At 36.7% G+C, this 243,793-nt stretch overlaps 1 protein-coding gene across 4 annotated transcripts; it reads left to right on the forward strand.

Moving 5' to 3' along the window:
• The first annotated feature begins 97,915 nt into the window (after positions 1-97,915).
• Positions 97,916-243,584, forward strand: SLIT2 (slit guidance ligand 2). 4 transcript variants are annotated; one of them, XM_053458326.1, is made up of 38 exons: positions 97,916-98,792; positions 101,305-101,376; positions 102,303-102,374; positions 110,582-110,653; positions 190,736-190,807; positions 198,508-198,579; positions 203,736-203,807; positions 206,202-206,365; positions 207,430-207,568; positions 213,153-213,224; positions 213,759-213,830; positions 214,995-215,066; positions 216,000-216,143; positions 216,297-216,460; positions 220,807-220,957; positions 221,300-221,374; positions 222,628-222,771; positions 223,710-223,853; positions 225,205-225,371; positions 225,700-225,832; positions 227,308-227,376; positions 227,584-227,655; positions 228,019-228,090; positions 228,490-228,561; positions 229,614-229,777; positions 230,728-230,852; positions 230,960-231,057; positions 231,705-231,844; positions 232,583-232,609; positions 233,661-233,754; positions 233,997-234,134; positions 234,280-234,520; positions 235,582-235,712; positions 237,090-237,244; positions 237,740-238,028; positions 239,606-239,817; positions 241,169-241,200; positions 241,781-242,124. In XM_053458326.1, exons 1-38 carry the CDS (start codon positions 98,587-98,589, stop codon positions 241,871-241,873), a joined length of 4,503 nt encoding a protein of 1,500 aa, XP_053314301.1. In that variant the 5' UTR covers positions 97,916-98,586; the 3' UTR covers positions 241,874-242,124. The 4 variants fall into 4 exon arrangements, with proteins under 4 accessions (XP_053314301.1, XP_053314299.1, XP_053314300.1 ...); XM_053458324.1 differs by lacking the exon at positions 241,169-241,200 and having other exon boundaries at positions 97,924-98,792; positions 241,781-243,584; XM_053458325.1 differs by lacking the exons at positions 232,583-232,609; positions 241,169-241,200 and having other exon boundaries at positions 97,924-98,792; positions 241,781-243,584.
• The last annotated feature ends 209 nt before the right edge of the window (positions 243,585-243,793 follow it).

Raw genomic sequence — 243,793 nt, forward strand, 5'->3', positions numbered from 1 at the left:
TTTTAACTAGAATGGTTTAATTAGTATCATTCTTTCCAAGGGCATTTTTAAAATCTTGTGTGATTAAATATTTAAAGTATACATATATATATATATATATATATATATCCATATATATGTATATATATATATATATATATATATATACACATATATATAGCAGTGATGTAAAATACTTTATATTTTGTATCTCTCAATTTTGTATGTTCTACGAATACATCTAGATATACATCATGATCTGAAAGGGTAAGAAAAAATAATCAATGTGTGCAGTTGTATAATCCGCCTGGCTAATGGCTACGCATTATTTTCAAGAATTCATGACTTAGGATATTCCATGCAGAGATTCATAAACAGAAGAGATCATTTGTTAACATTATAATGGCTAAATGCAAACCGTTCAAAATGCATCGTCTCATAATTACAGATGACTGGCAGACCCTTGAGAGAATTCATTATATTCTTCGTCTCACAACTCGAGCACTCTTTTTGTCATCATGCATAATTGCTGTTACCCTGGTAGTTATATTTCTGTAGTACATTCTCCCACACCCAACCCTCTGACCTTTAGGCTGTCGCGACAACAGGAGTCCTGGTATCCTCATTTAACTAAAGATAAGAAACACACAGGCCAAATGGGAAGTCCTGTGAAATTAACAATGCCTCTCAATCACAAAGTCAGACATTTTTAATGAATATCTATCAGCATACAATAATGGGCACATTCATTTATTTCAACAATGAAGAACACTTAGAACTACACCAAATTTCTATGAAAAAGGGCTATGGGTTTTGTCCTCGAAATATAATGAGGGTTAGTGATTTGTCTTTATCTTACCAACCTTGAAATGTAGATTTGAATATCCTGCTTTATTTTTGGGGGGGATAGGGAGATGGGTATTCATTTTGGGACAATAAAGGTTTAGTTTGCCTCAAAGAAATCCATCCATAAAAGATTGTGCGTCCTGGATAGTTCAAAATGTAAATTCTGAAAACTTTTTCCACTGAAAATTTGAACCAATAGGTCTATCTGAGTATATATACATGAATAGAAGAAACGCAGAAATTAGTTCAATTTGTGTAAAGTTTGACATTTGGCTAAAAAAAAGTAATTTGTGTATATGCTTTTGGTATAAGCAACCCAACTAATTAATATAATTACTTTTTGTCTAGTTACTAGCAAGGAAATCTTATGCTATTTGTAAGCCTCTGGAGACCATAGACCTTGCTAGATTAGGATATATTTGTGAAAACAATTGATTTGATAAAATGTAGAACTGGGGGAAAATTGTTCCCTCTTGCCTTTGCACCATTCTTCCCGTTCAGTTAGTTTCTGATTACATAGCAAGCGCTGTGATGTCATGAGCTGTCACATCGTGTCAAAATCACAATACATGTAACAGAAATGGGAACTTAATCGCAAAATCACGATATTTGTCTGCCGAATAAGAGCTACTTCTATTTTGTGGAAAAAATGTGGTCAAATCTCGTGACACTTACCCTTTGTTTTCTAACTATGAACACAATTTTATATATGCTAAATGCAGTTGTCTATTTCTATACATGTTAACATTAAAGTGACTGTATATTCTAGAGAATAATTTAAGATAATTTAATAATTAGGATGTCTGTAATTCATGCCGATTTTATTTAAAAAAAATGGTGTGAATGAAATGATACATTACTTGGGGGGGCTACCTGAGGCAAAAAGTTTACAAGTTTCAATAATATCCAGAGAACATGACTTAATTTCCTGCCTTGAATTGATTTTTTTTTTTTGAAGCGGATACAATCGTGTCAAGTTATGTGAAAAAATACAATAAAATGTTTTGTAAAGTTCCTCCAGGATCAAATACACATAAAACATCCATGTAGGTATACCCGGAACTAATTGCATTTATTTATTAATGTTTTTATTATGCGGCTGCTTAAATTATTATAGCTAAGAAAAGGCTACACTAGGTAAAAACATGTCTCAAATGTATCTTTATTAAATACAGTAAAAACAGAGACTGGTGTACAAGTTACTTTTGTTTAATAATATAGCTAAAAATAATGATTAGTGTAAGGAAAATAGTGCATCTGAATTCGGTTCATAATGTTGGCTTTCCTGGCCATGGCCCTATTTTGTGGAACAGCTGGCATACAGGCAAAATATCACAGAGTCCACATTTTAAATGCCTGGGCATCCTGTTGGGGCTGGGCAATGTTGTAACACAACCGGAAAGAATGATCCAACAAAAAGAAACCATAAGGCCGTAAGTTTAAAATTTAGCATACAAAATATGGGGAAAGTGTGCTTTTTATGTAGAAAAAAAACAGCCAATTTCAGTAGCATACCAGAAAAAGCTTCTCACACAACTACTATGATTTACAGAGCTGTAAAAAATCATTATTATTATTTATCGTTTTATATAGTGCCTTCATATTCCGCAGCGCTGTACAATGGAAATATAAGGGAAACATGCCTTTAAAAAGAATAATTAAAAAAATGTACATTTGAGAATAAGGGAAATGGACATGAAACATACAGCTACTATAAACACTCTGAGACAGATTTTCTGTAGTTATCTTAGTAATGTTCAGCAGCAAAGCCTTTTTCGCGCTAACTAGTTGGTTTAAAAACGAAAAGTGCGCAACTCTTATTAAAGTATATTATTAAACTTCTACATAGAATTCAAATTATGTTTTCACATTATATTACAAGAATACAGGAAAAAATAGAAAGGTCTGAATAAAGGTGTACCATTTCCAACTTCCATCAAGTTCAACAGAGCATGATTTGTGTGGTAATGCGAAGCAGGAGCAGGAGTCATACCAGAGAATGTATGGTTCGTACTAATTAATTGGGGCCAGTTACAACCTCAAATTTTTTGGGGGTGCTTACCATCATTTAATGCAAGCATGTATTTAGTTTTTCAGTGTACAGAGACATGTATTGGTGACTTCACGGAGGCATTCCTACAGTTCCCTAGTGGTCAGGTTGAGATAAGTTACTTAAAAGCAATAAAGTGGCATCAGTACAAACATGATTACCTAAAAAACTTAGTATGGGGGGGAATAATAATGTACAGCTGCAACCCGAGAAGGAGACTCTCTGATGTATTAATCACAATCTTAACTCTGCAAAGGGTAGCTCATACAATGTGAGAAAACAAAAAACATACCGTATTTGCTCGATTATAACATAAGGTTTTTTTCAGAGCAAATGCTCTGAAAAATACCCCTCGTTTTATAATCTGGGTCAAATAGGTCTGACTATGAGACGACTAAGATCCAGATCCCCCGCAGCTGCAGGGGACCTGGATCCTCCTCTTCCCCCCCCGCCCCACTTACCGGTGCTTCTGAGTCCCCAGTGTGCAGCCGGGGCAGCGTGTAGATGTCTACGCGATTCGCGTAGACAACTTACGCTGCAGCCAGAAGGAGGTGTGGCTAGCAGCGGGGGTTGTCTGCGTCCATCGTGCAGACCTTCCCCGGCTGCGTCTTATAATCGAGCAAACACGGTAATAATGTAGAATGTCCATTAAAATGGTCCCGTAATATCAATCTTTACTTCCACAATATCTAAAATGATCAAAAGAGGTACAACAATGGCATAGTGCCCCAAAGCTGCTAGAAGAAATAAAGTAAAGAACACTTACAGGAGATATTGTATACAATGAGAATGTGCAAAAAAAGGGGGATTGTGCAAACATGTAAAGGTCTTCAAAGTGCTGGATCAATCATAAAGTGCTGGAAACCCTCTGGACCTAAGGTGCTTCATATAGCCTGTGCAAAAATAAATAAAGAAATAATCAATATAAACAAATAAATAATAAATATAAAAATAAAAGAGTCCAAAGTTCCAAAGTGCAGGTGCCAAAAGGGTTCCTCACTTCTCAATGTGTTTCACCAATATATGGCACCTTCAGGAGGCAAAAAATGAATTGATTATTGGAGCATCGTGGGAGAGGATGTCACTGGAAGCTCTGCTATTTTTCCCTATGATAGCATTATTTGAACTTCCACCAAAATTGTGGAGCTTCTGGTGACGTCCTCTCCCTTCATTTGGGTGGAAGTTTGTCATGAGGTTATGAGAGGCAGATGTAGAAAGAAGAGAGAAGAAAGAAAAACGAAGAGAGAAGAGAGGAGAAAAAAGAACAAGAAGATGCAGAACAAGAACACAGAAGCAGAGCCGCGAGACACAGAAGCGGAAGTGCTTGGCAGAGATGATAGGGAGACGAGAGAGAATTAAAATGAGAGTGTGAGTAAATGTGGGCGTTGGACAAATTTTGTTTTTGAATTTAAAATGCCTCCATGCAAGAAAGAGAATTCATTGTCCGAAAACGAATGGGCCAAAAACGAACCGAAAAATCTGTCTGAATCCTTTTTGGCCCATTTACACATGTCTAGATCTCACCTTTATTAGACTTATATTTTCTTACAGAGAAACAGGAAACGTAACGCCTTTGCTCAGTTAACCTTTTTTATTGGGCAAAAAGAACTCCTCGGCTTTATTACTCAAACTGTGTAAAAAACACAAAGTCTGGGTTAATATATTTTTTCACACGCTGCGCATGCAACTTTGTAGCATTTCTCTCGCTAAGCATATTAGGTTGTTCTAATCAATCATCACCCATTGCTTGAACTGTAAATGTGTATTTATGTCTTTAACGAATACAGTCGCCAAAATGTGTATTATTATAGCAAGCCACAGAAAATAACTGGGCATTTGATAACCATGCTTGAACATTTAAATATCATCTCAATTACTTGTGCTATTAATATGATATTTTGAGAATCACATAATGTTCCTATGGCACAGCTTACTTTCATATAATTACATAGCAATTAACCTTTCTTTGTCCTTTTTTCATCTTGCTCAGCAGAGCACAAATATGTGTTCAGTAATGTAGCCTAGCTAGACAGGATATGAGTGTTATAAGGATTGCTCTATCCTTTAGGCTTTGTTATATCTTGTGGGTCTGCCAACAACATTATGTCAGTCATCATCATCTAAATCAGTGTAGTTTCTCGTGAATATGTACATCCTCTTTTATTTAGCTTAGCACTAAAAAAGGCGAGATAAACCTACTGAGCTCACGGGATATGTTCATGACTTGGGCAAGCTGTCCTGGTTCTTGATTAGGGAAATGCCACTGTACCCCTTGAGATGCTTGTTCTTGGTACCTTATTGGTGTCAGTATGCTTGGTGGCCATGCAGGGCAGCATATTAGCCTCATCACTGAAAGAACATTAAAAAACTCTGTTCCATGGGCATGCAGAGATTATCTGCTAAACCCTCTAGTCTCCATGGACATTGTTGAAGCGCCCTTCTTAACCAGTTGACTTAATAGAGTTGAGGGTTATTGTGTTAGTAAGAAAAGCCCAGAGGGAGTTCATGGACTAGGCTGCCAAGGCATCACCCTTTCAGGCCATTGATGCCTGAGAGTAGTGACTCTTCGACCATTTGTTTTGCCTGAAATCCATTGGGACAGACTTTGTCTGACCTCATTCATCATCTTTCCTGCTTTCCTACTGCCTAGATGACTAAATTGATAACTCAAAGGACTAGATAGTGTCGTGAATTTTGTTGTCCCTAAAACATTCCCATATTCATTTTTCTGCATATGCTCTCTCTTTGAAACTTTTTTTCAGAATGCAATTATAATATTTTAAGAAAAGAGCAACCACAAACATTTTCATTGTTAAAAAAAAGTAATGAAAGCAATGATATAATTACTACTTTCAATGAGAAAAGTTTGATCAGCACATTGCAAGGCACGTATTGTTTTCACAGCACTAAAACACTTACAATCAAACTTATTTGGTTATAGGCATGTACTGTACATAAAGTACTGTATAAAATAAGCTGATTAAACATAATAAAATGGGAACAAATATAAAAACAACCCTCTCGCATACCAAAAAAAACCAGATTTCCTAAGCCTAATAGATTATGACAAGTAAGAAGGATACTTTAAAAATGTAAAAATATATAAAAGATGTGTTTGTGTCAGCTCTTTACAATAGGTTGTGTGACTTTGTATTTCATGAATAAGAAATATCCATGGGATATCCTATTGTACAAAGACAAGGGACAATTTCCAGTAGTCCAAACACATGAAACAGGACCAGCCCTCGGCGCAATTGGACCTGGTCCACTTTGTGGTAGTAGTAGTAGTGTATCCAATGCCCTGAAGATCATATGGTGTGAAAAGGTTTGGGCGCCACACCAGGTGTGTGAGCATGCATGTGTGTTAGAGTGAGTGTTTGTTAGTCTCTATGTGTTAGTGTGTGTGTGTGGTGCTTGTGTGTTAGTTACAGTAGGAGGGGTTGGGGGGCCATTTGGCTTTGCATACCTCTGAGGCCAGGGGTGCCAACCATCCTCCTCTGTTGGCACTGTATTAGTATATATAGTATGTGAAAATGAATGAGGTCTAGTTGCATGAATTATGCAGAAAAAGTTACATGCCATTAATGTGTAGCTTTTTTGACATTAGGATAATAACTTCAACAATGTGCTCTGAAGTGTTGTTGGTGCCAATTTGTCAAGGTTCACTTGTATCAGAAGCATTTCACACTGGTGCCATGGACATATGAAGTGTATAATCATTTGCCATGCAGAGCACAGGTCAACAATTATTCATCTGTCATGTCTCTACTGATGTAAGTCATTGCTACATACCCTAGGGCTCGATTCAAACTCTGCCTGTCTGATTTTTTCTTCTGTTGAGCGTTTTTTTTCTTTTTAGTTTCCTAGAGGACAGACTTGTCATGTGCTTGTACCATGATGTTCAATAAAAGTGTGAAACCATTTAGAGTCCTTCCTTTCTGCTGTCATGATTCATCAACTGTTTGTATTTTGCTTTTGGCAATCATGGTCCTGCTTTCAACAGTATGACCTGAATATACACATAGTATACTACACATATGCTTTTTGTAAATTATTGAGAAATATTGCACCTGATAGATTACAAAATATATTTGCATCAGAATAAAAAAAAAAAAGAAATGGCAAAAATGTTTAATAATAATAATAATTTTTTTTTTCTTTTTGTCTCAGTCTGCAGTCTAAGGAAGCAACGCATTTTTAGTTGAACAAAGAATCGTGAGCTACTGGAGAGATTTTCTTCAAGATGTAGAAGTTGGAGCCCGGCCGTTATGACGTGCTGACGCGTGCTCTGGAAGGCGGAGTCATGGGGGACTAGCGTGGTTCGGATCGAGGGGGAAAGCCGGCGCTGAGACGGTGGTGCTGCGTTCCGCCAAAATAGACCTGCCGACGGGTGGAAAATTTAGACAAGGTGCGCGGAGGTGAACGGAGGTGAACGGAGGCGAGCGGTGGTGAGCGAGGCGAGCGGAGGCAAGTGGAGGAGGAGTGGAAGAGAGGTGGTGGAGAGTTGGCTGAGGGTCGGCTGAGAGGCGATTAACAGGAGAGGCGAGGCGAAGCGTGACGAGGGCCACCCAGGCATTGAAGCATTGAGGTACTGAGGCCTATTGTTTTTCGGAGGACCAATGATCATAAACTCGAAAGTTACTGGTGGATAAATAGCCTCTGGAGGTCATACAGATACACAGATATACAGTCATTCAGAAGATACATAAACACACAGACACTGACCCTGACTCCTGGAGCTGGCATATATTTGGCATATATTTGAGTGCCGCAGAGACATTCAATTTTGAATCCAGGGCAGGTGCCCCGCCTTATGAGAGGTGGAGAGTCTGTGCTCTACAGTCAAGCAGCTAAGCCATCAGGATTTACAGGTTATTTATCTACGCTTTGTGTGTTCTTAAATGACACTCTAATGATTTATAAGAGGCTACAGAGGCTACAGAGATCTTTGATTATAGACTTTCTACCAATATCCATATAGGATTCGCTGTATAGTACATAGTTTGAACTTTTTTTTTTTTTTTTTTTTTTTGTACCGACCTGTTATTATTTATTATCCATACCTTCTTAACCATAAAGGTTGATTTTCCTTGTCACGCCTTACCCCAGACACCTTTAACAAAAAGGAGCAGTGTGGTATTGCCCCTGGGATATTTAAAAAGTTCTCTTTTTATTTAATATTAATTAACTGCAAAATGCCTCCTAAAAATCCTAATGTAAAAAATAAAGAAAAAGAGAACAAACAAGATAAAGGAGCAACCCCTTTCTTCTCACCAAGACGCTCCAAAGACATTATGGATCAATCACAGGCGGAACCGTCCTCTCCATTGGAAGATGTATCGCACACTTTTTTAAAAACGGAGTCTGGGAAAGCTACTCATGTAACCCATGACATATTAAAAGCTGCTTTGGAGGAGTTAATGAAAAATATATCACATGAGATTCAAAATGGTTCTAAAGAAATCAAGGAGGAGATTGCAATTTTTACTGAGAGACTTACCAAGCTAGAAAGCAAACAGGAACACCAAGATAAACAACAAATAATGACTTTAGAGTCAATCAATAATTTAGAAAGAAAAGTTGAAAATCAACAGATGAAAATTTCTATCCTTGAGGATCAATTTCGGAAATTGAATTTACAAATTAGGAATATACCAGAAAGCTACTCCAATGACAGTCTACTATCATTTTTAATAGATATGATTCAAGATGCACAAAATGGAAGCTCCCCCCCAGATTCATTTGAGAGATATTACCGGCTGAGGAAACCAAAATCTATAGTAGAAAACATACCAAGAGACGTTATTGTGTCTTTTGGTTCCTATCAGCTTAGAGAAAATATTCTAAAATCAGGAAGGAACAAATCATGGAAAGACCACAAATTTGCAGATATTCAGATTTTTACAGATCTTTCCTTTTCCACAAGAAAGTGGAGACGCTCCTTTAACCAAGAATTAAAACTCCTGAGAGATAATAATGTTAAATATAGTTGGAATGTTCCTGGTGCGTTAAAAATACTCTGGAATAATACTCCAGTTTTATTTACCTCGCCTACCAATCTGAAAGAATGGATTAACACAACCCTAATATAAGGGTAACTGAACCACACGGCTAACAGCAAGCCCCTCCCCCTCCCCCCCTTTTTTTTTTTTTTTTTTGTTTTGTCACTCTCTTCATTTTTTTTTTATTTTTTTTAGCCAATATCCATTTGGAGGATTACAGTGGTTACTTATAGTAACATTGTTACTTATATAATAGGATTGCTTAGAGGCACTTCACACTATAGACCATTCCCTCTTTTTAGGGAATATAATGTTGAGACACTTTAACTAATATTCAATATATAATATTTATTATTTAGTATTTTTCACTTTCATGCAGTCACACAGGTTTTTTTTTTTTTTTTTTTTTTTTCTTCTTTACACACATTCACTAAGAAATATAGCTTGGGTCCTATACATTGCACTCACAGGAGGTTTAACCCGTTTCACACACATATATTTACACACATGGGGCAATTGCCCCCTATATACACTAATTTAATCTTTAGAATTTTTTATATCTTCTTTGCTTGTTTTTTTTACACATATTTACTAGAAGGATTATAGCTTGGGTTTTAGTTGACCCTTTCCTACACTATTTAATATGAATACTTAATAAGATGCACTCACAGGAGGTAAAATTAATTTCACATATATATATCCATATACACGGGGCAAATGCCCCTAATATATACTAATTTAATCCCTAGAACCCCATACATCTTTTGTGGCTTGGTTTTTTTGTTTTTTTTTTCTTTCTTTCTTTCTATCCGGCCACCATAATTTATACCATCATATAGCTCCCCAAAGTACTCCCCCTTATTGGTTCAATGAGAACTTAAGGATGTATTCTGATATTTTTGATAATATCTTAGAGATACATATGTATGTATTTTTGTTGTTGAGGAAACTTACTTCTTTAGTTTTTCTCAAATGTTTACATGTAATGTTAGATATGTCGCAATTATTCTTTATATTTTTGGATTTAGTTAATTGTTTTTTTGTAAATTATCTGGATGGAGATGCAAGCGTGACGTTAGGTAGAGGTACTGAGGTAGTCTACGGTAAAAAAGAGGGGAAATCGGCCAATGGGCTTAGCCGCCTGAAAGTTAGATTAAAACTCTGATACACTGATGCCAATCAAATGCATATCGGCTAATACCCAAGGGCTGAACTCCCCTTTAAAACGTAATAGAGTATATGCCTGTCTTCAGAAAGAGAAAATTGATATAGCCTTTTTTCAGGAAACTCACTGGCGTTCTAAAGACAAAATAAGATGGGGAGGTACTTTATATCCCCATACTTTCCATGCATCGATGAGAGAAAATAAAAAAAGGGGAGTAGCGATTATCTTTTCCAATAAATTGAATATTTGTACAAATTATGTAGACCAAGATACAGAAGGTCAATACGTAATCTGGCTGGGCAAAATAAATGAGGTCAACTATACTCTGGTAAATATCTATGTTCCAAACGGGTCACCTTTGGTTTTTCTGCAAAACATAATAGACAAAATAGATAAAGTAAAGATAGGGATACTTATCATAGCAGGAGACTTTAACTGTATTATAGACGAACAGATGGATAAAGAAATAGGCAAAGGCAAAAAAATTAATAGGAGTCTTGTAAAGAGAGCTAAAGCTTTCAGTGGTATAATCAATAGGGCAAATCTATTTGATCTTTGGAGAGTTAAAAATCCCACTTTAAGGGACTATTCACACTTTTCAAAAGTCCATAATTCGTTTTCTAGGATTGATTATATTTTTGGCGATCAAAAATCTCTTAATGTATTATCAAATATCTTGCTGCGGGAGAACTGTTGGTCAGACCACAGTATTATCCTCTTTGAGTTAAAGGAAAAATGGGTCCCTCCTCCGTGCACTACTTGGCGTTTGGATGACACCATCTTGTATTCTGAGGAAAATAGACATTATATTTCAAAGATGACTAATTTGTTTTTTAATGAAAATAAAATAGATCAAACGTCTCAGTCTATAAGATGGTGTGCCTACAAGGCATATGTGAGGGGTCTCATGATTAAAATTAAAAAACAAATGAGATCAGCAAACAACTTACCGATGAATGAGTTATATTTGGCCTACTATAAAGTAGCAAAAAAAACCAAACTAGACCCTACGGAAGAACATAAAAAAGAATTGCAGTTCCTTAGGGAAAAAATAAATCAAAAAGAAATAGAGAAGACAAAATATTATATGGAAAAATTAAGATTGAAATTCTATAAGAAAGGTAATAGAGCAGATAAATTAATGAGTAACTTATTGAAAAAGAAAAGGGCCAAAGAAAGAATAACAAAGATTGTGATAAAGAACAATGTTTATAGGAACCCCGAAGATATATCAGAGAGCTTTAGAGCCTTTTACCGAACATTATATAGTATCCCTAAGAGTGCAAAAGAGGAGGATATTGAGCAATATTTAAAATCGGCAAATTTACCAGCTATACCAGAGTCAACACGCGATCTGTTAAACAAACCTATAGAGAAAGTAGAACTAAGCAAAGTACTAGACAAGCTAGTCAAACAGAAAGCGCCCGGCCCAGATGGATTCACCAATTTATTTTATAAAACCTTTAAGGCCGATATAATCAATGAACTAATGGGTGTCTATGAAGAAATAGCATTGACAGGATTGTGCCCTAAAGAATTATTACAAGCTAATATTTTACCTATATTAAAAAAAGACAAAAAGTCGGAGGATTTGAAAAGTTACCGACCCATCTCTTTAATTAATGTCGACATTAAATTGTTCTCGGCAATTTTGGCGAATAGATTAAAACCAACTTTAAACACTTTAATTCATCCCGATCAGGTGGGCTTTGTCCCCACTCGAGATTCTTCAAATAACGTTAGAAGATTAATAGATGCTCTGGATTTTGCAGAAAAGACAAGGTTCCCCCTACTGACCCTCTCATTAGACGCTGAGAAGGCGTTCGACAGGGTCAGTTGGGAGTACCTAAAAGTATCTTTGAGATCATTTGGGTTAACGGGATGGATATACAATGCTATTTCAGCCCTATATACTAACCCCAGTGCCCGAGTTGTGGGACCAGGGTTGTGTTCAAACTGGTTTGATCTCGAGAACGGCACCCGTCAGGGTTGCCCTCTCTCACCTATACTCTACATTCTTTCTCTGGAGCCATTCGCCAATAGAGTTAGAAATAATGGTCATATTTCAGGCTTTAAGATTAATGATCAAGATTATAAGATTATGCTGTACGCAGATGATGTTGTCGTTTCTTTATCCAACCTGTTAAACTCTATGAGTTATTTTCTTCAAGAAGTGGACGCATTTAGTAGAGTTTCAAATTATAAGTTAAACCTAGATAAAACGATTTTTCAGGCTAAAAACATAGATGACGTAACTTTGAAGACTCTTTACAAAAGCTTCTCAATAACAAGCAGAATTAATGAATTTGAATATTTAGGGATATGCATACCTGGAAAAATAGAAGAAATAGTTGAGAAGAATTTTCTCCGCCTCTTAAGACTCTCGAATCAACTATTAAAAGACTGGAAGAAGGTGGAATTATCCTGGTGGGGTAGAGCGAATGCTATTAGATCATATTTATTGCCAAAATGGATATACTTATTTCGCATGCTCCCCTTAAAATTTCCACAAAGTTGGCTTACAATGATCCAAGTAAGTTTTAATAATTTTGTGTGGAGAGGCAAAACTCCGAGAGTTAAGGCTAGTCTTCTGGGTCTACGTACTAGAGATGGCGGGATGGGACTTCCCATGATAAAAATATACTACGAAGCCAGTATACTATTTCACATATGTAGAACATACCAGAATTTTTCTAAAGAGGAAATCTGGTATAAAATAGAACAAAAAGCCTTAGATTGTAACAAGATAAACCAACTAATTTGGTCCACGAAAGATAGAACAATTAAATCGCAAATTAAAGGTAAAAATATCATTTTGGAAAATATTTTAACAGAATGGGTGAGTATTAAAAAAAGATTGGGAATTAAAAACAAATTGTTAGAATCACTAGATATAAGAATATTGGAAGCATCCATTGAAGATATCTCTCTACATCAGCTGAGAGTCGCTGGGATGCAAAAGATAGGAGACCTGGTTTCGCAGGGTCAAATAATATCTTTTCATACTCTTAATGAGAAATATCAGCCAGCGAAAATCTCCATATTTACTTATTTGCGAATCAAAAATTTTATTAATAAACATGTTCTATCTATTCAGAGAGAGGACCTTTATAAATTGTCACTTATATTTAACCTTAAACACCCGATAAAATTATATTCTAAATGTGTGGAAGCAATAAGATCCAGAGAAGGAGAGAACCCAATAAACTCATATATCGTTAGATGGGAAAAAGATCTCCATTGCGCACTTCCAATTGAGGATTGGGTAAGTGCGTTTAGAAGATTGACATCCAGGATACATGATCTATCCCTAATGGAGACACAGTTTAAGGTCGTATATAGATGGTATATGGTTCCAACCAGGGTCGCGGATATTTACCATACTACATCTAGATTTTGTTGGAGGTGTGGAGCGATGGAGGGATCCTACCTTCATATTTGGTGGTCCTGTCCAAAAGTTATTAAACTCTGGCGAAAGACCCTTGACTGTTTAAAAAGAGAGGCTAATATAGTATTACCTAACTCCCCCGCTTCACTCTTGTTACACTTAGGCTGGCCGACTTTGTCCGCTGTTCAGCTTAATTTATCAATACACCTCTGCTTATCAGTTAAAAGAATAATAGCGAAACAATGGAAACAAGATACTGAATTTAACTGGGCTCAGGTGGAAAACCAAATGAAATTCCAACTTACGATGGAAAGGGAAGTTTCACGACTTTATTCATCTAACTTTAAAAAAACCATAATTTGGGATAAATGCCTTCAAATAATGTTTCCATCAATTCTGGACACCAGATGATCAGCACTTAGATTTTTTTTTTTTTTTTTTTTTTCTCTCTCATTAAAGTCAGCTTACTATCATCAGTTTTCCTATACGTTTCTCATTCTTAAATAACGTTTCCATCTATTCCAGGCACTCGATGATCAGTAATCAGACCTACCTTTCTTTAAAATATAAGTTTAATTTTATTAGCTCCCTCCACGTTTTCATCTCCAACCAGACTTGTTTGTACGTTTAATTTTTTTCTTTTTTTTTTTTTTTTTTCTCTAGTGAATCTACAATACGTACTGTATCAGCAACTTTGGACTTTCTTTGCCTAAAATGTTGTACTGTATTGATCTAGATGTCAATTGTATTTTTAGTCATTTTTTCTTTTTTCTGTTTGTTTATTCTTCTTTGTGTCAAATGAAAAATAAAAAAATAATAAAAAAAAAAAAAAAAAAAAAAAAATAATAATAATTTTAGTTAGCTGGAGTAAAGCTGGTAGAGTAAAATGTTTTACTTGGGTGCCCTGAACAATGCATGGTGCACCTATATACAGCTGAAGAAGCGTTTTCCCCAGAAACGCCAACAAGTTTAACTTGATTGTGTAAAGTTTTCTATATATATGTGTATGTGTGTGTATATATATATATATATATATATAAATAAATGCTCTGAAAAACACCCCTCGTCTTATAATCGGGGTCGTCTTATAATCAGACCTCAAATAGGTCTGACTATGAGACTAAGATCCAGATCCCCCGCAGTGCTGCAAGGGACCTGGATCCTCCTGTCTTATGCCCCCCATTTAACACCCCCCCAAAACTTACCGGTGCTTCTGACTCCCCGGTCATGTAGCCGGGGCAGCGGGTAGAGGTCTACGTGATTCTCGTAGACAACTTCTGCTGCAGCCGGGAGGAGGTGCGGTTAGCAGCGGGGGTTGTCTGTGTCCAGCGCGCAAACCTTCCCCGGCTGTCAGAGAGAATTCCCCGCACCAGTGTCAGAGTTTCCCACACCGGGAACTGCATTCAGGGTTGACTTTAGTTAGTGCTCCAAAGTGGAGTTAGGATTTATTTTTTGTATTATTTTGTTATTGGCCCTGTAACAATATATCTGTTGGGTTGAACCTAATGTTTCCTGCCTTGTTATGGGAGTAAAGATCTTGCACCCCGTATAAGATATCACAATATTTATATATATATTTGTACGAATTATGCATTTGTCAATTCATGCAAAGATCTTTATGCGCATCGCCACAGACATAACCTGGCATGAACCTCTGGCAAACTGGCGTTGCTTCCAGTGAAGTCCTTTCCCACAATTCTTGGGAGAGAACGTGACTTTGGAGGAAGCTCACTTTGGTGATCGTGGAATAGGACGTCACCACCATGTTGGCAGAAGTTCGCACCAGGTTATGTCCACTTAGATGTGGGTGAGGATAGAAGAGAGAAGATAAAAAAGAAGAGAAAAGAGACAAGACAGAAGAGAGAAGATAGAAGCAGAAGTAGTCGCCAGAGAAGGCTTTTAGAGAGCGTTAAGAGTGTGAGAGTAAGAGTATATGATAGTGAATGTGTGCACCGGGCAATGATTTTGTTCGTAATGTACGAATGTACCTGTAATTTGTTGTCTGAAAACGATTTAAAAAAGTTTTTGGTATCTTTTTGGCCAATTTATGTCTTGACCTATGTGCATTGTTATGTTTGTGTCACTTGGCCACCTTTGAAGTTGCAGCACATACAAGACTTAAGGAAATGTCATGTTGATTGTGACATCAGCAGGAGAGATCTGTTAGGGCGTCTGCAGGGGTTTCTTTGTTACTGCATGAATTACCACTTGAGGTTACTGAGAAAACATCCACTGGAACAAACTTTATGAAAAAAATGTGGTCATGCATGGTGCCAGTAGTCTTTATGCCATTAGTAACATATAATAAATAGGACCACTTATTCTCCCAAGTCCGTTTAATGCATCCCACCTTTCTTTGAAAGAAAAGGTGGTTCATGTTTTTATAGCTCAGTATTTTTTTCTTCTTCAGTTCCATTCTATTCTCAAAAGAATTGCGCATACAGCACTCAGAAAGGTTTACTACTGTGCAAGGTCACATCACAGATGAAATAAAGATAAATCACCTTTAGCACAAAATAATGTAACATTATTTTGTAGTTTTCTGGTTCAGTATATTTTGCGTTGTCTTTGAGGATACGAATTGCTGGTTATATTTGGTTACCATGGATATGAACAATACATTAGAAAAATTGCTATAATTGATTGTGTTTTCAACCCGCGCACCGCTATCATAAACCTCTTCATTGTACCATATGTCTCTTATACATAGACAGTTTCACTTCACCCTCTTATCCTGCTTATCTTGCTATATAGGAAAAATATTCTGATGCAAAACTAATGACTTAATGAATTTATTAACAATAACACCAGTATTACAAAAAACAACTGTTACAACCTAATAGAGACAATAGTCCCTTATCTGCTAGAAATGCTATGACATTATTAAAAAACTTTCTTTTTTATGGATGCTGTTATTAAAAGTATTTCTTTCTTGTTGAACTTATGTAATTAGTTATATTAATTCAGTTTGGATTTGGAGAGATTTAATAACACCTTGGTGGTCAGCAGCAAGGGTTAGTAGCCTAGACTAGTACCAAGTGTGCGGTGGGGAAGCTGTTGGTATAGTGGCTGCTCCTTACATGTGCAGATGGGCCAAAAACAAGTAATTTTTTGGCTCCTTTTTGGCCCATTCGTTTTCTGGCAATTCTGAAAATTCTGAAATTCGTTGCACATTCAATCTCACATTCTCGTTCACTCTCTTTCACACACTCTCTAAACGTTCCCTACCTTCTTTGCCAACCACTTTAGCTTCTTCATCTTCTATATTTTATCTTCTCCCATCAACCTGCGCCTTCGGTGATTTCCTCTCCCAGATCCTCCAATTGGGGGATGTAACAGCCATATTGCTCTTAGTTCAAGTTATGGCAAAATTACAGCACTTTCAGTGACACCCTCTCCCCCGATCGGAGGATCGAGGAGAGGATGTCACTAGAAGGGCCGGGTAATATCTGCGGAGATGTTGATGAAGATAGAAGATACAAGATGGTAATTGAAGAAAAAAATGTAGAAGCGGAAGTGATTGGTAGAAGCGGAAGTAGTTGTCAGAGATGGTAGGGAAACATTTAAAGAAAGACAGTGATTGAGAATGAGTATTACTTCATTTTTGTCCAATTCGTGGTCGGTCTAGCCTTGTTTTCGTGGCTATATATATATATATATATATATATATATATATATATATATATATATATAATTTCTTATATTTTAATTGTGTCCTGTACACAACTGTGTACTGTGCTCTCAGGACCTTTTTTTATTTTGAAAAACTTCTAAATAAACTTCAAAAACAGAATAAACTTCAAATCAGAAGAAAATACATTTTTATACTGTCAATATTAGTGTCCCCTACGTTATGGGAAATTACTACACCTGTGTTAATGGACCAAAAATTGTTTGGATAATACTGGGAGGGCTTTTTACATTAGGAAACAAAATTCATTGTCATTCACCCTCATTCGCTTTCTCATGCTTTATTATACTCTCTCACAATTCTGGGGCACTCCCGCAAAAGGGCAAAGTCTCTGGGCTCTCCAAAACTAAACTCTCTCCAAAATGTATTAGAGGTAGGAGAGTCAGCAGTGCCAAACCCAATTGGTTTCACCTGATGTGTAATTCCTTGTGCGCACATAGACGGAAATTCGTGAGGAGTTTTACCTGGAATGGCTGCCCTGTCACAATACTCAACACTTTATGAGCTGGGCGAAGCCAGGAGAAGTGATTGAACCCACCCCACTTTGTCTATATATAAAATGTATGTTATTAACCTGCACACACTGCTACATAATTAGTATGTTAACAAATTGAATTTATATGAATTACTGTTCTGCAACATATGATTTAGTTGAAGTGTGTACAATTTCCCACCTAAGACCTGCTAAATCCTATAATCAGTTTACAATTTCTATGTCCTAAAATACACACACCCACTTTCCAAATGACATATTAATATCAAACGTCTAAATTCTGGATTTAAATACATCCAGAGCACATTCATTGCCTCTAAGCTGTTATACATTTCATGAGAGTGATTTCCTGTAATGAGTTAATGTACAGTGCTAAAGGAGAATGACCTAGACTTTCAAGATGATAGAAGATTTGCTTCACATTGACCAGTCCTCAGGGACCGTCCTTTTATCAGAGTGCTTTGCATTATGCATGTGTTTGAAAATAAAAAGACTAAGGTTGTTAAATCTTTGAGCTTGAAAAACTCTAAGAATCTGGATCCCGTCTTTAAAGGGAACATAAGAGAATTGTCTATGAAATAAACTGATATTGCTGGCATGGAATATTGCAGCTGTAAAAATAGTCGTAGTCCATAGATGCCAAAATGATACTTTGCATGTTTTCTTTCTTTATTAGACATTAAGCAGGTTCTTTCCTGTACAATCGTTTCCTGATGACTTGTTTTATATTCTAATACGACCTAAGAATGTTAAAGATTGAGTATTATTTTTACTGTGTTCAGAAAACTTGTGATATTTTTGCATTATCAAAACTAAACTTTTAACTATGAAGGTCAAAACCCGGTGAGTAAAAATGTGATAAAGATCGACTTGCACTTTGTATAATAAAAGACAAGGTGCCACTTATGAGACGACATGTAATGTCCAAACTGCATTGGTGTAGTCAACACAGATATACTACATACAAAAAATGAAATGTGCAGCTGACAAGGAGAGGCATGACTCCAAAAGCCTATTTTTTCATGTTTTACCATGGTTAAGGAAGTTGTATCATTCTTTTTTTGTACAACTCCATTGTATTCAAATTTTTATTAAACATCCTTAGCTCATTAGCATACCTGGGAACTTCTGGGCTCCGGCTAACCGGAGACTTTCCTTGCAGGATGCGGCCAGGACTGCAATCCTTGGGGGAGTTCCCACTGACGGCAGCGGGAACCACCCCAATTTAAAGGAAAAATGGGCCCCGCTCCCGCGACCCGGAGGATTCGGGACTTGACCTAGAGAACTGGAGGAGCAGCAGTCACCCGGCAAACCCAGAGAGTTCCCAGGTATGCTCATTAGCTCAAAGCCCATTGGGGCAGGTGCATCTCCAATAGCCTCATTTTTTGACTTGCCTTCACATAAATTGTATGAAATAGGTAAACTACCATGAAGAACCGCTTAGGCAAAGGGCTGAGATTTTGTGTCATATCCAAGAGCTCCAGTTTCCTCAGACCAGGAGCATGAGGAAAAGCTGATTTGCTTATTTATCATTCTTAAGAACAAAGGGACCGCCAAAGTCTTATTGCCCCAGGATCCACAAAGCACGAGGGCAGTTGCCCTGCATGTGAGTAGTAATCACGTATAAAAAAACAAACCTCTGCCAAAGAAACAGCACACACTTATTTTTACTTTTATCTTTCAAAGCAAAACATTCTGTATAATTCAGCTGAAGCTACTGTAACATTTTAGACATAAAATGTTTAACAACCTATACATATCGTTGGCGCCTACCAGAGACAAATAAAACAGGTTATAGTGTAAATATTACCGAAAAAAACAACCACCATATAAATAAAAGATCTATAAAAACATGATTTTATTTTGTTAGCTTCATTCTTTTTCCCTCCTTCAGTCATGCTGACAAGGACAATGACAAGGTCACTCTATATACTAGGTATTCGCTTTGAGCGGTGAGGGCTTCTAGGGGTTTCGTTTGCTTATCAGCTAGACGGTTATGTCAGCTTAAATACCATCAATATAAACACGGGACGTAGCTGAGAGGGATAAAGTATATAGATGTTGACCAATGATCAAACAAAGCCTGCTGTACCTTCAAAATAAATTCCATCAAATGCATATGAATCTTCACCTTTCAGTCGTATGTCCCAGGGAGTGAGCACTCGCCGAACACTTTGATCTGATGCTTCACACGAAATGTCAAAACAAGTAAATTAATCATATGGCACCATAAAGATATAGAACACGCAGCGTTTCCTGTGTGTTTAGAGACTTTTTATTTAAGTAGTAAAATGCATACTAAAAATTGTTATGTTAAAGCCTTAATAATACATTTGAATACTGTTTATGGATTTCGCTACTAAATGTCTTTGTAAACAGACATGACAATCGATTGATGATTGATTATTGATTCTTGTGGTTGCATGTATATCCATTGTAATTATTATTATTATTATTATATTTTAAATATCTATTTATTAATCTTGACTTGAGATGGTAGTAAGCTGGCTGTTTGCTATGGTGCAGAAAGGCTACAAGAGAAATAAGAGAGAGATAATTAAGAGAGACAGTTTAAAGTTAAAAGGGAAGGAGTTATGGCTGGGGTGGAGATTCAAGACAAAGGAATGTGCAAAAAAGGTAAATACCAACATTTGGGCAAAAAAAACAATCCCTATATATATATATATACATTTTCTATCTTGCTGGCCCTTGGCTTGAGATGGTAGCAAGGAGACTGTTTATTATGATGCGGGAAAGCTACAAGAAAACTACTCAGAGCAAAAGCTTAGACGTTTTGTTTAATAAATGAATTTGATGTTTCTAAAATTACATTAAGCTTTCCTTGTTGGTCTGATGTAGAGAAAAATGTACTACAAACCCTTTTTGTTTGTGTACTGATCTGTTCATTGTGTCATCTAGAATAAGACGTATTTTCGACAAAACTGGAACTTGTGTGTGCTCTACAGACTTCCTATGCGGTATTTGTTTTATAAAACAAGTGGAGGACATGATTCTTTGAAGTTCATGGTCACTTTAACCTATTTCTGACATACTCAATTTGTTTGCTTGCCATGCAGTTGGACCCTACGAATGGCCTTGGTATGAGTGAATACTACTGTCTCATTCTTCACAGTATGCACATCATTCAGGAAACTCCTGTATTCATTTACTTATCTCATTTATATCTGTAAGACACGTAATAGAGAAATCAAGCAATGCAAACGTATATAGGTGGGCAAGCAGCTACTATGGATTATTAAGAGGACATCTCAGTGAGTCTTTCATACAAGAAGGGCTGAATTGGCCCTGCATAATGCATAGGTAATGTGGGACATTTATTAAAACTCTCTTTACTGATCTAGCTATGCATTTTAGCTTTTTTTGCAGTAGGTACACAGATTGTTTGACATATAATAATGTTGACATGGTAAACGCCCCAGCAAACATCCTCTTTAGTGACTAGACCCCTGAATGTGGTGTAGAAACCACGACATTCCATGGCAAACCTTGAGACTTCCGATAGATAGATAGATATAGACATATGTATAGACAGATAAATAGGAAAATCTAATGTAACAAAAAGTAGAAAAAAAACAAAATTACATGTTCAATCAAGATTTCTTTCGACATGAGTGTCGTGCGTTTGTGTCTCTCTAATATTTTGTTTTCTTCAAGCTGTCGGATAATGTTGAGGTGAGAGGATACAGTCAGTTTGTTCCCTTCCAGGTCACTACACACGAGTAATAGAATAATGAGCATAATGCTCCAGGATATTTTCAAAAATAAATATCAAAGAGGGTGAATGTTTTGTTTGGAGTCGTAAATGTCAATACAAATTTAAATGGAACACGTTCAGAGAGAATTCAATGTAAAAAATGTCTTCAGCCAGATACATATCATTATCAAGCAATAAACCAAGGTTAATGACACATAGTTGGAAGAGTTTAAAGGATGATACATTTCCTTGTTGGATATAAGTTATATCTGAACAACAAAGTACTCAATTATATGTTTTTTTTCCCATAATTTCAATTTGTCTGTTTTATACAGAATTGTATGACTACATTGCAATGTTTGCAGACAATTGTTAATCAATTAAAACAATCTAATTAAAAATGAACTGCTTATCCCAGTTTTGTGGTGTATTTTCTGTTGGATCTAGTTGTTTTGTGTTAGATTATCCTTCTACATTTATAATATTTATCAAAAGTAGATAATAAATAGCAATGAGTGGATGCTTACATGTGTTACATACGCTTAGAACCTGCTTAAGTGACTCTGAATTAAATATAGCGTCAGAAGATTCTGTAATAGGTAACAGTGAAAATATTTAACATGGACAGGTTAAATAACATTAACACGTGTATTGGTACAGAAGGAGAATAACGACCTGCTTTTATGATCTTGCCGCCTATTTTTAAGGTGATGAATGTCAGTGTATACGCTAGAAAAGTATGAGCAGCTTTGTGTAGGGGTTACTGCTCTTTAATATAACTATAAGGAATATGTGTATCCAGTGCACTTTTGCCACGAACAAAAGCTGGTGACAAGCAGGATTGTTTTACTTGGAGTTCCACGTAAAATACAACCTTGTTTTTATGTAACAATCTTACTTATTATTATGGTTATCGTAACATCCAGTAGAACATTTTGACTTGTAGTCCAGACAAGGGAAACAGGTGTTTAGGAGCACAGATAGACAACGACATGACTCAGTGTTGGAAGTGGAAGTCAAACTTTTTGAAGCTGGAAATAACAAATAATTTAGACACTCTATTGTTTAGCTATTGTTTAGCTAATGCTATGTTTGTCATGTGGCAGTTATAATACAACCTGATATTTGGGTCATATGAAGGTGGATTTAAGCATTATATATAATAATTGAGTGCATTGGGGAGCAAAAACTGAACTTATGATATCAAGAGTCAGAAGGCAGATATGTAACGAACAGTTTTCAGTGTTATTGAAAAATAAAAAATATGACTATTCCTTAATAACAAACTCCCATCTAAAGACATTGAACTAGCACCCCTTCTGTTATATCTAGAGAGGAAACAAATCTATCCTTGTAAGTCTACTTACTACTAACTATTGTTCCATACAGCTGAGAACACGGAAAAGCAAGGCTGTATTATATTATAAATGATGTAAAGCATTTGTTGTCTTCTTTTTTAATATTCATAAAGACAAAAAAAGAGTAGCTTTAAAACAACTTGGAAAAGAAAAAAGGAAGGCAAGTTCCTTACTTAAAACATTTCATTTTATTTTAGTATTGGCCTTGTTAATTCTAAATGACCATGTATCAGATTCCCCTGCCCCTTTGTTACACTCGTAAAGCCTTTTGGATTTCCGGTTTATTGTGTTTAGTTAACAGGCTTTCTGATGGACATTTGACTAAATGTTCCTTTTACAAGTTTTCTCTCTCCATGCATTGTGAGCTTATCATTATCCATTAAAATTATTAGATAATTATGAATTATTTTATTTCTTTCTTTAGCTTTAGAAATAGCTATGCAACCTACAAAAGTTCCTACAAACTCCATTTTAGAGGTTTAAATAGTTTGGGAAAATTATAAAATACCTCCACTTTGGTTACAATATTGTTGCAATGACTAAATTAGCTTATCTGTTCTGAAAACTTTCTCCATACTATTTCTTTTATAATATAGATATAATTGATTTTTCCACTGTTGGTTATTATCAGTAATAAAAAAAATACATTTATAACAGTAAATAAAATAGCAGTATGATAGCAGAATCTATAACATGATTTTTTTTATTTTACATTCCATTTTTTTAGGAATATTTCTGAAGCTATTTGTACATGTCATTTATTAATGTATAAAATACATTTATCAGCCAACAAAAACTTTATGTTGGGAGCTCAGATTTTGTACAAATGGAGCATGAAATAAAACTTCCCTAATAATTTTTAGTTCTTATCAGTAAAACTACTCAACATATCTAGTTCCAACAGCTCTCCAGCTTATTGTGGCAAATGTTCTGAGTTAGAGAATACATTTCACGGTGTCTTACGGCAACATTAATAAGTGAACATAATTTTTTGCCACAGGTCTAGACATATTATCTTGGGAAGGAAACCCTTAAGCAAACCCTAAATATCAGACTCAAATATCGGGTCAAATGCAAACACCAGATTTAAGCAAAAAATTACCAGTAAAATCAACTGAGACACCAAACAAGAACCTCAAGTAGCAGAGCATTGGTGAATTTTACTTTCATGGGTGCAAAATTCCATGTTTTTATGTCAGAAGAAGGTTAGCTGGTGATCAGCAAACTTTTTTTTATAAATATTTAAGGTAGAGCGGAAGGATCAGCGTAAAAACATGCTGATTGGCTACTATCTTACGTCTCAAAAATTAAACATCCTACTGAAGTCCTAAAGTGCACTTTTTATTGACAAACGACAAGGTTGTGACTTTGTAGTGAGTAACATTTCACCTATACATTGTATTAGCCAACTGGCTAGAAAATGCATAAGGCAAACACTAGCCCAGTGTATATATAATGTGTTATACGTGTCTGCAGTTTTTTTCACTTTTTTTTTATGAAAGTTCCAAAAATGTTGTTCTAAAGAAATTACAGTGGCTACTCATCTAATTTAAGCACATTTAGCAAGGTTCTTTTCATCATCTATTGAACTAATCTAATTAAACAGAACAAATGAAAGTTGAACCCAATTTAATGGTTACATTGTGTGGTATTATTTACTGGATTATGAGACTGTCAATAAAATGACAGTAGATATCCCCCCAAGGGAGCAACACAAAGAAACCCAGGTCTACGATCCATCACTGAACCGATTAGTGCTCTGTGAAGCGGCCACACAGCTTTATATTTAGAGGTTTCGAAAATTATTAATTAAATGCTGAATGATAAACTTGATCGAGTAAGCCCTTTGCTGCATAATACCATACACATTTCTTTTAATTTGTGATTTATATTTTTATATAGTTTAATGCTAAGGTTAGCAGAAAACATGGAACATTTCATTTTTTACCTCTGACGGCCCATGCTGATGACCCTCGACCACGATTTCTTCTGATGTGAAAATAACTGCAGTTTAATAGCTGTGCACCCAGTGAATCATCTCATTAGATGCCGAGCTTTCACAGTTGGATCACAGCCAACTCGCAAAGAAATTGTGAAATATATTCTGCTAGTTGCGTGATTTTTTCTGAAATCCCTGCATGCGTATACAGTGCAATGTTCCAGTGTTTGTTGGGCCAAACCACATTGGTAAAACGTACCAACACCATAAATACCTTATTTTAGCAAGTGAACACATTCAGCTATTTTTACAAATTTGCCCATTTTTAACATAGCAACTTTTTTTTCACAAGCAGCACAATTATTTTGATATTCTGAATTAAATTGAATTGAAGAAAAGTAATTTTGTAAGAGATCTGTGGTACAAAATTGACACTTCCATATGGTCTCAGAGAACAAAGAAGTATGTGGACCAAATGTCCAAATTTGCATATTGTACCTTGTGGTGGACCAACATTCATAGAACTTCGTAGTACCATGACACATAAAGTCACATAAGCCTTTAGAGCTTGGAACCTAATGCCACCACTCTCTGAATGTTGGTCCACCAAAATGTATCAAAAATGTTATGGACTATAAGAGATCCGTTGGCATCAATTCCTACATAAGTAAAAATAATTTTAATCACAGTAACTGCTGCTATTAATTTACCCCTAAACGGCAACTCTTTATGCTGGTTATAGAGAATCTGCCCCTCGATACAACTGAGCAGACCTAAGCATTTCTTTAGTGGATTAATTATTTAGTGGATTAATTATTTAGTGGATTATTATCATTGACAGCAAAATATAATTGATTAATATTTGATTAATATTTGTTTTATACGTTTATAATTGATGATCCTCATCTTGAATTGGTATTTAGACAATGTAGATAATAAACCAGATCGCTGTAAGTACCTTATTAAAGATGTCTTTGATTAAAGTTTTTCACAACTTACAAAAATAGGTTTAAATATAAATTAATTATAATGAATTACCTAATTAATTATGAAGCATTCATTAATGTATCAAGAGTTACTCTGTGCAGCAATTACTCAGTTCAGAAATGCCAGATATAACATCTCTGTTAAAAACCATGGAATGCGAAATACAGGATGTTTGAAACACAAGTACGCTCTATATGAGGTCTGTCAGTGTGAGTGCATTGTATAGAAAGACACTAAGGTCACTTTCTTTATTAAGACCATGTGGGGAAAATAATTCATTTTGGTTTTTATGGTACAGTATTAAAGAAGAAATTCAGGAACCACATGCTTGTATACTCTGCTCATTTTACTCAGAAATGTTTTCATTTAACTCTTTGAATTTCATAGAATGGGGCAGGGCATTTTTACAATTTTAACCCCTTAATGACAAAGCCCATACATGTACAGGCTCAAAATGCATTGTTTTCAATGGGTTTAGGGACCGCCTATGGTCCTTAAGGGGTTAATATAAAATTCAGGAAAGAATGTAAAATATTTACTCCCAATTTATAATCTTTTTTTAATGATAACTTTTTTTTATTAATTTGACAGATCTTGATGCTTTTTGTACATTTTTTATTGCCATAGTGGACTGGGGAATTGACCTAGCATAGCCCAGGGAACTCTTACACTCCAATGGCATTTGGAAGAAGGATGTTGGAAGTTGGGCAGGAGACTTTAGCCACGTACAGGGATGAGCAATGGAAAATAGTTTGGGGGCCAGCAATTGGGTAAATACATATGGGGGATTTTGCAGAGGGGCACCATGTAAATTTAAAGGGACCAATGATGGCAGGAGTGTCCCATTTATCATCTGTTGGTCTTAAAGTGCCAGGATCAGTTTTCACTCTCATTTTTCATTCTTTCATGTCACAAATCTTTCTCTTCTGAATAGACTAATTATGTGCTTTGATACAAAGCAGTAGAACAATCCAAGAACTTGTCAGTTGTCAAAATTGATTTGATCACAGTGGAGATATGTGTGTGTATGGCTTCACTTCATTTTATGTTCAGAGAATAGGTTTGGTTTGGGCGGCTAATTTTTTAGGGTTAAACAAAGAGTGGACAGGGACGGCCTTTGGGGTATGTCGAGCCGGGTGCACAGGGTGCACAGCACCCAGGCAGCAGGGAGAGGAGAAGAGAGCGGGGCGGCGAGTGGTCGCACATGAAAAAGTTTTCAGCAACTGCTTGGCCCCCTTTCTTCCCTGGCTGCGGTGGTGGGAGCGCGAGGCCTTGTTCACAGTGCGGTGCTTCATGATGAGCACGGGAATATGACGTAAAGCTGCGCGTGCCGTGGCAGTACAGCGTGACTGAGGCCTCACGCTCCCACCACAGGACTTCACCAGGGTAAGTGAACTGCAAAGGGGGTAGATAGTAAGAAGGGGGGGTTAGTGAGAAGGGGAAAAAGGGAGTAGATAGTGAGTATGGGGAGGAGACGGGTAGATAGTGAGTATGGGGAGGAGACGGGTAGATAGTGAGTATGGGGAGGAGACGGGTAGATAGTGAGTAGGGGAGGAGAGGGGGTAGATAGTAAGTAGGGAGAGGAGAGGGGGTAGATGGTCAGTAGGGGGGAGGAAGTAGTGTGAATGCACAGTAGTGTGAATGCGTGAGAATAAATGATTTAATGTGTGGATGAATTGTGTGAATGAGTGAGAGAATTAATGAATGTGTGGATGAATTGTGAGAATAAAATGTGAGAATGCATTAATGAAAATGTGTAAATGATTTCTGTAAACGAGTGAGAGAATGAATAATTGTGTGAAAGAATTGTGTAAATGAGTTAGTGACTGTACGCTTTTTGCGTATCATACATGTATAAATGATTTGGGGAAAGGCAAAGATGGCACAAGCAGGTTGTTTATGGGACAAAGATGGCACAGGCAGGGTTTTTATGGGACAAATATGGTACAGGGTGGGCTGTTTAGGGACAAAGGTGTCTTATGCTGGGCTGTTTGGGGACAAAGATGTCTTATGTTGGGCAGTTTGGGGACAAAGTAGTCTTACACTGGGCTGCTTGGGAACAAAAATGGCTCATGCTGGGCTGTTTGAGGACAAAGATGGCTCAGGCTGGGCTCTAATTTTTTGTGTGTAATCTGGGTGCTGGTCAAGTTCTATGAGGACATCAGGGCTGGCCTTTGGGGTGTCCAACCTGTGATCTATGCCTGTAATGTAGAGGTATTTTTTTATCTATACCTTTAATGCTGAGTTTATATGTGATTTCCAGTTGACCTATGCCTGCAAAGCCGGATTTGTGTGTTATTCTGTTATATCTGCTATGCTATGTTTCCATGCATTATTTATGTATACCTGCAAATACAGGGTTTGTATATCTTATTTAGTTGATCTATACCTGCAGTGCTGTTTCCATGTGTTGAATTTTTTTCAATATTTAAAGAAAAATGTTTTTGTTACAAAGATTGCACCGTTAGCTGTTTTCTTTTCCTATACTTAATGTATTTAAGGTACATTATTGTTACAAGATTTTTTCCTTTCTTTTTTGTCGAGGGGGGTGCCAGAGAATTAGTCCACACAGGGTGCCTGGACACCTAAGGCCGGCCGGGTTTAGTTGAAATATTGTTAAGGCAACATTATGCCGACCTTCCCCATCATGCTTCAGTATGTGAGGAGTTTTTCATCACATCAGAGTTTCTTTGTTGGGGGGCCCTTGGAACTTGTGTCTTGTATGTCTGGGTGGTTGTAAGTCAGCATTGCTGTGTACACCATCATAAACAATGTGCTAGCTGATCATAGCATGGTCAGTGTAGACAGATCAGGAGGAGGAGAGGGAGAAGCAAAGTTTCTTTCCCTTCTAAAAAATTCACAAAAGGTGGAAAAATCAGATAAAAAAACACTTTAAAAATAAATAAATAAAAAAAACACATTTATCGGGATGGTGATGTCACCATGATGTCACTGGGTTCAAAAATGTTTGAGAGGTTTACGAAAGGAATCTTGAGCCATACTGCACTGGGAACAATGCAAAAACCAAAACGAACAACAACAAAAAGAAAAATGATTATAAAATAAACAAAATAAAAAAATAATACCGCCCTTTGATATTGCTGAACAAAAAGGTGGCCATTGTTCAGCTGGACTAAATGATGTAGAATTTGTACGGGTTCATCAAATATGGAAAGGGTTTAACAAACATATGTTAAAATGACAAAAATCTGGTCCTTAGATTATGAAAGCTCCTTGGACTGAAGGAGTTAATATATTTACTCATTTACACTGTAACCAATTCTGTTCAAGCTATCTAAAGCATTCTTTAGGAAAAACACCTTTTATATATACACTAACATTCAAAAGTTTGGGGCCACTTAGCTGTTTTCATGGAAAACAAAGACATTTCTAGCTATAACATAATTACAAAATGATTTTCTAATGATCAAGGAACCTTTTAAACTTATACTTGAATTAGTGAACACATCGTGCCATTGGAACACGGAAGTGATGGCTGCTACACTGTATTTCTCATCCATTCGATGATAGACAAAATGTGCGTTTCTTTAAAAAAAACAAGGACATTTCTTAGTGACCCCAAATGTTTGAACGGTGGTGGTATATTTGTAAAGAAAAGTAAAGAGGAAAATAGGATAGAATATTTTTTGCATTATGGGATAAGCTATCATCTGAACAAAATATTACTCTTTTATATATTTTGAACCTTGTTCGTATTAACCTGCTTAATTACAATTTAATCTATTAAGTCAACATAAATGTAAAAGAAAAAGTTCAAGAGAATGTATACAACAAGAATGCTTAAGAGTGAACTTAACAGAGACTAAATTAAACATAGAACATAAAATATGACAGCACTAAAAGACCCTTGTAGTGTGCCCATTTTTCCTGAATAAGTCCTTTATTTTGTCTTATGTTCAGGAGAGTCATATGCCTATGCCACATAACTATGCCATGCATGTTTAAATTCTCACTCACTGTATTTGTTTCTACCACTTCTACTGGGAGGCTGCACCGACCTCTAAGTCAAGTAAAAATTCATTACATTACATCAAAGCTCCTGACCCTCTAGTTTTAGACTATTTTAACAATTCTCCTTCTTAGAAATGAACTTCCCTTTTGTACTTCCCTACTCTTGTTTAAATCCTTTTATGCATTTAAATGTTTCTGTTACATCTCACCTCTTATTTCCTCTAAGCTATACATATTGAGTTCCCTTAACCTTTCCTGATTTCTTATCCTGCAAACTATTAACCACTTTAGTAGCCCTCCTTTGAACTCTCTACAGAATGTCAACATCTTTCTGAAGATGGGGTCTCCAGAACTGCACACAATACTCTAGGTGAGATCTCACCGCTGAGAATGTCTACCTTGTTGCAGACGACATAAGAGTCTGCAACAAGTAAGACATTCTCAGTTACCTAACATTTACATTTTGTAATATTGCTTATAAAATTACTAGGATAGCTAATAAACATTTTTCCTTCCTAAGCCTATCTCTGTATTTGCTCTTCATCATCAGCGTATACTTCCTAAGTGCTACCTTATTCTTCTTCAACGTATGGGCCACTTCTATGGAGAACCACAGTGGTTTCCTTATTGTAGTATTTGTGTATATCACTCCATTTATTTTATTAACGCACCTTTCTTCATAGGCTACAACTGCAACTCATGGATTATCACATAACCTTTCCAATGATTTTAAAATAACCAAATCTCCTGCTATATAATTTGATTTTATTTGACACCCTTGAGGAAGTTGTCATACTCATAGCACTGTTTAGAGGGGTTTTGGGTTTAAAATGTGAATGTAAAGTATAGAAAGTAGCCAATACAGACACCCTGTATTGTGCAAAAACTTGTGCAAAAAGTTTCACAGAGCAAAAATTTTGTGCGCACAATATCCGCGCCGCATAAAGTTTAAAAAAAAATAATATTTTTTTCTTTTTGGGGGAAAAACTGTTGTGCGCGCAATTTTGGGACATGTGCGCTCTCTAAAAAACTAAGCGCACAGCTTAGAGGGAACACTGGGTGTAAGTAAGTTGATCGCTAAATAAATATGTGTATAAGTCATTTACCCACTGGCACATGGGATAATAAAGCTGTAACAAATACCTCATATCCTAAACTAAAATAATTAAAACTAAGTATTTAAAGGAGTATTATGAACCACCAAAAACTATGCATGTGTGGTATTACTGTACATAAATACATTTTTAGGCAAAATCATATTTTAAATTATAAAAGAAGATCTTTTCCAAATTTCTTTTTTTTAAATTAATTTATTGTTTATATTAATGATGGACTATACATATGCAAACAGCATACAAGGAAATCCCAATCATTCCTTCATGAAACAATATAGAATATGTGTGGGTACACTAAACATTTAAAAAAGGGGTATTGTGATTGAACAAACTTAATATCCAAAAGAATCTGGTCACTAAGAGGTAAAAACCCTGGTCATGGATAAAATAAAATGACATTTTTGGGTGGTTTTAAATCTTTATGTAATCTAGAGCACAAACTATATAAGACTATAAGATATATGTCACTTGTGACAGTTATAATCGAACAACCTCTTAAACAAATTAAAACATTAGAAAGGTTGAACCAATACAATAAATATCGTGTGCATGTTTACTGCACTTCGTTTCTTATATGAAATGAGAAAATGGGTTACATTGTAAGAAATCTATGTTTTCATAATGTAATTGATTCTGCTTATTTTACTTGTCTATAAATCAGTTAAGAATGTGTCAAATAATGAAATAGTGCTTCAGTTAATAAAGATTTATCAAACCACTTCCTGCCATATTCACAGAAGATGAGCCTTCAGCCTTTTAGAGCAAATTGACATCTAGTTTTCATTCCCAGACTTTGTGGGAGGAAGTAGGTTTTGCGTTCGTGAAAACAAATACATTTACATTTTTAAAACCATATTTTGTTTATGTAAGTACACTTCCTTCTTCGGGAAACTAACATGCAGTTTGAGTTATGCTTTAATTCAAAGGATTCAAAAAAGCAACTACAAAAAACAAAAAAACTACTGTTTTATTTAAAATAGTAAATATAAACATGATTAGAACTATAATTAATAAGTATTATGATATAATCAAAAAGGTATCATCATATCAATAAAAATAGGTATATGTTATCTTCTTTCCAATTTGGTAAGACATAAATAAAATATATTAGGTTACCTGCACTGTTTCCACATCTAAATAGCCACATGAAACATAAGATGATCCTATTAAACATACCTGGGACCTCTCTGGGTTTGGCCTGGAGGCTCCCAAAATCAGACTTAGTTACCAGACCTCCATTACTCTAAGACAGCTTTTAATTTGTGGGTAAAGAGGATAGATGGTTGGTTCCGCTGACTTGCTGCATCGGTTCTACCCACTCTAGTAACACTTTCACATCCATTGTAGACTAGTTCTACCTCTATTTATTTTTACCCGTGCCTCTCCAGGTTAGCCCCGTCTCTCCTTTTTTCCAAGAAGAGGAAGTCTTCATGTTGTGGTGTTCTGCACTGCCATTTGATTTGCTTATCTCGTTTACTCTGTATGTGTCATATCCACTTTGAATAAAAAGTTATAAAAAAAAAAAACAGTAACACTTTTTTTTAAAATCAAGAATGTGTTTCTCATCAGCTGGAGGCAAAACTAGAAATATAATTGTTACAACTTTATTTCTTTATTTCTGGATCAATAACAACAACTGGTTAGCTTGATCTTTCATGCTATTGGATACCAGGGTATAATTTTATAAAATCAACACTGCTTTTTTGTGATGCTGATTTCAGTCGTAGCCTTGGCTTTTCATAGTTACTTAAAAGTTCTCAAGGGAATAGAGTTATTTTCGGCCCCAAAAGTGTCTGCATGCAGCCATTTTCCAACAATTGAATTCATAAACTATTGTTCTAACATGCCGCTATGTTTATCTATCTTTAGGGTATTGATTTGTGATATTTCCAGAATGCCTCCTTTTTTGGGGGCTACTGTCCTTGTTTTGTTTTCTAGGATTTACCATAAAAAGTATAGACTTTACTAAGAAATGTTCCAAACATGTCCCTAGTAATATAATTTATGATTAGATTTTACACAAAACTGGACTTGAGGTTTAACTCGGCGGGTTTTAACCAAAATTGAGGTCAACCAAATTACAATGTCATTTAATCCACATGCATACCATTCTGAAAATGTTAAGGCTCATAAAATTCACTAAATGTAGTGTCTGTTTGTTTTTTTGTTTTGTTTGTTTGAAAAGGCTAATTCATTCTTTTTAGTACCAAATAGTATTGAACATGTATTTATTTACTTAGCTTGAATTTTCATGTTATAAGTTTACATGAACTAAAGATTATTGAATTTGTGTGGTTAAAAGAAAACCTTTGTTGTGTCCATTAAAATAACTGATAGTATTCTGAATCCTGTGACCTGCGTAGTTTTCAGTATGAATAAACAAACTTATATATATATATATATATATATATGTATCTAATGTAATTTTCCAGCGCTTAGGGTATGTGTGTCTAGGTATGTTAGTATGTTTCTGTGTGCATGTAACTGTGTGTATAAGTGTGTTTTTGTGTGTGTGTATATGAGGAGCTTGTGGGCTCCCACTGTACGTCTCACTTGTCTGCCTTTTACATTTTTCATCCTCTTTCTAACTTCTGTTCTGTCCCCACTACACATACGCAAACACACACATATATATATACATATATATATATATATATATATATATATATATATATACACTTACACATATATATATATATATATACACACATATACACACAGTACTTACTGCATTCTCCACTTCCCTCCTGTATGTTGTTTGTGACTTGCAGCTCCCTCACTCAGCCGCAATTCGATCAGGCCCCGCAAGTGTGAAATCATCTTCCCATGCCACTGCTCGCTGCTTCGTGGGAGATCTGAGCGTTATGGACCGCCAGAACGCTGGGGCCCAGGAGCAACTGGTGGAAGGCACTTCAGAACATTTCAAGTGAGCTGCCGGTTCCCTTATTGTGACATGTAGAAGAATTGGTCTGGTTATGGCCCTCAAGATCTGGAGATTGACCCTGTTCCATCTTAAACAGAGTAAGGGTGACTGCCAGTACTGTAGTGGCTTTGAGGAATAAATTGGACTGGCAGGGAAAAGCTTCCATGGGTACATTCATTATTTAAAATTTGTTAATTATGGGGTAATTATTCTTGAGAAAATTGGCATGGGTTTAAAAGTTTTTTCTTCACGTAAGTTGAACTATGAACCTATGTCTTTTTAACATACTTACTATGTAATTATGTATATAGTTCATTAGAGCAAGGTTATGTGAAACATCTATATATATATATATATATATAATACATAATGATAATCCAAGACGGTATAATGTAAGACTAGAGGTTTAAAACCTATATGTGCGGTAAGGAAGTATTTCTTCACGAATGATGCTGTGGGTTTGTGGAATAACCCCCCCCCCCCCAGATGTAGTGGTCTAGGTTGATCTAGTAAGGTATAAAGCACATAGAAGACAGGTATTAAGAAACAAAGAAAGTTTTAAATTATGCATCATTACTGTCAGCTGGTGTGCAACTGAGCTAAAAAAATGGCATAATTTCTAATTTTTACTGTATCTGTATCTACCACTATTATTACCTTGGCCATTTTAGTGCCTTTCATTGGTCATGTAGTAGCAGGTCAAGTAAAGTTAGGTAGAAACACGTACAACAATACAACGTATACTTATGGCAAAATTCACATTCTACCACTTTGATAAAATCTTACGTTTCAGAGATACTGCAGGATTCCATGTCAGTAATGACTCATCTGGAAAGATAATGGCAGAATTCCCCGTGGGATATTAATAACTCCGTAAGGCAGGATATTACAAATATATAACTTTATTGTCTCGTAAAATTTTTCAATGTGTAATATGGAATACAGGCTAGGATTTTTCTGTAGTTAAACTGCAGTGTTTCATATTTTATGAATTATAATAATAAAAACATAAACAGAGAGTTTACCTTAGCTAGAATTAAATGAAAATCGAGTACTGTTGCCCCATCCAACTGAACATAAAACTGAAATGTGCAGTAAATTAGAGCCTACATAAAATAGAACATAAACGACCAGCATGCGCAGCGGAATTTATATACAAATTGTGAATAAAAGACCCAGGCTAACAGAATATTTTGTGTGGGATATAATGTCTTCTGGCTAGAGCTGACATATTTGCTTAAAATATACAATCTATCTTTATTCGAAAGCTAATGCTGCTAAGTAATAGCAGTGATATTCTAGTCCCTAACCATGTCCATTAGATGAGATAGTAACACAATTAGCTTTAGGACAGATAGAGTTAGGGCAAGCCAGTGTCAAGAAGGTAGAAGTAGAGTCATTCTCGGCTTTGGCTTGCGCTCCTCTGATTCTGACATCGTAGGTTTGACGTGAGCCTGGCTCCAGCCATCCACAATAAAGATGGTGGAGTCCCAATACAAGGTTGGTGCTCAGGCATACAATAGTCTTCTAGCAAAGCTGTCAAAGAGACAAAAACAGGGTGAAACCAGAATCAAGGACAAACACAGTCTAGAGGTCATGACAGGTAGCACGGGATAATACACAGCCCCCCCTGAGCCTCCCCTGACCCTGCCATCTTGTTTTTAGTGGGACGGGCATTTGTAACTTACGGTTAATAAGACTGTAAGTTCACTGCTCTCCACTCTGCTGCAGGCGAGTGTATGCAAGTTGTGTGCAATTCACAGTTTCATGAACAGATCCCATAGAGAAAGCGAGAAGAGTGGGCTAATTGGTTAACAGTCAATTTGAAAAACTGAAGTTAATTAAAATGTGCCACAGACTCTTGGAATGATCATGTTCCCACGTGTAGCTGCACGGTGGGCTTTTTGGCTATTTGCAAGAACATTTTGATCCAGAAATAGCACAGCTGGACATTTTTGATGGTCAAAAGTTTAAATGACCTTTCGGAATGTGGTTTGGCTTTACCTATGAATCAACAGTAAATCCGTCATAACAGTCATTCCTCATTACACGTACCTTGTTTATTATGTATAGGAGACTTATGTGTTCACACAAGATATATAGAAAACAATATTATTACTTTTGTTTCTGCAAAAAAAACAAGGCTGAAAATCAATTATGGTTTTATCTTGAAATTTAAGTTTAAATTTAAAGGGATACATTCATTAAAATAGGCTCATCGCAATTTTACATATTCAAATATATTATTAAATGTTTAAAAGTTTAAATATTTGAGTTTGCTTGCTTTATTCCACTACTCACCATTTCTCTATGCTTATCTCCTAGTTCCAATATATACTTTTTGTTATAAAACCTAGCTTCTTCAATTCTGCTGGTGGTTCTTCCTCTTAAAAGTCAGTTCTGCTCAATGTGTCACCAAGCCATTTGCCTTTTCTTTTTTGCCTTTTTCTTGGCTTAGGCAAATTCACTAATACCAATAATTCTCTCTTTTTCTACAAAAAACAGCTAAAGCATAAATGAAAGAATATAGATATTGAAAAGTAAAATAAGAAATATTCTTTTTCACAACAGATTTAATCAATAAGACATTCTACAAACCATATAACAAGGTCAAAATATGTGTTACACAATGCCAAATTATAACACCATATGTGTATCGTACCATAAATCTATGCCGTACTATAAACCATAAAGTGATGGGAATATAGTTTCTAAGAAGAAAAAAATCAAACATAATTTGCTGAACTAAAGGTATACCACAAAGGGATGTGAACAAAGTTCTTATCAAAATCCTGGGCCAAAAGATAAGATATTTTTTCACCTCTGGAAAAAAAGTCTGGCTCAAGGGACAATATCAAAGATCTTCGGTAAGAAAAGTCTGTATATAAAACATATCCAATAAATATTTCAGATGAAGGGATTCTAGCTTTTAACTGTCTAATCACAATTTCTTTTTTGTCTTATTTTTGTTCTGAAATGCAGCCTAGTCAAGCAACGACTAGCGAATACTACGTATTCTGATTTTAAGCAGAGCTTTATTCTCATAATTGAAATGCAGGAGCTTTATCTCCCATAGGAATCATTTTAATAATGGATGGCGTTACCTTGGTTCAGAAGGCGTTTGAAAATACCCAGGCTTTTTTTAAATACACAAAAAGAAAACATTTAGAAACGGCAACTTGCGTCACAAGACACCAAATGAAAAACCAGCAACCGGCTTGAAAGAAAACAGTGGTTTACAATATGCTGAATACGTCTATGTGGCGACATATGCAAAAAAAAAAAATTCCCATAGTAATATCTAATTTTATGGCACTACAGGATGATGCAACAATTTGGCCAGGATAAAACTAGACTACAATTACGCAACATGGAGACAGCATGAACTGTTTGATGCCCCACGAATGGTTGTATCCAATGTAACTCAAGGCACCCATTAACCCCATCTTAGTCTCCAACCCTGGAGGGAAAAACAAGTAATATCAACTAAAACAAAGTCAAACTAAGCACAACAAAAAGAGGACAGGGCATACAATGAAGTAGGAAACCACCTCAACCAAGAACAGCATTCTGTATCTCTTAATCCCACTTTTCATGATACCGTATAATTCCCCTTCTATACATAGTCCCTTTTCACGTTTTGGGAATTCCAAGTGCTCCAAAAATGTTCTAAAGTCCCCTATTAAGCTCGTGCATTTATGTAAAAATTAGAAGAACATTGGAGGGAGAAAGTATTCGTTTTTCATTCAGATGCTTTCTTAGTCTGCGACATCTTTGCATATATTGGCTTCTATGAAGCTACATGAACTATAATAATGTGTGTTAGTACTACAGATTGAAATTAGCTTGAGCTGCTTACAAATGGTCTCTAAAGAGAATAATTAACCCTATGACAAAAAAGGCCTGTTAAAAAATAATGTCCATAAGACCTTTCTGGTGATGTTTTTAGAAATTAACAGACAAAACAGGCACATCTTCTAAGAATATAGGAAAAGAGATCCCCTGCTAAGCAAAGGAAAGTATTTTACATTCAGGGTAGTTAAGATGTGGAATTCAGTTAATGGTTAAAAAAATTTCTTTCTAGCGAACATAGCCGTTCAGGATTAAAACAATTTAACTTCAGCATACTTAATGTTGATCCAATAAATCAAGAAGGTTTTATTTTACCTCTCATATTGGATATAAGTCGCATTTTGGAAGGGTAAAACTTGATAATAATCGTAAAGTCTTTTTTTAGTATTTAATTATATAACATATATAGTAGGAATTCAATTGGAAAAGTTGACCTTTATTCAATGGATTCAATGGATTAATGGCTTTTTTCAATTTAATTATATATGCATACATGTAACAGTGATATATTCTGGATTATTTGACTTTAACAGCTTATTTCCTATGATAAGAAAAATATGCAGATTTGGAACATTTTAGAATGTGACACATTTTTTAAACATTTCTGTTTTGAATGTCATTACAAGGCTGAGAGTCTGGGATATAATAGATGCTGACTAATATAAACATCCCAACTTAAATGAGGCATATAAATCTGGCAAACAGACTGCTGTTTCTGCTATGTATAAAGATACTATAAAATGAAAGGGATTACTGTTTTAAGAGAGTTGTTGGCAGGTTGATATGGTATGGTTCATTTATATGACCCCCCAAAGAAATATGATGTAAATACGCTCTTACCAATGACCTTAAGTAACATGAATGATGACTATTTTAAGGTGAGGTAAGAAATTGTTTTGAAACATAATTTGTAAGTTAATTTACTTTGTCATTAAGTTTTCCTTTATTCAACACCAGTTCGGTGAATGAATGGGTTACATATACAGACCCGAAGGGTGTACCTGGCATACCCATATGTAATTTACTATAAAATGATGTTGCCCTTATTTGCAAAATACTCAATAATGATGCTTGGATTCTTTAGCAAAACACAAAGGCAAATAAAGCTAACATGAAGTATCCATCAGTCAGGATTACCTGCCTAAACAGTTACTAAATGTGGATTCGATGGGAATAGCCCAGTATATTGGTCAAACATTCACTTTTCCTTATTCAGTATGAGTGGCTTCTTGTGGTACCCAATAAAATGAATTGCTTTATAGTTTAGTGGGTCAGCATTCCTTGTTCCCTATGACTTAAACACCTCTTTGCTGGTTTTTATTATTATTTATTACTTGGTTTATTTTATTCTATATTTCTACTTCCAGATTAATACCTTTCATTTTTAAATTAACTTCAGATCTGCTACAATATGCAATTGAAGAGTTAATAGTAAAGGTAGGTTAGCCAACATGGCCTTAACCCGAATGCTTGCATAAGTGGGAATTTTTAGGGGAAGGTAGAAGATGAGTTAGAACTAAACCAGTTAAAACACATTCTCCCATGACATGTTTAAGTCATCCTGTACATCTGACAAGCAGTTTGCAAAGCCGAGCTCCAATAACCAGCAGTAAAGTCGAGCTCATGAGTTGAGTTGTTCACGCAGAAGCGTAACTAGAGACCACAGGGCCCTGGTGTGCAAATTGCTCTGCACTCCCAAACTTCAACAGCTGGTCTGTGCCATCATTACCCACACACAACTGGTTTGTGCCTTCTTTGCCCCTTGACCCCCTTTCAACATATGTAAACACACTTACTCATACTCACTAACACACACTCCACCTCACCCCACTTACACAATTACATATCTATGCTCACACACACATACAGAATTACACATCCATGCTCATACACATACACAATTACACATCCATGCTCACACACACACGCAAGTGCACATCCATGACCAAACACACACAAGCAAACATGCATGCTCACACACACAAGTATACATGCATGCTTACATACACACACACACAAGTACATATGCATGCTCAAACACACATAAGTACACATGCTTGCTCAAACACACACATGTACACATGCATACTCAAACACAGATAGGGCCCTTCCAACCTGGATCGGTGCAGTCCACGTTGGAAGGGCCCTTTCTAAACAATTTTGAACCAGTGCAAGGAGCCAGGAGTAAGAGGTCGAGGGGTCACAGCTATAGTTATGCCAGTGTGTTCATAAAAGCCAAGAACTGCTCTAGCCTGCATCACAGGCTCGCTGTAATAAATAACACATAATATGGTGACAGACATAAAGAAGAGGTATACATTTTATTATAAAGTCGCTACTGTATCATCTCCAAAGAATATGAATTTGATTACCATGTTATTTATTGCATAGTCATTAAATATCACAAGCGGGTCATGTATATCCAAAGTAATCCTAGATCAACAAAAACCTCCCGAGTGTTCTCTTATTTAGGAGATGACATCATCTATTTAAGGTTTGATAACATGATGCAGTATCTGTGTCAGGCTAAATAAAAATATCACTTAGCCATAGCAATGTGCATTAAGAACAAAGTGTCATTTTTAGGTCTGCTATTTTTATATAATACGGTGGACTGCAAAAACTCAACAACCCTTTATAAGGTTATGTCTTATGTGAGGTTGTATCGTGTGGTCTTTTTACGGTGGTCTTATTCCAAGTATATGATGCTGTCGCCTAGTGGCATACATCGCTATTCCTTTCATATGTACAGTGCTTCATATACTGGATATATAATACCAAAGTGTATTCCTTTCTCTCTTCAGCTCATAGACTTTAAATATATAATGCATATATATATATATACATACCATTTTAATTTATTATTATTGAGTCATTGATTTCCAGTCACAAAGACATATGGGTGAATGTAAGAGCACTACATACAGTCATACAACTTTTTAAATAAATACTAAAATGTCAGTAAACAGTAAAAAAATCATAAAACCGACTGAAGTAAATTTTCATTCCCAAATTGATAAACAGTAAAAAAAAACATATTGTATCTAATTTTGTATTATTTTACAAAAATACAAATATTATAAATATGTAAACGTATATATATATATATATATATATATATATATATATATATTATGTGATAACTATCATAACATTCTTCACCAATACCATAAGCAGTATGTAGTTTTTCCCTATGCTACTATCAATTTATAATTTCCAAGGAATTTCCGCTTTAATGTAATATACATTTTTGCTTGAAGTTCAAGTGATACTTTCTGTGTGGGGAACTTGCTTGGGTACACTTTGGGATTCATTCACTAAAGGAAGAGTTGTTAGAAGAGTTGGCAATTAAACCCCTTGATGCCAATATACTGTACATAATTCAGGTCCAACTCCAGTTGGTTTCTTCTGCAGCAAGGCCTTGATTGGCCCTATATAATGCATAGATTCCTTAATTCTCCTCAGACATTGAATAATGCAATATACAGGGCCAGCTCAGAACGTCTTGCTGGGGAAAACTTCTACTTTGTGTAATTCAGAATGAACAGTGATGCGAAGGAGTTGAAACCAAAACTCCTGCAAATGATTCGACCAACTCTCAATTTAGAGAATAAACTCCTTTGATTTTTGAATGAGGCCACTATAGGAAAGTTCATAATCTGTTACATCAGCTCAAAGTAATAGTTGGAGTTAAAATAATTCTATTGTATAGAAATAATGATATTACGAATGTAGGGAAAAGTATATCCTCTATGTGTTTTTCTGCCATGTTGGCTATTTTTCACATTATTTTGAGGTGGTCGTGATATATAGAAGGATTCTAGTACAAATGACACCAACAATTGGTGCTATTTTTATTTGTTTGATGTGCCAGACACATCAGACACATTTGACACATAAATATTGTCTGCCTACATTTTTCTAACAAAAAATAAATTTCAAAAATAATGTTCAATTTAAGTATTATTATTTATACAAGATTTAATACTGATTTAGTAACATCAAAGTCTATGAATGTGAAAGAAAACCTACAGGGTGGAATGTTTACTTCAACATTGTACAAAAGGTTCTACATTTTAGACTTAACTTTGAAGACTAAACAGTTTTCTAATCTTACATTCTATAGAGCATTTCACAGATGGGATATTTTAAATAAAGTATCATTCTAAAATATTAATTTTCATTAAATAAAATGGTCAGACAGGATTAAATTAAGGAGGAGGTATGGGTTTGGGTCCAAAAATGCATCTGTCTGATCTCTGATTTATGATCTAGATTAAGCCATGGAAATGGGTAGATGCGATGATTATAAATCAAAAACGAAATAACAGCCAAAAAGTACATTTTAGGAAGTTATGCTGTTTAGTAGAATACACGTTCATAGATAATATTGTGTGGGTTTGTCTACGTACCCTGGATACACTGCACAATTAATTGAGGCAAGCTTCCAGAATCACAACACGGCAATAAAACTCTGGAGGATGATGTTAATTTACTGACATATAAATTCATATTCTGCGTTTCTGGAAATGTTTTCCCAAGGTATGACCTCTCTTTATTTATCCTTAAGTTACATCTACATAAAGTAAGCTAATATCTTTACCTTGTCTAACAGTTTGAGTGCTGCATTTATAAACTTCATTTAAAAAGAAATAGGAATAAAAAATTCATTAGTGATTGTATGAGTTTACTCGTTGTAATGAAGTAATTATATTGGGGCTATCCACAACGACTGCTAATTTGTTGGTTGTGTTTAAAAGTTTACGTAACTGAAGTTCTAGTCAAACATAAAAAAGATACTCCCAGTTTGCTACAAGCCTAGCTACAGAATAGTCGGTGATATATCTATAGAGCTGTCGGCAGTTCCGTCCCCTACTGTACTGCTCAATTTTCAACACCTTCCAAAATAGATTTCTACTCCTTCTCCTTCTGTGAACACAGCGCCTTTTACTTTCAGAAGGTGTCTACCAAGGCCAGATTAATGGCCGATCAAACTGGGCCTTGGTGTTCTGATGGTCCATACCACTCACATGTCCCACAGATTTGGCCCCTAGACATCCGGCAATCATCCTCCCTTACAAACACCGCACACCTGGAAGTGGCATCACTTCTCGGCACACAGTATCAGTCAGGGAGGATGATTGACAGACGTCATGGGACCCAATTGGATCGACGCTCAGTGAGGGAGCTGCAGCCCACAAGCAACATGGATGATGCAGTACGTACTGTGTATCCATATTTGTGTGTATATGTATGTCTGCGTATTTGTATGTATATATGTATACATATATATGTGTGTGCGTGTGTGTGTATAAGTATCTGTGAGTATGTTTGTGTATGTGAGTGTATTTATATATACTGCATATACATACTGTATATATATATATATATATATATATATATATATATATATACACATATATAAATACACTCACAGACACAAACATACTGTATATCTATGTGTATATCTATAGGCATATATGTATTTGTATGTATATATATATATAATGTGTGTGTATAAGTATATGTGAGTAAGTTTGTGTATGTGTGTGTGTATATATGCATATAGGCATATGTGTGCATGTGTGTGTATATGCGTTTGTGTCCATGTGGTAGGGCAGAACAGAAGTTACAGGCTAAAAAAGCAGACAAGCGAGATAAAAGAAAAGAGGGAAATAAGATAGAAAAAAGTGTGGAAAAGATGTAAGAGAGTGAGGTGGAAAAAAGAGACAGACAAAAGAAAGTAAAACAGAAGGAAAGAAAGGATGAAAGCATTACAGCAGGGACCCCCAATTTCCTCCTACACACAGTAGCATATTTACACATACACATTAACAGACTGTAACATATGTATACACAGTAACATATATACCTACACGAAAGTTCACTCCAGGTTATCTCCGGGACATGTGGACAAAGATCGGTAAATGTGTATATAGTATATATATATACATATGTGTGTGTGTGTGTGTGTGTGTATATATATATATAGATAGATATATAGATAGATATATATATATATTATGTATGTAAAAAGTTAAACTTTATTATTTTGGAAAACTTGGCAAACAGTAACTACGAAGAATATGACAGGTTGAGGAATTTACATTTCACAGCCAACATGAAGCAGAATTAGTAAACTTGGCATAAAGTTCTGGTGGTGGAAAAACATGCTTTATTCATAATATTCCTAACAGATGGTAAATCTAGTTACATACCAGTAATGTATAAATTTAATGATGGTTTAAATATTGTCTTGGAATGCTACCGACTACTCCTGATCTAAAATGTTACATTCCCATCATCTGTCAAGAGTTTGTATTGTCTTTAAAAGGGAATTACATTTTCTAATGGCACATTGGAGATTTGTAACCTGAGAACCCCCCCCAAAAAAGCTTACATTTTAAACAATTGTGTATATGCATGCATAAGGCTCAGAAAATCCATATAGAATGTTGTTGCCTGGAAGGTATTTATCCATAGGGATCTATAGGATTAATATGAGATCAGTAAGCTGCAGTAAAATTCCAGAAGCGTTGTTTACTGGATTTGTGGATATATACAATCCAATATACAATCCAATATATATATATATATATATATATATATATATATATATATATATATATATATATATATATATTAGACTTAAAATTTCATAACAAAAGATAACAAATTAATCAGTCTATCCAGTCCACATCTATGGAATTCATGCTCAAAGTGTAGCTCTAATCATACTCAGAATTGTACATACATATTGCCAAATTTATTTACAAATCTTAATATTTTTTTTTTCAATTATTTAAATGCCCTTCTTAAAAAGTGCGATAGTAGCCCCGCCCCCTTTTACTGATCTAAAGGGTGGTAGATAAGTGGAACAGCTTCCCAGATGAATACAGGTGAATTTAAAAAATGTATGGCATAGACATAAGACTATTCTGAATCCAAGACAAGACCAAGGACTGATTAAGGTTTTCATTTTCACAAGGAAAAATAACCTTAATGCAGAGAAAGAAAAGTGGAGTAGTTAGCAGGATTGCTATGCCGCCAGATTTCTATACATAGACCCCATACACCTAGAGCCTGTGAATCCTGTGGATTCTTCTTCTCCTTTATAGTTCAGCCTCCTCACACCCCAGGGCATCACATCTTCTTCCATACTGTGTTGGTGGGCTGCCCTCTGATGCATTTTCCATTCCACGCTCCTTTTCTAATTCATCCAGTACTGGGTTGTTAGGATGTGGATTTTGACAGTGACATTCACCAGTCTCATCTGTATTGTTGTATTGGAGTGTGCTATTTATTTTACATAATTATCTAAATGTCTACTCGCACACATGTGAGTCTGCTTATTGCGGTCCAACATCTGCTTCATAGGGGGGGCGGAAATGGCATAATGAGAGTAATTGTGAGCCATGAGCTGCTGAACTGCGGGCTGTTTATAAAGTTTCCACTTTCAATAATCATAACATCATTAAAAATCTTGCCATCATTATAAAAATTACACAATCTGTATGTGTGTTTATCTAAAGTAACAAAATCATTAAATAATTGCCCTCCATTACCCCATGGTGTCCTACACCCGCTTTGCACCTCCCTCTGGTGATTACTTTAAGGTCGTTGTTCATGTGATTTCAAACTCAATGTACTATGGCCAATATGGCAAGGGCGATTGATTTTAAGCAGATGGATGAGCATCTGCATAGCTCTTCTCCATTGTCTTAATTATATACATACTTGCCATTCTTTGGACACAAGACATTGTATCTTGTGTATCGTAGTTGTTACATTCGCTTCATTCAAAAATGATTCAAAATAAGTTATGGTTGCATTTCTCCAAGAAGCTACAAGAAGTGTTCTAAATCGCCTGTTCTTCATTAGAATCTAAGCCATGTTAAGATTTATTTCTCCCAAATCCACACACCCTGTTTATTAACAGGTTAATATATCTCCTATTTCTAGCATTCTTGAAATACAGTGTACTTTCATTGTACGTTATGAGATATTTATTTGGGTTTAATTAAAATCAGGATCATTATGTTAAAATATACACAATACCCCTTGCCTTGTAAAAAAATCTTCTTCATCCTTGGTGACAAGGATTGTGAAATGGCCACTGGTTGGCCGTAAAATGTGTGCATAGCACAGTAGAGCACCAGGTCCCTCCCCATACACCTATGGGTTCCAAAGGGGGACATTTCAGAGTCTGCCATCAAACCACATTGGGTCAAACTGTGTGGGCTACTAATGTTTTGAATACCTAGAGAGAGCTAAAACCCCATCCCAAAGGGCTCAGAATGGGGAGCATGTGGTGGGATGAGATGAGTCTTCATATATTACTTTAGAATTGTACCCCCATTTCACAGAGCGGGAATGTGGGAAAGAAATGGCTTATACTTCCCTGAAGGTTAATTATTTTGATTACCCCCCAAAATAAAAATGTCTCTTGATTAATTTGATTAGTGGAAGGGGGTGACTCATATTTCCCCTCCCATCACTCCTAAGCTAAACTCCAACTCCAAAAGTTGCAACTCACATGCAACACAAGCGGTAAATCAATACACGAATTGCAGTAGAATCTATGATAGTCGAGTGTTAGTCCAACACGCGTAAGTTTTCTTCACTTTTTATCCCACTGCACACATGCTTGCTGCTAGCACTTTTAGCACATTAGGGGTTAAAATGTCTCCGCCACTGAATACCTTATGAATTGGACAGGTTACTTCTTTCTTTCTGTCCCTGCTTATTGCATGTCCCACCTGGCATCTAAGGGACCTCAGGTATGATTACTTCCTTAAAGCAATAAAGACGAGTCGCATGAAAGTTACAACATCCAATATGACCTCAACTGCTCCAGACGTATTAGTAAAAATATAAAATGCTTCATGAATCACTTTACATGCTAGGCATGCTGCTGATTAATAAAACTATGTTCCTATATTTTTACTAAGCTCCCTGTGGAAGGATCTGCTTTTTCTCAATACTCATAAAACGTTTGTGGGAAGAAAAAAAAAAACATCCTGCAACTGGATTTGTCTGGTAAGGTCTCCATTATCTAAACAACCAAGTCAGTGAATGACAGTTCTTATACTTTTCTTGGGATTATATATATATATATATATATATATATATATATATATATATATATATAATCCCAAGAAAAGTATATATACACACACACACTATATGGACAAAAGTATTGGGACATCCAATACACCAACAGGGACCCTTTGCAGCTATAACAGCTTCCACTCTTTCCACAAGAGTTTGGAGTGTGGGAATTTTTGCCACTTTGTCCAGTACAGCATTTGTGAGGTCAGGCACTGATTTTGGACGAGAAGGCCCGACTGGCAATCTCCGTTCCAATTCATCCCAAAGGTGTTCGATGGGGTTGAGGTCAGAGCTCTGTGCAGCCGGTCAAGTTCTTCCACACAAACCTCATCCAACCATGTCTTTATGGGCCTTGCTTTGTACATTGTTGCATAATCATGCTGGAATAGCAAACGGTCTTCTCCAAACTGCTCCCAGTTATAAGCAAAGCATTGTCCAAAATGTCTTGGTATGCTGAAGCATTAAGAGTTTCCTTTACTGGAAGTAAGGGACCCTATGCCTGAAAAACAGCCTCATACCATTATCTCTCCTCCACCAAACTTTACAGTTGGCACATTGCAGTACAGAAGGTAACGTTCTCCTGGCATCCACCAAACTGAATCCTGGCATCCACCAAACTGAAATCAGAAGTGTGATTGATCCACAGAACACAGAACACGTTTCTACTGCCAGAGGCCACTCCATCTAATGCATCACGTTGTACTTGGTAATGTGAGGCTTGCATGCAGCTGTTCGGCCATTAAAACTCTTTCCATGAAGCTCCCGTCACACAGGTTTTGCTCTGATATTATTGCCAGTGGAAGTTTGGAACTTTTCAGCCATGGAATCAGCAGAGCGTTGGCGACATTTACGCACCATGCGTCTCCGCACTTGGTGGCCCCGCTCTGTGACTTTACGCGGTCTTCCGCTTTGTGGCTAAGTTGCTTCTGTTCCTAAACACTCCCACTTTCTAATAACTTACAGTTGATTGTGGAATATCTAGCAGGGATGAAATTTCACAAACTGGCATCCTAACAGAGTACCACGCTTGAATTCACTGAGCTCTTCTGAACGACCCATTTTTGAAATATTTGAAATATAACTTTAAAATGAACTATAAAACTCTTAATTGTTCTTACACTGAATCACTGATAATTACAGCTTTTTTTGCCCTTGCATAGAAAACTGGCACAAAAAATCCCCAAAATATTCTGTATGTTCTTTCTGAAACATAGTTTGTTTAAAAGCTTTTATTTTGGTGAGTGGGGCAGACGCATTGCAATTTATTATTACTATGAAAATGTATCTATCTATCTATCTATCTATCTATCTATCTATCTATCTATCTATCTATCTATCTATCTATCTATCTATCACAAGATATGTTCATATGAAATACAGAATTACATTTTCATTTTTTTTATTTGCTACCAGACCATAATTTAGTCTGAATTTGTTCACTGCATTGTTAAAATTACAGAAGTCAGTACCAGCTACAGCAATTTATTGAGAGTTCTATATTTGTTTAAAAAAAGACATTTGTACTTGCAAAATGTGTTCTAGCTGTTAAAATAATGCATAATCTGAAATGATTGCCTCTGCCTTTTTTTCCCGCATACAGCGCAATGTAAAAATAAGCATCGGCTTAACAATAAATTGTTTAAAAAGCTAATAGATAAAATGCATATCTTGGCATTTAAACGTCTCGGATAACTGCTCTGATGAGACAGTTTGTTTTATTGAAAAATCCATTCGAAAGTGCTCTGTTAGCAAAAAGTATTTTTTACATAACTTCTTTAAAACTTTTAAAATGTTTTCTGCTAATAAAAGTAGACTGGGATACAAAAATATCTCTATGTTCCATTGTATTGGTCATATAGGCACAGAAATCATATGTTACGTGAAGTGTCATTAATTTACTTTTCCTGCTTTTGCACAGTGTGGGCCTTGCCAGACATTATCTGAACTATAGGATGTGCGCAAAGGATGTTAGAGAAAGCAATATAAGATTAAACGATTAAAGTACAATTGCATAATGGGATTTTGTAGTGTTCTTAATTCTGCCTAATCGGATGTACACAATAAAAATGTGCTGTTTAAATCAGTCTGTTGAGTCTCCGACTGGCAGGGCCAGTCCAGGTTAGATCCAGGTGCCTAGCTCATCGGCGCTGGGATAGGAATTAGTGATATTTCAAAATATTTTACTTTTTAGGATAAATAAAAATAGAAAATTCAACATTTTCTTGTTTAATTTGTTAACAAATTTTTTTTTGTAATGGTAAACCTCTAATTCAACATGTACCAGTGGCGGAACTACCGGGGTCGGAGGGGTCATGACTGCAACCGGGCCCTGGAGTTCTGCCAGTCAGGGGGTTCCAAGGGGTGCCGAGCCGTCGTTTTCAGCAACCGCTTGGCGCCCTTCTGTCTCCTCTGCCGCAGCCTGCCTCAGCGCTGCCCCGACTGCAGTTGTGGGAGCGTGAGGCGTCTGTCTCGGGTGCCGGCGCTTCACGCTTCACGCCGGCATATGACGTTATATGCTGGCGCTCAGCAGTGAAGCCGCGCGTATCGCGGCAGAGCAGCGAGATAGAGGCCTCGCGCCCCCACCACAGGACTGCACGGTAAGTGACCTACAAAGGGGGGTAGGGAGAAGGTAGATAGTGAGAAAGGGGGTAGAGAGGGTAGATAGTGAGAAGAGGGGTAGGGAGAGGGTATATAGTGAGAAGGGGTAGGGAGAGGGTAGATATTGAGAAGGGGGGTAGGGAGAGGGTAGATAGCCTGAGAAGGGGGGGAGAGGGGGTAGATAGCCTGAGAAGGGGGTAGATGGTGTGAGAAGGGGGTGGGGGGCTCTTAACAGATTCTCGCACCGGGGCCCTGAGGCTTCTAGTTACGCCCCTGACATGTACACTTTGGGGACTAGATTTGTTTTTAATTAAGCCCAGCAAAACTTTATTATGGATTTATATGTAATTTAAGATTGCTGACATCATTTTTTCCGATCAAGACAAAATATGGTGCTGATCGAGACAGCCGACAGCTATGTTTCAATAAAAAGTATTTAGTATTTAGGGTAGTATTTAAGTAAATTGGCTTGTGACGATTCCTACCTAAAGGCACATTTTCTATGGTTGGCTTTATTTATAACAAAACAATAAGCCGCCTTTTCAGTTCACTTTACCCTTAGGGTTAATAGCAGTTCTGGGGTAGAACTGCATAACGTGGAATTTGTTGCATAAACCCAACAATTTTGCCCATTAAGTGGTAACCCCCAGAAGAACAAAAGTGCCTGTGAAAACAGGAAGAGAGGGCGTAGAGACAGCGATGATGTAGCACGCAATGCATGCTGAGACAAGATGTGGCGTACATGGCTGGGGTACCACATACTGCATCCTAATCAAGTACCTTGGCGTGATATTGAGAAGGGTGGAAGGCAACAAACCTACACAAAGCACTAGCTCACCATGTAAAGCCAGTGAAAACAAAATAGAAAACTTTGGGTTCTGAGGATGTAGCTATGTTCGATTTCTGAGGCATGCTTTCAAGTTACATTACGGTAATTGGATTCAGAAAAACTTTTTTTAGAGAAGCTCATAATAAATTATTTTCAATATATGTTGACACATCAGAATTCTAATGCTATGCCCTAAACTGGTTAAAAGAGTTAATTGATTATTTTCAACTACACATATTATAAGATAAAACATCTGCAGCTAATTGTGGTCTATCCAGTTACTCTGATGGAGAACTTGAGCAATTGAGTCTATATTATGTAAAGCTGCAAACTCTTGAGCGATTGCGAGATAGTAACATGCATACTGACCCTGAGTGCTAACCAGATTTAACATATAACTCTCCCTAAACTTCATGTACTAAATCTAAGTTGATTATTATATCTTACTATGGCGGATGTAGATTTAATAGAATATCAACAAGAAAGGACCACTGGTCTCCCTGCTCCAAGAGTTAAAGGTCCATACGAACGACCAAAAAAGTTTGTTTCTTCTGTATTCGAGCTGAACAATGAAAACGCACCCTTCATGTTCGTTTTCATGTTCACCCGAATATGAATGCGCAAGTCTAATAAATATGACCCATCTTGTATTTAAAAACATTTTTTGCTATACTTTTTACTATTCTATAAGCATAAGGAAACACTGTGATGCGGAAGATTGTGGCAAGATAACATTAAAATACAACGCTTATTTTATATTTAAAAATGTATGGTATAAATTAACATTTTTCACATGGACAAATACAACTAGAAATAGTTCTGGAACATATGATTAGTTACATTTCATTCCCATTTCACAAATGTATTTTTTTAATTTAAAAAGAGGGCGGTAGATGAATGGAACAGCCTCCCATTAGAAGTGGAAGGTGCTAATACAGTAAGGGTAATATAATCATGCATGGGATACACATAAAGCTATCCTCAATCTAAGATGAGACCAAGAACTAAGTAAGGTCATTCCATCAGGAAAAATAGGCATTCTAGATGGGCGGAATGGTTCATATCTACTGTTTCTTTGTAGTATGTTTTTATAATATTTTTTACATTACATTTAAGTGCAACAGCTAATTGCCAAGGAAAAAACAAAAACAAAACATTCTATGAACATGTTGTACCCTGATCGCACAAAAATAATTGGAATGAAACAAAATACTGGAGAAAAACAGTTTTCGGGAGTATTTTTGTGTAAAAATAATAACAAGCAGCAGTGTAACACACCCTGTAGTCTACTTTGAAAAGAATATTGATTACATTTATTTCAAAGTACAAGCAATTGCTGTTACTATAAGTATTATCCTGCTGATATCTTATTTGCTCTTCTTAAAACTTCAATAAAGAAATATTATGCTAAACTTTATTTCATATATATATATACTCACTGGCTACTTTATTAGGTACACCTGTTCAATTGCTTGTTAACACAAATAGCAGTCAATCACAACGTAGCCGCTCGATGCATTTAGACATGTAGACGTGGCCAAGACAGCTTGCTGAAGTTCAAACCAAACATCAGAATGGGGGAAAAAAGGGGATTTAAGTGACTTTGAACGTGGCATGGTTGTTGGTACCCGACGGGCTGGGATTTTCACGCACAACCATCTCTAGGGTTTACAAAGAATGGTCTGAAAAAGAGAAAATATCCAGTGATGGGCAGTTGTGTGGATGGAAATACCTTGATGATGTCAGAGGTCAGAGGAGAATGGGCAGACTGGTTCAAGATGACAGAAAGGTAACTCAAATAACCACTCGTTACAACCAAGGTATGCAGAATATCATCTCTGAACGCACAACACGTCGAACCTTGAAGCAGATCGGCTACAGCAGCAGAAGACCACACCAGGTGCCTGTCAGATAAGAACAGGAAACTGAGGCTACAAATCACACAGATGCACCAAAATTGGACAATGGATGACTGGAGGAACGTTGCCTGGTCTGATGATTATCGATTCCAGCTGCGACACTCAGATGGCAGGGTCAAACTTTGGCGTAAACAACATGAAAGCATGGATCCATCCTGCCTTGTATCAATGGTTCAGGCTGGTGGTGGTTGTGTAATGGTGTGTGGACATTTTCTTGGCACACTTTGGGCCCCGTAGTACCAATTGAGTATAGTTTAAATGCCACAGCCTAACTCACTATTGTTGCTGACCATGTCCATCCCTTTACAACCACAGTGTACCCATCATCTGATGGCTACTTCCAGCAGGATAATGCACCATGTCACAAAGCTCACATCATCTCAAACTGGTTTCTTGAACATGACAATGAGTTCACTGAACTCCAGTGTCCTCCACAGTCACCAGATCTTAATCCAGTAGAGCACCTTTGGGATGTGGTGGAAAGGGAGATTCACATCATGGATGCCATCATGTCCATATGGACCAAAATCTCTGAGGAATGTTTCCAGCACCTTATAGAAAGTATGCCACGAAGAATGAAGGCAGTTCTGAAGGCAAAAAGGAGTTCAACCCGGTACTAGCAAGGTGTACCTAATAAAGTGGCCAGTGAGTGTATATATATATATATATATATATATATATCAAACCTAAAAGCCAGAGATACGAATGTTGCTATGAATAATTTGTATTTCTAAATCTGGCTAACCACGCTGAAGATTTATGTATATGTTTGGGAAAATACTTTTTTTTTTTTTTTTTTAAAGATTTCCCATTATTCATGCAGAAATAAGATACCTTGTTGTTTTCTTAGATGAGGCTTGGGGTCACTGAAAATAAAACTGGCTAGATCAAAGATGTGCTACAAAATTGTTTCCATCTGCAAGTGTGGGAATAATTGAGATGTTAAATCAATTATATTGTAAGTTATAGGTACAGAAGATTAATCTACATTTAACGTAAATACCTAAAATAGAATTGTATATGAAATGTATATCAAGTTTTCTATAAAACAATTTTTTTTTCTTTTAATGTATGCCTTTTTATTAATTAAAATTATTATATACTAGCTGGCGTACGATAAAAACAACTATGGTTATCATCATGGAGCAATCTGGAACACAAAAAATAGTGAAAATTGTTTTATAAAAGGTGTTGAGCCAATGATGTTGCCTGGTGACATTATTTTCTTTATCCTCTTTAAAATATCGTTTAGAGGTTTGTTACTTTATCACTGGTTTACCAAATAAGATGTAAAAGTGTGTCCAGAAGTAGCTAAATGGAACGGTATTTAAAAGACTATTTTATTTAAGTATTAAAAAAGTAAATGGCGATAAAATGTTCTTAATTAATGCCATACCATTATATTTGCAACAACTCCTGGAAAAAATATACAAAATATGAAAATCCTTGAACGTCATTCTCCTGTCCCCTGTTTTTTTTATCATCACAGGTTCTATATGAGAGGTTTTGTGTTAAAGACTCAAATTTAAAAGGTTTTTGGAATACTAACGGCGCTGCTGCAATTTAATAGAAATCCAAGGACATAAAATAATGCCATAAAAACATACACTTTTTTGAAAGGCAACATTGAGCATTTGAAAACTTTTACAAACAATACACATCAAGGACATTACGTGGAAATTGCACTATTTAGGACTTTTTTAAAAAAATATGCAATCAATTTGACTTCTCAGGAAAATATAGCATTGGACTGTGTTTTATGTTTTTATGTTTTTTTTTAAGATCACAAAGGCTTATTGTAGTAAACACAATCATTGCACATGGCTATTTTATTAATTTTAGAATTTCTTAGGGTTTTTTCATGGTAGCCAATGGCATTTCTCACAAATATAATCCATTGTTAACATGGTTTGACCACACATTATGCTCCATCTGTTTTACTCCTTGGTCCCACTTATGCCATGCATGCGCAAAACCATTTCGCCATGAAACAGACATTGCACATGCGCATCCTTCTACAACATTGTTTGCCAGCCAACAGCACATTACATGAACGCATTGTATCAACAGGGTCTTTAGAAGGCAAACTTTTTTTGTATATAAATGTTTTCTGCTGTTGCCTACGTCCTGATCGCAGTGGAATAACATTTGTATAAATTCCCTGTGTTCAAAACAAAATGTGTTTCCATGAGGTTACCATAGTGTTGTATTAGTTTGGAAGAAGTTTAGAAAAGTTAGTGTGGTAAAAAAAATAGCCTATTTTTGTGTAATTTAAAATAGCCAAAAAATATGTACAAAGCAAGGACTGCCAATGCCATCTAATAAATGGCGGCCTCTTTTGTGATTGGAAACCACGTTGTGAACCTATAAAAAGTAGAATGGATTTGTGTTAATGGCCCAGTGTTGTGGGGAGATCGGTATACCACAAAAATGTTAGTAGGTACACAAAAGCGGAATCTCACTTTTTGTATTCCAGGAGCCACGACTTTCTGTTCACAAGAGCTCTGTGATTATTCCTTTCCAATAACTTACACTTTCATTTTGCTACTGAAGTGACATTTATTGGGCCAAAAAACCACTTACTTACAAACCACATATCTCCAATATAATTAGGCTGATTGAAAAATAAAAGACGTGGGCTTATGTGTTAGAGGCCACAAGGATTAGGCCTCAATGCTTTAGCTGTGTTTTCATACAAAAATCCAATTAAAGTAACCACCACTAATTTTGAGGTTTTAGAGGGGATATTATGTCCATAATTATCATTTCCCACAATACTCGAGTTTAAGGCTCTTCCTTTTTTTTACAACGTCGAACAGCCCACTGACATAAACACATGCATAATGGGGAACAAATGGATGCGAAATTATGACAAAACAAACTGTTTTGCTGATGCTTCAAAGAAAAGAGCATCTGTTGTGGGGAAAGTACCTAAATTGCATCCATCTATAAACTTATTATATCAGAGTCAACTGCCAAGAATTTAATAGGTTTAAGGGTGGTCATTTCTCTGTGGGGGAATGGTTAAATTCCTATGAAAATCATCAAATTAAAAATATATTTTTTATATATATATATATATATACAGACTGTGGCATGATGCCAGACCAGCAGATGTTTCACCCTAGCTGCCCCTAGAAAGATGTTGATCGTTAACACAGAAGATAGGGAAAATATCGACAAAAAAGCAATACGGTTCCGATTGTGAAATTATTGAAACATAAGGCCTGAGAATATGTGTCATTATGGATTTCACTTTTCTGTATGTTAAGTAAGCGTCTGCAGATTTTATTTTATTATTTAGGAGATTATGTTAGCATTTAATCACCTAAGATAAATGTTAAGTAGGTTTTAATGCATTCCTCATTTTAATAATAATGGGAAAAACAAATCTGTTTGCTTAAAGAAGTCCTTAACTCCAGTCCTATTTGCATTTTAACCTCATATTGGACTCCGTTTTGCGTGGATTGCAGTCCATATTAGTTCATGTAAATCATTGAAGACATTCGTTAGTTACTGAAGTTAGAGAATGAAACATCTCATGTAACTTCTTTCTCAGCTAGCGTTACTCTGCAGGGAACGTTCATCGGTAAAATTCTTGCACATGCTCAGTAGAACTCCCATTCTAGGCAATGGGACCTGAGCTAGAGTTGACATCAATGGGATAGTCGCAGCCAATCACATGCATTCTATCTGAACACAAATGTTTTGTTACCATACATGTGATTGGTTTCTATTTTAGCGATTTCAATGAGTGTTCTACTGAGCATGTGCAAGAAGTGTACCTATACATGCTTCTTAGTTTCAGTAGAGGCACCCAGGGGTAGACTTAAATCAAAAGAAAAAATGTCGGTGCGCTAAGCTAGTCTCAGGCTCAAATAATACAAATGTATAATATGAGGCCTACCAGACAGTGTGAGCATGCTGCAAATACAGTGTATTGGCTGTACAATGTATACAAAAAAACAAAAAACTGTCTGAGAGTGTGCCTTGATGTGGCGGGTGAGCTTAATTATGCCTTGGCCAATTCATATAACCAAAACCTCTCATTTATATTATGTTTATATATTTGTTGCCAACTTTATTAGGGTGAGAAGCGCAGACGTTTTTTTGTTTTTTGTAGACTTAAATGAGACAGTCTCTGCAGTTTTTATAAAAAATGTAAATATAATTTAGGGGGCTAGACTTAGATGCCCTTCGAATTGTATTAGTAACAAAACAATGTATTGTGTAAATAATTACACGATATTATGTAAAATCATTTACTGATTTGCAATTCTCTATGTTTTCAATAATAAAACCATAAAGTGAAGCCTGAGCTTTGGTTTTCTAGAAATTAATAAATAAAAAGAGAAATAATAAAATAATAAAAGTAAGCAAAAAAAAATTCTGAAAAATTACCATTCCCCCTCTTCTTGATAATGCCTCTTTCAGGAAAAGCTAAGTTAGCATTGCAACAAAATGATTAATTTTGTACCAGTTTTTCCCCCTCTGTTATACGATTTAATTGTATTTAATTCAAGAGTTCGCTGGTCCTGATCATACTGTATGTGAAGGGAGATATTTGTATATCTTCTTTTAGTTTTTTTTTGTTTGTCACTTAAATATATGACTTCTGTAAATATGTAATGTGCTGATTTATCAAGCTAAGTCACGTGTTAAGTAAGTTGTTCCAGATAAAGTCATCGAGAGCTGTGTTTAAAATAGCCATGTTTTATCATGATGCAAAATTGATGAATTTGCCCAGAGGAGATCTGACAATGTAGATTTGTCAGTAAAATAATCACTTACAGCTCACCCCCTATGAACCGTCTTCGGCTTATAAAGAATGGTCCTGTAGAACCACGTCTTTTCTTAAAAAGATAAGATTTTCCTTTGTGAACTGAAAAACCCTTTTTGTAACAGCATCCGTAATCTGTGTGACGCTCGGTAAAATACATGCTTCATCGACTTCAAGTGGCAAATTAAGAAGTATAACATTATCGGAGAATAATAATGCTCATGTTTTCTGTGTTGGTGGCTTTGAGAATAATATACTGCTAACATGTGGTGGGGGGGCAACAGGATTGCCATTGATTCTTAATCCTGGAAATTTGTTATACCATAGATTTATAAAAACCGTATTTATCCATAATTTATATAATATACATATAATGATCAATCATAATTTATTTATATATATACATAATAGTTGTTGCAAACACAAGTGTACATATTCTTGTAGGAACTGGGTGGCTTCTCCAGAAGGACACAAGTGACACCAACTTCTTAATACTTGGAACCAGGGATTAAGGTCTCTCTAACCTTGATGGGCTCTTTAAACCTAATGTATCCATTTGTCTTAGTTTGTCAATTCTTCTCTTGTCATGTCACTTGAATTTATGTATTGTATTAAGCGCTATGAAAACTGTTGGCGCTATAAAAATAAAAGATAATAATAATAATAATAATGTCCCTATTCCCTAGAAGCTCAGAATGTCTGCTGGGTAATAGTGTACCACAGTGTTCTATAGCTTTTGGTAAATCATCCAGCCATGCCCCTAATCCTACATCCTATAACAAGAGAGGTATGAATAAATAGAAATATTTTTTAAAATTCTTACATAGTTAACATAACATTATCACTGTTATTCTTTTAAGGAATATTAGTCCGGTCCCTCTGCTTTTTCACACGGGTGATATAAGTTTTGATTAACTCTTTACTTTCAATAAATGAAATTATCATATAAAGGCTGCATTTTGCATTCACTCACGTTGTCTTTGTCTTATATTAAAATATGTTGGAGAATCTGAAACAGCGAAAATTGACAAAAATTAAACAAAAATGGAAGGAATCATGAAGAGGGCAAAAACTTTTTCATAGCACTCACACTCACTTATCTCAAGTGTGTCTAGATTTTTCTTACCCAAAGAACCTTAACCAGAGAACTTCCCAGGGTAGGCCACAGGGGGCTCTCCTGTTTCTAGGGTAGTGGCTTCTTCGAGCCACTTTAAGCTTGGGGAGGGCTGGGGATAGCCCAAGGTAGTCTTTGGTGGGGGGGGGGTAGACAGTAGTGGATAGAGAGCCGGCAGGACCAGAAAACAACAATGAAGAGAGTTTGAAGACTGCACCAACCATAAAAGGGTTAAACTGAAATATTTAAAAAATTGGCACCACTACCTATCCTAATGATTTGCACGCTCCGTATGTTGATGTAATAATATCGGTTTTACACTTTTTACCTGTTTACATATTTTAAGTATTTATTGTCTGTGCAATATGTTTTTTTCACAATGTTTTATTTTAAAAATAATGTTTTTATTTCACTGAACAAATTCTGTCATTGGATATATTTCTATCTACTCAATTTTTCAAGCTACATTGCGTATATGCCCCATACACACCCAAGAATTTTTGTGTTATAATCTTAAATAGAATAAAATAAAAATAAAAAAAAATGTAATGACGCAGTCTGGCAGTTACCTAAAGAATATACAACAAACAGATCCAGTGAAACACGCATTCCAGTAACCCTTTACTCTGTGAGGTATAACCACCCAGAAGCATAAAGTAAACTGTTTGGAAAGTTACTGTAGATTTGCCAAATGCAATATCAATGAGAAGACTCGGAGGTCTCCAGCAAAAGCAAAAAAACATCATATCAGTTTCTAAAATGTTTTGGCAAGTGGAAGTAATTTAGATGTTTATGTCAAATTGTGGTATGTGTGAGGGTAGTTTTGTTGTCAAGATAGCAGTAAAGAGAGATGGAAACTTATGCAGGCAGATAGAGAAACAGAACGTGTTGTAGGTAGAGTAAAAATAGAGAGATTTCACTGATATAGCGATAGAGTGCACTGAATGCAGAACTCCTGATCACAAGGAGGGTTGAGACGGCCCAAGGGCATTTTCCCCTTCCCAAGGCTTCTTCATAGAATGTTGCGATGGCCCCACTGGAATTAACTTGAATATGATGGGTGCCTGGGCATACATTTTAGTCAGGGATCTCTTAAGACTCAAACGTGTCCACCCAATATCACTGTATTGACTAGATAGTTGGATACGTAGTTACAGAAAACATGAAAGCAGAGTGAAAAAGGGAATGTGACGGGAGAGAGAGAGAGAGAGCGCAACAAAGAGATAGATAACATAATAGATCAAGTCAGTTTAGTGAAAAATAATAATATTGGGTTGACTAAGATTAATAACAGAGGGAAAAAGATGGCTGTCAAGAATGTGAGGACTAACCAGAAATTAGGAACTGATAAGAGTGACATAGGATGGGTCAGGGGGACGCTTGGAGTTATCCTTACTAAAAAAAATCAAATGACGTTTAAAAAAAATATGAACCACATGGGAATTATGTACTCAATAGTTAAATTTTCTTGTTTTCTGTGAAGTTTGGAGCAGAAAGTTGAAAATCAGAAAGACGCAAATGTATCTAAGTATCTAAAAGATTTGTGGATGCTGCGGGCTGGTTTGTGCTTTTTTAGAATATATAATATTTTTTAAGAGTTTACTCTTGGAATGGGGTTGCCTATGTCACATTTTGAATATTTCCAACATACACATATTTCTGGGTCCAACATTATTTTTATTATTATAAAATTCTGACTTTATTTAGATCGTGCCCTAGGAAGTTTAGAAATTGTGATTTCAATATCTCAAGTTTTATAATATGTTTCAGAGCTCCAGTCATATTAAAAGTACCTAAGAAATATTTCATTGATGTATATCTCAAGTATCATAGTCTATATCCCTCTATGCAGAATTGTTGCTAGAAAATCTTAACGCAGTGTAATAAGGCTACATCTCTATCATGAATATCAGACAATTTTCCCCCCAAAATTGTCGTGCACAGCATTATAGAATTCTTTCTGCTTTTTTATAGCTTAGCTGGAAAAATTGGTTTCATGCTTAATAAAAATGATTGAAATTTATATCCCTTCTGAGGATGCATAAATGAATCTTGATTATTGTACATGAACAATCGCACCAAAATATCGGTTAGGGTATGGTATTACAGGAAGTTGGTCAAAGTTTACAATGCCTTTGGGGGGCGAGATTTCCAAAACAGATACGCAGTTTATTTTTCAAATTTTGTCAAGGAGCAATAATATGTAGGATCATGGAAAATATTAAAACGGTTTTCACAGTTGTCGAAACTGCTTAACATCATGCATCTGCTATTCTCTCAGATCTGAACCTTGTTATAACACTACATTGCATAAATGTAACAATAAAAAAACACAAACCTAATATAGTTTTACTAATTAACTGTGAACTAAAACCAAATTACAAGTTAATCATACTGCAAGTTCTGACACACTGGAATAAATTATCTATCATCTATCTATCTATCTATCTATCTATCTATCTATCTATCTATCTATCTATCTATCTCTCTCTCTCTCTCTCTATCTATCTATCTATCTATCTATCTCTCTATCTATCACAACTATATTATTTTACCTAATATTTTATAATATTTTGCCAATATTTGCCAGTTACCTCAGTTCCTTTATCCACTAACGGCATCGCTGTTATGTTTAGAAAAGAGAATAAAGTTTTTTTCTCATGAACTTTTAGTGTTTTAAGGGAAAAAGGTTCCCACTGAGGTTTGCTTCTTGGGTCAAGTTGACTTGGGAAATTTGGACCCCAGTTGATTGAATTAAACTTTACAGGTTGTTAAATTCTACTTTGTACAAATATTATTGGAGATTGTGTTCAATACCATCCTGTGTTAGGTGATCCTGCTATGAGAATAAAGAAATAAAACAAATTTACTTTGGCGTTCCTTTCTAGACAAAGGGTGGAAGACTATTCAAAAATATAACTTTCTTCTGGTGGGCCGAAATACACAGAAATGTGTGACAACAAAAATATTGAAACAACATATCACAAACCTAGGGACAAAACCACATTGCTGGGATATGTTTTTTACTAAAACCAACAAAAACAGAAGAAAGTGGTCTGGGAAAGTTCAACATAGACAACAGTAACTTCTGATGCCAAACCCTGAAATACATTCACCAAGCTTACATTCGTAATAATGGAGTTATCTGCTTTTATTTTCTTCCAGATTACATTTTAGTATTATTTTAGAGTCGTTATATGTGTTTTTAACTCCCTGATCTGTAGAGAACTGCAAGTCCCAGCAAAGCGAAGTGCATTTTTTGCAGCTTGTAGCCAAGAACTGAAATAAAATCACAATGGGCTGGATTCAATATCAGAGTAATTAAATAACAATCTTCTCATAGACTGCAATAAAAAAAAAAAAAGATAAAGAACAGTGATAATGAATCGGGACCATTATATCTCTGTTTTTTATATTGTTTTTTTTCCATTGAAGTCTATGGGAGGATTGCTATTCAGTTACTTGGGATATATATATCGCCCCAGGCATTTAATCCAGACCAAGATTTCTGTGTTCAAAAAACAAAAACTGTCTGCGCTTCTTACCCTAATAAAGTTGGCAACAAATATATAAACATAATATAAATGAGAGGTTTTGGTTATATGAATTGGCCAAAGCATAATTAAGCTCACCCGCCACGTCAAGGCACACTCTCAATAGGGTGAGAACCTACTCTCACCTCCTACATAGTGGGTACACAAAGCAAAGTGTTGGGGGAGGTGCAATTAAACCCTTCTTTTCCAAGATTTCTGTGTTATAAGGTTTTTTATATAAAGGTTAATTATTCCTTAACAATGCCGATGTTCATTTTTTTTCTGTCTAGAAATGGACAAAATCTGGCTGGCCATGCCTCCTGGTTTCTAAATCCTAATTCAAAAATCCAAAATTCCAAATCAGTTGAGTATCAGTGGCTACTTTGTGGTCCAAACCATTGTATGATATTCTACCATTGAAGCAGAAAAGAGACAAAAGTTATTGATCAATTAAAAGAAATGTAATAATAATCATTTTATCCTATGAGAGTTGCAACATTATAGTATTATTTTACCCCAAAGTCAGGTTAACCATATAAAATAAAATAATTGAAATAGTAATAACTGTAGAACCTTTGCTTTAGTGAAGTGACAATATTTAAATCTTTTAATATTACATTTTAATTTAACATAATAAATGCTAATTTATCAGTTTTGCACACACAAAAAACGTCATTTAAATATTTTGTATTCTCTCACAATACTTATTAAATTAACATTTTTACTTTTTTAAATAACAAAAATCAAAGTGCCATTTTTAGGGTTTCTATTTGTATTATTTGAGTTATTATTTACTAATTATTTGTTCCAACAAAATTGCAACTATTACTCTCAACTCTTACAAAAAAGAGTAAAATTTGAGTATGAAAGAGTGATTCTGCTGCAAAGGTTGAAATCTATACTATAGTGGACCAGAATGTATCTTTTATGCATAAATCCCCAAGATGGTGGCTAAGAAAATCATTGTGCAGCTTTGATGTTTTGCTGCTTCCTCTGTTTTGTAGGAAATTCCAGCATTGATTTCCAACATGGCTGCCTTGTTCCCATGAAAAACGACGTCCGTGATGTTTTGGAAATTGACAAATTACGATGCGTGTTTTTTATTACAGCACAGAAAACATTCACAAACTTTCATTGTTCTCTTTCAGTTTTTACAGGCCTGGCAAGCTGTTTCCAATAGTGACTTTGTTTGTGGATCTCTGTTTCGGTGCTGGGGAGCGGTAAGATATATATATATATATATATAGTTGTGGTTTTATGTGTGAATCCTAGAGCGCACCATAAAGACCCACATTTCATTAAAGAGGAGCTCCAGTCGATGGCTTTTATAACGAATCGTACCTACATATCACACCAATAACTCACTCAATACTGCATTTATAAAAAGGAGGAATATCTGACCAAAGTCCGCCTATGGGAAAGGATTTATTACAGACTACTTTTAAGATTAGCACAGTGTAATACCATACCTCCCAAGTGTCTCATTTTTGCAGGACAGTCCCTATTTGCTGGCATTTCCCTCCTGTTGTAATGTTGGAGGGTATTTTTCAGCTTTCTTCCTTACCAATATACCCCCTTGTTTGGTTATGGCAGCAAAAACGTTTTAAAAACCAAAGTAATTGGTATAAATTGTTACATAACACAAATTAATTTAGAAATCCTTTATCTTTTTGTGTCTTAGGAACATGAACAGAACTACTATGCCTAACACGTGCATTAACCGCATATCCGATGTAAAAAAATACAAAAAAAAAACATGCATTTGCATAAAAATTAAGAAGACACTTCAATGCCAATACACTATTACTTAAGCGTACATGGTTCCAGCGTGTGCACCCTGCGGCTCCCTCTGATTGGCAGTCTAAGCTTTCCTTTTTTGCCTTTTTGTTGTTTATTTTTTGCATGCAGAGACAAATTAACAGCATTTGAGAGCCTGAAACACAGCCTCGGGCGAAAAAAGTGCAATAATCCGCTTTACAGTTGTGTGCGTGTTTTCATACTGATTAACAGGCTTCGGCACAGCGGGGAACATAGCAGTACTTAGTATGAAGCAAGCGTGGTATTATTACCGCTCGCAGCCTTTCGGACGGATTTTGCAAGTGCCTACCTAGAAAGTGTCAGTCGGTAACTAGAGATGAGGATTTTATAGTTTTATTGAAGAAACATTACCTATGTAACGTTACTACTGACATACCGCTAGCAGTTAACTACAAGTAGCTCAGAATAATATAATTTATTTATCATTGGACATTATTGTTAGTGAGCATTTGTTTTATGTTTCCAATCTTGTTTGTGGTTTTTTGAGGGTCTGGGGGGGGTTTCTTGGCGGGGGGCATATTGGTAATTGAGTGGACGTGGATGTGAATGGCCTTTTGGTAATCATAATAGAATAGCTGCAGGTAAGGCTTAAACTGTAAACGATCATTCCTGGCACTGGAGTTTATAAACATGATTGGTTCGTTATATTGTATAATAGTGATTGCACATTAATGAAAGTGCCAATGTTCTCTATCTTGGGTGACATCCGTGCTCTCGTCTACATAAGTGCTTTGTGTAAATGATGTGTATTTCTGATTTACCATATTCTACCTCAAGACCACCCTAAAATAAAACCATGATCATATGATGTATGCTGTAAATGGGTGAGCTCACTTGAAATATTATTTAAGGATGGGGAAACTGTCATTATGACCTATTTTCTGTTACTCTAGTGAACTATTTAGTTAAAATTGATAGCTTTTACTGGTTCAACAATGAAATTGATGTAGGGTCACATAAGCTTTCAGGACTGAAGACATCTCTGGTATTATCTGCCATTATAATAAAGAAACACAGAATTTAATGGCAGATAAGAACCATTCAGCCCATCAGGCATATAGAGACACCCTCTTATCCAACACTTTGAAAGAGGGCGTCACAGATTAATGAATTCGGGGCCAGATTAAGGAGCCTTTCGTACAAACAAATAGGGCCCCTCTTTTCTTCCAATTACTTTTCCCCATCAACACAAATAAATCATAATGTAAAATAAAACAAAACAACAGTTTATTGCCGACTCCATTCCTTCAAGGAGTCACGCTCTGCTCATATTAAACATTGACACCTTATGTCCCACCAAATCAAATCCCACCACATGTGCAAAACATGGTTAACTGTTACATAGGCACAGCACATGTACAGCCAATGAAGTGCCAATCTGCTCTGGAGTAATGGAAACTTAAACATAATTCCTGATAAAAACTGCCCTGTTCCATTATCAATATACAGTCGTGTGAAAAAGAAAGGACATCCTCTTTGAATTCTATTGTTTTACATATCAGGATATAATAACAATCAGCTGTTCCTTTTCAGAACAACACTAGATGAACAACAAAACATGACATATTACACTGTGCCATGATTTCTGCAACAAAAATAAAGCCAAAATGGAGAAGCCAGGTGTGAAAAACTAAGTACACCTTATGATTTAACAGCTTATAGAGCCAAAGGTGGCTCTATAAGCTGTTAAATCAGCAATAACTTGAAAAACCTTTTCCAAGAGGTGACTGTGTTGGTACAAAATACTTAGAACCCGGTTATTAGACTTAAGAGTATCCCAAGCATATATTTTATATCTGCTTTTTATATTATGAATACATACAAGAGATATATTATCTGTAGCCAAAATCTATCAACAGGTTATATGTCTTTAAGTATACAATTCTGTGCTTTCAATAATAAACCCATGCATTTTTTTTAGTTCTGAATAAAAAATATACAAATGTGTATGCAGTTCATCATTGTGACATCTATTTCAGCTTAATAACTATTCAATATAGAGCACACTTAAGGAAAAAAATAAAAAAACACTGAAGAGGGGATTTACTGTATCGGTTACAATCTGACTCCAAGTACAGTGAGGAATACCACCTGTTCCAACATATCTTTTGATTGCTTCCTATTACTCAACACAGATGTACAGTGATGGCAGAAATTCAGCTTGAAAGATTAAGAAATGAATGTCAAGGTACTGGGATTCTTCACTTTTCATTTATGTTTAACTCTGAAACATCTGCACAGACTCAAAATGTAGTGTAACACTGAGACCTCGGAGATATTTATTTACACGACGAAGGGCCAACTGGACCGATAAACATAACCCTGTATATAATATTTCTTGATTTCAACATGGTTTTAAAACATGAAATATAGCTTTTTAGAGTTTTGAAAGTTATTTTTATATACATGGGTACTTTTGTTGCATCCAGTGGGAAGAAGAATTACAATTTTGAATTTCCATTTGGTTTTTCATACTTCAGCTGTTCATGCAGTAGGCAGCATTATGAGTGATAGATTTTGTGACACAAAGTTAGTTCACAGTAAGCTCACCAACAGTTGTCATGTCAAATGTGTGACTTTATTTGAAACTAGAAAATGTAGAAAACAATTTACTTGGCCTTTTTTTTACAGCTTCAAACTTAAAGAGTTTGCCTTTGCTTCTCCACTCCCAAAATATTTTATATTACAGGATTTGAATGCAAAATTAGGGTTTTCTTTATTTTTTTTTTCATAATATTATAAATTTACAAATTCAGAAAAATTTCATGATAAAAAAATACATTGAAACAAATGCTTAATCAAAGACCGCTTTGTTACCTGTAGTTGTAAGTGAAGGTTTTACAACAAGTGAGTCACACAAGAGTTATAGAATGATGCAGATTTCCCGAAAATTGTTCTTTTAAAAATATTTGCAAAGGTAAGTTTTTGTAAAATCAGTAGTCAAATATTTTTAACTATTATTTTTTTTTACTAAATATTTTTTTCATATTTTTAACAAAATATATTTCTATATTTACTAATTTACCGTGGGAAAACATGTTGTATTCACATTTTGGATCCCTGAACGGAAAGCCCACATCATTACAACCGCAGTTACTGTTCAATTATCACCCAATCTGGTAAACACAGTAAGCTGGATAATGTGGTTTTGGAAACACAACATAATATAAAAAATGGAGCATAAAGGCAGTTAAATGTAAGAGCTTTAAAGGGTTGTGAAAGAGCTAACAGTTACAATAAGACTCTGTTATTTAAATTGCTACTTTCTTTATGAGGTTTATTTAGAAACATGCCATATTTTAATCAAATAATATATACACATTTGCATTCATATATTTTTTCGTTCGGATATATCTCATGTGTCAGCATACGTGTAACAGACAAAAAATGAATTACTGAAACCACTTATCACTTCCGTTTTCATAGTTTTTTTAAAACTCTGTTTTTGAATTATTCATAATTATATTCCCCAGCTTCACTCAGGAGGAAATGAGAAAGATATTATAATTATAGTATTAAAATGGAATCTAAAGACATTATTATTTGGTATATTGGTATATGAACTAGGAAAATTATCTGCAATGTGGCTCTTCAAAGGACTGTCAAGGACTTCTGCCTAGGAGGACCTTGGAGACTCTGTAGGGTGCAAAAACATTTAACACGGCAGAGACAATGCAGGGGTATTAGCGTAAACTGGTGTATGTTTTAAAGGCAGTGAGCCACCGTTCTAGTTGTGCCTTGAAAATAAAACAAGCTTGCCATATCAGGGCACTAATAGTCAAATAAGGGACATGGGGTATTTAATGGAGACCTTCCATTGTGCCAAATACATTTCCTAAGTGAAGTATTAAAAATATATACCAGAGAACTATTACAGAGTGAAAAACCGAGGATCATGTGGGAAGGTAATGTTTCTCACGAACGATGGTACGCAAAATTCATACATGCAGGATAGGATAGTAGTGCGGATGATGTTATACAGCATTGTGATACATGTTGCAGCTGGTATGTTATAAAAAAATAATTAAGAAAAAATAAAGTATTTTCCTGCAACATTCATTCAAGTTGAACTGGTTCACTGTGGGTTCTATTTTTTCTCTTTCTTTTTTGATAAAACCACAATATCCCAGCTGCTTGTATTTTGAAGGCCTATTTCAGTTGAGGGTTAGGTACATTTTTGTCCTTTGGGTTTGTTTACCTTTCCTGTTTGTTTGTTTTTTTTTAAAAAAAAAACATCCAGATGGCAAATGTAGCAGGAGGTTTCTATACTTGACACGGAATAGGAGCTCAAATAAAACCTATTATATGGCACAAGCAATGAAATCGTTATGATCCAATATTTAACTTAGCTTATTGATTTTATATGTAGTTATCATTGTAATGCTGTTTTTACATTGTGAAATCAAAGCTAAAATATTCTGCTGATGCAACCAAGCCTTGAGTGTCCTGCACCAGGTCAAATGCCTCTAACGTTCCCCGCTAGGTTGATCCATTGATGCATGCATAGCACCGGTTTTGGGAGCCAAGATATTCGTAGATATACCAAAATATGGTTTGAGTTTAGAATCATTATACATCAGGAGTGTCCAAGCGTGCAAAAGTGTATATAAGTTTATATAAGGAACACAGCTTCTGCATTGTCTGAATGAGGAGGTGTGCCTGACATTATTTTAGGGTCTGTCTCACAAACAAAGGCTCATAGTTAATAGCCAGGGAAAGAGTCAATCTCACGGGCAAATGTTGGTTGTTGGGATCTAGGTAAAAGTTCAGTCTCACAGGTAAAGAAATACCAATAAGAAATGTGTGTGTGTAGGCTTAAATGGGGCAGTAGTATGCTCAATCAGCCTGTTGGTGGATTAAATGAGATGGGACAGAACCACAATGAAAGAAAGAACAATGTAATAAAGGTGCTTAAAGCAGCCAATCGGTGGCAAGAAAGCTCTATCCTCTACCCCTTTCTGCTCCTGGTCTTCTCTTTAGACACCCCTCCCCCATTCAACACTCACTGAGACAGCGCTGGAGCTGATTACATGCAATATGGTTCTTGACATGGAGAATCAGTGGAAGGTTAAGCATCTTTATACAGTGGTACGGTTTAGTTTTTTAATGATTGCGTTCTTTCTGCAGCCACGTTACACAAGTCCAAATATAATGAATCTTTGCAGTCAGCTAATATAACACATGTAGGCAGACAGTTGGCAATGTCATAGACGAGACCCCTAATAAGAAGATTTGCATAAGAACCGTATAGACTAGGAATATGATAGGAGAGAGAGAATTGGAATCATGCTCCGCTACACTAATGCACCGCTAATCTTTTAAAATAAGTAATTCTCTAATGCAACTGTTCAAATATAGTTAATTAGACTCAATCAGTTGGTAGAAACACTAACATTAACTGAAGCAAAATGTTAATTATATGTTCCACAATAAAATGTATAATTACAGCATACTGTGGTATCGAAAAGCAAATTTGGAATTCACATGATGTTTTTTTTCTTCTTTTTTGATGTTATATCAATGTTCCAGTGACATTGAAGTTGTTTTTATTTTTGTTATTATTTACTCCCTGAGACATTAATAATAAAGATAAATACAATTGAAGTAGCTACTTCTATTGTGATTTGATTTTTATTTAAGTTTTTTTATTTTAATTGCTTTTGAAGTTGTCAGATTTGTTTTTTACAATTCATTTTATGGTACAGAAATATTATAATCCTCCTCGCTGCCCTTAGCTAACAGTGGATTTGCTTCTCTTCATTCTTTACATGTATTGTGAAAGTAAATGTGAAGTCATATTACCCACTGATGGTATGTAAATTCACCTTGTTACATTGAAATTATCAACAGTTTATTATTTAACAAGATAAGTATCTATTAAATTTGCTCTTTAGAAAACAATGAGGAAAATCTTACTTACATATGAAAAGTTAGGTTCACAAAATCTTACTCTTATGAGAAAAAGTGGGAGGAAAACCCCTCTGCTTACCAACCAACACTTACTTTCTCATACATGCTTACAATTTTCCCAATTGTTCAGTACCTAAGCCTTCTCCAACGGTGATGACCCAACAACACTATACACCAAGCATAATAACTATTCTTCCGTTTATTAAATATCTGCCCTGACGCCTTGGGTTGTGGATGGCTGTCTGTTGCATGTACTTTAGCTCTGTGCTAGGGCGCCCTCTGCCTAAAAGGCAGGAGGATGAGATGGAGTCTGGCAGACACCAAGAATCATAGGAAAACAGAGCCAGGATAGCCAAGGTCAGACATGGAGGGGACCAGAGCACAGTACAGAAGTATAAGGCAAGGAATATTAAACGTCCAGACCAAGGATGATAATCAAGTAAATAGGAGACAAAAACAGAGGAAGTATCAAGGTCCAAATTGGGTCAATATCCAAAATGAGTCCTGATGAAGCCATGTAGTTACATAGTTATATAGGCTGAAAAAAGCCATGCGTCCATCAAGTTCAGCCTTTCCTATATCTGTTAATTTGTTGTACCAAGGGATGGAGCACACATCACGAAAGCCAAGTAATAACTAGACTTCAATCAGGCACAGTAACACAGGGTAGGATCAATGCTCCTGCAAGGGAAGCTGGGAGGAACATTGGTGTACATAAAGGCCAGTAATGATGACACTGGCCACACGTCTCTCAGGAATCTGAGGATTACAGGGGACATGGAGAGAAATCGCAGAAACCACAGAGCCTCCGGATGATGACACAGGCAGCAAATGATTCCCCCCAAAGAGTTTGCTGGTTCCAATACAGAGATTCCTAACAATATCATCATAATCATCAATATCATCAATATCATCATAAAAGGTTGCTGGCTTTGTGTAGCCTTTAAGTGTAATGCCAACCGTGGAGCAGTATGTCTACACTGCACGCCTTTAAGAAGCAGAGCACCAGGATATATCCCAAGACCCGGCAGTGAGGATAGCAGCTTAGGGCATTACCCTCGCTAACTATGCCTGAACTTAGTAACTTTACATTCCATATGTTCATAAATAAAGCTGAGATATAGTTTTGTACAGGAAACACAAGTGCTCATCAGCATGACAATGTTTTATTTTTTTATTATACTGTCATTTTAAGTTTTAATTCCTAGATTGCATATATAATTTTATAATGCTATCCACATGGGTCTTATACATAACCTATTATGATGGTTTTACGCTGTGACATAAAAGAATAATTGGATATTTACCAATTTTTCAGCACAGCTGCAGTTGAATCTTGTACATCTATGGTTTAAGTGTACCTCCGATTCATTATTACCATTAAAACACAGATGTAGCTTTATTTATAGTGCATAGGATTGCTTTATTTGGAGAAAAAAATATATAAATTTACAGGAGACACAATGTGGATGGATAGAGCTTTGTTGAAAACCATATTTCATTAAAATACAACTTAGATTGTGACAACAATTCAAGCCGATACATACCATTGTGGTATAACATTTTATAGAGCAATACATCACAAAGGTGATGTGTGGTCCCTCTTTGTATATGGAAAACTTAACTTTTATTCTAAAATATTAAAATAGAATGAACACATGCTAATAACCCTAAAATGAATGTGTCATAGACTGGGGTATATTCCTAACTGGTACTGCACTAGATGTTTAGGGGCTTCAGGTTTAGCCCCTGATTAAGCAGGTACCTATCCGGGTTTGTCTTTTCTGTAACCGGCCAACAAATAGATTGTAGGAGTTTGCAAGCGAGGAGAACGCCTTCTCCTGAAAGAATTTTAATAATACACAGTGAAATTAGGAATTTGAAACATGCCGCTCCCTTGCAAACTTATCAGTTAGAGTATGTGCATGGAGAGAAACCAATGTTATTTAGTTTAAGATTTAGCCAAAGATATTTAACCCTTTTTAAATTGCCCTATGATGAGCAGGAAAGTCCTAATTCTTTTTTATCACATCTCATTATAAAGGACAAAATCTCCATCAGCAAGGTAGGTTGGTAGAACCGCTGATTAAGAGATTAAAGGACTGATGAAATTTTTTTTCTATGATTTTTATCAGCATATCAGACTAATCTCACACTCAAGGGCAGTCTAGATCCATTCTAGATTTCGCTAATTTGATGACTCTGATTTTGCTCCAGAATCACCTTTTATGAATAATCTTCTATTAGCCTCCATCTCAGCCTCAGTGAATGTAATCTGTTTCTGTAAACAATGAAAATCACATTTTTAATATGGCAAAAAAAAAAGGGTCCAATATTTTGCATGCTGTGTTGGTACTGCAATAGGCAAATTACATTTGTTCCATTTCTTCTGTAAAATTATAATGTATATAAAATGTAACATAACTTTACCTTGTAGCTTAAAGGTCCGTAATATAAATGTTTTTAAAATGTTATTACTATATATAAAAATATTTGAAGATAAAGCTAAAAATTATACCGTATTTGCTCGATTATAAGATGACCCTGATTATAAGATGACCCTGATTATAAGACGACCCCCCAAAATTGGTGCAGGGAACTCTGAACTCTGACAGCCGGGGAAGGTCTGCGCGATGGACGCAGACAACCCCCGCTGCTAACCGTACCTCCTAACGGCTGCAGCGGAAGTTGTCTACGCGAATCGTGTAGTCGTCTACACGCTGCCCCGGCTACATGACCGGGGAGTCAGAAGCACCGGTAAGTTTGGGGGGAGTTAAATGGGGGGCATAAGACAGGAGGATCCAGGTCCCCTGCAGTGCTGCGGGGGATCTGGATCTTAGTTTCATAGTCAGACCTATTTGAGGTCTGATTATAAAACGACCCCTATTATTTTTCAGAGCATTTGTGAGCAAATACGGTAACATGTTGGATACAGCTAATCAACTTTTTAATCTAAAACGGCCTTTTCACTTGAGAAAGATATGCCATGATTTATTAGAATTTCATCCTTTCTTTATTTGCACAATAAGTCTAGCCCTTAAGATCTATTTAATGGGGCTTCCACAACAATTTTTCTATAGTCATATGACATGTCTGGCTAAAATGCAGGTCCCCGTGTCCTCAGCTACCATTACCATCAGTCTATCCCATGTATGTTTTAAATCTCTCATTGTAGTATCATCTACCACTTCTGCTGAAAGCCTGTTCTGACACCCTATCAGTAAAGTAAAACGTCCTAATATTACATCTAAGCGCTAGTGAAATAAATAAGAATTAGCCACCAATAATAACTAGGCTAATTAATCAATGATATTGCCCAATAAGTAAACCACTGTATTCTTCAACAGTTTAATATTCTATACTGTGGAATGAACCAGGAGTTTTGCTTACGCCGCCAGGGATGCTTGTTACAGAACTTTGTATTGTTTACCTGAAAGAGTTTTTATGATATTGCTAATAAAAAATATGATGGTGTCCTACAGAACCACGAGGTGCCCACTAGTTACAAGAACATCATTCACCATCAACGACAACTCTCCTGTGACTCCAGTGCCATGTGTGCCTAAAATCTAGATAGGCTATCATCTACTGCTTTTCCGTGATCTATTATTTAAATGACCCAATAAAAAAATATATTAGGTTAGTTTGACAAGATCTCCCTGCAGTAACGCCACTCTGTTTCTGATCTTGCAAACCATTTCTATTCAGATATTTTATAATGCTCTATTTTAATGGTCTGCATTAATTTCCCAAATTTAATACATACTTCCATTCTACTACACAAAAAATTGCGTACATTTTCTAATGCTGCAGTCAACAAGATTATCTCATTGGTTGCTATGGTGACTGCACCACTTTCACGACTTTGCACTAGAACTGCTTTTTATAGATATAACATCATTTGGGCACAATCACATAATGCTAATATTTGGTCTAGAACCATGTTATTTGATAAGGTGACGAATATTTAACAGTCTACCTGTTTCAGTTCCACATGCCTGGTTGTTTTTTACGGAATAATAATTCTCAAAACTGTAAAATAATTAGAACGCGTTTCCTGTGCGGACGTTTTTCTTACTTTTCAGAATGAAGTTTTTTAAATAAATTTAGTCTAATGAGATTTGTTTAAGCCAGCATATAAATTCGTGTAAGTGCTTTGACTGCAGGATCAGTTATTCGATGAGTTTCAATTTGATGAATGGAAATATTATATTAATATACTGTTAAACATATAATTTTTTGTCGTAATTGTACATTTCTAGCTCAGTCATATCATGTAATTATAATGAAAGGTGAATTAATAGGTTTTCAGATTTCTTATTCAGTATAAATAAAAAGTATCAGAAGAATAAAACCGATGTGTGAATTAAATATTTTAGTCTCTCGTCTAGTGTTAACGTGAATTTCATTTTTAATTCCGTCCTACTAAACGTTGTAGAGTGCAAAAAGGTTTTCATTCACCAGGACTGTCTCCATCGCCATTGTAAGCATACAAAATACACTATTTAGAACCTAAAGATAGAGCATTGATGAAATTATTTTGCAGTTATTTAGTTTACGTTGTAAATTTCCACAAACCCTCCAAAATCCTGTGGAAATCCTTCCCAGAAGAGTAGAAACCTGCAAAAAAACTTCATATGAATGTCTATGTATTTAGAATACAATGCCATAAAAGTCCTTGTTGGTGTAATGGCCAAGTTTCCCAAACCTTTTGTCAATATAGGGTATAAACACATTCTGTTGATTAATTAAAGTTTAAATGGCAACAAAATATTATTTAATGTATGATTAAGGTAAATCAATAGTGTATTCTCAAGAACCTCATTAACTATTGTTTACAGTGGGGCAAAAAAGTATTTAGTCAGCCACCAATTGTTCTCCCACTTACAATTAAACCTCCTGTTTATATATTTGTTGCCAACTTTATTAGGGTGAGAAGCGCAGACAGTATTTTGTTTTTTGTATACATTGTACAGCCAATACACTGTATTTGCAGCATGCTTACACTGTTTGGTAGGCCTCATATTACACATTTGTATTATTTGAGCCTGTGACTAGCGTAGCGCACCGACATCTTTTCTTTTCCCTGTTTGCACATATTTGAGGTTGTTGGCCCCTCATCAGTCTGGTTGCAGCTGGCTGTCCAGGGGTTAATTGGGAGGAGGTTTAATTGCACCTCCCCCAACACATTAATAAGGTTTTGGTAGCAGTATAAACTGCTTTGTGTGCCCACTATGTAGGAGGTGAGAGTAGGTTCTCACCCTATTAAGAGTGTGCCTTGATGTGGCGGGTGAGCTTAATTATGCTTTGGCCAATTCATATAACCAAAACCTCTCATTTATATTATGTTTATATATTTGTTGCCAACATTATTAGGGTGAGAAGCACAGACAGTATTTTGTTTTTTGTATACATAGTTGAAGTGTACCTATGGTGAAAATTACAGGCCTCTCTCACCTTTGTAAGTGGGAGAACTTGCACAATTGATGGCTGACCAAATACTTTTTTGCCCCACTGTATATATTTAATGAAATGACAAATCCAAATTTCATTGAGCAGTTTAGAGTCTTATTGAGATATATTGGAGATATATTGGAGATATATATATATATACGTATATATATATATATATATATATATATATATATATATATATATATATATATTGTGACAGAAAGGCCGGTACAGTAGTGGATGGGCGGTATATACGCCCTACTCTTGCTAATTTTGTGTGTCCTTATGTGTAAAATTAAAGTCCCAGGGAAAGATGTTGTTTGACTACAAACTGCACTACTGGCAGTTTGCAAAACATGGTAAGGGTCCCTGTGGCGGAGCATCTGGAAGAGCAGGGTGGGCCAGTGCTCCAACAGCACTAATTGCTGTATTGATCCAATCCAGAGTCTGCATTCTGGACAGGAGCTCCACAGGTGTGGACTAAGTAGCAGCTCACCTGTGGTTGATTAATTGGCAGGCAGAGGGTAAAAGGAACTGAGCCTGATTCAGAGGGGAAGGCCATTGTTATTCCAGCTGGGAGAGCTGAGGAGCTGAGGAGCTGAGGAGCTGAGGAGCTGAGGAGCTGAGGAGCTGAGGAGCTGAGGAGCTGAGGAGCTGAGGAGCTGAGGAGCTGAGGAGCTGAGGAGCTGAGGAGCTGAGGAGCTGAGGAGTGGTTTCTCTCTGAAAAGCCATTTTGATGGAAACTTGTGACTTGTTGGAAGGTGAATGTTTGGAGCTGTTTTGTACTAAGTCAGTGCTCAAGCAAAGACTGTTATCCTGTGCTGCTTATAACTGCTGCTGTTTCTTCCTGTAAAATAAACATTGAAACTGAGCTGGATGTATCCTGGGCTTCATTTACCCTAGAAGACTGTGGTAACAACCAAGATCCTTGACAAAAATCCCAAGGAAAAGGGAGGCCTGTCGCAATATATATATATATATATATATATATATATATATATATATATGTGTATTCACAGTGAAATGCTTGTTCCTGTGTGTGCATCATTATTACTTTTGTTTTTGCTTGCTCAACCTCTAGTGCTATTATCTTACTGCCAGTCCTTGTTTGTCCTTTAACTCAGATGGTCACAATGGCTGCTATTATTCTCGCTCCCTCTTTACTGACACCGGTGAAGGAGTATGAGGTGAATGCACGTGTGTTTGTGTGATTCTAGAAGGTGTGTATTTAGGACCCAAGATGACAGGTTTACTCTGAGCAGGCTACAATAACAGCCCCAAGGAGAGCTTGGTGCAGCTAGGAGTCCAATGATATTGCACTTTTGGTCTTTGGGGTCCTTCGGTGAACTATTCCACCTGAAGAGTGGGCCGAATCTCCATCCCAGTATCTGGGAGTTTATACATTCAGATTTTTCCCAGTTATCCTTCTGAGTTTAAAGGAAAATGTATTGGGGTATAAAAAGCAGGTTATGGCTGGGCTGTGGAGGATGACTATTTTCTCCCAAGAGAGCTGAAGGAGAAGTGGGGACAGTGAAAGACAGTACAGGTACAGAGTGTCCACATACATGAGGTTAAATTAGGGTATGCAGTCCGCTGAGCAGCACATTATTCCGTTGTCTAAACTGATCATCACAGATAACATGATTACAACAATAACAGTAATAACAACCTGGTACCCGACTTTTTAATGACTACGTCTCCGCCAATACAGTCCAGTAAGGCTAGGAAATAACATGTCTTCCATGATGTAACCTGAAATCAGGGCTAACATGGAGGCATGGACCTGAATATTGTGTAATGTCATCTACGTGGTCTGCGTATGTAATGTACATGTATGTACAACCACATCTACTGCGTGGGAACGTATGCAGTTTATGTAACTATGTAACAGTATTCTGGTATTTAAAGAAAATAATGAGGGGAGGAATTATATTTTATTTGGGGGGTGAATTGTTTTTCTTTTCCATTGTATCTTGTAACATGATGCACAATTTGTGTTAAACTATGTACAGTATCTATGAGTAGCTATACTTGTGAAAAAACAGATACAGATTTTTCTTAGATAAAGTGTCATCTAACTAAAAACTTTAGTTTACAAAACTATGAAAATTGGCCCAGCTTCCCACAGGGAAAAATGTGGCCTAACCCCTGGCACTCAAAGGGTTATAAGTTGCAGAATCACAATTATATCCTAGAGAGATGCAGAACACATTACAGGCTTATAATTAAACCCATAACAACGGGTCATTTATAATAAATTATAAGCTTTGTGTGAAACAAATCACTTATTCTTTCCTAAAAAAAATTACCAAATACTATGGGAAATTCTGAAAAAAAAAATGCTATCATGTCTTTTTTTTCTTGTTTTTTTTTTACGTGTTTCTATCGTCATTGAACATTGTTGTGTTCTTATGGTTTCAGTAAATTATACGTTGTTGATGTGGACATGCAAGATTTGCAATATATATGGTTGTTGCCTCTTCTAAAATGGAACAGCGTAAACTGACACATGAGGAAAAAATTCCAACAAAAATAGAAAATGAAAGGCAAACAAAGGAGTTGAGAACGTGGGAAACTGCAATGAGAACTGGCACTCTCATCCTGTTATCGTAAAGTCTGGACACAGATATTTTAAGCAAAATATATGCCAGTCCTTATCAAATTATTTTTCTGATGTGACATCCCCCGTGTTCTGCGTCCAGCATTACACATCATGTACACTGTTGTACACAAGTGTTACCCGAGAGGGTGGTAGATAAATGAAGCAGCCTCCCAGCAGAAGTGGTAGTGGCTAATACAGTGAGGGTATTTAAACATGCATGGGGTAGGTAGGCATTAAGCTATTATGAATCCAAGGCAAGACCAAGGACTGAATTAGGTCTGAGTCTTACATCAGGAAAATGGGCAGACTAGATGCGTTGAATGGTTGTTATCTGCCGTCAAATCACCTATGGCAAATCAAGAAAACTGACCCCCCCCCCGCAACATTTTATGTATCCAAACTGACAAGAGGTGGGGAGGAGTGGGGACGTTGCTGGAATTCAGGGTTACAGGAAGACCCATCTCACTGCGAGGTGGCCATGTAGGAGCTCCAATGGAGGTCTGCTCCTGAAGCAGAGTTCTCCATTGTAAGTGCTCCTTGGGTCAGTCTAGCCAATGATGCCCCTTGTTGAACATAGATTAGGTTTGTTTTTAGCAATGACCCCAAACCTGTGGAAGAATTACAAAGCAAGATGCTTTGGTCTTTTGTTTTAAATGTTTTAAACGTGTAATATGTGCATTAATACGGTTACAAACAAAAGCCATACTTACAGTATACATAGAGTTTAAATGAAATGCCTCGAAAACAATCAGATGGATCGACAAACAGATAACGAGTGATACTGTAAATTTAATAGAATTATGTATTTATGGAAAAAAATGGCTCTTTGGTTCACCATTAAAGGTGAGAGAGATGAAATATAAGCAACATACTCTTATGGGCATTTCCATTCTGTTTAAGTGCTTTGTTTACTATTCAGAGCCCCGTTTTAGAAGTACATTGGGAATTAATTATGGGGAAAACTGAACAATTCAAAGGTTTATTCTAAATCCAATTAGATACTACACGTGTTCAGAGTGGGTTATTAATGTTTGAGCATGGCTACTTGATATAAATTAAAAGCTTCCACTTTAGGAAGCCTCAAGCCTCAGCAACGCACTTAATTTGGTCCTACCTTCAAAACAACTGTCCGACAAACATCTGTTATTTATTTCAAACTATAAATCACTTTCTGGCGGTTGGGTTGGTAACTGTACAAAAGTACAACTTAATTTAGCGCTTAATTTAGCGTTATGGTGTCCATCGTACTTTCTGTCCAGTAAAGGCTCCCAACAACAGTGCCGCCACCCCCCCCCATCTCTGGGCCTGGGCATATCACTGGACCGGTAAACCACGCTCCCGCTGTCCCGGTCTGACCATAGGGATATGACTTAATTTCCCAGCACTCAGATGCAAGCAGCGTGTGAGGACCGCGAGGGAACGTGGAGCAGAAGAGCTGTCCTGAGACAACAAAGGTACAGGGGAAAAAGTGTATGTGGGTAAGTGTATGTGTATGTAAGTATCTTACTGTGTGTATATATATACGGTATATATCGATATATATATCTATATATATATATAGATATATATAGATCCATCCTGGCAAAGATCCTTGTTATGAACCGAAACGTCAATAATGTTTGCATACTAATAAAATAGTTTACTGATTCTAAAAAAAGTCCTGTGAGTGTTTGTCAATTTCGATACAGGAGATTTGGATAAAGTCATTTTGATGTTCTACACTTAATTGGTATAGTTTGTCATGACCAGGTTTGTGTCACATGGGACATGAGGTGTCGTTTTATATATTGCTTTTAGTATATTAATTGCCTTCTACATTAAGTTGTTCAGTTTGAGGGGACCTTGCAGTGCGGCTGCTCCCTGTCTGTTTCCCACAATTCTTCTGGCAACACCCATCGAATTCACAAGAGTTAAAGGGGCCACAAACCTTTTTTGGCATGGAGCATTACTTTAACACACTGACATCTGCACTGAGGTACGATAGTGCCTACCCTGCAACTAGAGTCATAACTTGGGCTTGATCTCTTGGCTACTCCACTGACTATGCTTCTTGTCTCTACCACTTGGCTGTTGTGGCCCAGTTCCAGAGTCACCTCAGCTTGACCTCTTGGCTGCTCTACTGACTACTGTCTCTACTCCTTTGCTGTTCCGACCCGGTTCCAGAACTCCTCCTGCCCTTTGAGTTTGTCAGACATTCAGAATTTATATGTTGCCTCCAGTTACTCCTGGTTTCCCTAAAACCCCTCCTGTAACTCCTGAGGCCTGTTACTACCTGCTGGGTGCTCTACTTGTTATCCAGGTAGTCTTGGCTGTGGTGTGTGGCAAATAATCTTTGCAACAAAGATTATTATCGGTGCATCAGTTCGCTGCAGCTCTTACATTAAACTCTTAGTTTACGCCACATAAATTGTAAACTAAGAAGGAGAGTCCATAAACCCCAAGCTCACTACATCCTTTATGAGACTGATATAACCGCTCCTCTTGCTCTTTATTTTAATTACAGTTCTATTCACTCTGAAGTGAGGTAATTGGCAAGGATCCTTTGCCTTGGGACTGCACATAGCGTGCATGCAATTTTCAAAGAAATTCATTCAAGTATGGAAATCCCACACTGCTACTACAAGTTGGCAGGAGCGTTTGAAGCTGACAGCTGACTACTTATATAAAACGCAGTCCTAGATTCTCATCAGCTTTTACTGATACGGCTTTGTTGGTGAATCTTTGGGGACATGAACGTGGCATTGGTCTGCTGGGGAAGGATATTTTGTGACGGTATGGTCAGTTTAAAGTCATTATTACTGCAGTGTATACTATAGCAGAAGTCGGTAGGTACGTTTGTGGCAATCCCAGTAAGATTTGTTGAAAGTCACCCCACCAAGTGAGCTATGTTTTATCCAGGTTTAGCTCACTCTTGTGTTAGAACTTGCCAGTGAGTAGACACTGTAATGCCCTTGTGCATCTCACCCAATGCCCATGCCCTAAAAAAATTCACCTAAGGTTGTGATTTTACCCCATCAAAACTTTTAAAATCCTGCATTAGGAAAGGACCACTGGTCTCCCTGCTGCAACAGTTAAAAGTCCGTACAAGTGACTTTATTGGTCGTTCGTACAAACTTTTAACTGTTGCAGCAGGGAGACCAGTGTTGCACCTTAAGGAGTTAAAAGGCCATGCGTGTGAGCCTATTGGTCGCTTGCACGGCCCTTTAACCTACGGATTTCCAATTGGTTGATGACAGAGGAAAACCAGGGAGATTAGTAGACGAAGACGATCACAAAGATTCTTCATGTTGTGTGTCTTCGTCTACGTTTTACCACAGCTCTCTTCGTGTTCGTTTTCATGTACGCCCGAAGACGAATGCACACGTCTAGTAATAAACACTGGATTGAAGAAGGATTGTTGTATCGAATTGTTGAATATCATGTCCATCCCAGCAAGAAACAGTTCTGCCCTACAAAGTGTGAGGAATGGTTCTACGATCACCTCTTGACCAGCATTTTCTTTTGGTCATGTACTGTAGGCGCTGTATACAAAAGAAAACTCCCTGCTGCTTCAATGGGTCATCTCAAAAGCTCAGCTCTATGGATTTGACTTATACGAATCTTCTTTGTATAGAACTGACCCCACGAGAACGGGAAGATATTTTATTATCACTTCCATTACACCCGGTAAGATCAAGCTTAGCCAAACAAAGATAAAAAAGCTGGTATTTTAGCTAAAGTGCTGTGAAAAGTTTTTCATCCACTATGGCCTTGGTAAGAGAATACAATCAGATCAAGGAAGAGACTTGTAAGCGAATTAAAGAACTATTAAGGTTACTATAAATTAAAAAGTTCAGAACTACTCCATATCACCCGAAGGGAGATACACAAGTTGGGAACACAACAGAACTCAGAAGCATTTTTGGAGTAGGTATGTAAGGAGCTGGAGTCCTGATGTCTGCCACATACACACATAGTAAAGGAGTAAGTCTGTTGTATGCTGTTGCTAATATGTTTAATGAGGAACTTAATTTGTATTAGAATTGCTCTACCCCATCATTTTTTGTATATATATATCTATGGCGGGTGTTGTCTTGCAGTGGAAGGCAAGAATTCACAAGGGGAAGGTGAAACCCCCCAAAACTACGACATCCAGAATGCTCAGAGCTGGAAGCCTTACTTAGATTCATGGGAGAAGACAGCCTCCCATCCAATAAGCCTGCTTTCTATATGAACTAGAGGAGACGGGAGTGACTGAGAGGGAGAACGAGGAGATCCCATGCGGATTTGTATGGGTGAAACCAGCCTTTAAAGTCTGCAGCAGAGCCTGACTTAACAATGAAGTGTCTTGAAGTGCAATGTCTGATGGTAACTTTAGGATTTTAAGCACATATTTTTCCACCTCAGTGTTGCGTGGTATATGCAAAGATCTATCACTTCTTAAAAGATTCTTTTTTAAGTTTCTACACATCTATGCCACATTATTTAAACACTACGACCAGGTTCCTGTCTCCCTAGAGGTAAAATGTATGATGCGCACACAAAAAAACATCAAAGGCTTACAGTATGCTTAGTAAATTTTGAAAGTGTTCTTAGAACAGTAGCGCTAGAGATAAATAAGAATGTCTTAAATGAAGATGGCAATTATCTGCAGGTGTTTACAGGAAGGGTCATTAATCTGCAATCTATAGAATTGTGAAGCCAATCCAGCTGCTGTCATATGGGTTTCATTCTAAAGGAGCCCGACAGCATTTAATTATTATGATACAAATAACCGCTGATAAAAACATATCCTTTAATCTCATGGTTTTACGAGACGCTTTAAGTTTCACTCTACTTAGGTAAAATGATTGTATATGTTATATGAAGTACCAAACCGCTTCTCAAATGGGGGACATCAATGGAATAACATGAAAGGCAAATTACATTCAACATGAAGTATAATTAGCTTTATAAAAAATATATATTGTCTTGTGGCACCAGCCTTTTTGTTTCATGCAAGTGTTGAATAAAATCATTGAAATATAGAGCTCCAGTGATAGATATGCATTAAAACATGTTAAAAAAAAAAGATATAACAATATTGTCGTCCCACAACTTTCAAACTACCTGAAAAATATCAAAAACATGTACTTTACCCAAGGAAGGAGCCCTCTGTTTGGCACGATGTCATGTGCCTTTCACAGTATCTGACACACATCCACAACTATAGACAACATATAGAGAAATTAAATCCGCTAAGAATCCAAGACACAAGATTTTTTTCTTGGACATCTCATGTCGTAGCCAACAGGTCTACAGCCAAGGTCTTACTTTTACAAATAGTAGGTTATGTACAAAAAGCAAAGTGATGCACTCATAATAACGACCAAAAGAATATCCTTGTTGATCGCTTGCCATTTAGCAGTTGACAGCTTTGTACATAACACCCACAGATTACCTACTACTTATACATATGTAAGTTATTATATCTCTGGGAATTTATGTATGCCACCAGCCATGTGAAGAACTCTTTGGTTTCATTGTATCACTTGATTAATGCGGTGTCTGGATCCCCTAACCTATGGACCTCCACGTGACAGACGTTGGAGAACATTAATGCATTAAACTATTTTTGTCAGCGTCATGGTTTCGTCTTGAGCCCATGGCTCGAGATAAGACTGCAGAATATCTTGCCGCTTCATCAATAACACACTATAATAATAGAGGTAACTTCAAGAACCACAGAGCTAGAGGTCTTAAACTATGTACGGTTGCTTGATTCTATGATAGGAGTTGTATGCAGATGACATAATAAAAAATGTCCATGCATTATCCTGACAGTAACACCTACTTTATGGTTTGATGAAGCCTGTGTCAACGTGGCAACTACGGAATATGCATATTTTGAGCAAACCCATAATCCTGTTCATAGTCACATACATTTTGCTACATACAAGCATAATCATTACAAGTACACATCATGTTTTTACACTTTGCAACATGACTGTCCAGAGAGAGAGTTAGAAAAGGGGCAACTAGAAAAAAAGAAAGGTATCTAGTTTAAGTATAATTACCCATAGCTTTACTATAGGAATGGGCCCCATAATATATATATAAATATATATATATTTTTTTTATTATTATTATTATTTTTTTTTTTACAATGGCAGTCACCATAATTTGCTTCTTTAGTATTGTTCTCCACCAGAGGGCACCAAAGAGCCTTCATGCATTTTCTAATCCAGGTCAGGCATCAATGCCCTATTTGGTCAATCAAACCTAATTAAATATTTTGCATCCACTTGGGTATGCAGTGCGTAACACGGAAGCAAAGGTTAATAGTGTATTTTTTCTACTTTTTAATGATTGATACTAGAACATTTTACATATAATATGTAACATATTGTAAACACACACACATTAAAAGCTTTCACGAGCAGGGCTCTTCTCCCCTTTAGTATGTTTTAACCTATGTTCACATAATTGTTAAGTTTCTATATTGTGAATATCTTAATGTGATTGGTAATTGTTTTAATAGAGCAATCTACTGGTGCTTTATAAGTAAAATGTAATATAATAATGTAATAATACTCTAATTACATTCCATTTTATTTGCAGAACACCAGAAGATTCCATAGCTCCATAGACTAGGGACAGTGAAATGAACAATAACATTAAAATTGACGAAATTGTAGATTTACACAATTCTGGCCTTTTAAAGACATCTCAGATTTCACAACTGGAGGTTGTGATAATACAATGAAAGAATTAACACTTTGTCCCCAGGTGTGGTAAAGTTAATTGAAAAATAAAAAAATGTGATATGAAGAAATGTAAAAACAACAACCAATTAAAATAGTTAAATTTCTTAAATAGTAGGCTACCTCTATAACCTGTGCTAATTAGACTCAATGTAACTCAATTAAAAAGAAATGTGTAGTGGGCTCGTTAATTGTCTCTCTACGGTTGCCACCAGGTAACACCTTTTCTCCTATTCCCAAGACTCTTTGTATCAGCACATGCCTTTTCAGATTAAAACCCATCATATTTATCTTAAAACCCAAATGGGATTATAAATTAAAAGAAGTTTTGATGATAAGTGATATATTTTGAAAAAACGTTGCTTTCCCATATCTAATACAGTCCAGGCCAAAGAGTAGTGTGGACTAATTTGTGATTAAAACAAATACTAAAACAATACTTGAAGAAAATCTTTCCTTTTGTTTCACAAAACAGCAAAATACTAGAGGAAGCAGCCACTTTGTTTTTATGCCAAACTTTACAAGGTGGACTTTCAAGAATAAGGCAATGTTGTGTCCTAGTTAAACGTATATACTCAGTCAGCGCTTGTATGTTCAGTTTAATGCATATACATATATTTGTGTAAATGTATGGTATCAGAACCAGGTAGTCCTTCGTGTAATGAAGCATGGTGCAAAATCTCTAGCCATCGCAACCAGAGGAGTAAACCGTAGAGGCCAATGAGATGAGAAGAAGGTGAGAACCTCAGGTCCACCTGGTAAACTATGTCTTCAGTGCCCCCTCTTTCCAACTTCACAATGGAACCCCTTGCCATCATATATTAAGTCACTTTACAGTCACAAATGATAGACTCATCAATGGCAGGACCCTACAATGGCTAAAAACGGTTCTGGACACACTGTCCCAGTTTGCCCCAAGTTGTCACATGACTATATGTAAGTGTGGGATATATATATGCACCGTTCTAACACCATGACCTACCAGGCATTTGCCTTTTGTATAACCCAGTTAGCCCAAATCTTCCTGCTTTGGGATCACAGGGAACAATATTACGCTTTTAATCTGCATTACACCTACTAGGGGCATATAGTATATTTTGGAAACCTGTTTGAAGCATAGGGTCTCCTCTGTCTATAACCCCACTATGCTGCTCCTATTCCTGATTTACGCACACGTGCACTGATTTCATCGTGGTATGTTGTAAATATGTTTCGTACTAGAGTATAATTGAGGTTCATTTGCTTCCAATTTGCCCCTGGTGCTGATAACCCCCCCTCAGCCTCCTCTTCCAGTAGCTGGGGATAATCTAGCAGTGAAATATTTGAGTTTGGTAAATTAAAAGACTTCTGTGTGTTTTTGAGATTGTTGCTATTTACTTGAAGCTGAACAAATCTCATTAGATTCCACGGCTAGAACAATAAGTATCCATTCACTCGATGCCGGGTAAATAAAGTCACATTTAAAAGTAAACAGAAAAAATGTAAGGAGGTCATAATCCAACGCTCTTTGTTCTTTATTAAAACAAATGACATGTCAGAAGCTGGCTACGATTGGAATAAGCATGCTAGGCAGCATCTTGAAATGTTGTTTAACAGAATATGTATTTAGCATGCTGAAGATAAAAGGGAATGGCTAATCTCATCATTGATTGTCTTCTTTATTTGGTCCGATGGTAATCAAATTGATTGGAGACATCAGAGATGACTTTCCAAATTGGATTTGGAAGCAAAGAGTCAGCATGATGCCTTCAGACTTTTTATTATGTGGCTTATTTATTTTCACAGTTTGATGTAGAAGAGACATTTAAGTAGATTGATGATGCAAACATAATTCGGCCATATAAAAAAAATACCTCTTTAAGCACATTTTAATTCTCACTGAGTGTTTAATTGGAGTACTATTCTTCACAAGCTGTATTATCTTTCAAGTGTAATGCGTGTTTATTTTATTTTTTTGGTAATGCATATTTTTATTGTTTTTTCTTTTTTATGGAAGATCCAAAACATGTGGGGTACACAAAGCAAAATAAGGGAAAAAGGGATAAATTCCTAAAAGATATATAGTATGTATAAATTTATGTACTGGTTTAAATGATACACAACATATTAGGAAACTTAAAAGCAAAAGGGGTACAACTAAATCTGATGTTTATACAAGACAAATTATGGAAAAATGGGGTATACCATACATGCTTAATATTGAATATGTCTCTAAATAGGTGGTCCAGAGTCAGAGGCAGGACCCTTTGTGTCCTGGGTGTTTTATTGTTTTGTTTACTATTTATAACCATTGTTCCTATATAGCTAAAATAATCTATAATGTAACGGCCTGTTCAGAGTGGAATACGTCTAAGCAAATTAAGCAGCCTATTAGAACCCCCTGGGTCCCTTAAAGATCATATATGAGTGTGATTGATCCCTATAAAGTTATTTCATTATCATATATTTGTCTTCCTTAATTTGCATATAATCATTGTTGTTATTACTTCTGCTAAAGATGATACCCCAACCTTGCTTAAGGCCAGGAGTCTCCGAGTGAAGCTCTTCTTCTCCCGTTCTCCAGGTCACTTTCTGCTTTCTCCAGGCAGGAACAATAACCTTGCCACGCCAACTCCCTGCTTACTCCTTCCCTCTTTCCTCCCACTCCTTGCCTCCCACTAAAGGCTGTTTGAGGCTTGCTATGGCTAGAAATCTCTGGATTAGGCTCATTCATCATTTTCCATTCATTGGCTTTTACAAGTGTGGTTACACTCTTCTATCCCCACTTTCACAAAAACAATTATGGTATAGTACATTGTATAGTAACTAGTGATCCAATTTAATCAATCTGTAATCAAAGCACACAAGCAGGTTCCCTGATCTGTCTGTACCCATATCTAAGCCTATTCCCACCACAGCCCTAGAGTTTTGTCCAAAAAAGTTAAATAAGAACCCTGCCAGACCAATGCAAGACAGCAGAGACAATTTAAATATTCTTTAAAAAAAAATACTTATTACCTAAGCCACTTTGATGCCAAAATTATTTTTTTCTGCATATTTAGCAAAGTACCAGAATGTATTTTTTCTACAAGCTGTGGTTTCACAGTAAACTTTACAAGGCAATATAATTATCACCGGAATGTGGTTCATCAGTGCAAATGTATCATTATTGCATTGTTATGTTGCACTAACAATACACTGATGTGCTAAGAATTTCAGGTATAGTCAGTCCTTTCCCTTTACAATCTAATTTAGCTCCTTCAGGCACGGGAATATACTTGACTAAGGTCAAAAGGCCATGACACAAGAATAAAGCCAGGAATCCTTGTTAACCTTTGACATTGCTTTCAAACACTAACTAAACCTCACCATAAGAGATACAGGATTTCTGACCAAGTTGTCTCTAACGTTGCTCCATGTCTAAACTCTCATTTGATTACCATATGTGTCCGAACACGTTCCTGCCACCTGTGTGGCTAGCTGTGTATGGATAGTTTTAGCCATTGGGGCTGTCTACCTTGTTATTTGTGTTCACCTCTGTCCACATATCAGCTCGATCCCGGATTCAAACCATGCATCTGAGCCTGCATCTTTTTAACTATACTGGAAATGCATCAAGAGGGGCAGCAGAAGCCAACGTGAAGGCTGGTCTCTTTTAATTATGCCATCATTGGTACGGTGACAATACTGCATATCATCATCATTTAAGACACACATTCTAATAAACTATGATGGAATAGTGTCTTACCACCATTATACATATAAACTCAATTTCATATTTTGTCCTGTCATTCTAAGCCTTAACGTGATGGGGGAGATTATACAACTAAATGTATTAATAAAATAGTTGTACCAAACATTGTTCATTGTTTGGCAAATTCACTCTTTAGGAGTTTAACATGTCTGGCATTCTTGCAATAAAGGGGGTAATCGCAATCTTCTTTTGCAGGATGACCAGGGCCAGATCATCCTGTTTTACAGACGCTCACCGTGACATCTTGACATTAACATATATGTGGGAATCGATCAATAAAATGTGCCGTGTGGTGTCTGGCTGCCAAACGGGCAATCGAATAATTATTGTCAGATTTTAAAAAAAAAACTCCCACCTAACTCTGGACATCGGGAAGAGTCTTTATTTACTTTAATAATAATAATAATGTATTATTATTATTGTTATTATTAATATTATTATTATTATTATATTTTATGTAATAGCTAAAAGTACTGTTTCTTATATCATGGTTATATTAAACAGTGAAGTTGCAATTTTAATTTAACTAAGTCTTATTTGTGATAGTTCAGAATGTGTTCATCATATTGATTTCCATTCACTGCTTGAAGCCTCTTTGTATTTTGTCTGATGTAAAATGTATCGTATATGTGTTAATAAAAACTCTTTTTTTACATGAAATAAAACACACACAAAAAATAAAGAAGCTTTAGCCACCAATATGTTTTTTTTATTATAATTCGTAAGGTTGCAGCCCCCAATAAAAGTTTAGTATGGCTTTAGATGGCCATAGCAGTTGGTTAGCGTTGGCATAAACAAATTGGCTGAGTTTTCAAAGCTCTGTAATGAGATATTATTATGCTCCATTAATCCCTGTAGTGATCTAGGGAGTACATAAATTTTACTTCCTCCCTTATAGGACAGGAAATTCACATTATAGACATAATCAAAGAGGACATGTAACCGATTCAGAATCTCTCAAGCCGCAGTGGTACATAAATGAACGTGAGAAACAAACGTGCCAGAGGTGTGAAGCATTCAAAAGTAAAATTCATTCATAAATCCGTCATTAAAAAGTATATAAAAATAATGCGGGTGGCTAACGCAGTCGCGTCCTTCCTGACTGTCCCCTGTTTTTAATGCCTGAAATGGACTTTGTGGATTGTCCTAGACCAGGGGTGTTAAAACTCCATGCTTTGAGGGCCACAACCGGTTCCAACCACTGAGTAATGGCAGCTCAGTCAGAATTGTCGAAACTGATTAAATCACATGGTTTCAAAGCAAGGATTTGCTAAAATCATAGTCTTTTTGCAGCCCTCAAGGCCTCGAGGTTGACAGCCCTGTCCTAGACAATGATTCTAGGACTGAAATCACCTACCCGGTGGTCCTGTCCTCTACCACCTAACCTTAAAGACCTCTCCCAACAAGCACTTATTTAATAAATACAATGGTCTGCTCAGAACGATCAGTTGTCTAGCCAGGGGACTGCAGAATTGTCTCTTGATGCTAATATTGAGCAATATACCGGTAGCAATGATTCTGTGAATGCTACCTTTTAAAGTTTTGAAGGATTTCAAAGCCTTGAAAAAAAAATACTATGCACCTGTTCCTTGGAGTTCTATCTTATTGAATATATATTTCACTAGCAGGGGTATTTCTTGTGGTTGCACAGAGCCGTTCCCTTGTCAATAGTTCTACTGAAGCTTTGAAATGGTATACCCCTCGCCATTTAAATCATTATGAAGTTGCAACTTTTGTTTCCCCCTGGTGCCTTTGCCTTCTGTGTCACCTGTGTAAGACTCCTACAACCTACCAGAACTTTTGCGAACAAGACCCCCAGCTGTTATATTGCCAGGTTTAGTGTTAAGCATCAATTACAATGCTTTTCTTCAGATACCAAGAACATGATATTAAAGCCTACTACTATAATACTGGAGACTTGTTGCTCCGTGGGGAATGTTGGTCATGCTGGACGAGGCTTAATGCCAACTATGATTGGACCTTCAATGTAGAGTGTTTTGTGTAGGCGCTTCTGGATAATGTGTCTGCGATGGAGATTCAAAAAAGAGAAAATGGGAGAGGGCGAGACAGAGGGAAAGAAGATAGAGGGGGAAAAAAAAGAGAAAAGGAGACAAGAGAGAAAAGTAAAATAAAGAGGAACAAGAACAAGGGTGCGGAAAGAAAGAGATAGAGTGAAGAAAGAGGGATGGTGAATTTAGCACACTTAAATTTGGTTGTATATGTGTCTATATAGGTTTAGGAATGTTGTATCACACTCCTATGGTTATATTTAGCGGCGAAAACTATTTTTGAACAATGTTACCTGTAGTTCAACCCAGTAACCAGTAACCAATGAGGTAAAATGGAAAATGTAACCGAAACCCAATGCATGGTTGTAGGGAGGGAGGCATTTAATTATAATACAGGTTGTGACTGTTAGTGTCTTTTTGAGTAATATGGAAGCCCGGCAATATTATGTCGTAATCTCGGTTTATGTAGAAATGTAATAGGAACCTGGATATAGCCCCCCTCTAGGAATAATAGTAGCGTGACATTAAAGATGCCTTTGAATCAGACCACAGGGACAAGTGGTTCAGGGTGCAGTAGGAAGGACGGGCCACTAGAGGTGCTAAGGTCATCCTGCATAGGCATATAATGATCTCAAATAACATCAGACTCTGCTTCAGAAGAACTATTGCCGTGGTATTTATTTGTGCAGTCACAAGAAATCCCCCTGCTATCGTGCTTTTTGATTTTCCACCAGGATTCTGATGGAAGGATGGAACAAGTCTGTTCCTCCACCAATTTCTCAGCCTTGTACCATGGAATCAGCAGTATGGGCTGGTGAGTCAGGGAAAGAAGAAGAACAGAGGTGAGAGGTGGCAACACAAGATAAATATCAGAAGAAAGATAAATATCATAAAAGCCAGAAAAAAAGAGAAAATAGAGATATAAACACCAGGCCAAACTCAGACTTATATAATGGGCAGACAGGAGCAACCAGGTACAAGAAACATCAAGAAGTGGGCAGGGGACAGGCTGTCAAAAGAGGAGAACAGTTCCAAACCATGTCCAAGAAACAGGTCATACAGCACACAGGGACAAAACATAGATGGTAACAAGAGACTGGCACATACAGGATGGGGGAGTAAGCAAAAGAGGTAGATACAAGACACAAGCAGAGACAGACCTGAACAGGAATGAGATAACAGACAGGCGCTTGGCAGACACAGTAGACGGAAGAAAAAGGCAGGACACAGACATATGCAAACTACAGAAAAAAAGACAAATATAAAATTAGGCAGCCAGATACAAGAAACAGCACGACAGGTTGGTGGCTATGAGTCAGACGGCAGAGAGGTGCGAGTTACAAACAGGAAAGGTTAGAGATAGCGGCATAAAAGCACTTGAGTCAGAGGGAAGGGATGCAAATAGACAGGAAACCTGGAAAAGACAGAAGCAGGAAAAAGATACCAGACACAAAAGAAGATGGGCATGTGTAAGAAACAGCTTGCATCTGTGGCAAAGCATGAGTAATGATGAAGCGCAACACAAGCTAACTATGCCTAGGATGACAAAACCATACAACGGGCTGTAACGCTGTAGAAACCAAGGTGTTTATGTATCTCTGCCTGCTTTGGCCGTCTTGTCAGAGTAAAGCTTGTGTAACATTCTAGATGAAGAACAACGAGCTAGAAGCAATACTCTGATTAAGGTCACCCCTATGCCATTGAGTGGGGAACACTGTCCAAGCACAATGGTAGTTTCCTTTTTCACATAACATAGGGGCTGCTGAACAACACACAGACATATATGATTGTAAGCTTGAGCAGGACCCTCCTCATCTTTTGTGTCTGTAAATCCAGATTGTTATGTGATACCCTACTTCTTATGTCCTGTTGTCCTTTCGTACAGCGCTGAGGAATACGATGCCACTTTATAAATCAATAAACAGTAATAATATGAATTGCCCATCAGTAGAGGAATTGTTCTTCCAAACCATAGCAAGTATTTGTAGGGTAGAGAGTACCGTAATATCAATTGTTTTAGCTAAATCTGGATTATTTTACCCTATGCAACCCGAGATCTACTATGGAAAGGTGGCAGAATCGACGCAGTAAAAAAAATCCACTTTAATCTACTAAATATGTTAAAATCACTGATGTGAGAATTGTTTGCATTATTTCAGCAGCCATTTAAAAATATATATTTTTAATATTTAATTGATAATTCATTTAATTGATAATAAATTGTAAATATTGTGATTATAAACCATAAGACATAAACAAGAATAATGACAAAGAGGCACTTTTCAATGAAAATTCACGCTTCTTTTCTAGAAAACTATATATTTGTAAATTAAGGATTTGTGGTTTTTTTTAAATGTATTAATATTTTATCTGGTTAGGAATACCTTTTAAGCTCTTGATTTACAGAATATCCACTACGACGGAAAAAAAAACCCGCTCGGACTTTCAAAGCTAACATTATGTCATTGACTAATTGAATGTTTTTTTGCTTGTTACTTCGCAGTCCCAGTTGAAGAAGCTTGTCAGGCCCAATCTTCCCTTCCTTGTAATGACAATTGTCCCCCGAGGCAAAGAGGCATAATGAAAAACTCTTGAGAATGAAAAATGAAGCAACTATTACATATACTGTTTAATCTATCAGTGACAGATCGCTGGCTACTTACTTGCCATTTTGATTTCAGGTAAGCAATAAGACATTCGGCGAATCTGACGACTGTAAAGAATGGGTAATAATGGCATTGTTAGTTTTTGTTCAAATAACATGAAACTACAGGGCAAATCTAATAGTTTCGTTACGCTGTGTTCAGTAACATGACTCTGTCCGGGGTAATATGAGCCTTCAGAAGCATCGGTCTAGCAAGTTACATAGAATTTGAAGGCAGATGAGAGCCATCCGGCCCATCTAGTCTGCCCATGTTTCCGGGTGTAAAGACTCCAACCTTAATCAGTCCTTGGTCTTGTCTTAGATTCAGGATACCCTTATCTCCCCCTCAGTGTATTAAGCCTCTACCTATTCTGATGGGAAACTCTTCTATGTATCTACTACCCTTTGAGTAAAGTCCACACATTACATTTAGTTTTAGATTATGAGCTCTTTTTGTAAGGGAACTATTAAAGTACGTTTTTTGCTGCTGTATTTTACAATTAATGTTTTCCACTAAATTAACACAGAAACATTAAAACAGAACCATTCGGCTCATCTAGTCTGCCCGTTTTTCCTGATGTAGAGACTCAGACCTTAATCAGTCCTTGGTCTTGTCTTAGATTCAGGATAGCTTTATTCCCATCTCATTCATATTTATATTCCCTCACTGTATTACCCTCTACCGCTTCCGCTGAGAGACTGTTCAATTTATCTATCGCCCTCTGTGTAAAGTAGAACTTCCTTACGTTCCATATAATCCTCTGACCCTCTAGGTTTAGATTATGACCTCTTGTTCTAGCATTCCTTTGATATAAACCTCCCTCCGGTGCTTTGTTAAATCCCATTTAAGTATTTAAATGTTTCTATCACCTCTACCCTCTCCCTTATTTCCTCCAAGCCATACATATTAACATCTCTTAGCGTTTAATGATAGCTTTTATCCTGAAAAGTATGTTTTCATTGGCATGTAGTATTTTTAAGTATTGGAAGATTGGAGCAAGCAGAAAAATGTATGGATACTTCTCACGAACATTGTTTCTTACTAGTTTCAATAAAAAATAGGTTTTTCTTTTTTTTTTTTAAGAATATAATGTGTTTCTGACTGCTGCGTATGTATTCTAGGTCTGTTAGTTTAACCTATTTTACTAAACACCCGATCTCCTTTTCGCACTGGCTTGTGGTAAACAATAGCATGGCTCAGTCTCAATCACCCAGTCTGACACTAAAAAGTCATTGAAAGGACTTCCTTAGCATCGCCATAAAGCATGACCTCAGTGTGGTGTGTGAGCAAGTAACTCAAGGCATCACATGGCTGACAAGGAAGACAGCCTCCAGGTCTGCTGTTTACTGGAGCAAAATGTAACCAAGTTTTTATCAATGTTAATTTACACCATAGTGTACAGCACTGTGTTCCGTGCTCAATGAGCAAAATTTTGTTTTTTTCCAGTGGGACTTCACCTTTAAATAATCAGCAGATCACTTATAAAAGTTCATATTTTTATGTTTGCTAGATTTGTTTTGGTTCTTCTAGACTGTATATCTTGGAGACAAAACTAGTAGACAGTGCAGTCAAAAACATGGACGGTCTTCCAACATTTCAGCGATTATAGCCAAATTACACCGTACGTGCGCAGCGATCTCAGCGGACATTTCATTTACATTGAGAATCCATCGTATAATTCAGACGTCGAGTAATCTTAGCATAGTGTATTGGAATCTCAGAGTACGATTTAATATAATCTCTGCGAGCACCACGTATTCTGTGTAATTTCAGTCACTCAAATTACACTTTGGTGAAAAAAGAACATCTTCCTTTGAGCAAAAGAAAGTTTAAGTGATATGTAATGTGTACCGACAATTGTTTGTATACCTTGTGTGATAGAATATAAATTTAATGTAACAAACAAAACAATTCAAAGATCTGTCCCTCCTCTCTAAAACAGTTTAATAAATAAATAAAAATAGATATATATATTAAACATGCATTTTATTTATTCATTTTATTTTATTTCATTATAGTTTTTTTTATTTATTTTTTTTGAGTTCTGTAACAAAAGATTTAAAATATTTCATGTTTTCGTTTCTCCATTTCTTAGCAGCTTATAATTTAACCGGTTTGTTGATTTATTGAAAATAAAAAAAAAATGTGTATGAAATGGTTAAACATAACTACAAGGAAGGGACTTCATATAGAACACATAGTAAGATGTATTAGTACTGTATGATAAGTGACGTAAATGATAAACTTTACCTGCAAAGTTACACAAGTCCTTTATTAAAAAATATACACCGTAAGCCAAGGTGCTCTGGCATTATCCCATGTAAATCTAATTAGTGTAATAATATTAATAATTAAAATGAAAGTGAGTGTTAATGTAATGCTGGTTAATTAATTTGTGGAAAGAGAATGGCTGTTATTTTATTATTAATGCAAGCCATTCATTTGGTTCTCATTGGAACTAATCGATTACATGGTGTGTAAGGTTTTCCACCTTTCCCGTCTCTGGGGGAGATTTCTTTCTGGAGAAGTCTCTGCCGAGACCCTTCATTTCCACGGTGGAATGTTGGTGTGTCACTCCAGGAAACAAAGCCACCCTGCAGCTTGGAGAAGAGATGGTTTCTGCCCCTCTTTGTTTAAGTTGTTTTTTTCCGTGTCACCTCTTTTGCATTTGTTTTTTGTTTCCTTGTGAACAGTAAACAATCTCAGGAGGGGTCTGGCAGAAAGGGGGCAGGTAAACTCCTTAGTTTTGTCCTATGTTCCTTTCCCCTCCAGGCATTTTGGTTGATGGACCCATTAGACTTCCGTGTATTCTCTGTAACTCAGCTAGCGTTTCTCCAGTGCAGGGGAAGTTGGAGCTTCATGCGTAAAACATTTTTCCTGGAAGAAAAACAAGTCAACTTGGAGGAAGTTACAAAGTTACAATTTAATGGTATTTAATAGGAAAAAAGATATATAATATTGTTTCTTAAGCTCCCCTTCTTAGGTGATTAAAGAAGTTATCTACCAAATATGTCCACCATACTTACCACGGAGTGTTGACTTGTTCCAATAGATTAGAAGACAACTGATGTATGTAGAATTTTTATTCACATATCATTGCATGTTTTAAAGGGGTAAGAAGTCCCAGATATTGTAAATGGACACAATAAGTAAGCGATCTCTATTATGCTATCAAGTTTAGACAACATATTAACCCAAAGGGTTTTTGTCTTGGCCCTTTGGGTTCAAATGTTGCCAGCCTGTCCTTGATGATGATTGTTTCATATATCCCTGCTAAACAAGCTAGGTTTCTTATAAATTTATATCCCCTTTAGCTGCTGTCTGTCTACTGGGAAGCAATACCTCTACGCGTTGTGTGGATTTGCCGGCAAATGCAGACTTTAGGTGGAAGTGCACCCAATGATAAGGTTTGGGATTGGATCCTGTCTAGCTCAAAGCCTTTTTAGACCCTTTAACCAGGTCAATGGGCCATTACATGGAACGGCTCATGTTTCCTATAGTGACACAAAAGGGAAGGGGGTTCTATGTGGCTATTCGATGAATACAAATTGAGTTATTGTGTCTAGAATTGTTTACATGACTGTTCCTTTTATTTAGCTGACATTGCATGTGAAAATCACACATCATCAAATAATTATTGCCAGTAGATCTTGGTTGAAAATTAAATATGATCCTCTTAAAATATTTATATACTTCCAGTGTATTGTGTGTATTTAGCTTTCAGAAACATGACCTCAAATTACCTTTAATTCAGAAGAACATAGAAACAAATATTCCTGTATAGTGTCAGTTAGGCTAGTGTAGACTTGCCATATGCATGTTTCATGAGGGTCATGGGAGGCCTGGTCATTATAATTGTTGTACAATTTTTAATCACGTTGACATGATTGTAGTCTCTACTCATGCCCATACTAGTATTCCTCGAAGCTATTTCACCCAGCTGGAGGAGGTCGCATTCTGAAGCGTTCTCATCATGCATGACACAAATAAATACCCATCTTGACAAAACACTTCATAATTAGACTTCTGACTGAAAGGGGGTTTAGGATTTTGGCTTCGTGAACCCTTCAGATATGGAAACCACCATTAGTATTGTCTTTACATATTACATGCTATACCTGGTATTACTGAATTTTTAGGAACATCTGTAATAATATCATGTAGTTTGATCCACAAACTAAAGATTCAGTTTTTGTTTTATTCTACTTCTGTTAATAAGCTCATGGGGAACTGGCACAACATTCTGTAGGTAACCATGTACAGTCTACACCCTAGGGGGTTAGATAAGATATAACTATATTTGTCTTTCATTCTATATTATCTGTCTGTATATCTATTTACGGTGAGCTAGCCATATGGGGTTGCAACGTGTCTGTCGTCCTAAGGAAGATTTACATGGTGGTGCAGTAGGGAGATCTTTTTATGATGCACTGATTGCTATGTCAGCGCTCACATTCCAAAGTCTTAATGATGGCGGGATGGCATCAGATCTGAATATCTCCCCCCACCCATCAGTGACCGTGGTATCTGCCTATCCCTTGAATTAAGTAAAAACAAAAAAAAGATAATGATTCTTAATGGTATTTAGCAATTGTAGTATGGGTAAACTAGGAAATGACAGGAATCTCCTGTGTATCCAGCGTGGAGTGCTTTCCTTTGTGTCCTCTGAGCCTGAGGGTGCTGTAAGTAAAAGCAGGAAGTGGACATGTGCAAAGGGAAATTATAACCCCCTTCATTCTAAACATGAACACATTATAAAATGAGCATTTACACAATATATGCAGCATATTATTTATTTTCTTTTGAATTTGTATGTTTAGCTATTACTTTTTAATAAAAAAAAATTAAGGTACATGGCTACGGCTTCTCTCCAGAAATAAGTCTTTTGTTCAGGTGTGAAATGTTAGTACTGGTTAGCGACTGGTAAATGACCTGTCCCTTTAACAACCAAATAATGCAACTAACACAGGTGGTGTAATAAATTATCAGTTAAAATAAAATGACAGCAAGTATTGGGATGATAGATGGCTCCTCCATTGTGCCTCCATAGTGTGACAGACCAATGTATGATAATAAATTAGGAAACAGAATTACCTATTTTAATGTAAGTCTATTTCCTCATTATTAATATAATTGTATAATATTATATCTATTTTATATTGTTTCCCCTTAAAAATGGCTATTTTGGCTCATCTCATCTGCATTTCTACCCTAATAAATACAGTTGTATAATTGCAATTGATGAAACACTTTTAATACTATTTTTTTCTATGTGTCGCTAGAATTTGTTACTATAAAAGTTGTGTTTATATTGTTTCAAATGTAAAAACAAAAGCTGAAAAATCACTGCCAGCGATATTAAAAGAAGGAATAAAAAGTTATCGATAAAGTCAACTGACCGCGTACTTTTACGTTATCTATATGAGCGTATGGCTTGTGGAGATCAACCGATATCTACCAATGATTTAATTGATCGGTAGCAAAAAGAGTTAGTGTTGACTTTGGCGTGGTCATCTGATAGCGCGTTGAATAATCAGGGATAAAGATTGCCCCCCAGCACTGAGACAAGTCTGCTCCTTATCAGAATTTCTCCTTTTTTTTCCTTTTTCAGGGAGGATCTGCCCATGCTGTTGACAGATCGCATTGCAGCCCTGTAGGAGGCATTCAGCTCTAAAGAAATGCGGTTTAGTGGGTTTAAGTAGGACCGTGCTATTGGTTTTAGAAAGTGGCCGGTGTAAGGTGCTGTGCCTTTAAGAGCAGTGTGTTTCGCCGAGAACCTCCTCCTCTTCTCAGACTCCAATGTGCAGTTAGTTAGCAGACAGGCTGTGGGAAACAGCATGTATAGTGCATTCTCTGTATCTACAGCGGGGCTGCCGTGAGATGCTATGCGGTGAGAGGGGAAAAAAACTAAGTTATTGTTAATGTACCTGCCTGGTGTTACCGGCATTTACTGCATGGACTAAGCCTACTGGAGTCATACAAAAGCAGAACCGAGAGCGTGGCGGAGACACGGGGATTCATTCACAGCCTGAAGGATTGCTTGCTGAAGGCAAAAATCACATGCAACTCTGTAACATCTGACGGGAATATAAAAGCTTGCTCTCCGCCAAAAAAAGAAGTTGTCGTTGGTCCTCGGACGTGTTCCTTAAACGTGCAGTTTGGATAAGCAAGTACTCTCCTCGAATTCAACGCCAGATTCGGAAAACTTGCGAATAAAACAAGTTCTCGAAGATCAGACCGAGATTGGTCTGGCCGTTACCTTCTGCTTTGGGGGAATTTAAACAATTATTTTCTGGTTTTTCTCCTGTGGTGGTTTGTTGGGCGGTTTAAGCAAATGTTAGCGGGCTTTGTGAAGAAGAAGATGTGCGGCATCGGGTTCTGGAAGGTGTCCATTTCGGTGGGGTTAGTGTTGGTGATACTGAGCGAGGTGGCACCTCAGCCCTGTCCAGCTCAGTGTTCTTGCTCTGGCACCACGGTGGACTGTCATGGGCTTTCTCTACGTAGTGTGCCTCGTAACATTCCACGGAACACCGAACGCTTGTGAGTACATATATATATATCTATAAAACCAGAATTTTGCAACTGTATATCTATATATTCCTAATATTTTTATGCATGTAGAAAGAGACTCATTTATGTAGATGCTATAAACGCTTTCACATGAAGAAACTAAGAGAGGCAATTGTTTTTCTGCATGCCCTCTTCCAGGCTAGAGGTTAAAATAGATAAATGTGGCGTTGGCATAAGACTCAGACAAACCTAGAGGTAAGTGAACATCACATGTAGGAAACAAAAACGAAAGAACAAAAATAACCAAGTAGTAATATCGCCATTGGCGGAAGGCATCCGATCTATATGTTTGCAATCGTTGTGTAAGCGCACACTTTGCAAGGCAGATGATGTCAATAAAATCTTGATTCCTTATTACAGTACGCCATGCCTTCCTTTGCAAGCTGCCCAGTCGTAACGCTCTTTGTAGCACTGTGGTCATTAATATTTATATTTAATGAGATGTTGAATAATGCCTTATCAACATTAATGCTCGAGTCCCCTAGAATCGGAAGCCATAGAACTCTGCATCTCATATGTATAAAAGTCTCTTCTTTTCAGGGGTTTCTGTAGAATTTTCTGAAAGCTATAGCTGGTGAATATAGTTTTTTTTTTAATGGCACAATCTGCTTTTCTACTAGCAGGACGATTTCTGTTCATTATTAGTAGATGAACTAATCATTAGCTAGAAGACAGAAATACAGGAGCAGCGTTACAAGATCGTCTGTTTGATAACGGGACAGAGTTGTGTCTTGGGGTTTGATTTTATCAGGCTAAAGCTGTCAGTTTCACTTACAGGGGATGAGTTGAGTGGACGAAAAATGCAAAATCAAAGTTTAAACATCCCAGGAGGTGGATTCTGAGAATTTGTATTATCTTGCCTTCATTTCTTTCCCTTTTTTTGTGGAAAATAAAAAGTATTAACACTTTCCTTGCCGATGCCTTGAGCAATAGACTGCGGTGGTATTTCTCCCTCCATTGACTTAAGGTTTTTCACTTTGTGGAAGGTGACATTTAAACGAGTGTTTACACAGCGTTGAAAGACGGTGACATTATCATAATTTGTGGATGTATTGAAAGCATCAAGCATGGCAAATATGTAGCCGGTGTGTAGTGGGAAAAATGCGTGTTTTTTCAACAGCTACATTTTAAAAATAGAGGATTATTGTTACAGTATAGAATCAACCCATCATTTCAATAGATTGACAGGTCTGATAACATCACAGGGAGCTGAGAAGTCAAAGTTTAGGCAAACAATGCTTTGAGTACACTGCCATTCCCAAATATGCTCCGAGTGATATTGTACTAAATATTTCAAGACTAGTTTAGTTTCTGAATATCTTCACTCAAACAACAGTTGGCTTGTTGGTTTAAGAACTTCGGTGGACTATTGTGTTTAGTGATTAGATAACCGTTTTAAGATACAAAGTATTGCGATAGTGGTTTGTTCAGATTTTTAAAAAGCAGACACATGTAGCTGGTTCTTACTAAGCCACCATATAAGTTATCCTTACTGCTTTCCTTTTGCTAGCCATGAATGCTAATAATTGAGGCTGTAGATATTTATGGAAGTAAAAATAAAACAATTAGCATATAAAAAATACAATCAAGTTTCACATTTAGATAAGTTGTCCTTTAGTTGAGTTCTTTAGAATGATTTATTATTATTATTATTATTATTATTATTATATAAAGCTATGCCACAAGTGAAAATGTTGTGAATATTTCAGTAACAGTCATGCTGGCGATCATGGGGGTAAAGTTAATTTGTGAACTGAGACACCAGCTATCACCTAAAAATAGCACAGAAGGAAAGCCAAACACACATAATCCAGTTGGAAAAAATACAATTGTCTTAATTAATTAATTAAAAAAAAAAAATTCTAAGACTGCTGTGTTCGTCCTAAGTAAAAAAAAAAATTGCTAAATAATAAGATAATGCAGGTTAATGTGGGTCTCTTGGACTTGAAAGTTAGACTTGCATACTCACTCCGCACAGTTTGTTTAGGAACTTATGTTATGTGTGCATAATTTCATTGCTTAATGCACTCCCCATCTCCCAGAAAAACAACTTATTCCATAATAAATAATCTTTCCCATTGTGGGCCACTTCTTATGCAACTAAAGACATTTGAACTTTTTTTAGGTAAATACTATCAGATTATAAAACCATGCGACTGTTATGACAACATCATTAAGATAAGATTTGGTGAAAAGTTCTTTTAAGATGCACTCCAACGTTTACATTTTGTTTAAAGTCTAACTAAAATCATTTTATGGTGTTCTTACCCAAAGTTACCTTAAGCTGTTTTTAGAGATTTCTTGGAGATAAGCCTTCAAAATATACCCACTCAGAAGAAGTTTGGAAGCCACCTATCTTTCAAGAAAACATTGACTTTTTAACAGATTCCTATAGCCACAATGAAGAAAAAAAAATGGACAAAATTAAAATACTAACATGTTTTTCTTTTTTTGTTTTACTATAATTCTTGCCTTTTCCCAGAGATTTGAATGGGAATAATATCACAAGAATCACCAAGACAGACTTTGCTGGACTAAGACATCTTCGAGTCTTGTAAGTATTATTGAATGTGAATTAATAATTTTATATATATATAAGTTTTTTTTTTCATTCCAAAGCCAGCTTGAACAATTTAGTTATTTAGTTATGCATTTTATTAGTAACAACTGTCACCTGCAAGTAATTAGTCCTAATTGTCAATGTTTTCAAACACATTAATAAAATTGGAGGATATTCCTGTTTCATTTCAGCCCAGACATTGCCCGTTTTTAACTTTTATAAAATTATGTTGTCATACAAACGTCATATATTTCAGAAAAAGTTGTCGGTATATTATCTGAATATTCTTCATTGTTTTAAAGTTTTTCCTATTTCAATAGATTGCATGTCCAGAAATGATAACTGGTCTTTTATTACAAGTTATATTGTAAGGCTCTAGATAAATATTCACATTATTATGAATGCTAATTTATTATTAAATTCTATATTTTTTCAAATGAAAAATTGAGTAATTTACATTCTCAAAGAATAATAAGTTACTCCATTTAAACTATGCCTCGAATTAAATTATGATTTAAATTAAACAATATTATTTTGTTAGAAATAAAAAAAAAACTCATGGGATAATAATAACTTAATTAATAAGTTAGATAAATGTTTTTTTTAATGTAAAAATTTTCAACGTAGTAAAGGGCAGACATTTGAAAAAAACAAAAAAGGTAAATTCTTCAACATATTCATAGTAGTTCCAGAAATCTGAATGATTTTCTTTCCCTTTGTACCCGTTGTTTTCCTTGTTCCCCATGGCTGGATATCTTTTGAACTCATTACATTGGATGTGAAATTTCAGACAGGATTTGAAATGTGTGAATTAATAAACTTTGCAAGATCGTAGCCACTGGAGTTTAGAAATGGAAAGTATTAATGGCTAGATGATTAATGATTACAATAAGGCAAACTTAGATTTTTATTTATTTCAGGCAGCTCATGGAGAACAAGATTAGCACGATTGAAAGGGGGGCATTCCAAGACTTGAAAGAACTGGACAGACTGTAAGTATTCTTAAACCGTGACCTCACTGTACGTTGTATTTTGTTTACCGTAGTTGTGTACTTGTAGTATGGCGTTTACTTAAAGCTACAGCGCCCCAAAAAAACAAAAATCATTATTTTTTTTATATTCTTTATGGATAAAAATGTTCATTCTTTGTAAACAATGAGTATGTTTTTTTGTAATCTCTCTAAGTTCCCGTTTGTGAGTTTGGAAAGATTACGATCAAAGTTCCATTCTTTAAAGGACTGAATTTGCAAAAAGATATTCGATTTCTCATATTGTTGGAACCAAGAACACAATTCGGTGTAAACTTTTGTTGTTTTTGTCTGAAAACAATGTTGGGATGATGTAATTGTTTTCTTAAACCATTGTTTGTGGATGATTGTGCAGTTTGTCAATCTGTGCGCTGTACCTGCTGTGTAATTATGAAGCCATCATTAGTCACAGATAGATATAAATATCCAGTATGGCTGAATGCAATTTTCCCAGGGAAAGGCAGAGCCTAATGTCAATCAATTGAACGAAACACATGTTTGGGGGGTTATTAAAACTTTGTAAGTAAGTGGATTATGGCATATCCTGCGCATCCTGTTAAAATTCTATCTTTTATGCTTTTAAAGGGAATTAACTTGAAAATGTTCTTTATTCACTTTTATGGACAAATATAGCATAACATGTTTTTTTATTTTTTATTTTGATCTATAATGCTTTCATGTTTTTTTGTAATTTAGTTGTAAAATAGTTTTTTTCCCTTTTTTTAGTTTCCAAAAAATGTAAGCGGTTATTTACCTGTATAGAAGCAAGCTCCTTATGGGCCAACCCCCCATTAAGCATTACTTTGGTTATTATAACATTTTTTAATGTGCTGATCCCAACAGCTCTTGGAATCTTAAACTGGGCCATAAACGTCATCAAGTCTGGTTTTCCATAAATAAAAAAACCCAACAACTTTACATTAAAAACAACATTTAAGTAAACAAGAATACACTGACGGCATAAGAACAAAACAGGACATACTAATTTAGCATTTTGTAGTCCAATATTATAAAAAAAATCTTACTGGTCTGAAATCCTTGAATGTGAGATATGTAGATTCATTTGGTTATCATGGAGACTGTTGTGGATTTCAATTAAAAAATTGGTTTTAATCACCTTTCTAAAAAAAACACACCAATGACCCCCATATGTATCTTCTGGACACTTTCAAGCTTTATTAAATGCTTATTTAAGCATAGGATAGGTCCCAGGCCTACCATACTTTATTCTACCATACTTTATTCTACCATACTTTATTCTATCATGATCCCCAGAGTATAAACTCTGAAGACCCCTTATGCAATGGCGTTTCTACTTAGAGGATCCTTTATATTGATGACCCCAAATGAGTTCACTTAGGTGACAATAGATCTATAAATCGGTTAAATATCAGTTTAATTAGAATTTTCATAATCCAAAGGCCAGAGTATTTCAGGTGGTGGAAGGTATGCCTTTGAGGAAAATAAATATCTCGGAATTGCCATTTTTTTCCTATAAGTAGATCTGTAGGCATTAGCGATCTGCAGCCTCGCTGAGTTAAATGATAATACAATGCGACATTACTTTGGGTCCGGCATGACTCTGTTGCCAATGATCATTACAAGTAAATTGGGCAAGGGGGATCCTATTAAGTAGAAACAGAATAATGAAGTGTACAGTTAAACAGAGGTAAGAATTGCAAACCCCAAACTATAAATCATATTCTGTAGCGCTGTACAAGGGGTAAACAGGACTTCAAAAGAAATATATAACATAACAATTTTACTTAGAGCAATAACGGGTGAGGAGGGCACTGTTTAAACAAGCTTACAATATAGAAGGAGTATAATAATAATAATAATATATAATTCCGATTAAAAAGTACATTAAGTCTTTGAGAAATCATTGAACCTTCTATGTTCTAGGTACTAAAGGAAAAAAAATAGCATGTACAAGCCAACCCCCAGGTCTCCAGCTATTGCTGATGAATACCGTGTCCGACTTGGAATAGTCCATATTGCAGACTGCTTTTTGCTTCTGATTTAGGAGAGGTTGTGCGTTTAATGGGAAATCATTACTGGTTCCGCCATTTTCTGTTTCATGATTCTGATGACATAACCTCAGCACTATTTAAACATGAAAATTCCAATGCCCTTTAAGATAACACAATCACTGACAGTAAGTAATGATTTGAGCAAAGATATCATCTGTAAGGAAAGACATATCACCCATGGCTGCATTTCTTTGTGTGTGTTCCTTTAGAACCCGCGCACCTATCTGGTGGTGTATTTTATTGCGCTGGATATGTTTAGTCTTCTATCCAGTGTCAACATTTCAAGCTAAAGTATCTTCAAGGGAAATATCCAGCTTTTTTCTTCGGCATAGTTTCCCGGGCACGTAGTTCTGAATCATATGCTTTCCGGGATAACCTTTTTTTCAACATATCTTCAATATTTCAAATAGAAGGATCAATGAATCTCCTGAAATAAAGTCATACCGATGTAGATTATTTTTTAGTAGCTTGTAACATTTCAACATATCAACATTTACTCGACTAGCTTTCCTATAAATCATGGATCTTCATAGATCTCACACTTTTCTGATTGTATGAGCTCTGTTGGTTAATATTAAAGAGCTGTACTGTATACATCAATGTAGGCAATATGCATCCCTATTTAAGAAACTTAAGCCCCCATAGTATTATTTTCCCCATTGAGTGTTTCCCATTTTGATGAGAATTTGGATTTCACTGTGAATTTCAACAAATGTTCTTGTTTTCAAAATAATTGACATTCTATGGAGGTGGTCTCATGTTGTCGGGGGTTTGATCCGCCAGATGCGCCTATGATATTCAGCATTTGTAAGCTTTGTAGAGCACTCATGCTGCCTATCTTTCACGTCAATGTTCCTTAAACATTAACATATATTTTTAATAAAATAAAATAATTACATTGTGACATTTGATTTTGTTTGGAATATTCTATTAACGTTTGTACACTATTCTTGAAAAACAAACTTTTTTTTTCTTTGTGCATTCTTTAACAAATGAATTCATCAGAGTTCACCAGACATGCATAATTGATGTTTTTCATGCCTAAGAAATATAGAAAATGCCGTTGTATATCAACAAAGTAAATTTGTTATACATTCGTAGATTAACGGGAGGCAGACTTCAGCCTTAAAGGAGTACTGGCTTGCCTTTGATATTTGGAATTTGATTATATTGTCCGATTCAAAACTTTGAGAGAGCTGTGAAATGCTAAAGGTAGTCTTTCTTAGTCTAATCGATTTTAAATAAAAGCAGAACTACAACCCATGCGGTCTTGGTGTTTGAAAAAGAAAAAAAGGTCTATTGCCAATGGTTACTATAGTATTACTGCTTTAAAACTGCAACGCTATACTAAAGTCATATCCATTCATTCATCGTACATGGGGGAGAAAACTGTTGTATTTATTCGGCTCCATGTGTTGAACATTCCCTGTTATTTGTTATTTTACTGTGCCGTGTTAAGCTTTCAGTAGTTTCACACATATGCAGGTCAAAGGCAGCGTTTAACAACATGTAATTTAGGTGGCCTGGATTCTCTCTCGCCGCTAACAGCCTTATAGGATTCATTACAAACATCAGGAGTCCAGGTACTTTCGTAATAAAGAAATCACAAAAGTGGATTGGGAAAAAAACAAACAAACCCAATACCTTTAATGGCTAAGAGGATAGTATTAAACACAAACGTTCAGAAACAGTTAACTTAAGGCACAGCTAAACAAAACCAAAAAGCTGTTACTACTAACATCTTTATAACTACGTGAATGACCAAAGTGTCGACTCCATCTGTTCTCCTTATGCTCCAGTGAATGTCAGTTGTTTGCTGATGAAGATACACAAAGAAGTTGTTTTTGTTGTTGTTGTTGTTGTTATATAACTAGTAATACTATATGGTGATGCACAAGGGATGGTTTTATGTACTTTAAGTGAGTTCCACTGTTTACTTGGCTTCACTCCTCTTTATTTTTCTTGGTATCCCAAATCCCCCAACTAATACAGAATGCAAGAAGTTTAAATTTAAGTAAATGACCCCCCAAAAAAAGAGATAATGATGTAGATGTACAGAATGGATATTAAAGGCTATGGACATACACACAGTTATATCTGGAATAGGTGCTCAATAGAAGAAACATTTTTACCCTTGGATCATCTGCATGCAGATGTTGGTATATAACATCGTATCCCAGAGTTCTGCCTTGTAAGGTAGTTCAATGTGAGGGATGGGTAAATGGGCTTGTTAAAAGACAATTTGGGCGATATGTCCCTGGTAAAGGGTCAGCTGATCCTCCTCAGGGTAGCAAAAGACAATTTGGGCGATATGTCCCTGGTAAAGGGTCAGCTGATCCTCCTCAGGGTAGCAAAAGACAATTTGGGCGATATGTCCCTGGTAAAGGGTCAGCTGATCCTCCTCAGGGTAGCACTAGGGTTGGCCAATTTCAGAAAACACCAGTGTTCACATCTAAAAGTCTAAATTTGAACATCCAACCACGGCATACAAAAAAAATGAAAGCATACTGAAACCATGTAAAAACTACACTTTGTGGAACCTAAGTAATAAGTCATCCCCAGGGCGTTTTTGCATTCTATATCAAAAAGGGCCTGCATCTCTCATCTACGCGTGAACTTTGCTAAACCTTTAAATACCAGAGGCTATACAATTCAATGTAAGCCCTCCACCAGCAGACAATGGATCGTTCTCCATGTCACTCACTTGGCTTAGGATAATCATGGCTGACTTAAATACTTTCCATCTCAGAAAAAAGATTTTCAAGACTGCACATTTTATTTGTGAGTCAAAGCTACCTATAGTTTTTGATAGCGAGTTATGTTTTAATCTATATTAAAATAACTACTTTATCATTCTGCAGTTCCTCCACAAAAAGTTCTTCAAAATATTGTAGTGAGCATGCATTGCTTGCCTACTTTTTAGCACCATATTGCTATTATACAAAAACAAAAACTGTCTGCGCTTCTCACCCTAATAAAGTTGGCAATAAAAAAATAAACATAATATAAATGAAAGGTTTTGGTTATATGAATTGGCCAAAGCATAATTAAGCTCACCCGCCACATCAAGGCACACTCTCAATAGGGTGAGAACCTACTCTCACCTTCTACATAGTGGGCACACAAAGCAGTTTATACTGCTACCAAAACCTTATTAATGTGTTGGGGGAGGTGCAATTAAACCTCCTCCTTATTAACCCCTGGACAGCAAGCTGCAACCAGACTGATGAGGAGCCAACAACCTCAAATATGTGCAAACAGGGAAAACTGCTCACACTGTCTGGTAGGCCTCGTATTATACATTTGTATTATTTGAGCCTGAGACTAGCTTAGCGCACCGACATTTTTTCTTTTCCCTGTTATTGCTATTAGCCAGGTCTAAACAAACATAACTTGTATTCGATCGTATAATTCCGTGGGTGGAAAATTTTATAAACGAAGTACTTGTCTCGGTTTCCATAGATGTGTAATGTGGTTCTGCCAGTGAGAAAGCTAAAACATCAAGGTATGCCACTTCTATCGGGCTAGGTTGAAAGCAACTGTCCACTAGATGTGATGGGGTCACAATTTCCTTTATATTGAGGTCCACTTAGATCTTTCTCAGAAATCAGTGTCTGAGAACGGTGAAAGAAAAAAGACAGAAGATCTTGTTTTTTTGAATGGAAACCAAGATCTATGCGAGCATCTCTTTTATACCCGGTCCCCAGCTGTTGGCTAAAAGTAAATATTTCATATTTGTGAGGATAAGCTAAGAGAATCCACTCTGTTTACATGTGCCAAATCCAACTGATGGAAGTGTATTGTTATCTGACAGCCAATTCATCTCCTTGGGACCCTGGAATTCAGAATAGTATGCCTTTTATACTCAAGCTAAAGAAGACTAGGGAGGGGTGCCCAACCAAGAGACTATTCGGTCTTTGCTTGGATATTAACAGGATATTAACAATATTGTACGTACCAAACAAAAGACCGTGAAAAGCTCAATTCTAATGCATCCCATTTTTAATCTAATAAATGAAATCTGTAGAAAGAGTTCTTCGTCAAACATTGACTCGTGTTGTAGCCGGTCTTGTTAGTGTTGGAACAAAGATACCTACTGGTTCAAGCAAAAACAATGCAAAGGCACAACTATGGACTTTGTGAATTACACACTGCGTTTTATTATATTCAATTATTATTATTTATCCTTTATTTTTGTTACTGGAATATATTTATAAAGTAACAACCTTTCAACGCCATAGGTCTAATTGAAATTGTCATTTTCTGAAGTTGACAAGAAGTAATATTAGTAGGATACCGCAAGCTTTATGCTTTGACATGTGGGACAAGATGGGGAAGATAGGCAGCCTATGGCGTCAACAGCCAATCACATCTTTCAGATTCCAACAACATATTTTTTTAATCCTTCTCTATTCCTGAGGTGGTAGAAACAACGCTATTTTCAGAAATCAAAATATAGGAATCAAATGTTTTTTTTTTGAGGTTTTCTCTCCTCTGATCTCCCTTCTAAGAACAAAGTCAACATTAAGAAACCTTCTAATGTAATCAATTATAAATGAATAAACATGCATAGATAGTAAATCTATGCCAAAAAATAATCAACTACAGGATAATCATGAAAATATGATATAAAATAACATATGCAGTTATGATCTTTACATGACATTAGAAGTGGCATGGTGTATGTATTACCTCTTCACCAAAGAGAATACCATATTATAACTAAATAAACACAATTTACCATATAGCTGTACCATATAGTAGTGTTGGCAGATATAGTCTTCTGTATTTAGCAATTAGAGTTTATTCCTACTCTTTATTTCAGTATATAACATATATTATCCCGCTATATTAACACTTAAAGATCCAAGGAGGTGAGTAATATATTTATCACCCCCTTGTACACCATATGGACGTTCCAATGGCTTTTCTGGAAAGCAGACTGAAATGACCTATGTGTTTGTTGCATGGTTACAGTTTCTGTATAATGTTAGTATTTCTCATCCACCAAAAAAGGAGTGTTAAAAACCTCTTGGTTCTGGTCAAACCCATTATTTTCATATGAGAATATAGCACAATTTGCCACGCAGACTTCCTCTGTGGACTTTCGTTTTAAATGATGGTGAGAAACTCTTTCGAGACCTTTTCTCAAATTCCAAGACAGGATAGCTGTTTATTTTTCCCATGTCGATATTCCCGCATATTCTCCCCTAACGACCATTGCCTAGACAGCCCCTACATCCTTAGATGCAAAACCGTATAAAATAATTCACTCCCCGATCCCCAGATCTGAAACATGACACATAACTGATATGGGTTTGTCTTAACAATTCTTATTGTCTCCATTTATTTCGTTCCATTCCTCGGGGCAGCGTTCCAAGCAAACATTCTTCACATATTTCAATGATGTATTCTTTCAAAGCGCCTTTATAGATAGTATAGCAAATTCTCGTTTCATGTACCTAGCAGATCAACAATAAATGAGCAATTTTGCAAATATAAGTAAGGTACACTATGTTATGTTGTTTGTTAAGCAGTACACCTTAAAGGAAACGGTATCATTAAATTAACAAATTTAATACAAATATAAAAAAACTGCATGCTTTCAGCAGATGTCTTTAAAATATTTGTTACATTCATATGCTCTAGATTGTAAGCTCTTTATATCTAATATATTCCATGCCCTTTTAATTGTATTAACAGTAATAGTATGGGATTTTGGTAGGATACCGTCCCTTTAAGATACATGGACTGTCATTGCCGTTTAGCATCGGATAATTAATCTTAATTCATTTATCGGATTCCGTGTTTTCAGGGCATGGTTGATTTCACAAAGCTACGTTTTATATGAGTTTCCCACAATTTAATTTTCTTTATTTTTTATGTTATAAAAATTTTAATAATAATTAAAATAATTTTTTTAAAAAATCTAGTAGTGACAGTAAATTTTTATTTCAATAGTGAAATATTTAACTATTTTATAAGTAATATTTTCTGATACCTTGGCCCGTTAATCTGCATTCCCCTGGCGTTGATTCTCTTAACCATTTGCAATATGTAAGTAGATATTACGTTCGTAAGATAAAGGTTCTGGATCTCATGGCCTCATTAACAACAATTTTGTTTTTTCTCTTTCAGGCGTCTCAATAAAAATAACCTCCAGGTATTCCCTGAACTGCTTTTTTTGGGAAATCCGAAGCTCTTCAGACTGTAAGTACTTTTACAATTTTATTAACATTCATCAGCTGGTTTTAAATGTGTTTTTTTTTGGTGTCCAGCTAATAACATTTGCCGATGATGTGAAGTTTAAAGGGAAAATATGGATTACTAGAACTATTTCATGTGCTGGGAGTCTGGTTTGCAATCACCATAGCAACCAGTAAGCATTCCCACTGATTGCGCCACTTTTACTAATTTGCCTTTTTTATATATATATATATAACCCTTATGGTATAGTCAATGACTCGGTCAAGATGTCATGTATAATGAGCCAGTCAATGTATTATTGCTTTGTTTCTGCAAACACAGATTATGTTTTTAAACTAATATTTGAAAAAATGAAAGATGCACGTTTTTTTTTTATTCGGGTTACCTGTCTGTGGAAATCAACACCTAAGTACACTTTTGCTACTTTATATTCAAATTTCATAATTTGCTTGTTACCAGATTCCCCCCAAAAATATACAAAGACAAATTTCTGGGTGTCGCAGGATGAGAAATATTCTTAAATAAATAGCTTTTTGTGCTGAATGTGCTGGAAAACATAAAGTATAGCTTTGGCTGGTTTTTATTGCTTTAAATGAGTTTTAGCTGATACAAAGGATATGACATATCAAACCCTACTCATATCTCTATACGACGGGTACTTACTTTGATCTCATCTTCATATAATTACTGCAAGCTCCCCGTCTGCCATTAGTTGGGTATCATTGATAAAATCTAGCATCACATACCAAGAGCTGCTAAATACAGCTTACAATCAGCCTCTTTGGTGCTAAAAGAGTTAAAAAAAACCACAATGGATACTGAAACTAAATCAAAACTAGGGACTGTCACTGCGAATCAAGGACAGTTGTCAAGTGTATGTGTGAGACGGTGCTTCACTGATGATATGTGACATTTTTATTTATCTTTATAGTTATTTTTTTAGAGAAATGTTAAAGGTTATGGGTAAAGAAGTAAACACAATCATTATTTTCTGGGAACCTACGCAACCAAATTATTTTTAATCCACGAAGCGTGTAGCCACCATGTCATTTCGAAGCTTCGCGGGCAAAGTTTGGATGCGTTTTTTAAATCTCCCAGATGTCTCCTCGTAGATCGTTATCTGCATTCCTTTCTGTGACAATTGATAATACGGGACAAAGGTTAACGTCCAGAAATCTCGCTAAAGCAGGTATACTTTCAATAAACTGGATGTCCGATGATGTCATTGCCGCATAACCTTAAACTGCCCTTTAAACCTTTATGCCCCTGGAGTCTGAGCAGAGTATTGCAAAACCCTCGGACACTCAAGGGGTTAACTGTGCGATTGGTTGCCAGGGGGGTCGTGCTTGTTCCTCCGGCATCCAAAGAGTTAAATGCACTTGCAGGCCAAAAAATAATAAAAGGGAAAAGATTAAATTGCACCCCCAGGATAGCGCTAGAGGCTATGGAGAGAGACGTTGCAGCGAGTGTGAGTTTCAACAAAACCCGAAAAACTGGGTTGGAAATATACACTAAGTAATTGGTTTCCAGCGCGCTGAACTCAGGTGTGGCCAGCGCCCTGCTTGAAATGACATAATGCATTGCGCTGGTGTACAAGGTAGCCCGTCAAGCACAGCGCTCCATGTAGGACACAGAACAGAAGTATTAGGAGTGTTAAGTTTCCTCTGCCCGAGGGTGATTGCTGATCGCGCCATAAAGCAAACATGCGCTAATGGCACATCCAAGCTTTTAAAAACACATTACCCCCGTGGAAAATACAGTGAAATCAATGCACATGCAACACATCGTTATTTACTTCTATAAAAAAAAACAACAACGTTAAAGGAGTCCGTCCTTTCTAGATGGGGCTCTCTATTTCCATGCGGACTCCCGCTGACATGGATTGATCCTCCTGGAGTGCGGTGTAGTGCGATTGTGTAACGATCCAATCTTAAATTTCAGTAAGGTATACGAGATCGCTCGTTACAGACCAGAACGGCAAACCTAATAAACTCTCCAGAAGCAAGGGGAACGCGCTGGATGGGTAGAAACGGCGTTTCCGTGTTATTAAAGTTTTTAGCGGCTCCTGTTTGTTTGGTTTTTTAGGATTTGTCACCTTGTTTTACCTTTTGTAGGTGAAGAAAGTAAAAAAAACTAAATGTTGCGTCACAATTTCTCGCAATGACCGTAATATATTGTGTCTCTCTCGTTCCCAATACAAGCGACCATTATGAAACTGTATCTGCTTTTTGGAAATGATATTTGTAAATGAGTATCAAGAAGGTCTCTTCTGCAAGAAGGGGCGAGTTAGCCCTGACTTATTAACATTTTTTGTTGTGAGATGAAATCCTTTATCACACTTAAACCGGCAATTCATCTCACGACGGATAAACCCCAGGGTCTGCGAGAGTGGTAACAACAAACCCCATTGCTTTCCGCTGGACCGCATAGAGTCCCTAGGCCGTGTGCTGGGACTCTACGGCACACAAATGGTTACAATTTGACTTTGCCCTCCCAGGAGCCGGCTCGGTCGTCAACCCCACGCTATTAAAAGCCGGTTTAAAGAGGACATTTTATTTCCAGTACGGGTTAACGCTGCAGGTAATGTAAGCACTTCACGTTTTGGATGGCCGAGGGCTGAACAATCCCAAACGAGCAGAATAACGAGCAATAAAAGCCTCCATTCTGTGGATGGGAACGGAAACTCAAGATGCATTTTTTTTTGTTTTTTGGGGGTTTTTTTTGTTAACTTAATTTCCTCTCTGCCCCGTCCTTTTAAATATTGTTTGCACTAATGCATACGCAAGGCGTCCCGGTTCCCTCCAGCTTCTGTGCGCGATCATCACGGTTTGACCTCTCTTTGTAAATGAGATGCCAGCTGAAAGGGGACAAAATGCTTGTTTTGTAGCCTAAAAGCAATATGAAAGCGAAAGAGGGCTCAGCGTATATGAGTCGTGATTAGGCACGGTCGATTGCCGCCAGCGGTGTACTGCACTTTCCCTTTGCTCTGTGCTCCGGTTACTCTTTGCACAAGCTCGGAGAGCAGCGCATGGTCAGGTCAAGTAGCTGCCTTGGAAATTGAAGTACAGTTGCAGCTGTGTTTGTTGGAGCAGGAGTCTCGTTTAAAGAGCATTTCCATTTATCCAGTCCATTAACAGAACTCTGTAAAATAATACCAACTCTGCATAAAATACAGGACAGTGTAATAAAATTACAAGCACTTGCTGACAGATGGGCAGCGTAAGTAAAAGAGAAGTGATATGTTTTGAGTTTAAATGAGACATAGGGTCATTTTTTTTTGTATTTTTTATTTTTTTTTTTGCTGGGATTAATGTGACTTGAAGGTATTTTATAGCTGATAGCGCAGCTAGTTTCTGCACAAATAAATAGATGAATAGGTAGCCCGGGTCATGGCGTACAAATCACTTATACTTCAATGCACTCTGTTTTTCCCTGTGTGCCTTCTACACGGTTATAGAACATTTTAATACAGCTGGACCTATCGTGTGTCCTTCTCTAGTTGGAACAGTTCTACTTTGCAACCAAAATCTCTACGTTTTTTCCTCCCCAGTGTCCCTCTTTTCTAGAATTTGTCGGGAATGAGTGTATCAAAATTTTCTACATATAAAGTACATTATTAGCATTCTAAGTGCCTGACTAATATAGCTAGTAACGGATCACAGTCACGGAGAAAAGCACTGCCCCCTCTCCCTTAACGTGTCCCTCTGTGGCCGTTTAACATCATTCTACCTTAAAAACAAACCGATTTCACGTGTTTTCTGCAAATTCGCATTTCTTTTAGTACACTGCACCAGAATTCCTTACTATCAGGTCCACATGTATACCGGGGATCCAAAGATAATACTGCCAGCATTTCTCATTGATATACAATGTGTTAAGTGATTATATATATACACGCATACACGGCGCAATTATTAACCCTTTCAAAACCCATTGTGAAGATTCTATGTAGTGACTCAACAAATATGTTAACCAAATGGCTATAATACATGGAGAACTTGGCTTTTCGTTATTTTAATATACGCTTCATTGAGTTTCCTGCTTTCACACATGGGTGGCAATCATTTGTGGTAGCAAAAGCACCAATTGGGGGGGTCTTATATATGATCACGGCAGTGTAGAAAAGGAAGGAGTCAGTTCCATACTGCGTGACCCCAACATCGGGGCAAAACCCCCCGAGAGTTTCCAGGTATGCCTGTTAAGCTGCTTGATGGCCATTGCATATATCCATGTATGAGATTCTAGATCATTGCATGTCAGTCTTTGACAAGTTCATACATGTAGTATTTAAAATTCCGGCACGGAATTATGTGAATTGTTTCTTTTTATAAAGTTTATGCGTTGCTGGGAAGCATTTGGCATGGAGTGGCCAGCGGTATATGGTTTTAAATGGTCTTAACGTCAGTGCAGGAATATGGGATGATGGTCAGGAGACCAATGTTGTTAGAGTTCAATGGTGAGACTAGAAAGATAAATTCTGGACAGCTGGCGAGTATATAAAACAGTTGGATAGCAGTATAACATGTGTTTGGTTTGTCAAATCATAATAAAAAGTCATAAAACCAGGAACCTTCTCCCGTAACTCCCCAAACTAAACCTGTCATCATGTATAATGTCCTATTTGTACAGCAATACAGAATATGTATGGTTCTTTATACTGTAAATATATGATAAAAAACATAAGAGAACCGACATTATGTTACGCTCAGTTTATTGTGAAAATATATGGAAGGTAAATCTCTGGATAAACTGTCCCTCGTTATATCCGGCTGGGATTAAATATTTCTTTATGTTGACCTATATGTTCATGACAGGTTTGGGCAACAATAGTTACTTTAATGGATGTGGGCCTGGTGAGTGCTCTCGTGAAGCAAACAGCTTTTGACTGCTCATTGTCCACGTTGGGGGAAAAATCAATTTGCCTGTTAGTCCAGTGAATTCCAAAAACATGAACTACTTAACTCTTCCGACACTTACAATGTCACTGGCCAGCGGACATGGAAGCCGGCAGCGATATATCTTACAAATAGCATGTCTGCACCACTGGATCATTTCTATAGAACGGGATGCATTCATACAGATGTTGGAGCAAATTACCAGATGTGGATTATTCTTTTTCTCTCTTGGTCCAGTTTTAAAACATGCCATACAAGTGTGTGTGTGTATGTGTGTGGTTATATACAGTAAATATGTGTGTGTGTGTGTGTGTTTCTGTGTGTATATATATATATATATATATATATATATATATACATGAATATTTTGATATGAAGAATGAAACATGCCATATAAGTGTGTGTATATATATATATATATATATATATATATATATAATATATAATATTTTGATATAAAGAATAATATATTACGTTCAAAAAGAAGTACTGTAATAACTGTGTATTCTCTCATTTCTAAAGTATCCAAATCTGTCTTTTACGTTGCACCTGCACAACGCTGGGGAGTATGTGTAGTTTTTAAGAATAAATAAAACATGTTTTTGGGAAATCAACACAAAATTTCTGAATTTTTAATGGTGTTAAAAACACGAGAGTGCATATTTTTATGTAGTTTCCTGCTGCATAATAATAATAATAATAATGCTAATCTCAGTTATTGGAGTCATTTGATAATTTGCAAGAAATTGGGCTCAAGGTCTTCATCGGGACGTCTTTTCATTTTGAAGAACGCTACTCTAAGTGATCTTGCCGAGGAGCTGTAAATTTCAAATATTCTTGAATGAATTCTGCCATTTCTGATTATAGTGTAGGGAACTGGATGTGTCAGACGCTACACTACTCCGCTTCATTATTCTCTAAGCTAGTTTGGCCCCTGCCACAATAAATTCAACAACAGTAACACAGAAATTGCAGGTTACAGTTGCTACGGTTACCGTTGTCCGACAGATTGACATCATTACCCATGCAGTGATGTACCATGATAGCTACCGCTGACTTTGTTCAGAAGAGGACACTAAAGACCTTTCAGTCGGTGGCAGGATGACGATCCATAATATGATCCGTTATTTTTATATAATTAACCAGAAATGTGTGTTTTCTAAACAGCAACCTAGGTTGTCAAGCTTAATCTTTATCTGTAAAATATTAACACGCACAAATACGCAATTACGTAGTATAACTATTACACAGTTTCCTTTTATTATGTTTTGTATGATTCTGTATGTTTATATCACATGTTTTTAGAAACTTTCTTTCTGACCCGGTGTCCTCCCTATTCCAGCTCCTATGGAGCAGAGCCAGGTTGGGAAGTAAGATGGCCATCAGTGTGATGAAAAGGGGCAAAAGATCCAGATAGGAGTGTGTGGAGCCAGACTACTGCCCTTACTACCCCTGTTAGCTCACAGCTTACAAGGGGAAATTATAAGAGTTACCAGGTCTTCTCGTGTTCTTCACATATCTCATGCTGTCTGTGTCTCCATGTATCTAGCTGCAATGCCTCTTCCTACTTAAGTTCTAATAAATATCGTCATTGCTGTGTTAAGGTTAACACCTTCCAGACTTATAGTCCTGAACAAGAGCCAATCTGTACACCAGTCACCTAGAATAATGCCAATTATTTAGCAATTACCTGTGTGGCAATCTAATTAGCAGTGTATTGAGGCTGCTCATTGTCCTAGGCCCGCTCCATGGCCGCCATGATGTCATGACGTCATACCTCGACACTGTGCATCTTAAGAATGGGTAGTGCGAGGTACCATACAATGGATGCTGGGTCAACTAGGAACAGTCCTCCTTAATGTAAATGGACCCCTTTAAACAGCGGCAGAGGGGCCCAGGCCTATTTCCAGCCAGCTACTTCTTTTCAACGCAGTGACATTAACAATGGATGAAAATTCATCCGCAAACAGAAGTTGACTCAAATAATTTGGCCAAACCTGTCACAGGTATTGGATTGTTTTAGGTTTGCACGTCTGGGAAGCAGAATCCTGCCTTAAGCGGCATTTAAAAGAAATATGATATATGATTACAGAAAACTTTGAAGACAGAATCCCATTCTGTCGAAGAAAATACCTTTAAAGAAACATTGCCTCTTGATCAAGAGCAAAGGGTTATTCGCATTTTGGATGTCAGTACGTGATTGATGTATCCTTGTTGCAAAAGAATGTTTTTTTACCCCTATGATCCTATATTACAGGCAAATTATTCTCAGTCTTCAAATGATGAAGTCTGTTTAGCAAAGGACATTGCTGTGCTGATTTAAATTCATAATTAAAAATTACATTGACCTAGAACACAAAAAGTTTGGTGTATTACATACTTTTTCTATTCCTTTTTATCAAAATTCAATGACCCTCACACCCTGTCCCTGGATAGCCTAGGAATCTGCCAGTCCATGGCCACCCAACAAGTTCCTTTATTTGGTTCCATCAAAGAACATTGGGGGTTCGCCCCTTAATGTTGTTGTTCCCGGTGAGATAACTAAACTGTAGCTGATACCAGCCTCAAAACCCTGGAGGTCTCCATAGTCCTTACACTGAATGTGGATTCTGAATTTCACAAGCTTGATAGCAAACGACTTATTCCATTTATTAGGTATTAGCACAGAATATTACATAGTTCCATTTAAACAAAACGGTGATTGTTGTAGTGTTACAGTTCTTCGGCAGCAAAGAGCAGTTCTGCCAACCGAGTCTGCTAAATTGTTTCTTCTACTTGGTGTAAGATCTTGAACATTCCCTTGTTCTTGGCCTTGTCTCGGTTTCGGTATATAGTCTTGCCTGTCTCGTGGACTGAAACCATTTTTAAATCAATGCTTGTATTTAGCACTGTTATTTCTTGCCCTGAAATACATGAAAAACAGAAAAAAACGAGTCTGAAACGAGAAGGGTGTTTTATGGTTTATGTCATAGTACAGGTCTGTACGCAGTCTTTATTTCTAAAGCAATATTAATTCTGTATTAGGGGAAAGGAGTTGTTTCTCGATGGAGTGCCAATATGTGTTGGAAAAACAGCTTTCTTTCCAGAATGTATTTGAGAAGAACTGAAGCGAGTCCCATGACTAATATATAAAGAGGGAAGCAGCTGCGCTGTGCAAAGTCCATGAGGAGTCAACTGCGGCGTTAACTGCCCCATCAAAGTGCTAGCCTGTTTTATTTCCATGATAAACTTTTAGATGACTGTCCACCCCAAACCAGTTTCGCTTTCAGTTACTTCCTATTTAATTGGTTTCTCTGCAAATGTGTGTTTCTTGCAAGGCTTCCTACATAGTATCAGGTAACATTTAATACGAATGTTTATGAACCAAGGTACCTCATTTCTGATAGTCCACATGGACTGAAGTACCCCATGACAGTCTCTCCAACGGATACTTATGGGTGCCTAGTGTCAAGTGTTTGCTTACCAGAGATCTGACCAGAGATCAGTAAATATATACAACCTGGTGATCTGCTTGCTTTTCCTGAGACTTTGTTCCATTGCTTACCAACCTTTTGAGTCATTGCACCTAAATTTAAATTAAAAAAAATTAAGATTTTGTTCTAGCGGGATAGCAATGGTTAACTTAGTCGTTATGAAAAATACCTCTTTCAAGTGGAGTGTTTATGGTAGGAACACAATGGACTTGTTAGAGGATGTAAAATGTGTCTTTCGTTCCGTGCTCTATTTCTCTGTTATATTTTTCCTGTATTAAAGTATGATTTTGGCAGATTTCACATATTCAGAACCAGTGGACTGTGTCTAACGAGCAGTAATCTACAGGCCCTGTTAATTTCTGGGCATGTGTTCTATGTTTCTTGTTCACAGTGAACTGTAGTTAATTTGCTCTTTTGTCTTGATTTATGAACGAGGGCATATTGGTGAGTTAATATATATGTGTAATACACACATACTTTTTTTATTTTATGCAACCAGAAGATTTCTACGATATACTCAGACTCCCCCCCCCCACAACATGCTGTGTTTTTTTAAGGATTCAAATAAATTTTTACGATGTATGAAATAACGCATAAGTACATATGCTCTTCACTTGTTTTGATCCGTTTATCTTTTGGATAACATTGAAGATTTTTTTTGTTCCCAGAAAATGCAGTACTTATTTTTTTAATAGCTGAAAGATGTTAATGCATTTACATGTTTTATATTCTCTGCTGATTAACCTTAGCGAGAAGTCCACTTTAGTGTCTCATGTTCACCAGTGAGTGACGTGACTCATAATTAACAAAAGTAAAAATTTCAAGCTAATTTAGCGATGGGTGGAGGCGACACACATTCATAAAGTCTCCAATGTGACAGTCTTCATTGTGAAGCTCTTCGTTCCGGTAATAACGCATTGAATAGTCCCCTCTGTTTGAGTAGATCTGCCACTTCGTGTGACTGGGGGGCATCAGAGGGCACAATCGAAATCTTGGCAGGCGACAGAGGCTATAACGCGTGTTCTGAACACAGTGTCTCACAATGACCAGACAAAGACCAAAGTGACAGCAAAATAGAAAACATAGAGATAAGACAATGGTATAGATTTAAGGGGCGTGGGAGTCCAGATATGGCAAACCTCTGTAGGATAGAGTTATTATACAGTCTTGAAGAGATAAATAATACATGCTGAAATGTATATGCTTGCTTACATTTGTAAATAAGCTTATGACTTTTATTGAAAATATAATATCAGACAGGCATTATCTAGAGCTAGCATTGTTATAGATTCAGAGATAACCCCTGTCTTGTAATGCCATTTATTAGAATATTTTGGTGCCACCATTTTTGATTGATGGAGAACAAGAGAGCCCTACATATTTCCCTATAGTGTAAAAAATAATTAGAATATAAGTACAATCTTGGTGCCCAGAGGGTGATCAGACCCAGCTATTTCTCAACCCACTGTTCATGTACAACTTATTGTTGTATCACTGACCCTCTGAACGCCTCTCACTTGGTTTAGTAATAGTATAGTTCTGTTTTTATATCAATAAATAGATTTTATTTAATTGAAGAACTTGATATGTACTTTCCCTTCCTTTAGATAAAGTGCCATATAAAATGGTCATTATCACACAGCGTCATAGAGCTCTGCTAGTTTATCTTAACATGCGTGAGGTAGATGGGAAGGATTGCAGAAGATCTGCTTGAGATTGTATCCCAAAAAGGGCAGAGCTAGAGTTGAATGACACGGCTCTGTTTCTAAGCAGCAGCAGTATCCCACTGAAAAAGGTAAAGATAATACATAAACAAAGATATGTTTCTCTTTCCCGTTTTGCTCGAAGCAGCACGTGATTATGTTTCATGGTGGACATGATGACAAAGAAATTTGATAATAGACTAACAATTCCGAGGAGTTTAAATTGTTAGGCACCTAGGAAATTGTGTCTCTGTTTTCTTGTTTCTACAGACGCACAATTAAAATGCATCTTGGCCAGTTCAGTAAGTTCAGTAGAACTTTTTCCAAGGACAGCCAACAGATAATAGCTTTTGCACAATAATGAGCGGATCTTATATCACCTGAGGTTCACCAAGGGATGTAAAATAATGAAATAATTTCCTCTACTTGTAGCACAATCTGCGAAGTGCCCGATTTAATCACAAGTGACACGGTTGATTATGGCATTTTAATGCAGTCTTTGCTTTAATGTACTCTGTCCTTGTTGTGATTTGCTCTTTTGACACGTAAGACGTGCAGTCTGCAGAAGGCTCCGGGCGTTTTGAAGTGTTGTCTTTCCAATGATATTGGACACCACTGAGGTTCAGTTTAGTAAAGACTTGGTCAGTTAGAAACTGAAACCTGATGACAGGGAAACAAGGGTATCCAAAATGTATAAAGTTAACACAAAAAAACATAACTGATTAATCCATATAAAACAAGTTAGCTGACCAAATGAACACCTTGTGTCTTTGTGAAAAGTGATTATCTGCTGTTAAAGGGTCACTATTTTCATGTCGCCTGGACTTCAATCGAATGCAATTCATTTTGCCAATAAAGGGATGATATTTACCTAATTTGCTTATTATCTACCTTCAGACAAACTGTACAGTTTGAACAATCTCTAATGCTAGGGGAGCATACACAATATTTCAAACAATGGATCTAGAATCCAGGGAGTGTGTTACAGTAGACGTTTGGTGTAGTCTTCACTCATGAGAAAGGATGGAAAATTAGCACAAAATCATCTATGTTTCTAGAGCAAAAAATAAGAACACGAGTTATGGTTTCGGTTTCTTGTCAGATGTGATAGTTCCTCTTGAGGAGCTTGGCTTGATTAAATAGCTGTGAAAATCCTAAAAAGAAAGACTCATTGCTTCTCCTATTTTGTTGGTGATTGAAGACCCCTTATTTTAAAGTTCTGTTTGTTCTACGTCCTAAACCAACAGAGTTCTCTCTTAGAACCCAGGGAAGGCCACATTGCGGGGATCAGAAAGAAAGGTTGAAATGTCCTTGCAGGCCAACAATTGTCCCTAATCCTCACAAAATGCTGGCAAAATTAAATTTGTTCTTTCTGTCTGAAAAGTGTTACCTAGGTCACTGAATGATGGGAAAGCCGATCTGGAAGTTGAGTAGAAGCTATCTTTGTTTTTTTGTCTAGATGCTTAACCTTAGACACGATAAGGCATCTTAAAGTGTTGTGGGAACTTGATGCAGAGAATTAGTACCGTGTACTTTATTGCGACGGGCTGATAATGGGCTATGCTGTCTGTAAAAGAAGCAGCAATGTTTACATTTCTGTGTTAAATGATCATTTAATTAACACCGTGAAAACCTGTGAAATCCTTGGTAGCTTTTATTGTTGGTATCCTGGGAGTTTTAATATCCTAGTTGTCGGAAATTTCCTTTATGGCTCACACAAAAGGAATTTATGTACTCAGCAAAATAGTAAAACGACAGCCCATTCAGCTCGTCTCTGATCCGTTATGTCAATCCTTCATGAGGTTTAGTGAGTTTTTAGAAGTCGTTGCCATTGACTGTCATGTATAGAAAAGTATCACTGATGCTCATGTTTGTCAGGAACCTCCATGTGCTTGTAAATCCGGCATCATCTGTTGGGTATTAAAAAACATTATGCTTCCTGTGTCAATGGAACGACGCAAATAATGAGACTCTTCTCTGTACTCCGAGGAACTTCAAACAGTCACACTTTGCAAAGCCACAATACTGAGATCTGAAAAGTTGTCTCTCTAAAAGTAAATGAGGATAAACATGCGGTACGGACGACTTGTACTTAATGCTGTAGCCTAAGCTGCATACAAAGCAAACGACAAGACATAGCTTAGCAAACTTCACCCCGTCTGTGTGCATCCATAAACCCCTGACTTCCAGAGAGGAAAATGATGATGTCCGTGCTGAAGTTTCCTATTGTAGATCATATACGTCAAGGTCATGAGAAAGCTTTGATCCCATCAACCCTCCCCTGCCCTTTGCATAACGTTGTCTATGATGTAGATATAGTTTATATGAGCTCTGGAGACCAAACTGAAAGCCAGGCTTCATGTGCATTGCTTCGAAAGATTAAGGAGATGCTGACCAAGAGGATAGCGTGTGTGAGGGAAGTACATGAGAAGAGATTCCATAACATTCATCACCTTCACATGAAAGGAAAAGTTGACATTTGTCTTCCAAGTGAAATATACTAACCAACTACCTCTGATGGCTGGGACAATCACTTTTTAGCTCTTTCCCTTTCCAGCGCTTGTCTGAACGTCAGCTTTTGCTCCTTGTGTATTTGTTAATTAGGAACTGCGCCTACACTGCACATCCATTGTACTTTTATAGATTATTATGTGTTATGGTAATGAATGGAGTGAGTTATTTGTTATGCTTTAAGTGGACGTGGTGTAAGCGTGACTTAGCTACAGAAATGGAGTATCTGATATTTTCAGAAGAAATGCTCATCAACTATATAAATGTAATAAATGAAAGATTAATATATAATAGTAAATGAATGAAAATATTCCTGTGTGTGTACATCATACACTACATTTACATTACAATATAATGCATAGAACATTGCCAATAGAATACATGTTGTATACATGTTATGTATGTGATAGAAACATTTTTTCCTTAATCAGTCCTAATTTTTGTCTACGATTCAGGATAGTTTTATGGCTATGTCTATGTTTAAATTCCCTCACTAGATAAACCTCTACCATTTCTGCTGGGAGGCTGTTTCATGTGTCTGCCAGTAAATGTTATGGATGTTTTTTGCTTGAAATCAGTATGGTAATTCATACATTAAAACAATAATTATATTATTTCAATATTATAGCTCTTACATATACGTTTTCGATATATTCTGTAGCTATTAGCAGATTACATGCCTCCTGCCTGAGTTTAGTGATTTAATGTAGATATATGCACATGGGAAATACTTCATCTTTGGAGATAATGGAGGATGAGTATGTATGGACTGTCCATTTAATGTATTTAGACTTAATTTAAAACAATGTATTATTTATGAAGAATAGCTCATTCTGTCTGACTATATACAGCTGAGTTTCACATATCAAACCACTTCAAACACCACTAGAATATTTGAAAAAAAATCCCATGAGTTTGTCGATGGGTTGACTGAGAATATTAAATATGTTAATTAATAAAGCCAAAAGCCCTATAATTTATTTTAAAAATGGGCATGTTTTAAACACCATAGCATACGCTAAATATTTTTTCCATTGATGAAAAAATAAATCATAAATACAAATAACAAGAATAATAAATAAAATAAAATGAAAATTGGTTTAACATAACCAATCGTGCTATCCACCCATACATCTCTACTTACAAATTACGTTTTGCAGTTAGGGATCCCAGGGATAATCAAGCCCTTGACTTTGATTTTAATAGATGATTACAGGTTTTTGGGGACGACTCACTAATCAATAGTTTGATTTCTCAAGCAGATGTTTGGAGTTACCATCTGTGCTTTAATCTCCCCTCTGGCCCTGAAAAGGTTAAAACATGTCTGGTTCTTTTTTTGTACAAATATACATTGAGGGTTCCGTGGCTTGCTACAGAAGTAAAAATATTTGGAAATCGGTAATGATGTTTTTCATCAAACTGCCGAAAGACATAACCCTGTTCCTGATGAATCTTACCACACACCTATCATTTTTATACATAGATTCGTATGGTTGGTTTAAAAGGAATTTTAGCTGTACTTTTCCCCAATGAACCTTGATTTAATTTGGAAATTAGATCTTTAGAGCCTACCAAGCACACTAAACAAATTCTTGAGATTCTTAAAGTCACCCTGGGATTCATGCTACCCTTAACCAGGGCAAATGATTATGAACTGTTCACACTTGCTTTGTGTGTAAATCTAGGATTTCAGGAGAACAATGGATGGTGCGTATCAGTAAATAGTACCGATTGCAGCGCTGAAAGACATAGAGTGGAAATCATTGAGCTTGATATTTGCTAAGTGACACTTGTCCATAAAAACCTTCCTGTGTTAGATGACGTCTAAAGAAAAAAAGTGCCACAAAATCAATTTATTTTTTTTTCATAAGGAACCAGCTTAAATATTTAACTTTTTTGCTGTTTTGAATAACTCCTATTGCTTGATAAAAAAAAAGAAATAAAAAAAATGACTATTTGTTGTAGAATGCGATGGCTTTATAGAAATTAATAAATAATAATATCTGGTATTTTTTTTTTATTTTTACTCGTTTAGGTTCTGTCGAGTCCCCAAGGACTCCTTTGGGACCAAACATGGCCATTCAGCTCTGGGAAAACTTGTTGAACTTGATTTACCAGATTTCTCCCCCCCTCTCAAAGCAGATCGAATTTTGATTGTATCGGGGCTTGGCACTGTTCTAAATTCAAAGCTGACTTCTAAATTGTCAGATGGCCTTACACCATTATTATTTTTTTCATTGTGAATTGTAGAACCCCCTTTTATATCTGTTATGTCTACAAATGGAACTCAGTAACTTATACAACAAATAAGCCAATTTGGAATATATATATATATATATATATATATATATATATATATATATATATATATATATATATATTCTCTTCTTGACCTGTATGATCTGAAATTAGCTCCTTTTATTGTACATCATTTTCCTACAGATGGGAAAAAATGACAATCCTTAATTCTGCACTAACTTTTACAGGCCCTCCCGGCTGTGCAATTATAATTGATTTATAGACAAATGTGTACTTTTACACTCGGGTTATATTTTTTTATTTTCTATTTATTTGTCATTATGAGGCAGAAATTGTGATATTGCCATAAATATTCCATGCATTATTAATGGGCAGAAGCGCAGCACAGACAGGGTTAAGACCCATGGGAGTTTCTTGAAAGACTCTAAAGTGGCGGAGCCACAAAAGACAGAGTGATAATGGCTTCATGATGATGCTTGTCTGTGGCAGTGAGTCTGTGAAATCTGAGCGGCTACACCCCGGTGTCCACCGTCAGAAAGAAATTAGCAGGAAGGAATTTGGCAGCTCTTGTCCTTTTTAAATGGGGATCCGTAGCAATGGCAGCCTCACAGATAGCTGCTTCCTTCGTGGAAACATCAACAAATAACAAGAGGTTCCAAATCAGATTAAAGAAAAACATGAATGGGAGACGCACTAAAATAATAAGATAAAAAAGGGAAGGGAAACATGACGTGTGATTAGAAAGGGGACTTGGATCTGGCACCGTGATGCCAGCTAATCCGTGGCTATTGTTGATGAGGAAGATGTCTAGTCTTGTGTAGCCTGCCTCGTGTTGTCGATATATAATCCCGGCCTTGTCTTTATTATTAGAGGGTTTTTTTTTATCGTGGTGTCCAGTAACATTTATGCTTTCATATTACAACGCTGTAATTTTGCTATTTCCTGAATAAGTGTGACATTACATGTTCAAAGTAGCGAGGTGCTTTGTGTTTGTTTTCACGTTATTTCTTTGATATGTACACTGCCTTTGATCTCATAGTCGGGGTGTTACTGTAAACGGATGGAGGCGGTTTAATGGTAAAGGTTTTATTGGGCTGTTCCACGTCAGGCTGCATTATGCTACTCCGACATGCCGAGAAAGAAAAATTATACACGGTGCCTGTGGCTCTTTTCCCTTAATTGAACCACTTTCGGGGTGGCAGGAGCATTGCATTGTGCGGGTCAGGCCCTCTGAGCGGTTGGAGAGCTTGAAATTAGTATTTTTTTTGATATAGGACAAAGGTAACCATGGCATTGCGTTTCTTTCCATTCCATTAGTCTGTATGGCTGAATTAAGTTTCTCTGAAGGACTAAGCTAATGTTCTGTTTCTTTTTTTTTTTTTTTACTTATCTTCCCCGCAATAACTATTTGTACGTTAAAGGTTTCTGAGTTAGAGTGATTTTTTATTTAATCCTGGAGCACACAATCCTAATTTGTCCCATCTAGGTCTTTCTTGGAAAGATCTCTGGCTACTCTTAACAGTCCGTGGATGTCTTAGATCTCTGCTTTGTCGGAAACTAGGAACTATCCTCGGGTTTTCCCTGGAGATGTGTGATCATCGATCAAGAAGAGCTGTAAACACAAGGACCTAGTATATGATAAAAGCTGGAAATGCATCTCCAGAGAGCACGGCCCGCAACAAACTGATTGCAGTGGCATTTATCACAGTAACCGGTATGATGGAATAGCATTTGATAAATGAGATTTCTCACCGCAGCCTGTATGAAGTGCTGTCTCAGCACTTCATGATTACAAAGAGGCGGTATAGGCCTTTAGTCTTAATCTCATCTCTGAAATTAATACAAAAATATTATTTTCTTTCACCTGTTTGCTCTGATTATCCATCCCAAAGCTGGGTGCCGTATCTCTATAATATAGATGTTATAGTTTACATAAAATTGGCATTTCTTAATTTCTCTGGTTTTCTTTAGAAATATGTTTTCGTCATCTCTTTCCCTATGCTAATCTTGTCTGTTTGCAGTCCTGTATACAACCGAATGTCTGGCTCTAATCCTTGTAGAGATACAGTGTAAGTCCGTTTTGTTCTCTAAAGCTTTGTAGAATATTTACAAAAAAAAATATTTAAAAAAAATGAATAAATATTCGCATTTATCCACATAATGTATTCTAATGTTATAGTACTGAGTTAGTCCAAATAAATTGAAATAAATGTGTTAAATTCTGTTTATTCCGTTTCATAATATATCTCCATTCGCCTGCTATCCTTGTAGAGGCATAACATTTTTTAATTTTTTAATTTTTTTTTTTTTTGAAAACACGCTGGGATGGGAAATTGTAGTTGCTTCTAATGTAGAAATAAAAGTATCGGCGACTATCTGATAATCAGAATATCCACCGATGACAGGGATTTCTTCTTCCATATATTGTTTAAAACGCACACATTGGCATTTGTAACTTAAAAGGGTTTCGGAAGGGAACTTGCAATTGGAAGTGAAGAAAGTTTAACATCACACTATTTGATATGGTGTTGAGAGAGAAGCTATGCATTCAGGCCATCAGCCTAGGATGCTGACAGACGCTTTGCTAAGGTCATATTCAGGCACTATTTCGAATATAGTCACCTATGTCTCATTTAAAACAGGAAAGATCTACAGGGAAATGCCACCGAAACATCTCATAAATCTTTATTTTTTTTTAACGTAACTGCTGGATATTCTAATCCATGGGATGATTTTCTAAAATAAGGATGGAGAAAAAAATCCATTATTGAGTTAAACAGACTAATGAGATTTCATCATATTAATGTTCTGTAATACTGTTCATTATTTTTATTTTTAAAATATACAGGGTACGGGCAATACGGGTATTTAAACGTGTAATACCGGTAGTGCTTAGTGCTCCCTGGATCAATGTCTTCTTGTGCCCCGAGTCCCTGTTCTGGGGCAAAATAGCAATCACAGCAATATAGAGATTATTACTGGAAACATGACTGTAGTCAGCGTCCACTAGCTATATGCTGCAATATCTATTGTTCCGATACTTCTTGGTCACTTTTATTTTCCTACCAGCGCACAACAAGATAAAGAGTCTTGCCCAGGGTGGCAATTATACTAACAGGAGTACTTGGAATGAGAGTTATCAGTCTCAGAAGCTACGTCTACATCGATAGAGAACTCCTACCATTTTTTTACTACCAGTAAATAAGTCAGAAATATTGTGTTATTTTCCTTTTTCACAGTCCTAGTTTTTGCATAATGTTTTCAGACCTCTGCATATTATCTATGTGTATGTGATAGCTAGCTCTGGACACAAATCCTGACTCCTTATCCCGACCTATTGCCTTGTGGTAAACAATAGAATGGCTCAGTCTTAATTACGCAACAGGAGACTCTCACTAGTTGTTTTAAATTAACACTTTTTTGTGTCATTTGGAAGTGTTAATGGGCATCGTGAGGTCGTCTCCAGTTATTAACCTATACCAAGAGCTTGTTTATAATGTGTTCTTTCACTTGTTTCATTATCACATCAGATAGTTTCCTAGCTAAAAGGCTGGCGTAGTAGACAATGAGAGATACGTTGGAACTAAATCCCAGCGATGATAGAGTGGGTGGTGTATCTGTTTAGGACGTACACAGACAACAAACGCCACATATATTATGTAGATATGGATCTAGGACAAAACATTGTGTTAGGTTGGATGTTGTGAATCCTGCCGACTACGCCAATTGTTGTGTACAGGGGCCTATGCACAAAGTAATCTGTATTAAATCCATTGCCAGATTCCTAACGGTTAAGCTTCCACTTATAGATATTATTTCGCTTTATATAGCACCATCATATTCTGCATCCCTGTACAATGCTCTATTTTATTTGAGTATGTTCACTGTGATTAACACACTCTAACCTAACACTTGAATACGCCTATAGATATACACATACACACGCACATACACATATGTACACACACATACACTATTGGCTCTTCTGTTCCCATGCGGTGGGAGCTGCCCCACTTGTCCTGCAGGGTCACATAACATGACCCCGTAGAGCACCCACCTATCGCCTATAGTAGCTACTGCCATTCATTGAGTGGCAATATGTCTGAAGATTATCCATAAGAGCTCCAGGCCCTCCCAGAGACTAGGGGCCTCTTAGCACATGCCTAGTGTGCCTAATGGATAACCTTTCGCGGTTCCTGTGTCATTGTATATCTTTTTTAACATGGCTCGAGCAAGCCTCGTTAGATATATGATGATGGCGCCGCTGCAGTGGCATTCCTGTCATGTAACTGAACAAGGATAGAAGATGTTTTCTTAGCAATTCATATCATTCGTGCATAAAATAAGCAGGGGTTCATTTAATCAAGTATGTATACCGTGCTTACAGTGACAAAGAAGCCAAGGAGGTTTTGTTTTTATTGTAGTTGGCTTGCATCATTCTCGATGCATATCACTAATATGACAGAGATTTAAATATACCTTGTGACTACATGCTAAAAATGCCGGGGCTAGGTGAGAGTTATACCCTGGTGACAGATGAGAAGCTGTCAGACTCTGTGCTCTCAAGCCAGTGTTTGCTTTATAAAGAGGTTTATTCTTTTAGCAGGAGCTGCACCATTAATATTTTGCTCCCGTCAGAAGGAAATATGAGGACGTTAATCTCTTCTAAGTTATTTTACAAGTTTGTGCAAGCAGCACCTAAGTGGGACAACCCAAACATAGACTTCATCTGACAAAATTGGTAAGACAGGGAGAGACAGCTACCATCTATCTATCTATCTATCTATCTATCTATCTATCTATCTATCTATCTATCTATCTATCTATCTGTTATATGGCTCCTCTATGCCCTATGTATACTAAATCCCACTTGCCATTGCATTGATTGTAATGCATCTGATTGTAAAGCATTACAAAATCTGCTGATGCTAAATAAATAAATATAATGTAATGACTCCTTCAGCTTCTAACATCATAAATGTGGTAAATATGTTTTATACATATTGTTTGTCAGGCCTGATCTGCTGTTCCTCCAATGTGTGGTCACTGGCTGAATATGCCCGGTTGTGTGCTGCGTGAGATTAGAAATGTAACATGTCCAATCGGTGGCTGCACGTCATTTGGTGGCTGCCGGCCTTAAAGTGCCAGGGCTACTTAATCCTCCCCATCCATCCCTGCTCTTTTTGTTGAAGCCTTGTTCATAAACTGGTTACCCACCCAATTCATGCCGCCATTGCAGACTTTGAGCTCTCAGCAGGCTGAGAAGGAGCACATGTTTCACTTTAAGCGGCTGCCCCTGCTGAGCTAACCTTCATCAGGAGCTGTTTTTAGAGGTCAATGTATGGGCACTGGGTAAACTATTTTCATTGTAAAAAATGATTTGTGCAGTATCATGAGTTTGAATGGTATCTGGAGTGCTCTGCATGTTACAACCACATACGGCACTGCAGAGGCTGGCCGCTATGGTAGAGAAATGGAGCACTGACATCAAAATAAGTGGAAAAGTGCCCTACAAAATCAAATAAATTATAATAATTGTCACAGATTAAAAAGGGACAAGCAGCATTCAAATTCTTTCAAAATAAAGCTTTACTGTCTGGAGGGATCACTTCACATCAAAAAGCCTGAGCACCACGTGATGGACACCCCAACTTTTAGATGGTGGGGATGACCAAAGTGCTCACTGACACACAGCTTGATTAATTGAATATCCCATTCTTGTGAATCCCATGGGTTCTGTCGTATGAAATATCCCCTCCAAACATAGGCTTCTGAAAGGTATATGACCTTCTACGTTAATAAACTGGACTACAGGCCAGAAAATCCAGCTCTGGAGTCTGGAATTCAACCTTTTTTTCCTGTGTGACATGATTGATGACATTAAATAACGGTATTATTATCTAAACGACCTCATGCCGTATAATTGAATAACACATTTGTCTAACAAAGTAAATACCTTTCTTGACTAAACTGGATGAGTTGCAAGTGCAATATACAGTTTACTGTAATCTATAACATTTTAAAAGAATCTAATATTTCAAAAAGTTATCAATCAGCTCTATTCAATATTGTGATGTAATGCAGCAACTATAGATATCATATTGAAATAAAAAAATAGGATTATTTTTGATCATTTCAATCCAATAATGTACAAATAACGCAATTAAGAGACAGTCAAGCCTAATCTAACAATACAGCCACAACAACACAATGTAATTAAGTTTCTATACATGTTTCCAGTAACAGAAAATATCACCATAATTTGTTCATCATTTCTCGGGCTGTTCAGAGAAATGTAGAAAAGGTCCCTTGACCAACATTAAGCTTCAACTGAAAAGAAAAAATATATAATTATTTATAAAACAGCTGCTAAAGTTGCAGTTAGGTTGCTTTGTGGCATGTAAGCGAGTGTGACATATCCTCAGGCAGTCCGGCCAAATGGAGCTTTCTCTACCAGCTCAATTCCTTCTCCGACTAAGCACTGGAACATTATGAGTGTTGTGCGCTAACACACCTGGAGTCTCACTCTCTTAGTTTATTAATCTTACCACCCGTGAATTATTTACACACAGCGTTTATTGATGTGTAATGAATTGGCATGTGAAGTGATTTTCTTGTTTCACAGACGCAGTTACACAAGTGTTAAAGCAGCGGAAGAAAAAAAAAAGTTTATCCAGATTGCTTTGGATAGGAAACGTTCAGAGCGAATGTACAGAAGTACATTACATATAGTCAGATCATGGTGCAAACAGGTTAACCTATTTATCTGTATTGCTTGACTACCAACCTCAGTTGTAAAGGACTGGTGGAAAGAAATAATAAAAAAAAAGCTAACTTGGCATTTTTTGGCTTTGGTACTCTTACCATAACTTCTATCATCGGGTGTATTAACATACAATGGACCATACCAAATCGGAGTCAGATTACTGTTAAATAAACAATGCCATGTAATTATTTGAAATTTGTAATGTAAGTTCTATACATTGAGTTACGTTACAGCTATAAGTACAATTGTGTGTGTGAAAAAAATCACAAGTTTAATGTGATGTTTTCTGATCACAGCTCCTGTTTTAGAACAGTTAAGTCTGTTTTTATAGTTTTTATAAATACAATATTAAGACCCTTGCCATCCCTTATACCAAAACAATGTATTTTATTAACAAAAGGATTGTGTCTTATCACATCCCTTTTTTGTTGGTTAGTATGCCCAGCAGGAGGTAGCACTAACTGGACATTTCAGAATTGACCTTTGGTGCAAGAGGGGAAAGCAATAAGGAGCTTCTTACTAACAGTTGGAAGCAGACACATGTTGTGACACTTAAGCGTCAGAAAAGACGTAGGCAAAAGTTGTTTCTCTGATCCCTCAAAAGCAAAAAAAAAATGATGTAAGTAAAGGACAGACTTTCTTCTGTGTTATGATGAACAATGATATAAAGATCCAATCCAAAGACACCTAATTCCAAAGAATTGATTGGGATGCGAGTGTAATGGGTTGAAAGTTAAATTAAGTTAGTTATACCAACTTCATAGTTAGCAACCCGATTGTTTATGGGTTTGTCAACTTCACTGGAGGAATCAAGTTGACCCATAACACAATTGAGCTCAATTGAGCTGACAAACTCATCAACCAACTTGACCATCAATTCGACTGCTGATTCTTCTGTTGATTCCATGCTATGGTCCAAAATATCAAAATTTGACATCCTTTATGTGCGATTTTTTTTTTTAAGAAGCTGAAAAGTTTTAACATATTTTCATAATTCAATAAATGTAAGGTTATTAAATAATAGGTGTTTTGAGGGTTATTACAACATAGTCCACGTGTTCATTTCAGCTCCACAATGGTGCTTATTGTGTATTGATGTCATATGCTGTGCCATTCACTAGCATTTCCTGAATGAGAGTTGTCTACATCAAGAAGCAGAAGCAGTAACACAAATGTGATAATTGACTTATCGGAGCCAGACATCTCCATGAAAACAACATATTTTGTATGTAGCAATTTTGGTTGCGTGGGAATAAATGCCAACAGATGGGAAGACAATGGCCCTATCCTTCACCGAATTGATCCCAAGCCAGTCATTCCAAGACGGCAAGCATCTTACTTGTCAACTGTGCTAATTAATTCCTACCAGTATTGATGTAAAGCAGTTGGTATGAGTAAAAACTAGCAATATGGCGATATGAAATATTGCTTTCTTTAAAACAACTACGATAATGTATGTCAGTGTAGGAGATCAGCTAGGCCTACACCATACTAAAATGGATACATGAAAAAAATAATTAAGCTTTAATGAGATATATCATAAACTGTAGCACAAAAATAGAGTTTAAAAACTGAAGATTAAACCATTTTCTGGCGATCTTCCTTTTTTATTATGTTCTGCAATAAATCCATGACTTGGTGGTTCATCAGTTACCACTGTGTATTGGGATGATCCAACACTACATTACTGTACCTGAAGACGAAAACAAGGCCATTATGTATTCTGAATATGTTCAAACTAGGATACATAAATTAAGTAGGTAGAACATTACCAAGAATAAGCAATATTAACAAAAAAAGATCAAAGTCAGAGCGCCGCTTTGCTCTAATATAGGAAAAAATATCTCAGATTCCATTATTCAGTTTCATGTATTTCGTGACACCAGAGAACACACTGACGCGTCCCTCATTATGTTTGATACAGAACTTCTATTAGGTTATTAAAATCCCACAAGCTGTTCTAAATAGATTTACCAGGAATATTATTTTACCTTTTGACCATTACACAACAGAAGGAAAGTTGATACCAAGTTTTATGTCTGATTTCTATAACTGATTCATTTTAAAATGTAAAACTGGGGTTTGCCACTTTTCCTGTGTTTTTTAGGGTCAGAGACGGACGTTGCTAAAGTGAGTGACTAAAGACAGTACATAATTGTAACTAATAAAGAAAAAGGTTATCTGGTTATAACATGGACACTGTAATATTGACTTACTTTAGAATTCATATTAGCAGATCTGTGGCATCTCTCTTCATGGAAAAACCTACAACAGCAAACAAACAACAGGCCCAGAACTTTCAAAGACCCTCCTAACTTTGCTTCACAGACTTAGAACTGACCTCTCAAATGTTTATTGTACCTTGGCGGCCATCTTGACCTGATTTGTATCCGCCTCTTTGAGATAAAGAGGGGTAATGACAAGGATTTAAGTTCCTAGTGCAGCATTTGCAGTGGTCCATCTCTCCACACACCCCTTTTGGGTGGACAATATGTCCGATATGCCAGATGACCAGTCCGAGCCCCATCCCAAACACCACCTACTTACCGGTTTGAAAAGTGACCTTTTTCTGTTTTTACAGTTTAATTCCTTCCTGCTACGTGTGGTATTAGCATGAAGCATAGGCCTTCCTCATCCAAGAAATGCTGTCATACTGTGCGTATATACGTTAGCACAAACACGACCAACTAAATTGTAAGCTTGTTTGAGCAGAGGCCTCATTAGCTTTTGTCCAAATCGTATGATGCATTAATTGTTTGACCATTGCAAAATATAATTTTGCTATAAAAATATGTATTCACACATACAAACACATCTACACACATATATCTCCATGTCTGTCTATCAATACACGCTTACACCACCAATAGTTGTCTGGTAATTTAGGGTTTAAAGGAATTATTTTATTCCACTTTCCTTTCCTCTTTGGTTCATATGCCTACTTATTTCAATTTACCCATCTCTATAGCATATGATTTACAGCTACAAAGAACAATTTGTTCCTCGAATTTGGTTTGTTTCAGATGAAAAAAGTTTAAAGGCTCCCGCCTCGTAGCACATTTAAAATGTTATGATCCGTAAAAAAAAAGAGAAAAATGAAACCATTAGTTTGAAGGACAATCCGGAAATTGACTTTATACTAATTTTACTTTTAAAAACCAAGAAGGTGCATTGGCTTGCAATAAATGTCTGCTTTGTTCCATCTGGGAGCTGCCACCTGATACCACCACGGTACCTAGTAATTAGATGGTTATTAAAGACCTCAGATTGCCCCCAAACATACGTATTGAATTTAAAGTGAAATTTGCAAAGTTGGGCGAAAATGAAGTTCTTTCTTTGGGGCCATACATCCTTTTCTGTTATATTTTCCCACTGACTTTCCTTTTTTTTTTTTACCTAGTGTATAAAACTGGTTACAAATTGTAATTGAACATTCTGACATTTTATTGAGTAAAAGTACACCTAAACACTTATTTTAAGTATGACGGCTAAAAGTAATTCCTTGCGTAAAAATTGTTATCCTGCTGTCATTGTATTTTAACCCCTTTTAACCCCTTAATTACAAAGCCCGTACATGTACGGGCTCAAAATGCATTGTTTTCAATGGGTTTAGGAACCGCCCATTGTCCTTAAGGGGTTAATGTCCTAAAGATCAGACCCAAAGCTCACACATACTGTGTATCTACACCGAGCACCATAAACTAATTACCAAAGAGGAACCCCCGTTTTTTTTTTTTGTATTATCTTACAATACTCTGGGGTCTCCTGGGATATTTAGTTACTACCAATCACGCTTGCTTTTTTATTTTTTTAATAACATTTGATATCAGATGGGAGACGTACGTTGGGTAAGTATCTGATTTTCTTTTTTTCCCGCTGACCCGTAAAATGAGATTCTTTTTTTTGTGATGCTCTAACCAAGCCTTCTGGGAGTTCTATAAAGAGCAAACAAGAACGCTTTAATCATAAAACACACATTTATTAGACAAAATTGTAGGGGCCAAGTGAGAAGATCTCTTTGATTTAGTTTAGTAACCGATAGCAATGTTTTTTTATTAATATTTTCTTCGTTCTTTAAAGATACGGAGATCTTAGGCAATTTTCGTGATGGGCTGTTTGGACAGTAAGTCCCTGTTGCGCATGTTGCAGGGCTCTGGCGATGAGGCGGTATGAAAAGCATGAAGTGTTTGCCTCGTTCTTACATCAGAAGAATTTTTTTCCTTTTGTCCTTTTTATGCTTGTTATCAAAGGCTTAAAATGAAAGCTTTGTTTCTTCAATAATGGTTCAGTGTAGGCTTACAATGTTGATCCCTTCAGTAGATGCAATGTAATCCGCTTTGGTAATGCGAATTTTTTAAACAATCATGAACCTTTAGCCAGAAACCCTTTGAGTACCAGACGGATATCTGTTGCTTACCCAAGCTGGCATTAAAAGAGTTAAGCCATCCAACCAAATGAGATTTGGTGTCCAACGTTGATTTTCTCTATTCTACGTGGTCATACTAGTTGGTTAAACACAAGAAAATTAAATGGCGTGCGGGGTCTTTTTAAATATATATTATTTCTCTTACGCTTAATATAACCTTGATTCGGCAAAGCTGCTTATAAGCTTCTCCTTGTTTCCAAGGCCTCGTGGATTTGTCTCCCACGTAATGTCTCATAGTTTAAAGTAATACCTAGAGGTAAATGGTGTTGGATTATTCCGTTTTATAAGTAGGTTTCTTCTGGATTTAGTAAAAATGAATGTAATTAGTTGCTCTTTTGTAATGTGTATGCTGCCAGATAAAAGACCGCAGGTGCCATTGTCCAAAAAAAAAATTGGCAGAAGGTTAGATATGCGCATACACTTTTTGTTTTTATTTCAGGCATGCTCGCTCTTCATAAACTGTCTATTCAACATACCCTTCTACCCAAAGCAGTTAAAGCATCGTGAAGTATGTCGACAACAGCAGCTGGAGCGTTGCCAGTACCTTTTGGCAAGTCAAGGAGTCAAACGGCATTCGTGCCTAGGTCCCACCAGTATTATCTCGCTCCAGGCTGTGGCACCTGTTCAAAACATAACATATCATGGATGAACATATGAGCTCCAAATGGTGCTTATTACTCTCTGAGGGTACCCAACGGGTTAAATCTCCAGCGATTAGGCCTTTCTGCATGCACAATGACATTGATTTAACGGAGCATTCCCTAAAATTGTATGCAAAGCAGAAGAACGGCTATTTATAAGCTAATGGCACCAAACATGAGTCAGACAGGTGCTTAAATGCTACAACACGGGGCTTAAACATATAAAAAAAGAGTACACATGGTGTACACAAACCAAATGTTTCACATATTTTGGAGCGCATTAAATATTTTTAAATGTAAGGGCACCACGAACTAATACACACAATGCAACTAGTAAGAAATATATTTGACTCTTCTTTACAGTGTGAATTTTTTCCCCAAATAATAATATAAGTAATAAACATAAAAACTTGAAGAGAAAATGATGTCGCCTGCGGAAAGGGAAGAAGTTGATTTTTAAAATCATTCACGTGGTGATCCGGTATTGATAGAGTAAATAACGGAGGGTCCGTGCATGAGCAGGGTTGCTTACATTGCTCCATATAGGTGTGACATAGGAAGCCAGAGACTCATTTACTAAAAGCTATAGTGATCCGCAGGGTGCCGCGCTGGGTAAATAGTAAGTCTGCAGTCAGTCTTAGCACCCGGCAGGAGGCAGAAAGCAATTACTGCGTAAAGGAAAATGCTAAGTAAATATTTTGCTTGTTTTAATTTTGCATCCTTGATAAGTAAGACAATCCCTTTTCCATAAACTACCCTGAAGTGCTACCTTTCCAAAATGAATGGGGGAAAAAAAGTTTGTAGAATGATTAGTATTTGCTAAAACATTTGATCCATGTGTGAGTGTTAGGACTGTTCTTGGCTACTGGAGTTGATTAGACCTACCTTTAGGAGCCTTACATGCCAGCTGGGAAAGGTATTAAGTTAAGTGTGTTTTTTATGTGTACGTTTGTGCAGCTAGAGACTTATATTTTTGGTTTAGTTCTTTAATGTAACACTTTAATTTATACTATATTATACTATATTTAATCCACCCATGCAGAAGGACGCACCATGCTGTCAGTACACAAATGGCCTAAAAGTTAAGACGGATAGTACATCCAGCGTTTTTTTTTAAGAGGCAGGGAGATCCAATACTTGCTACTGCATGGAAGATTAGATGAAGACAGCCCAGACTCTCCCATGTCAGCAGGAGCCAGCGTTGCCGACACTGCGCTGACAGCTCTGGTGTAATGGCGCTCCATGCTGACAGCTCTGGTGTAATGGCGCTCCACAAAGACAGCTCCACTGTAATGGCGCTCCATGCTGACAGCTCTGGTGTAATGGCGCTCCATGCTGACAGCTCCACTGTAATGGCGCTCCATGCTGACAGCTCCACTGTAATGGCGCTCCATGCTGACAGCTCTGGGATAATGGTGTTTCAGGCTGACAGGTCCAGTGTAATGGTGCTTGTTGATGGTGGTTACAGGTGCGACCCTTGTATAAAGATCTATAAAGAACCCAATGGCATCTCTACTGAATAATTCCCACCACTAGAAATAAAAGAAACAACAAAACCTTTTCAAACCAAAAGTTTTAGCTATGGTGAAAATGGTGTAGTATGTCCCTAAAAAAACCTACATATGTTGGGTATAACTCTATTAAGGCGGTGTTACTGAGCACAAATTGAGAAGAACCCAAAGCTATTCCCTAGAAAAGGGAGAGCTGGGGGAAGCCTACCCTGAGAAGTTCCCAGTCTTGCCTTTAGAGTATAAAATCCAACCTGGTTATGTAGAGGATTAATACTTTTAAAATTCATATAAAAATAAAATGGTTTTAAAAAACTATAGTCGAGCATGGAGCTACTCATGGGGTAATTAATAATAATAATATTATTATTATTGCTCTTGCTTGTTAGGTGTCGAGCTTTGTCTATACTAATGAATTGCTTCCGGTCTGATTTGGAGCTACACCTTTTATAAAAAGTAAAGGATGAAATATATTGGGGAATGTATCCGTCAATTCATAATATTGCGACAGCTCGCTCAAGTTTGGTTTACATACTTGCGCTTCTCCAGCCCTGGTCCTGTGTTTTCTGCTCTAGCCTAATGAACAATCTATTCTGCTGACCCAGCGTGTTCTGGCCGGGTAAGTGAGCCATGAATACTATTCCCTATCGCTGTTATTGAAAATCACAGAGCTTGAAAAAAAAGGACACGACGCCTTTTTTTTTATTCGCTTGACATTGTACTAGGAGTAAATGAAATAATATCTTCCAGGTTCATCATATTCTTGAGATACGGCTCATAAATTCTTATGAAGGCCATGCGGAGGTCCTTGTAGATGTGCTTCCTTTAAGGAAAACGTTAGCGATCCATAATTTCATTGACTTAAAGATGAATATCATTATAACTTCACGTAAAGAATTAAAACAAAACAAACATTTAATAGCACTGGCTGCGTATTCAAAGTTTAATTTTCAGAATCTGTCATCTGAATCTATATCTACTCAACACAGCCAATATTTGAAAGCATATAAATTATTGTTCCATTAATTCTACAATCTCCTTCAAAATGGCGTGATTTATGCGGCCCCCAGGCCCTGTTCACGTGTAGAGAGAGATCCTCTGAACATTTTTGGAACCCATAGTATTAACCCCAATGACATCCACCAATAACTAGTCTTATTCCCAAATTGCACCAACGTTTCTGTAAAATAATATTGCTTAATCCCTAATTTTCCACCCTGCAGCTTCAGAGCGTGACCTCTTGTCTTTACTCTTTGCTTCCAAAGTAAAACTCGATGAATCATTTCATGTACTTGAAAGTCCCCAATATACATTTGAAAGTTTCTGTAATGCGTCTGTCCATCTAATCCTTCCCTCCAAGCAATAGGGATACTTATACGTACTTATCCGTATACTGAGTTTTGTTTAATTAGGCAAACACACCCATAAAGGGACCCCCCTGAAATGCCGATCATAATTGCAGGCAGGTGCATTGACTTTTCAAAGTCACTTCTTCATCCTGAGAGTAGAACTGAGGGGAACATTAAAAATAATGGAAGAAAATATTCTGGGCTACTGATTTTACATTTTGATCTTCATCTACATAGTACATTAATCCAAGAAAAGAAAACACAGCGCTGCAGGGATGTTGCAAGCGTATCCACACGTTTAATAAGTGTGATGACAGACGAGGTGGAAGCACAAAGTTTCGGGGTACACACACCCCTTTATCAACGTGCACCTACAACCATCTATATCTAAATAGTGGTCAGCTATCCTATAATAGTTGATGACAGGTTACTTTTTGTGATTAAGTGTGGTCAAGGGATAGCTAGTTTTCTTACAAATGTAATACCTTTGCAGTTAGCCCCTCCCACAACATTATTGTCCCCACCCATTGATGGCAGAGGCCCCGCCCATAAACATCAATTGACCATGGGGCAAGCTATTTAGATCTAGTTTTACACTGTGTTGTCCCAGGGTCCACCGATTGTAAACTAGGCCCGTTAATCCATGTCTGTATCCCTACCTGAAAAGGCATTTTGTTGAGGTCCACAGTGGCCGGAGTGCATGACTTTGATCCCAAATTCCAATTTTCCTTCAAAATTCTTTCCATATGCGAAGAAGTAAATAAATAAATTGGTTCACGGATTATACAGAGAGAGTATAAGCTCTTTTCAGTATGTTTCTCTCATGAGCAAGAATGTTAAGGTCTTGGGAAATATTAATTGGAAAATAATTGGATTACACAGAAATCTCTTTCACATTAACATAGTCATGGACTGTTCTCGTTAGTTACTGGATATTGGAATGTTATGTATTTTGTTACAAGCTGCATTCATTCTTGAGTAACTGAGACATTTCTTCCAAAATCATATTTTTATGATATTTCCCAGAAACACATTTTTGTATAAAATTGTTACTATTATGCAAAGTTTAAAATCAGCCTTATAATCTGTTACAGTTGTAATGAGCTCATCCGTATATGAGATCTTGTTGAAATCAATCTCACCAACCTCACCATAAACCAGTTAATAACAGAATATTATATATAAATATATATATATATAATTGCTTGAAGTGGCTGATAAGCCAACATTGTGACGACATACAAACATAAAGATGGCATTTTAAATGAGGATTTTTACCTTTTTGGACATTAAACTGTTCCTGGGGGACCTTAATATTTCTGTTTCATTAAACATCACTTGGAAGAAAGGTTTAAGTGCTTAATTACGGAAAATTCAGGGGTGACACATATGAATTTGGCGTGTGGTTTGGGTTCCATTCACGGTTGCGGAGAAGATAACAGGAAGGCCGGTGACTCACTCTGTGATAATCCACAAAATCATTCTTTTGGGCAGAGATCAATCCTGGAGTTGGAATGCAGTATCCCACTGGCTATACTTGCGAATGCCCCTAACTCAATTAACAGGTTAAAAACCACATTTTTTTCTCACATTTTTTTTCTAACCTTGCAGCAATATTGCTGGGAATTTTCCCCAGGGATCCCGAAATAATCCATCTTCCTTAATTACTTGAAGAACGATTGTCGTAACCCAAGCGGCTTCAGTGATCACATTTACTAGACTTTGCAATATAAAGGAATATAGAAATTGGGGAAAAGTAAATTTTTGGCTAATTTGACATTTTGGCATTAGTACCTTTTTTTAGTCCTTTGCTTTTGCCCATCCTAAAAGTATAAGCACATTCAAACTTTTTCATATATATATAACATTGAGTGGATTAATAAATCTTTTCCTCATCCACATCTATTACATTTTTTTCTTTTTGGCAGTAATGTTATATATATATATATATATATATATATATATATATATATATATATATATATATATAAATATATATAAAACAATGCTTCTAGTATAATAATTAATTGTTTGCACCCTATATAGATCACCAAGATTATGAGTTTGTCTGATATGTCTATTAAACCATGTTTGAAGACCAACTTGAAGAACTGAAATATAAACCGTAAATAATGTATTATAATATTAAGTACGGTATATTGTAGTGTTAGGCTAATTATTCTACATTCAGGGCTGCAGGGAAAAAGGGAAAATAACTTTTTTTTTCGTTTTTAACACATATTTGTAGTAAATGCCACCATAGCGCTGTTGGTTCAAGATGCTATTAGTAATCTAGTTAATGTGTATTTTATATTTTTACATCTGGAACACATAAAAACAGTTCAAGCCTAAAGGTGAGAACAAGAAACTAAAAATGCTGAGGGGTTAACCCTAAATGCACCTGTCATAAATCTCAGACGCGAACAGTAGCACATCTGAATTAATCATTAGTATGTTTTAAAAGGGCTTAAAGCAATTGGTTCCCTGGGAATTGACAAACCATGATAAATGGGACTCTTTAAGGAAAAAGAATTTGGCACAGTGAGATTTTGCAGAATTTTCCGTATCTAATCAATTACTATATTTCTATGCAGTGGATGGGAAACCCTTTAACACGGTTCACAATCTCTAACGGACCGGTTTTGGGTCCATTTACAGAAACAAGTCCTTCAATGGTTTACAAAACCCACATTTTAAAATGAATATATTGTCGTTTGTATCAAATCATTCAAAATGTGATATATATATATATATATATATATATTGCAAAACAGTAAAAAAAAATTAACTAAAATAATTTAATAAAAAAAACAAAAGCCACAATGTATATGATGTTGAGGTGGTCCACTGATTAATATAACAATGTATTAAGGTTATAACATCATTATGCTGTACCCCATGTGGAGTTATAATTTAATTGTTCTACTGCATATCTAAAATGATAATAATTCAAACCATGTGCTCTATATATGAGTTATTCATTAAGGAAGGAGTTGAATGAGAGGAGAGAAACTTTACTTTAATGGGACCAATTCCAGCGAGCTTCTGCTCCAAGAACAGCTTGGATGGCCCTGTATGAAGCATATTTAAATCGGTGAGATTTCTTGATTGAGCTATGCATTACATGGGGCTATCTCAGCCATTCCAAAATCTAGATGTTTTTTTCATAATGCATAACTCAGTAGGTGGAAACCACAACCCGAAAACTCTCTTGCCTTCTTGCATCTTAGTAAATAAACCTCATCTGTGCAGATCTTAAGTTCCTGGTCACATGATCTGTGTGATTCGTTTTCACCATTTTGTTGATGTACCGCTTCCCATAGCGGAGATGGAAGAACATGAAACCAGCCGGCATGCTAGATCCATGACTTTTGGCCATGGGTCTCAACTTCCAAATACCTTCAAATCTATTACACTGATCGACAGACAAAAAAAGCACAAGTAATATTTTTTATAAATGGAGCTATGAATAAAATCTGTGATGATAACGGTTCCCCATGAGTGCAGAAATACTACACGCTACAAGAAATCTCTACGGCCCCGACCAGCGGCGCCTTTTTACACTAGATGTGAATGTTAATGCGGGTTACATGCTCCCGACACCATGGAGAAGTTAAAATATAATTGGTACAGACTGCTGATTTTAGTGTAATAAACCAGAATCTCAACAGCAATAAGTGTATTGCTACACACAGCCTCGCAAGAGCTGAAGCGAAATTACTAACACCTGTAGGTTTAAGTGTTAAAATGAGTGGCTGTAATAGCTATAGGCGTTAATGTGAAGGGTGACTCGCTACGATGTAGTACAAAACGGCACTAAAATACATTAACGTCCAGACGTGTCAGTTCCACTATTGGCTAAATAATGAGATGAAATTTTTTTTTCTTTTCCTGATAGCTTTCAATGCTGCTCAGCCAAACCTAATACATTCTTTACTAATATCTAGCCAAATTCAATAGTTTTTTTTCCCAGTGTTAAAGAAGCAACTACGCCCGATTTTTTTTCAGGTAAAACATTCTCCTTAGCTTTAATGTTTTAATCTATTTATTTTTATTTTATTTATTTGAAGTGTTTTTTTTAGGGCAAAATAAGAAAAGTAGTCGTATCGCCATAACAGTTTTGTCTTAACCCCTTAAGGACAATAGGCGGTCCCTAAACCCATTGAAAACAATGCATTTTGAGCCCGTACATGTACGGGCTTTGTCATTAAGGGGTTAAAATAATAAAAAAAATTGAATTTATTCCACGTGGATTATTTAATGACTAATATCCATCTGTTCAGTTGCTTCTCGAAACAATCATATTTTCAGACAGATGTTTGTATGGCTTTAAGTGTCTACCCCCAGGCAGTCCCAAAAGGTATCAAACAACAAAAAGAATAACATTCACACTCCAGTCAAGAGAAATCACAAAATGTATTAAGCGGTGTACCAATGTTTCAGCCACAAATAACCTTCATCAAGGCCAAAGAATTCTAGCGGGGCTATCATAGGACTGGAGTGTGCGTGGCATTCTCTTCGTACGGCTTCGTACGTTTCATTCCCAAAATTCCTGTCAACAAATTAATAGCAGACCCCAGTACGGTGAGTCAAGTGAGTCGTAAAAAGTACCCAATGCATCATTTTGTCATCTCTGACTTTTTCAAATATTATATTAGGTGAAATACACAGCAAGTGAACCAGCGTTGAATACGTTCTATTTAATCATTTTAAAAGTCACCCCTAAAATATGTATTCTCTATCTAGTATCCAATGTGCTTTTCTTAATGCGTGATAGGGTATAGGTACAGTTACACTAAAGGACACGCATACAATGAAGACAAAAACGTCCCGAAACATTGCTTTTCATAAGTAATTATCGACACAATCAAGTAGTTTTTACTGTAAGAAATGTAATTTCACTATAATCAGCAGTCCTAGAATTATCTCACTAATAACAATAGTCGGTTTCTAAATAATGATCAGGAGAATAAAATTCATTGAAATGCTAATTGTGCCACCGTTTGTCTCGGATCATAGCTTCTGTAAGCCAAAACCGTACGTTCACTTTAAACCCAAACCATAGTTTTAATAAATAAATATTATATATGACAATGGGGACATAAATGCCCGCCTCTTTGAAGCATTAGTAAGTTATATGTTGGTATGTCTGTTAACGTGGTGATGATATACACGTGCAATTAGCTGTACTGTGGTCATAGATTTGAAAGATATATATATAGCGGCAGAAACAGATGGTCTGGAATCCATGCTGCAATCGGCGTGCCTGATATTATACACATTTTGTTTTCATATAACAAAATTAGTTTTCCCACACTGTTATCCATAAACCAAGTGCTAATAGCGGAATTAGTCAAACCAGATTGATCTCTTCTAGTGAAACTGTTTGGAGATATCTAAATATTTTCCCTGTAATTGACCGTCATTAAGCAGAACGACTTTTTGTATCATTGTCTGTTTCAAAACTTTTGGGACTTTGGGACCTTAGCAGCAGGTGTTAACTTTCCCTTTTCCTTATGACATCACTGCCCCTGCGAATACTGCTGCGCTCGCTCTTACACATTGCCTTCCGTCCCCCCCGAGAGAGTTTTAGAATGTTACCGACTTTCCAGTAAGATAATACAACAATATATAGGAGCAGGGTCTAGAAAGCTGTCCTTCTGCGTGTGCAACACAACTTCTATCACCCAGCAGAAGTTGGACAATATAGGAGAAAGAAGTCCTCACGTTTTGTTCTTGTATACTTGTGTTTATGGATACATAATCATTCTAATAAGGCTTGGTTTAACCGTAAGGCTGATCAGGCACTCGCCTAAGAAACCTATAGGGAAAATAGGCCGTCATGGTTGGCCCTCACATTTTTGACTATGCGCCATGGTTTTCACCAAGCAACCACTTTTGCTAATACCCAAGACAGTTTTGATTTATTTTAGGATGTCTTTGACTTCAATACACTTTCTATCTGTAGAAACATAGCATGTTCTTCTTACTCAATTAGAAGTACCAGTAATTATTAATTGGCTAAAAAAACAGTTTATCTTAGAAGTTGAGATCCGAATGATTGAAGGGACTATGTTGGGATAGACATTAAGAAGTCTATTACTTTAATATTTTAATAATGGTTTTATATATTAATTAGACAATTTTGGTATATTTTCTCAATTCTCCTCTAAGGTGTAGGGTATATTTATTAGTTTGTGTGTGGAATATTGTTATACACTATTTTATAACATTTACAGGTTTTTAGAATAAAATTTATATTTATGTAAATTTATAAATTTTAAAATGATATTATATTTATAAAATGCTTGTGTTGGTATTCTAACTCAAACAGATTTTTTTTAATTCTTTTTCCAACATTCTTATATTTTATATTAACGACCGGCACTGCCAATATTCTCTTTTTTTAATATATAGTTTAAAAAATAAATTTCACTGAGATTAGGCGCACGACTCTGTATCTTACTTGCAGACTCACTCTATATTGATCTAAATAACTGTTATTATATCCTAAGTAATCGTAATACCAATAATGATTAATATTCAACTTGCAAAAATCCAAAATCCAACATTTATTATTTTTTAATGTTGAAAAACCGCGTACCTTTAAACACGTAACCCTGTGAAATATGACCATATAGACAAACAGAAAGTGCTGCAGGCTTTTCATGCTGGTCGTGTGCAAACATCTGATATTGATACTGTGAACAAATGCAATGTGACAGCCATATCCCTTCATTTCTTCTCTTATCTGATTGCAGCGGTTAGACCAGCCCAGATTATGATCCTTAATAAATCGAGACACCATGGGCCTATTAATTTTTCTAAACAAACCTAAATGAAGCGTATCCATTTCACTGGGCTAGCGGAAATCTACTTTAAATGCTAATTGAAACCAATGTGTATAGATTATTGAAGGTATGCAGCCAAGACAAATAAATATTCATGACAAATTTTACAATATTTTTTCTTCCTTTTTGTGTTTCCTTTTGTTGTTAACGCAACACAATGGAATAATATTTAAAATATCTGAATGACTTGATGAATAATGTTTTCTTTTACGATTTGGCTGATAAGACCAAAATGTGGACCACTTTTAATAATGGAGGATTTATTCAATAATAAATATTCTATATTACACCAAGGCAAATAATTTACAAAGCAAATACGAGATTGTGTTCGGTTTAAAGATTTATTTGTTGTAGACTGATGCTTTTTTAAATTTTTTTAGTTTTCTTTTCCATTTTAATATGATTTTCCACTTTCACTCTATCTGTATCCATCTTATACGTCCGTGTAATGATTTGTGAGTGCATGTTGCAGGATTTCTTTGGATACACTTTAACCATGCGGGCTGTTTTAATTTTAGCTTAGAGTAATGTAACATTTGGCCTGACCGGTTTGCGGAGTCTGTCTTCATTTCCTGAAATCAAAACATATAAAGAATCCAGCATTGTGAAAGTGCCTTGGAAAGAGCTGTCAAAAGTCCAGTTTCTATTGCACATGCGATTTAAGGATAAGGGTTAAAACCAGACATTCTCTGTTGATTTGACATTTAAAAAAAAAACATGGTGTGCCAGGACATATTCATATTCCTGGTAATAATTCTTGAGTCACGAAAGAAAGGGGACATTTTTGAAGTTAATTTTTAGCATCGAAGTTGATTTATTTTTGTATAGTGAGTCTGGGAGTCTTTAAGCCTTACGTTGCCACATTACGCAACTCCGGTTCTCATGGTGAAAAGAGATTAATAGTTAATTACATGAGAAAACGTAATACCCCGTCTGATCAGTATCCCACCAGGACTAAAGCAGGGGCAGCTGTAGCAGAAAATGTTAACACATTAATACTCATGGAAATGTTGCACATGCTCAACTGCCTTCAACATTCCTAGAGGGCTGGGGTGACAGGGGGGAACATTAACAGTGCCGTATATTTACAAAAGGGTTAACAATGAGGTGGTAGGTAGTATAGACTATACTGTATTATTAACGGGACAATCTGTAAAAAAAAATAAAAAATACCACTTCTTCTGAAAACATGGCAGCTCCAGACCTACAGCTCTGTCCACAAATGGTGCCAGTTTGGGCTTCTAAAAGCACCCTATAGCTGGCAGGAAAGAGCTCCTATTGAATTTATAGGGAGAGATTTCTACAAATGCACATAGAGGGGTCTTATTAGACCTCCATGAACTCTTCTGTGAGCAAGCATTGACTGCAATGAATCTCCCAATGCACTTGCATGTAATAAAAACAAACAAATAAATAATAACTTAAAGGTTACACTCGGCTACAGCTTAGCATATCCATTAACGTTCATATGAAACATGGGGTGTACATTTAAATAGACAGCAAAGTTGTATTTCTGATGAGACGGTGGCCCAACCATGTAATAGATATTAAACAAGTCATGTTTAGAAACTTTTCACACTGCCTGAAGAACCTTATGCTAATAATGATAATTTTAAAGAAAAACTTAAAACATGAAGGAGAATGGATGCAAAGGCTATATAATTGCTTTGAAAGGAAGGCATGGATTGTTTTTATCATGCTTTATTCTTTCTCTCAGAAAGTGATTGGTAGGTTTCAGAAAACCGATGACAGATAACACTTCTGGCACCACTTACAATGATTATTCTCTTCCATGAATGGCGGCTGCTTAAGCCCTTGGAGATCCTCCGTTTAAACACATAAATGTAACAGCAAGGTAAATGTAAACTTTTAGACCTGTACAGCACTGCGGAATAAGATGGTGCTATATAAACCAATAAATAAAAATAACAATAGCAATCATTTTTCTGTTTACTTAAGTATACCACTAGTATTACCCATTTAGATAGGCTTTTTTTTTCCTAGGATCCAGTCTGAGCCACATTGACTCAACAATTAGGATTTTAGTCCTTAAAAGTAAGCCAAAACCTACACAATGGTAGTATTTAACACCAACACCATTTATGCTTCCAACCAACGTACCCCATAATCTGGATAAACATAATTAAACTTAAATGTTTGCATTTGCTTTTAAGATTTGCATGTAGGCTTGTTGTACAACAAATATTTGTGTGACCCCCTGCAGAGAACAGCAATCCCCCTTCTATAAATGCATAGCTCTTAGCATTAGTATAAACCCGCATTGTACGGAGCTATCTTAATCTCATTGGTTTGAAGAATCCAGCACCATCAAACACAATTCCCCCTCTCCATTGATTCTTCAACCATGAAATGTTGCTTTGACATCAATGGAAGGGAGAAATGAATGGAATGCAAGACATTTTAACAAGTGTAACAAACAATGTGCTGATGAATCTGTTATACTGGTGTTTTCCCTTCTTAGTTCTTCACGTGATCTACTCTGGGGAACTGATCTTAGACTTACTAATGAGAACAAATTAGGGAAAACACAACGGAGTTCTTTAATAATATTAGAAAAACAAAGCACAAAAGAAAATAGTTAAGAAATGTTCATCTCTTAAATACGCCAGATGATAATTTGTAACGGTGATTCCATGTTGTTGTTTTTTTTCCGGTCACATGAAGCAAATCTCAATTAGCAGAGTAAAGGGATTTTTTTTTTAGCAGTGTTGTTTTAATTGTTGCACGAATATCTAATTAATGTAATTGTGGAGGGTTGGGCAAACACGTCGGTGAAAAGAGTTTATTTTAACTAATTAACGATGCCCTTTTTGAACCGTTTCATTCTCTGTGTAAAGATTGGCGCTATCTTTACCTACATTCTAAAAACACTGTCATGAATGACAGCTAGTAGGCAACTTATGTCATGGTATTAGAGTTTTGGGTGCTAAATACTCACCATTCGTGATAGAATTAAGGGCTGTAAGGAGGTTTTTTTAGTTCTAAATTCCACGTCAAATTACCCAGTAAGCGTCCCGAAGCGTTGATGACAATTTATTCACTGCAGGTAGAGATGGTAGAAGAGTTTGCAGGAGACTTGTGGTTTCAACTCGTTGACCTCACTATACATTTTGAAGGCCCATCATCAATATGCTTCTGCTATTGTATAGTTCAAAAAGTGAGATTTCGCTGAAGTCAGAAGCTCTCCTACCAACTAGACCTCAATGTATTCAGTGTACTTGATCAAACTTTGTCCAACACATTAACTCAATATCTGGTAGTGTCCCAAAATTCTCAAACCATAGACTAGGAGGGCTTGTAGCTGAAGCATTATTACAATTCAGGATGAAAGATACATGTATAGGAGCCCGGTGTCACCTATTCCTTTAACAAGGAATTGTGTATATTGCTCTCTCCCCTCTTTCAATTACAATGGTTAAAGCACCTCATGTATAGGCAATATATACCATGTTTTACTGTATTATCTATATATATCAGTGGGCTTGTTAGGAACCTGTATTCTTGAAAATATAATGCTGAATTCAATCTGTCATATATAATTGAGTAGCAATCCTTCCATAGACTATAGATCTAAAACAGTAATACATTTGATCTTAGTTAATGAGCATGGACCAATGTATCTCCATGTGTTATATTATTTTTTAGCCTATTCTGTTTCTCCTGTTGCCGTATATTGAATCCTGCAAAATATTTGCGTAATTGTTTGTTTTTTTAGCATTTTTTTTAATTAATTAATTTATTCAATTGTATAGCGTGTTGAATGAAGAATGCTAAAAAAGTTTCCAGTTGATGTGAGTTATCTTACTTTACCTTCTAGCTGTTACTACAAAAGGTGTGATTTGGGCCCAAACTGTACTAATGGCACAGCAGACAAAATGCAAAGTAAATTGTTCATTTTTGTTTGGGAATTCGCTTTTAAACACATAATGCTGAATTTCAATCATCTAACACAACAGCTATAACGATTGACAGAGCATTTCATTCTTGGCTGCGTGAGGAAGACACGGAATTCCAGCAAATGTCGAAGTTACCCGACGGCTATGGCCTCCTCATTGGGTACGACGCGTTTATTACTGGAACATTCTGGAGCACAAGATGAGGACATAGTATCCAAAAAAAATAAACTCTGTTAGCTTTGTGGAGCCTACATTTTTCTAGTTTTCCTAGTTTTTAATAATAATAAAAATTAAATTAAATGATTAATAATAATCATTGGTGTAGTTTTACAATAACCATGTCATTTATACTGGAAACATACTGTTTGATATCTATAAATTAAATTATTATTTTATTTAATTTATTTTCCAAGGAAAAGGTGGCTTTTCTTATCTTCAAATTGTAAGGGAAGCTGTTATAGTTATTATTATTATTCATTATTATTACTATTCACTACCAATATTAATTATGTTACATCTAGATCTAGTTATTTAAAATCACACAGAGGTGCTTAGGTTCCAAAATTAGATATATAGAGATATCTCAAGGTTGTGGAAGGCTTATTTATTTTACTGAAATCTATCTTTCTCAAGTTCAAATAACAAAAATTGTACCATCTCGATGCTATTTATTCTTACCCTTAGAACAGTTTGTTCTGTTGCCTTGAGGTATTGCCATGGCAACAAATGTGTGATTATCACGCGTGTGATAGGTAATGTATGTATTGTGATTAAATCAGAATGCTTAACAGCTGCTTTAATGGTAAACACGCTGTCTCTGCCCTGACCAGTAATCAATCCCTTTGTTGGAATTGCTTTATTATTTCTCTTTTTTTTATAACTGATATTTGACCAATTCTACAACAGCTAAGAATAAAAAAATAGTAAAAATTTAATTTGTGAACAAGCGACTCAAGGTTCCATTAATATCCTCACCATCATGGTTCATAGGGATTGATCGCTACCTTTTTTAAGAATTACATTTAAGAAATCATGTGATCTGTAATTGGGGGGAAAATGAGAGAATTTGTTAAGGTATTTTTATTTCCAAAAGCCTGCCTATAACAACATAAACATCGTAGCTGTATGGGGTTTTATCATAATCCTAGAAAATTTGGTTTGCATTTTTTAACTCAACTCAACAGTTATTGAAAAATAAGAAGAGAACGCCAACAATTTGTGTGTTTATATTGTGTCTGTGTGTAAAACCCATCGCAGTACATGGATTTTATTACTTTTCATTGTGGCCCAAATATCTTCTTTCACAAATGTCCCGTATGTTATACGTCTACCCGTGCTGGAAAATAACATTTGGTGGTATGTCGGCTGATATAGCAGGCCAGTGCCGGTTTTTGGAAACAGCTGTCAAATGTGTCACAATTCCGCTACCTGTTTTGAACTGACTTCCTCCAAAATTAGACACATGTATCTGATTTTCATAGAAATGCCCACTTGTTATACTAGATGCTTTCCACTGTGATGGAATCTCAAGGTCACACGCTCTGTGATAAATGGAGATTCTGGTGCAGTTTGAAAAGTTCATTTTTTTATAAATCACCCCACACTCAGCAGTACATTATCTTGGGTCCGGCCCCGGGGCACTTGGAACCCAAAAGGGAGATCTGCCACTGGTTTTGGAGCAGAAGGCCTGCTGCGCCCTCCGCATACATGGGATCTTTCTAAATGAGATGACCCTGAGACTCCTGAAACATTAACGCTTTAATAGCCCATAGTTCTATGTAGTGGCTCACCAAATGTGTTACCAAAATGACTCTAAATATCGGTCCTCACAGAAACCTCAAATTGTCATTGTCTTAATTGGGACTTTATTGTTCCATCTGTATTCAAGCAGGAGTCTTAGATATGACCGCAGCATTGTAGAATAGGAAGGAGTCAATTCCAGATTATGTGATCCTGAGACTCTGCCTCCTCACACTGAGATTGGGGAAAAAATCCTGAGAATCAGGGTCATACCCCGAAAGTTACCCTCTTGACTGCTGCAATAGGCCTAGATAGAATATGCCACTGCGAAGCCTCATTTTTTGAGGTATTGTTGGGTCTCCTGTTATAACGCCTAGTAAATAAAGGGCAACTTTTCATGTATTTACTCTTTATACAGATACTTTCATAAAAGAAACCAGTTTGTGTGTGTTTCTTTGATTGCTTTGCAGTAAGTCCATAGACTGCTGTTGGAAAATTATAACAAATGTTAAAAAATCATATATATTGGACCAAAATTGTTAAATGAGGTAAAATGCATACCATTTGTATCTCATTTTTTCTATTACAGTGTATGGGATGTGAATATTCAATGACTTGTGCTGAGACCTACAATAAGCTGCCATTAATTGACCCTTTAAAACGTTGTTATTCCTTTAACTGTTTTGAAAGGTATGATGTACGACCGACAAGATTCCTTCATGGACACATTTGTTATTAAGTGCACATTGTGCTGTCAAAATGACACATAGCTCCCATCCCGTCCTGAGCGCCACTGATGAATTCTGCCACAGAGGGCATCATTTTCTTTGAGAACACAGGCCACTTTCACATGTTAAATTGTAAATATTTTATAGAATTTTGATACTCTTTGTTTCAGAACGTTTCTGTTTGAAGGCTCCACGATTTGGACTTTTTGTGCATTAATGTCGATTGGAGAGCTCAAGGAAGACAAAGGGCCAATTCTTATTCATAATTATGGAAATGCATATAGCTGTATTAGTCCAGGACAAAATGGAGTCTTTAGTCAGAATTGATACCTTTAATTGGGCCAACATAGAGAAAGATGTAACGTCGTACAAGCTTTAGGGAACATAGAGTTCTGGATGTAATCTCTTGGAACACACAGTTACTGAAAGCAAGGACTGGATAATTTTCTTTTACTAGTTAATGGTTTATATATTTTTTCTAGGCCTAGTGTGATTTAGTACACTTTGGAATGAATGCCCGTGTCAGTCCATGGTTATTAGATGTCTCTCTGCAATAAAGAATTGATCCCTAAATGTCACTTTTCAGGACGTTTAGTGGTTGTAGCATATCCTTGGCACAGTGTGTACACCTTAAGAGTATTGGACAGATGTACGGAATCTCTAGTGCCGGTGGGTTCTTTTAAAACAATGTAATTGGAATAAGGTCTTATGGGCTGTCGGTGGAATTTCAGCGCAATTTTCCCCAAGGAATCATGGGAAAAGGAGGGAAATCTGGATGGCATGGAGTGACTATGCCTTTGAAGGAAGCAAAAGGGATAACAATCTGTGATAAAACAGCAAAGCAAGAGATCAGCGCACAACAAGTAAATGCTCCCTCTAGATTGTAAACTTATCTGAGCAGGGCCCTCCTCACCTGTTGTTTCTGTAAGTCAAATTGTTATGTTATATACTACTTATTCAGTCCTGTCTACTCATTGTACAGTGCTATGGGGTACGATGGTGCTATATAAAACAATAAATAATAATAATAAAAGCCCCTGAGGCATATGTATTTGTGATTCTGACGCACAATAGATTGCTTAATCCTACACTACGTCAAAGTACCCCAATTTTGGCGTGGTCTATCTAATTTTTCAAACAGGTATAAATTAACTAGTAAAAGAAAATGATTACTTACCAAGGCGCTGAATCAATGGCACTGCTATTTAACCAACTTACACTCTACTGCAATTAAAAACCCAATCTGGACTCCGTTAATGAGGAACCTGTGTAATAGAGGTGCTTTACCCTAAGGTTTGGTCACAATGCACCCCCCCAAAAAGCATACAGATTCTGGGGTGCTGCTAAAATAGCTAAATATATATAGTTTACAATGCTAGAATTATTTCTTCATTGATGGATTCACGTGTGGTTGTATCAAAAATTTTCTTAATTTACTTGCCGGTACCAACTGTACCGGCAAGTACTTGCCGGTACCAGTGATGTGATGTGGCTGGGCTAGGAAACATTATAAAGCATATAATAGGGAAAAAAAGTCAGTTGTAGAGATGGATCTAGTAAAATACCTGGCTATTAGTGAAATGGGTCATAAAAGCATTCATAGACCATAAGAATACTTATGATATCATAATACAAACTTGTGGATTACGTTGTCATAGATTCTTAAAATGGTTTAAATGTGAAAAAATTTAAGAATAATTATCTTGCGGCCGCTTTAAAGGCAGCTGGGTTTCCAAGATCATAAAACTAGTCATGTAATAGAATTCTTTGGAATGAAAAAGAACACCATTCTTAATGGACATGGATAAGCAGCCAATTAAAGGCTGCACTTTTAATTTTCTTTTCTTTCTTTCCTCCTTTGTTGATGGCATGATACCGACACAAAGCTATATAAATAATAATGTTATTTAACAGTTTGAATACATCATATTTCAGTTTTTATTATATTTGTAGAAAGAGAATGGCTTTTCTGACTCAATGTGTGCATTAATATTTTTATGTTTTCTTTTATTAAAAAACTACAATTCCCTTTTTACAGCAGGCGTGTTATCATCATCATCATCAAGAGCATTTTGTGCATTTTTATATTTTCATTTCATACATTTTCCGAATGATCCAGCAAAACTGCAAAGCCTACGATTACACTTGAAGACGTTGCAATAAAAGTGACAATAGGGTTATTGAATTTAAGTGGGACCTAGAAATTCATCCACATGTGCGCTGCCTGAGTGGGCAGCTCTGCTTTATTATTGTCCATTCTTGCTGTTCACAGAAATGAGATTGGAGCCTTAAAAATGTTACCTTCGTTTTGCAAGGTTTTAAGAAAAAGGATTCGGAATTGTTTGGCTGTTAGACGAGGCGAGCAAAGCTAAATATTTATTGATTTAACGACAAAGTAGAAACTTGGATTATGCACTGGCTTTAATAGCCTCTTTAAGTAGAAGAATAAGGATATGTGTCACCTTTTTTTTATATAGAAGAATATTTAATTTTATTGACGCGTCAGGGAATAAAAACTATGATCTTGTCCTGCGCCAGACAGTCGTCTGTGAAAGTTGAATATAATAGCCGTACATGTTTAAAAACACTATCCTAAGCCTGTCACTGTTTTTAATGCAGTGCAGCACTATATGCATGCATGGGAATATTCCAGAGTAGGGTACCAGGAGCTCTCCCTCATCTGGGGAGTGGCTTTCTAAGGGGAGGGGCTAGTCTTGCTCAGGGGAAGGGCTAACTCTAGATAGCCTTCAGTAGGCAGGGGATAGGGGAAAGTGGGTGTGGCAAACATTGTTGCCATACCCAGAGAAAGAGGAAAGCGGTCTGGAGACCCGAGTAAGCAGTGCTTCACCCGGAGACCCCGGGTCAATCATGGAGTCAATCCCGGGTCAATCATGGCGTTCCCATGTATATGCTGTTGTACTTGATACATTGTAGAAATATAGGTACAGCTCCTTATTTGAAAATATGTTATGCCTTATTCAGTATGGTGCCTATAGCAGTTAGATATCTCTTTGCTAATGCAGCTCTACATTTCCCTTTGAAGAAGTTCCTATCTGTGAATACATGTAGACTAATAAATGCCAATCCAATGTTATGCAAAATACATCTAACGCTAAAATTCAAATGAATATTGATCGGTTGCAATAAGTAGAAGACTACTGCAGTGTCTCTGCTTCAGGAATGTAATCTTTATTTGTTTTTAGCCAAATCATTATATGTCTTCATGGGTTATACTCCTCACCTCGCCTCAACAGTGAAGCTATTGACGGGGTTTATTGACGGGGTTCATTCTAGAACGCCACAGTCATTTAAATTCATGGAAGAGCTAGGAGCTTGGTTGTTAATCCTCTATTAGTTCTCCTATAACAAATACTAATTTAATTTCTGTAGAAAGTTTTGTAAACAGAATAAGAATGCTGGCAATATTTGTTTTGTTCGGTTCCACCGGAATAAATGCAGAGAAAATAAGGTTGAAAAATGACTTTTGGAGTCAAGGTAAACGTATCACTGAGAACGAGAGACACAAAGCAAGTGATGGAGCATTTGGCCATGAATGGCTTCACTGAGTGCTTGTTAGAGGGCTAAGTACTGCTGCCTACAGGATATTAAATACACGTCTTACATTTTTCATTTCAGCAGTTTGTAAACGAGCTGTGTTTAACTCTAGATGGTGCGGTGAAAATGTAGCACACACACAGTACAGCAAGATTCATAGGGGGGCATTTACTGCCTTGAGAGAATTTTGTGCACATCTGTGTTAACCGAATAACGATTTATTTTTATAGATTTCTAGATCATAGGTAATGTTTAGAAATATGTTGGTGGTGATGATATCTAAATTGCAGGGCCACTTACCAAAAGGTACACCAAACCAACTGCGAAAATGTAAAAATATCCACTCGATGACATCATGATGCACACGATGACTCTACTTACTGAAACACTGCATGCATTGTGATTAAACTTGCGGCAGAATTTCAGAGCAGAAATGCAGTCTTTTTCTACTTGAGTTTTTGCTGGGGTGGGGATGTAGACGAATGTTGAACTATTTCGAGTGCGTAGCTTAACTTTCCTTGGGTGCAGGGGTCTTCGATCCATTGATCCATTACACTATTCATTTTGCCATGCCAGTAATAGATATATAGTAATTAGGTAAAGTATATATATATATATATATATATATATATATATATATATATATATATATATATATAGTAAAGTACGGACATGATAGAAAAAATAGAACATGAATGTATCAATCAGTGAGTTAATTATTCAGGGATACCAGATTCAACCACTGAAGTTAGGATTCACGTGAATGATGGCTCCATAAGATCCACATGGAATTTATCTCCAGTTCAAATTCATGCTGTATCCTCTACTTAATAAATCTTCAGATGTTTTACTAAAATAGCCCTCCTTGCTGAACTGTTGTGGTACTTTGTGCTTCTAAATACACCGGGCTGACAATTACCCTTTAGTTATTCTGGGTCTGTTACTATAATTTTGATAGCTTGCTGTTCTAGTGCTGTCTTATTTAAATTCAAGTACCCCATGAATTATTTTGCATAGTTTAAAACGCTCTGTGTCCTTCTACAGCTCGATAGATGCAACCAAAAATTTGGGATTCCCCCTCCCCCAATTTCAATTGAGCTGATATTCGAACTGAAGTTTTTAAAGGATGACTGGCTGGCTGTCATATCTTCACCTAGTAATTATCTCTCCAGCAAGCAGGATGATGATTTCATTGTAAAACCATCAGAGACATGATCCATTCAGTGCATTCATTCGCTTTTCCCAGTCCTGTAACAGAGCCAGCACTCCCTTTCATGCAGTCTGCCCTGGCCCATGTTATTCCCCTCTTCTTCCTTTTGAAAGCCGATGAGTTTAAGAAGATTTTTTTTTTCTATTATTATTCACTTGCCTTGGACACAGATGTAGTTTTTTTGGCAGTCTCAGTACCAAAACCAGGCCAGAAGCCAGGCTGGACTCTCTTTTCATCCTAAGAAAATATAGACATATCCATAGTGATTTAAACTAATGAGTTATTTTTAATATATATGTATTAGATATACAGATATGTAGATTTCAGATTATTCCCTTTAATATTGAATTCTCTCTTTCATTTAACATATTGTGAAAATTTCATCATCCAGTTATTGTCTGGATCATATTATATATTATACAGTGTATGATGTCAGTGGGCTGTCTTCTGTCCCTCTTTCTTCTGCTTGTGCCCCTCTTTTCTAGAAGCTCTGAATGTTTGCGGATATGAGTGGACATGAGTCTATCCCAGTGTTTAACAAATTTAAGCAGTATAAATAAAACATCATAACTTTATATGAATAGCTATAAGTGTATTTGAGTGTAAGCTTGTATGGATCGGTTTGTCTTAGTCTGTCATTTCTGGTTTTGTCATACCTGTAGAATGTATGTATTGTAAGAAAGCTGCGTAACTTGTTGGCCCTATATAACTAAAATATATAAATAATAATCAGTGCTGGAAAAGCCTTGATCCCAAATCGGGATTCAAGCCACATCCTCTAAACAAAAGTTTCTCCTCTTTTGTCACTTGAAATAGAAAAACAGTTATGTTCTTTAAATAATATTAACATTCCTGATTGCTCGTTCTTAAAATAAACAATTTTAGATACTCATCAAGAAATACTGCAAAGCACCAGATCAGTAGTGTTCAATATTTAATGTGTTCCACTCTAGTCTTTATAAGCATACCTGGGATCTCTGGGTGAAGCGCGGCTTCTCCGGTTCTCTGGATCAGCACCCAAATGCTCTGCGTTCAGCGAGAGGGGTCTTGACACGCCCCAGTCCCAGCCCATTTCCCCTTTAAATGGGGGTGTTTCCCGTGATGTCAGGGAACGCCCACTGATGTCAGAGGGAGCGCCAACATCAGCGTGACTGCCCACTGATGTCACGGGACCGCCCACCAATGTCAGCGGGACCGCCCACCGACGTCAGTAGGTAGTCCTGGCCGCGTTGTGCAGGTGAAGAAGTTCCCGGGTATGTTTATTATTAATTTCCTATTGCGAGCAAAGGTCTTATTCTAAATCTTTTCTGGACCTATATCTCAAAAGCCATTTCATTTTTCATTATCTTTCGTTACCTTTGACACGTCGTATAATATAACACCTTCTGAGTAGGGTTTAGGCAGGAATAGCCGTTTGCGAGACATTTTTGGCATCTGGACGGCAAATGTTCTCCTGTTTGGTCAATGTCCATTCGATATTAGCACTAATATATGTCGCATACCATCTCCACGCCTGTTGTGTTTTGTGTATTCATAGCCCGAGGCACATTGTTACCGGGGTTGTTATCTTTGTAGAAAGCCGCTTTGGAAGGATCATGGCAAGCTCCACTGATCACAATGCATTTCTTCTCATAATACGCGATATTAAAAAATACCGGAAAATGACTGTATGAGCTCAGTCCACATCCCTGAATACAGGCACATAAAAGAGCGATTGTGGGTGTGCGTTGGTGTGCAATGATATGAAACGGGACCTGGATTTATAAAGGTAGCAGGAGCGTGAGGAATTTCTGAAAAGGGTGATGTAAACACATAGGGGTATGGAAGAGATCGTCTGTGAAATGCGTTAACCATTTGAACACATTCTTAAATGATTTTTTAACAGTGTTGGGTCAAGGTTATATAGCAACAATAAAACGAGTGCGGCTAGAGAGATCTGGATGATTGAAGGATATGCCTCGATTCTATGCACTAAATAAAAAAAAAGTGAAAAAGCCTTTTTTGGTTACTTTCTCCAGATCTGTAACATATAAATCTATTGGTTTTGCATGTGTATGCTTTATTGCAGTAAAAATATATTTGTAAAGGTATAGATAATGATTAGCTACATGTGGTTTATTGTATATATTATTGTATGTATACAGTATACTGAATATATCATGAATTTAAGTCGTATTGATGTTGATATATTTTTTCATGTATTTCGGTTTATTCTTTATAGTAAATTTATGTAAATAAACCCGTATTATTATTATTATTTATTGTTTTATATAGCGTCACCATACTCCGCAGCGCTGTACAAAGGGAATAGCAAGTAGTGTATAACATAACAGTTTGACTTACAGAAACAAGAGGGCCCTGCACAAACAAGCTTATAATCTAGAATATGCCAATATGGTATATTTAGCTGTTGGATGGATATGACCTCCTATGATAGGAGGTGTATGATATTTCTAGGTTAAGTGCACATACCTCTGCGTTAAGGGGGATAATATTGGTTATCTTTACTTGGCAGAGACGGGTTATCTGGGCAGTTCTGGGTTATCTGCACTCGGTCCCATTTATTTAAGAGGTCGGCGGATGATTCAGGGCTTAGTATCAGTAATTAAGATGGCACGCAATGGAAAGCATTAAGTGCGGCACAGCTCGGAGACAGTATCCTATTGCATATTACAGGAGAAAGCATTTCACACATAGTCTGAGGGGCAGAGCAAATCCATCAGCTCAATAACAGGATATTCAACAATTTGACACCAAGTTTTTAATAGACCGAAGAAAACGGAGGGGACTGCTTTAATTTTACATCTGGCTTAAGTTAAAAGGAAACCTTCTGGAGAGCTGTTAGTGACGTTACGGTTTATGGAAGGGGAACGCGGGGAGACGATGGCAAAAACTGAGGCTTTAACAAATTACTTACACGTAAGATTACCATAGATGAAGGGTTTTACGTTTATCTTAACCCTTTCAGTACAAGCTGGTATGAAAATGCTTTGTGAGTGGGGTAAATGTGGAATGGGTGGAGCCTAAGGAGATATGTGGGTGTGGCAAGTAATGGATCGGGCATGGGTGAGAATGGAGAGAGCATAGAAGGCAATGGGGAGAGTCGCATTTAAGCCGCTCTTCTAAAGGGTTGAGGGCTGTAGACGCATGTTTCTGTCTCATCATATCTTCCAAATTGTGGCGCATGGTGTGTGAACACCGAGATAAGAGATTGTAGGAATGACTGGGGTCTTTTACACAAAGTTCATATTTGCTGCTGACAAGTAGTCCATCTCTTCGCTGCTGAGAAGCACAAAACATTGAGTCATCCAAGTTTCTTTATAGTACTCGCGATGCGTGAAATGCCCATGTCTTTAACAAAAGACAGTGTGTGTGATATGGAGATGTAACAAGACGGATGACAGCAAGGACCACCAACTAAAATGTCAACACGCAGCGGCAAAGCGGAATATTTTACACATCATTCTTTATCGCTTTTAATGTAAAAAATATATGTGTAAGAAAACCAGTCAATAGAAAATACAAAGGTCAGAAATTGGATATCTAAGATAATGATTGTTGAAAGAAGAAGAATTAAAAACCTATGCATAATATTATTAATATAGAGACACAATGGTAGGCCATTCAGACTTATTAAAGCAATAAAATGCTGCACACAGGTTTTCTGTATGAAATTTGATCGATGCCTCTAGATTCCTTCTGTAGAAGGGATTGTCATGGTCCATAAATATTGATTGAATTATATGGGAAACTTAGCATGTGCAGAAAATTTGATCTTAGATCAAAAATCAATTAAGAAGTCTAGAAGCTGCATGCCGTTATTAAACTTAGCGGCTCTTTACTGAATATAAAGCATTGCTTGGGCATGAAAAACTACTTTTTATTGGATGTTAATCAACCTTGTTCTGGCGCGAGACCATACAGAATACAGAATTTTTGAAATGTAAATCTCAGATGTGTGTTACCTGTTACCTGCAAAGTCTGATACAAATAAAGTGCTGCAATACAAGAAAATATAAACAATATGTGTTACCGTAAAAAAAGAACAAGCACATACTGTTTGTAATCTAATTCCTATATCTAAACTTAAATAATATACAAACAATCTGCAAAAATGTTGGTTAAAAAAAGCACTATAGTATAATTCATATAAAACATAGTCATAAAATCCTATCATTTTAAGAAAGATGCCAATGGAGGAAAAACAATGGTATCTCCAAATTCGAAGGAACAAAGTAAAATAAATTCAATAAATAAAACGTTTTACTTTCTTCAGAATAAATATCCCAATTTATTTATTTATTTTGGTTTAATTTCTTTTATTCTGAATATTTGTATGTACAATATTGTTCAAGTTATTGGATTTTATTAATTATTATCCTACAGGTTACACAACGTTTCTTCTTTAACCCTGTATCTTAATTTTTTACTTCTATGGGTGACTGTTTACAGGTTTAGGAAATAAATATTGTATTGTTTATTTAACTCCCACCAAATGGGCTTGAACTGATGAAGGTTTTTATACCGTGTCAGAAAAGCGAGTAAAAAATATATTTACAAAGAAATCAATCAACAATTAAGTATATAGATGCACCAGCGTTCGGGGTCAAGAGGAATACTGAATCACCTTTAACTCTACATCAAAGTGACCTACGGGAAGGGGAACGCATCAGATACTTAAACAATCGTCATCATTCTTCTTCATTCTGATTTTCTTCTGTTCTGTCCATGGTGTCACCTGCTGTTTGGGGAACATTTGCTCCACAGCCTTTGCATTCTAGTGACCTTCCTGTTATTCTGGCATCTGGAAAAGACTTTTAAAACGTGGTTCTTGGCTGTGGTATTCTGTTTACACACTCTTTTGGACTTTATTTAAATCCCATCTGGCACTGAAAATTGAATGCACATGCTGCAATCTTTTGGAATGTAAAATGCATTGTTACAGAGATCTAAGTATTCTAACTCGCCTCATCAACTCATCAGGCTTATTTCCACTTAGCATTTTAGCATGCCTTTACCTTATGGTTTAGTGCAAGACTAAGATGATGGTCAGTAATCAGTTGCGATTACTGTATAAATGAGTGAGTGTGTGTATATTGTATATATGTATATATATATATATATATATATATATATATATATATATATATATATATATATGCATATTAAATACACATATATATATATATATATATATGTGTGTGGCACGTTCTTTGGCTTACCCAGTTTTTGGTCTCCTTAGACTTATGAAGAAATGGTACTGTGTACAAAATCATCTCAAGTCATCCCAACACTCATACTGAAAATTTGCCTCCTGTGCAGTGATGTTAATTTTCTAAACTGAGATGCATTAAATAAAATAAGGCAGAATTGACTTACATGATTGAGGTCAAACAACCCGACAAATATTCACTGACATAGTACCCATGAGGGGCTGGCACTAGGGGCAGGGGGCACAATTCCAAGTTAGGGTTTTGGGGCTAACACCTGCAACTTTTTCATGTATTTTACTTGTAATTCCACATGTAGCCACCGGGGACTCTAGATGAAGAGATTTATGCAGCATTTACATCCATGCAGGATCCTTTCTATGATCATTGTGTGGGTTTCCTTTGATATGCATTTCTGTAAATGTGTTGTGAACAGGTCCAGAGTGGTTACTAGGCCATTTTACTGGACATGTCCATTGGGCCAAAATGAGCCAGCCGTTCTCTGGTACCTCCCGTTGCTTGCTTATGTTGATTTACTATAGGACACCCAAGCACTGACACAAACATTTCCTCCGTTTTATTTGAACATAAAAAATGTGACGTGTCTTTTTAAATCTAAAATGTTTATTGGCATTTAGAAAATGTCTGCCCTACATGAACACAGCATCGCACAGTGCAGCTGAGTTTGGTAACGGTTTATTAATGTGCGTAATTATTTCATAACATTGTCCAAATCAGTCTCTACTGTGTAAAGCTCACAGATCAACTTTACAGGAGTGATATACGACATCTCTAAACATACTGCGGGTTAGCAGAAGAAATTGCCATGGGATACATGCATTGGAGCACTGATTCATTGTAAAACATAATACAGCTCTTATGGTTGTTTCCGCTTTTCAGAACAGAATCCATTAGGACCTAGACAAAGCCCATCTGTGTTCCTGTCCCTACTGACCGTCAGTATACATACAAATATTGCAGCCAGAAGGCGTTTTATAAAAACAGCTTTTATGATGGGTATTTGAAAAAGCATTTGTGTACTCATTATACAGTGCTATCCTTTGTCAAGAGGGAGCTCTTTAAGTAAAGCATTCAAGGTCTAATATAACAGTAGCTCGTGGCCTACAGTAATCCACTTCCCTTTATGCACCTTGCTAGGGAACAGCTGTGTCCTGCACAAGGGAAAACATCCTTTGTTTACTGAGGGCTAGCAGAAGGAAATTGAGGTGTGCAATTCATTTATTTGTTTGCTGGATTATCAGTCCTGTTGTTTTATCGCTGGAGGACTGGCATCCCACAGTAGAAATCATATTTATATATATATAATATATTTGAATTCCCTTCTCACCCCTATGGGCGGTATGTGTCTTCCTCAACCTCGGGTCCTCTACTAGATGCCTGGGAGTTTGAGGGTTCTGCGCAGTATTGTACCTGTTCCTAGCACTGCTTTCTTCTGGACAGAGTGTTCTCTGGAATCTGTTGGAGCCGCTCTCCTATCTTAGGAGTCACAGACCCAAGTGCTTCTATGATCACTGGGACCACTTTGGCCTTCACTCTCCACATCTTCTCCAGTTCTTCTTTCAGGCCCTGGTACTTCTCTAGCTTCTCATACTTCTTCCTGATATTGCTGTGATACATTTATCACCACCGCTGTCCTTTGGTCTTTGTATGCCACCAGGTTGATTGACCAGTATCTGCTTGTCCATCTGGATCTGGCAGTCCCATGGGATTTTGCTATTCTCCACAACCTTCTGTGGAATCTCCAATTTGGACTTTGTGCAGATGTTCCTGTACACACGCACATATATATTTACAGGTAGGATGGTAGATAAGTGTCACAGTCTCCCAGCAGAAGCGGTGGAGGCTAATAAAGTGAGGTAATTTAAACTCAAAACAGGCATATGTCTATCATGAATCTAAGACAAGCCAAGGACTGATTAGCGTTTAATTCTTTACATGCAGACTAGATGGGCAGGATCTGCCATCAAATTCCATATCTCTCTCTGTGTCTCTCTCCTCTCTCCATAAATATTGGAGAAGATGTTCTTGGATTTTTGTTTCATCTTAAAATATTTTTTTTATTTATTGTTCTCACATTTCTTTTAAACTTGTAACATGTATTTTGTCAATTTTTAGGAAGTATTTAGAATTTTAGTAAACTTTATTAGCATAAACTAAAGATCTGAAAAATAAAGTGGATGAATGTATGTAGCACACACATTATTTTTCCATTGTGGATCTGCATTTAGGAAAACCAGATGAAGTACTGGTTCTAAGGATGCCATCTGTATTTTAGAATGAGCTGAAATAAAGGGAATGTTCCTTTGGTGTTAACCCCAAACCACACAATGGCCCAGAACTGTGTCAAATAGATTTATCTAGGCTGTTGCCTGCTCGCTTACTACCAAAGCATAATCCTGTAGCGTGTTATTAGGAAAGGCGGTAACAGCAGGTCTAGAATACTAGAAGCCGACGCAAGAGGTTCTGAAATCAGTAAGTGGCAAAGAGGGGGTTTAATCAGGAAACAATGGCTCGGAACAAAGGAATTGAGAACAAGAAGGTACTAAGACTCAAATCAACGCATTTCCACTCTTCCATGTATTAATTACATTACCTAACTTATTTCATTTTTTCGGTTTTCATTTAGGCAGCTGTATTGGATATAGAATGTAGAAATAATGTATGGATCTGTGATGATCCAGAAAAACATTCTGTTACATTGCATATGCTCGACACTAATCAATTCCTCACAATATTTTCATCATCTAACATAGAAACAGAAATTGATGACATTCTGCCCATTTGCTTCCACAGAACGTCAATGCTAAAAAAAATCATAAAATAGAAATATTACATTTACGCCTACATTTGTTTTATTGTAACAAGATAAGAAAATCTGTGAATTATTAAAAAAAAAATAAAAATAGTATTGTTGAAAATGATTTCCGATGGGGAACAGTTCATAACAGAAAGACTTTGTTGCTTTCTTAATTATCTGGAAAAAGGAACCTTGTTATGAATCAAAGTGCTGTGAGAGCGACACAGATGACTAGCTACAGTCACAGAAACACTTGATCTACGGGACTCCTGGAAGATAATGTGCAGGTGCAACATCTTCACAAAAGGCAAAACAAAGCGAGGCGGGAGAGCACAGACTTGGATCCGTTTTCACCAGCTCAACAGACCATGAACCTGAAGGAGACTAGTCTAAGCGATACCTCTGTCAAATAATAGCAGCAGATACACGCTCAAAATGAATGATTTATCTCCACTATTGACTAGCAGACCACAGCAACCCTCTCATATTAGTATTATTATTATTATTATTATTTCTGATGATAGAATTTTCTGATGATTTGGCAGATCTCTTTTAAGTAACAGAGATTTTGGGATAGGAATAAAGATATCCTGAATGAAGACGAGACAAGGACACAACAAGGTTGCTGTCAAATTTCATCTCTCTATATTATCTTTGTTACTCAACAAGTATTGCTGGAATATTTTGATAAACATTCATGTATTTTTTTAATATATTTTTTAAAATGTTTTTTTTTTTTACCTTTTAATACTTTCATGAGTTATAAGATATACAGATTACACTGCCTGAGCCTCTGGTAATGCAAGGCTTAAGAAACCAATCCAAACCCAATTTATTTTATTCTGCAATGTTTTATTTAGCATAAAGTGATCTCTTCATTTGTGGAAATAATGTTATGTCTGTATATGGACTATAGTTGAAAAACATAAGCAATTCGAGACAACAAATCTACTTCTTCCTTTTAATGCTTTCAGGAGTTTGGTGTGATTTTCATGAACCGAGATAATAGATTTGCATCTAAAGCCTATCGATACAAATAAGTGGATTGTGACTGATTAAGAAGTTTTCCTCCAGTAAACATACATGTATATATTCTAAATGGATTTCAGCCTGTGTGTCAGCTAGAGATGGAGCCATCATGAGCGTGAGTCTCTAAGTATTACTAAAATCAACAACTTAGGCTTATGAGTATATGTACTTAGGTAGCAAAAATGATGGCAAAAAAATGAGATTCGTCCTGAAAGTTTAATGTGTATTAGGGTGAGATAGTGTCTTTCTCGTAGAAAATTAACTTGGAATGGTATGTCAGAACCGATGCTTTCACCGCGCTCTACCAACTTATGTAAAGTTTTAAGTATGTTTTGGTTGAATGGTGTATTACCCTGGTTCTACCATTTTATGAATGAATAGCCTAAGATGGGGGCCAGAAACAATAGAACCCTGTTCTAATTCAGCTGTTGGGATGGGATCAGTCAATGTTCAATTAAAATGGGGCATTCCTAATGTCCATGTGTGATTAGTGCCGACATCTGCACTTACATAAACCTTTCCACGATGCACATGTGCTTATGTAATGCATCATATTTATTGCCAAATAAAGTCCTACTCTTCATTAAAGTTTGTGGGAAAGCAAATAATACCCTGTGGGTTATTAATCATCTTCTGGATAATGTTTGGAGGATTTTGCTCTGCTCCCCGATTTGGGTCAAACGTCAAATTTTAGACAAAGGAACATTATGTTGTCGTAAATATAACGATTCGTTACCTGGTATCACATTGTTATGTCTGCATCTCTATTAAAAAAAATAAAAAGCCACGAACCGTAATCACCGGGTCTTTTAAATTTCCGTTGTAATTTTCAGCTGTTGTGTATACAGGTTCCAACAGATGGACTTTTGGTGGCCAGTGATTGACAAGGTGCTAACACCAGCAATGTCCTTATAAACTGCTGTAACAATGTCAGCGACAACTGAGGTTTTGAACCTCCTGCTTAAAGTTACTATATGATAGAGTTTGGCTTTCCATTCTTCAACATCAGAGAGGAAAGAGGGATTTGGGTCCTAAAGAGGGACTGTCCCTTCTAAAAAGAGACACATTGGAGTTATGTATCTGGAACTAGGCACGTGGAAACACTTTTTTAGCAGCTCCACATTCACGCTATGAGGTTGCCACAGAGGTGCTACTTTGAGGTCTACAGGTCACTTTTGCACTCAGTGATGGTACTGGCCAAAGGAGACACCTTTATAGAGCATAACTCTTTCAAACCCGTGGTGTAAACATCTGCCTAAATTAACCCCTTGTCACGGTGTTATAGGGTTAGTCTGAAGGATCTATTCAGTGAATAGAAGCCATGTCACGGTTCCCTTTAATTTACACCCAGGTGCAGATTATCTTTCTTGTTCACTCAACTCACCAGGAGAAGCACAGCCATGGAAGCCTATTGTTCCCTATCTTTTGTTTCCTACTTCTGATATATGTGGTCTAATTAACCCTTCCTGCACTTACATTCCAGAGTCAGGAACTTTACATTCCTTGGCATGACCCCCGCTTGTGTTATTATTCTCTTGGATTATCAGCAAAATTATGAAACCTCTTAGAGATTTTAACTGTAAAGTCTGATGTTAGTGAGACCTACAAAAGTTTACTGTGGCTCAAGTGTTAAGCTCTCAACCAATTTAATACTGACAAATCTCTAGCAAAGTCATTGTGTCATTGTGTCTTTATGCTGCCATGTCACAGTAGGATAGATAGACCTATAACAGGCAGAGAATTATTAGGATTTAATTTTATGGTTCATGGCATGTCATAATTGAACATATTAATTATTCCAGCGCAGGAGAGAGTTTCTTGCTTAGAGTATGTAGAAAAAATAAAGAAAAACTATAATATAGAGAACACTGTTAATATTTGGCTACACCTAGGTATAAAGAGAATAATACTTCATTTTTGGCTGAGATCTGAAATAATTACTTTACAAGCAGCATTTAACCCCTTAATGACCATTAATGACAATGCATTGTGAGCCCGTACAGGCTTTGTCGTGGCGGGGTTAAATGAAACAAAGTCATATAAGCATCCACTTGCTACTTAGCAATACTATTAAAACAAATCCTGTGGGAGAGATTAATCAATTGAGGGAAAATTACGTAAATTATGATACTTTTGAGAACATTTTTACTAGATTATAATCCTTTTTTCTAATTATGACAATTATCAATTAAATAACTTAAGTAATGGGAATCAGAACTGATTATTGGACCACGGAGTTACAATTTGTGTTTGCCCAGATTCTACACATCCAAGCCCTCATGCATGGTCTAGCTCCTCACCCACAAATGACTGACTATGCCTCTATCACTAAGCTCGATAACTTCCTCCAAGGGTGGAAAAGACCTCTGGAAATCAGTATTGGCAAGTCCCCAGATATGAATGCTACAACTAAATCAATTACTGCCTCTTATAAACCCTTAAATATGCAGTGAAGTAAAGAAAACATGCATCATACATCAACCCAGCATGCAGGTACATTTGTAGACCCAAATTAGCTTTTAAAGTCCTACCTGGTATTAAGATAGTAAATGTAAATGTAAAAAAGTACAGAAGTGCAGAACACCCCAACATAAAAGTAAATCTGTAACCCTTAAGTAGGAGCAAGTAGACGCAAAATGAATTTGCATATAAACATGTTTCCTTCTTTTGGAAGGTTACTCTATAGTGTGTATAGTGTGGTATCCGGTATAGTGGGGTATCCGGTATAGTGGGGTATCCGGTATAGTGGGGTATCCGGTATAGTGGGGTGTCCGGTATAGTGTGGTATCCGGTATAGTGTGGTATCCGGTATAGTGTGGTGTCCGGTATAGTGTGGTATCCGGTATAGTGTGGTATCCGGTATAGTGTGGTATCCGGTATAGTGTGGTATCCGGTATAGTGTGGTATCCGGTATAGTGTGGTATCCGGTATAGTGTGGTATCTGGTATAGTGTGGTATCCGGTATAGTGTGGTATCCGGTATAGTGGGGTATCCGGTATAGTGGGGTATCCGGTATAGTGCGGTATCCGGTATAGTGCGGTATCCCGTAGAGTGTGGTATCCCGTAGAGTGTGGTATCCGGTATAGTGTGGTATCCGGTATAGTGTGGTGTCCGGTATAGTGTGGTATCCGGTATAGTGTGGTATCCGGTATTGTGTGGTATCCGGTATAGTGTGGTATCCGGTATAGTGTGGTATCCGGTATAGTGTGGTATCCGGTATAGTGGGGTATCCGGTATAGTGGGGTATCCGGTATAGTGTGGTATCCGGTATAGTGTGGTATCCGGTATAGTGGGGTATCCGGTATAGTGTGGTATCCGGTATAGTGTGGTATCCGGTATAGTGTGGTATCCGGTATAGTGTGGTATCCGGTATAGTGGGGTATCCGGTATAGTGGGGTATCCGGTATAGTGTGGTATCCGGTATAGTGTGGTATCCGGTATAGTGTGGTATCTGGTATTGTGTGGTATCCGGTATAGTGTGGTATCCGGTATAGTGTGGTATCCGGTATAGTGTGGTATCCGGTATAGTGTGGTGTCCGGTATAGTGTGGTATCCGGTATAGTGTGGTATCCGGTATAGTGTGGTATCTGGTATAGTGTGGTATCCGGTATAGTGTGGTATCCGGTATAGTGTGGTATCCGGTATAGTGTGGTGTCCGGTATAGTGTGGTGTCCGGTATAGTGTGGTATCCGGTATAGTGTGGTATCCGGTATAGTGTGGTATCCGGTATTGTGTGGTATCCGGTATAGTGTGGTATCCGGTATAGTGTGGTATCCGGTATAGTGTGGTATCCGGTATAGTGTGGTGTCCGGTATAGTGTGGTATCCGGTATAGTGTGGTATCCGGTATAGTGTGGTATCCGGTATAGTGTGGTATCCGGTATAGTGTGGTATCCGGTATAGTGTGGTATCCGGTATAGTGTGGTATCCGGTATAGTGTGGTATCCGGTATAGTGTGGTATCCGGTATAGTGTGGTATCCGGTATAGTGTGGTGTCCGGTATAGTGTGGTATCCGGTATAGTGTGGTATCCGGTATAGTGTGGTATCCGGTATAGTGTGGTATCCGGTATAGTGTGGTATCCGGTATAGTGTGGTATCCGGTATAGTGTGGTATCCGGTATTGTGTGGTATCCGGTATAGTGTGGTATCCGGTATAGTGTGGTGTCCGGTATAGTGTGGTATCCGGTATAGTGTGGTATCCGGTATAGTGTGGTATCTGGTATTGTGTGGTATCCGGTGAGGCCAGATTGTGCCACCAGGTGGCTCCCAATAGAAGAAAAAGAGACATTTTTATGAGTTAACATTAATATGATCCATATTAAAGATTTGCATTGCGGTAAGAAACGAACACTTTACAAGACGTGGTTATGCACAGTTTTCACTCAGTGTCGCCTGGGGCAATACATTCCAGCACCCCTACTAGGAGAATTGTGTTAAATGTTTACAGTTTAACACCGCAGGAGACACACCTGCCCTGCCTACACAACTCCACATGGTGCCGTCTAGTACTTCCTAATCAAGTTATGTTTTTTCTCCCCTGACACTTTCTTCTTTCGGAATTTTAAAAGTGGAAGTCTGCTTGGCATCATAGGTGAGCCATTGAAGGCTTACAGCAGGCGTGTCGGTACACGCGATTGTCACGTCGAATGATTAGTTGTCTCTCTGATACAGTAGCTACTAAGTAAACATATTCACTGTTTATCCCCAAGGTGAAATGTGACAGCAGATGTAAAATGTGAAGTTTATAGCTGGAAGAGTTACACTTTACATGTTTTCTTGCATTTTAACTAGCCTACAAAAATACTATGGTGGGCTTACAGTTTATTACAACTTCATGCCATGCTTCTGGCAAATTGCAGTATTAGGTCATGGAATACGAAATTGATTAGCAATGTGGTCCTGGGCTAAAAGTAAGAGTAGTCTGTCTATTCTAATGATATGAAAGGTAAGCATATGTTTGTGTGAATGTTTATATACAGTGTGTTTGTGTGTGTATGTATATATATATATATATATATATATATGCAGATCTGGTGGCACTCACGGTAGATGCCCTGGTGCAGTGTTTTCATACGTTTGCATTTTGATTATATATATATATATATATATATATATATATATATATATATACACACACACTGTATATAAACATACACATATTATGTAACTATTTGAAATATTTAATAATAGATGGGTCTTGGTTTTTCTTACCTGTGCATACCGGGACTACAGAATCACAATCAGCTATGAATTCAAATGGGTCAGTTTGATTTTACAACTGTATATAAAAATGATAGATCTATAGTAATGTACACCTGTGGAATAGTTTGTAACAGTATGTGTAAGTCAGCAGAACACCAACAGTCGTTTAGCATTACGTTTAATTCTCTGCTTCTTACTTTTTTATTCAATTTGGAAATGAGATCAATCACCAAGTGATGCCCATAAAATAATTGTATTTAATAATACTGTTTACAGTAAACAAATAGTGATACAATAAACCTGCTGCAATCTGTCTTGTATTGTCGGACTCCCCCTACTGGTCTACTAATGCAATGACCTGTAGCCTTGGCACTATTGCCTTTATGACCCCCTATATGCAGAGTAAACAGGCACTCGTTATGCTGTGCCCTGGCACACTGGCCCGTGTTTAAAACGAATGACTGAAATACAATACATCATCATGAGTGATTGCGAAGAATACAAATATCAGATGCCATTTTAAGGACATTTTCTTGTTTTTGTTTTTTTAAAATTGGTTCTACAGATAATCCCATTAGGAAAGGGAAATGTCAAGTAGATTTAACTGTAATGCAGAGATTAAAAATGAATCATTGGACTCAGGTGTTAAAACCAATATCAAAGACATTACCAGTGTGAGCTAACATCTGTGTTGTTGAGTGGTGAACAGCCTCACCAGATTGTAAGCTCCTTTGAGCCGGGCCCTCCTAACCTGTTGTTTCTGTAAGTCAAATTGTTATGTTACATGCTACTTATGTCCCGTCTACCCATTGTACAGCGCTACGGAATTAGGTGGCGCTATCTAAAACAAAAAATAATAATAATAATAATAATAATAACAGCCTCCTTCCTCTTAAATTGTATTAGATTTTTCTTATAAAGAATTGAGTCATCTCAGGCCTCTAAACTGGTTGGAATGTAACCGATCTTAATAAATTTCATGTACGCACTGTATCTGCCTAGTAAATATTTGTTGTGCTGTATCTTCCATACAAGTGACAACTGATTTAATAAATAACACAGTAACCCAGTTCAACCACTCAATAGAAACTGTCATGGGAATTTGAAGTTTGGGAATTTATCTTTCTACATAAATGTTATTATAAATGTACATTTATTACCCACATTAATATATATCTCTCTATATATAGAGAGAGATATATTCAATGTACTTTACTGTGGTCAAAACTTATAAGAGTGGACCAATTATGTAGGGGAGATGAGTAAGAGACCCTTATGCCAGTTAATAACTCAAAGGGGAACTGCGTAAGTAAATGAATTTACTGAAACTACCTTCATCGTGTGCTTTATGCTTGTCAATCAGTGTAACTGAGATTTTAGTTTACAATCTGACATCATGGACGCTGAGATTGACAGCAGCCTGTGGCAGTACCGGCATTATCATATCTGGTTCTTTCCCTTTTACCCTCACTCCACCCTTACAAAGGCTGCTCGATCCAATCAACAGCAATAAGCAACTCAACAACTTATCAATCGAAAAGATATATAGAACTGTGAAACATAGGATCCGGGAATACTTAGAGATCCACTTTAAAATATGGATCACTTGTCAAGTCTGGTCGTCGCCTCTACAGATGGCTTCCTATATAATAAAAGGACATGCTTAAAAAGGACTTGTGCAATATGTCCTTTGTTCTATATGGGCCAAAATCGTCCATGACAGCCATGACATTTTTACTACTAACTTAAACAGAAGAATCATTAAAATTAACAATTTGGTGTGAAATACAGCAGTCTGTGGTCATGTGACGCGTGTGGTTAGCGACTTCATCGACTTCAGTGAAACAGTCAATATAAAGACTTTGTACCTAGATGCCATCAGAAATATCTTCGGCTTCTTGGAATTCCCCCGTAGAGCTATTATGTCTGATTAATTCTTAAGACAGGACTTATTTTGTTCACCTAATCCTTTCACTGAAAGTCTGGCTTAGTTTGTTATATATTTTTTTCTCCTGTTATAGAAACAATCCCAGACTCAATTCTTAATTTGTTCTCGGACTATTCTGGGGAAGGTGCATTTATTATTTTTCAGATTACGAATTTTAGATATGGAAATATAAAAAAAAGACATTGTTCAGACACATTCCTGTTTAATATTTACCCTCGCGGTCAATGGCACATTTGTCGTAGGGATCTTGCAGCACTTATATATATGTTTATAGTCTAGAGTTTCCGCAAGGAATCACATTAGAACTATTTTGGTCCACCAGCTGGCATGTCACCGCATAAAGTCTTCATGATGGGTTATGACAGGACTAATATCATCAAGGGCTGTACCTGAAAACTTTGTGTCCCCCCAAATATTTTGGGAGAGGAGGAGACAGCCAAGACCCCACCGCACAATAACCAAGGGAAATGTTTGGTAGTGTGGAGGACTAGAGTCAAAAGTGGGTGTCAAAAGCTGCCTAGGGGGTCTAGGTATCAGCTGTGAGTCCCGTGGGGCCAAATTCTCAGACACGGCCATAAATATATAATATATATACAGTGAATAAATATATTTATAGATAAAAAAGAGAGTGCCATGTTTGCACCCCCTGACTCATCCCTATAATGCATGTCTTGGACTACAATCGCCCCCCTCCCCACTTACCAGGAGCCCTAGGCATTTGCCTTGTTAAAATCCCTTTGTAAGTATATCCGTACCCAAGAGCATGAGTTGAACTATTGTATTCCAGCTCACCCAACATCAGGTGTCACAGCCGCAGCAGAAAAGAGACATCCAAATTAAAACTGAGTACCGCGGTCACACTTTGAGGCTGACATTGCTGTACCCTCGTTATTTATTTAACTGTGTGAAGCCGTGGAAACTACACCTAACTTTATACTTGAACTTGAGTGCTTTCAAAGAAGGGTGTTTTGAATTTAAACCATATGGTACCAATTTTGAACTTTTTTCCCCAACATGAGGTATCTGTCAGTGGAGGTCCATGAGACCAGGTCTAGTTAATAACAGCTGCAGGGCAAAGTTCTTCCAAAAACCAAAGTATTACGGTGTTTCGAGCTTCTTGGAGACATTTAACAAGTTAAGCTGGCCGCAGGGGAAAGCAGTGGGTCTGCAATCTGCTTGTTAACTGAACCTTGCTTGATATTTCTTTTTATTATTGCTATTATATTTTTGTTAGAAGTTCATTTTTAACATGAAGCCTACATGTAGAGATTGGCTGGTCGTTAGCTCGGTGTTATTTTCTTTATTTAGTTATTTAGTGTATCCGTTCACTATAAAATGATTTATATTTAAATTCATTGCATTTTTTAGAAGGCTGTTTTAAAGGTTTCAGGGGTAATGTAAGGGTAACCTTTAGAAAATATATATTCAATATAAATACGTGACTTGGAGCGCTTAATATTTTTCGAGAACCTATTGACTCATTTTTGTATTTAAAGAATAGACAAAAGCTTGTTAAAAAAATAAAATAAATAAATAATAAAAAAAAACGTTCTGCCCATTATATAGATAAAGAAAGTATTATTGTGTTATTATATTCTATGTTATATTATATAGTCTATATCATATATAAACGTCATCATGTGGGTAGATCCTGATTGATGTTGTATTATCCATTAGAATGTACCCACGCCTCTTATCGAAGATATTTTTTGGCTATTGTTACAGTAAATTTTCCCACCTTGGTTCATACTAAAGGATTATCGGTTATAATGATTAAACAATGAAAGCAATCGTTGCACAGCCCACAATGTTCTGCCTGCAGTTGTTTATTAAGACGTGTAACCAAGCCACCAGTAGGGTTTTTAATATCTAGATACCAAGTTGTCAAGGCGGTAAAACAGATCCTGATTAAGTACGGATACTCAGGATTAAACGCCTGTCCTCTTTCGAACTTGACAGCTAAAGCAGTTGGTTCTCCCCGGGACATCTGCGTCACGCTGCACTGTTATCAACGGAGCAACCAGAAGCCCTTTTAGGATTCACGGAAGTAAAGTTAGTTTTTTGAGTGTTCCATGTCTGTATGGAATGGAAGACAGAGACCATTCTTTCAGCTCTATTCATGGTCTGAAGCAAGTTATTACATTCTTATAGAGCACTAGCAGATTTGTTACCACTATAAAAAAATATAATAGATATTTAAATAATTAGATATATTACAGGGCTAGCCATCAGTAACTCCTATGATGTTAAGCCTACTTCCTAAAAGAAAAGAAGCGTGGCAGTTCCTTGCCAAGAAACATGGATGTTGTAGGTCAACAAGAACCAGAGAGCTGTACAGAGTATGCCCTAGGACCCTAAGTATCTAATAACCGTATCCTTAATAGGCATGTAACGGTAATAAAAAGCATTACTTTGGATTTAGGAACTTCCAGGTGTCCGATCTGTCACGGTATCGTAGGTGAAGAAAATTGGAATTGATGTCTGGAGCTGAGCATCTCTTTAGCTACGAGTTGCTCGTATTTATGAAATGCTCTGTAAATGCTGAGACTGCGCATGCTGTGTAATGTTTACCGAATTGGGATATATCGCTGATGATATCCACTGATTGGGCTTATTAAAGTTAATGAACGCAATTCCAAAGCCCATGAGTGCCTCTTGGTGGCCAGAGCTAGAAAAGACAGTAGCGTTGAAACCAACGGCATTTAATTTAATGATGCAACAATTCCACATTTCCCTTAATTGGCTGTAACGTATTCATTAATAATGATACATACGCTTCAAAAGAATATACCCTTAACCTTTTGGCTGGAAAGTTCCACCGGCCCACTTGCCTGGGGCATGAATGAGAATCCAGCAGTCAAGCAGAAAAGGAAATCGGATTTTTCACGCACGTAGCCCTCGTCTTAACCGGTTACTTTCCTAGTTACTAGATAAAGATCTGAGTATTGTAATCTAACCAGACTTGGCAGATATGAACGGTGTTAAACAATTTACTATACAATGTAACTTAAATCGTCACGGTTATTGCTAAACAATATGTAGATAATAATAACACACAATTATGCCCATTATATTAAACCATATAATTAAAGTAATTACATGTCATTGTTTACGAAATGTCACAGGTTATGATACCGTACGAGATGTGTTCACATGCCTTTTTGTAGATTTTTTCCCTACTAATTTCTAAAAAAGACATGGTCAGCCTAAGTTTTAAAGAAACAGTGATTTAAAGGGACGGTGGCATGTAATAAATATACTGCAGCTTCAAAAGTTAATGAATACGAGTTTTCAATACATTATTGTACTCATCTTCTTTTCGTAGAGGTATAGGTTAATCAGTTTTTTGGGTTTTTTTTTTGCTAAAATGTAGGAAACATTTCACCTCACCGACTTCACCATGCGTTGTGAAGAACACGCTAACATAGTAACTCCTGCGATCAGGACACTGCAGGCTACATGATGTCATACATGCGTCTGAAATGCATTGCGTCACGCTATATCCACATCCACCCCACACATGCATTGTTTTTGCTGGCAATCCCAATAAACATGATCTTTTCCTAATGTAGCCTATACCCAGGACATCTTGGCAATTTTGGGACTGTTGGCAGCTATGGAAGGGCCAACCAGTGGGCTTTGCCTACAACAATGTGGGTAGCCGAGGTTTCTTGAATGTACTCGCGCCGTATTATTTGTGCTTTGTGCAGGGCCAACTGGAAAGTCAGTGAGTTGAAAAGTTTCATCTCACCTCACCTCACCTTCCGGTTTCATGAATCGAAGCCAGAAGGCATTTTGGTTTTCTTGTCATCATTGTGTAAAAAAAAAAGAGAAGTTTTAGGTAAATTTATCTCTTCCTCTTTGTGAATTCCAGAGAATTTGCATCTCGAGCAGCCAACCAGGCCGAGTACATTATCCCATTAAAAAAAAAAATAGTTACTCTCTTCTGGCTCGTAACGCTTGTTTGGAAAACAGGATGTCCAGATGATAAACCGAGTTTCTTCTGAAAGACAACAAGCATTCTTTGTTGATGTAAACAGCCCTGCGTACAATTAAAAGGGGGCAAAACTGTATAAAGATGGACACATTTAAAGCAAATATTTGTTTTTGGCAATGAAGAATAGCCAGTCTGCAAGACATTAGCTTTCCAAATGGATGAATGGGAGGGCAGACCCCATCTTTTCTTCAAGTCAGATAAATTTCATGGTCTTTAACATCCACTGTGACTGCAATCTTTTCACCAAAGTCTGGCTCCTTCCCCAGTGCGACGGGAACAGCAAGAGTGGTTAAAAAAAAGAGAGCCGGCCAGCAGGAGGCCACAATCACGGTATCTCTACAGAGCATGAGAGTTAGAGAAGGTCCTCAATATGCCCTGCAAGGATTCTTTGAAGAAGAACGAGGGGGGGGGACCCAGAACTTGTAAGAGCTTAGGAGTTGTACGCTGGTGTAGACCAACTTATTCATTTCCTGCACTCATGCGGCTTTTTGACACATTGTAATATTGTCCTTTTTGTCATTAAAGTCTTCATTAAGAACAGCAGTAAAGAAAAAAAGTGGCGTTGTTAACCAAGGTCAGAGTTCAACGTGTTCAATTGAGAGTTCAAGTCAAAATCTATCTTTTTTTTATGTTGGATTTTTATAGAGGTAACACTTGAAGAGGTTTAAAAGAAATCTGTTACGGTAAAGGTAAGATGGGGTGGGGGGGGGAAGGATCTCCTATTTTGTTCAAGAAAGTCCTTTCAAGGAAAGAAAGCTTAGGTGCCCACTCCAATCAACGTCAGCTGAATTGCCTAAAAGATAATCATGGCCCAAGACACTGTGCACCCTCAGTATTCACTCATTCTCAGCATTCATAGGCTTCGGGGTCTTTCAAAAAAGTTCTAAACATTATAATTAGTTAAGTGCTTAACCCGCAATCTCAGCGTCTCTGATAAAAAAAAAAAAAGCTGGCAAAAAATTGGCAAAATGTGTGGGAATGTAATTTTCAGCTTCCGACAAAGACACTCTCTGCCCTTTCCAGCTGCCCTTAAACTATTCTGAGCACGAAGGGTTAATAGGCATTTAGCCTAACATTTTATTATTTTTTTATACTTTTTTTTGGGAGGGGGGGTTAGAGGTATGGCTGAAAATTGTTTTTTGACTAGCTGAGCATCATTGGAGTTGCCAATCCACCATAACCCCTTCCGTAGATGGTTTGAGTCTACTGCAAACGGGGTAGCGTGGAACTTGGAGCAGAATATTAATCATTCTATATATCCAGATTAGAAAAAACATATCAGTATAAGTCATGTTCTAACGGCAGACACAAGTTAAAAAAGTAAATGACTTAATATTTTTCCTGATTATCTGAGTTCATTATGTGTTATTCACATAGAGGACAGGCTATGTCACAAAGTGATGAATTTATGCCGAAATTTATGTATCACAGATTCATTTTTTTGGCAAGAATGAAATTTCTCTACCCTATAAATTTCCTGTAAATGTTACAGAAACCAATAAATTTCCTCTTTTTTTTTTTTTGTCTAGATTTGGAAATATCCCCAGCCCGGCTAGAATAATGCCTGGTTTTTAGCCAGGGTACCCGGATGAGTTTTAAGAATCGCTATTATGTTTTAAAGAGAAACGTTCACTCTGCTGCTTTATCTCACCATATCTTACATCTGTTATCATCGTATCGGATTCAGCCATTATAAACTCTGATCACATCTTGCGCTTCTGTAGGAGTTTTGCCAGTGTTTATCCGCCTCGAGGAGCTATAACCATTACATATAATATATCTATATCCTTCGGTGCTAGGAGGGGGATCCGTACCATAGCTGTGATTTAAGAGCTACTCTTAAAAGCTGATGCTCTTTAACCCCTTAACGACAATCCACGTACATGTACGGGGTTGCCGTGCAACGGGTTAACGACAATGCCCGTACATGTACGGGCTGCCGTTAAACAGCTGCATCGCCGCGATCGCGGCGTTTTCGCCGCGATCGGCGGCTTTGCAGCATCCACGGAAGCCTCCCAAGTGAGGCTGACCGTGGATCCGGGGAGGGCAGCCCTCGGCAGCCCTCCCCGGAAGAAAAATGGCCGCCGCCGCACCGATCATGAAAGATCGCGGCGGTGCCCGGCTAAAACAGCTTAGGAAGCGATCTGATTCGCTTCCTAAGCATAAATGGTGTTACTGACATGCCTCGATATCGAGGCATGTCAGTAACACTAGCCCCCGACCCCCGATCACCTTGTGATTGCTCCGAAGAGCAACCACAAGTGCCATCCTGTGAATGACGTTGCCGTCATTCACAGGATGGCATTAACAATAGATCTGAGTTCATAGAGGGTCTATCCAGACCCTCTTGTGAACTCTCGAGCTCCTCCTGCAGGTTGAATGCAGGTACTGCATCCAACCATGCAAGGTCAATGGAGCCCAGCTCACTAATGAGTGATTAGTAAAAAAAAATAAAAAAAAAATTAAAAAAATGTTAAAAATTTTTTTAAAAAAAATGTTTAAAAAAATAAAAATAATATGGTAACATGTAAAAATCCCCACTGTCACCAAAAAAAATAAAAAAAAATTAATAAGCAAGTCCTAAAATTCTTTATCTTTACAAAAATTCCAGCATGGAAAGAGTTAAAATATTGGCATTACAAATGCCCATAGGGTGTCTCGTATTAAAAAATGCATGAGTGGATGGGGTAAATTGAATTGGCCGGGGGGTTCAAAGGTGTCCCAAATATGGGACATGGGGGCAGTAGGATCAGATGTCTAAATGGCCAAAAAATACACACCTTACAAAGGCGGCCTTTTACCTCCCAAATAACCCAACAAACCCATGCATGTGGGGTATCACTGCGCTCAGGAGATGTTACTGAACACATATTGGGGTGTTGTTTGACACGGACATACACCAGGAGCGATAAATTTATACCTGAAGTACAACGTGTGTGGAAAAAAATACAAAAAAATTTACTACCATAAAGTTTCACAAAGGCTGGTGGTAAAATTAGTGCATGGAAAGGGTTAAATTACCAGCATGTGAAATACCTTGGGGTGTCTAGTTTTTAAAAATATATGACTTGATGGGGTAAATTGCATTGGCCGGCTTCAAAGATACCCGAAATGGCACATGGGGGGAAGAATTACCAGATTTGGAAAAAAAGGTTTTGAAATAGCAAAACGCTACCTGTACTTATTGCCCCATAACGTGCAGAAAAAAGCAAAAAAACATAAAAACATTGGGTATTTCTAAACTCAGGACAAATAGTAGAATCTATTTAGCAGGTTTTTTCATTCGTTTTTGCAGATGAGTAAAAGTTTTTTGTTTAAAAAGTGAGAAAAAGTAATTTTTTAACAAAAAATCCCCATATTTTATCATTTTTTTTATAGTAAATTAGATGATATGATAAAATTAATGGTATCTAAAGAAAGCCCTGTTTGTCCTGAAAAAAACAATATATAATATGTGTGGGAGCACGAAATGAGAAAGAAGAAAATCACAGCTAAACAGGAACACCGAAAAATGTTAAAATAGCCATTGTCCCACAATATACTACGAGTAATAATCCCTATTGTCCTTAAGGGGTTAAACTATGTTCTTAATGCTTTATCAAAGATACGTTTGACCTTGTTTACTTTTATCCGCAAACATTGAAGAGATTCCTAGTTTAAAACATAACCATATTATTATAGGTAGATGTAATGCCGCAGTGATCGGTGTGACATAGCTTATGTCTGTAAACACTATAGGTAGCAATAAAAGACATAAAAGTTGATTACTTCTTCAAAGCATCAGTTTCTTAGGCATTCTGCTAGCTCGGAAAAAGACAAATTAACCCATCAACTGGTGTCGAGGAGAGCCTTAGATGCATTGAGGACTGAGGGTGATGGGTGTTATGGACCTAAACAATCCGGATTCTGGCCGGCGTCTATTTTCGATCTGCATTGTGTAGATCAAGAATGTGACGGGGAAGAGATGTTAAGTCAATATTTATCATTAGTCAAGTAAGGAGCAAGAGAAATGGAATTCTAAGTATATTATTGGTCAGAATGAGCAGTTACTTAACCCATTGAGTTGTGTGATCCCAGTATTTGGAGCTGAAGCAGGAAATGCCTTGTGGTTCCTGTCTATATTTTAGGCTCCACATTCTATACAAACCACCCGCTTGATCAAAGCCTTCACATTGACCTGACCTGTGTATTGTGGCAGCTAGAATTCCATCATGTTAAAGGGTAGAACCAGCGGGGGCTGATTTAATGAACTGCCCTGCAGCTTCCTAGAAGGAGACTCTAAGGCCTGGGAGCCATCAAAGCAGGGATCATATTAACCTCTTCTGTACCAGAGCAGTGGGCATCAAATTGCAATGTGGTTGGATTCACTGTCAAAGGCACAAACCTAATATTATACAGTTATGGTCCCGGCTTTGGTAGTTTAAGTTAGACCCTTTTTTTTGCCCATTCTCATGGGTTTAGAGTGAAAGAGCCTTAAAATCATCTCATCGTTTTGTATCCCATTTGACTAAGATTAAAACATTCAATATGTTTATGCACCCTGCCACTGGTATAACGTTAAATGGATGCAACTTCCAGCATTTGTTTTATAAATGAGTGGGAATGAAGAAGGGGTTTCTATGAGAATAACTATTAAAATAAAATGATTAAATTCCAGTGCTGGACCCCTGTTTTACACTGGGATCATCCATTTTCAAGTCTGTATAGCATTTGGTTGGCACAAGTGCGCCCCCTAGTGATTTTGCTTGTGCCTACAGGCTAGAATCAGTATCAGGCATCTGTGGAACCGGCACAAATTCACCTTGTTGCATACCTTGCCATATTTTTGCCATTTAACGGTCCAACGTACCTTAAACTGGAACCATAAAAAAAGGTTATAGTAGATACCTGGAGCTGTAGTTGAGTAGAACTTCAAAGCTTAAACTAAAATAAAAGGATTATATAAACCATACAGCAGATTAACCTTGTAAATGCTGGTGTGTTCTGTGAAAACAAGATATCAGGAAAGGACATGCTTATAGGTTATCTGAAGTGAATAAGAAGACGTCAACAATATATTATTTTTTAAGCAGATGTTCAGAAATGTTCTAAATATTTTTTTATGTTCTAAATATTAACCTTGATCGCTCACAATCACAGCTGAATTTCTCTGCAGGCAAAGCATAGTAAAGGTTATCTTCCGCACCTTTATTTAATGTTTCATAATACGCATCATTTTTCCCCTTTGCTTTCAAATGTTGGTAGACTCGAAAAAAAAGGCATTTTGTTTAAAGCCCTACATAATGAAAATAATTTAAGGAATGTATGTTTTAAAGCTTTTGGACAGGAGACGTTTATTGGCTTGAGTTAGAGTTACCCAGAAAGCAGTACACCTGTCAGTTCTAATTGTAAAAAGCTTTCTGTCTTCACTTATATTTGGCCAAACAATTATAATGGAAAAAAAGTTCTAGTAATTTAATTTTCAATGAGTCTGCCAGGACAGCAATTCATTTCTGTTAAGCTGAAATGTTACATTTTATTCCACAAAGCAGTTTGTCCTTGCACTGTACCATAAAGTTCCATCATACGCCTGTCACACTCTTAGAACATCTTGATATCCTTGAAGAAGAAAAAGAAACGTCAGAGTGATGTAAAATATTGGGAACGGAAAAGAGTGTGGCATCCTCGGAGAGACGTTAACGTGATGGGGTAAGCCCAATCCATCATTAGATTGCATCTCCCATGTGCTCCAACTCCTGTCTCCTGCCAGGAAGGTTGTCCTACAGCAGGTCCATGTGGGGGCCGCGTGTCATTCTTCCACCAAAGATATATAGTTCTTTGCAAAAGTAAGATTTGATATGCTTATGTTGCAGCCTTTAAATCAATTGGAAGGACCTTTCCCTACAGACGTTGCTCTTACAACGGTGTAACGCTGAAATGTAATGAAAACGGCCACTAATATACAATATCGAGACGGACTTAACCATATGGTATTACAAAGGAGATGCCTAAAGATTGCATGCAAGCGTTGATGACCCAGACCATTAGATCTGTCTGGGTAGACATTGCTTGTGTTATGTGACGCCTCTCATTCAATATGCAGTGCTTGCATTGTAGAAAAGCCCATTTACTATGTGGGGAAATGGTTAGAATAAAACATCACTGATGTAGCATTATTTCATAAAACATCTTTTTATTTAATCTTTATTTTCAATTTTTTTTCAAGGTGGGCATATCATATCACAGTTAATGTACATAGGAAGCAGATACAATTTCCAAGCAATTATGGCACGTCAATCCCTTCGTATGGAGACTGCAAAGAGGAACCGCAGTCATATATAGCCCTTAGAGTAAAAGAATATATCAGGAAATGACCTGAACTTTTTGTTTTTTAATAGATTTGAAATTATTATAATTTGAAGAAATTTAATTTAACCCCTTAATGACAAAGCCCATACATGTACGGGCTCAAAATGTATTGTTTTCAATGGGTTTAGGGACCGCCCATTGTCCTTAAGGGGTTAAATATTATGAACTATTTTAACTTCAGTTCAGCGGCACATGGGGTAAAAACCACATAACCAATTACTTCCCCATCCTAAACTCAGTTCCCTTGTCCAAGGTCGTCTTTCTAAAGCCTCACCGTTTTCACCAAAGATGAGGAATAACTTATCGGGTACAAACGGCTCATAATAGCGAATGGATAAAAAGTAATAAATAATTGAAAAAATAGCATAAAATCCACCAAGTTCAAATGAATAGATAAAAACAATTGTTGTCTATTAAGTAAACCAAACCATAATATCCTGGATTTAAGAGGGTGACATGTCCACCTTAATATCACTTCTAACAATATACATCTGAAACCAGTTTTTGACAATCTTCATTCTAAAACATGCTGATCTACACGGAATACAATTTCCTGGTTGTGAGGACCTACAGTCGAGATCAGCTTTTGAGGTCAGGGTATGATGGATATTGGTTTAGTCATCGGGGTGAATCCAACAGAGAATACGGGCATAAAATGTCAGAATGAAGCTTTCCTTAAGCAGGGTGTTTAGTTTTTTAGGAAACCATAACATCTTCGCACCCCGCTTGCTGTTAATATAAATATTTGAAGACGCTGTTTTAACATACATAATTGTGTCCAGACGGAGCCACATAAATACTTTTTTTTTTTTTGCAAGAAAAACTGTTTTCTTATGTTAAACAAGCCAGACCTCAGACTTCAACAAACACTGGCTTTTCTCTGTATACATTTCTACTGTATGGTGTTATATATATAGATATATATGTCTATAATGCAGAACTAGAGAATGATTTTGGTTGCCCCCATCCCATGACGGTCTCTTCTCCAACTCGTCTCCTATACTGTTGCCTCTTTTAGAATATCTTGTTTTATTTCAATTTTTTCGGATGAATATTTTTACATAGCGCCGAAAGTGGCACAGAGTAAGCAGTAGACCAGGAGTTTTTTCTCCGTTCATTGAATGTGTGAGTGTTGTGTCCTTCCTGAAATACTATTCCAGGACCTTTCTTTCTAAGGGGCATAAGTGCACAATGGAACCTAGAACAGCCTTGAGCGGGAGGGCAACTTCACAGCTGAAGGACATCTTGAGGACTGCCAAAGTTCATGCAACACGTCACTCACTAAAGTTAATAGACATTCGCAACGTAATGTGCTCACAGATACAAAATAACAAGCCTCTTCAGACTCTCTCTTTTAGGTGCCTTAAGAGAACTCTTGAGATGTTATTTCCTTGTTTCAAAAAGTACTTTATTTTAGTCAGTGGGTGGCCCTTTTACCATTTAGCGTTAACTTTGGAGTTGGGGAAAGGTTTGTTTTTTCACGATATATGGAGGGAGCAGCCTTGTTGGAAAGCCCACTGTACTGCCGTGTATTGCAGTGATTCATTGGGAGAGAAGACGTACTGTGAGCTCTAGTCTAGGAGAGACACCCATGTGCCAAATTATCCAATTACGGTGCTGAATAGGCAAGCTATTCTAGATTTTTTGTAAAAGTCTGCCATTTATAAAGAAAGGAATGTGTTTAGTGGATATAAAAATTGCCTAATGAACTATATAGGGGTATGTGCGCTTACCGGTAAAGACCTATTATAAGTAAATATGTTACTTCAATATGCATTCTTTATTGGTGGGCTCTACACTGCACAGTAACCAGTATCATGATAAACCACCACAGTGTGAAGAGACGCAAGGGGAGACACCAATGTCCATGATAAGGCTTGTTGACATTATTGGCTCATATGAGATTTTTGGTGAAATGTTCATAACAAAGCTTATTGTGGCAAATGATGTCATAACTCAGCCCTCCAGTCACAGGAAGAGGGATCTCCCTGCTCTCAATTTCATCACCAAGTACCGGAGATCCAGAGTTGCTTCTCCGGTACTAAACTATACGGTACCATAGTCCAGAGCTGGTGCTTTTCCCAAGTGGGGAAACGTAAAAATAGATAAATATATATAAAAGGTAAAATAGATAAATATCTATAAGGTTATATATATATATTGTTCTGTGGTTTCAACAATGAAATTTGTTTGTGGAGTCTCTTTTATTGAGAATTTACAAATATCAACAACTGGTCTTCAGTTTTCCTATTTATCTCCTATTTTGATATTAAAAAAGGCTTCTGGCAATCCCTAGTTGATTGTAATGACATCAGAACAAAGTATATTATGTTCACATCTAATTTTATGCAGTACGCTTGTAACAAATTGATTTAAGTGCACTTTTGGAGAGAGAGTAGGACAGAATTGATTTTGTGGTCGATGGATTGACTTGTATGATGAGATGGAGGTTCAAGAGTATTTTTTTTTATGCAAACAAACAAACGTAATCATATTCAGATAGAATATGATTAATGCTACCCTACTTTAAAGCACTTCGTGTATTAGAGCAGAGGAGTATCTTGTCCGTTTGCATAAATACTCGATACTCCTATTGCCCTATTTTGTTCTTATTTAGCGTTATTTGTAATCTACAAACGGCTGCTTTTGCTTAATAGACGCTATATTTGTCTGGAAAATTGTGCCTTTTGAAAGTGACATACAAATATGTTTTTTTTAAAGCAGATGTTGCATTTATACGCATATACATAGGTTGCAACTTTTGAAACACAGAATTTGACTTCAGATAAGAAACATCTAGTCCATCTAGTCTTCTTATTTTTCCTGCTGTAAAGACTCAAACCTTAATCGGTCCTCATCTTAAATTCAGCAAAGCTTTATGCCTGTTTAAATTCCCTCACTGTATTAAAATCTACCACTTCTACTGGAAGGCTTTTCCACTGGTTTACCACCCTCTCAGTGAAGAAAACCTTCCTTATATTCCATTGAACCCCCTAATATTACATTGCCAGTGAGTTCCTAGGTGTGACTTGTATTCAGGCCTAGGCCTACTTGGGCAAGGGTGGCAGGTCCAGGGGGCACTGGAGTGCCACAATCCTGGGTGAAGCACCCTGATGATGGGCCAATTAGAAGGGAGATCTCTGATTTCTCCACCATGGATGACTGGATGTTTGGTACCTGATGCTGTGCGCCATTAGGAGACAGGCAACCTCTGGTGAACACTGAGCGATGGTCATCACTGGTCTACATCTCCACCGTTTAAAGAACTTCTAAAGCGCTCAATAAACATGAACAATGATTCATTTTCAGCCCTTTCCCCCATAACCCAAGCTTTTTTTCTTGCTCTCACTTTCATAAACTCCCTTTTCTTAAAACCGAAAGACGTGTGCATCGTTTGTGTCCTTCCTCCATTGCTCTCCTTTCCGGTTATTGCATTACAAGTCGACCTTGGTTTTCTCCTTCCAGTTACTTCACCGCAGACACTTTGACGAAGCACTTGTTTCCTCTGAATATATCGGGTCCTCTGGTTTATTTTTCCCCTTAAAACACAGAGGGGGGATATTAGTCATTAACCATTAGTCGGTGCTTATTTACAGAAGTGGCTGGCACTTGAGATTTACGATGTCACCGGCAGACTTTTAGGAAGGTTAAATCGTGGGGGGAAATAAAATTACTGGTAATTAAATTTGCAAGCAGGTAGCCATCCTCTAAAGATTTATGGCCTCCGTTCGGTAGATGGTGTACCCGTTCTGAACACCATCTAGCAAGGCAAAGAGAAATCTTACAGCTTGCTTTTTTTCCTTTCCATAATTAAGTCCTGTCCTTTTTAAGAATGCTGAAGCAGCACTTAGAAGAAAAAAAAAGAGACATAAATGAATCTATAAATAAAATCGTATTACAGCAAGGGCATTATTGTAATGACTTTCTTAGAATAATAACTATGAGGCTTTATTGTCTGTCTGTTCTAAAGAGAAAAGCCAATAGCCGAGCACCGACAATTATCTTTTATCTATTTTTTTAGCACAGGGTAGTGAACGGGATTTCTCGTAACATATGGAGCCTTGCCGGTTACGCTCTACATTATGATATATTTCTTTACTTTGCTTAGTTTTCCGTATGTCCTGCGTAATAATGTCAGGGTTTGCCCGACATAAGGATTTTTTTTTTCTTTTTATGGTTGTATTAATGAACATTTTAATTTGCTCGATTCCAGTATGTGTAAATTAAGTGATGAATATGTTTTCTGTAAAATGTTCCGGTATTAGGAAGGTTGCATTTCAAGCTTGATTTACTGATTAACACTTTATTAACATTAAGCTCATGGTTTTATAATATATCTATATAAATATATATATATTATATATTTATATATTTATATATATAATATAAATATATATATATATAATATAAATATATATACCGGTGTGTATATATATATATATATATATATATATATATATACACACCGGTGTATATATTTATATTATTATATATATTAATATATATATATATATATATATATATATTATACAGTGTATGTATATGTATATATATATATATATATATATGTGTGTATATATATATATATGATATATACTGTATATATATATTGATATATATATTTATATATTTATATATATATATATAAAATATATATATATATATGTATGTCCCCAAAATGTACCATTTCCATGCACAATTCCTGTATGCCTGTGTGTATTAGAGTTTTTACATGTAAAGCTTATAAGAGCAAAGACCTAACCTTTTTTGTATGATGTTTTCTGTTGAATCAGCTGTTTCTGTTACTGTATGATTCAGAAATGTTACCTTTTCCATTTCTGCATTTTCCTTGATGTTTAAAATAGCCAGGAACATTTTGGGCAGTGTACAAAGCATATGTGGAGCTTGATTTCAGACTTTAACTCGTATATTAGAGTGCGTGCCAAGCATCGGAATAGGAGATTAGGCTTTAAGAGGGTGTAGCGCCCCTGTGAGGTCATCTTTCAAGTGTGGGACCCAGGTGTTATGACATGCGTGGGGTCATTACAAAAGGCCAAGGGTACTTACACGGGACTGAGTGAGATCACCCTTTAACGTGCTGACCATGATGAGAGTTATAATCCAGAGCAATTGAAAGTAGGGGCTCCCCCCGCTAAGAACATCATTGAGCATACAGTACCCAGGGTCATAAGATGTGCTGTCTTCAATAAAAAATGATTGCCGTGAGTCAAATGGGATATAACAAAGGGTTAAACGTTATCCCTGTTTTTCATTTCGAAATTCCCATTGCAGTCTGTAGGAAATCGGTAGTCAATATTCTGAAATGAAATGATCTTAGGCTAGTAAGTCCAGCCAATACTGTCTACTTGCTTTTTGGAAATGTTAAAGCGTAACCATAGGAGCTACTTTGACATTTTCTATAAATTAACTTAAAACAGCAATTCTGGTGCAAAATACTGAAAGCGGAGAAGTAACCGGGAACCTTGTATGAGTAGCCGTAGAGATTACACTATTTTAACCATTTTGCGCCAGAACTGCTCTTTATATGCAAACCCCATGAATCTGATTTTTACTAGCATATTATATGAAGAAATGTAACTCTGTGTGTATTTTAATAGAACATCTGTACACCAGCCCTCCTCCGCGTGTAACAATCTACATACATTCATGGATACCGAGACATGTTACAAACCAATGTTCATGTTCTCCTTTTTTTTCACTGTTTTTGATTACAATTTCCGCAGTATTGTTTTTGGGTTGTAATAGTATTCAGTCTATACTAGATCCACTCCTTATAGATTGTTTTAAGTGGTGTATAAATCAGTTAATAAATAATTATTCATTATTTCTTTCAATTATGAATTTGATCACAGCAGACAGGACAAATTTGTGAAAAGTAACAAATAAAATTCTGACTCTTATTTTGCTTGTTTTATTTAGGATATGAACTATATAACTATATAACTGCATCAACTGAATCTCTCCCTTTTTGTGTTTTCAGGGACCTCAGTGAAAACCAGATTCAAGCAATCCCGAGAAAGGCGTTTCGTGGAGCCGTGGATATTAAGAATCTGTAAGTACTTTTTTTTCCTGGGTAGATGTGTTCTTCGGGGTAATCCATTACAACTTCAGTAACACTAAACTCATGTTTCAGAAATGTAAGTAAAAAAAAATATCTTTTGCCAGATTTTCTGTCCTACATCTTTTTTCGCCGTTTACTTTTTGTTGCAAGAAATAGCTAGAAATGATTTTTTTCACCTCCTTAAGGCAGCTGCCTTCCAGAATGTCACAAACACCATTAAGTAAAATGAAATCCACGATGAGATTATGCCACAGTAACTTATTATTATTTATTGTTTTATATAGCGCCATCATATTCCGTAGCGCTGTGCACTTAGCGCTGCATTAGCATAGGATGACCCATTGTACAGCGCTCCAGAATATGATGGCGCTATATAAATCAATAAATAATAATAATACCCTTCCCTATTAATTATATAAGGCTATAAGGGTGCCCCCTTACTCAACAAGCACTCAACGAAAGAATAAATCGCATTAGAGGATTTTTTAACAATGTTTTTACAAGGCAGCCTGTCACAATAAAACAGGAGATTTGTTTTGTGAATAAAGTGCATAGACGGCCATAGCCTGATAAAAAAGATGCATGGACCATGGAGGTCCGATCATCTGTCTTCATTCTCCTTCCGTAGCTAAGATTCCGAACCGTGAATTCTGACGCTAGAGACCGTGCTGCAAAATATACCAAGGACAGCGGCTAATAGTGATATATTGATCCATTTATAATCTTTATCCGTTGCCTGACTGCTGCCTGACATGCTGTTCAGTCATCTTTACTTATAGGTTCCCCGACTTGCTGTCTGATTCATAATGATTTAGTAAATCGCTTTAGACATCCTTTACAACTGTTAGTTTTAGAAAATAAAAATTCTTTTTGACGGGCTGTTACTATTGGGATTATCCTGAGGCTATTTCTAGTTACTAAATGATTAGCTTTAGGCCTTCTTTCAATTATAACCTATCTAAAAGTTTCAAATAACCTTTTATTACAGAGATCCAGTGATTGAGCAGAACCAGTTGTCGGATAAATACGCAACTCTAACCAATATATCCCTGAAAATATTAACTGTAGTATGGCAGCAACTCCTATTACTCTTAGGAAGCCAGTGAAGCACGTAGGTGGCTACTCAATCATTTTGGAAACTACGAAACATTTATTGCCAATGAAAAATATAATTTTTAATCGATAATTTTCTCAAGGTAACATAAATGGCATCTCTGGCACTTACAGCCAGGCCCAGTCTGGGCATTAGGCCTTGTACCTTCCATGCTGCAATAGTCTAGCTGGGTCATGTGGTCAGCCGCATGCATGGGATTTATGGGCTGTTGGCCTTAAAGTACCAGGGTCTTTTTTCATTCCAAATCCATTCCTGGTAAGGGTCTTCAACGGCAAGGGACATTTGTAGTAATAACAAAGGTTATTGAGTAAGGTTACGAAATCAACCAATCCCAACCTTTACTAATGCCCCCTATCTGCTATAAATTCTTCACATCTACCCATACATAAAATTTTTAAATCTAAAGCGATACTTTCCAGGTTCATTGAAGCTGTGAATTCCTAATGATTCTGTATCATCAGCTAATGCATTGCACTCCAAGGCAATCGAAGAGAAGGTAGAGCATAAATAAGTTAAGTGATCGGTCTATTCTAGATATGGAATTAAAGACATTGAGGACATTGATTTAAAGAAAACGAAAAAGAAACTATTTAGCATGAAAACACACTCTATAAAATATGTAAAACACAATACTCGTGAACTGAACCCATCTACTGCTTATAGGTACATTGCAGCATAGGTGTTTTAAAAATTGAAGATCGTGAAAAAGAGGAAAATCTATAATATAATACAAGACAGGAGGGGTTCGGCTACTGGCCACAGTGCAGACTAATAAGACATTGTGGAAAAAAACTGCAATTTATGTGTCCAGCAAAGGGAAGAAAAAAAATCTGAATTTGCAACAAAAAGTATTCTAATTATTACATTTTATTTATACAGTGCCAAATTACACATCACTTCTTACAATCAAAGATAACACAAAGAGAGGATAATAGCAAGTAGTTCTTCCTGGGACAAACATATGGCTTTAATAAAAAAAATCCAAATTACAGACAATTTCGGGTCTAGCTTGAAAGAAATTGAAACATAAAGTGAGCGCGGCTATTTATTTTTTCGGGCTGTCAGATTGCGTATTTCTGTCAGTGACTGTATTAATAATATTTATACAGAGCTGACGTTGGCCGGTGTAATGGTGTTTCTGTTAGTAAAACCTGATGATATTTCAGCCAAATTCCGCTTTGCTACTATTATGAAGGTGAAGTGTGATCAGTTTTATGGGATGGAAGCGAAGATGAGTGAAAGGTTTTATTAAACAATGGGGCATTTCACATACAAATTAGGGGCCAGCTGCTCGAGTACCCCCAACCTCCGAAGTTTCCATAGCAATTTCAGAAATACTATATTCTCCCAATGAAGAACAGTAAATCACCATAACGAGGAAATCAGAGGTTTAATAGAAACTAATAGTTAGAGATTACATTATCTTATTTCCGAATGAGCTGCGGTGAACCAGCTAGGAGCATTGCGGCATTCAGCGCCCCGCCAGTAACCCTTCACCTGTTCATTCAGCACCTAAACCATTCTGGTTCAATGAATGAGCATAATATATATCGGAGAACAATAGAATCCTAAACATGCGGCATTTGAAGCTTTCTGTGCTTCACTGTGTATATTTCTTCTTAACAGACCCGAGCGCTCTGCAGAGCAGTCTCCTCCGCCAACAATATATAGTGTATGAGATAAAGATGCTGTAAATGTTTTAGGATACCTATCAGATCCATTCGTTTTATAGCCCCGTTTTATAACTTTATAACATCTTCAGCATGCTATTCAGATTCTACTTTTTTCTAAAGCAATATTGCCCCAGAAACATCCCATTGCTTTATTATAACTAGTTTAATAGAGGCAGCATTTGTCATTAAAAAGTTGGACAGCGCTGTGAATAACTGGGTACTATTAACATACAGTATAATTAAATACAGACACGTGAAACGCTATATAAAAGTTTAACAGAAACATTGCCGTAAGCATAGTACCTTGTTTTTTTAATAGTAGCGTTTATTTTTTTACCTTGTGATATTTACCATCCATATTTCTTATTTGTATATAGTAGCATCAAATTCTATTTCAACATAGTAATAAAAAACATAAAAAAAACAACCAAAGGGGATAAGTCTGGCGCATTCATGAACTCGACCGCCAACTCAGATGGTACAGAGCTACAGTTTACCTCGATTATTCTCTGATTATTCAGTCCCATAAAGTTATCTCTCCTCGTTTGATAAGTTGCTGATTGTTGTCGATTGGCTCAGACAGCTTTTATAAGTAAGGAGGAGAAGGGAGGAAACTTCAGGACAGAAATTTGCTCGGATAATGCTGGCTCTGCCACAGGCTGCCCTCAATCTCAGCTTCCATAAAGTGGGCTTTTAAAATAATTATCTCCCAAAAAGTTCCGGTACTTGGCAAACAAATAATAAAATGTATTTAGTTCTGATGAAAGCTGTAATCGTGGCAGTTTGCTTTTCATTCATTTACTTATTGGGAAGCTTATTAGCCTCATCTACGGTAATACAATCTACTAATCTTTATTAAGCTTGTATCGTTTTGCCATCCAGCGTATTAATGGTTGCCGAAGGATAACGGGCATGTGAAAATCAGTAAGAAAAAGCGTATTATCTGATATCCGCTTTCTTTAAAACATTGCAACGGCTTTCCGCATCTGGTGAAAGGAAGAAGTACCGCTTGCTTTACGACTGCCTGGAAGGATTTCTCCTCCGTGAAAGGCTCTCTAGAGTGATTTAGAGGAGGCTGCGTCAGCAGTGATTTATAGATTGACAGCTAAGGATAATAAGATATGGGCATACATACAGCTCGCACTTTTACAGATTAACCTACAGACTGCATTAGGCAAATTTGATGGCATTAAAAGATTTTGCCAATTTGTCTGGAAGCAATCCCTCTTTGGTGCTGTATTAGGAGAAACATTTGATGCTCCTGAGCAATTCAAATGACTTTGATGTATAGCGCGGGAGGTTAAAGTATTGTGCTGTACATCTATATTATCACTTTCATAAAAAGCCAATTTACTTAATTGCTCGGCAGAAATGAATCTTCCGTATTGGAGGGCATATTTTCACAGGATGTTATATTTCTTCATTTTGTTCCGTACAATGAAAGCAGAACGTCCCTTACAAAATGAAATAATACTCCGCTGGTATTTCTTCACCGGGAATTAAAATAAGAAGTTGGCATACGTGGTGTATTCTCCAATTACAATATTACATCTATAGTCTTCAAAGCTTGCAATCCATTATACGTCAGTTAGCCCATAACTTGCTTTCTCTCTTTCTATGGCTCACACGGTACAACTCTATACACGTTATTAAATTATTATTATTATTTATTGTTTTATATAGCGCCATCGGATTCCGCATGGCTATAAACCAAGGAAAGTGCTACGGGGCTTTATAATAGTGGGGGTATTTAGTAAATTTGGATGAGAAAATGACTTCATCTCATTGCAGGAGAAACTCTGCAGACTAAGCTCTCTTATAATCGTATTCTTAATATTTTGATGTGCAATTTTTTTTTATCACCACAACCAACATATTGAATAAACCTGTGTTATAAAATCTTTTTAAAGCCAAAACCAGAGGTGATCAAAGGGTTTATGTTTTTTATCTAGTAATATTTTAATTTGGCTATAGTAGCGTCAAATTCTATTTCAACATAGTAATAAAAAACAAAATAACAACCGGAAAAAACAATGTGCCAAATTACCATAGACTGTAAATTCTGTATGCATCCTCTTTAAACAGATGTACACCCAAAATATCTTAACCAAACACTTTAAAAGGGTTTGTGTCTTCAGACGGTTTGGCTTTTCTCAATGGCATTAAGCCTAACTTAATTTTTATGGTAAAAAATACTCTTAAGTAATTAGAAGGTCACTCAGGGGCACGAGTAGAGAGGGGCTTTTGCTTATATTTGAATTGTATGAAGAGTTCCCTTGGGGTGTTCCTTACGATGACCTGTCAGCTTCTATACAGATAATGGACTAACGTCTTGTAGCAAGTTTGATGGATGAAATGGAAATACAGAGAAACGGTATAATCATTTTATTGTGTTCCCTGCATTTTATTTGTCCATATTTTGGCGTAGAGAAGATTAAATATTGTGGGTAAAGATTTTAGGTTAATGATTTATTTTGCCAAGCAAGTTAGAGATGTGCGTTAAAATATATGGGGCTGAAGGCAACACAAAAAATACAAAGCACGGCAATTTGTGGATCATATAATCAATATTTAAGTTAGAATATACAACCATCCCATTAGCTGAGTTATGCCTTAAAATATTAAGATGATTTGTAAGTTCTTTAGTTCTACAATTCTAGATGCTTGGCACACTTCTCTGGCAATGAAAGAGTTTATAGTTTAGTTAGTTGTACGTCGAATATTCTTTGTTCAGCATTGAGCAAATTTAGTTATTTTTTTTTATGTCTTTAACATCTTAATTTTAAATTAAGATCGACGTGCCATAAATTAGAATTATCTTTATGGTAATTTCTTTCTGGAAAATTTGTGGACACATTCACCGAACTATGATCACATAAAACATCAATGGAGCACACAAAGGATCCCCTTGGGGTGCAAATGATACCCAACATAACTATAAATGTAGTTATCGTCAAGGCTATATGTGTAATCCCCAAGCAGGGACTCGCTGTAGGGTAAACTACAGTTTCTGTTCTCGACTGATCTACTCTTTCCCTTGTACGTATATTTGAGAAGCTCTCTTTCCTCCAGAGTAAAAGGTGAGTCCAGAGGTGGACATCTTTCCTCGCAGTGCCTACATCGATGCCACCTGTACCTCTCTGATGAGCCCATGTACATCTAGGGTTGTTGGTTCTAGGGAGTCGTTGTAAGGCAGGCTATTTTGTTCTTGGGTGAGCAAGACTCAGACTTTTTAGAACATAAAAAAACTTTTGGTGGTGTCCCAAAATAACCCCAGCAAAGATGCCTTTTTCCTCCCTTGCCAGCCCTCCCCTGACTATAATCCTCACACCAGGGCTGCTGGGTAGCCGGCAGATTAATGTATCTGCCCAGTGGACACCTGTCACCTCCGACTGTTCCACTTGCCGATCGTCAGCAGGAAGCGCTCGGAGCTGCGCTAATTCAGAAGAATCGTGAAAATAGGACATCATTGTTGGAAATGCATTTTATCTGTAAAGAGCAGCTAAATAGAGCTCCGGTCTGCCTGGATCTGTCACAGACCCTCAGTCCTAACCTCAAACTGCAAAACTTTCGCCTGTATAACTATTTTATATCCTTCAGTCGTAACAAGACTCATTCCCGCAGCCCAAATACTTAAACCATTGCGAACAGCCAGAGCGGTAGATTTTCCGATGTTCTGTTAACTGATCCACTCGAAACACAGAAACATAGAATTTGACGGCAAATAAAAAACTTTTGGCCCAGTATAGTATATATACATTTCCCCCTCTGTAGAACCTCAGATTTTATTCGATCCCTGATCTTGTCTTTCCGCGTATGTTTAAATCCCCCTCACTTTATTAACATCTACCACATCTGCTGAAAGGCTGTTCCACGTTACTATCACATTCCCGGGAAAATTATTAGAAATTCTTATTTAAAATGAGGAGAAATACTAGAGGGTTAGATTAGAAGTTTTACTATACTGAGAGGGGTGGTAGATAAATGGAACAGCTTTCCAGCAGAAGTGTTAGCGGGTAATACAGTGAGGGAATTTAAACGTATATGGGGTTGGCATAAAGCTATCCTGAGTCTAAAACAAGATCAGGGACTGATTAAAGTCCGAGTCTTTACATCAGGAAAAATGGGCAGACTAGATGCGCCGAACAGTTCTTATCTGCCGTCAAATTCTATATTTCTTTAGCCAGCGATATCGTAAGCTTTGTTCATTTCTGCCTTTTTTCCATCCAAACGCTATGCGCTGTTTTCATACATATACCATGAATGACTAAGAACACGATTAAGCCGAAAGCTCATTCCGTGACCCCCTGAGACGTACATCCTCCCTGTGACCTCAAATGTGTGCCTGTATTTTAAGCCGCATTCCCGAAAGACCGTCTGCAATGACATCTGTAATGTGGACTCGCTCGTAAAACCATAAAAAGCCCAGTGACTTAAAGAAGAAGAAGAAAAAAATAAAAATTGTCCGTATTAAACGGGAATGGCTTCTCTCGTTTTCTTGCCAAAGATAGTAAAATTACCATGCAGCTGGTTTCTCTGATAAATGGATTGTGTTAGGTCACCGAGGGGATGCGCGTGACATTAAGTGATTTACAGTCCTTTACCTTAATGAAATTGTTTCAGCGAGATGACGCTGAGAGCTTTTAATGGATAGCTTTACTTGATGTAATGAAATTGCCTTCCTTTGGCATTTCATATAAGGTGCACTTATTATTTACTGGGGCTTTTTCTCCGAGCCACTGTTTGTGCAGCCGGTCCAGAGCAAAGGAGAAGGGGAGACACCCGAGGAGTTGGGTGGCAGCGCAGGGTAGCCTGACTGCGTTTAGTGAATGTGGCCTAGCGTTCCTACACTCTTAAGGAAGCCGTTTCACGTTCTTGTTTTAAACTCCCGATCTGTTCCGCAGGCAGCTGGATTACAACCAGATCAGCTGTATAGAAGATGGGGCATTCCGAGCTCTGCGGGACCTGGAAGTGCTGTAAGTATACTTCCAATCTCTACAGACACACACCATTCTTTTTTCTATTTTTTTTTTTTACCTTCTCCTGGCGTTTTCTCAGAATCCTGAAAACGGCAGGATTTTCCATAAATCTTTTACCGCATTACTTGTTTTAATATGTTTTTAATCTATGTGCTTTTGGGGCATTCCAGTTTTTTTGTTCTAGGTATTTAAAGCCATTTACCTTGTATCTGTTTCATTGTTGCTTTTGTGCATTAAAAATTGCTTGTAAGTAGAATATTTTTTAAGGGTCTTTTTTTTCCCATTTCTTAATTTGTGAAAAGCTAAGTAAAATAATTAAACAGATGAATTCAAAACATTCTTCATGTATATAAGTGTACGCTATATGTTATGTATAAATGTACATTCATATTTTTTTTTTTAAACTGTGTTTAATCATATCACTGGATTGCCTTGTTTTACGTATAACCTAAAACGATGCATTTTACAAATATAGGTGCTATATATACCTAGCTATGTGTAGCTGCGCATGTTTTGCGCAGGCAGTGATGTTCATCACCTGACACCCAGGGTTTGTGTAGCCCATGTCTCTCTTAACCTGTATCCTACAAAGAAATACAAACAATATTTGATCCGTCACCTGGAGAAAGTTGGATGTGAAGAATTAGTTATAGTTATATATATATATATCTATATATATATATATATATATATATAGATATATATATACCGCTGTTATTTCTATTAGAAAGAATACGCTTTCTTGCCAATTTATCCTTATAACCTTTAGAGAGGCCTTCACGTCGTTAAATCCTATGTGTACAATTGATACATTTTATTTTGCGCTTGTCCTAGATTTATTCTTTATGCTTTTGGCATATAACAGGTTAATTGCTAAATATACTCTTTTTATTATCTGGACAGATGTGCTTATATTCGCATATATTTAATTCAGACATATGCAGGGTTTTTTTTGTTATTAATTCATTTATCATAAAATTCTCTGCATTTCTTAGGCAGCTTCAACATTCGAGCCTGGAAGCGGCTCGCGCCAAATTCCAAGGGGAAATTGCCTTAAATGTTGTTGTTGGGAAACAAATATTACATTTAAATTTATAGCGTCATAATATAATAGCCTTGAGAGTCCAACGTGTCCACAAAAAATGTTTTTTCAGACACATATAGACGCGGCACTTTCTCCAAATCTTTGTTACTCAAGGCGTTCCCTTTTTATCAGAAGCATTTTCAACAATGCGGATAAGAATAAAACAGAATGAGGCGGATTCTGGAAAGATCAGACAAGGCCATTGGGGTAAAGCATCCATTGGCATCATATAATAGCCTAAATGGCACCACTCAAGTGTCGCTTGGACCCAAAAGTCTCAATGTATTGGCATTGTGTTACAGCTGTTTCCTCCGAAAAGGGCTAAGAGGTAGAGGAGGGCCCTGTTCTTGAGAGCTTACAATCTCTTAGAGTAGTCCTTGAGCCACTCAAGCAAACGTATTGGTATTCTGTATGACCGCCATATTGTTAGCGCAGCAACTATGGAGAGGAGACATCTTACTAATCTCCATAGAGCCGTTCAAGGAGTGTAGTTTTCATACTGAATCAATATGATATAGCACAAAGGTTATCACCCCAATCTGAATACATTTAAATTGTTATTTATTATTATTATTTATTGTTTTATATAGCGCCAACAAATTCCGTAGCGCTGTACAATAAATTGACAATCTTTGTCAGGATTGTGCTATCATTCATAATCTAAATTTAAAATGAATGGTAAAACACAAGTATTGTAGTTCCGCGTATTGTTACTGTATAAAGTAGTGAAGGTTACATGAAGGTTATGTTGGGTTAGCTTCGTTTTATCACTACCAAGATCATCAGCACTATGTCTGGAGAGATTCAGGACCTTTCATCACATTTCCGGGGAAGGATAGATTTAGGGGGCATTGTCTCCCCCACAACAGCATCTAAAAAATGTAATCATTGTACATATACAGGTTTAATTTTTCTGGTCCCTCTTGGCGCTTAAGAGACCATATGAGTCCCACAGCCTAGCGCCTTTCAATGTAATTGAATTACAATCCTCCTGTACGATGGAAAGAAATATTTTTATTATTATTATTTTTTTTTTAATTTTTAGATTTTATCGGGCGTTAATCTATTTTTTTCCATAGCAGTTTATGAGAATCTTACTTTTAAGCTATTTGAGATATATTTATCTCTGGCATTAAATCCAGCCCAATAAGTCAACTATATCTCCCGCTAGATGAACATTCTTCAATAACCTTATCATTGATACAAAGAAGGAAATCTATTATAAAAAAATCAGCTTCAAATATATGGCAGTGCTGTGCATATTGCAAAATAAATTATTCATACTTACATTTTTCTTTTTTTTAATAGATTTATTATGTATTTTCTTAATTTTCGTACAATATGTTCGTCTCCTTTGTTGAATCCTTGCGAGATAATAGATGTGGCTTGATTACCCTTAATGATTAATTTTGTTTTTGTGTCTTTTAATTCAATTGGGCTGAAGACTAAAACTAATTATAAGAATTAAGCCATTAATCTGAGGCTAGTTGTCCTAAATGACATTGAATAACTAAATAATAATAATAATAATAATAAAAATGTGATAGATAAGTTGGCCACTTAGTCTTTTGGCAGAAGAATTAACTGATGCAACGGCACTACTTATTCCACAAAAAAACTCTATTTAATTAATATATTCTTCATATTAATACATTTTAATATTATGATTATGGCATTATTTTTTTTAAGAAGAAAACATTATAGTTCCACTAAAAATAATCTCTTACAGTCATACACAATGGAGCTAGGTGCTTAGGGGTCTAAAAAGGGGTAAAATATTTTGGACTTCAACTGACAACGTGCCCATAAGTATTACATGAATTAATACAAAATTAAAGCGAATCAAAGACATGGCGGGTATTTGACATTGGTTCCATATGGACGCTAGTGTTCTGTGTCAACATTTTCAAAATAAAATAATATTTTATTTCAGAAATTTGCTTCCTATAGTGCCAGATTTAGGGAATAAAATTGCTCTCTTGGTTTGAGTAGGCATATACTATCTAAAATCAATATTTGTCACACATAGTATATATATATATATATATATATATATATATATATATATATATATATATATATATATATATATATATATATACATATATATATATACACACATACATATATGTTAGTAGAGTGGTTGTGTTAATTTTCCTTATGGAATCATACAGTATAGACAGTATCTAATTTCAAGTGAATTTTCACTGACTTCAACATATACAAATGTTTAAATATCAGAAACTGACATTTAGACACTGAATAATCTTTAGGAAAATATTTTAGTATTGGGTAGGCCTACATATAAATCTCCACAGATTGTCTTCAGTTGACCTATGGTTCCAAGTGATGAAACACGTGGACCAAAAATATATAAAAATAATAAGTGAAAAAGAAAGAGTGATACTCAGCACTTAAAATGAAAATGCCAGATATCTGGTGTAATGACACAACTTAAACAAGTATAATACCTTGGTGCTGCAGAACCAACACACTGACCACAAGTGTGTAAAGGATAATACACAAAACAAAGAAATAAAGTGCTGCGCAAAATTTACAAACGACACCACAATATGTGCCGAAATTAAATAATACTTAAATTCATTAAAATTTAATGAATTTAAGTATTATTTAATTTTCGCACATATTGTGGTGTCGTTTGTAAATTTTGCGCAGCACTTTATTTCTTTGTTTTATATAAAAATAATAAAACCATACGTTTTGAAAGGACTGAAAATTGAAAAAAATGTAATCTAAAATATGTTAATGAAAATACGGCACATAACACTTCTTTAAAAAACATACTCCAAAACAACTCAAACTTGACCATCTGGACATTACAACATTTCTTTATTCTTTATCATCTTCTAAGTACCATATCTCATTATACAGAAGTAGTACTGATGGGAGCCATTGCAGTTTAATAAAATGAAGCCATCTTGGGGCATGAGACACAATCGTATAGTGCAGGATTTATGGTGCCCACACCCATATCTGTTGAGTAGAATTCTGCGGTCATCGGTGGGTGGTATCTCAGATCACCCCATGAAGAGCAGTTTGGTTAATAAGCTTGGAAGTGGGAGTAAGTCCTTGATTGGAGGAAGACTCACTTGCGGTTATTACTGCGTAGAGCCGCAGTCACCTCATTGGCTCAGTCACTGGCCACCTCCTTGAAGCTTCATATAGTCTTCATCTTCCATGACTTGCGCCACATTTAATTCAGACAAAGACCTCTCCAAAGTAAGGCAACTTCCAGGATGGCTTCAGGTGATTATGTTCATAGACTACCTTCTACAGTTAGCTTGTTTCTCTATCCACGATTATCTTCAAAGAGTATTTTCAATTTTAACATGCTTTGACTATTTTAGATTTTTTTCGTGTTTTAGTTCTACTAATTAACTGTGTTGTATTTTCTTGTCTTCTTTTTTTTCTTCCTCATCTAATGCCCTAAAAGCGCCACAGCAAACGATAATTTAAACTTTGCCGTCCACTTGTATTATCTTTTTAATATCTTTACTTGTTGACTTTGGTATTTTAAAGTATATAAAACATTGGTACTAACGTTAGCAATATATAAGTAGACGTTTATTTATAGAAAATGTTTGCCTTTTGGAAATAATATAGTATAACTGAACCATACAGGTAATGTATGTCTATTTACGATGTTGTATGAAAAAACTGTAGTGTAGTTCCATGACCCTTTTTTGACTTTATGCTCCCACAGGGCACCTGCTTCCAAAATGTCTTCATGGTACTCATTTACCGATAGAACTGTATTAATTGGGCGTACAGCTAGAGTTTTTATTGGTATCACATTGAATAAGTGGAAATAGCCTGTGGGAAATGTAATGCAGACGTTAAAATATTTCAAGCTAATCCAACGATATCTTTAGTTAAGGTTCATTGCAATTAATATGGTTGCTGTGCCTGATTATTCATCATCGAGGAAACATGTTGAACAGATTTTTCAAACAATAAATTTTGTGTTTTCAAATGAAAATAGACAAAAGTATAGCAAATTGCGTTGTTGCCTTAGGGGCACTGACTTAATCTCTTTCATCTTTTACAGCACTCTCAACAATAACAACATCACTCGGCTTTCGGTGGCGAGCTTCAACCACATGCCCAAGCTCAGAATTTTGTGAGTGGTTTCTGATTAATGTTATTTTTTTTTTTATGTAACTATGAAACCGGGTTTTTATTGCCAAGTAAACAGAACTGATTTTAAAATATATTCAATAAAAATTGCTTAAACAACTAGACATTTCATAAGCTGTCAACGTTGGCCGGTGAAAGTATCGCTAATAGGTGATCGACGGTACAACTTCCTACCTGCAGTCAAATGGGAAATACTTGGTGGTGTTATTAATCACGTCTAAAATATGTTATTTGGGTTCATATAAATATTTCTTAAAATGTCACAAATAATGAAATGATCGATATATGAATTTGAGGAGAAAAATGTGCTTAAAAAATAGTTGAAAGTTGCTTTTTTTTGGAGAAAAAAAAAGAGTAATTCTTTTTTTTGCCTACACTAATGTTTTCCAGCTGCTCAACAGTCTAGTAATTATATATATAATATATATAATACAACTAAATTGGATTTCAAAAACATAAGAACATTCTGGAGTAATTTAATATGGAGAACAAATAGACTATCAGGGAAATGCAGTAGCCTTATTTTAAACAATCTTATATAATCTAAAATTATTTTTTGAAGCACAAACAAAAACTGTTAGACAAAAGAACCCTAAACTCCATTGACAAACTAAGAAAGTCAGATTGAATTTATCAACATAGAACTTTGGTGCGTTGTCAGCTTTGATAAGTGGGGAATCTTTATGCTTTTATTACTTTCCAACAGGGGAACCTAATTAAAGAGAACTAGGTTTCTGATCATCTATGTATCATGGAATTAGCTCTTGAGATTGAGTGGGATATTTTCAAATTCATTCCAATTATTTTGTTTGAATGGACAGGATCCACTGAAAAGGGCTAAGGTGCCATTACTTTGTCAGGGACAATTGTAAGAGCAAAAATACATTAAATGTAGAATTCAACTATTTAAGGGAAAAATACAAAAATTGCTATTGCCGTAGTGATCCTGAAGATGATAGTGTCCTCTTTGTGTCTTCTTTGTGGCTCACTTTTTATTGGCCAACATTTTTTATAGAACATGGCGAGTCGCATACATTTTCTTCAAGGTTTCAACAGTATGTTTAGAATAGACCCTTAATATCTTGGAAGCTTATGTTATTGTGTGCCCTGTTCTACGAATATGTTGAATTTCATAATATAACCTATTGGCGTGAAAGTTTTGAATGTAACACTGGCTGAAATTCTATGATTTGATTATTTAATATACTGGCTGTACTCAAATAGTTCTTACCTTGTTGTCCGGTGAATCCTTGAGCTCTGTATAAAACAATGTACTTTTCGTACTAAACTATTAGTATACAAAAAAATGCAGATAAATTGTCCCCGTCATTTAACCTATTTTTATAACAACCCCATTGTACAGCGCTACGGAATTTGATGGCGCTATATAAAACAAAAAATAATAAAAATCTGTGTTAAGAAATGTTTTCAAAAATAAATCAATAATGTATAAAGTAAAAAAAAGCAGCTTATTCAGCTTGTCCAGTGACCATTCTGGGTTTATTAAGGACTTTTCTGCAGTACAAATATTTTTCTGCTATGTTATTTGTGTAAAGTGTACTTGCTTCTTGGTATCGGGAAATTATTTTGTGCTGGCCCCTGTACCGATACTTAATTCCCATTGCATTGTCACTTAAATCTTTTAATTTTAAGCACTGCATTGATCACAGGTCCCCGTGGGCCAAGAGCAACTAATCCCCTTTTCTTTGATTAAACAAAAAGAGAGGAAATCAGAAAGGGGATACGAGGGAGTGTTTTATATTGAATTATTCTGCCTCGTTCAGCATAAAATGAATGTGACCTGTTAAAAGGATTTTGCAGACAGTTTCTATAGAGACTAATAAAGCAAGACTTACTGATATTTCTAATTGGGAGCCAAATCTCTTATGACCTTTTTATCTTGCTGTCAATGTGCTACCCCCATAGAGCAATTTACTTGAAACTTGTTTTTTTTTTTTTGCCCTCACTCCACTCTTTTGTTCCGTTTTTGCTACAAAATTCCACAACTGTTTTTCAAGCTCTCGTGTATTTTTTGTTTTGTTTTTTTTTGAGACAACTGTAAAGAAATAAGCATGAAACTGTAGCAATTGCTTTTTTTGATGTTGGCAAACATGGCTTTCTGCCCCCCCCAGAAATAAATTAGATTTCACAGAATCTGCTAGAGAGAAATACAGAAACAGACCAAAAAACCAATGCAGTAAAGGAGTTTTAGTTCTGGAAGTAATAATACACATTATATATTTTTAGTTATTAAATATATATATATATATATATATGCAGTTAACCCTTTGATTGCTGTGAAAGTTTACATATTTCACAACAGAACATTAAAATGATTAAAATAATTAATAGCGGACACATTTTTTTGTTCCCATAGCCGGCTTCATTCCAACAACTTGTATTGTGACTGCAACCTGTCATGGCTGTCCGACTGGCTACGACAGAGACCCCGAGTTGGGCTTTATACTCAGTGCATGGCACCCACCCACCTGAGAGGACATAATGTCGCCGAAGTTCAAAAACGTGAATTTATCTGTAACGGTAAGGACGTGGGGGAATATCAGGAATGTCTGCTTTGATCTTAAATTGGAAGTCTAGATATGTCGATATTCAGTTACTTTTAGAATCAAACAAGATCCCTTTTATTGTTTTGTTTTTAGTTGTGACAGTTTTTGATAATTAAGCACATTATAACGAGCAAATGATTCGGCTGAAGTAACTAATAAGGTTTCCCTTGAGCTCTTTAGACTAGAGATACGTTTTCTTACTTACGACTTAAAGAAGTACTCAATGAAACAATACTATCCAACTCTGTTCAATGAAGATGATTACACTTTGAAAGACTAAAAAATCCTTAGGGTTCACGTAACGCTAAATTCAATATACAGGCAGCAGGAATCCTGGTCTGGTGACAGGCTCGTTCAGCCACTCTGTTTCTATTAGCGCTCTACTTGTTGAAATATTTTAATAGTAAGATTAAAAAAGAGGTGTTGACATATAGTATGTCGCATTTTATCACATTTAACTCCTAGACTAAGATCTTTACTAACTAGGTTTTCTTTCTCTACTTTTCCTTCCTTGCTTTTTATAACTGACAGATGAGGATGAAGGCAAGTGTGTTTTATCTCTAGAGCGTAGATTATGTAAAAACATTTTACCGCACATATATTGTAGTGAAAAGGAAATGTATTCTTGTCTATACAATATAAATATATAATAAACATGTACGTGTGTGTGTATATATATATATATATATATATATATATATATATATATATATATATGTATTGTTATTTAATATTTACTTGGTTTATAGGTAAGCTATATTCACTTCTAAGGGTGCACTAGTATAAATGGACCCATTCACTTCATTAGTGATATATATATAGCTGGGTCAGGGACACTGAGCTTCGTATCGACAACATGATGGTGACTATTATTTCTCACCAAATTCTGCATTGTCTATGAATGCACGCCACCCTTTGACATTTCTCTGGCACACACATGGACATCGATATACAGTTCCATATGAAGATAACTGGCGCTGGGGTTTGGTTATGGCTATGAGGTCCCTTAAACTCACTGTACTTCATTTTCTGTTTCAGGTCAGCAGTCGTTTAGCGTCCCCTCATGCAGCGTCTTGCATTGTCCAGTTGCTTGCACTTGTAGCAACAACATTGTAGACTGTCGTGGAAAAGGCTTAACGGAGATTCCCACCAACCTGCCGGAGACCATAACAGAAATGTAAGATATAACTCACTTTCCCGGGACCTTTATTTTGCTTGTTTTAATAAGTGGAGTGCTATGAAACTAAACGCTGTCTTAGAATGTGTAGGTCCCTGGCAAAAACTTTGCTATATTAATTTCATGTTATATAGCTTTTCTTCGGGTTACAAGATTCTGTTTCTATAGCAGTAATACAAAGATCATAGTTGAATCTTCAGCTTTGCTTTATCTAAACCGATGGCTCATCCTACCGTACAGACAAAGGATGCTATATGCATTTTTCATTTTTTTATTAAACAATCTTTGATTTAGCTGTTTAGTAGTCAGGAGAGCTAATAGGGACAATGACAAGCTTAGAGCATTCAGTCTATAGACAGAGGAAACATCATGATCAGAAGCGAATGCATTAAATATTTAATATGGTGGCCTTTAAGCGGAATGTTTCATGCCCCCAAACTAGAACAACATCTGAAAGCTCCAAATCTCACATCATTTACTACTGATCTATTGATGATTCTTGATGCACTCCTCTATATCTTGCAAATACCTGCTTTGTTTTGCATGACAGTGTTCTAGAACAAATATGATTAAATATAAGAAATAGATTAAAATGCCCCCTGTTTACAAGATGACAAAATCATTTTAAAACATAGTGGTTTTTTCAGATGAATTACAAGTCCATACGGAAAATAGTAACCTCCTCCAGCTTTTTGTTTCCTCCTGTGAGGAAGTTCGGTGCTGAATTTTATTTTATGTTCTCAGAGCTAGATTGTGAGATATTTTGGAAAGTGGGTGGCTATAAATAAAAGAATAACATATCAAATCCCCACTCAATATTACAGGGACTTGGGAGAACTGCAGAGTTACCATCAGTTGTGTTTCTTGCTGTTTATTGCAGTTGTCGTAAATCTTAAAGGGCGCATGAGATCAGAATGTAAGAGCCATGTTCCTACCTTAAGCTTCAAGTAATAAATCACAGGTCTGTCCAGAAAAAGAACATATATATTAGTAGCCATGAATCTCTAGGCCAACAAAGTTCCTTTATCAAGACCTTCACAGAGGTCTCTTGGGCATTGAAATGTTGAAGATGTTTTTGACACCAGAGACGCTATTTGCTAAAGCCTATGGGAGTGCAAGTAGTTCAGCTTCAATCCTAGATCACTGACCTACCACACAGGCCATCACTAACCTACCATGCAGGTCATCCCTAACCTACCATACAGGCCATCCCTAACCTACCACACAGTCCATCCCTAACCTACCATACACGCCAGTCCATCCCTAACCTACCACACAGGCCAGTCCATCCCTAACCTACCACACAGGCCAGTCCATCACTAACCTACCATACAAGTGTATTGAAGACAGCAGCGAATATTATTAAGAAGACAGGGCACATTTTTGCACCCCGCTTTTTTTTATTTCTATTTCCCATACCCCATGCCCTACTGGTGATACATCAAAAGGGCATTCACTGAACATCCACCTTATCCTAAAACCCCTGGACTTCTCAAGTGCCTTACATGATGACAGCGAATAGCAGAATGTGCATGTCTTCCCTCTCCCTTCATTTTATCATCCAAGCAACTAGTTCGTTATCAGACATACCCTCGGCCTACAGAAGGGGAAACCATCACATAGTTACCCAGATGTTGTGGTGCTACATTTTTCATGATGTTTGGCCACTATGGGGGTATTATGGTAGCTCATGTTGCACTGCAGTAGGGGAACCTACCTGGTGTATCCTCACAGCTGCTGTCAACTACTAGAGATATCATCCGAATGAAGACTAGGTACAGGAGTTGTATTAAAATTATAGAGGGCATGTTTAATGTATAAAAACATGTTTGGAGCAACATGGTAAAGGTGGATCAGGCGTATGCGCTGTTGAATGCCCCTGGGGATTTTGTATCTTTCACTGGCCCCTATGTAGGCTTCTCTTGCATGTTACAGCTTAGTTGTACACATTTTAAAGGTCACTCTAACTTTTATAGCAGCAAAATAACAACACAGAGTATGAAAAAATATTTTAAACCAATCCATTTGAAATTGTCACTTACTGCTAGCATTATGTTATACGGTATTACAATTTCTTTTCTTATTTCCCCATAACAGACATGTTTTAGCATTCTCAATGCCTTGTCAGAACAATGATACATAATACCTAATAAAATCCCCATCACACTGACTTTTATATCTCCTTTCCCCGTGCACAGTGAGGTCTAGACACAGTGCAGAGCTTTGCGGTTGATATGTAGGAAAATAAAACTGAATTTGATATTTTGGGTATAGATTTTCATGGTTATAATAATAAGGTATAATTTTTTTAAAATAATGCACTAATTGTAAATGCTATGAAGCACGTTTCTTGGTCATAATCAGAAGAACGTTTTTTCATTGTGTATCAGTAATTCAAGGGATCATTATATATTGTTATTTATTATATGTTATTTATAGATCACCTTCATATTTTGTTGTGCAATTACAATGAGGGATAACGTAAAATGAACAATAACTATATACAAAATGTACACAAGTAAAGACATATGGCTACAGAAGGAGGAGAGAGCCTTGCTCTTGTGAGCTAACAATCTATTAGGAGGTTTAGGTAATGAGACAAAAGGAGAGGGACTGCTTGGATGATGAATATTTGATCGTGGCAAGGGTGATGGAGAAAAGTGTCATGGAGATCATCAGCGGTCTAGACAATGAACAAAAAACATTGAAGTGTGTTTACTTCCCATAAACTAATGGACGGTATCCTCTAATATATGCAGGATCAACTCAATATATTTTTAACCCTAGCAGGCTCAGAAGACTTCATTAACGTATTGCCGTAGGAGAGCTCTCTTTGACAGGTCCCAGAAATGTCCACTTGTTTTTATTTATTTTTTTAGAACTTTTCTAAGTCCGCTGTGAAATCTGTATCTTGCTCTTTGACAGCTTTTATTGCCTTTACTTTTAAAAGCATATGGGGAATATAAAAATGAGCTGTCTAAATCAGTTTTATAGCTACGAACAGCAAGGTCCAAGAATCACCATCCATCTCCTCTTCTGGTGGAGTCCTGTTTCGGGTTTGCTATTTTGAGATTTTGTTCATTTATTGTCAGTGTCAGAGGCCTAACAGGCTTGTAAAGAATAAAAAATCGAGGACAGCTTTAAGACTCTGTCCTGCTTTTTGTCATATACACGAGGCAGGTGTCTCCTACCATGTGCAGGTATCTCCTGCTTTTCGCTTTTACAAAATATTAGCACCTGTTTTCAGTAACCCAAGGAAATCCGAAGAGGATTTTTCGCTTTTATAAAAACGTTGTAAAGCAAAAATAGCGTTCATTGTTTATCCGCTTTACGCTATTTTGGCTCATAAAATGTTTCATAGGAACGCTCCACTTTTGGATAGCGGGGTAATGTCCATTGCATGTACATATTAACCCCTAGCAAATCAATAAAAATAACCACAGACACAGAATTGTAAATTGGATAAAATTGGCCGTAGCTTTATTTAAAAGGGTATAAGAGGCATTAACAACACAAACCATTTAATGTAATAACCAAATAACTTCTTATATATAATATACCAAATACAATCCGCCCCTTTCTCAGCCAGATTGTGTAACACCAAGCCTCTGTCCACCTCAACACAGAGGCGACCTTTACCCCTTATAAAACTACGACAATATAACATATTACATACCTTACATTTAAACACAAAAGGGAGGGCGGGTGGGACGCTCGCTCAGCAACAGCTCCTTGAAGATTTCTCTTGAGGTGAATTTAATCTCCCTGTGCGCAGTTTATTTATTTATTTTAGAGTTGACTCGCGCCGTGAGCACAGCTGACTGCACCAATCAGCTGTGCTTATTTTTCCCGCCGCACAGAACGCCCACGCAAACGCTCGTGCTGCAGCACAGCTGATTAACCAATCAGCTGTGCTAAATAAACTTCCTGCCCAGCAACCTAGAATTAGATTTAGCTAACCTAGCCCGCCAAAACTTTATGCCTTAAATTTCCTGACCTTTTAGTGACCCTTGTTATATAACTAATGTCCAGCAATGGACAATTACCGCGCCGCTTAGGCAGCTTGCGCTTTCAATTCTGTATATCCGTCATTCAAGATAACACAGGACCTTCTTCCTTCCGGAACGTACTTTAATTTATGAAGTCAAGAAACAATCTACGAACGTTTAATTGTTTACCAGGGAAACAACCTTCCTTGGAGTCAAAGAAGATTTCCTTTCTTCTGAATCAACTATATGGATTCTTAGAAGGTGAAATACGGCAACAGTTAACAATTTTATAGAATTTTATAGAATATAGGGGGGGGGGAGCCATGGCTTTGTACCACATCCCCATGGGCACTACATAGGAAAACTGATTTTTTTTCAATTTTTTTCTGTAATGTAATATAGAAATTATGATGACAAATGGAGAAATTGTGAAATGCAATTCATCTGTTTCACGTAAAAGTGGAATCTGGAAATAAAAATTGCTCCTTTCAAATAAATAACAATCTGAAAAATAAAATTAGAGTAAAAAATAGAAAGCTAAACAATCATTTATGTTTTCTATTTTTGCCTTGGTCCCTTTTTTCAAATGTAAAATGTGTTTTAAGTTAAAAAAAAAAAAAAAAAAAAAGAAGAATTCCACCAAAACAAATACAATTAAGATCTCTATGGTTATTGTACTGCAGCAGCTGTGCCAGGTTAGTACCTGATGTTGATTTCTCAAAGGTGATACATACATGAGCAGCACCTGGGGCCGTAAGAGGTATATTATAACAGTAGAAATGGATCAGGATAGATTACCGCCGTATTGGATTTAGGTTCTCATGAGGTTGTGCCGAGATGATTTTCTAAAGAGAAATGTGCCAGGCCAACAGAACTAACAGATGATCAAACATTAAGGTCCTTAGGACAATTTTCAATTTATTATTATATTATTATTAATATTAATATATTATTATTATTATTATTATTCAACATCCTAATTCCAAATAAACGATTCATAAATAATTTTGTACGTACCAAATAATTATTTCATACCAGAAACCATTAAACTATTGAAGCACTTTAAATTAAAGTTTTGATTTAAGTTCCTAACCGTTTCATATCACGCAGAGCGCAATGTGTTTTATTGATCCGCTGTAGTTAGTATATATTTTAATAGGTTTTTTTTCCCTGAGAAATAATTTAATGAGTTCCAGCTTCAATCAATGCATGTTTGATAACTTTGTACAGATGGAGGTGCTAAGCTATATTTTAAAATATCATCTGTTTTATTGGAATACACATATCACAGAGATAGCTAATTGATTATTGAAGACAAACCTATGAAAGTGTTGAGGCAGTTTTGTTATATCAGTGTAATCGTTAGATTTTACTTTTAAATTTGGCCATTTTTTAAATTCCTTCTGTAATTTTTTTTCTTACTAAATAGTATTTTTATTTTAAATCTAATTTAAAAAGAATTTTCAAAATGTAAAAAGAAATAGATGCAGCTATAACCAACGGGGTCATTAACACACCGTTTTTTCCCCTAATATATCGTTCAACATTCAAGCATTTAAATGTTTATGGTTTATAGCTGTTATTTTCTTTTGCAGGCGACTGGAGCAAAATTCAATCAAGGTCATACCACCAGGGGCCTTCTCACCGTACAAAAAACTTAGAAGAATGTAAGTAAGAACTCACTTGGAATGAGCATTTTAAAAGAGGTCATGAGTATCTACACCATTCTCACAGATGAGCGATTCACAAATATTGTCCCAAATGCAGAGGTTATAGGTCTTTACTTTTGTTAATCATTCATAACTTGGGTTTCAGAGGAACCAGATTCCTTTATAAGAGCAATTAACAAATTGAATATTTAATGAAATGCACGCCACCGCAACTTCTGATCATCAAAACAGATTTGGTGCATCTACTTAAATTAAATTGCCACTGTTCTAAAATTTTAATGATCACATATTATCAATAGCAAAATTGTTAATTAAATACTTTTAAAAATTTGAATATATTATTTTTTTATGCTTCACGGCTTAAATTGTTGTTCATAATCTATACTCATAACAAAGTTAGACTGAACAAGTTTGCTCTAAGGGTTATATGGAGTACATCGTAAAAAGGTTTCTACCATATTACACTCATCATCATTCAAAACTACTTTAAGGAATGCTATTATGTGGTCATAAAACTGTTTCTAATTCCAGTGATTTAAGCAACAACCAGATATCCGAAATAGCCCCAGATGCTTTCCAAGGCCTGCGTTCACTCAACTCTCTGTAAGTACAAATGCCTCTCAAAGGAGAGTCAAAATTCCATCTTTATGTTGCTTGACAGAGATCAGCCTTCTAGGTTTTGCAATAAAATTCCTTCTGATCTGAATTACCGCTCCATCCGTTGGCTATAAAACAAAGACAGAACTGTCAGTGTCATAAAAGTAAATACGGGGTATCAACTGTCAGAGCAGACTGAAGACATTGGAGATTATAAATCACTCCTAAGCGCTTGGTTGGCTACAAAGCCACTCATTCGTTTATTGATGCCATAATACTTACAGTTATAACAACATATTCTCGACATGCTATTTGTTCTTGTAAAATACCTAGGTGGCAAGCATAAATGTAGTGCAATAACATATTCCAGTGGAAAAAGCACACTCTGTGTGTGTTTAATGTATGTTTGTGGGTGAATCTAGTCAAGGTTTCAGAAAAAGAGAAGACTTGTCCACTTCTTGTTATAGACCAAGTTCATTATGGTGAATGTAAAGGGACACTTTAATAAGTTGCAGAATAAGCCATTTTAAGCAACCACCAGTCTACCTATACTGGGAAGAGCTATAGGCTGTGTACCCAGTTAATGGTAAAGGGTTATTGTTTATGCAACAACATGGGGTGTTCTAAAATCTATTTTCATTTTATATCTACATATTAGAGACTTCAGTATTGCAAAGTATTTCGGTAAAGCTGGAAGTTGCTTCATAGTTAACAAGTTAAATGTTTTTGACGGTACAAAGCCACGGATCAGGGCTAAAACAGGAAAATATATATATATATATATATATATATATATATATATATAAATGAGAACATAAATTTAGATTCAGAGCATGCTGCTGATTGGGCAATTGTATCGGTGCTATGGTGACAAGACCACTTTTTTATTCATAATTTCTGTTCTCATAACCATGTATACTGCTGGTGGATATTTTATTACATTTAAATAACATACTACTGGTATATTTCAAATGTTTCCTTTATGTTAAATCATGCCGACGGTTGGATATTTTTTTAAATGAAATAAGTAGTATAATTATTTGGGAAAACATAATTCTCGTCTTGTCATACCCCTTGAATATATATATTAAGCGCTGCGCTATATAAATAAAATATAATAATAATTATAATGTGTCTGATTTACCTATGTTTCTCTATATTTAATTCCAGTGTTCTTTATGGAAATAAAATCACTGAGCTACCCCAAAATGTTTTTGATGGACTTTTTTCATTACAACTTTTGTGAGTATTTATGTTTTGTTTCTCATTTATGTAGTTTCAGAATTCTGATGTAAATGAATACTAATTTAAGATAGAAATGTGATTAGAGATTTGTTTTATCCAATTCTTTTGTGTGTTCACCCAATTTAAAACTAACACAAATTGTGAAATGTATAGTTGAGTCAGATTGATAAGAGAGAAGTTAGGAACATAATGTTTCAATATCTTTTTACTACACAAGTCGGGAGTTACTTAGAGATACCATTTAATCTTAAATATGTGGTCTGTACAGTCTCCATCGTTTGTGACACCTTTTCAGCACCTGCTAACACCAGTAATGTTTTGCATTTTTAAGTAGTTTTTCATTTTTTTAAGTAGTGACAATAAAGTTACTCAAATATTTACTCAAAACTTCCGAAAGCCGTATCAATTAGATCTTTTTCAAACTTTTCTTCGATTCACAAATATATTTTGTAATCAAACCTTTAATTACTTGTAACCTCGCTTATCAATTATAGAAAAAAAGTATTAAGTAGTTATTTAATATGTGACTGCTGAGACCTTTTCAGGAATATTGTGTTTGGCTGTGGAGACCATGGCTTTAGAAGGGTTTAAGAGAATTTAAAGAAGGCCAAAAAAGGAAGATATTTGAAACCTTCAAATATGTCAAATATAACATCAATATAGATAATTTCCAATATTTCTTAGGGCGCTGCATTCTGGCAGAAAGAGTGTTCACGTCCCTTGTCACCGTTTTGTAGGTGAAAATGTCATGGGAACTTCTACAACCCAAAATATAAACATTTCATGAACTTCCCAAAGCTCCGCTTTTCATTGCCGGAGCAGGACGGTTCGCCACGGCTTTAAGAAAACAAAGATTTTGTCATTCAAACTTTTAGAGTTGAATGAACATGAGCCAACTTCTTGTAACTCATATTATGTGTGGTTCAACAGATTACTTAATGCCAACAAGATAAATTGTTTGCGAGTCGGAGCTTTCCAGGATCTACACAACCTGAACCTTCTTTCATTATATGACAACAAACTTCAAACCATTGCCAAAGGCACATTTGCACCGCTCCGGGCTATTCAGACGCTGTAAGTATTGTCATAATGTCGGAAGGATCTGTATGTATAAGGGACGCGGGGGTTGTTTTTATATATAATCTGCTTATTCTTTTGCTTTCATGAAGACAAATGCCAGGTCAATCGAGAATAACATGTTAAATAATTTTCATTCACTTCTGAAAGGCATTTGGCTCAGAACCCGTTTATCTGCGACTGCCATCTGAAGTGGTTGGCGGATTATCTTCATACAAACCCTATTGAGACCAGCGGTGCCCGTTGCACCAGCCCCCGCCGACTGGCAAACAAAAGGCTCGGGCAGATCAAAAGCAAGAAATTCCGCTGTTCAGGTAATTTGCTTAGTTCAGCTACATTTTTCCTTCTTTAGTTGCCAAAAAAACAGTGGTCTGAGATAGAGCAACAAAGCAGCTGTCTCTCTTTCTCCTGATTTATTGAGCATCATTAAACCTTTCTTTTGTTGCCTTTCTTTTTGACAAAAGACGAAGATATCAAGGGAGGCAAAGTGTATGATCAATATAGATAAGGTTAAACCTTTTTGATCACAATGTACATCCAAAAGATATATATATATACGAAGGTGATGGAACCCAACGCAAAAAAGGATTTGAGAAGTAGATGAAGAAGTTAAATTTGTTTTGTGAAATAGAGAAATGTTTCCCCACTGAATGCCAAATTGTGACCCAAAAGCTGATTTTTTTGCCTTATAAGCCAACACTCGCTTTCCACGGCTTCTGATTTTCTCTACTGAATCTCCATCATATGGCGTCCAGCTGTTGCCTGCATTTTATTGGTTCCTCAAACAGGGTTTTAACTACCAGTAGAGAACTGTTTAATGTCTGTATCTCATATTAATTTATAACCAGATGCAAGGGATTATTATACCACCATTGGTGAGAAGTTATATATGTTTTTTTGGGGGGTAATTTATAATACCCTTAGGGATAAAATAGCCTCCAGTGTTTTATAATTCATTTGAATTAACACTGTAAAAATCACCAGCAATGATTTGGAAACGAGTGACATGAGCATTCGATGCAACGCAGTCACCTCTTTCATTCTTTTTGCTCATTCTTCTTCTTCTCTTGTTCATTGTTCATATTTAGCTAAAGAGCAGTATTTCATCCCAGGTAGGTTCTGATTCAGAATGGGATTTCCAACCCATTTGCAGTGTATCCCTCTCCTGTAGGAAATAATGCATGCGACATTTCTCGGCTGCATGGAATTTCTCCTTTGTTTAAAATGATGCAATAAAAAAAAAAACGTTAAGGATTGCGTAATATATTGTTTTGAGGTTGTTTTCCCCAAGTTCTAAATCTGTTATTTCTTATATCAATTCCTGCTGGAGAAACATTCCATCTTCAAAATGTTTTACATTAGTTACGATTGGGAGACACATATTGTCTAGCAGAGGGAGTTACTGTAGTAAAAGTTCTTATCTGCCCTCAAATTATAGTTTTCTATGGAAAGACAGTTATATCTGTAATTCTTCAATCCATTTTAATACAAAAATTACATTATTATTGTAATCGAAATAACCCATTCCTGAAACATCGTTGTTAAGATATAGGTTTTTGGTTAAAACCTTATATTTTCTGTTTTTAAAAAAATTCCACTGAAATTAGAAATAAACTATAATATACATTCAATTTATTCTTATTGTTGCTCAGCGCGCATCTGACCCATCTTCTGTCTGACAAATCTGATTATCTTAAAATAAATCTTTACAAATCTAAAGATAAATGATTTTTTTTTTAAACTTAATTTTGTTCTTGTCCCAATATAAAAATAGTATTATAGGGAATCTAGGAGAAAAGGCATGTTTTCCATCGATTTAAAACACAAAGATTAACCCTTGCACGTACATGCACCAGCCCTTCGGTGGATATGTTTTGCAGACTGGTTTGGTTAATCAGAGAGGTGAAACGGGATTAGGTTATAAGCATTTCGTAAACGACGCCTCGTCATTCTCACAGTGCCGAAACCTAGTTAGCCTGGGCTCTGAAATCATTTTCTACACCAGACTGAGCAAACATAAAGGTGCATTGAAGGCAGAGTGAACGCAGGTCAAGTGCAGCTTTCAAACCTCGAAATCCTCTTCACGTGTTTTACGTGCTCAGTAGCATGCGGACATTTCCCCCGCACTGCTGGTTTTATTTTCCTCTTCATAATTCTTACACAGCTCTGTTCACCGTAGCGTTCATATAATGGTCAGGTAATGAGGAACGGGAAGACAAGGCATGGGCGGTGGGTCTCAGTTCGGAAGCACGTATGGCCACAGATGCAAACTATCATAAAAGACTTACTTTTATGATTTTCAGCCAAAACGTTTTCCTAATGTGATAAAACTTTTAAAAATTTGCATTAATCACCCCTAATCCATGTTACACAATTAGTAATCAATGTCACAAGCAATGTTTAGGATGAAGCCGAGAGTAGAAGAACCGTAGAACAATATGGTGGTCACCACGACAGTAATATGTAACCCACCATGATTGCATCCTTTCTGTGCCCTGTCTTTGTCGTACCTTTTGTGCATTAACTTTATTTAAGTTTTTTTTTAACCCTAGGCCATTTGACCGGTACTCCCTCGCCAAGTCTGTACGCCATTCAATATTTGCTGTTATTAAATGTTGGTGTTCAGTAGTCATTGTTCAAATCATATTTCCAGTAGCTCTCTACCTTTTCCCGTAGAAAACCAGTCACGGATTCTTTGATAGTCTGTTAAAATCCTATTTTTCTTTCCTTTTTTTGACCACCTTTGCTTTTGCAGGAATTCACCATTTGGGCTGTAAGTAACATGTACCGAGTGTAAAAACCTCTCGTGGTTCCTAATTTTCCTTTTCCAGTCCACAGTATTTCTTATCCCAAGAGATGCACGAGCCATTGTGACTTTTCCCAATAAAGCACCAGTTCTCCTCACACATTTTCCATACGGAAAGGGATTCATTTTGAGAAAAGCGCTGACCTATTTTTGGAGTGCCCTAAGACATTTCATTTATAGTTTTCTATTTCTAGAAAGATCAAAAGTAAGCACCTGTCCATCTGTTTACTGCACACTTAAATCTGATTAATCACTAATCCCAATACCATGCAATAAATAAACCCGCTTAATGGTATTTATGAAGCTCACCCTATGTGTATGACATGCAAATTGCCATCGTAGGCTATTTTCCTAAAATTATCCCTCCCCTTTTGCTAGTTTAATGCTCTACTTTTACTTCTGGCAGTCTTTGTCATGCTGGAGTGGGGACAGTTAATATCCCAAGCTTGCCACCCTTAATTAAAATTGTAAGTATCTCCAAACCAGCTAAACAAATTGCAAAGCAAAATCACAAATTATAGCTTTTTTTAAACCAAAATAAAATATACCGTATATATATATGTTAAAGCTATGACATTCACAGTTCTCGATTAAGTGGTAAAAATAAAAGAAAATTGCATTCTGTCTTTAAAGATCAAACATGATATTTACCCGTACTTTAGTAGAACTGGTGCTTTAAACATGAAATCCTTTTTTATCCAAGTCTGGTTTTATTGTCAAGGAAAACCAAAGAAAAGCATTGTTTTTCTTTCAGCCTTTCCTCTTCTCGTGTTCCTGTTTGATCCTTAGGGTGCCAAAGCATATGTACGGACAGTCTCTGACAATCAAGCAGATATAACACATAACATATCACAGATATAACATCAGCTTCCTTCACACCAGCCAAGGAAGTTATTGTTCACGGCAGCAGCTCGATTGCCAGAGGTTGTCTGTCTATCCTTTACCGCGAAGGATTTTAGTTGGCCTTCCAGTACTGTTGCCATAGCAGTGCACTTCCTGTTAAGAATGCTCTGCAGCATACAGGTGTCATACTTTTATTATCCTTTACAGTTCCTACCTTTTCCTCCTGGCTCTATTTTTCCTTTGGTCCTGTCCTTGGTCTAATGGATGCACTAATGGTAACCAAGCGAGATTTTCTGTTGTGCTTGATCTAACCATGTGGTTGTGAGGTATGAGTAAAACATGGTTCTGTCAAGCACCATGGAACGTCACGCGGCTTTCTACAGCATGGCAAGCTGCTGAGGCTTGTGCTTATGTGAAATAATTAAGCCTCATTGCATGGGGAAGGGGTTAACAAGCTATTGCATAGCAATACAATGCTACCTTCCTTCATCAACGAGGTTTAGAAGGGAGTAGAATTTAGTCTCCAGAGCAGAGTTTATTCTGGAAGAGCACCACCGACGCCATTTCATACACGTCAATGTGGTGCCACAATCTAATTGTAAAAGCTTTGGTGTCCACGAAAGTAAAAAGATATAAATTCTAATTTTACACAAAAATGAATAATGATCATTTAGCAACTTTAAGGTCACCAAGTTGTGCGATGCTTATTTGTTGGTAGACACAGTTGTAGACTCTTCAATGAACAAGACCAGCTGTGAAAAGCTTTAATGACTTGTATGATCCCATTGTCTGAACCTGATTGTATTGCTTTACTTTCCAGTACATACCAGTGTGGATCCTTTGTCTGCGCTCAAACCTTGACGTTTGTCCCAGTAGAGGAAAGCAACCCAAATTTTCACCTTAACCTTTTTACCCCACCATCTTCCATGCCTTGAGATCTTGAGACACAACAGACTTAATAGATTGACCCAATGTGTTTTTATAACATCTAGTTTCTTAAATATTCCATAGGCACAGAAGACTACAGGGCTAAGTTGAGCGGGGACTGTTTTGCGGACTTGGCTTGCCCAGAAAAATGCCGTTGCGAGGGGACAACCGTGGACTGCTCCAACCAAAAGCTCACAAAAATCCCTGATCATATACCCCAGTATACCGCTGAGCTGTGAGTAATTATGAGATCATTTAAGATGCTTCTCTGATTAAAAATTTTGAGATAAACAATACTTCAAAAATATTCAACAAACTTGTTGATCATGAGTACCGTAATTTATGGGATAATATATTCATATTAATCTAAATTGAAATCCCATTGAAGCACCGCTGCATGAAAGGACTATTCTAAAAAAAATTGTATATAGGGTTATTTTTTGTGTAAGCCATTCTCTTTGCTTATTAATTAAGGAACTTGAATGAACTGTTCTAAACCTTAAATAACCTATAAATAATGGAAATTCCATACATAATTGCATCACTGGATTGTTTTGTTGTTTTATTTCCCATGCAGACGTCTCAACAACAACGAGTTTACAGTCCTGGAAGCTACCGGCATCTACAAGAAGCTTCCCCAGCTTCGGAAAATGTATGCCTGCCATTTGAAACTTATACAACGCCTTCTTATCATTCATTTTCATATATATTCAGCGCATTGCTTTTAGCCATAGGACCATCTGGCTCCAGCACAACACCCAACTAGAACACAAATATTAGTGTTGTCTAAATTGACCACTATGTATTGTCTAGTAGACCTTTCAGGTTGCTGGCAAGTATTCGGTGCTCGCAGTGTGTTCCCTAAACCATACAGTTCTCCAGTATTCAGAACATTACGTGCATGCCGTTGATTCTATGCCTCATTAGAAGGCTATTAGAAAGAACATTGAAACTAAGTTATTGGCGACTCGACGGGTCATCTGTGTCCATTCAAGCCCTAGTTCCTGTCCTTAAGGCTACTGTCATTTCCAGTGCTCAGATCTTAACTTTCTCAGTTAGACTATATTTAAACTTATGTTTTTGTATCCTTTTACGACCTACAGAGAAAATAAGTTCACATTCACTAAACAGGTCAGCGTCAGCTATCCAGAGGAAAAAAATCCAAATTTAAAACTGGTCTTCCAAAAAAAAAAAAGAAGATCAAAAAGGCCTTTGAAAACATAAATTATATTAAAATGTTTAGCTTGGCTTATGGCGTTCAATCTCAAGGTCAAAAAATGGATTGTGTTTATTTTCCTGATTCACTGCTTGTAGCATTTTTAAAATTAATGTCAGCATACATATTTCTATGTAATTGCGCAAACTCTTAGATGGAGCATATTCCAGCGTATTTATATATTATAAATTCATCATAGTCACATTGTATGTTGACTTATTCTGAAGCTCGTTTTTCCATCTCGTTACTTCTAGGGCTGGTCACAATTTAGCTACAATTGCCCGAGGTCAATATTGTTGTATAAACTTTGTTTATTGAACGTAGATGAAACCTTATTCAGACGTTAATTTAAAATGACAGAGACACAAAGTATTACGACATATTGGTTATAGGCACGAACCCACCTGTGCTTAAAGGGGAACTCCCACCATTGTGTATATTTTTGGTTTAAAAATAATTCCAGTTTTCACAGAATATAATGTTATTCGATGACTGCATATTTGCCCTATGTATATAATGTAGCTCTGTTATATTGGATAAAAAGAAATTAATTATTGAGAATTTAGAGAGGCTTTTAATCACCAAAATTATGGAACTAGATTATATTCTGTAGAGGAAATTTTTCTATATTCACTGTTCACTGAGTGTTATTTTGAGGCCTTATTATACTTATTATGTGTTATTTGTAGAAACTTAAGCAACAACAAGATTACTGATATTGAAGAAGGAGCATTTGAAGGAGCAAGTGGTGTCAACGAGTTAATACTGACCAGCAACCGCTTGGAAAATGTTCGCTACAAGATGTTTAAAGGCCTGGAGGGACTAAAAACGCTGTATGTACATCGTGTGATTTTGTTCTGTCTCTGTAGCGACTTATTATACCGGTAGTTAGTTTGTTCTAAACCATTTTAATACCAAATAACACAGGGCTTTTGAGCATGAATCACTGTTGATTATCAGAAGGGTCCCTAAGCAGGTGTGCAGGAACAACACTTGAAGGATATTACCAAGCCTGGGAACTTCCTTGGGTATGCTACCCGGAACTCTAACTTCTTCTTGTGTAGGGGCAGGGTAAGCCCCGGCCAGCTTGTAGTTGGTGGTTAGTGGAATGAAGTGGGCCAAACTCCCCTCCCCTGCTGGAGAAAGAGGACACTAACCCGGAGACCCAGAGAAGAAGAGCTTTCCAGGAGACTCCAGGTCAAACTGGAGAGTTCCCAAGTATGGAAACTGCCGTCTTTCAGCATTGAACCTGGCCATGCACAGCTTGTATGGGACATCATATAACATACATACGTGGCATAGTACAGAAGGTGGGAGGCAGGGTCCACAGAACACTCACTGGCAGCCTAGACCAGGGGTAGGCAACCTTTGGCACTCCTGATGTTGTGGACTACATCTCCCATAATGCTCTTACAATCATAATGCTGGCAAAGCATCCAGGGAAATGTAGTTCACAACATCTGGAGTGCCGAAGGTTGCCTACCCCTGGCCTAGACTAAGGGAACCTGTTGCCTCTTTTGAGTGTTATATGCATTAACCCTTGATGGGGTTGATTTTTTCCCCATGTGTTGGACATGAGTTAAAAAAAAAGGAAACAGACATTTTAACAAAATGGTAATGCATGGCTATTGCTCTATCTTCATGAATGCAATTTGTAGTAAAATAATATAATGTTGGCATCTGAGGCCAGAGATGATAAAATTAATTTTGTCGTTACCAATGGATCGCCTTTCCTTAAAATAATGTTGTTAATTTATTCCTCCTTTTTCAGGATGCTGAGAAGTAACCGCATTAGCTGTGTCAGTAATGACAGCTTCACCGGTCTGAGCTCTGTCCGTTTGCTATCGCTGTATGACAATCAGATCATTACCGTTGGCCCCGGTGCCTTTGACACCCTGCATTCTTTGTCCACACTGTAAGTATAGACCTTCATCATGTGTTAAAACACGCTATTATATGATTATACAAGATTCCCTGAAAATGACTAACTAAAATCAGTTATAAGTAGGACATGCATTAAACTCAGATTACTTTTTACACAATCCTTTTCTCCGTGGCCAACTATTACTAAATTATGGGGTTTTTTTCTGTGCTATTTCTCAACTCAGTTGTACTTAATTATAAATCTTAGGGTGATGAAAAGACGAGTAGGTCCTTGCAGGGGGCTATATCCTCAAAGCAGATATGTCATACTTTAAAAATATGCTCCCTTTACTCCCACAAGCCTAACTGTTATTGCGAAAAAGGCAAGAAAAGTTACCATAATAAAGAACACAAGAAGAATGATGGCTGATGTTGTATGTACGGCCATCCAAAGTCTGGCATTGCATGATGGAGTAACGCACACTTCACAAGCGATGTAGAACAAGCTATTTTTTACGCAAAATCACTATCGGCAGCTAAAGCTGCTGACACTTCATAAGTCATAAGAAAGAGCCTCTAGTCGGGAACTTCCAGATGGGAATATATCCTCCGTTTCTTTTATGTTCAAGTTTTCTTGTCCCTGATGTCATGATGTAGAACACTGGTTCACTAGAAGCACAGCTACAGCTGATAAAGGGTTAAGCAACAACATTTCCATATGTAAAACCAGTTTTATTTGACAAAATCACTATAGGAATGAAACTCAGCAAACCTGTTATCCCTGAAAGACATGTGAACTGTGTTTGTTATACCTTTATCCGCATGGGATGTGACATTGTGCACTTAAAGACTAATTTGGGCAAATTAAGGATGGCATGTTTATGAAGGGCAGAATTGTCAGTAGACAAAAACAAAGTGGTAAGATGTCAAAGGTATCAGAAATAGCAGGTAAATTCATTTTTATAAGTGGCATGTAATCAACTTGCCTGTCAGCTTAGATTGGAAAACCGTCCCGAGAGCAGCTGAGAGATGGGAATCCGCAGATGATAAATTAATGATATTGCAGTTGTCAGTTAAAATCCAATAATAAAAAAGGATTCCACCTTCGTGCCTTTATGAGATTATTGCATTGGAGGAGGATAGTATAACCTCGACGTGGAATAAGTATAAGCCGGAATTGTTACTGAAACAGCAGTAACTGCCTTTTGTCTTCTGCGTGAAATTCTATAGTTGAGATCAATAGTATATCATGGAATTATTTGCTTATGGTTGGCAGTATTCCGATCTTAGAGTATGGCGAGATAGCTTTATAATAATAAATAATAATGGCTAGAAATACTGTAGCTTCGTTTCCTTATGGAGGTTTGGCATTGAAGTTTTTGTTTTTTTATGTTACGTTTTAGAAATCTTCTGGCAAATCCTTTTAATTGTAATTGTCACCTGGCTTGGTTGGGAGATTGGCTCCGGAAGAAACGCATAGTAACAGGAAATCCTCGGTGCCAAAAGCCCTACTTCTTAAAAGAGATCCCTATTCAAGATGTGGCAATTCAAGACTTTACCTGCGATGACGGTAAGAGCTAAAATAAGGTACTAAACCATCGTGCCTCTAACACTCTGCATCTTCAACTCGGGGTATTAGAATTTCTGATAATACTTAGCTAGCTTAAGTTCAACAACAGCTGAAACATAGCTGGGACAGAAAAATGGCAAAAATGCTGCTTTCGTAAGACATATTTACCTTGCTTGTTTGCCCCCAGGATGCGCATGTACACAACCACACTTGTGGTTCATGACTACAACGTAAAGCATGCATATTGCAAAACTGATTACCGAATGTTAGCACAAGACACTGTGTACAGGTGTTAACTTTCACCATGTATTTTTAAATCAAACACCAGGAAATGATGATAACACGTGTTCGCCACTTTCGCGGTGCCCAGCTGAGTGTACCTGTTTGGATACAGTGGTGCGATGCAGTAACAAAGGACTCAAAACATTACCCAAAGGCATCCCCAAGGAAGTCACAGAACTGTAAGTAATACTCGAATACAGATATTATTATTTTATCTTAAAGGATATGTACTTTAATGCATATGATAGCTGTGTGGTACCTTTAAATTATGTATTTTGCCTTTTGCAAACGCAAAGGAGGATTCTGCAGAATGTCCCCCATAGGCGTTTGCCCCTTCCCACACCCACTAGCTAAACACAGGAGATACAGTATATGGACAAAAGTATTGGGACACCTGACCATTACACCAACAGGGACTTTTACAACATTGCATTCTAAATGCATAGACATAAATATATAGTTGGTCCCCCTCCTTGCAGCTATAACATCTTCTGCTCTTCTGAGGCAGGCTTTACACACGATTTTGGGGTGTTTCTGTGGGATTTGTAAGGCCAGGCACTGTTGTTGGATGAGAAAGCCTGGCTCTCCCTTCCAGTTGATCCCAAGGTGTTCGATGGGGTTGAGGTTGGGGGTCTATGCGGGGCAGTCAAGTTCTTCCAACCATTTTTTTTTAGATTTCATTAATCAGTTGATATAGAATCAGGTGTCCCTTTATGGGTGGTTCACAATATATTAACATTTTGTTCAAACTCTGTATCATGACATATTAGCATGACATAGGCCCAACATTTTGAGACTAGTTTAAGAATAATGAATGTCATAAAGCTTGGCATGGAGAATTTGGCATGGGTTTATTTGATTTAGAGCCAACAAAAATGATTTCATTTATCCTGGATAGGAAAGTAGATACAGAGGGGAAGGAAATAATTAAAACGGCAAAGAAAGGTAAATGTTGCCAGTTATGATCAATGTACCTTTCTATCAGCGGGATTGTTCTTTTTATTATTTACTCTACCTGTCAGACTCGTATTTCAGATTTAATTTTACATAAATGTTATAGTTTCTTTTAAATCAATCTCAATCTATTTGATGAACAAAGATATTTTAGCACATTCCAGAAAGTTGAAATATTCAAAATTACATTTTGTTCTCATTTTATTCAAATATGGTAAAGTCTGGGTAATCAGATAGGGGGTTGAAACTCGCTGTTGATCACCAATGACTAGGCTTTTTTTCATACACGGTAGGTCGTACATCTTTACGAATGTTGTGCTTTAAAACCACACATTTTCTATAGCACCAGGTTGAGGGTAGGAGAAAGTGAAATATCTTTCCATTTGGTCTTCCAGCGATGGCACCCAAGGTATAAACCCTATGACCCCCAATGTCTTCTAGCAGATGTTTTTGTCTAAGCAGGGGATATGCTAGATATATCATAGAATATCGTCACTTTGACTTAAATATGATTATTGTTGACCTTATTTGCATGCGCCTACCCAGAATCCCTTGTGGTTGTGGCAGCACCATGAGATTTCTGAGGTAAAAACAAGCCTTCTGGCTTGTCGGGTGTCTGTTTAATAATGCTTCTACTAACCACGGAATTATCCGATAAGTTCAGATTTTTTGTATTCTATTGTTCTATTTTTTATTTTAGATATTTGGATGGAAACCAGTTCCCTCTTGTTCCAAAAGAACTATCTAATTATAAGCACTTAACGCTTATGTAAGTATTTTTAAGCATGTCTTGTATGTATAAAAACATTACCTTTAAAACAGTTATCCTGATCATTGTGAGGCACCTTCTCCACCACTTTGGTTCATTTGACCAGAATCACAATAAAGGTCACTTTTCGGCTGAAAATTTGATGTTTTTCCCAGTTATACCCCCAAATGTTGGCTTTGCATTTACAGTGTGGTTTATATTTTTTAGTGATTTGAGCAACAATAGAATCAGCACACTTTCCAACCACAGCTTCAGCAACATGACTCAGCTTCTCACGTTGTAAGTATGTCTCAGATATTTCACACGCACCTTTGTGTGAGTGTGCGATAAAATGCACATTTGCTTTACACTTTATTATTATTATTATTATCTTTTATTTATATAGTGCCAACAATTTTAGGCATAGGGGTATGACAAGACGAGAATTGACAGACTAAGACCGATACATTAGGTGGAGAGAGCCCGGCTCGCAAGCCTACTTTATCTGTACAGATATTAAAGATATCACTCTTAATGTCACTCCATGAATGTGTTTCCATGTTACAGAATATATAAATAAGGAAGGGTTAACTAATGATATTGTTCAAAATCTGGCTAATGTGTGCACCCTCTCACGGTTATTCTCTCTCTTCCTCTTCTTAGGATTCTTAGTTACAATCGTCTCCGGTGCATTCCTCTCCGAGCGTTTGATGGTTTAAATTCTCTGAGACTCTTGTAAGTCTATGTAGAGTTCAATAATTGTAAGATATCTGATATATTAAGTTAAAGGCCAAGCCATTGCTCATCCTTGGTAACCAAAGAGCTGAATATGAAAAGTGACGAGATCCTGGTTGTTGTTGTTTTAATGTGAGTTTTTGTTCTGAATCTTCAATCAAAAAGAAAAAAAGTGTAGTGTGTCGGATGAGGATGGCTTTAGCATAAAGGCCAAATCTTGGAAAATAAAATAATTAATTTAGTTACCAAGGTAAGGCCTTTCAGAGCAACATTGACGTTTATAACCTTGTATCTTAGTTTTTCACAAAATATGTAATTTTTATGGGGTTTCATATGATACAATCTAACGCCAAGAGGCGTGAAACACTTGTCCCAGTAACACATGCTTTCATTTTGTAGATCCCTGCATGGTAATGATGTTTCCTCCATTCCTGAAGGGGCGTTCAACGACCTTTCCTCCCTGTCACATCTGTAAGTTGGGGAATCCGTCGCTCGATATTTCTGCGTTTTGGAAAATACAAAATAACCGATTCCTTTGTTTGCTTTCCTTGGATACTGAAACTGCATTTAGCATTTTCTCTGGCCCTGCGTTACGGTTCGAGCACACGCGTTCACCTGGACGCTCATGTGATACCCTTTTATTTAACTGTTATTAAGTGACTGCCAAGATCTGTCAGTTTTATAGGGAAAGCACTTTCCGTATTCTCATTGCAAGTCTATGTTTATATACCATAGGCCTTACATTTCTGGAAATGCAGTATTTATTATGTGATAACCCCCCCCCATCCCGCATTAATAATCTTCATGAGATTTATTGTGTGATGTAATCATTTTATTTAGTTAATCCAGGTCTTTACTGGAATTGGTCTCCTTTTTTTGCCGTTAGAGCTTTTATGTACCACAGTTGCAGATTTAATGTTCTTGACATAACCCAGTCATATTAAAGGATAGCTGACCTTTCCAACGTAATACTCAAAGGGTTAAAGGACCGTCCACGTGGATACATACATTTTTTTGTTTTTGCCTAATCTGAACATTATGTTATGGTTTTGATTATTGCTTTATTACAACGGAATACAAATCATATAAAGGTAACCCTGTCAATGCTTTACATAGTCTGCTATGTCATGTTTTAACCCCTTCGCTGTCTCACTAAAATGGGAGCTGGAAGGCGAGTTTGCAGGAGAGCTGCAGCTTTATCTCATTGACTTCACTTTACATTATAAACCCCAGTGAGCTTCAGCTTCAAAAACAGTCACCTCGCTGATTAAAATTATGCATTTTTGGAGGCGAAATTTTCCAGTAATGGACTTTTAGGATGCTTTGTGAATGTAAGGTGTTGGAACCACAACTCTCTTGCAAACCCTTCTTAACTCTTTAGTGAATAAACCCCAAAGGCATGTAGCCACTTAGAGGGTTAAATTAGGCATATTGCAGTAAATCGTCATGTTATACAATTGCCTGTGATTCAGATCCAGCTTTGATTGTAATGAAATTAAGTGCTTCATGTGTTCTCACTTCAGGGCCATTGGGGCAAATCCTTTGCATTGTGATTGTAACCTGCAGTGGCTTTCGGAATGGGTCAAATCTGAGTACAAAGAGCCTGGAATTGCTAGATGTGCTGGGCCTGGAGACATGGCAGATAAACTTCTTCTGACTACCCCCTCTAAAAAGTTCACATGTAATGGTAAGATCCTATATACTTTTATTATATATGTTTTATTATATATATTTAGATTATTATTATTATTAGTATTATTTTAACATAGCCAACAGGAAGCAAAGTATACTCTTAGTAGCCTAGAAAGAAGGTTTAGCTCAAGAACCTTAGAGCTCTTCCTTTATTACATCAACCAAAATGAGCAATTTCTGTTAAATTACTAAATCAGGTTATTAAACATATGTATTGCTATGAAGCCTAGCATAGTTTATTTTGAATGTCCGAGCATTTCCCACGAATAATAATCAAATCATGTTGTCTTGCTTGTAAGTTTCATACATTAAAAGGCCAACTCAAACCTTTTGTTATCTGACACAAGGAAAGACTGTTCTCAGGTTGAAGACATGTGTTGCCATAGCAGCAGAAAAAAGCGTATGTGTTCAAATGTATTAAAGAATATTTTTTTTCTAAAATTCCCAGAGCATACCGTTAACGTTTTATGTTTGTTGGACAACATTTTTAGTTACTAATGGGCCCCCACTATTAACTAATATTAAGTATGATGATTTGCAATACATGAAAAACGTGTCCTTCCTGCATTCTCTTCCATGGCCATCTGGAGATATTTAGGAGGAAAACAATGATCTCAAACTCTATGCTCTATTTCTCTTGTTATTATTTCATTTTAAAGTTATTTTGAAACCTTCTAACAGGCTTTCCATCTTTCACTTTCTGGTCTTTTTTTTACAATCCTTGCCCTAGAAATTCCAGGGCCTTGTGGTTTTCCAGTTGCAGGTAAGGTTCTTAACCCCGTTACAGAGAGATGAAGTACATACCTTCCGATGTTCCTTATGTGTGTGTCTCAGGATGGCCTCCTAATCTCAAGCACCTACTTCTCCTACGTGTTCCTGCCCCGTGCTGTTATATTTCTGCACAATATTTATGAATATTTTGTATTTTTTTATTGGTTTTTTTAGGACCTGTTGACATCAATATTCTATCCAAGTGTAACCCATGTTTATCCAATCCGTGCAAAAATGCTGGAACTTGCACCAACGACCCAGTTGACTTCTACAAGTGTACCTGTCCCTATGGCTTTAAGGTAATTGTGTATAATTAGGGATGCTTAAACTTGACTTTGGTTCCAGAGCCTTTACATGTAGAGTGTCCACAGACAATGTCTAAATATGTGAAACTTTTGGTTTACAGGGGCAAGATTGTGACGTACCGATCCACGCTTGTATTAGTAACCCATGTAATAACGGTGGCACCTGCCACTTAAAGGAAGGAGAGAAAGACGAATTCTGGTATGAGTTTAATCTATTTTATCATATTACTTGTCATCTACAACATTTTCTAAATTTGAGTAATAGTGTTAACAAATGACTGCGTTTGATTTTGTGTTTTTAAAAGCTTAACTAAGAGTACACTGCATATCGAGATAAAGACTGTTGATCTTCATACAACTCCTCTAATGTATATTAATTGATTCATCTTAAAAATGGTGTTTGGAACCAAAACTGGTTGGCGTTTTGAGCTATGATAAAGGTCTCTCCATCATATAACATTGCGCGGAGCGTGCCTTCTATCATCATAGGGGTTGCCTTGCGGATACATTATCCTTTGAGGTTGTAAACCAAGCTCCTTGGACTTTACACACTGACTTAGTTCAGTGTGAATGTCATACTATGTGTTCATGCATACAGACGCGCATATCGATACTGGGGTTGGGCCATCTGTAGTTCTGGGCCATCTGTCCATTATCTCTCTCTCTCTTAAATGTATATTGACTCTTGAAAACACTTTGTTCACCCTGTAGCTTGTGAAGTCCTACAGAGCACTGTGTCTTTTGTAATAGTTTTACCAGGGTAGTTTTATTTACTTAACGGAGAAATAGAATACTGTGCGCCTACGTGATATTTATTCCTCACCTCTCTGAATTTGTTTGTAAAAGGTGTACATGTGCAGACGGCTTTGAAGGTGAAAATTGTGAGGTGAACATTGATGACTGTGAAGATAACGACTGTGAGAATAACTCAACTTGTGTAGACGGAATCAACAATTACACGTGTCTTTGCCCACCAGAATACACCGGTAAGAGGGAATCCATTTATATAACGTAGTTTATTTCTCGTATTTATTTGTACACTGTTATTACAGGCGCATTCTGTTTATCTGTATCGTTCTATCTGTATCTTTTCTTAAGATGAAAATTCATATGGAGCTTTCAAAATGGACTTGGTGAACCTCATAGGTACTGCTGAGAAATAGACCCTTGTACCTCAGTAGAAAATATAAATGGACAGAGTTGTTCAGAAACAATTAAAACAACTAAATGAATAAATATGTTTTAGGCATTTTAACCTTTTAAGTATTAAAGAGATTCAGTGCCTTGCTCTCCCTTCCTGAGTATCGTAGGTTAAAATAATCCATGCATTGAACCTTTAGTTCAAAGATAATGTTTGATACATACATCTATGCAGCCCCAGGTGCCCAAACTCACTTTCAGCTCTGCAGGAGTCCACAAGCCAACTCGGTAGGGTTCCTCCAAAGCTCCTGTCCTTTCAGTTCAATGTTAAGTTTAGGAAGTCCTGCTCGGCTCTTATCGGGTGTTAATAATCAGATGAAACTCACGGTGATTAGTTGAGCAGAACATGGTAGTTTGCTCTTGGATAATGCAGAACCATCTCATTTCTTATCTTTTTTTGATGGAGTTGTAAGGTACACAGACCTTTTTTTGTGCCTCCGTGCTTTCTGTCTGCATTAGTTTGTTGTTTAGTAGTTTGTTGGCTAAATGTGTTGTATCTTGTCTCTTCTGCTTTGTTGTGCAAGCTGCTAATCTCAATGAGGTGGAAAAAGGTTAGTCTTCAAGATTTTCTTCTGTAATAATGTTGTTTTATTAGATAAGACATACGCTGGTTCAGGTATATAGCAAATCAAAATTGATCCCGTTAAAGTGAGGGATACATAGATAGGAGGGGGCGAAACTCCTTCTATTTACCCTTCTGCAACATTCTTAAGCTTTCTACAAGCATCGCTAGTCTGCCGATATAGACTTTACACAGTGCTGTGCCGTAAAAATGGTGACATCGACAAATGTCTCTAATGTGAGGTCTGAGATGAAATGCAGTGCAAGATCTTTTACAACCTAATGTTTATCTGTGTGCTCAATCCATCTTAGGGATTTCCCTGCGTAATATTATGTACTGAATAACAAACACAGCGGTCGTCAACAAAGAACATATTTAAAATTTTACGCGCTGCTTTATCAATCAATTGGTAATATGGGCAGCGTTGCTATCAGAAATATTGGAGCCCAGTACATGCTTAACACCTAGGACCCCTAGGACACCTCCTGCTCTTCCTCCCTAGACTGCCCCCTGATACTCCAACACCATGTGCTGACACACAAACACTGACACATACATACATACTAACACCAAATATTAACACACATACATGCTAACATTATATGCTCACAAATATTAACATGCTAACCCCATACACTCATACACAGGCATGCTAACCCCATACACTCATACACAGGCATGCTAACCCCATACACTCATACACAGGCATGCTAACACCATACACCAATACGGACACACTAGCACTAATTCTCAATATACACACTCATTGAAATCCCATACAGTAACACACCATATGCACACACACACACCACACTCTTGTATATATGCACACACTATCCAACAACATACACAAACACACACCCACTGACTCTAACACTAACGCTCAGACTCAGTGTTTCTTAGGTGAGAGAGCAGGGCGGCTGGCCCAGTACATCTCGTGTGAGTCGATGCACGCTGGGGGCTGCACGTGGAAATCTAATACACCATAAATAAAGTTAAAATGTATTATATTAAATTCTATAAATCTAATTATATTTCAGGAGAACTTTGTGAAGAAAAGCTGGATTTCTGTGCTCAAGACGTCAATCCTTGCCAGCACGATTCAAAATGCATCCTTACAGACAAGGGATACAAGTGAGTCTTTAGTGTAAATCTGAAAGGACAGTTCACGTATTTGGCCCTTCCAAGGTGGTTCATTTTTAGTCTCTAAAGCATTGTTTTATGGAATCTGTGTAGATTAGGTATAATATTAATTCTTATTGTGCATATTTCAGAAAAAATCCCCACTGGCAATATTATCCTCCATTATCAGCCGACTATAAAGGAACATAAGTAGTTGTGAAATGTTATGGTGACAATGTCTTTCTGTTAATCAGATGTGACTGCACCCCTGGATATATCGGGGAACACTGTGACATCGACTACGACGACTGTGAGAACAACAAATGCCGGAACGGAGGTCGCTGCATAGATGCAGTTAACGGCTACACATGCATTTGCCCCGACGGATTCAGGTACATATAGCCTTATAAAATGTGTGGTAAGCTCGTTTGCATAAGTTACATAAGCTTTTGGCACCTCGGAGGTCTCTTCTTTAGATGGAATATACTTTTTGTTTAAAACCGTTTAATGATTCATTACTTTCATTTGTTTTTGCAGCGGTTTGTTCTGTGAGTTTTCTCCGCCGATGGTCCTACCTCGCACTAGTCCCTGTGACAATTTTGACTGTCAGAACGGAGCCCAGTGCATTGTGAAGGGCATGGAGCCTTCGTGCCAGTGCATGCCTGGCTATCAGGGAACCAAATGTGATAAACTGACCAGTGTAAACATCGTCAACAAAGATTCATTCCTACAAATCCCTTCAACAAAGATCCGGCCTCAGACAAACATCACACTACAGGTGAGAAATTGCTGCAGATCTTTCCTCGGGTGAAAACAAGTATTTGGGATTTACAAGTCCTTGTTTCTATCTCATTCTGGAGTCTTTGGTAAAAGTTGATACCAACACAGAAAAGGATATAAAGGTTCAGAAGCTTTCAGGGCCTTGCAGCCATATTTCAGATCTTCCATCTGAAGGAGAGAGCTCTGAGCCTTTGAAAGCTTCTGTATCGTTATGTCTTCTTCCATGTCTGTCCAATGAAAAGTATTGCCTTCAACTAAAGACCCCAAACCTTTGACTGTTTTTTTTTTAATTAACACTCTATTGTTCTCTATATATAACATGCCGCAGCAGAAAACGATATAAATCCCCATTCCCATGTGTGAACTCGTAACATACATCAGCTTGGTGCATACTTCTGTGTCACAATAAAATGGTTATTTAGGTATGAATATTTGCGGCAGAATGGAGAACTTTTAATAAGTAGAACACATTGAAATTCCTCATAAAATTGGATCCTTTGTTGCTGTTCCAGAAATCTGTTTCTCTGTTAACATAATGCAGATGTTGACATAGGTTAGCACCGAAGAAAATAAATTTCATGCTGCTCCATGAAACTACATGAATAAATAGATGAAATGCCCGACGAATCGACAGATTCTATATGTCCAAATCTGTAATTATCTTTTTATTAAAGTGTTTCTCTATACATACATTGGGGGGGTTTCACAAGGGGTTGAGGCAACAACAGGCTTTGTGACGGACAGTTGTCCACATGCCCCATTTGTGCACTTCCACAAGCTTTGTCATTTGCCTACCCTTAATCATTTATAGGACAACAGTCAAAACCAGGTCCAACTCATGAGTTAAGTTGCCAAGGGCATTACATCTTTGAATTAGAAGCAATTACAAAGTGTGTCTATGTCTAGAGGCTCACCATCCTTAACATATGTAGCATCTGAAGATCTGGTTGTCCAAGCCTTGTGACACTGTACCTCTATGATCTAGGATAATTAAGTAATGTTATGATCTTGTGGTGCGTTGGCATTTCGTTTGGTTTATACGTTTTGTTGCCCCAACAGGTTGCCACCAATGAAGAAAGTGGAATTCTACTTTATAAAGGAGATAAGGATCATGTATCCGTAGAGTTATATCGGGGCAGGGTACGAGTTAGTTATGACAGTGGGACTTCTCCAGCTTCCGCCATCTACAGGTAATACTGTCATTTATGTGTGGACACACCTCATTTCAATCAGTTATTTTTAATTGATTATATGCATTACCCAACGTGGATCAAAATATTTGAAAGCCAAAATGTGATCGACAAAACTGCTTTACGCAGAGGCACAAACAAGTTTTCTCCCTAGCTCCAAAGTTTGTAGGAACCTCACAATAATGAAAACTCACCGTGAAAGTGTATAAAACGAAAGGGTATAAATATCCTTAATGTGTACAATAATACCATAGCTCATTGTTATGGTAACCAATGTTGTCAGTTTTAACACTGGGCTGATCTGGCTCAATCGGCATTGAGCGAGTGGCTGTTTGTTTCTGGCAGTGAGTGAGAAGAAAGCAAAAAAAAAAACAATATGGAGATAACGTTTAGAGATTCCATCTCTAGAATTCGCTAAAGTATTTTATTGTGTGTGACCTTGTAGTATAAATGAGGGTTCCCAGGTCTTAGAACATAAACACAATCAAATAGAAGCCAAGCATAACTGGTTAACCTCAATCTGCTGGTCTGCTGGTGAGAATTCTGCAGGCAAAGGCAACGGACACTCACTCTTGCTTACAAATCTGCTAAATCACAAACCTAGCTATAAACATAATAATCCAACACAGTATGGGATTGTAGATGAATTCCAGATTGTTCTCTTTGTGTTTACCCATCTGCAATGGATTCTTGGTTTTTTTTTTTTGCTTCTTCTGAAATTTTGCCCATGCGGGATCATTTAAGGTGTTGGGGAGGTGTTCAGGAGGACGACTGTAGCCCCCAGGTGTTGCTCTAGTTGGACAAAACATTAATAGCACTCTCTACTTTGTTAAGCAAATTTACCTTAGCAGATACTTCATTTTAACCTGGTGTCCTGATGACAACTGGAATAATTATTGCTCTTTCTATTACATTTAACTGCTATTCCATTAAAATGCCCTTGGAAGCCCACGTATAGAAGTCATAACACTTCGTGCCTTACAGCTTTTTTTTTAACAGAGCGAGGACAGCTTCCCAGGCAGTAATTCTTCTCCTGTTAGGGAAAAAAGTAAATTATCTTTACAAGAAGAGAAGCCCTGTCTTTCTTGATTAGTTGCATTGTCTTTGTACCAACACCATTGGTGAATGGCTGAATAAATCAGCATTATCCAGTGGTAGAACTTAATAAATTCGAATGATCCTCAACAGAGCCTTTTGGCTGTCAGTGTATTAGGAATTAGTGCTTGAGACTAGAAATCTTTGGCTTTAAGATCATCTCAAGCTTTTGGTTAATACTTTCAGGTGCTCTATTGATTCACGATATAAGTTGGTTTTAATTAAAAATGAAAGATTGTCGTTTGAAAGGCTAACGATCATTTTATTTGTCTTGTTTTCCAGCGTCGAGACCATAAACGATGGTAATTTTCACGTTGTGGAATTAATAAGCCTGGATCAGACCTTGTCCCTAATCGTCGATGGAGGGAGTCCGAAATCCATTACTAATTTGTCAAAGCAGTCATCCCTGAGCTTTGACTCCCCACTTTATGTAGGAGGTAAAATATATTTGTTTGCTATGTCCCTGATAAGAGCCAAGTTTATTTAAAATATGTCATTTTGATTAAGAACCGTTTTGACCTCTAGGGCACATTTCAGACTTCTGTTGAAATTTATTGATCCATTGGGGTAGACGTTCTCAGAGTAGATAGCTTAATCAGAAAGTGAGGTAATGGCATGAATGGTTTTCTATATGTTAACCCTTGCTTGTTCCTGTAGTATGTCTATCTATTACTGCGGGAGACTATAACGCTTTCCACAGAAGCCGAGAAATTGTGTTAAAAAATGATATAAAAATTAGCTTTGAGATTAGATCAATATTATTAAGCCTGTTAGAGCTTGACTGTTTAACCAGAATCGCTACAGAAAAAGAACAAAAAACATTTTCATATATTTCAGTAGTTTTTGCTAATACCTTTTTTTTCTTTGTTTCTAATCAGTTGCTGTAAATAATAATACAATTAAATATCTCATAATTATTATTTTTTTTTCAGGAATGCCTGTGAAAAATAACGTTGCGCTTCTTCGTCAGTCTCCTGGACAAAATGGAACGAACTTCCAAGGCTGCATCCGTAACTTGTACATTAACAACGAGCTACAAGACTTTAAAAAGTTTAATCTACAAGCAGGAATCCTCCCGGGCTGTGAGCCTTGCCACAAAAATGTCTGCGTTCATGGGACCTGCGTAACGACCAGTCAGTCCGGCTTCTCCTGTGAATGTGAAGGAGGGTGGACGGGGCAGCTTTGTGATCAGCAGTCGAGTGACCCATGTCTTGGAAATAAGTAAGATCTTTTTTTTTAAAATCAGAAAAATCATGTTTATCATAATATCCTGCATGTTTAGTGCTTGTTTCGATAATACTTCTCCTATGAACGTCAGATTGCTATGTAGACTTTATTGGTTCAATACTTGTGAATTGGTAAACATGGAAAACACCAAAATTGTTACAGAAACGGGATTTCTTGTTGAAAGAAATGGTTACTTGCACGATACCGATGCATCTTTCAAGTGTTAGAGCTTTAATCAGACGCCGTGTCTTCAGAGGCTCTAAGCAGATGCGAAAACAAGCAGTGCTACCCTAGAACGGAAAGCTTGTAAAGTGCGTTGCACAAAATGTGTATTTCTGAATTGGAGGGAATATTAAATTGAACATATCACACGTAACACTGCAATCAAAGCCCCATTAACAATCTATATGTCTAGCGGAACTGCCATGCCACAAACCTGCGGGCAAGCGGGCCACATAGTTGCAATCGGAGAATTTCGGTTGTGTGCAAAATAGCATTTAACCTATACATTTGCTACAAGTATGTATAAATCATCTGAAAAGGAGAGATACATGCCTGTGCATCAAGTTCTCTTTGTCGCTTCTCCTTTACTTGTCTACCAAAGTGTATTAAGTTGTCTGCGTGTGAAGCAAGTAGAAACTTATAGCCATATATTGGATGGGTTTCATTGGTATACAGATCTACCGCAGAATTTATGTAGTTATATATCCTACCAAGTCAATCCTAAATCTTGAATGCAATGATGTGCTTCCATCAATCTTATCAACCAATATTCTCTCAGCCAAGGCATTATCTGTCATGCACCCTCTTCTTATCTCTTTTAAGAATATCGTCTGATTTCAGTGTTTTGGCATGCGCCGTTTCCTATCTTCATTTTTTTCCTTTTTTTGGCACATTTGAATTAGTGTGTCTCGCTTTTCCCCCCCAATTTATGCTGTTTTGACAGTTCCCAGCTGAAAGATGTCTGCCGTACCTTGCACATATGTTCATCCTGGCACAATGACAAAATATAGATGGAGACAATTTGTTTGTTTATTATAATTCTAAGGAAGGGTGTGAAATTCTTTAAAACATTTCTGAAGAGGGAGTATTGGTAGAGCGAGACTAGTAGTTTGACTCCATGAAGATGTTTTCCAGATGTATTATGCAATGTTTTCTAGTCTGCTAAATTTAACCATTTAATACTTGGATACCGTGGCCCACATCTTGACTTACATTTTGAGTGAATAAACCACAGCCCATAGTTTACATGAAGTAAACAAACCCGGGACAGACTGGGGAAGAAAACAGACCACGGCACATTACGGAAGCACGTTACATATTGGTGCCTCTAAAAGTAAAAGTGGGTGCTTTGAATATTAACTTTATCAATAGTGAGATTATGACTGGCTTTCTTAAAAAAAAATAATAATAAAAATATATATATATATATATATATATATATATATATATATATATATATATAGTGCTCTTTTTTCCCATATTTAAAACAAATTTATTGCGCCATCTGTCATGTTGAGTATTTGTACACAGAATTGTAATATTGTAATGTTGTCTCTCTTTACTTGTAGATGTATCCATGGAACCTGCCTCCCAATTAATGCTTTTTCATATAGCTGTAAATGTCTGCAAGGCTATGGTGGCGTCCTTTGTGATGAAAGTGAAGATCAGCATAGCCCGTGCCAGTCTCTCAAGTGTAAACATGGCAAATGCAGGCTTTCCGGCCTAGGAAAAGCCTATTGCGAGTGTAACAGCGGCTTTACTGGAGACCTCTGTGATAAAGGTAAATAAATCCCCAAAGTACTTAGTGTACATGGGCACGCTATTTTAATGAAATGTATTATTCTGATATGTTATATTTCTATAGCACAGCCAAGGGGCGCTGTCTCATCTGATATATATTCCATACTGTTAATAACATAACTGGTTAATTTATGATCAGATTTGGAGTGAAAAGCACAAAAACTGAATCGTAAAATGTATTACCAATGCCATAGAGACCAGGGTCAAGTCTGTCAAATATTAACCTTATAATAGTCAATCACAGAGGTGCCATTGTATTAACTATGTAATGGCGGCAATCAAAAGGTTATAATAACTGCTGTTATAAAACCCAGGACCCAAGGAGGGAAATGTGTTCTGAATAATGTAACCTGTATTCAAATCCCTGCTTGAATACAGGTTACATTATTCAGAACACATTTTCCTCCTTGGGTCATGGATTTTAAAACAGCAGTTATTATAACCTTTTGATTGCCGCCATTACATAGTTAATGCAATGGCATCTCTGTGATTGACTATTATAAGGTTATATACCAGTGGGCAAAGCACCACCTGGACTACTCATATTTATTAATATTAATATAATTAAATTAGATTATAAAATGTGGGAATCAGCTCCAGATTGTGTGACCATGTGAATAAAAGCCCTAAGACTCCTAGTCAAACCATCAAAAATCCAAGGCATGTGCCCGGCTGCCATTATTATTACTATTATTATTATTATTATTGCAGTTTATGTGCTGCCACGTCGTTGGCACATGTTGCAGGTCTGCATCTACACTCAATTCTTTCCCCGCAGAGAGCACCATCAATGACAAAGATGTTTCGGCTAGAGAACTGGCAGTTCCGCAGTTCACATTACGCTATTAAACACATTTGAATGAAACATAGAATTGCTTGTAACACACAATGGCAAACAGCGCCACCAAAAGGACAGACCTCATACTGCAGCTGGACTATCTAATAACGATTTAAGTGCTGTATCTGCAAGTAAAAGATAACATTGGTTAATGAGTGAAAGTTTAAGTTTTATATCATCCTCCTTAACTAGAAAAAAGACACATACTTAAACAGAAAACTATATAACTCATATAGAACTGCCTATTAAAATATTGGAAAACATAGACGTCATTCAGCAATAAATAATTCATATTTCTTTTTATTTCTTTTTTTCGAAAAATGCTTCTCGCCATCCGTGGTTTAAAATATTATTTTTCTCATCTATATTTTCCTAAACTTTTCTCCTGAATACTTTAGCGTGTTCTTAACACCAATGCTGACCTTCTGGCATTTACCAATATTCTTATCTTCTTCTCTTATCTTTATCATAAACTGTGCTCTTCACCCTTCAGCTGCCATTGATCTGTCAAAGCGCGTTTCACAGGTGAGATGGTTAAAAGACCCGGACTCCCAAACGTATATCTTTGCTTCCTCTCATTCTAGTGTCTCCTTCCTTCTCCGTCTATCAGGATCTTCCCTTTCTGATTTTTTTTATTTAACCTCTGAAAATTTTTTATTTTTGCTTTCAGCGTTATTGTGGACAGGGGAGAACGTGGCCAGGGTAGTGATTAATAGATGGCTCATTTTTAGCCAGCTTATTCTTCAGTAATTTATGAAGCTAGCAGAATGTAGTTTGTATTAAGGAGTAGATTGAATAATATCGAGCTGGGGGTCTAATAAATTAAACTGCATGCTCTCTGAAACAGTTCCCCGATGTAAACAGATCCAGCTGTTCAGACTGAGAACAGTGTATGTGTATTTGCGCATTCAAAGAAAAGATTTAGGGATCCAATTTTGTTGTCACTGTAATAGTTTTGTATTTATTGCTCGCAGGCAATGCGATTTTCCTAAAAAAAAAAAAAAAAAAAAAAAGCCAGAATGTGTGTAGTCTGCATCAATTCCAAGCTTTGAAACAATATCAGAAACCAATATTGTTTGTTAAGAATGTTTGATTTTGTTTTCAGAAATCTCTTGTCGAGGGGAACGGATCAGAGATTTCTACCAAAAGCAGCAAGGTTATGCAGCTTGCCAGACGACCGAGAAGGTATCGAGATTAGAGTGCAAGGGTGGATGCTCAAATGGCCAGTGTTGTGGACCACTGAGGAGCAAGCGACGGAAATACGCCTTTGAATGCACAGATGGTTCCTCATTTGTGGACGAAGTTGAGAAAGTCATTAAATGTGGCTGTACAATGTGCCCTTCCTAAGTATGTAGCGTCACAAGTCTTTTGTTGTATACCTATTGACCGTGTTGGACTAATTAAAGCTTCATAGTGGAAATATTGGAATTATATTGTAAAATACAGAAACAGACTTATTTTTTATTAAGAAAGCAAAGAGATTTTTTTTCACTTGCTAAAAAAAAAAAATGCAAATTAAAAAAAAAAAAGGCCGGGCTTAAACTAAGACTTCTCAAAATGACGAGGAGCTGCCATTGGAACACATTATGAAGATATCACTTCATCAGGAGACTTAAAACTGCTGTTGATATGGATGAAACAAACAATCTGCTCTGAAAAGTTTTGTTCTCTATGGAAAAATGGCGTCCACAAAGAGGCTTATTGGTTACGGCATATCAGTGTTTTTTCAGTTAAAGAGATTGGAAAACCCACGCTGTTATAGCAAAGGAAACGCATATGATTGACGGATCAAAAAACGGTGACTTTTTAACCTAATAAAGTTGGCACATCCTGGCCGAAGAGCTAAACCATGTTAAGGAATTATGCACATTCCACAAAAAAAAAGAAGAACCATGATTAAGACTGAACATTAGCCTGTATTAACGTTCTGATGTTAATGTTACAGATAGCACAAGGAAACTTACGCAAGTGTTCATTTAACCCTTTTCCAGTATTATTTTTCTTTTTTGTAATATAAAAATTCAAGTGGGCCGTTAGAGAAGAAAAAAAAAAACTTTGTTAGTTTTCTAATTAGGAAAAAAAAAGACAAGTGCTTAAAAGTTTATAAGCAATGGAATGAGACGTATTTATTGTATCGAAGTACATTCTTAACATGTTTAGGTCCCCCCCTTTTTACAGTTTGTTTTTTTTATGCTTTAATATATATTAATTTATATTTCTCTTGATATTTTTCTATTTTGGGAAAGACAAAAATGACTCAAAATGTTTCTTTGTTTTATAATAGTACTAACGTAGCATATATTCGTGGGCGATGCTTTGTCGGAAAAACTTTCTCGTTTTCTTCAAAACAGCATCTTTTCCCGAGATGGTAACAAGTGTACAATAGAAAGAGTGTCTTTTTTGTTGGACTAAAGTATCTGGAAGTAATTTTTTTCCCCTACAAATAATATAAATAAATATATATATTTACCTACAACTAAAATTGTGTGTAAGAATACAAATGACACTAGAGCTTAGGAAATTACAAATTCATATTTCCCTGGTAATTTACCCTTATTCTAGAGCAGGAAATTGTGCCAAAAACTGTGATTTTTTTCTTCTTCTTCTTCTTGCAATAAAACTACTACAATACCCTGTGATTCCCCATGTTAATATGTTGCTGCTAAAATACATATACATTTGGAAATGGTTTTTAGTGGGCCGCGCTCTCCTTTACCTAAAAATAAATCAAGAAACCCAGGCATTCTCTACAAATACAGCCATTTGTTCAACATGTTCGCTCCTTTTTTTATTTTATTATTTACAGAACAATTAGGTGTCCATGTATAATACAGTGTACTTTATCTTATCTGGACTGATATCAGTAATGCAACTGATGTTTGTAAATTAAACAAATATTACTTCATTTATATTATCTCTATGTCTTTTTGCGAGTCAGCATTTTTAATGCAAATGTGTTAGGGTATTAATGTATCATATCTTCATGTTCTATAGTATACTGAATAGAGAAGATGCAATTGTTATAAAAAGTCCCAGTAAATCCATATATACCGTAAAACCTTTCTAAAATCTAAAAAAAATATATCTAATACATAAAAAGTGTACAGCCATTGAACAT

The sequence above is a fragment of the Spea bombifrons genome, chromosome 1 (genome assembly GCF_027358695.1).
Source record: "Spea bombifrons isolate aSpeBom1 chromosome 1, aSpeBom1.2.pri, whole genome shotgun sequence".
NCBI classification, from domain to species: Eukaryota; Metazoa; Chordata; class Amphibia; order Anura; family Pelobatidae; genus Spea; species Spea bombifrons.

Bases quoted from the DNA above. Each gene is read 5' to 3' on its own strand.
- SLIT2 (XM_053458324.1), top strand. From the start codon at position 98,587: ATGTTAGCGGGCTTTGTGAAGAAGAAGATGTGCGGCATCGGGTTCTGG. The intron at 228,091-228,489 runs GTAAGTCTATGT...TTCATTTTGTAG, and splicing joins TTAAATTCTCTGAGACTCTT to ATCCCTGCATGGTAATGATG. The intron at 235,713-237,089 runs GTAATACTGTCA...CTTGTTTTCCAG, and splicing joins CCAGCTTCCGCCATCTACAG to CGTCGAGACCATAAACGATG.